The 288358-nt window shown below is 35.6% G+C and overlaps 2 protein-coding genes across 7 annotated transcripts; one reads left to right on the top strand and one right to left on the bottom strand.

The window, feature by feature from the left end:
- Positions 1-110162: 110162 nt before the first annotated feature.
- METTL25 (methyltransferase like 25) lies at positions 110163-230976 on the bottom strand. 6 transcript variants are annotated; one of them, XM_055358829.2, is made up of 13 exons: positions 230450-230539; positions 203187-203408; positions 202215-202379; positions 199262-199368; positions 189846-190445; positions 186111-186258; positions 158282-158376; positions 154542-154571; positions 150485-150558; positions 132452-132545; positions 112613-112687; positions 111978-112049; positions 110163-110400 (listed from the first exon to the last, which is right to left on the bottom strand). In XM_055358829.2, the coding sequence occupies exons 2-13, from the start codon at positions 203260-203262 to the stop codon at positions 110308-110310; spliced, it is 1629 nt and encodes a 542-aa protein (XP_055214804.1). In that variant the 5' UTR covers positions 203263-203408; positions 230450-230539; the 3' UTR covers positions 110163-110307. The 6 variants fall into 6 exon arrangements, with proteins under 6 accessions (XP_055214804.1, XP_004053676.2, XP_055214808.1 ...); XM_004053628.5 differs by lacking the exons at positions 203187-203408; positions 230450-230539 and adding an exon at positions 230542-230976; XM_055358833.2 differs by lacking the exon at positions 203187-203408 and having other exon boundaries at positions 230450-230551.
- Positions 230906-237083, top strand: CCDC59 (coiled-coil domain containing 59). Its single transcript, XM_004053629.5, has 4 exons — positions 230906-231143; positions 232105-232414; positions 234785-234884; positions 236072-237083. Exons 1-4 carry the CDS (start codon positions 230990-230992, stop codon positions 236231-236233), a joined length of 726 nt encoding a protein of 241 aa, XP_004053677.4. The 5' UTR covers positions 230906-230989; the 3' UTR covers positions 236234-237083.
- The last annotated feature ends 51275 nt before the right edge of the window (positions 237084-288358 follow it).

The raw sequence follows: 288358 nt of genomic DNA, 5'->3' as shown, positions 1-288358 counted from the left end.
GAAGAGGTCCTTCACATCCCTTGTAAGTTGTATTCCTAGGTATTTTATTCTCTTTGTAGCAATTGTGAATGGGAGTTCACTCATGATTTGGCTATCTGTTATTGGTCCACAGGAATGCTTGTGATATTTGCACATTGATTTTGTATCCTGACAGTATGCTGAAGTTTCTTATCAGCTTAAGGAGATTTTGGGCTGAGATGATGGGGTTTTGTAAAAGTACAATCATGTCATCTTCAAACAGAGACAATTTGACTTCCTCTTTTCCTAATTGAATCCCCTTTATTTCTTTCTCTTGCTTGATTGCCCTCGCCAGAACTTCCAATGCTATGTTGAAAAGGAGTGTTGAAAGAGGGCATCCTTGTCTACTGCCATTTTTCAAAGGGAATGTTTCCAGTTTTTGCTCATTCAGTATGACATTTGCTGTGGGTTTGTCATAAATAGCACTTATTGTTTTGAAATAGGTTCCATCAATACATAGTTTATTGAGAGTTTTTAGCATGAAGGGGTGTTGAATTTTGTCCAAGGCCTTTTCTGCAGCTATTGAGAGAAACATGTGGTTTTTGTCAGTGTTTCTGTTTATGTGATGGATTACGTTTTTTGATTTGCATATGTTGAACCAGCCTTGCATCCCAGGGATGAAGCAGATTTAATCGTGGTGATTAAAATATTTGATATGCTGCTGGATTTGGTTTGCCAGTATTTTATTGAGGATTTTTGCATTGATGTTCATCAGGGACGTTAGCCTAAAATTTTCTTTTTTTATTGTTTCTCTGCTAGGTTTTAGTATCAGGATGATGCTGGCCTCATAAAATGAGTCAGGGAGGATTCCCTCTTTTTCTATTATTTGGAATAGTTTCAGAAGGAATGGTACCAGCTCCTCTTTGTACTTCTGGTAGAATTGGGATGTGAATCTGTCTGGTTCTGGACCGGTTTTGGTTGGTAGGCTATTCATTGCTGCCTCAATTTCAGAATTTGTGATTGGTCTATTCAGGGATTTGACTTCTTCCTGGTTTAGTCTTGGGAGGGTGTATGTGTCCAGGAACTTATTCATTTCTTCTAGATTTGCTAGTGTATTTGCATAGAGGTATTCTAGTTTATTTGCACAGAGGTATTGCATATACTATTCTCTGTTGGTAGTTTGTATTTCTGTGGGATTAGTGGTGATATCCCCTTTATCATTTTTTATTGTGTCTATTTGATTCTTCTCTCTTTTATTCTTTATTAGTCTGGCTAGAGGTCTATGCATTTTGTTGATCTTTTCAAAAAGCCAGCTCCTGGATTCATTGATTTTTTTTGAAGGGTTTTGCGTGTTTCTATCTCCTTCAGCTTTGCCCTAATCTTAATTATTTCTTGTCCTCTGCTAGCTCTTGAATTTGTTTGTTCTTGCTTCTCTAGTTCTTTTAATTATGATGTTAGGGTGTCGATTTCAGATCTTTCCTGCTTTCTCTTGTGGGCATTTAGTGCTATACATTTCCCTCTACACACTGCTTTAAATATGTCCCAGAGATTCTGGTACATTGAGTCTTTGTTCTCACTGGTTTCAAAGAACATCTTTATTTCTGCCTTCATTTCATTATTTACCCAGTAGTCATTCAGGAGCAGGTTGTTCAGTTTCCACGTAGTTGTGTGCTTTTGAGTGAGTTTCTTAATCCTGAGTTCTAGTTTGATTGCACTGTGGTCTGAGAGACTGTTATGATATCCATTCTTTTGCATTTGCTGAGGAGTATTTTACTTCCAATTGTGTGGTCAATTTTAGAATAAGTGTGATGTGGTGCTGAGAAGAACGTATATTCTGTTGATTTGGGATGGAGAGTTCTGTAGATGTCTGTTAGGTCTGCTTCATCCAGAGCTGAATTCAAGTCTTGGGTATCCTTTTTAATTTTCTGTCTCATTGATCTGTCTAATATTGACAGTGGGGTGTGAAAGTCTCCTACTATTATTGTGTGGGAATTTAAGTCTCTTTGTAGGTCTCTAAGAACTTTCTTTATGAATGTGGTGCTCCTGTATTGGGTGCATATATATTTAAGATAGTTAGCTCTTCTTTTTGCATTGATCTCTTTACCATTATGTAATGCCCTACTTTGTCTCTTTTGATCTTTGTTGGCTTAAAGTCTGTTTTATCAGAGAGTAGGATTCTGACCCCTGCTTTTTCTTTTTGCTTTTCATTAGCTTGGCAAATATTCCTCCATCCCTTTATTTTGAGCTTATGTGTTTCTTTGCATGTGAGATGGTTCTCCTGAATACATCACACCGATAGGTCTTGACTCTTTATCCAGTTTGCCAGTCTGTGTCTTTTAATTGGGGGCATTTAGTCTGTTTACATTTAAGGTTAGTATTGTTATGTGTGAATTTGGTCCTGCCATTATGATGTTAGCTGGTCATTTTGCCCATTAGTTAATGCAGTTTCTTCATTGTGTCGATGATCTTTGCAATTTGGTATGTTTTTGCAGTGGCTGGTATTTGTTGTTCCTTTCCATGTTTAGTGCTTCCTTCAGGAGCTCTTGTAAGGCAGGCCTGGTGGTGGCAAAATCTCTCAGCATTTGCTTGTCTGTAAAAGATTTTATTTATCCTTTGCTTATGAAGCTTAGCTTGGCTGGATATACAATTCTGGGTTGAAAATTCTTTTCTTTAAAAATGTTGAATATTGACCCCCACTTTCTTCTAGCTTGTAGGGTTTCATCTGAGATATCTGCTGTTAGTCTGATGTGCTTCCCTTTGTGGGTAACCCAATCTTTCTCTCTGGCTGCCCTTAACAATTTTTCCTTCATTTCAACCTTGTTGAATCTGACAATTATGTGTTTTGGGGTTGCTCTTCTTGAGGAGTATCTTTGTGGTATTCTCTATGCTTGATTGGTGTACCTGAAAGTGATGGGGAGAATGAAACCAAGCTGGAAAATATTCTTCAGGATATTATCCAGGAGAACTTCCCCAACCTAGCAAGTCAGGCCAACATTGAAATTCAGGAAATACAGAGAACACCACAAAGATACTTCTAGAGAAAAAATTTTTAAAAAGATATAAGATGTGGCTTCAAATACATGAAAAGACCATAGTCTAATTTATAACATTTCGTGGGGTCAATGAAACACTTATAATTAACATGATACAATTATGAACTAAAATTTCAGTAAATTTTTAAAATAATATAAATTTTAAAGCATGTGATGTGACAATAAAATGTTAGGGATATATAACCTTTTGAGAGATGTTAATTATGATCATCTGCCTGTTGGTTATCCTTTGAAATTATCTGTTCTTTTTCTGAATTTCTCTAGGAAAATCTTAAATATAGCCCTGCCATTGAATGTCTAGGTCTGATTTTGGAGCATGAGGTCCCTGCCACTGGTTTTATAACCACACTCCTTTCCTATCACTGCATGATTAATTAATTGGCCATTTCTTTACTACACTTCCCTCTTCCAAATATCAGGTTGTACCATCATTGCATCATTGTCTTTAACAACTGATTCAGTTGAAGTTCTTCTCCCGTTTATCACTGCTCTTCAGATTGACCTTGTTAAACACTTATGAGTGCTTCTCTGTGTAAAGCATTTGACTACTTTGGGAGACATAAAACTGACAGTCTAGAAAGGGAAACAGGTAAGTAAAAATAACACGATGTATTTACTGTTTTACTTACTAGGGGCTCTGGGAACAGCACAAATGAACTACATGCTGTCATGGAATGGACTATGAAACATTTTAATGCTTGAAAAAATGCATCAGCTCCAAAATATGAAAATAAGCTGCAAAATTAAATAAATATTACTTAAATACCTATAGATCTACCATTATATTACTAGGGCTTAGTTGTAAGTTCATGGTGTTTTGAATAATACGCACTGGATTTAAATTCTGGTTGTTACTTACCAGCTATGTGACCCTGGGGAAGTTACTTAGTCATTTTTCACAATAGGTGAAATGTAGATTATCTTAACACTAATAAGATGGTTGTAACAACTAAATAGGTATAAACTATTATGAACAATACTGCTAATAAGTAAGCTCTCCAAAAGTTAACTATTATTAAATTATGTCAATTTTGCAAAATGTGGATGTGTTTCAATGGTTGATATAATATAGGCTGGGACCAACAAAAGTAGGAGTGTCTGGGGCCTTGATGGTCTTAAAATGTTTCTTGGCAATGATTGATGTGTGTGTGTTGTGTAGAAGGAAGCTGAAATATGATTTCTCTTTAGACGGGTCACAGGTAAAGAGAAGCTTGAGCTGATTCTTAATTTGCTACAATCTGCTCTTTTGATACTTCTGTGATTTCTCATTTCCAGGTCAGAGAAATAAAATCAGGGATAGGGCACTGGATGAACTATTGCTTTTCTAATTTTGCAATGGGAATAGATTGCCTTCCCATCATGTGTTTGGACCTATGCCTGACTTACATTTTTGTTTGTTTTTTTCAAAAAAACATTTTCCTGGGCCTTTAAAAAAATCCGTAGGACTTTGCCTCATTAATTTGTCTTATTGGGTGTTTTCTGAGAATGTAAGTTATAGTAATAAATTATTAGTAGAATAAAAATAAAATATTAATAATTATTATATTAATATTTTTCTTCTTTTTAAAAATAAACTTAATTTTCCTAAACTTTTAAATCTAAAATATTCTTGCTTTTATGTAAACAATTTAGTAAAATAAATTGGAGAATTTCTTGTAGAATAAAAGTATTTCAGGGTAAAACAGCTATAATGCAAATAGAGATAGCTACCTTTACCATAAAAGTTTAATTTTATTTTCTTTATAAGGCAGGAAAAGCATAAGATGATACTGCAATATGGAATTTTGAATGATTTTTAGCACATGAAAAAGTTTTTCAGAAGAGTATCTTGTATTTATTGCTTTTCCTTAATAGTAATGTGAAATTTTGACAGCTAAAAATGAGCTATATAAACTAGCATTTTGGTTATCTAGAAATATTAAGAATTTTAGAGATGTCATTTGTGTGCTTAGGCTCCTTGCTCATGCTAAAGACCAAAAAGTTCTATGTGACTCACTGGCATAGGATTTTTACTTTCAGAATCTGAATATAACGACATAGTATGTTAAGCCCACATTCTTCTTGCTTATGGAAACTACCCCATGCAATGGGAGTCTCAGCTTTGCTAAGAACTTATGTGGTATTGAAATTTGATGATAGAGAAAGGAAAAGATATTTTTATCTATAATTAATCCATTTTAGAAAGAAATTTTATAGGGTAAAGGTCATACCTGCTTAATCTTTCTATTTGAGATATAAAAGAAGTTTTGGAGATGGAGGATTTGAAGTCAAACAATATTAATTTCAGTTCAATTCTTGGTTCGATCTCTTATTATTTCTCAATATTTCTGGGTATAAGTTTTCCCAAATTAATAATGCTCACTTCACAGGTTTTTTTTGTAAGGATTAAAGAAGAAAACTTGTGAAACAATATTATTGCTGAAACATATTAGGCCAAAAAATATTTATGCTTTTTTTCTCCCTTCTTTCTAAATGATAATTCTGAGTTTATTCCCTTAATCCAGAAATTCTGACCATTGATTGACTACCAAGTATCTGTAATTTAAAGCTGGTGATAGAGAAAGAGATGGAAAGAACCTGAGACCCTGAACACCCCATTCTATCTTTTCACAAATCAACCTTCTAGAGGTCACCGAGGTGACAAGACCATGCTAATTCACACCTCTTATCACTCTGAGGCTTTAACCCTAAACCACAGTGCAGTACCCTGATGGTAGCTACACTGAACCACATGGGTGACTTCTAATCATATTCCAGGGTTAGTGCCTTTGTTGCTTCTTTTCTCCTACCCTTATATAAATCTTGCCTTCCTTTTGGCACTAATCAAACGATGGAGAAAGTGCTAAACACGGATAATATCCTGCTGGAAGGAAATCCGTCTTTCTCCCTCCTGAAGAAAGTTCTTTTCTTAGAAACCTCCTGCCTGACTCAACTTCCTAACTCCCTCTTTCCCATGGGGCTTTGGGAGAAAGAACTGAGCACGGACATCTCAAACAACTCTTACCTCCCACTCTTCCTTTTGGGAACCAGCTACTTGCAGGAAGCATAGACTCTGCTCTGTTCCTCCATGCAGCCAGTTTTGTAGGAACAGGCCTCAGTGGAAGCTCAAATATGCTTTGGCTATTCAGTGTCTTTTGTGGTTCCATATAAATTTTAGGATAGATTTTTCTATTTCTGTAAAAAATGCTATCAGGATTTTGACAGGGATTACTTTGAATCTGTATATCACTTTGGGTAGTATGGGCATTTTAACAATATTAATTCTTCTAATCCACGAATATGGGATGTCTTTCCATTTATCTGTGTCTTTAATTTCCTTCCTCAGTGTTTTATAATTATCAGTGTGCAAGTCATTCACCTCTTTGGTTAAGGTTATTCCTAAGTATTTTATCTTTCGGTTACTATTGTGAATTATATTGTTTTTTAAACTTCATTATTTATTCTTAGTATATAGAAACACAGCTGCTTTTTGTATGAGATTTTGTTTTCTGCAACTTTTTTGAGTTTGTTTATTGGTTCTAACAGGTTTTTTTCTTCTGAAATCTTTAGAATTTTCTACAAATATGTTCATTTCATCTGCAAGAAAACCCCATAATCTTACTTCTTCCTTTCCAATTTGAATGCCTTTTTATCTCTTTTACTTTTCTATTTGCTGCAAGTAGAACTTCCACTACTGTGTTGAATACAGTGGTGAGAGTGGGCCTCCTTGACTTCTTTCTGATTTTAGAGGAAAAGCTTTCAGTTTTCTCCCCTCATTTATGAGATTAGCTGTGAGTTTTTATATATGGACTTTAATGTGATGAGGTAAGTTCCATCTATGGATATTCTGAGACTTTATATGGACATTAAATTGTGTCACATGTGTTCTCTGAATTCACTGAGATGATTCTATCTATCTATTTATCTATCTATTCTTTTTTCAATTCATTCTTTTAAATGTAGTATATCATGATTTGCATTTGTCGAACAAGCCTTGCATCCAAGGGATGAATCTAACTTGGTCATAGTATGTGATCATTTTAACGTCCTATTTAATTGTTTGCTTGTATTTTGTTGAATATTTTTGTTCAATAAAATACAAACCGATGTTCATCATGAAGCCCATGTTCAACATGAAGACCCATGTTCATCAGGAATATTGGCTTGCAATTTTATTTTCTTGTTTGCCTTTGTCTGGCTTTGGTATTAGGGTGATGCTGGCTACATGAAAGGAGATTGAAAGTATTTCTGTTTTTATTTTTTGGAAGAGTTTAAGGAGGATTGACATTATTTCTTCTTTGACTATCGGGTAGAATTCACCTGTTAAGTCATCTTTTCCTAGGCTTTTCTTTGTTTGGAGGTTTTTAATTACTGATCCAATCTACTTATTTGACATTGGTCTGAAGGGCTTTCTATTTTTTCTTGATTCAGTGTTGATAGGTTGTATGTTTCTAAGAATGTCTCCATTTCTTCTATATTATCCAATTTGTTGGCATATAATTTTTTCATAATAGTCTGTTATGATCCTTTCTGCCACATTTGTTATATTATCTCCTTTTCAATTCCTGATTTAATTTGAGTCTTCCCTCTATTTTTCTTAGTTGGCCTAGCTAAGGATTTGTCAATTTCATCTCTGCAAAATCCTTTTCTCTTTTTATTCTGTTCTCTGTGTCATTTATTTCTGCTCCTATCTTTATTATTTCCTTTCTTTTGTTCTAACTTTGGGCATAGTTTGTTCTTCTTTTCCTAGTTTCTTGAGGTGTAAGGTTTTTTTTTTTCTGGTAATACTTTGTCTTTTTAAATCTAGGCATTTATTGCTATAAACTTTCCTCTTAGTATTGCTTTTGCTATATCCCATAAGTTTTGGTTTATTGTGTTTTTATTTTCATTTCTGTTGAGAAATTTTAAAAATTCCCTTTTGATTTTCTTTTTGATCTTCTTGACCCAATGGTTGTTAAAGAATATGTTGTTTAGTTTCCAGTAACTTGTGAATTTTCTGATTTTCTTCCTGTGATTGTTAGTTTCATTCCATTGTGGTCAGAAAAGATACTTGGAATGATTTTGATCTTCTTAAATTTGTTATACAACTTATTTTGTGACCTAACGTGTGCTCTAGCCTACAGAATGTTCCATGTTCACTTTAGAATAATGTGTGTTCTTCTGCTATTGGGTGGGAAGTTCTGTGTATGTTTGTTAGGCCCATTTGGTCTATAGAATTATTCAAGTCTGCTATTTTTTTTCTGAACATTATATCAATTATTAAAAATGATGTATTAAAGTCTCTTACTATTACTTTATGGCTGTCAATTTTTCCTTCAGATCTGTAAATATTTGCTTCATATTTTTAGGTGCTCTCATGTTGGGTACATAAATATATTTGTAATTGTTATATCTTCTTTGTCCCTAGAGACAGTTTTTAACTTAATGTCTACATTGTCTAATATAAGTGTAGCTGCCTCTGCTTTCTTTGGTTGCCATTTGCATGGAATATGTTTCCCATCGTTTCATTTTCAGACTATGGGAGTTCTTAAACCTAAGGTAAGTCTCTTATGAATAGTACATTACTGAATCTTGTTCTTTTAAAATCCATTCAGCCATTTTATGTCTTTTGATTGGGGAGTTTAATATATTTACATTTAAAGTAATTATTGATAGACGAGGATTTACTATTGCCATCTTAATGATTTTCTGTTGGCTTTGTGGTTTTCTTCCTCTCTCTTCCTCTCTTACTGTCTTCCTTTGCTATCTGAAATTTTTGTAGTGATTTGTTCTGCTGCTTTTCTCATTATATTTTGTGTATCTATTATAACTTTTTCTTTGTAGGCACCTTGAGGATGGCATAAAATATGTTAAAGTTATTGCCATCTATTTTAAGTTGGTAACAGCTTCCTTTAATGTTAAACAAAATCTCTGTACTTTTACTCCCTTGCTTTGTGTTCTTGTAGTCTGAGTTTGCATCTTTTTATATTGTTTATCCAGTACCAAACTTTTATCTATATTAGGATTCAAAATAAATTACACACTACCATTACATTGTTACATTATGCTTAATTTGTCCATATATTTACCTTTACCAGGAGATTTATGCTTTTCTATTGCTGTTCAGTGTATTTTCATTTCAACCTGAAAAACTTTTTAAAGCATTTTTTGTAAGGCACATTTAGTGGTGATTAATTTGTTCAGGTTTTGTTTGTATGGAAAAAAATTTATTTCTCCTTAATTTTTAAAAGATAGTTTTGCTGAGTATAGTGTTCTTGTTTGGTAATTTTTGCTTTTAGTACTTTGAATATATCATCTTACCTTCTCTTTGCCTGTGAGATTTCTGCTGAGAAATCTGTTGATAGTCTTATGGGTTTCCCCTTAGATGTGATGCATTGCTTTTCTCTTGTTCCCTTCAAAATTCTTTCTTTGCCTTTAATTTTTGATAATTTAATTATAATGCGTCTCAGTGTAAACCTCTTTATGTTCAACCTATTTGGGACCTCTTTCACGTCTTGAATCTGGATGTCTCTATCCTCTTCCCCAAATTTGGGAAACCATCATTCTGAGCAAACTATCGCAAGGACAGAAAATCAAACATTGCATGTTCTCACTCATAGGTGGGAATTGAACAATGAGAACACTTGGACACAGGAAGGGGAACATCACACACCGAGGCCTGTCGTGGGGTGGGGGGTGGGGGGAGGGATAGCATTAGGAGATATACCTAATGTAAATGACGAGTTAATGGGTGCAGCACATCAACATGGCACATGTAACAAACCTGCACATTGTGCACATGTACCCTAGAACTTAAAGTATAATAATAATAAAAAAAAGAAAATACATTTCCGCCCTTGGGGGAGAATGTCCTTGGAGTTATTGAATTAATATATTGTTCTGACAAATTTCAGAACATCAAAGGACCAAATATACTTTGGCTACCAGCATTCCTAGTGGTCACTCCAAGGAGCAGTGGTGCTATTGAGACAGTGGTCACTTGAAATTGAGAACAGGACTTTCTGGATAAATTCCTCCCCTGTGGGAAATACAGGCACTACTACTTGGTCATAAGCTCCACGCAAATGGAGGAGAGCACAGAATTCTGAGCACTGTTGGAAGGGAAATACTTCTTGCCCCTTCCCTCTTGTATCCCTCTAAGAGGAGGGACATCCATTAGTGTAACATGCGTGACAACTTTCCATGTTGTTGTTCATTCTTCCACAGTGGAGGTGAAGTGACCAGGTAAATTGATAATTTGGGATTAGGATCTATATCTCATCCTCTTTCTGTCTTTTTCCTAGGAGCTGGGTGCTCTTATGCTGGCTCCTACACACATTGAGTTTCTTAAAGTTAACTTCAGAAATCCCCACAAACCCTCTATGGGTGGCTTGCAGTGTTCACATACTGGCAGTGTCTGGTTGACTAAGTTTGTCTAAGTGTGGTGTTCCATGTAAGGTTTGTTGCAACAAACCTATGCCATATTCTCCAATGTCACCTTTATCAGTAAGAAACACTGGGTGGGTATTCAGCAGAAACACACTGATATGACTATAACAGTTATTAAAATAACAAAATACTTGTGTATATGTTTTGTAAACAGTATAGTGGTAACTACAATAAGTTGAGATATTAATAATATAAATAAAATGATGAACTCAATAATTCAACCTGATGAGTCATGCTTCTTTCATAGCGATATCTGAAAATTCTTTGCAGCGAGTTCAGCCCAAGTGAGAGTAGGCATTGCAGCTGTATTGCAAAATCTTCACAAGGTACTCTGTATCAGTTTTCATTGTCTTTACGTTAATTGCAACTGCTTCCAAATAGTCTAATTTGTACTTTGTTTTATTGTTATTGTGGTGCAATTCTAATGTAAGTAGAAAGTGTGTAGCATTTTGAGATACTGAAATTCAAGAATTTGCAATAAAGTAATTTAGGTGAACACCAAAATTTAAGAGATCCCGAAGTTTAAACTTCTTAATGCAAAGTTTACTTTTTATAAACCTACATTCTCTGAATCTGTAGGATAATCAAGAAGAAATGACATTAATATTGAATCACAACCTGAAACTACAAAAATTAGAACACTCTGGAATATCTTTAATACTATGTAAGAAGTAATATAAAATTAAGCAAATAATATACATACCCAACGTAAAAAACCAATTTGCTTTTAAATTATTGTTAGTGATGTAAATTTTGAGGCAAATTGTGGTCAAGATTTTGTTATTTCAGTTAAAAGTGTTCAATACTACATTTCTCAAAAACCACGTTCATATTTGGTTAAAGCTTCTAATTCAAATAAAGAAACTTAAACTTGCAAATATCTATAAAGATAACGTTGAAATGCACATCAGTTTCACACAATAAAACATTTGAAGCACTGAAAAACAAACTGCAGAAACTTTGTCAAATAGTATCAAAAAAGAAAATGAAAAATCTTAGAAAGTGTCATAAGAATTTTTAACACCATCTACTATATAGTTTAAAAGGTCACATATTTTCAAATATAAACTACTGATGATGTTGCCATGGATGTGGTGAAAAGGGAACACTTTTACACTGCTAGTGGGAATGTAAATTAGTACAACCCCTATGGAAAACAGTATGGAGACTCCTTAAAGGACTAAAAGTAGAATTACCATTTGATCCAGCAATCCCACTACTGGGTATCTACCCAGAGGAAAACAAGTCATTATATGAAAAAGACACTTGCACGTGCATGTTTAGAGCAGCACGATTCATGATTCATAACTGCAAAAATATGGAACCAACCCAAATGCCCATCAATCAATGGGTGGATAAAGAAAATGTGATATATATATACACATACCTATATATATACACACATACATACATACGTACCATGGAATACTACTCAGCCATAAAAAAGAATGAAATAATGGCATTTGCAGCAACTGGATGTAGCTGGAGACAATTATTCTAAGTAAAGTAACTCAGGAATGGAAAACCAAACATCGTATGTTCTCACTTCTAAGTGAGAGCTAAGCTATGAGGACACGAAAGCATAAGAATGATACAATGGACTCTGGGGAATTGGGGGAAGGGTAGGAGGAGTGTGAGGGATGAAAGACTATACATTGGGTACAGTGTACAACGCTTGGGTGACGAGTGTACCAAAATCTCAGAAATCACCACTGAAGAACTTATCCATGTAACCAAACACCACCCGTTCCCCAAACTATTGAAATAAAAAAAATAAACTATTTAATAGAACTTTGTGAAAAGAAAAATTACAAACAGAGCTTAAGATTGCAATCTAGGTTTATGGTCTCTCTGGGTACAAAACATTCATCTACAGAAATGAGTTAATGCTTTTCAAAAAACATATTAACGCAATAAAGTTATAAAATTCTGAAATTAGTAAGGAAGCTTAAACTATTTTAAATAAAACTTTTACTAGTTTAATTAAAGTTTAAGCTTTATGAATTAGATCATTCTGCATTTGTTGATCTTATAGAGCTATAAGCAACAACCACTAAAATAACACATCTGATTTTATTGCTATTGTTTGAGAAAAATAGTTTCAATTAGAAAAATTACAGAAAAATCTCACTGGATTTTGTGCAGATAATGTTAGAAGAATACTACAGAGAAATTTGAGTGTTTCAGGCAAAATTTTAGAAACATTCCCAGATGTTTTAATTTAGCACTGTGTCAGTCACTGTATTCAATTATCACTGGATGATGCAAATCACTGAATATTTTCTTGATAAACTTTTATTTGCTCCCATATATAAAATAAACTTTGGAGAAAAATTCCTGGAGTTAAAATAATGAAAATTGGAAGAATATTTGGACTTCAATAGGCAATGTTTGGTGCTGAGGCTGCAAAAATCTTATTTTTATTTATTTGTTGGAAATTGTGAAATGGGACTGCTTGAAAATTTGTAAAACAAAATGTTTATAAGGATTTGGCTTTAATAAATGATAGTCTAACAGAAATCCAGTGTGATCTGTTGCTTTACAAGAAAGAATATATTATAGTTATAAAAGCTGACTGATAAATAAAAATGGTTGAAAATATAAAATTAAATACAGAAAACTTTGAAAGTGAAGCCAATGATATCATAAAAATATAAAAAATTATACTACTTGAAATAAAAAGTATCATCTTAATAGAGATTAGTAATGTCCATAAATAATATGAAAATACAACTGTTATTTTTATAACTAAAGAAAAACAAGACTTTTAATTTATTGAATCCTAAAAATTATCCACATAAATTTTGCAGAACTCTTTGGATTGATATGGGAAAAAAACAATAAAATTAAGCCTACTAAATAAATATTGTAATAAATTATTTTGTGACTCAGCCAATAATAGAGATATTGTATATATAAAACTTTCAGATAAATTTACATAATAAAGGGAATATATTTTCATATTGATTTATATATTAATTTATATTTCCATACAGATTATCTAAAGCTTTTCACAGCATCCAGAGACCAAAATTTTGTAAAAAATTAATGGCAATTATTTCAACAAAAGAGAATCTGACAGAGCAGTATCAAGAAAAATATAATAGATATTAAGAGATACTTTCTACTTATTAAATTACATTTCACCTATTGAATGTAACTTTAATAGAGAAATAAAAGAGGTTGATGCCACTCCAAGATTACAGCTTAGATGCTAAGTTTAAATACTTAGCTTTTTATAACTCTGTTAAACAAAAGATTACATCAACAATTTATAAAAAACAAACTATAATTTGGAAATTATTAGAATTAGTTGATTAATGATTTGCATTACAGGTTATCATTATCTAGCATTTTTCAACATACTGTTTATTTATAAAATATAAGAAGTGCTATTTTAAACATCGACTTATAAATTAATTTATATCATGATAGAGATTATTAAATATTTTGAATCTCACTCCTGAATAAAGGAGACATCTATTTTCTTTATCTGCCAATTGTTTATTTTATTTTTTATTTTTTATTTTTTTGAGTCGGAGTTTCGCTCTCGTTGCCCAGGCTGGAGTGCAATGTCGCAATCTTGGTTCACTGCAACCTCCGCCTCTTGGGTTCAAGCAATTCTCCTGCCTCAACCTCCCGAGAAGCTGGGATTACAGGCATGCGCCACCATGCCCAGCTAATTTTGTATTTTTAGTAGCGTCGGGGTTTCTCCATGTTGGTCAGGCTAGTCTTGAACTCCCGACCTCAGGTGATCCACCCACCTCGGCCTCTCAAAGTGCTGGTATTACAGGCATGAGCCACCGCACCCGTCCCCAATTCTTTATTTCTTAAGAGGTTCAAGACTTTGGTTGAGAAAGTGAGCAGTCACATCTTTTCACTTTCCAGCCAGAGCCTCAAAATTCTGGCCAGTCCATCTCATGACTTCGTAGGATAGAATAAACTACCTTTCCACTCATTTTTTTGTTAGGTACATGGGAAAGAGAGTCAGAGGGAGTGAAGCAAGAAATCCAGAGAGGGAACAGAGAAGGGACCTGGCTTTATTGCAGCAAGTGGAACCTCACTGCATAATCTGTCTGTAAGAAGAGACAGAATCTGATATGGTTTGGCTGTGTCCCCATCCAAATTTCATCTTGAATTCCCATGTTGTGGGCAGAACCCAGTGAGAAGTAATTGAGTCATGGGGCCAGGTCTTTCCCAGGCTGTTCTTATGATAGTAAGTATCACAAGATCTGATGGTTTTATAAAAAGAAGTTCCCCTGCACAAGCTCTTTGCCTCCTACCATTCATGTAAAACGTGACTTGCCCTCCTTGCCTCCTACCATACTGTGAGGCCTCCTCAACCACGTGGAACTGTAAGTCCATTAAACCTCTTTCTTTTGTAAATTGCCCAGTGTCAGATATGTCTTTATCAGCAGCATGAAAACGGATTAATACAGACTCCAACAAAATAGGATGCTGAGAGATTCTGAGCTCAGTTCTATGATCTCATGAAATGTTCTTGAAGCTGGCTGTATACATTTTTCATTGCTGCTATAACAATAAAACAAACTTAGAGGCTATTGATATCCATTTGAGGGGCCTTCAAAAAGTTCATGGAAAATATATATTATTTTGAAAACAACTACACATGGATTTCAAAATTGTTTCATACTAAAATAAACTTGTACAAACATGTTATAAGATGTCTGAGCAATGTCTAGTTTGAGGTACTAAGAAGGATAAAACATCAGTTTGAAAATAGCCTCTATTCTATTCTGCTAAAGTTGAAGCAAGAACAAACAACAAATTTGTGGTGAAGCTTGGGTGGAAAAAATGGCGAAATCATTGATGCTTCATAAAAAGTTGTGGGGACAATGCCCAATAAGGTATGGCCACCTGTGCCCAATTGTGGAATAGAGGTGGGTGGGGACATGGTTTGCTCACGAGATCAGTTCCATGGCATGTTGCTGATGCTGGTTTCTGAGTCTCACTCTCCGTCTTTCTGGAGACTGTATAAACTACTCAATATCCTTTAATAATTAATTTTCTGATCAGATTATCCAGTGTTTGTGTTTCTTTCAGCTAAAATATTTATACCAACCTAATTGATTGATTGTATTTGCCACTTTCCAGCTTCCAAAGTTTGTGTGTGTGTGTGTGTGTGTGTGTGTTTCTAATGTGTGTGAAATCACATTAGTTAGAAACCCCTGTTTGTAACCTGAAATTGGAACAAGAATTTCCAGTGGGAAGTACTTATAAATATATATGTACACACACACACACACACACACACACACACACATATATACACACACACATATTTTAAAAATTTCTTTAAAAATGTTACTTAGTACTTATCACAATTTACCTTGATTTCATATTTAACGTGTTATGTATTATATCACCCTTGAAATCTATTATATAAATTTAAAAGTCTTTAAGGACATGATAGTGGGTTGAATGGTGGACCCAGAAAAATAAATCCTTGTCCTAATCTCTGGAAACTGTGAATGTCGTCTTAGTTTGGAAAAATAATCTTTCTGATATAATTAAGGATCTCAAGATGAGATCACCCTGGATTTAGGGTTCACCCTCAATCCAATGACAAGTGCTCTTATAAGACAAAAGCAGAGGGGGATTTGCGATAGAGACACAGGAAAGCAGGGGAGAAGAAGGTCATGCGTGACGGAGCCAGAGATTAGAGTTATGCGGTCCTACATGAAAGAAGGCCTCTAGCCCCTAGGAGCTGGAAGAGGTAAGGAGGGATTCTTCTCTAGAGGCTTTGGAGGAAGCACAGCCCTGCCTATATCTTGATTTCAGACTCCTGGCTTCCAGAACCATGAGAGAGTAATTTCTGTTGTTCTAAGCATCTACTTTGCAGTCATTTGTTATGGCAGCCCTCAGAAGCCAGCACAGACATCATCGTTAAATCTCTCATGGCAATTTCTGATCATGTTATTATCATTACCGAATCTGAGTTACCCAGATACTATGATGAACAACAGTGGTTTTTCTTCCCTATCATCAAATCTTCATTTATCTGGTAATAGCTCTTACTTTTAGTTTGGGGAGCTACCTTTCCCCTTGGATGGAGCTGCCAGTCAAGTCTGTTGTCTTGGCTTCTTCCTGCATATGACCCAAATTTGGCCTATCAGGTGCTATCTTCCTGGAGCATGAATCTTCAGAAACTGAGATGAGACTGAATAGAAGTGTAATTTAATTTTTTTAACTAATTCCTGATACTTAGATCACCTGAATTTATTAGTGCTTGTCCTTTATACAATCGAGTCCTTCAGTTTATTTAAAAATTCTATGAACTATTTCCAATCTGTCTAAAACTCTTTTTGTGCTTAGATTGGTAGAGTTGGTTCCTTTCTTTGTAAAACTACTACCTGAGATAGCAAATTTTTAATATAAACATTCCTGAGATCATCCTAGACTCACTGATTCTAAATCTTTGAGGATCAAGTCCGGAAACCTTCATTTTCATAAGCTCCATAGGTGATTCTGTTCTCCTTTATTTATTTCCTTTAAAAATGTTAATTATTGCTGCATCTTTTATTTAACAACATCTGTTGATTCAGATTACAATGTTTAGAGTGTACAAAATCTAAAATTCACTTTAAACTTAATCTTCAAGTGCTGCTGAATATATCAGAATTGGAGATAAAAAACTGTTGTCATGACAACTATTTATGGGTCTTATATATTTACATGAAAAGAATATAGCCCCACAGGAACTGGTAAACCCCATAGACAAACTAATCAATGTACTTTGGTCATGTTCCGACTTTACTTTTTATCTTAGACTTCAGGCTAGAAAATGGAGCAAGGAATAGTTAGGCTACAAATCTCAAACTCTATTATACCCCTGTTTCTAACCTGAAACTGGAACAAGAATTCCCAGTGGGAAGTGCTTATAAAAAAATATTTTGGAAAAAATTCAGATGTGAGAAGGAAATCTTTTAAAGTTTCTCTACACACAACACAATGCAACTTTGTTAATAAGACCTGTGTCTGCTAAAGGTAGATAATAAAATCTTGCCAATTCAGGAGAACTCAATCACTGTGAAATGTTACCTTGAGGTTACACAGTCAATTCAGACTTTGTTTCTCACCTCTATTCTCTTCTCCTGGTCTCTGTAGAGGTACTTAATTTCCTGACAGCTTATTTATAGTAGCAATGACAGTACTAGCAAGTTAGCATCCCTGATCCACGTGTCATCTTCTTCTTCTTCTTTTTTTTTTTTTTTTTGAGACAGGATCTCACTCTATTGACCAGTCTGGAATGCAGTGTCACAATCATGGCTTACTGTAGCCTCAACTTCCCAGATCCAAGTGATCCTCCCACCTAAGCTTCCCAAGTAGCTGGAAGCACAGGCATATGCTTTCATGTCTGGCTAATTTTTTTTTTTTTTTGATATAGACAGGGTCTCCCTATGTTGCCCAGGCTGGTCTCAAACTCCTGACCTCAGGTGATCCTCCCATCTCGGCCTCCCAGAGTGTTGGGATTACAGGCATGAGCCACTGTACCCTGCCCCCAAGTCTCACCTTCTGTTTGTTCTTCCTGTGCTCCTCTGGGTGTATGTCAATGTCTCTAACAGATTCTCAGCACTGCAGCAGCCTCGGTTTGATAAGAATATAAATCTTGAATCTTTTTTCCCTACTACTAGGCTTCTTCTGGTCTGCAGGCTTTGACATTTCCTGTCTTCTTGAGGCTCAACAATCTATGAGGATGTCCTTAGATCCAGTCACTGGTATGGTTTCCTCAATCATTCCACCTTACTGCTCAGGGATTATGTTCAAAGCCTCCAGTAGTACCTTGAAGAAGCTTGTGGTCTTTTCTATTCTAAGAGACTTCCAAATGTTTGTTGGGTTTCTGTTACAGGATTTTGTTTTGTTTTGTTTGAGACAGTCTCTCTCTGTGGCCCAGGCTGGCATGTGGAGTGCAGTGATGTGATCTCCACTCACTGCAACCTCCGCCTGCTGGGTTCAAGCAATTCTCCCACCTTAGCCTCCCGAGTAGCTGGGATTACAGGCACGTGCCACCAGGGCTGGCTAATTTTTTTATTTTTAGTAGAGATGGGGTTTCACCATGTTGGCCAGGCTGGTCTCAAACTCCTGACCTCAGGAGATCCACCCACCTCGGCCTCCCAAAGTGCTGGGACTACAGGCGTGAGCCACTGCACCCAGCCCCAACTATGACAGCTTACATCGTGCTGCTTCTCACTCCACCATCCCATTCCTGAAATATGGGACCCTTCAGCCTTCGTCAAGCCTCTAGCCATGTCTTTAAAGTGATTTTCCCTTACTAATAATTGTCAGACTTTCCTATCTTTTTGAGATGGGAAATTGCTCTTACATCATCATATATTTTCTTCGTTTTCTGATTAATGAATAAATACTGTGCTCTGATAACTTTAAGAATCTCAGACTTTGAAGATCATTAAAACCTTTTATCATTCAAAAAAGCCTGGCTTCTATTAATATATTAGGAAGCCTTGCTTTCAAGACTATTGCTTATACCATGGACTTGGTCAAAGTCTAATTTGAACCTCAAAGATAAGCAATGACTTCTTCTCTGTTGTATTCTCTCTGGCCCTGAGGGCATTTATAAGCAGAACTGTTGTGGTTGCCTGGATGGTGTGAGATGAATAATCCATATAAGCAAAAAATGAAGAAACTGAAGTTGGTTTATATCAAAATATTAACCACAACACTCTACTCTTAGAATTGGTTAAACGAAAGTTCTATTAATGATTTCTTCTGTATATTTTTCTTCTCCTACTATGTCTAAAATTGTAATGAGAATTAACTCCTACTAGAAAACTGTAACTAATAACCAATATCTAACAAAAACTACGTACTTAATGAGAGAGAGAGTGGGAGAAGAATATATAGCGAGAGATAGAGAGGAAAAAGGGGATTTATTATAAAGATACTCAGCTATTCAAATATTCCAAGGACAAAAATAGGGTTGCTGGGCTTCAGAGGCAACTAAAACCAAGCATGGATATTCCATCAGGACTATTGTTATGCAAGAACCAGCCCTACCAGCTCACAAGAGTCACTTGTTAAATTAATAAATTTTGTGAGCTGGTTGTAAGACACAGCCATTATTACAAATTAAATCATACAAACTTACAATTAAGTAAATAATATTATTTAGGTACTAAATAATCAAGGCTCACTGTTTCCTAATTACCTTCCTATTACTAATGTTAATCTTATCTATTTTATATTTACTATTATCTGTGTTCTGTGCTCTTCATATTTATTTACACTTATTGCATTTGTGTGTTGGCAATGCCATATAATGATGTGCTAATGGGAATCTCTTCCCAAATTATGTTCAGTGACATCACGATAGTAGTTTCAAATTAGCCATTGTGGTAAAACTTCCACCAAAGAAATTGGCAAATGCAACAATCAGATCTTTTTTTTTTTTTTTTAACTGGAGAACTGCTTGTTAAATATTTTCCAGAGCACCGTTGCTCAGGACTCTCTCTATTTTCTATGTCTTTTCTTTCACATTTTTATGCCTTTACCCTTCTCTCTCAATCAGTTGGCTATGTCTGTGTTTGCACACATGTAGCTAGAAACATGAGCACTGAGAAGTTTTAAGATTCACAATTTAAAGTTAAGGCACTCAAAGACAATACAATCATAATAGCTCCTGTGCTAACCAAAATGGACTGAGATGAGAAGAAATTCCCAGAACAGGGATGCTGTGTAGACAGTCTCAAAATTATCCACTATATTATCACCCTCACATTCTGTTTTTAGAGTTTTCTCATGAAAGATCGTCCATGAAAATGCCCAGAGTACCTTGTCAGCTCCTCTCTTGGTGTCCTAATTATCCTCTCTGTTTCTAGTTTCTTACCACTGTCCTCAAAGCAATTCAGAGTCTTTTTATGCCAAACACAAATGGCTAGCTCGGTCTCTCCCTCTGAAAGCAGGATTTTGATACAAGTTTAAGGGCATAAGTAGTCTTTCAGGCTGCTCATAGAAAGCCAGTAAAACAGAAATATTCCTTTTAAAGCAAATTAAACTCTCACTAACCCCAGGAAGTTCGAAGGAATTATTTTCCCAAACTCTCACGACTGCCATTTATTGGTTGTAAAATGTATTCTTTAAAATATGAAGAGTTCTTTTTCAGGTTATTTCAAAGGCTACCAACTCTCCTGAGCTTTTTTTCCCAGCTAAGATGACAGAAAAATGCTTACCATCTAGAAGGATGCAACTAAAATTCCTCCACAAAAGTGATGCATGATTCTAATTACGTTGCAAACCTGGATATATTCTCTGTGCTTGATATGGAAAAGGTAACCACTGCAGGGATTCCAAGTTAGATTTTGTCATATGAGAATAACATTGCAGAGCTTTCATTCTTCTTCTTTTTAAAATTTTAAGAATCAACTGACTCACCTAAAAACTCATTGGTGACTGATTACACAAAATACGCATTGCTCTTCTGGCTGACTTTCATCCTAAAGTTAATTTTCTGCAACAGTGTTTTTTTTAAGAAAACAGATTTGTAACATAAATATCTGCTAACCAAATCGTAAAAAAGCAAAAAGTGAAGGTTTTTCTGATTTCAACAATTTTATATATATATATATATATAAGTATATATAAATATATATAAGTATATATATACTTATATATATAAATATATATGTATATATATACTTATATATATAAATATATATGTATATATATATACTTATATATATAAATATATATGTATATATATATACTTATATATATAAATATATATGTATATATATATATACTTATATATATATACACACACACACACACACAATAAGTATATACTTGCTTTTCAAATTGAAGAAACCATGAGTAAATTGAGAATAAACCATATCAGGCAATCAAAAACTTACATTTTAATATGGCCCAGGATCATATCTAATACCTACTTTATCAGCTATTAGATGTTCAGCTAACTAGGCCAGAGCTCCTTCTCCCTATTCCATTCCAAATATTTCTGCATAGTTACTTCATCTAAAAGAATGAAGCCCCAGTTTTTGAGGGAACTATGATAAAATCCAGAACAGAGACTCTAATGTGCATTTCTGAATCTATAGCACTAAATGCGGTGCTGGACTTACAGTAGATGGCCAATAAATCTTTGTGGAATAAGTGAATGAATGAACATCAGATACCCTTCCTGAGATCATTTTGAACTTTAGTGACACTGTGTTTGTAATCTTTGAGAATAACTGTTCACATGGTAGTTCAAACTAAATTTTTTTACATGAAGTAAGAGAAAACAAATTTGGAATAGTTCAATGTGGTGTTTCATTTTGTATTGTTGTTTAATGTGTGGTTCTCTAAATACTTGCTATAAAACTGGTAGATCAATAGGTTTAATTAAATTCACATTTTAAAAACTTTTTTTTGCAATAATATTTCATGTAGGTACTATGTAATTCCTATTGCATCACATCAGAAGAGGCATTAGGTCCAGTTGTTCCATGTTTACTCAGGAGAAGCTTAAGTAGTACGTTCAAGGAATGTCAGCCCAATCTATCTATTATAAAGTTCCCCATCAACATTTTACTCAGTGGTTTTAGAAGCCACTGATAATCTTTGATCAGATCACTAAGGATTGCAAAATAATGACTTTCCTAATTTTACTATGTCTTTTAAATTATCTGTTCTACTACAAAGATTTTTTTTCACATTAACTATTTGTTATCCTGACATACAGTTTGCATAAAAAAGAAAAAATTAAAAGCTTGATTATTTCCTTTACCAATTTTCAGGATCCTTTACCAATTTTCAGGATAAAATTGATATCACAATTTTAGAAGACATGAGTGTATCACACCGGGCAAGAATGAAAACAAGTATACGCATTTGGGTCAAGGCAAGAATAATTTTCATTCATTCATTTATTCAAGAAATATTTGTGATACACTTATATTAGATGTATGTGATTCTCAAGTAAGAGATATATTCTAATTTCCAAATAGATTATTTCTACTGGCAAAACACATTTATGAATATGGGGATAACTTCTCATTCATGATGTACCTTTCTTTCACTTTAATTTTTGTAAAACTCTTCCCAGAACCTCTGTTCTGCTCTTATTTCCAGGAGATACAAAACCTGAAGGCTGGCCTTCAAAGCTGGCAGCAGAGTTACAATCTCCTTTTCTTTAGCTAAGTGGTTTTTAAAAACTTCTTTGTCTGCCATGGTTGAGAAATGGCTGTTCATAACGAAGGCTGGAAACAATGCCAAAGGGAAAGTAATATTTTTCTTTTGATCTTTTTTCTCAATTTACTAAGCCATTGCAATCATTTTCTCATTTGTTTCTTGCGACTCAGGAGGTAAACAGAGCGTGTGTTTTTTCTTCATTGTGCATAAGAGGAAATTGAAACCCAAAGAGATTAACTTTCAGGCTCAGGGTTACTAAATACAAAATCAGGGTAGGAATCCTAGTCACATTTCCTGGCCATTTTTTTTCCAGTGACATTTTAATAGAGCTACAAAACCTAGGTAACAGATAGAAAAATAGTAGTGTAGTGTATAGTGATCTCACTGTGCCTTCTGTTCTTAGATCTACTTATGGATTCAGCTTGATCTCTATTAAGAGATCAATTTCAGAATTTCTGGAATCTAAGAGTGAAAGAACCAGGCTCAGGAACAGGAGTGAGGTGGTGGCTCCAGGGGTCCAAGTAGCTCAGTCCTCTTGCAGATATTGTTCTGACAGCTTTCTACCCCAATCTACTAGTCCTCACTCTTGGATTCTACTTTCTCTGCTGCTAGCTGATTAGACCCACCTATTGGGTCTCTGACATATATTGTGAGATCTCTTTATTCCCTTTCATTTGTATGCTCAACAATTGCTATCTCACCTCTGCCAAACAGAGTAACTACTTTGTGAAAATGTATTAAATCAGACCATGAATGCCTAGATATGTGTCTCTAATCTGGAATTCTGCTTTAGTCTAAAAGGTCAGTTCTGTCATTTCCTTTTCTCTTTAACTGTTTTTTTAATTTTTTATCTCATGCCCTGATGTATTTGTATTCTTAAGAGCATAGTGGCAATTAGGGATTTTTTGGTTGTAAGCAAAAGAAATGATCGTTGCTAAGCAAAAAAATATTTAACAAAATAAATAAATGTGAATAATGTGAGGGTAATTTCAGAATGAAAGGAGAAATGAAAGAACCAGGCTTACCAGGAGCAAGCATGAGACAGCTCCAGGGATCCAAGAAGTTGAATTTAACTGATAGGCTTGTCAGCATGTTGCTGCTGCAATGATTCAGCTTCCTCAGTTTTCCTGTGCTAGAGTCAATGTGTTCAGGATCCAAAGTCTCAGAGAGTGAGTCTGATTTTTCTAGCATTTGGTCGCATAAAACTGTAGTCAAGCCCTAGCTGGGTAAGACCTTGACCAACAGTCCCACAAGACTGTGAGCAGTTGGCAAGAATAAATTTTCCCAAAAGTGTTTAGAGTGCTATGTCAAAAATAAAAAGAAATGAGTTATAATTATCCAATTTGAAGAGTATATTGGCAAGAGCAATGAATGGAAGTTAGGAAACCTGGATTCAAATTTCAGTGCTTCTGTTATTTAGCTGTGTGATCTCAGCATGCTATTTCATATTTCTATAGTTCAACTTCCTCATCTACAGAATAAAAAGCATGGAGTAGAAGATAGCTAATGCTTGTCTTGTTTTTGTTTGCTCTGAAATGGTATTTTTCTAACTTCAGGAGGTTCTCCCCAGGTAAGTAAGTCCATGCCAATAAGTGAATACCTTCATTGTTTATAGACCTTAATCATTTCTCCTGCTTCTATTTGGAAGTCTCTTTCATGGATTAACAAGTCTTGTATTATACACACTTACAATGTTCTTCATTCTCATTCCTGCCCACCATTGTGTGCTGACCCCAGTACATCTCCTAGTCCTGGCTTTCCTTTGCTCAGTTCATTTCCTCCTGAAATATGATATTTGGTCTCTTTAATACTGCTCAGGAGGTGTGTTCTTAATTTCTTTTTCAGAACAAACAATACAGAAGCTATTTACTTCTTTCACTTTTTCCCTCTATGGAACTTAGTCAAATTGACAGCAGCATTTCAACCCTATTTTTCCCACCTACATTAATTGAGTCCTTAAAAATTTAAAAACAGTTTTATTTTCTTAATTCCATGCAAAACAAGCATTAAATTGGTCCTAAATAAAATGTCCAGACACCCCCTTTTCCATTTTCTTCACATTTCATTCATATTGATACCAACAGTCATTTATCCTTTAATTCATGTGACACTTACATGGGATGATTCTATGTATTGTCGCTGAGAAAAATAAATTCTTATTCGTGCATCCCCGTATAATATTCATTTTGTATTAGCCACTGATATGGTTTGGCTCTGTGTCCCCACCCAAATCTCATGTCAAATTGTAATCCCCACATGTCAGGGGAGGGCTCTGGTGGGAGGTGATTGAATCATGGGGGCTGATTTCCCCCTTGCTGTTCTTATGATAGTGAGTGAGTTCTCATGTGATCTGAGGGTTTAAAAGTGTGTCGCTTTCTTCACTCTCTCTCTCTCTGTCTCTCGCTCCATGATGTAAGACAATTCCTACTTTCCGGTAGCCTTCCACCATGATTGTAAGTTTCCTGAGGCCTCCCCAGCTATGCAGAATTGTGAGTCAAATGAACCTCTTTTCTTTATAAATTACCCAGTCTCAGGTAGCTCTTTATAGCAGTGTAAGAATGAAGTAATACAGTCACAGAGTTAGGCTCTGTTACAAATGTACAGATATATAAAGTCTAATCCCTATCCTGTAGGATCTTACACAGAATTTTTGAAGGGAGAGAAAACATATCAGCTTCCCCAAATACAGACTGAATATAATGAATATCACAAAAGAGTAGCAACACATTGTTATCAAGTATAAAAAAAGAGACATTTATCTCCATTCATGTAAACAGAGAAGGTTTCATGGGACAAAGCAGTATTTGAACTAGGTTGGAAGTAGGTAAAGAGAACTGGTCTACCATCACCTACTTTTGCTCCCCAACAATCTATTTACCAAATAGAAACAGTGACTAACAAATATTTGGTTCCTGACTTATTTGTGTCCAATCCTCCAATAACATCCCACTGAATTTGAAATAAAATATCTACCCTTTACTGTGGCTTACAAGGCCCTGCATGACCTGGTTTTTCCTCCCACCATTTTCACATTCAATTATTATTTTCCAGCCATGATGACCTTTTTGCTACGTCTCAAATACAGCAAAGGACATTTGCTGTTGGACACTTGTCTTTTCTGGCTGTTTGTTGTTGTTGTTCCAGAATCCTCTTTCCCAAATCTTTACGTAACTAGTGCTTTCTTGTCATGTAAGTTTCACTCTAAATATTATAGCTTCAGTGAAGACTTCCATGAACCTAATCTAAATTAATGTATCTCCAAGGCTCTTTTGCACTCCTCTACTTTGCTTCTCTCAAACTACCTGAAATTTTCCTTGCTTATTTACTTGTTTTCTTTATAAATTCCTGCCTTCTCATGACTAGAAATTTATTAATAGTTTTTAATGTATGATGAGCTTTTGTGTGATGAGTAATACTAATATCTGACTTATTATTGTCCAGTTTATTAATGTTATAATTTTATTAAACAATAAGCTTTAAAAATTCCTTTAATCAATTGCACAAATTAACAAGAGAAAATTTATGACCCTAGCAAAGTAAATTCCCCCAAATATTTAAATATTATTATTTAATAAAAACTTTTTTTTTTTTGAGATGGAGTTTCACTCTTGTTGCCCAGGCTAGAGTGCAATAGCGTGATCTTGGCTCACTGCAACCTCCGCCTCTTGGGTTCAAACAATTCTCCTGCCTCAGCCTCCCAAGTAGCTGGGATTACAGGCACCTGCCACCACTCCCAGCTAATTTTTGTATTTTTAGTAGAGACAGGGTTTCACCATGTTGCCCAGGCTAGTCTTGAACTTCTGACCTCATGATCCACCTGCCTCAGCCTCCCAAAGTGGCACAGGTGAGCCACCATGCCCAGCCTGTCAAAAACATTTTAAAAACACTTTACATTTTAGGTTATTTTCAATGTTTTAAACACCTTTTAGAAAGACAAGACACTGTTAAAAAGTTACAAAATTAATGAATATATATACTCTAAAGTCAAGAATGGAAGTGTTTTAGGTTATTCTTATCCAAATTTTTCATTATTTCTCAGTTTGTCTTCCTAAATTTTTATTAAAACTCTGCCTGGGGTTTTAATAATCTTTCATCTTAAAGAAAAGGGTACCATTTCAGACTAACCAGATTTGGGGTATGATTTATTTAGAGTGCAAGTCTTTGTTGGGTCATGGCCCTAGTAGAGTCATCCAAGGTGTTTTCTAGGCTACTAATGGTTAGTAAATGCCTTTTAATAGTAAAATTGTAATCACTACATCATCGGACTTTTATTGTATTTTTTTCTTTAACAAGGTTTTGATTTTCTGAGATTCAGTAGCTTTCTAAGAAATGAAGGATTCTCTTAATTTTTACCTATCCATTGCCCTGTCAATTTGATGTACTAGTTTGGTTTGTTAGTGCAATTAAAATCTTATGTAGTATCTTATTAGTATTATGATTAGTTGGACCATCAAGAATTGTCAACTCCTAGGAGATGAGAGATTGTGTTGTAGTCAGCTCTACTCTTTTGTACATTTGGTTAATTTTTCATTTTAAGACATGTGGTTGAACCATTCTTTAAAACTTGGTTATTGTGTGTGACCATTGAAGCTGATTAGCTGTAGATACCCTTTGAATCTGATTCATTATATGTGCTAATCAGACCTTCCTTTTCTTGCTAGTGAATCCACTTTTGCTGGGATAACATGGCTTCCTTATGTACTCTGTGTTCATCAAAGAAAGTAAATACCTAAACTTTACAGATAAATATTTAATGAATACTTTTATATATTAACAATCCCTTATATATTCAAATCAATAAACTATTAAATATATTCTATTATAATCACAATTTTTGTGTATTATAATACCTATTGGTAATCTTATATAAACTTTTCCTATTTGAGTATTATTAGAAACATATAGACTTTCTTAGATTTAGTCTGTTTAAGTAACTACTATAATGGTCATAATAATTATCATGAATCTTATTTTAATGCCCAAACTATATAAATTTGGCCAGTGAGGGCCCTGAAATTTGCTCTCTTTATTTCAGCATTTTTTTCTGACTATTAAAGAAACATTGTTACATTTAGTAACAACTGCTTTTAGAGTTCAGTGTTCTCATCTATAAAATAAGAAGCAACAATAGATGTTTCATATCCATAGTGATTTTTTTCTACCCTAAAGTTTGGACTGATTTACCTTTCAAGGAGTCCTTAGTGTGTGTGTGTGTGTGTGTGTGTGTGTGTGTGTGTGTGTGTGTGTAGATTAGAGACCAAAATATGCATACAAGAGGATTATAATGAGATTTGGCTTACATATAATAGTTATAAAGTTGGAATGCATGTTATAAATTTACAGTTTTTTCCACTCAACATGTCATATGGCTGCACCAACACACACACAACTATATATGATAAAGCATATACATAAGAAAGAACAAAATATGTAAAAGTATAAACCTGGAAAACTTGATTTTTAAACATTTGAATATGGGGGACTCTGGGAAGATGGCATCAGAGTTATTAAATTTCTCCAAATTCCATATAAACAGGGAAAGGAACTAGGATAGCCAAACCTAAAACACATAGACAACATCTACCATTAAGCTAACACTAGGTTAACTTTAAACCTCAAAATATGAACAGGTAGGGACCAACCAGTACCACCAAGAAGTACCATGTGGTATCAGCAATAACGTGAGAGAAAGCAGAGGAAAGACAAAAGGATTCTAATGTCTACAAGAGCTGAAAAATACCTAAATCACTAGCAGGTAGTCACTGGTAAACTCATCAGGGCATTTTGAAGTTAGCAGGTGGACCTGGGAGTAACTGAGTTAGTCACTTTGTAGATTATTCGCAGTTAAGAGCTAATGGGTGATGGAAGCACAATGATGCTGGAAAAATCTGGGCTTTATAATCTCTTACTAGTAACCAGTGAAAATTTTCTTCCAATATTAAATCACATACTGCATAGAAAATACTGAGTAGAATCTCAATATGAAAAAAGAAAAGAAATGGTTTATAGAAACACTAGGGAGAAGGAGCCAAAGTTAACAAACCTCAGGAAAATGCCAGCTTTTGTTTTTGAACACATTTTGATCGTGGCTTACTACAGCTTTGAACTCCTGGGCTCAAGGGATCTTCCTGCCTGTTTCTTGAACAGGTGGGACTACGGGTATGAACCACTGTGTCTGGCTTGAACACATTTTTAAAAGAACAGAAGGGGGAAATCTAGAACCAGTAAGCTAGGAAAGATATCCTAATTTACCTTTTTCTAATACAGAAAAATAAATACCATGAAAATCACAACAGAAAAGAATTTTTATCAAATCCCACCAATGTCTTTATAATAATAAAAAAATACTAGGAGCAAAATATTATCCTTTCAGACAATGAAAGCATGCCAGGACAATCTCCATAGGAAGATACATCATAACTGTAACCAAATTTCTTAAACTGAGACAAAAGGATTTAAGAAAATATTAATAGCTATGAAACAACATAAATCATAATTTTTAAAATTCAAAAATAAGGTAATTGGAGAAGAGAGAAAAAGAGTATAGGAAGATTTGAAATTTGAGCTGATAGAATGTAGAAAATCATTACTAAAACAAAATGTTACTTCAGAGTTTAAAAATAAACCAGGAAGAACAAAACAGTGAATAAACAAATAGATAATGAATGCCTTTAGAGAAATAGAACATAAAAAGTAAAAAAAAAAAATTAAAAAGAAATAAAGTGTTAAAAGTATTTGAGAGACAGTGACAATTATAGATGACAGGAAAAGAAGACTCAGCATACACATAAAGGGACATCCTGAGCACAAAAACTAAAGCAATGAAAGAGAACAAATACTAGAAAGTATAAATCAAGAGAACTTGTCTGAAAAAAAGATGGCTTAAACCATGTGTTGAAAGGGCATACTGTATTCCTGCTGATGAGACAGCTAATTCTCTTCTGAATTTATCTCTTGTAATACAGGTGCTTCCTTGACTTACAATGGGGTTATGTCCCAATAAACCCGACATAAATGGAAAATATCATAAGTCAAAAACATATTTAATACAACCAACCTACCAAACATCATAACAGCTTAGCTTACCTTAAATGTGCTAAGAACACTTACATTAATGCACGGTTGAGCAAAATCATCTAACACAAAGCTTATTTTTATTATGAAGTATTGAGTAGTTCATTTTATTTATTTATTGAATACTATACTGAAAGTGAAAAGCAGAATACATTCTCAAAGCACAGTTTCTACTGAATGTGATTTGCTCTGGCATCACTGTAAAGCCAGTGTGTACCTTCCCAAATGCAGTCAATAGAAACTAACACTTGCTATTAACATTTTGTCTTTTAATATCTTCCCCTAAAGGCTTCGGTTCTAACAGATACGTAAACTGATCTCTGATTTTTTTTTTCTGGTGATAATTTTGCTATGTTTTTCTACTGAATGAAATGTGTCCCCATCTTTACAGCCTCAGGTGAAAGTTTTCTCCGTGACCAAACCCAACCTCTAACTCCATGGCACATATTCCTTGTTATTATATCACACAGTTCTGGTACTAATACTTTATTAGTCAGGATAGAGTAAGTTACACCCTGGTTGCTAACAATCTCATAATCGCAATAAACAATAAGACTGTTTTCATGCTATTTCTCTATTGCAGGTTGGGTGGAGTCCAACAATGTCTGCATCTATTGATTTACATTTCTTTCATTATTACCAAAGTTAAACATAGTTTTCATATTTTAAAGCCATTTTTGGCTTAAATTGAGATTATCTTTCCTTTTGATGTGTAAGAGCTCTTTAAACATTAAGATATGTCTTTGTGCATCAAAACTGTTACCAATGTATTGCCCTTTGTTACCTTATTTTTTAAAAAATTATGTTTCACATTAAAAAACTAGAAAGATCTCAAGTCAACAACCTAACAGGCTGGGTGCGGTGGCTCATGCCTGTAATCCCAGCACTTTGTGAGGCTGAGGCAGATGGATCACTTGAGGTCAGGAGTTCGAGACTAGCCTGGCCAACATGGTGAAACCTCGTCTCTACTAAAAATACAAAAACTTAGCCAAGCGTGGTGGCGCACACCTGTAATCTCAGCTACTTGGAAGGCTGAGGCAGGAGAATTGCTTGAACCCGGGAGGCAGAGGTTGCAGTGAGCTGAGATCACGAGATCATACAACTACACCACTACACTCCAGCCTAGGTGACAGGGCGAGACTCTGTCGCTAAAAAAAAGAAGAAGAAAAAAAACTAACAGCACAACTAAAAGAACTAGAGAACCAAGAGCAAACAAACCCTGATGCTAACAAAAGACAAGATGGATTAAAGACTTAAATGTAAAACCCAAAACTATAAAAAACCAGAAGAAAACCTAGGCAATACCATTCAGGACATAGGCACAGACAAAGATTCCATGACAAAAGTGCCAAAAGCAATTGCAACAAAATAAAACAATTGACAAGTAAGATCTAATTAAACTAAAGAGCTTCTGCACAGCAAAAGAAACTATCAACAGAGTAAACAGACAACCTACAGAATGCACAAAAAGTTTTGCAATCTATCCATCTGACAAGGTCTTATATCCAGCATCTATAAGGAACTTAAACAAATTTACAAAGAAAAAAAAACAAAAAAAACAAATAACCTCATTAAAAAGGGGGAAAAGGACACTTCTCAAAAGAAGACATACATGTGGCCAACAAACATATGAAAAAAAGCTCAGCATCACTGATCATTAGATAAATGCAAATCAAAATCACAATTAGATACTATCTCATACCAGTCAGAATAGCTATTATTAAAAAGTCAAAAAAAGAAAACAATAGATGCTGGCGAGATTGTGGAGAAAAAGGAAAGCTTTTACACTGCTAATGGGAGTGTAAATTAGGTCAGCCCCATTGTGGAAGACAGTGTGGCGATTCCTCAAAGACCCAGAGGCAGAAATATTTGACTCAACAATCCTGTTACTGGGTATATACCCAAAGGAATATAAATCATTCTATTATAAAGATACATGCATGCCTATGTTCATTGCAGCATTATTTGTAATAGCAAAGACATGAAATCTACCTAAAAGCCCACCAATAATAGACTGGGTAAAGAAAATGTGGTACATATACACTCTGGAATACTCTACAGCCATAAAAAGAACGAGATTATGTCCTTCAGAGAGACACAGATGGAGCTAGAGACTGTTAGCAAACTAATGCAGGAAAAGAAAAACAAATACTGTGTGTTCTCACTTATAAGTGGGAGCTGAATGATGAGAACGCGTGGCATTGCGGGGAACAACCACACTGGGGCCTGTTGGAAGGTGAGGGGTGGGAGGAGAGAGAGCATCAGGAAGAATAGCTAATGAATGCTGGGCTTAATACCCAGGTGATGGGATGATCTGTGCAGCAAACCACCACGGCGCACGTTTAGCTATGTAACAAACCTGCACGTCCTGCACATGTACTCCTGAACTTAAAATAAAAGTTGGAAAATTAAAAAAAAATTTTGTTATGGTAAACATGTAAAACTTTTCAGTTTTATGCCATCAAATTTATCTAGCTTATCCTCTATGGCTTCTGAGTTTTACATTTTAACTAAAAAGTTTTACTCCCTTTGAAATAATAAGAATAAAAATTATCCCATGTTTTCTTCTAGTACTTTTTTTTTTACAGTGGATATTTTCTGCTCTTGTACTTTATAATCTGCAATAATCTCTTTGATCCCCACACCCTAATTATTGAAATTTTTATATTTATTGGTACTTTACAAAAAACATTTTTCCCTAATTTTGTATTTTCAGTTTCACAATTTCCCCCAATCTGGTGTGTGTGTGTGTGTATATATATATATATATATATATATATATACACACACACATACACTTATATATATGTATATATATGTGTGTGTATAGATATATATATGTGTGTGTGTGTATATGTGTGTGTGTGTATGTGTGTGTGTGTGTGTGTGTGTATAGTGGCTGAGTCTATTTCCCCTTCTCTAATGCAGTAATTACTAAAGGAAATATCACGGACCCACCTTCTCTCATTCTCAGTGGTGTATTATTGGGTGGGGTTGTTCCGAGGGAACCCCTGAAACTCTGAATGGCTTATGTTAAATATGATACCATCTCCTGGTCCTTCCAGGGAAGGACTTAAACCTCACTGAAGGTAGTTACAGACAATGAGAAAATTTTTTGCCCTATTGAAAAGAGAAATTTACTCTCTCCTGCAGGAACTAAAACACTTCTTTCTTTTCTTAGTAGGTATAGTGTAAAGATGTGGAGTCTGCAACATGGCAGCTACTTTTCAACTCTAATGGATCAACCGAAATCTTCTGAGTGCCACCAAAGAGAGCCTGAGGATAAAGCAAGCATGCAGACACCTTGGAAGGTCAAGGGTAGGAATAAAGATAAATGATGCTGACTGAATTGCCAGATCTAGTCCTGCCTGAATTTAGACCTACATCTGGATTTTTCACTTACATGAAACAGTAAATTTCTCCCCTTTTGAAAAGCCAGTTGGAGTTGAATTTTCTGTCACGTGCAACCAAAGAATTCCTGATGCTTTTTTTTTTTTTTCTGTTATCCTTGCTATTTCCAACAGTTCTATCTTCTAATTTCATTTTACTCTGAGTCAGATGTAACTGAGTAGTATACGGGTTGATTCTGCCTTGTAGCTACTGTCTTTTTTTCCACACCAGAATAGACTTACAGAATTTATATAAATTGAATTAGTTTTCAACATTTAAAAATTGAAAAGAAGTTCCAAAAATACGTGGTTTTTTTTAGCAATGGGCCTAGAGTTGCAATAATTAGCTAGAGCTAAATAGCCATGACTATATGAAGATGAGTCATAGTGGCTCCAGTCTTCCACAGTCCCTGTATGTCTATGGCCTTATAATAGGCACATGTCCTTTGCTTTCCTGTCTGGTATTCCTGAGTTTCGAGTGTGTGATCTCTGATGTCCAACCTGGTAGATAATGGGGATGGAGAAGAAGAGGGTGTCTAGGCTTATTTCACTGAGGAACAACAGAATGATGATTCCTAGAGGTTATCTTTATTACTTTATACTAATCTCTATTTATCTTTATCAAAGTATTTAGTGAATTGCCATTCCAACAGGGAGTATTTAAACATTTTTGGAAAAATAAGGATTACTTTTTCAAAAACTGAACTACAAAGGCAGTTAAAATAAGGCTTAAAGTTATTTTCTTCTGCTTAATTTGGTAAATTATATTTGCAAAAGCCCAATCTCATAATTGAATGCTACTTGAATGAATGTGCTAATGGTGACATAAACATTTTTAAATTAAAAAAGATCTAAAAATATCACTTAGATCAGTTCTTACCTTTAGCACATTCTACTTTATATAAATCCAGCTTGACTAAGTCTAAATGACACTCAGTGGCACACTTTAGTTCTTTGTAAAAGATTGCACTAACAAGCATATGTGACTGTAAGATGTTATCAGCTCCTCCGCGTAAGAGAATGAAATCAGTCCAAGGCCAGTGATGTGTCAGGAAGGATTGTTTCTCCTTTCTAAATCAAAGGGAACATGGATATTTTCCAAAGGAGTCTGAATTTTGTCCTTGTAAGTGACCAGGCACCCTGACTTCTAGTAGAATACAACTGGTAGCTATAAGGAGTAGCATTATACAAATCAGAGTGTTCCTTTTTAAAATAAAAACCTATGAAACTCAAAAGTTTGTTGTGCTATGATATAGGCATTTGAACAGTATGTAGATCTAGTAGGTACTTTTAACATATACACCTCTAACGTTAAATGTGAACATGTACTTTAATAAACATTCTATAAATATTTCATAAACGTCATTCATATATTATTTTCTTAGAAGATATGTGTTTATTTACTTGTGTTAATATTCAAGTTAATGACCCATAAAATCTGTTTAGTGTTCAAAATCTAATCTTTTCATTGGTGACTTTGAATATGGAGTTGGGAATGACAAAGGAGGAAAAGAGATATCAACGTTTACTGAATCATGATAGGAGCTACCAATAGTGAGTAATTGCTATGTGCCAGACATGGTTTTGAAAACTCTATATACATTTCTCACATGTATGTATTTTCATATATATATATACATATATATATATATATATTTTCATGGAGTCTTCACAACACATCCTTTTTATTCTCGTTTTACTTGTCCAAGGCCTCTGGAGGGTTTGAAATGTTCTCTTGTTGTAGGGGCAGGTGGTCATAGGGATCCTGGCCCAGGAGGAAATAGGGGGATATTTATGAGGAGAGTGCCAGTAGGAGATGTATTTCTGTGCTAGGATATTCTGTATGATATGTTACTTTCTCTAGCATTTTATTTTGCTTATCCCTTTAGTTAGGTCTTACGCAAATATTTCAGGCCGGGTGAACCTTGCTGTCTTTGTGCAAATTAGAAAAAGGCTCCGCTCTGTGCAGGCAGTGCTTGGCCAGGGGAGCATGAGCTGCATTTCCACCAACACACCTTGTAACTCACTTTATCCAGATCCCTTGTTCATAACACAACCTGTAGCACCATTTCCTGTGTCTCTGACTGAGGAAAAATAAGTGAAAATGAGAATAATGTAACAAAGTTAAAGCAGCAGCTTCTGAGGTCATTACAGTAGCAGCAAAATGATCTCTTGTGGCATTCAAGAGGAAGCTGAGTCACAGGGTCAGCCTATGGTCCAGTAACCCCTTTTGCACGTAGAAACTGTTTGTCAGTTGGGAGATTTGGGAATTCTGATTTTATTTTTATTAAGGAAGTCACAAAGGTAATTTTAGTTAAGGAGACTGTCTTTTAGAAGATAAGGACCTCAAATAAACTTAGAGAAATAAAGAGCATTAATTTTTCAAAAAAGCAAAGAACATGTGAACTAAAAACTTGAAAATCACACTGATCTATTTGGAAGGCTTCCTAGAGAAGAGCTGATGAGGGAAGTCAAAGAAGAAATCTTTTCCTTACATTTCAAGGCAGGCGTTACATTTACAAGGAGTGTAAAGAGCTAAAGTGGTATGATGAGTGTTAGCGAGTTTTGAACAGATGCATTAAAGATATATGGAAGTGGTAAACTGGGTAAGCATACTGGGACAAAAATGATATTAAGTGATATGGGAGCTCTGAATACAAAGTGATTTAAAAAATCTTTATGCTGGAAATACAAAGGAGTGATGTCAGCGAGATGGCAGAATAGGATTTTCCAGCACTTATTCCCTTGCAGAACCATCAATTTGAAAACTATCTACAAGTGACAATACTACATAAGAGCTAAGGAATCCAGGTGAGAGATTATAGCATGTGAGTGTGGCACAGAAATAAGAAAAGATACCTTGAAGACGGTAGGAAGGACAGTGTCACATTACTTGCTTCACCCTATCCCAAAGCCCAGGCAGCACAGGACAAAGAGAGAGACTCTGCTTGGAGTAAGCAAAGGGAAGTGAGCACCTGACTTTGCAATGGGCACCAGCACCAGTGGAACCCAGCATGAGACACCCCCTCCAGTGGAACCCAGCATGAGGTCAGCACCTATAGCTATTGGCTCCAGGTTGGCCCTGCAGCTCCAGGGTTCAGGCCTGCTCTAGGGCTATGCCAGCTCCACAGCCCCCGGCTTCAGGCCTGTCCCAGCTCCCGCCCCCACAGTCCAGACTCTGGTCTGGCACCTGCAGCCCTGGGCTTCTGGGCCACCCCAATGCCAGACTAGTACCTGAGGCCCCAGGGTCCAGATCAGCCCCCAGGGACCTAGTCTCCAGGCTAGAATCTGCAGAATCAGTCTCCAGGCTAGAACCTGAAGAGCAAGCCTCCAGGAAAGCCTCTGTGACACCAGGCATCAGGTTAGCACCCGTGAACTCAAACTGCAGACCAGCCTTTATGGACCCTGGCTCTAGGCATGCCTTAGTACCAGACCCAAGCTTCAAGCCAGTCCCCATGAAACTAGGCTCCAGGATACCCAAGGTACAGATCTACTGCAGTAGAACAGATTTCATGCCTTCCCCAGTTTATCTCAGCACTGGGCTGGCCCCTGTTGACCTAGGCTCCAGAACTGCCCTGAGTATCCAGGCTCAAGGACAGCTTCTGCAGACTCAGGAGCCAGGCATGCCCTCATGGAGTGAGGCAACAGGCCCATCCCATTACTGGGCTAGCTCCCATGTTCTCAGGCTAAAGACCCACCTCAGCACCAGGCTGGTACCCATGGACCCAGACTCCAGTTCAGTTACCACAAACACAAGCTCCAGACCCATCCCCAGGGACCCAGGCCTCAGGCCCAGCCCCATGGACCCAGTCAACAGGTCCACCCCAGTGAACTCCAATACCAGGCTGGCCCCCATAAACCCAGGATCCTGGCCCACCCTAGTAGACCCTAAAATCCAAGCTCATTCCAGTGGACCTAGTCTCTATGCCAGGCCCCATGAATCCACGCTCCTGGCCAGGCACATTGGACCCAAGTATCAAGTCTGCCCACCTGCTGATCTAAGCACCCACCCAGATTGTCCACGAACTCCAGTGTCAAGCCTTTCCATGAACCCAGGCAGATGACCTACCCAGAATATGGACTGGCTGACTGGTAAAGAACTTTCTCTACCAAAGCCAGTCTATAAAGACTGGAAATGGTGCTTACTTCTTCAAATGCACACATACCAATGAATGGCCATATGATCCCATGGGAAGGAAATGTGACACCACCAAAGGAATAAAATAAAGCAGTAGTAACTGATCCTAAAGAAACAGAGATTTACAAACTGCTGGACAAAAATTAAAAACAATAATCCTAAAGATGCCCAGTGAGCTACAAGAGATACTGATCAGCAACTAAACAAAATCATGAAAACAATATACAAACAAAATTAGAAGCTCAATAAATACAGAAACCATACAAAAGAACTACACAGAAATTCTGGAGCTAAATAACATAATGACTATACTGAGAAATTTCATAGAAAGCTTAAGTAGCAAACTCAATCAAGTAGAAGAAAGAATCGATGAGCTTGAAGACAGATCATTTGAAGTTACCCGGTCAGAGGAACAAAAAGAAAACAGAAGGAAAAAGAGTAACGAAAGTCTACAGGAATTATGAGACACCATTAAGTGAACTAATATATGTATTATGGGAGCAAACCAATACATGGATTATTGGCATAGAGTTTATTTAAAGAAATTATGACATCTTGGCAGCTTTTCTGACCAAATAATAATAATAAGAAGAACAATAATAACAGAAAACTCCCTAAATCAGAAAGGGAAATGAACATCCACATCGACAAAGCCCGAACACTGTCAAATGGATTAAAAATAAGAAGATATACACCAAGACATATTATAATCATATTATCAAAAGTCAAAAACAGAGTTTTGAAAACAGCAAGAAAAAAAGCAACTTGCCACATATAAAGCCATGTTTGTAAGTTACCAGTGGATTTCTCATTAGAAACTTTGCAGGCAAGATGAGAGTGGGATAATATATTTTAAATGTTGAAAGAAAAGTCTGCCAATTAAGAATACCATACATGGTAAGTCTGTCTTTCAAAGATAATAGAGAGATAAGGGCTTTTCCAGGCAAATAAAAGCTGAAGGAGTTCATTACCACTAGACCTGCCTTAAAAAAGGAAATTCTACAAGTTGAAATGAAAGAACACTAACTAATAGCGTGAAAACATGTGAAAATATGCTGTAATGATGAGAATACAGCCAAATTCTGAATACTCAAATACCATAATGGCTGTGCATAAATCACTTTTAACTCTAGTATAAAGGTCAAAAGACAAAAGTGTTACAAATGAATATAGCTAAAATAATTTATTAATGGATGCATGATATGTAAAAAACAGAAACTGTGATATCAATAATATAAAGTATGGGGAAAGAAGAAGTTAAAATGTAGTGTTTTTGTATGCTATTAAAATTAAGTTTTATCAGGCTAAAATATACTGCTATAAGAATTTTATTTTGTAAATTTCATGGTAACCCCAAAGCAAAAACCAGTAGCAAATACACAAAGATAAAGAGAAATAAAAGAGAGGACCAGTTCCAAGATGGCCGAATAGGAACAGCTCCAGTCTGCAGCTCCCAGCATGATCAATACAGAAGATGGGTGATTTCTGCATTTCCAACTAAGGTACCTGGTTAATCTCATTGGGACTGGTTGGACAGTGGGTGCAGCCCACGGAGGGTGAGCTGAAGCAAAGTGGGGCATTGCCTCATCCAGGAAGCACAAGAGGGTGGGGGATTTCCCTTTCCTAGCCAAGGGAAGCTGTGACAGACTGTAACTGGACAATAGGGACACTGCCACCCAAATACTGTGCTTTTCCAATAGTCTTAGCAAATGGCACACCAGGAGATTATATCTCGCGCATGGCTCAGTGGGTCCCACGTCCTCAGAGTCTGGCTCACTGCTAGCACAGTAGTCTGAGATCGAGCTGCCATTTGGCAGCGTGGCTGGGGGAGGGGCATCTGCCATTGCTGAGGCTTGAGTAGGTAAACAAAGCAGCCAGGAAGCTCGAACTGGGTGGAACCCACTGCAGCTCAAGGAGGCCTGCCTGCCTCTGTAGACTCCACCTCTGGGGGCAGGGCATAGCTGAACAAAAGGCAGCAGAAACTTCTGCAGACTTAAACGTCCCTGTCTGACAGCTTTGAAGAGAGCAGTGGTTCTCCCAGCACGGTGTTTGAGCTCTGAGAACGGACAGACTGCCTCCTCAAGTGGGTCCCTGACACCCGTGTAGCCTAACTGGGAGACACCTCCCAGTAGGGGCCAACTGAAACCTCATACAGCTGTGTGCCCCTCTGAGACGAAGCATCCAGAGGAAGGAACAGGCAGCAATATTTGCTGTTCTGCAATATTTGTTGTTCTGCAGCCTCTGCTGGTGGTACCCAGGAAAACAGGGTCTGGAGTGGACCTCCAGCAAACTCCAACAGATGTGCAGCTGAGGGACCTGACAGTTAGAAGGAAAACTAACAAACAGAAAGGAATAGCATCAAAGTCAACAACAAGGACATCCACACCAAAATCCCATCTGTAGGTCACCATCATCAAAGACCAAAGGTAGATGAAACCACAAAGATGGGGAGAAACTAGAGCAGAAGAGCTGAAAATTCTAAAAATCAGAGCACCTCTTCTCCTCCAAAGGATCACAGCTCTGCCCCAGCAACAGAACAAAACTGGATGGAAAATGACTTTGATGAGTTGACAGAAGTAGGCTTCAGAAGGTCGGTAATAACAAACTTCTCCGAGCTAAAGGAGGATGTTCGAACCCATCACAAGGAAGCTAAAAACCTTGAAAAAAGATTAGATGAATGGCTAACTAGAATACGCAGTGTAGAGAAGACCATAAATGACCTGATGGAGCTGAAAACCATGGCACAAGAACTACGTGATGCATGCACAAGCTTCAGTAGCCAATTTGATCAACTGGAAGAAAGGGTATAAGTGATTGAAGATCAAATTAATGAAGTGAAGTGAAAAGAGAAGTTTAGGGAAAAAAGAGTAAAAAGAAAACAAAGCCTCCAAGAAATATAGAACTATGTGAAAAGACCAAATCTAATTTTGATTGGTGTACCTGAAAGTCACGGGGAGAATGGAACCAAGCAGGAAAATGCTCCTCAGAATATTATCCAGGAGAACTTCCCCAACCTAGCAAGGCAGGCCAACATTCGAATTCAGGAAATACAGAGAACACCACAAAGATACTCCTCGAGAAGAGCAACCCCAAGACACGTAATTGTCAGACTCACCAAAGTTGAAATGAAGGAAAAAATGTTAAGGGCAGCCAGAGTGAAAGGTTGGGTTACCCACAAAGGGAAGCCCATCAGACTAATAACAGATCTGTCAGCAGAAACTCTACAAGCCAGAAGACAGTGGGGGCTAATATTCAACATTCTTAAAGAAAAGAATTTTCAACCCAGAATTTCATACCCAGCCAAACTGAGCTTCATAAGTGAAGGAGAAATAAAATTCTTTGCAGACAAGCAAATGCTGAGAGATTTTGTCACTACCAGGCCTGCCATACAAGAGCTCCTGAAGAAAGCACCAAACATGGAAAGAAACAACCAGTACCAGCCACTGCAAAAACATGCCAAATTGTAAAGACCATTGATGCTAGGAAGAAACTGCATAAACTAATGAGCAAAATAACCAGCTAACATCATAATGACAGGATCTAATTCACACATAACAATATTAACCTTAAATGTAAATGGACTAAATGCCCCAATTAAAAGACATAGACTGGCAAATTGGATAAAGTGTCAAGACCCATCAGTGTGCTGTATTCAGGAGACCCATCTCACATATAGAGACACACATAGGCTCAAAATAAAGGGATGGAGGAAGATATACCAAGCAAATGGAAAACAAAAAAAAGCAGGGGTGGCAAGCCTAGTCTCTGATAAAGCAGACTTTAAACCAACAAAGATTAAAAGAGGCAAAGAAGGCCATTACATAATGGTAAATGGATCAATTCAACAAGAAGAGCTAACTATCCTAAACATATATGCACCCAATACAGGAGCACCCAGATTCATAAAGCAAGTCCTTAGAGACTTACAAAGAGACCTACAAAGAGACTTAGGCTCCTACACAATAATAATTGGAGACTTTAACAACCCACTGTCAATATTAGACAGATCAACGAGACAGAAGGTTAACAAGGATATCCAGGACTTGAACTCAGCTCTGCACCAAGCAGACCTAATAGACGTCTACAGAACTCTCCACCCCAAATCAACAAAATATATATTCTTGTCAGCACCACATCACACTTATTCCAAAATTGACCACATAGTTGGAAGTAAAGCACTCCTCAGCAAATGTAAAAGAACAGAAATCACAACAAACTGCCTCTCAAACCACAGCGCAATCAAATTGGAACTCAGGATTAAGAAACGCACTCAAAACCGCACAACTACATGGAAATTGAACAACCTGCTCAATGACTGAATGACTACTGGGTAAATAATGAAATGAAGGCAGAAATAAAGATGTTCTTTGAAACCAATGAGAACAAAGACACAACGTACCAGAATCTCTGGGACACATTTAAAGCAGTGTGTAGAGGGAAATTTATAGCACTAAATGCCCACAAGAGAAAGCAGGAAAGATCTAAAATCGACACCCTAACATCACAATTAAAAGAACTAGAGAAGAAAGAGCAACAAATTCAAGAGCTAGCAGAAGGAAAGAAATAACTAAGAACAGAGCAGAACTGAAGGAGATAGAGGCACAAAAAACCCTTCAAAAAATCAATGAATCGAGGAGGTGGTTTTTGGAAAAGATTAACAAAATTGATAGATCATGAGCAAGACTAATAAAGAAGAAAAGAGAGAAGAATCAAATAGATGCAATAAAAAATGATAAAGGGGATATCACCACTGATCGCACAGAAATACAAACTACCATGAGAGAATACTATAAACACCTCTACGCAAATAAACTAGAAAATCTAGAAGAAATGGATAAATTCCTGGACACATACACCCTCCCAAGACTAAACCAGGAAGAAGCTGAATCCCTGAATAGACCAATAACAGGCTCTGAAATTGAGGCAGCAATTAATAGCCTACCAACCAAAAAAAAAGTGCAGGACCAGACGGATTCACAGTCAAATTCTACCATAGGTAAAAAGAGGAGCTGGAACCATTCCTTCTGAAAGTATTCCAATCAATAGAAAAAGAGGGAATCCTCCCTAACTCATTTTATGAGGCCAGGATCATCCTGATACCAAAGCCTGGCAGAGACACAACACAAAAAGAGAATTTTAGACCAGTATCCCTGATGAACATCAATGCAAAAATCCTCAATAAAATACTTGCAAAACAAAGCCAGCAGTACATCAAAAAGCTTATCCACCATGATCAAGTGGGCTTCATCCCTGGGATGCAAGGCTGGTTCAACATACACAAATCAATAAACGTAATCCATTCCATAAACAGAACCAATGACAAAAACCACATGATTATCTCAATAACTGCAGAAAAGGCCTTCGACAATATTCAAAAGCACTTCATGCTAAAAACTCTCAATAAACTAGGGATCGATGGGATATATCTCAAAATAATGAGAGCTGTTATGACAAACCCACAGCCAATATCATATTGAGTGGGCAAAAACTGGAAGCATTCCCTTTGAAAACTTGAACAAGACAGGGATTCCCTCTCTCACCACTCCTCTTCAACATAGTGTTGGAAGTTCTGGCCAAGGCAATCAGGCAAGAGAAAGAAATAAAGGGTATTCAATTAGGAAAAGAGGAAGTCAAATCCTCCCTGTTTGCAGATGACATGATTGTATATTTAGGAAACCCCATTGTCTCAGCCCAAAATCTCTTTAAGCCAATAAGCAACTTCAGCAAAGTCTCAGGATACAAAATCAATGTGCAAAAATCACAGGCATTTCTATACACCAATAACAGACAAACAGAGAGCCAAATCATGAGTGAACTCCCATTCACAAATGCTACAAAGAGAGTAAAATACCTAGAAATAAAACTTACAAGGGATGTGAAGGACCTCTTCAAGGAGAACTACAAACCACTGCTCAACAAAATAAAAGACAACAGAAACAAATGGAAGAACATTCCATGCTCATGGATAGGAAGAATCAATATTGTGAAAATGGCCACACTGCCCAAGGTAATTTATAGATTCAATGCCATCCCCATCAAGCTACCAATGACTTTCTTCACAGAATTGGAAAAAACTACTTTAAAGTTCATATGGAACCAAAAAAGAGCCCTCATTGCCAAGATAATCCTAAGCAAAAAGAACAAAGCTGGAGGCATCATGTTACCTGAATTCAAACCATGCTACAAGGCTACAGTAACCAAAACAGCATGGTACTGGTACCAAAACAGAGATATAGACCAATGGAACAGAACAGAACCCTCAGAAATAATGCCACATATCTACAACTATCTGATCTTTGACAAACCTGACAAAAACAAGCAATGGGGAAAGGGTTCCCTATTTAACAAATGGTGCTGGGAAAACTGGCTACCCATACATAGAAAGCTGAAACTGGATCCCTTCCTTACACCTTATACAAAAATTAATTCAAGATGGATTAAAGACTTACATGTTAGACCTAAAACCATAAATCCCTAGAAGAAAACCTAGGCAGTACCATTGAGGACATAGGCATGGGCAAGGACTTCATGACTAAAACACCGAAAGCAATGGCAACAAAAGCCAAAACTGACAAATGGGATCTAATTAAACTAAAGAGCTTCTGCACAGCAAAAGAAACTACCATCGGAGTGAACAGGCAACCTACAGAATGAGAGAAAATTTTTGCAATCTACCTATCTGACAAAGGGCTAATATCCAGTATCTACAAGGAACTTAAACAAATTTACAAGAAAAAAAATCAAACAACCCCACCAAAAAGTGGGCAAAGGATATGAACAGACACTTTTCAAAAGAAGACATTATTGCAGCCAACAGACACAGAAAAAATGCTCATCATCACTGGTCATTAGAGAAATGCAAATCAAAACCACAATGAGATACCATTTCATACCAGTTAGAATGGTGATCATTAAAAAGTCAGGAAACAAAAGGTGCTGGAGAGGATGTGGAGAAATAGGAATGCTTTTACACTATTGGTGGGACGGTAAACTAGTTCAACCATTTTGGAAGACAGTGTGGCGATTCCTTAAGGATCTAGAACTAGAAATACCATTTGACCCAGCCATCCCATTACTGGGTATATAACCAAAGGATTATAAATCATGCTGCTATAAAGACACATGCACACGTATGTTTATTGCAGCGCTATTCACAATAGCAAAGACTTGGAACCAACTCAAATGCCCATCAATGATAGACTGGATTAAGGAGATGTGGCACATATACACCATGGAATACTATGCAGCCATAAAAAATGATAAGTTCATGTCCTTTGTAGGGACATGGGTGAAGCCGGAAACCATCATTCTGAGCAAACTATTGCAAGGACAGAAAATCAAACACTGCATGTTCTCACTCATAGGTGGGAATTGAACAATGAGAACACCTGGACACAGGAAGGGGAACATCACACAGTGGAGCCTGTCATGGGGTGGGGGGATGGGGGAGGGATAGCATTAGGAGAGATACCTAAAGTAAATGATGAGTTAATCGGTGCAGCAAATCAACATGGCACATGTATACATATGTAACAAACTTGCAGGTTGTTCACATGTACCCTAGAACTTCAAGTATAATAATAAAAAAATAAAAGAATAGCTTTACAGAAAATCATCAAATCACAAAAGACAGTAAAAGTGTAATAAGGAAATAGAAAAACCACAAAACAAAAAAATTAATTTAAATGAGAGTAGTCCTTTCCTACTTATAATTACTTTAAAGTAAATGGGCTAAATTCTCTAATCAAAAGCCATATAGCAGAAGAATAGATAAAATCAGACAAATGAAAACACTATATACTACTTAAGGAGACTTACTTTCACTTTAAGAATACACACATGGGCATGGTGGCTCATGCCTGTAATCCCAGGACTTTGGGAGACCAAGGGGTGTGGATTGCTTGAGCCCAGGAGTTCAAGTCCAGGCTGGACAACATGACAATACCCTGTCTCAACAAAACAAAAACAAACAAGAATAAAAAATTAGCTGTGTGTGGTGGTGCATGTCTGTAGTCCCAACTACTCAGGAGGCTGAGGTGGGAGGATCACTTGAGTCCAGGAGGTTGAGGGTGCAGTGAGTCGTGACTGCATCATTGCCCTCCAGCCTGGATGATAGAGGGAGACTCTGTCAAAAAAAGAAAGAAAGAAGGAAATACAGAAAAAGGGAAAGAGAGGGAGAGAAAGGAAAGAAAGAGAAAAAGGAAGGAAGGAAGGAAAAGAATACACACAGGCTGAAAGTGAAGGAATGAAAACAGCTATTCCATGCAAATGGTAACCAAAATACAGCAAGAGTGATTACACTTATCAGATAAAATAGAATTTAAGTAAAAAACTATCACAAGAGACAAAGAAAGTTATTATATAATAATAGAGGAGTGAATACATTAAGAGAATATAACAATAAAAATATATATGCACCCAACATTGGAACACCTAAATATATAAAGGAAAAATACATAAGATAACTGAAGAGAGAAATAGATAGCAGTAGAATAATAGCAGGGGACTTTAATGTCCTACTTTCATTAATGGCAATATCATCCTGACAGAAAATCAATAAGGAAACAGTAGAATTAAACAACAGTGTAGACCAAATGGATGTAATAGACATATGTAGAACATTCCACCCAAAATCAGCAGAACACACATTTTTGTTTCAAGTGCACGTGGAACATTCTTCAGAATAGACCATGTGTTAGACCACAAAATAAATCTTAACAAATTTAAGAAGACTGAAATCATAGTAAGTATATTCTCAAATCACAGTAGTATAAAACTAGAAATAAACAACAGAAGAAATTTCAGAAAATTTACACACATGTGGAGATTAAACAACATACTCTTGAACAACCAGTTGGTCAAATAAGAAATCAAAAGGGAAATAAAAAATATTTTGAGACAAATAGAGATGGAAAGACAGCATACAAAAAGTTATGAGATGCAGCAGAAACAGTTATAAGAGGGCAGTTTACAATGATAAATGCCTACATTAAGAAAGAAAGATCTCAAATGAACAAACTCTACACCTCAAGGAACTAGAAAAAAGCAGAATGTATCAAGCTCATGGTCAGCAAAAGGAAGAAAATGACAATGAGCACAGCAGAAGTAAATGAAACAGAGACTGGAAAAACAATAGAAAAAAATTAATAACCAAAAATTGCTTTATTTAAAAGATAAACAATATTGACAAACCTTTAGCTAGACTAAGAAAAAAGAGAGAAGACTCAAATAAAAGAATTATAAATAAAACAGGAGAAATCACAGCTGATAGCACAGAAATACAAAAGATAAGAGACTAAGTGGACAATTATAAGCCAACAAAAAACGGATAACTTAAAAGAAGTGCAGAAATTCCTAAAAATGTACAGCCTACTAAGATTGAATCATGAAGAAACAGAAAATCTGAACAGATAAATCAGGAGGCTGAATCAATAGCCAAAACCTTCCAACAAAAAAAAAGCTCAGAACATGAAGCCTTCACTGGTGAATTCTACCAGATATTTAAAGAAACATTAATGCCAATCCTTTTCAAACTCTTGAAAAATTGAAAAGAAGGCAACACTTCAGAATTCATTTTACAAGTTCAGCATTATCCTGATAAGGATTATGTCTGATCCAAAGACAGACAAATACTCCACAAGAAGAGAAATGTATAAGCCAATATCTCTGATGAACACAGATGTGACAATCCTCAACAAAATTAGCAAACTGAATTCAACAGCATACTAAAAGGATCAGAACTAGGCGTGGTGGTACGTGCCTATATCCCAGCTACTCAGGGAGGCTGAGCAGCAGGATCAATTGAGCCCAGGAGTCCAAGTCAAGCCTTGGCAACATAGCAAATTTCCATCTCTAAAACAATAATTAAATAAACAAACAAATAAAAATAATAGTATCATACCCCATTATCAAATAAGTTTTATCCCTGGGATGCCAGGATGATTCAACACATGCAAATCAATAACACGATACAGCACGTTAACAAAATGAAGGATAAAATTAGATGATCATCTAAACAGATGCAGTAAAAGCATTTGACAAAATTAACATTCCATAATAAATATCTCAATAAAATATGTATAGAAAGAATGTACCTCAACATAAATAAAGTCCATATATGACAATCTCACAGCTAACATCATACTCAATGTGAAAAGCTGAAAGCTTTTCCTCGAAAATCTGGAACAAGACAAGGATACCCACTCTCATCATTTCTCTTCTGAAGAATGAAAAGTACTTCTACTTCTAGTACTAGAAGTCCTAGCCAAAGCAATTAATCAAGACAAATATATTAAAACGCTTTCAAATTGAAATGGAAGTAGTAAAATGATCTCTGTTTACAGATGACATGACATACATAGAAAACTTTAAAGACTTCACCAAAAAACAGTAATAACTAATAAACAAATTCATTAAAATTGCAGGATACAAAATTAACATATAAAAATTAGTGGCATTTCTATATAACAATAAACTATCCAAAACAAAGAAATCAAAAAAATCTCACAACATCATGAAAAAATGCATAGAAATAAATTTAACCCAGAAGGTGAAATACCTGAACACTGAAAACTATAAAACATTGCTGAAAAAAATTGAAGAGGACACAAACACATGGAATAATAGTCCATGTTCATGGACTGGAAGAATTAATATTGTCAACACATTCATACTACACAAGCTATCTACACATTCAAGCAACTTCTATCAAAAACCAAATGATATTTATCATAGAAATAGAAAAAAATTCATAAAATTTGTAGAGAATCATAAGAAATATTGAATTGCTGAAGCAATCTTGAACAAAAAGAACAACACTAAAGACATCAAACTCCCTGATTTCAAAGTATACTACAAAGCTATAGTAATTAAACCAGCACGGTACTGGCATAAAAACAGACACATAGAGCAATAGAACAGAATAGAGAGCCCAGGCATAAATCCACATATATACAGTCAAGTGATCTTCCAAAATGATACCAAGAATACAGATACACAATGGGGAAAGAATTGTCTCTTCAGTAAATGATGTTGGGAAAACAGCATATACACAACCATAATAATGAAACTGGATCCTGATCTCACATCACAAATAAATAAACTCAAAATGGATTAAAATACTTAAATGTAAGACCTGAAACTGAAACCTCAATAATTAGGTTTTTGGGGACACTAAAATAGAACATAGGAAAAAAGGCTTTTTGACAGTGGTTTGAGCGATAATTTTTCTAGTATTAACCCAAAAAGGTCAGGCAACGAAAGCAAAAATAGACAAATAGAATTACATCAAACTAAAAACTTATGCATAGGGAAGGACACAATTAATAGATTGAAGACACAACTTATGAAATGGGAGAAAACATTTGCAAACCACACATCTGATAAAAGAGTAATATCCAAATATATAAAGAACTCAACTTAATAGCAAGAAAACACTTTAATTAAAAATGGGTAAAGAATATCAATAGACGTTTGTCAAAAGAAATGGCCAACAGGTAAATGAAAAAAAAATGCTCAACATCACTAACCATCAGTAAAATGCAAACTAAAACCAAAATGATTGGGAGGCCGAGGCGGGTGGATCACCTGAGGTTGGGAGTTTGAGATCAGCCTGACCAACATGGCGAAACCCCGTCTCTACTAAAAAATACAAAAATTAGCCGGGCATAGTGGCACATGCCTGTAATCCCAGCTGCTTAGGATGATGAGACAGGAGAATCACTTGAACCTGGGAGGCGGAGGTTGCCGTGAGCTGAGATCGTGCCATTGCACTCCAGCCTGGGCAACAACAGCGAAACTCCGTCTCAAAAACAAAACAAAACAAAAAAAAACCCAAATGAATATCACTTCACTCCTCTTAGAATAGTTATTATCAAAATGACAAAATATAACAAGTGTTGGTGAGGATATGGAGAAAAGAGAGCCCTTATACACTGTCAGTGGGAAGGTAAATTAGTATGGCCATTATGGAAAACAGTATGAAGACTCCTCAAAAAATTAAACATAGAACTACTGTATGATCCAGCAATCCCACCTCTGGGTATATATATTTAAAAACTTAAATCAGCATGTTAAAGAGATATCTGCACTCCCATGTTCACTGCAACATTATTCACAAAGGCCAAAATATGGAATCCACCTAAATGTCCATAAGTGGATAAATAGATAAGGAAAATGTCATGTATATACAGTTGCCCCTTGAACAACATGGTTTGAATGCACGGGTTAACTTTTTTTTTTTTTTGCTTTTTTTTTATTCATTATTATTATACTTTAAGTTTTAGGGTACATGTGCATGGGTTAACTTATACATGGATTTCCTTCTCATACTGCAACCTCTGAGACAGCAAGACTAACCACTCCTCTTCCTCCTCCCTCTCAGTCTACTCAATGTGAAGATGATGGGCATGAAGATCTTTATGATGACTTACTTCCACTTAAAAGAATAGTAAATTTATTTCCTCTTCCTTATGACCTTCTTAATAACATTTCCTTTGCCCTAGCTTACTTTACTGTAAGACTACAGTATACAATACAAACAACACATAACATATATGTTAATCAACTGTTTATGTTGTCAGAAAGGCTTCCAGTCAACAGTAGGATATTAATAGTTAGGTTTTTAGGGAGTTAAAATTTATATGCAAATTTTTTATTACGTGGGTGTCAGCGCCCCAACACCTACATTGTTCAAGGACCAATGGTATTCACAATGAAATACTATTCGGTCTTAAAATCTTATCATTTGTGACATTATGAATGAACATGTAGGACATTATGTTAAGTGAAATAAGGCAGGCCCAGAAAGGGAAATTCTGCATGATTTCACCTACATGTGGGACCTAAAAAAGTCAAAATCGTAGAAGCAGAGTAAAATGGTGGTTATCAGAAGCTGAGGGGTGCATGGGGAGGGAGACGTTGGGGAAGGAGAGATGTTGGTTAAAAGGTACAAAATTTCAGTTACACAGGGTGGATAACTTCTAGAGATTTATTATGTAACATGGTGACTATAATTCATAATAATGACTTGTATACTTGAAATTTGTTTATACAGTAGGTTTTAAATATTCTCACCATAACAAATAAGTATATGATATGATAGAGATATTAATTAGTTCAATATAATCCTTTCACAAAATATATAAATATCAAAACATCAAGTTGTACATCATAATGTGCTTTATGAGTCTCATCTTGATTATCTGCTATTTGATCTTTACCAAGTCATTTGGTCTCTCTTAAATTCTGTTTATTAACCTATAAAAGGATGTTAAGGATTAATATAAGTATAATAATAATACCTACTTCAAATGGTTCTTTTGTTGATTAAACCAAGTGATATATGTCGAAATTCTTTGTAACCTGTGATGCATGATAAACCATCAAGTGGTATATCTATTTAAAATTTATCACGTGTTTAAGCAGTCTCTGGCCATAAGGTTGTCAATTGCCAACTCTCCCACACATCCGGGATTCACCAGAATAATATGTTGATAGAGCAAAGTTGGGTTATTACTAGCTGCTATTATTATCTTATTGTATTCTTACTGTTAGAAACAATATCCCTTTAGTAGTCTTAATAGTGTTTCTGAAGGAAAAAAATCAAGGGTACATATTGATATGATTTTGGGGGTGGGGTTCTAGTAATTTAATCCTGGTCTTGCTTGCAATGTAGGGATCTGTTCAAGAGTGGGAGAAGCTGTAATCCCACGACTTTGGGAGGCCAAGGCGGGTGGATCACCTGAGGTCAGTAGCTTGAGACCAGCCTGGCCAACATGGTAAAACCCCATCTCTACTAAAAATACAAAAAATTAGCTGGGCGTGGTGGTGGACGCCTGTAGTCCCAGCTATTCAGGAGGCTGAGGCAGCAGAATCACTTGAACCTGGGAGGCAGAGGCTGCAGTGAGCTGAGATTGTGCCACTGCACTCCAGCCTGGGCAACAAGAGCAAAACTCCATCTCTCTGTCTCTCTCTCTCTCTCTCTCTCTCTCTCTCTCTCTCTCTCTCTCTCTCTCTCTCTCTCTCTCACACACACACACACACACACACACACACACAAGATAAAATAAAAATAAAAATAAAATAAAATAAAAAAATAAAATAGTGGGAGAAGTTTGCAATATAAATAATTCTATACTGGTGCTTACAGAAAGATGAGGGTCTTGATGTGATTCTTGATAAGTAAACAATTGTTTTAATAGCAAACAGCTTGCCCAGATGAGTAACCTATCGTCTTGAGAAGGGGATCATTGGTTTATTTTCAGGAAGTTGCTGAAGTAAGCAATCAAGTAATTTGCTGGCTTATAGGCTTATCTTCCAGAAAAAAAAATAGTAAAGTCAGGTTGATGTAGGCCACCTTAGTTCTTAGTTTTGAAAGTAAAGCTGTGTAGCTGCATGTAGTCTTACTTTTCAGGGATATATAAAGATATTTGGTGAGAAATTCTTGTGCTGTAGACCAAACTACGACTTTGGAGTTATAGAGTTCTAGATATAATTCTTAGAAAATTACTAACTTTCTTACAATGTCAGTTTCTTTATTTTTGAAATTTGAGACCAATGTGCCAACATGACAACTGTTAATTTCAGTGTCTTAGTTCATTTTGGGATTCTATAACAAAATATCCAAGGCTGGGTAATTTATAATTAAAATAAATTTATTTCTCACAGTTTTGGATGCTGGGAAGTCCAGTATCATGGTGCCAGCATCTGGCAATCACCTTCTTGCTGTTTTATCCCATGGCAGAACGTGGAAGAGTAAAGAGAGCTTGTGCATATGAGACAAGGTGAAAAGATCAAACTCAAAGCCTCAAGACCTTCTATAATCAGCATCATGTTATTCATGAGGGTGGATCTCCCATGACCTGAGCACCTCAAATTAGGCCCCACCTCTCAATATTGTTACACTGAGGGATAAATTTTCAACATATGCTTTTGTGGGGAATATTTTCAGACCATAGCATTCTGGTAATTTTTGTCCAGGAAAAGAAGAATGTAAACTAATACATAATTTTACTTCTAGCTTGATAAAATTCTTGGAAACTAATTTTTCTGAGCAAACAGTTTGCTCATTTTGGCCAAGAGCACTTCTTTTGGAACAACAGATTAGTCATCTGGGAAACAGTTCACTTACCAGAAAGCTTTACTTATCAAGACTCCTTTAAAACCTTTACCTTGCTGTGTCTTCCAATTTTGAATTATTATGTCATGTATTTTCCCAATCCCAATAAGTTTCCTGCCAGGAAAGACTACATTACCCACTTAATCTCAGATTCCAAGCCCTGTAAATAACCTGTTCTGACTCCTTCCCTACGCTTTTCAGATGGCACTAAGACCACATTAAGGTCTTTCTACAGCAAGTCTACTCAATTTACCTTGCTTGATCAACAAGGTTTTATGGAAGTCTTTCTTGAGAGTCAATAATAGACATTTTAAGAAAAGGGAATAGAAATAATTACCTTCCAAATTGGTTATAAAGTTTAGAATATGCACATATAAAAGTACCAAGCATTGCTTCTGGCATATGGTAGGGACTTCTTGACTGGTACTCATTATTATCATAGGTAAGTTTCAGGAAGATTATATTTCATTGAGAGATCTAAGACTAGCAAAGGTGTCTTTCCCCAAATGCAAAGGTTATATTTATGAAAATCCCTGTGCTAGAATGAAAGGGTTTAAGAATATAGACATTAATAAAAGAAGGGTGCAGTCTTGGGAGATGACATGTGAACATATGAAGGTCCTTAAAAATGCTTATTTACATTGCCAAAATAAAACAAGATAACATATGATACATGTACTAAATTGAGACAGTAATACTTATATTTGTACATTCCAAACAAAATTAATTTCCAATTACCATCCCTAGCTGCCTAGAAGTAAAACCAGATTTTTTATCTTAGTTTCAGGGAAGTAATACTCACTTTACTTGGCTGGATATAATATGCTATGCAGAATTAGCCAAACTTGAGGTTAAGGGCACAGTCTTTCAGACTGCCAAGTGTACCCAAGATTTCAGACACCAACTGCGAGTCTGGGGGTTTCCCAAAACCACCATCGGTTTTGATAATTCACTAGAATGACTCATAGAATTCAGGAAAGGGCTATACTTATGATTATGGTTTGATTATAGCAAAAGGATAAAATTAGAACCAGCCAAAGGAAAAGATGCATAGAGCAAAATCTGGGACCCCAAGGGCTCCAAACATGAAGCTTCTGTGTCCTCAGGGACACAGTACCCTATTGGCATCTGTACATGGCAATATATGCATGAAGTATTGCCACCCAGGCAGCTCACTTGAGCTTCAGTTTCCAGAGTTTTTATTGAGACTTCATTTCATAGGCATGATTGATTGATTTGCTGCCCACATGGTTGAACTCAAAGTCCACTCCTCTCGAGAGGTCAGGGTAGTATAATGTGACTCAAAGCCCCGACTTCTATTCACATAATGATCTTTCTGGCATGGCCAGCCCCTATCCTGAGTTATCTTGTTAGCATAACTATCTAGGGGCTCACCCTGAGTTACCTCATTACCATAAATTACAAATCTAGGGGATCCACTGTGAAAAACAAAGACATTCCTATCACTTAAGAATTTCCAGTTCAGATGTTTTCTCCCAAGAGTCAAGTGGAAACAAAGTCTAGCCCTCTCTTAAGGTAAAGTTAATTTATTTACTACTTACATGTGTAATGATAGTATCTATAAATTATTGAGCATCTACAACATGGCAAGTACTTTACCTATTATCTCTAATTCTCATTAGAATTGGTATGAAAAATGTTATATATTACATTTTAAGATTAAGAAATAGTGATTTTGCTAAGGCCATAAGCTAGTAAACAGCTGACCTAGAATTAGCACCCTGATCTGTCTAACTTCAAAGATTATGCTCTTTCTACTATCTTTAGCTTCTTTTTACTGTCAACAGATATGAACAAATACTATATGCTCCACCACTATCCCCACTCAGGCACCTCCTATGACTGTTCACTTATCCAAATGTTCAGTATCTTTTTGATTTTTTAAAAGTAAGAATTTTTAATTACATTCCTCAGATGAGAACTTAGAGAGTAACATTCTGCAAATTTTTGCAAGTGAGGAAAAATAAATATGTAGTAAAATGTAAGGGATATATATTTTATTGTTCTCCAATTTTAAGAGATAGAAAACATTTCCAATTGCTGGGCGAGGTGTCAGAGCCCTGGCATCAGGAAGTGGTCGACTTGCTGGTTCTTAAGAATTTACCGACAACGGTATAGATTTGAAAAAGAAATGTTTAATAGGAAGAAAGAATGCTGCAAAGGGTGAAGTGGCACACCTCAGTTACAACCTCACCAACCTACCCCATAAGGTGGTCCTGCAGAATGAGGATGGGGACAAGGGCAAAGGCAAGGACAAACACCTCTAACTTTATTCCTGAAAAGAAGGAGGGGCAATTTCCTATAGAAAAATCAAAGTGCTGCTATTATAAAAAGGATGAATGTATAACTTATAGAAGAGAAAAGGGGAGAGAGGCAGGGAGAGAGACAGAGAGAGAGAGAGAAATTCCATACCAGCTCATTCACCAAATGGGACAATAACTCAAGCTGAAGCATTGGAGTAAGTGATGTGTTCCTGTACCTCCTCTCCCCTCTTGCATTCCCTTCATATGAAGCTTCCCTTTTTTAAATACTAGATTTCTGCCCCCAAATCTGAAATGATTTCTTTAAGGCAGGAAGCCTAGACCATTTCCCCACTGCTAGCTTGGGAAGTAAAGTCACTTGCCTTCTGCCGCATCTCTTCTTTGTTACTCAGTTTTACAAGCAGAGAGAAGTTGAAACTGCATTCGGTTACACAAGGAGAATTAGTGATAGGGGTGTGCATATATACAAATAAGTCAAATAGGGACATTAATTATAATCTCCATGGAAAACTTGATTAAAAGTCGTCACTTTTATGTACACAGAACAAATCGAAGGGAGGATTTCACGACATTAGGCTAGTGGTAAGTGGAGACACCTACTGAGGTAAATGAAGTTCTAAACCATTAAAATATACCAAAAACTTGAACTGGTTTATCTGATATTTCCACTGTGCTTTATGATACCAAATAGTGTCAACCGTGATAGCACTAAAAAGATAGCATCACACCTCCATTCATATTATGTACAATCTAAATAAAAACAGAGTGCTTGCTGTGCAAAATGCAGCTTTAAGACATAGTCCCCCACAAAGATTGTTGGCCTAAGTTCTATATGGTGTACTGATTGCAAAAATATCCTAACTTCCAACCCTTTCTGTGTCTACTCACTTTGAGATGTGACATTCCAGTTCCTTCCATTAAGATCTGGAGTGTGTTTCCCAGCCTTTAACTCTCTCTGGGCTAGCCTATGGCTTGTTTTGAACAAAAGAATATGTCACAAATAAAAGAAATTCAGTTCTGGTCCTAGACCTCAAATGGCCTTGTACACTTATAACTTGCTCTCTTGGATTCTTGCCACCACCATGAAAACAAGTCTGGTTAGCCTGTTAAAGGGAAATGAGGAAAACTTGGTGGTGGGCAGAGTTTTCCCTGATGGGGCCATCCTATATCACTCTACTTGGTTGGATGTAATATGCTATGCAGAAGCATAGCTGACCTTCCATTTGGCTATAGAAGCATAAGTGACCCAGTTGAGATCATCTGAGCCCAGCTCAGATCTTCAGAACCAACCAGTCAATCTGTATACTCATAAGTACATGTTTATTATTGTATGTTCCACTGAAGTGCTGTGTTTTTTATGCAGCATTATTGTGACAATGGATAACTGATTTGCCCTTCTTCTGTATAACAGCCACTGAGAGGAAGGAATCAGAGACTCTTCCTGATATGTCTTCCATATATTTATCTTGCAAATATCTATGGGTAAATAAGGAATGAGAATAAATGTATAATATTTGACCATTCTGTTTTCATGAAGCATTATGAGGTCTTAGACCACAACCAGAATTTGCATTCTGGTTGTGTATTTGCATAGGCAAGTGGTTACAAAACCACAACCAGAACATAAATTCACTTGATAACCATCAAACTATCACTTCACTTTGTGTTTTCCTAGATCTAGACACTATGTTCAGTAAAAATACAAATACTCACTGGTAGTTATCTTTACAACCTACAGCTATGAACAAATTTTTAAAAAGAAGCCTTCGCTAAAAATAATTTGTTTATATGCTAAGTATAAAAATGGCTCCTTTCCAATAGAGGAAATTGCCTAGATGTTATATTTCAGCCAAAAGTATCAGATCAAGCTTGGAAATTACTTTTCCTGAAATCAAGCAACCATATGAAGTACATAATTTGAAATCAGAGTTGAGAATGAACACTTTAAACTTTACAGATGATATTTATTAACACTTATTACATGCTAATGGAATATTCAGAACTTCACAGAAAACCCATGCTCTTATGCCTCATTTTTATAGATCTTGGAGGACTCACCTCCTTTTTTAGATACCTGCTAGAGTAAAAGTTGCTCAACACCTGGGTCCATGGCAGAATCAAATTGCATCCATACTTATAATTCTTTTCTGGTTATATTTGCACAATTAAATCTCAGCAGAGATTTTTTTTATTATACTTTAAGTTCTAGGGTACATGTGTACAATGTGCAGGTTTGTTACATATGTATACATGTGCCATGTTGGTGTGCTGCACCCATTAACTCCTCATTTAGTATTAGGTATATCTCCTAATGCTATCCCTCCCCCCTCCCCCCACCCCACAACAAGCCCCAGTGTGTGACGTTCCCCTTCCTATGTCCAGGTGTTCTCATTGTTCAATTCCCACTTACAAGTGAGAACACGCGTGTTTGGTTTTCTGTTCTTGCGATAGTTTACTGAGAATGATGGTTTCCAGCCTCATCCATGTCCCTATGAAGGACATGAACTCATCATTTTTTATGGCTGCATAGTATTCCATGGTGTATATGTGCCCCATTTTCTTAATCCAGTCTATCACTGTTGGACATTTGGGTTGGTTCCAAGTCTTTGCTATTGTGAATAGTGCCACAATAAACATACATGTGCATGTGTCTTTATAACAGCATGTTTTATAATCCTTTGGGTATATACCCAGTAATGGGATGGCTGGGTCAAATGGTATTTCTAGTTCTAGATCCTTGAGGAATCGCCACACTGTCTTCCAAAATGGTTGAACTAGTTTACAGTCCCACCAACAGTGTAAAAGTGTTCCTATTTCCCCACATCCTCTCCAGCACCTGTTGTTTCCTGACTTTTTAATGATCGCCATTCTAACCGGTGTGAGATGGTATCTCATTGTGGTTTTGATTTGCATTTCAACCTACCACTGACTTTCTTCACAGAATTGGAAAAAAACACTTTAAAGTTCATATGGAACCAAAAAAGAGCCTGCATTGCCAAAACAATACTAAGCCAAAAGAACAAAGCTGGAGGCATCACGCTATCTGACTTCAAACTATACTACAAGGCTACGGTAACCAAAACAGCATGGTACTGGTACCAAAACAGAGATATGGACCAATGGAACAGAACAGAGCCCTCAGAAATAATACCACACATCTACAACCATCTGATCTTTGACAAACCTGACAAAAACAATAAATGGGGAAAGAATTCCCTATTTAATAAATGGTGCTGGGAAAATTGGCTAGCCATATGTAGAAAGCTGAAACTGGATCCCTTCCTTACACCTTATACAAAAATTAATTCAAGATGGATTAAAGACTTAAATGTTAGACCTAAAATGGAGATTTTTAGTCTCTTCCATTCCCAAATCTCCCCTACCTCTATCTTATTCTTAAATAAGTTAATTCCCAAAGCAAATGAATAACCATTCCTCAAGTAAGTGAAAAGAATACACAGTTTCCAAATGCCTTTTACCTGTATACTTTATGGGATGCTATTTTTTTCCTCTTTACTCAAAAGAATAGCAATTCTTTACCATAGGTTAATACATAATCATTTGAAATCAGATTATATTCTTGATGGGCTGAAATGAAAGAAGTCAGTTTCCTGAATACAAATAAATAGTATTTGTCTCTTTGAATACTGTGATAGGAAGCTTTTTAATTATAGGCTTTTTATTGAAGTTTGGCTTCCTTATCAAATAATTTTTTCTACCAATTTCATAAAGCAACATGCCCAGAGGACTGAATTTATTAATCCATATTTTGATGGGGAGCTATTTAGTTTTGTCCACTTACTTGTTTTAAAGATGGGAAAGTGGTAGCAAAATACACCCTGTGTCCTAAAATGATGATGAAATTCGGGGGCTACTCCAGGTAAGAAGTGAGAATAAAAGACTGGCGTGCTGAAACATAACATTTAGGCAATTTTATAATAGAGCAATGGATACTTCCAAGAAAAAGCTTATAATTGCTCTTTTAAAGGTATAAATATGCTGGGCACGGTGGCTCATGCCTGTAATCCTAGCACTTTGGGATGCCAAGGGTGGCTGATCACTTGAGGTTAGGAGTTTGAGACCAGCCTGGCCAACATGGTGAAACCCGTTTCTACTAAAAATACAAAAATTAGCCAGGCGTGGTGGCACGTGCCTGTATTCCCAGCTACTCAGGAGGCTGAGGCAGGAGAATCACTGGAACACAGGAGATGGAGGCTGCAGTGAGCTGAGATTGTGCCACTGCACTCCAGCCTGGGTGACAGATCGAGATTCTGTCTTAAAATAAAATAAAATAAAATAAAGATATAAATATGACTCATGAGTACATAAATAAAAATTTGGGAAGGAGGCAATAATGAAAAGTAGATATACCCATTCGGTGTTGAAAAGGACCTCTTGGGTTGAGTAGGTTTTACCTTCAGACAATTGATATCTAAAGGACTAGAATTATTGAATAGTAAAGGATGTTTTTAAGGAAGACCTAAAAGAAGAAAAGGACAAAAAGAATATCTAGGCTAGGTCGAAGAAATCAGAGCCTTGAGAACAATTGAGAACTGGACCTTAAAGTGTCAGCCAGAAAGATGAGACAAGGAGAAAAGACTGCACCAGGGCCTGGCAGGGGGATAGTAGTAAAGATGGTCAGGTTTGTGGGTAACTTGAAGAGGCAGAGAAGATGATTCAGGTAAGGATATGTGTGTGGCATTACCTGGGTAGGATGAGGCTTCTACAGAAACCCGAAAGCAGGCCACTAAGTCAATACTTGGACCTAGAACAGGAATTAGAAGTTGCACAGTCTATCCAAAGTCCCTTAATTTTATTTGCAGAGTAAAGGGGAACAGATAAATAAAATATGAAATAATTCAATAGTGTGTCAAAAGACATAGTATTAACCAGTTTTGTAGCTTTGAATAACTGTTTGGGTGTAGTTTTCTTCCTTACAAAGTGAAAATAGAAATATAAAATTTTATAAAATGAAAAGTTTGCACAAACTGATTCCTTATGTTCAGCTCTCGTCTTCTAAGAATCTGACACTTATGCAAAATCCTAGTTGCATTTAATTTGCCCCGTGTTTCTGAATGGAAGAGGGGATGAATATCACTCTAGGGGGTGATAATTGGCAACGTCCAGAGACATTTTTGTTTGCCACAACTGGGGCAATGTTACTGGAATCTAGTGGGTACAAGTCAGGGTTGCTACTGAATATAAACAGGCAAGACTCCCACAACAGATAATTATCTAGCCCAAACATCAATAGTGCTGAGATTGTGAAACTCTGCTACAGGTAAGAATTTCTTTACATCCAATTCGTGTTTACTGATCAGTTCTGCAGATCCTTTATTAGAAAATATTGGGGAAAGCATATCATTAGAGAGAATAGGCATAATTCAGAGACTTCTGAAGGAGTAAATCTTAACCTTGAAAATATCCAGTAACGAGGTAAGAGTGTTATGATCATGTTTATCATACAACAGCTATGGAAAAACTGTTGTCTCCTTACTTCTCTAATGAAGCCTATTCAGCAATGGGAGTACATTCTGGAAGGCAGGAGAGATGGATTCCAGTGTGTTTGATTTTCTTCTGTCATTATCCAGTTGTAATTGGGGTAGTAACTTAGTCACTGAGATTTGGTAGTTAGGAATACAGGAATCTACTTTGCCTTCTGTCAAAGTTGCTGTGAAAATCAAGTGAAAGGACATCTGAAAGTGGTTTGAAAAGTTAAAAGTGCTATAAAGATATAAAAATTAATTCATGCTTATGTTTCACAATATTTACAACATTTTATTTAGCTTAACCTTGCTACGTATTAAAATGAACTCAACAAAGTTTGCATTCCAGTATGAGAAAGTATAGCATTATATTTTATGTAGAAAATGAAACCAAGTAAATTTCTGCTCACTAAGAGTTGAGAGTCTTGTTTGGTACATATATCAGTTATCTATGACCACAATAAGCCTGCATAATAAACAATTACAAAACCCTAAGTGTCATACAACATTAAGCATTTATTGCTCACATGTCTAGAATCAGCTGGGGTTTAGCCAGGCAGCTCCGTCTTGGCTTAGATCACTCATCTATCTGGAGGATGGCTGGCTGTCAACTAACCGAGGATGCCTTGGCTGAGGCAACTGGCTGTGCTTTGTATGTCTTTCATCCTTCTGTAGACTAGACATGAGCATGTTCTTATGTTGAAAGTAGAGGGCAAGCTTCTGCTTACATCTAATCTGCTAATATTCCTTTGATCAAAGCAAGCCACCTGGCTGAGACCAGAGTAAAAGGCTGGGGGAACACTGCTATATGCATAGGGAGCGGACACTGAGTTACATGGCAAAGAATGTGGATATTAGGAGTGATTAAGGTTTTGGCCACTGGTGCAATATACTTTAGGAAATAGTCACTAGATTATAAGGTGTCACACCCAGACCTGATGGAGGGGATAGGTATCACCCAGATTTTCTGGACTTTTAGTTGGATCAAGTTACTAAATATAACTCTGAGTTGACTTCTTTGTAGAGATAATACATGTGTAAGAAAAAGGATGTGCACAAATGTTCAGTTGTCAGAGGGGGGACAGTGGTAAAGAAAGCAACTGAGTATCAATATTTGTGCTTTCTTTTCTCTCTCAATCCATGTGGGGTCATCTAACCAGCTTTCTGCAATGGAATATAAGCAGAAGTAAGTGTGTTATTTCCAGTTTAAGAATTAGATGTTCATTCTCTTTTGTTTCTTTCCCTTTCTGCTGGGTGGAGGCAAAGTACTTCAATGGCCTAGGAGATGGCAGAGCCACAAAACGGATAGAGACCAGGGTCCCTGAATCTCCGTATAAAGGAGAGTCATCCACCAACCATTAATAACAGCAAGGAATAGTGCATGAGTTTGAAATAAACAGTTGTGCTAATCCACTATAATGTTTGGATGTATTTGTTACATAACGTAGCATTATCCTAATGCAACATAATTTTATCAATAACACTGTTATCAATTTAAAACAAAAAACCCTAAAAATTACACATGGTCTTTCTTAGAAATCTAGTAAAGCTTCCCCCTCAAACCTGAGTATTCAAATTCCTAACACATTCTTACCAAGATTCTCACCACATCTCACTAATTATCCATCCATGCCAACATTTCTAGTGATGGTAAGCTCACCATCTGAACTTCTGAAATAACCATTTCTATTTTTAAAAACATTTTGTTTATTGGAAAAGCCTTCCGTTGTTTGAATTGCCTATCACTACCTATTTGCACATTCTAAATTATCAAGCATACGTTTATTCCCTCTTCTAAAGGGAAGATATTTTCTTATGTCAAGATATCCATAGATTCTCCCCCCAAACTATAAAAAAGAAGTCTTTTCTTCTCAGTTTAATTACGACTTAAAGAAAAGAAGTTAAACTTTAAACTTCTTTTGGGAAACCAAGTAGCAGTAATTATATACTAAAGCTTCAATGTGCTCTTTTCAGTTGTGATAACCACAGGCCACTTTAACACTATGACAGGTTAATTTTCACTGTGCAGTAGATACAACTAACAAATTAAGAAAAATTAAAACACAGAATGAAAGTCACAGAATATGTGAGGTCAAAACCAAAAATTTGAGATGCTTAGGGGTTCCAAACATATACTAGTAGAAAGAGACCACAATGCCATTTTACAAATGTATACATCTTATTATGTTCAGATTTGATAACATTTTGAGGTTTCTTTCCAATGTTTTGACATGAAGAATAATTTGTATTAACTAAGTCAACTAGAAGAATTTTTATGTAATTTCTAAGAAATTCTGTTTCTTGAAGTTCTGTAACACCAACATCTTGGATCCATTATTTTTATTTATTCTTTTTTCCTCTCACTTGAATATTGGTTCAATTATGCAAAGCTTTCAAGAGGAAAGCTTCATATTGAAAACTTCTGACCTCTGTGCATTTTTACTAACCAAACATTCATAATTTTTTTCCTCTCCCTGACTTGCTACAATGTGGTAGGTGGCGACCTCTACTGGTTATCAGATAATGTAGCCAAAGCCACATTGACAATTTCAGCAAATAACCTCTTCTCTAAGATGCGTAGGAGAAAATAACCAGAATGCACTGAAAATTAAATGTTTAAGAAAAATAACAAACTCTTGCTGGTTTTAACGCGGTTTGAAGGTCTACATTTAATAATTTCTTTAGTTCAAGAAATGTGTTTTGGTTTTTACCCTCATCTGTATTTATTTTTTGAGAATAAAATCATGGTTGCTATAGAGTCATCAGAACACGTATTTCAGATTTCAAAAGCAATGCCTGAAGTTGCAGTTATGCAAAGTAAATGAATTCTAGAGATCTTCGGTATATCATAGTGCCTATAGTTAACAATATGGTATTGTGTACTTAAAAATCTAAGAGGGTACATCTCATAGTAAGTATTCATTTCACAGTAAAATAAAAATAAACAATGTTTGGTAGGATTTTACTTATTACAAAAGAAACACAAACTTGTTGTAAAAACATTCAAATACTCCAGAAGTGATATCAGTTAAAAAAAAAAGTGATTTTCTCCATCAGCACTTCCCCTAGTCTAACTTTCCAGGATTCAGATTAATTTAACATGGGCAAATTGATTTTGATGTGTGTTTTACCTGTTTTAGGTCTTAGGCTAAATTCAGGTGGATGGAATTTAAGCACGCATTAAGTTTCAGAGTAACAGGGTAAGGAGTAAAAAAATTAAAGACACCTCCTTCCATGCCCTTAAGGAATTGAATGCTGGAGAAGATTGCCTGATAGTTTTGCCAGAGGGAAGACTTAACTAATTCTTTCCCCTAAAAATGTCAGAGTATTAATATTAATTTTCAAAAGGATAGGAAAAAGAACAAAGTGTACTTGAATGTAAGTATCCTAAATCTAGGTTTTCCAAGTTCAGTAGAGGGAAAAAACTAAATTTTTAGCCTTTCATTTTCAGTGGAAAGCTGCTCAACCAGCAAAAATAAAACTAAGTTCTTTTTTCATAATAGACCAATCTCTTTTTAAAATATCAAAATCGCTGAATAAAAGGATTCTTAAGTGTCTGCTCAATGACCATTTATTATTAGACATTTAACTCAAGACGAAGCCAACAAAACAAGGAATCTTAGTAGTTTCACGGAGTTCATGGTTTGGTTTAACCTGTAAAAAAAAATCTGATACTTAAGAGGTTTTCTCATTCAGAATGAAAAAAAGGAAAGCTGGAATTAAGAGTGTTCTCCACGTGTAAATTAGAAGTCTTGCTAACGTTTCAAAACATGTTTAATAGTTACGATACGAACTACTCAAAGCTTGGTAAAATCCTAGCTATGCCGGGTCCTTGAATGTAGTAAGAAAAAAATGAAATTTTGTTCCAAGGAATTTATTAAATGGGTACAAAATAAAACACCATTTTCCAACAAATGTAAATATTCACTGAAAGATTTAATCATTTTGTCCTAAATTACAGGTATTTGCTGTTTAGTTAGACATTGGAAGCTTTTGAGTTAGATTTTAATGGCTGCTTAGGGTAGAGAACTAGCTCATGTTAACAAAGTGAATCAGGCTAGAGGTTTTCGGTTGTGGTTCTGCAGACCAGCGCTGGTTTGCCACAATATTTTCACTGGTCCACAGTGAAATTAGAACACTATGATAAATGAAGATAATTTTTCATGAAGCTAAGTACATTAAATTTAAAGACCTGCGCTTTGAACTTCAAAATTTGTACTGTCAATTATCTTTATGAAAAGAAAAATAGAGTAATATTAAAATTGATTTAAAAAACTAAAATTAAAACTGATCTTATTCAGCAAAAGAAAAACTTGACAATGTTTTCAGTCCCACCTCTCATACTTTTGAAATTTTACTTATTTTTAAAATCCTAAAGCCCATAGCCACTGCATTTCAGTCTTCCTCTCTTCTTTCAAAACAAAGATCTTACTCTAATATGTAAGGGATGAATCTTCTGATCTGAGCTTACTCAGGTTGTAAGTACAGTCGGCACAGTACTTAGAAAATTCCTCATTTAACCTGAGGAAAACTGCAAAAAGAACATGTGACTTACCATAATTCCAAAATAGTTATAGAACTGCATTTTGTGGAAAGGATTTTTTTTTCCTTATAGTTTTTGAGAAACCCTGTGAAATCCACGTGTATATCAGTGGGATTTATCTTTCAGAATTGGGAAGATATGTTTTGTCAGTCATAAATGAACTGTAATCCCCATAGATTCAGGTTTAATTCAAAAACATTCTCTCTAGAGCTGCTAAATTTGGCAACTCACATTCTCCCCTCCATATGCTATCCTTAGAGAATTCTACATATATTGTCCATAATGGTTTCTACTTAGGATGTCTGGAAAAGTAGATATTATGGTCACAGAAGGGCCATTAAAGGGAATTTGAAAACAGATCCATTAAGTTGAAGTATTCAATTGTCAGAGTCTTCAACTTGGATGGACTATGCTAATTGATATTCAAGGAATAACTCCATCTGCCCACTGCTTATATCATAGCCTCTAACTACTCATGCTTGTATCACTCACTAACCTGGTTTGGTATTCTCCCTGGAGAGAGAATTAGCAGAACACGGTGTGCATAAAAAGTACAGCAGATAAATAATGAATTGTCCCTAAATGTGAACTTCATTTCCATTCCATTCTGTTATTCAGAGCCTTCACTATTTCAAATAGCCATCTTTTTTTCATTAATTACATCAGCTCTGCTTTTGTTATGTCTTGTTGGAAAAGAGAAGAAAGTTTCCATTATTTCTCTTCTAGACTGTGGAATGAAGCAGATGGGGCATTTTGCAAACATTCAATCATATCTTGAAATCTCTGGTCAGTTTTTGAGTGGATTTAAAAAATACTTTTCTGTATTCTTATGCTAGCTTTCCCCAAATTCGTGTTTTTTTCTCTCTCTGCTCGTCTTTTGTGGCCTTATCCTTTTCCCCCCACCTGGCTCTCATTTTCAAACCTAACAGTTCTCAAGAGAAACAAAAGTTTCCCAAAGGTTCCCCAACTTGGCTCTGTCTCAGCAATGCAGCACTATTTTTGAGTTTCTCTTTTTTAATTCTAAAGTTGCTTTTCTTCTGTTTAAGTGATTTTTAGGAAACAGTCTCTCCTCTGGAGTGTATACTAGCTGCTCTCTGTTGGACAGCATTTCTGAGGTCCTTGTCATGTGGCACTCAGCTAAAGATTAACTTGTAGTTTTAGCTGCTGAGCTACCTTTCATGGGATGGTAGTCTCAGGAATAGCACAGTGAAAATATTTGCTTGAATATGGGCAGTACATACCCACTTGTTGTCTCATTTGACTCTCACAAGGATCCTGCAAAGCAAAGAAGACTGTTATTATTTTTCCTGTTTTACAGATGAGGAAAATATGGTCCTAAGGAGTTATGTGACTGGTCTAGCAAACTCTGTGTACCAGTAAATGGTGGAACAGAAAGAGGAATGCTGCTCTTCTGTCTTTGGTGTTTTCTCCCAGTGTTTTTCCTGGGACCTCCTTCTTTAAGATGAGAAAACAACAACACAAACTGTCTTACTGTTGTTAAGAGGAAAGAGTGAAAGAATTTGGATAAAACACTTAGATTAATGCATGGCAAGAATAATGCATGGCACTTAGTGAATGCTCAACAAATGTTAATTATTATACTTTATGTGTCATATGAATATAACAGATAAATTGGCAGAATGACATACAAATGTAGCTGCTTTCCTTCTGCTCACAAAAGGATATAACAATCTACAAGGGAGAGCTTTTAAGTAGCCATTGACTAAAACCCAAGGATTGTAATATTATGTTTGGTTCCAGCTGAACAGCAGCAACACCCTCCCCACACTGGCTTTACCCTCCCTTTTCTCAAGGAAAAGTAATAGATAGATTGATTCTTCTATATAATGAAACCAGCTAATCCAAACAACATGATGCACAGTCTGGAGAAAAGATTCTGGATTCGTATCATGTCTCAAATTTACAAGCTGTATGGCCACGCTTTTGGCAAATATTTAATCTCTCTGTGCCTCAGTTTTCCTATCTGTAAAATGTGGCTATTAAGGCCTATCAAATAGGTGGTTAAGAGGACTATAATAGGAATCAATATGAGTATAAATGATGTTTAATTGGAATTCTTGACCATGGCACCAAGATATGATGGAGATTGGATATAACAGACGCTCAAAATGAAATTTACAAAGAAAATACTTGGGTCCGTTGCTCTCATGAGCCCCATTCCCAGCTGTCTTTTACCCAGAGCAGGGATATGAAAGGACCAGAAGAGTGGGATTTGGGGAGGATTTATCAAAAGACTTTCTTAGTTGACAGCTGGAGGGGTGTAGTGGTGCTGTCTGCCAGTGCTAGGTCAGGTGAGAGGGGCTTGGCAAGAGCACTGAGAGTGTAACAGGTGTTCCTGGGCCTGTGGACTGAGCCCTACCTCAGGATTGAACAAGTAAAACAGCTGATAACAACAGAGCTGAGAGCTGCTCCTGAGAAGTGACTGCACCTGTCTTGTCCAATAGCAGGTTAAAGGTAATTGGATCTCAGGGGCTAGAACTGGTTGTGATGTCAACCTGGAGTTGTTCTTAAAGGGATCCCCTCAAGTACATGGTCTGCCAGGGAAAGGAGACTGCAGATACAGCGACTATACCAGCCAGGGCAGGAATGCTGGGGAGGACGATGGAGACCCACCAATGCTAAAGGCCTGTCCATGAAAAGGGAGTTACCACTGGAAAGTCTTGAGGGAGTTCCCAGAAATTAAAAGGATCCCATGAGAGAACATGTCAGCATCAAATAACTGCTCCACTCCTTCAGTAGCTCCCTGGAGAATATATCACCGTCTTACGAAAGTACCCATCGGGGAGAAATGTCCTTTGTACCTTATCTCTTTCCATGACCCTTCTTTCTTTTCCGGCTCTCTCCCACTGCAAACAGCTTACCAAAGACAGGCTCTGGCCAATGGAAGTGAGGAGGCAGGAGTGTTTCCACTTTAAATCAGGCTCAAACTTTTGATTATAACACAATCATGGATGTTTTACATTATAAATTAGATTGTGTTTGTGATTTAAAGTGACTGCAGGGCTACCATCTAAGTATAACCAGTGAAGTTAGAGGCTGGCTCAAGATTTCATCCCAATAGGGAAAAGAATAGCTCCACCGCACTTTACTAAAGAGAAAAAGAGACAAAAATAGGCTATTTTGTAATAGTTTTCTGTAATGCATGTTATATTAGATTTGCGGGCAACTCGGACCCCTCAAGTTATTTTCATAGGAGGTATCCTCACAAGTCAAGTCTTCCTCATCCTGCACTTACTTGTACAGGATGGGATAATTTTTTTTTTTTTTTTTTGAGACAGAGTCTCACTCTATTGCCCAGGCTGGAGTGCAGTGGTGTGATCTCGGCTCACTGCAAGCTCCGCCTCCTGGTTCACGCCATTCTCCTGCCTCAGCCTCCTGAGTAGCTGGGACTACAGTCACCCGCCACCATGCCTGGCTAACTTTTTGTATTTTTAGTAGAGACGGGGTTTCACCACGTTAGTCAGGATGGTCTCCATCTCCTGACTTCGTGATCTGCCCACCTTGGCCTCCCAAAGTGCTGGGATTACAGGCGTGAGCCACCATGCCCAGCCAGGATGGGATAAAATTTTAAAATAACCATATTTTTATCTCTCTCTTCACCTTTAGTACTTCTCAGTGGGGATATTCCTTTTGCTTTCTCCCATGGTTTCTAATTAAGATTAATTAGATGAAGAACCTTGAATGTAGTATTTTCTCAAAGCTATTAGTATTCTTTCTTCTTTAATCGGCAGGCCTATGTTCTTACCTAAAAAATAAAAATTTTGAATGAAAAAAATTAAGAAAATTTAAGATATTTAAAATCTCTCACCGAATATAGAATAGACAACCATCAAGTTTCTTCTTGATAACTTTAAGTAGTAACTTACTACTTCTCTAAACTATTGGAAACCTACAGATGCCAGAAAGTTATTTCTTAAACTAAAACAAAATCCATATTCATACAATTTTTATCAATTTATTCATCTTTTACTCCCCAGAAGAATATATCTCATGCTTAACTGACATTCTATGGTTTTCAGTGTTATCTGTCTTCTACATAGTATTGGAAGACAGTTACATCTTCCTTAGTTGGACACAAGGCCCACATGTACCCTAAGAGCTGAGCCCATTCAGCTGTCATAACACATATATTAGGTTTGTGGTCAACTCAAACCTATCAAGTTATTTTTATAAGAAAAATCCCACAAGTCAAGTCTTGCTCCTCCTTTACTTGTACAGTTGGTTATTGAAAAATAAAAGAAAAAAATGTATCATTTTTGACTCTATTTTGTTGGTTTTATTCTACTGTTCCAGGCTTTTACAAATATTTGGAATCCCCTTTCTGATTCAGAAAAACTGATATTTATTTTTGTATTCATATATTATTTACTTTTTATTTTAGAGACAGGATCTCGCTCTGTCACCTAGGCTACAGTGCAGTGGTATGATCTCAGCTCATTGAAGCCTTAACCTTCTGGGCTCAAGGAATCCTCCCACCTTAGCCTCCTGAGTAACTGGAACTACAGGTACATGCTACCACATCTGGCTAGTTTAAAAAAATTGTAGAGACAGGGTCTCACTTGTTGCCCAGGATGGTCTCAAACTCTTGGGCTCAAACAATCCTTCACCTTGGCCTCCCAAAGTGCTGAGATTATAGGCATGGACCACTGCACTCAGCCTAATTTTTATAGCTATTTTTTTCTCTATCCCATCTTTTACCTTTGAGAGTTTGTAGGAATTCTTTTAATTCCTCTTTTAAGCCACTGATAAAAGATTTGAACATGAAAATTATTCTTCAATGAACATCCTTGGATATGTTGATTCTTGTGTATTCTGAGTGGATTTCACCAAGGCATATACCCCCAAAATGAATTACTGTATAAGTTGTGAACATTTTAATTTTTATTAGACATTGATAAATTTCACATTCTTTAAATAAGTTAAATATAAGCAGTATGGTTGCAATTGACCTTTCTTATATGAAGGAGTTGCTGTTCTAAAAATCACTGTCTGTAATGAATGTGCATAATGTGGTCCACGGAATGCATGTGACAATGGCCCATAGTGCCCAACGTGGGAGGAGCAGACTTCAAGGCGCAGATTCCCATGGTGAACCAGTGGTGTCATCATCAGATTGGCTTGTGGCATGATTTTGGCTCTGGTCTGACCTTGTTTCTTTTCACATTCTAAGCCTGGTGTTTCTATCATAAGGTCCTTCTATGAGCTAGCCTTTATTCTTTTAATAAACTCAACTTCTGTTTAAATATGAGGACAGAATTATTTTCTGTTGCTTCCAGCTAAGAGAATATTGTAACTATTTTCCCATCACTACTTAACCTCTCATTTCCATTTTTTCTCCTGACAGTTTCAGGGCAAGACTAACACCTCTGTAAATACCTATATTCATAGATGTTTAGGCACTCCTATGAGCTGAAGACCACTGTCCCAAATAAAACACACTCAGTTCCCTTTTCTTTGAAGGCCGCTGCAGTTTCTTCAGCTAGGAATTTAGCAGTGATGAAAAATGGGGTTTCACAGCTCTTCTGAGGTCTACATTCTTTCTTTTTCTTGTTTCTTACTTCTTGTTTCAGTTAGATTTTTTTTCCATGTTTATTGCCTACACAAGCAAAAAACCAGAAATATAGAAATAAGATATCAATGGCAGTACTAAAATTAGCAAATTTGGCAGTGATCAATACTTGGAGGAGAGAAGGCTGCACTGTAGCTCTTTTCCTGTTGGGAGTGCACATTATTGGCACCAAAGCTGACCATGAATTCATGAAAATTCACAAAATACAGTGATAAGAATTCTTTGTGTGCTTGTTGTCCTGCTGGCCTTAAACTCCTTTCTGGCTCCTTTAGATTGCTTTGCATATTTATACTGTAATCCATTGATTATAGATCTTATAATTTGCTTCTCAAAGAATAATTTTCTTCTACTCCTTAATTTTTATGGGAAGGAATATTATCATTTTTGCTACATGGGTGCATTTGAGGAGCATTTTAAACAAATATTAAATAGTGGTTGAATTGGGACTCTTTCATTAGTTTCTAATAACCTATATCTGAAAAGGCTGAACCTCAGCATTAAGCTACTAAAAAAAAAAAGTATCTTAGGGTCTTTGGTTTCTGTAGAAAGAGTTCTGAGGAAAAGCATCTAACCAGAATAGCTGAAGGTAAGCCTTTGGCATAGTTTTTTGTTTTTGTTTTTTTTTTAACAAACTCCTGGATAATTTCAGCACATAGCTGTGATTGGGAATTAATGGCCTAGTAGGTTTGTAACACTGGTGGACTTGAGTGATATTGCCTTCTTGGCATCCCTTTCTCTCTCTCTCTCTCCCGGTACAGTCACTCTGATTTCCTTTTGGGAAGCCTCCCCACCCCATCCTCAGCCTGTTGTTCAGAAGGGGCTGACCAGAGGCTAGGGGTTGCAGGGGTAGATAACTAGCCCAGGCTTAGCCAATCACTGCATACATTGCCTTTGCCATAGTAATTGGTTGAAGGATAAATTTCTGACCTAAGCTAGGCCAGTAAGGCTCAACTGCAACCCTTTTTTAGAACTATGGGGAAAGAAGCATTCCTCCCCCTGAGATTTCACTGTAATTATGCACTAGCATCCCATGTTAACGGGGAGTGTTTAATCCCAGGACTTTTCAGAGCCATGATATTTATATGGACAGGAGCCAGGGAAATACTGGGTAGAAGAGGGCAGTCCCTGGTGAGGACCATACCTTCAAGCCTGGGACCGTGGCCCAAAGTGAGAACGTGTATTCCTGTTTTTCCACTCAAATGTTGCCTTATGGCCTTCCCCACGCCCCATCCTGTACCCATAAAAACCCCAGGCTTCACTGGCAGAGCTGCAGTGTGGCAGAATGGCAGAGAGGGAGAGATGAGGCAAGCAGACATCAGAGAGAAGCAGCTTGACTTCAAAGGCACAGCTTGATGGCAGGACTTTGGAGAAGAGTTTGGCCGGGGACAGAGGAACTCCGGGGGAAGACTACCTTCCCACTCGATCCCCTTTCCAGCTCCCCATCCTGCTGAGAGCCACTTCACCACTCAATACAATCCTCCACATTCTCCACACTTCAATTTGTTTGTGTAACCTGATTCTTCCTGGATACCAGACAAGAACTCAGGTACCAAGAGGGTACATGCAAAAGGATATCACCCTGACCCTCCACTGAGCTATTAAACACTTAAGCCATCCGTGAATGGCAAAGCTAAAAGAGCACACTGTAACACACCCACTCTGGGGCTCCGCAGGTTACAGGTACCCTACAAGATACTGCCATGGGGCAGCACAGAGTTCTACTCCTGTTGGCACCCAGGAGCACTCGTCCTGGCCTCTGCACCTGCTCACCTGCATGCTCCCCGTCCTGTGAAGGCTTGAGAGCTGCAGGCTGAGTAAATGAGCCAACTCCTTCATGAGTCCTGTGAAGAGATCAAGGGAACTATCTCGTTTCAGTGAGTCTTTGTCTATTCGGGCTGCCATAACAAAATACCATAGACTGGATGTATTAAACAACATAAATTTATTTCTCAACGTAATGGAGGCTGGAAATTTCCTATCATGATGCTGGGATGGTAGGTTTAATTCTGAGGCCTCTTCTCTTGCCTTGTGGGAAGCTGCCATCTTACTGTGTGCTCACATGCCCTCTTCTTTGTGCATGCTGAGACAGAGAGAAAGAGAGAGTGAACCAAAGTGCAAGCACTTAAGTGAGCCTTCTGGTGTTAGTTCTTATAAGAACACTAATCCTCTCATATTGGGTCTCTACCCTTATTACCTCATTTAACCTCAATTACCTATTTATAAGCCTTATCTACAAATACTGTCTCATTAGGGGTTAGGGCTTTAGCATATAAATTTGGAGGGGACACCATTCAGTCCATAGCAGGATAATTCCTTCCCCTCTTTTCTTACTTAAGGCATTGCACTGAATTTTCATCACTAAATGTGACAGAGGTCCAAATGCTATAGCCACAGCGGTTGACCACCGTACTCAATTCATTCTATTCTGTCCTCGTGTCTGTTTGCCTTCCTAGGCAGACCAGTGCAATGGGACCAACAAGCCATTAGGATGGAAAAGGCCATCTAGTGGTGGTTCAAAGCAAGGCCTCTGGAGTCTGGCTGCCTGGGTTTGAATTCCAGCTCTGCCATTTACTTAGCCTCCCTCTGTGAGAATGAACCCACCTGCAAAATGGTATGTACACAAGTCTCTACCTTGGGAATCATTATGATGATCTGATGCATTAATATTTATAAAGTACCTAGAATAATTGCTGGCACTCTGCTGTAATAATTTTGCTCCACAGATCTGAGTTAAATCTCTACTTGTGCTCTTATTAGTATATGACTACGTAAGCTAACTTTTCCAAGCTTCTTTTTTCTACTGAGTAAAAAGAGGATGAGTAATCATTTTGGGCAATAGTACATATAAGTTTACTAGCACACGTCCTGCCATAGTAAACACTCAATAAATGATGTGTGAACAAATGAACAAATTGCAATTAGAGAATGAAGTTCTCCTTTTTGTCTAAAAATTTTTACTTTAAATTTAAGCATATTTAATTTTGGGTGCTTAATAGATTTATTAGATTGATCTATTTTTTTTTACTTTAGAAAGCATGAGTCACCTAATGCTCATATATAATTACATAGAAATGACAATTGTGCCCAAATGAGACAGAATAATTTAGTTGAGCATTTGATAATCGTGCTCTCCACAACTCTTATGAAATCTGTTGTCAAAAAATATGAGGGCAAAGTGAAAGCCTAACATGAGCTGTGTAATTAGCAATTATTTGGATGGATTAGTTTTCTGAGAAACTTTCTGTAATGGAACAAATCACGGCCTATGAAAATTATACTCTGTGTATTGAAAATAAAGACCAAAATAGCAGAATGGATTGCCTCTTTCTGACTTATTTAGTCAAAGCAAGGCTTATTCTAAGTCAGGACTCTACTTGACTTTAGATGAGCTTTATATAAATATAACTCCCCTTTAGCAAAAAAAAAATGATGATGATGTTATTTTGCAGGTGAATTCACATTATAAGTAAGTTAAATCTTTCTACTTTGCCTGAGTCTGTGAGTGTTAGAAGCTGAGTTCTCTTTCTTATCAGGGAAATGGATTTGTGTACCAAATAGACTATAAAGGTTGAGGTTTTGTTCCCAATTGCACTTACAATTTTTCTATTTAAAAATAATTACTATAAAAGTTAATAAAGATGTGTTTAAAGAAAAAGTTAAATGCTTTTTTTTTTCCCCCACCACTTCCCTATCTGGTCTTAACTGCCCGAGGTAACCAATATTATCCATATATTTCCTTTTTTCATGAAAATGAAATTGTATTGTAAACTTTATTCTGCATTTTGCTTTTTTGTTGTTGTTGTTATCAGTATGTGATGGACATCCCTCCCCGAGGGCAGTACATGTAGCTAAACACATTCTTTTACATACAGACATCATAATTTATGTAATTATGCACCACAATTTATTCACCAGGACAAAGTTCTTTTCAGAGTTTATTTTACTTTTTGCCACCACAAAGAATGTCACTAAACATGCACATATTCCTACATTGATGAAAACATGAAATAGGATTTCTCTAATGTACAGTGATTTTAGGGTAAGTTCAAGGTGCTATCACATTCCTTAAACATAGTAGAAGAAAATAATGACCTTTGTCTACAAGAAATTTTGATAATAAAAATAAGAGAATGTGAAGAGTAAATTTAAGTAATTTAAGTCAAAAGTGATCATATTCATATTTGCAGTGTGGTACTTGTTATAACCAACCTTAATAAATCATTTTTAGATCTGTGAGGAGGGCCATAAAGTCTCCACACTCGTTTGAAGGCCTTGGGTAGTTGCTTAAAGTGTGGTCCCTAGAGCCACACTGGTAGGGATCACACGCATGTTCACAGCACAGATTCCATTGCACCACCACCCAGAGATTTTTATTCAATGGGTTTGGAGTGGGGCCCAGGTAGCTTCACTGTTCAACAAAAATTCCCAGGTGGAATTCCTGGGTGAAACCTTCCACCTGTTTTTTATAGCCCAGAGCTGAGAATGGTTTTTACATTTTTAAAAGATTGAAAAAAAAATCAAAAGAAGAATAATATTTAATGACATGAAAATTATATGCAATTCAAATTTCAGTGTCTATAAATAAAGTGTTATTGGAACACAGCCACACCTATGCATTCCATATAGCCTACGGCTGCTTTTGCATTGCACCAGCAGAGTTGAGTAGTTGCCACAGAGACAATATGGCCACAAAGCCAAAATATTTACAGTCTGGCCCCATACAGAAAAAGCTTGCCAACTCCTGGACTAGATGATATCTAAGGTCGCAGTCCTGAATTTCTGAATGTTATCTTATTCACTGTAGTTATTTACCTCCTTCAATATGCGTAAATACATCTCCAGGCCCTAAAACTGATGCAGACTGATGGAAGTGCAAAGTGTGGGTGAAGGTCAGATACCCTTGGGACAAGTTTCTTTCTACCAGTCACAAATTAGGAGGTGACATGAGCAACACAGAATAAGTGAAATGTTAGTATAATCAGAAAATAAATGAGGATTGCAACAGTGAACACTTACATGGTACATTGTATTTACCAGGCACTATCTTCAGTGCTTTCCACACATTAGCTCATGTAATCCTTTTGACAACTCTTATGATGTAGGTACTATTTTTATCCCCTATTTATGGTTGAGGAATGTGAGGCATAGAGAGGTCAAGAAACTTGCCCCAGGTCATATACTTAGAAGTAGCATAATTATAATTGTAGGTAATCATAATAAGGGTAAAAATTGTATCTGAATTCCATTTGAAAGTCAGGGGAGGAGGACACCACAATTTGATGAACATGTATCACCTTATTACACATGGTCACAAGGTCAAATATCTTCAGGGCCCATTAGGAGCATCAATGGGTTAAGAACACAGCCTCTCAAACTATAGTTCCTTTTCTTACTTTTGATAGCACCATGGAAACAGAACTTCTTCACTGTAAGAAAACAGCTGCCTAAGGAGTGATGATAACTGGTAGTTGCCAGGTAGGGAAACTCTCTGGTGTGGTGGGTGCTGTGTATGTAGCTGGGAAGCACATGCCCCAGGGAAAAGGGGCCTGCTACTCATCTCTACTTTTTAATGACATGCAGAAATGAGAGTAATTTAGATTCCTGTAGCATAATCTGCCAATATTCAAGAATTCAGAAATTAATTCAAATATGAAAAACAAAGAAAATCCATTGTCTGTGTCTAACAAAATAGGACTACAGGCCACCAGTGTGTAACCCATGGTTTAGCAATTTTCTCTAGGCTAAATCACCTCTATTCCAAACCTTTCCATACAGCAATCTAGGCCCAGACTTTAGTCAGAAACATGGCTGCCTCCAGGAACTGGTGCCAAGCTTTACAGTCATCTTCAGTTGATGAGCATTACAAAATTACTTTCAGAAGCTGGAGTCCTACCTGGAAGAGAGTTATGCTAAGATCAAGGCTAATATCCTCTTCATATTTATTACAAGAAATGCCTGCTTTATATTATATTAGAGTTGACAATCTTTACCAGGACTGGCAGCATTGATAAGTGCTTCCCCTTAACTGAAAAACATATTTTCATAGCTTTTCCAGGAATATCTTGGTGTTTTGTTTTGTTTTGTTTTGTTTTGTTTTTTTGAGACAGAGTCTTGCTCTTGTCACCCAGGATGGAGTACAGTGGCATGATCTAGGCTCACTGGAACCTCCTCCTCCCGGGTTCAGGCAATTCTCCTGCCTCAGCCTCCCAAGTAGCTGGGACTACAGACGCCTGCCACCATGCTCGGCTGATTTTTGTATTTTTAGTAGAGACAGAATTTCGCCATGTTAGCCAGGCTGGTCTCGAACTCCTAACCTCAGGTAATCTGCCTGCCTTGGCCTCTTAAAGTGCTGGGATTACAGGCATAAACCACTGCGTCCCGCCTATCTTGGTGTTTTTAATTACACCATAATCCATTTTCTTAGTTAATCTTCAATCATATAATGCTCATTTCATTGACTATAATAGCTCATGCACATTCACTAATGGCCCTAGAATACAATACTGTTCTTTTTTTAATTTGAAAGTGCTTCAGAGCAGAGTATAAAACGAGGAAAAGAACATAACACAAAAATGCCAGTTATTTAGGTGAAGCGAAAAAAATTTTTCAAGTACTGTAAACTGGAGTGATAAATCATTATGAAAATAATTAAAAAACATTCATCATTCTGATAGTCTGAAATAGCATTTAAACTGTTCAAACATTTTACTAAAAGTCTACCTAAAGAACTTTTCAGATTCTATAGGAAACAATTTTTTAATAAAACAATATTTTAAAATATTTTCCTTGGGCATCTATTCAGAAAAGTAGTGCCTCAAATGGAATTTTAAAATCAATCAAAATGTATTGCTCAAATTTGACATTTATGTGTTTTGGTTAGAGTTCATGGACTCTGCACAAAGTAAGCATTATTTTGAATACTTTCAGTTACTTTAATATATAGTATCATAAATAAGGGACAAGTTGTCTTCGGAAGCCTTCCTAAGAGTTTGGAGTGTGAAAAACATGGTACTTTGGCACTCAAAAGCAATACTCAGATGAACACTGTTGCATTAAATGCTTATATAGAAGCACAAACAAGACACTGAATTAAAAAATGTGGAACCTTATAAAACATCCATTTTTTAAAAAAATCGCAAAACACTATATACAATGCGGTATTCTGAATTAGGTCATGAAAGAGAAAGAAGACATTAATGGAAAACTGTTGAAATCCAAATAAAGTCTGGAGTTAAGTTAATATGGTAATAATCCAATGTTTCTTTTTTACTTTTGACACACACACTGTGGGAATGTAAGGTGTAACATTAGAGAAAACTGGGGTAAGAGGTACATGAGAACTCTTTTTCCTACTTTTCTGTAAGTCTAAAATTATCTGGAAGTAAAAAGTATATTTAAAATATATAAAACAATTTGTAAGAATATTAATCTGTGCCTTAAAGCATTCAACAGAATAGAGTAAGCTGATAAAATTCACATGCCATTAAGTACCATTTATGTATATACATGCAGGTTGTGTGTGTATTGTCGGGGGATAAATGAGGGTGTATGAGCAGACTTAACACACTTAGACGTGTTCCTCAGTTGTTAGTCCTGATGCTCAAAAGTTAAAAGCACAGATATGAAGGTGGGAAGTGGGTTCCTGAACATTTTATTAATAAAATGCATTTGAATAGTTCTGTCTAAAATAAGAATGTAAATATATATATACAATACATACATATATATACATATATATACGTATATATATATGTATATATATACATATACACACTTCCCAGGAATTCCTTTCTTTAGCACTATTTTTTAAAAAGATAGGTTACAAGCGAACAACTTTCAACTTTTGTTTCTTTGTGTGTGCTTGATTTTTTTTAAAAAGTTTTGTGCCTCTGTGGTAACTTCAAACATATACCAATAAAAATGATTATAGTTTGTTTCCAAACTCTAAGCAATACAACTATGTACTAAGTTCTATCTCTTCATCGAATCAAATGCATTGTGGTAGGTTTTCCTTTTGCTCTGCAGAACAGAGGCATTGATGAGGTACAGTAGACATACGTCAGCATGTTGAAATGAAATTAGTAGGTCTGTTGTCAGGCAGGTCACCACAGGCCAACACACTGCAACAACCAGAAAAAGGCAAATAAACCACAAATAAACATATTTTTAAAGATATCAGAGTAAGAAAATAGAATGAACAAAAATTCCAAGGAAAGGAGAATCACTCTGAAACAAGCTGGCAATTTTTGGTTGTCATTTTCCCTAGTGGCTGAGGATTGATCTTAACCCAGCAGGGAGCTTCTGCTGGGGGAAAGGAGATGCTGGCAAAATTTTGAGCTTTCCTGTGGGGCTGAAAGACTCAGTAAGAAAACTGAGGGGCCTCAATGACATAAGATAATGGTGGAAATGCAAGTAGAAACTGTGCCAAACAACATTTGGATATGGTGAGACCTCAAGAATCAGCATTAGGACATACTGATCTAACTGACGAAGATTCCATGTAGAAACAAAGGGTGGTGCAGGTACTAGATAGCCTAATGCATCTATATTATCACCTCTTATGGCCTCAGCAGCAGACTGTGTCCCTCTTCCACCTCTGCACCAACACCAATTCCTATGTCAAGTTTCCAACAAATGGAAATCATCGGAAGAGTACCGCCAAGTTCAGTGGTGATGGTATTGTGTGAGTGAGTTGGAGCCTAGCCCCTTCCTAAAGGTGAAGGAGCCAGATGGAGGATGCACAGGATAAAATAATCTACGAATTTATCATCAGATGCTTAGAAGTTCCATGTTCCACAAGGAAAATGTACACCAGTGGTCAAAATCCCTTATGACTTCTCCCCAGATGACAGCAAGACCTTATTACTGTGGAAGGGCTTCAAGCCTGTAAATTAAATGGCTATCACTTTTTTTTTCTCAATAAAGATAAACTGAGAACATTTACCTTGAGGGCACCAGAAGCTAATTTATATGTAAAAAACTGTATTAAAGAACAACAGTAGCAGCTCTATGCTACGAATTGTGCAAAAGTGATCAAAAAGCAGTGCTGCAGCTAGCAATTCAGAGGCAGAATCTTTTTTTCTTGATGGACTCAGTCATTACTTTTTCTTATTTGGTTTTAAATTCCAATATTCTTGGCATCATTCCAACATGCATTGTTCTAAGAAAATATAAAGGGAATGTCAAATTATAATTTCTTGGAACACTTAATTTGTCACCAAGAAAGAACAATGTAACTCTGAGGCAGCAGAAGGATTTACTTCTGGGCCTGTTAATTTTAGTGAAACTGAAGAATAAAAATTCAATGTTATGACCTTGGGAAATATTTCATTCTCTTTATTTCATCCTCATCTCGATATATAAATAGCCATAATTAACAGTTTGGGGTTTATTTGTTGCAACAAAGCAGATATGTGGCACATGATTTAATCTCTAAAAGCAATTTCAATTTGGCCTATTTGTCTGTCATTTAGGGCGTGTGCCCAATTTAAAACGATTTCTGCTTGCTCAAGTCTCTCTTACACACACATGCTCAGTGATCAAATATTTAGATTTATATAAAGTTCTTGACACTAACAATAAAAAGGCAGCATTTAAGTAAACTGCAAAACGCCAGAAAGGCCTAAGAAAATCAAATACAATATTGAGGAACATTGCTAGTATAGGGATCATGGAGAATATATTTTTATTTTGCTTTGCTGACTATATGTACTGAGTTTTCATAAATAAAAAGAAGTCATGTGTCCTAAAAAAAGTCTGTCAAAGTTGGCTGGTTTTATGTGCATCACAATATTTTATTTAATGAGGAACTCAATTTGAATTTTGATTAAAGCAATTAATAGAAAGTACGGGCCCTATTAGGAGTAATCTGTGGCAAGTTTTTCTGATTACAAGGAAACATTCAATTCATACATTTTTATTCTTACAAAAGATTCTAGATAAAAAAAGTAAAAGAAAATTATAAATATCAACAAATATTATTTTTTCAAACATAATTTTTATCATTAGATGTACCATTATTTCAGATTTATAGAACAGATGGTTTATGAGAACATTATACATCTGAACATTAATCCATTAAAAATATTAGCTGGATTCATTAATGTATACAGCATCTTTTTCACGTAGATCAGTTGGAAAGTTTAAAATAAACAGCACTTGGCACATATTAAAACATAATATTAGTTGCAGATAATTTTTAGGGTCAAGTTAATTTTTAGGCTGGTTTAGTTTTCCCTGCACATCTTCTACATTTCCTTCGTTGTACTTGTCAAATTATAACAATTGAATAATTGTCTAATTTTTGATATGTCTTTTCTGTTATGTTTTGAACCCCAGGAGAGTTGGAACTGTTTCTCTGTTCACAAAGCTTAATATTTAGGCCACTGCTTAAAAGATAGAGGCGCTCAATAAAGATGTGCTTAATGAATATAGGATTGAATGATCTATACCACGAGTAGGCAAATTATGGCTCGAATCCAGCCTACTGCCTGTTTTTTACAGCCTTCATGTGAAGAACGGTTTTTCCATATTTGAATGGGTTGATTTTTTCACGTGGTTAAATAAGTACCTAAATGATAGATTCAATTTTGCCTCTTGTCCCATAAATCCTAAAATATTTACTATCTAATACTTTAAGAAAAGGTTTTCTGACCCTGGACTAGACAAGCAGTAAGTAATACAACTGCTGTGATGATAAAAATATTCTATATCTGTGCTGAGCAATAGGATAGCCACAAACCACATGTGGCTATTGAGCACATGAAATTTGTCTAGGATCACCACACTTTTAATTTTATTTTAATTAATTTCAATAATTGTATGTGGCCAGTAGCTAGCGTGTCAGACATCAGCAGATCTAGATATGTAAAAGAATAGCTTCATGTAAAGACAGTAAACAATTACCTGAAGCTCAACTCTGTACAAGGAAAAATGTAAAAATATGTGCTAACTTGGTAGTTAGTTGGTCTTTCTCGCAATAAAAAAAAATTGGAAATAACTAAACTATCTACCACCTGTTCATTAAAACAACTAATGTTATGACGAAATGTTGAAAAGGCCTAAAGGTAAGAATTAGTTCATTTAATTTGATAGTTACACAGGAACTCATTTAAAATAAGCAGTGGCTCTTCATTCCATAAACTGTACATGAGAAACAATTGTTTTGGATAAGGCAGATAATGTTAATGTTCTATTAACAAATAAATGAAAGAAATTTCCTTTATGAAGATTTTAACATTTTTCTTTGCATTATTGATTTAAATATCAATTATTTGCAAGGAAATTCTTAAAACACGTAGAGTCCTTATTGATTTAAATATCAATTATTTGCAAGGAAATTCTTAAAACACACAGAGTCCTATTAAAAGAAAGTGTGCTATATAATGCAGTAGGCAAATATTAGAGCACATAAACATGCTAAAACAGTGCTATAATCTAGTAGTCTCCCCAAATCGTTAGAATTAATGCAGGTATTAAAATGAACTGAGAAGTAAAGATTCAAATTGAAGAGTGAAGTTTACAACACCCACAACCACATATGATTTCAAGTCTTTAAGATGATAAGCACGTAAAGGGAATTCTGAAGTATGTGCTACTTAGGATTGAAACTGTTTGGTGCTATTATTTGCAACACTTAAAGTAAGTAAAAAAGGGAACATTAGAATATATTTCCTTTTCATGCTTACACTGTTTCTGACATGTCTATGTATGAAATAATATCTTCCCAAGTAAAACTACTTTGGCTGCACTCTTTTATTTCAAATGATTTTATCATTAGGGAAAAATTTGAAATCATGGCGGACAAATAATCCCTTAATGCTCTTCTTGGCTAGCAAGTAATTTATCAAAGCAATCCAATTTCCAAATAGCATACAAACTCAGTAAGTTGCTGAGCCAATGCATCTGTTCCTCTCAGTATTTAGAGCATGAACAAATGCCTTTCCTTTGGGCGGGGGGAAAACCTGAGCTTGAATTCTCTAAAAGGGCAAGTTAGCTTTAGTAACACTAATAACTAGTAACTCATAATTTCTCTCTGATAAAACTTTAAGATTAAAAAAAAACTCAGGCTTTATTGAAAAATAATTTACATGCAGTAATACTGACCCCTTTTAAGTATACAATTCAGTGACTTTTAACAAACATACAAGTTGTATATCTACAACCAAAATTAAGATTTGGGATATTTTCAATCACTGCAGAAAATTCCCGCATGTTTCTTTGTAGACAATGCCTCTCTTCCATCACAGTCCACAGGCAACCAGTGATATGTTTTCTGTTTCCACAGTTTTTCTAGAATGTCGTATAATGAACCATATAACATGTAGTCTATTGTACCTGGCTTATTTTACTTAGCCACTTAGTATAATGAGATTTTGAAATTCACCCGTGTTGTTGCATATATTGGTAGTTTGTCCATTTTTGCTGCTTAGCTGTATTCCATTGTATGAATATACCACAATATTTTTAGCCACTTTCCTGTTAATGGAATTTTGGCTACTGTGAATAAAACAACTATTAGCATTTGCTGTGTGAACATATGTTTTCATTCCTCTTGAGTAAATATCTATGAGTGGAATTGTTGGGTCATAGGGTAAGTATATGTTTAACTTTATAAAAGTCTGCCACACTGTTCTCCAAAATAACCCTATTGTTCATATTCCCATCCACAACATATTAGTGCTCTGGTTGTTCTGTATTGTCTCCAATGATTAATGTTATCAATTCTTTTAACTTTAACCATTCTATTGGCAGTAGAGTGATATCTCTTTGTACTTTTGATTTCTATTTCCCCTGATGACTAATGATATTGTGTATTTTTCCATGTGTTTATTGGCCATCTGTACATCTTCATTGATGGACATTTGTTCCAACTCTTTGCCTTTCTTTTTACTGAGTTGAATGTTTTGTTATTTATGTATTCTGCATGCAAGTTATCAGGTGCGTGCTTTGCAGTTTTTCTTTTATCAATGTGTGGCCTGTATTTCATTTTCTTAACAGTTCTTTTGAAGTGCAGACATTTAAAATTTTGACTAAGTCCAATTTGTCAATTTTTTGGCTTATGGTTTGTGTTTTTGTGTCCTGAGAAAGATTTTCTTAACCAAAGGTCACAAAGATTTTCTACATTTTTGTCAAGAAATACTTTAGTTTGTCATATTACGTATTTTACTGTGTATTTGAAACATTGTCAGAGAAGAAGTATAAAGGCATTTCCAGACTGTCAAAAGGTCCATGGTCCAGAAATAGTTTAGCTATGCCATTTTTATTCCCATTTTCCAGGCCTACTACTCCTTAGGTTGTCCTTTACCCTGGGAAGTACATTACAATATCTTTAATGCTTCCATTTTGAATATTGCATTATAACCAGCTTTGCCTTATCTTACATAGTTTAGTTCAATAAACCTTAATTGAATGAGAATCTCCATGTCAGAACCTGGAGATTCAAAGATGAATCAGATGATTCCTATCTATGAAGAATTCATATCCAATATTGTAGGTAGATACATAAATAGGCCATGGTACTATAATGTTTATGTGATCCAATAATCACATATGAGAGTGACCTAGATGATGTTCTTACCCCTATCTTAGGTGGTGGTAGAGGTGTGGGCAGAATATCAGGAAATGCTTCCCACAAGAATTGATGTGCATGAGGAATCCTGGAGAATAAGAAGGCATGAAGTAGAGATGAAAGAGAATGTTTCACACAAAGGAAACATGTGCAAGCATCAAACTCAACTCTATGCCTACAGTTCTGGGGCAGAAGAACTGCCAAGGGAGAAATTATGCATTGCCTGCCCCCAGTTCCCTCAGGATACATTACATTAAGGAAGAAATCATTCTCAAAATATGGAAGCCACAGCACATTCCCATTCTTGACTAGAATATTCAGCTTGCCATTTACCATTCCATTCTGGGGGGCAAAAGTTCTTTCTCTCGGTCCCTTTTCCCCAGAAACTGTGAGAAGGTGCAGAGTTGTTGGATGAAGAAGCCCGTTCATCAAGGGCTCCTCCCTGTTTCCTGTGCTCTTTCTCAACCCACACTCAGTGTGCCTCCTTGGCCTTAGCAGTTTCCTTCACTCCTGGACTGATGGGTGGCACATGATTGTGCACTTAAATACCACAGTACAAACGGGAGGAACACCTGGCTACTAACTCACAGCCCCAATGTCTTATTCAGTACCTTAGCCCATGTAACCCAGACTAGCTAGAGCAGTGAAGGTCCTCTCTCATCCTTGATTACATGCATCATTTATTACATCCTAAACAGAGATGATTACATTCCAATTTCAACTGTCCTTAAAACATTTCTTTAGGCTCACAGAAACAGCAGCAGCAGCTTTTCCTCAGCTAATTAGAGACTAATTGACTCTTTAGCACTGTTACCAGCTGTGACAGAGCCCTTCCTGCCTCCTGTCTGCCACCATACTTGGGACCATGCCTCTGTGAAGGACTCCAATTTCTCTTTACAAGAATCAACGTGGCGCAAACTCCAGTTGCCTACTGCCTAGCATTCTTGCTAAGATACGTATGTAAATAAAGTGTCTTTATATACCTGAGAATTTATCTATGTAGTTCAAGAATTGTCTTCTTTGCTTAGTTATCCTACCTTTGAAGGTTTCTGCTTCCAATTGTTGAGGTGATGTTACATCTTTCTGAGGAAGAAGATGATACCCTTTTTTGTCCTCCGTAAAAAAGCTTTGTGTGTTGTGGGGTGTGTATGTGTGTGTCTGTGTGAGCATTTTGAATTATGACCACTGCATTTCATGACTTCACTTACCTTGAATTATTCTTTTTTCTCAGAGGATGGACTAATTTATTTTCTCCATAGAGGATCAGTGTGTTAATTTCCTTCCTTTCCTCCAAAGCATATTCTGAATGCTTTCACTGCTAGGCATAGGACAAACAGTTAAAATGATATATTTTCTGCCCCTCTAGGTCAAATAGAGGGATGCAAAAGTTTTAAAATTAAGTGTAATAAAGTGCTATCGATGTTGTCATAGGCATCTGTACAGAGTATAGTTGGGACATAATAAAAAGATAGCGATTTCCTGTGGAGGCAGGATCATAAATATTAAAGGACAACATAGGAAAGTGTTGACAGGAAGAGAGAGGGAAGTTAGCTTTCCTGGAAGGGAGACTAGGGAGAGCAAAGTCCAGATGGAGGGAACAACTTGAGATGTTGTGGGAGTCACAGAAAGTCTGGATAACTTGAAACCTGGGGTTAGATGGAGTGCAGCAAAATATTATGTTGATGAAATATCCAGGGGAAGCCTCATGGAGGATTTGAATGCCATGCGAAAATGTTGAGGGTTTCCTGTAAGAACATGGGATGGCCACAGAAGAGTTATGAGCAGGGTTAGGACACTGATGCCAGGAAACTAAAGGGCAGCTCAGAGGCCCTGAGCTTAGACAGCAGCAGTGGGACTGGAAGAAGAGGGAGTCAAAAGAAATGAAAAAGGTAGAATGAATATAACAATGTTTAAGTGAATTAAAAGGAGAGAGCTTCCTAGGATGATTTTTGGTTTTCAGCTGAGGGTTTCCTTCACCAAAAAGAAGTACTAAAAAAAAGGGAAGTTTTGACAGGAAAGTTCCATTTTAGATAATTTCATTTTGAGGGCTAGTAAAATGTATTTGGGGAGTGGCAATATTCACCAGGCATCTGGATAAGCAGGACTCAAACTCAGGAGAGAGATCCTAGAAATTAATATCTGGGCCTCATCAGTATATAGGCAGTATGGGAAGCCATGGCCATGCCCCTTGGAAAGAGAATAGGTTGAAGAAAGCCCAAGGTCAGAGCTCTGAATGAAGAAGACTAATATTTAAAGGAAAAATAGAGAAGAATCTGCAAAGAAGGCTGGGAGACAATAGACAGTGAATGGAAAGGAAAAACCATAGGAATAGTGGTTCTCTGGCCTCCAGAAAGCAACTCAGGTATCAGGTGTTCCCTCTACCTCCTTGGATCTTATGACCTTTCTGTCTTTCCTTCTGTATTGCCTTAATCTCTCCTCTCTCATGATCTCTTCATATATAGTTGTTAATTCCCCATAACATTGGCTTCACATGGTCAAACATTGTCTCTGAAGTTTCTTTATATACTGTGACCTTTCAGCTTCTATCCCCATGTTGTTTCTTCCCTCTCCCTTCTGCCATTTCCCCTCTCCCCTCTCCTCTCCTCTCTTCTCTTCTTTTGATGGAATCTTGCTCATGGTGCTCCACACCTGTAATCCAAGCACGTTGGGAGGCCGAGGTGGGCAGATCACCTGAGTTCAGGAGTTGGAGACCAGCCTGGCCAACATGGTGAAGCCCCGTCTCTACTAAAAATACAAAAATTAGCCAGGTGTGTTGGTGCGTGCCTGTAATCCCAGCTACTTAGGAGGCTGAGGCAGGAGAATCACTGGAACTGGGGAAGCGTAGATTGCAGTCAGCCAAGATTGTGCCACTACACTGCAGCCTGGGCGATAGAGCGAGACTCCAGCTCAAACAACAACAACAACAACAACAACAACAACAACAACAACAACAAAACAAAACCAAAACAAAACAAACCCTAAAAACAGAATAACAATATTATCCAGCAATCCTATTTCTGGATATATATCCAAAGGAAATGAAATCAGTACGTAGAAGAGATACCTGAATTCCCATGTTTGTTGCATCATTACTCACAAATAACCAAGATACAGAAACCACCTAAGTGTCCATCAGTGGATGAAGAGATAAAGAAAATGTGGTGCATATACACAATGGAATAACATGTAGCCTTAAAAAAGGAGGAAATTCTGTCATTTTCTGTAACATGGATGAACCTGGAAAACATTATGTTCAGTGAAATGACAGGCACAGAGGTGCAAATACAGCATTATCTCACTTATATGTGAAATCTAAAAAAGTTGAGCTGATAGAAGTAGAGTAGAATGGTTGCTACCAGAGGCTTGGGCAGTGGGAGGGTGAGGAAAGGGGAAATGCTCGTCAAAAGGTACAAAGTTTCATTTATAAAAAGTTTTAGTGGTCTATTGCACAGCATGGTAACCACAGGTAATAATATATATTTCAAAATTAATAAAAGAGTACATTTTAAATGTTCTCACCCCAAAATATAGTTGAAGTGATAAATGTTAATTAGTTTGATTTAATCATTCCACAGTACATACATATATAAAAGCATCACGTTGTACTCCATAAATATATACACTTATTATTTGTAAAGTAAAAATTAAAACAAAAGACATTGTAGGGACTAAACAAAGATGTTGTGATCTTTTGAAAATGGCAAGTCATTTTATCCACAGAATGGATTGTCTGACAGAGAAATATCTTTCCAATCATGGAATTTGTAAGCATTTCACATATGCCAAATGCGCACCTGATAGTTTTTTTACCTGAGCAGTGGTCCATTCATGAGTCCCTTTCCATGAGGAACATGTTCTCTGCATTCTTCCTACATGTCAGAAGCAAGGCAACATACCCCCTGCGTTGGAGCAAAAGCAAAGAATAGCCATCCTGGCAAACATGGAGCTATTTTCTATGAATCTAGAAGATTATTAGAGTTTGGTACCTTTCTGTTTTTAAAAGGCTAAGCCACCAGTGAGTGGCCTCATAAGCATCTACATGTAACAAAACAAAACAAAACAAAACAAAACAAAACAAAACAAAACAAAGAACACTGGTCTTGGAGTCAGAAAATCTGGATCACCTTGGGCAAATCATGAACATCTTTTTGACTTCCACTGTAGAGTGGGAATATTTTACTTACAATGACATAGGTACACCAAAAGCCATGGAAGCTTAAAGGAAGGAAAAATTATGCCTGCTAAGGTTAGTTGGGGAAGATTTCTAGAGAGAGTGACATTTAAGATGGGTCTGGAAATGTGAGCACAGCATGCCAGGAAGAAGGTAAGGAAAAGGGTTTCACTTGAGATAAGTATGCAACAGCTACTACTTGGGCTGAGGAATTATCATACCACTTACCACGGAGACAGAAAGTGACCATCTGAGGTCTCTCAGGGGCTTTGTTTGAAAAACCAAAAATTCAGAAGTACATGTCTTCACCTTGTTGTCCTTCCCCAATGGACAAAACCTGTCCCTGCAATCATCTAGCCTTCTTTATGCTCTAACTGTACTGCTCTGTTCTTCCTTCTTCTCACTCACTCCCTTACTGCTGCCATCCTTTCCACTGAGGTCCTCTGGAAGTCCCCATTTAGAGAAAACCAACTACCCTACACCATCTACCTTTTTACCATACATGTGCTTCCCTGAAGTGTGGCTAGCTCTCCAGGCACTTCTTCCCCTGCCACTCTCTCCAATGCACAATGCTTATTTTTCTCACATAACCTGGACCACAAGGAGAAGCTGGGAGGCTGAGGGGAAGAGAAAGGGGCTAGGCTTCTTCTTGGTCCCTATTGTTATTCCTCATCCTTAATCTCCACTGTTGAATAAAAGAACCCCATTTGAGGATGTTAGGCAGCTATAGAAGTTGCCATTATTTGTCTTCTACTAAATTCTCAATAAGATTCAGCATTTGTCTATTGTCAACTGCCATCATTTACCTAAATTAACTCTTCTGAATAACATATTTTTCAAGCATGTTTTCCTCTCTAGTCTTCCTCAGTAACTATTTGAACATTCATGTCTGAAACAATAATTATAAATCTTGAGCTCAAATTTTCCTATGGGTTCTAAGTTGTGTATCTTCATTTGGTGTCCCATATCCAATAGATACCACATATCCAAAACTGAGCATTCATCCTCCCAATTCCCAAGCAACCCCTTAGCCCTTTGTCCTTCCTGGATTTTCTGCCCCAGTAAATGGCTGCATTACTCAGCTAGCAGCCACTCAGCTTGGTGTGTATCCTAGACTTCATTTTGTCCCTCTCTTGCAATATCAATCAGAAACCAAGTCATAATAATTGTACCTCCTTGACTTTTCTCACAATTTTTTTTTCTTGTTCATTTCTGCTTCCTCTGTCTTAATCCAGGCATTATCACTTTTCCTTTAGGTTTCTGGAATAGGCTACTAATTGCTGTCCTAACCCCCACATCAGTTCTGCTCCAATCCATCATCTAGCCGACAGTCAGTGTGATTTTTCTAAAATAGAAATACAATCATATCACTCCTTTATTAAACTCCTTCAGTGGATCCTATGGCTTGAGAGGAGATCTACCTCATTAACATGGCAATCAAGGTCCTCTATGTCCACAACCCTGTCAGTCTCTCAGGTCTTAGCGCTACAACCACCATTCACATTGATCTATTTTCAAGCCCCTATGGGTGTTTTTGTAATATGTTTTTGTAATAATTGTTGCTAATATTCATTGAGAAATTTCTACATTCAAGACTCTGTATTAATGGATCTATTCCTTCTCACAACCCCATGTGGTCAGTTACTGTTTTACCCCCAGTTGACAAATGGAGAAACTGAGACACAAATAAGTTAAATAATTGACCAATGTCACACAGCTAGTAAGAGACAAATTTGGAATTTGAACTCTATCAGTCTCAATCTAGAGTCTATACATTTAACCACTACTTATAGTACTATCATGCTGTCCCTTTTTCTGGATGATCCTTCCTTCTTTCTTCACTTAGCTTGCCTCATACTTACTCCTATTCCACTTAATCTGGCTTCTGTTTCCATCATAACTCTGAAAAAATCTCTCACAAAAATACCAATGATGAACTCTGTATTAAATCAGGGTTCTCTAGAGGGACAGAATTAATAGGATAGATGTATATATAAAGGGAGTTTATTAAGGAGTATTGACTCACACAATCAGAAGGTGAAGTCCCATAATAAGCCTTCTGCAAGCTAAGGAGCAAGGGAAACCAGTCCGAGTCCCAAAACTTCAAAAGTAGGGAAGCAGACCATCTGTAGCAAAAAAAAAAAAAAAAAAAAAAAAAAAAAAAAAACCCTGAGAACCCCTGGCAAACCGCTGGTGTAAGGCCAAGAGTCCAAAAGCTGAATAACTGGGAGTCTGATTTTCCAGGGCGGGACACATCCAGCACAAGAGAAAGTTGAAGGCCAGAAGACTCAGCAAGTCAGCTTATCCCACCTTCTTCTGCTACTGCTGGCAGCCTATCAGATGGTGCCCACCCACATTGAGCGTGGGTCTGCCTCTCCCAGTCCACTGACTCAAATGTTACTCTCCTTTGGCAACACCCTCACAGACACACCCAGAAACAGTACTTTGCATACTTCAATCCAATCAAGTTGATACTTAATATCACAAACTCCAAAGGGCATTTTTCAATTGTCTTGTTACTTGCTCTCTAAAATGTTTTCAAACATTGGTCACTCCATAGGCCCTGGCATATTCTCTTCTTTGGTTTATGTGATGATATGCTCTTGGTTTTTGTACTTGAATTTTGGATGAACTTTCTCAGCCTTTCTTGTCAGTCCTTCTCTACAGAACCTTCATACTGGAGTTATTCCAGATTCAGTGATAGTTTCTCATTCTTCCCTTCCTATGTTTTTTACTCTGAGTGATATCATCTATATCCTGACTTCCATTTCCATTTATATGTTGGTAACTTCTAAAGGTGTATCCAAGCTTCCCCTTTGTGATAGCACTACTTTAACATCGTTTGAATGTCTCAAAAGCATCCTAAACTCAACATACACAAAATAGGAAATTTGAAGTTTTTTCTCAAATATTACTTTTTAATATACCTTAGCACCATCTTGTATGTAGCCAAAGAATCTAGAAACTATTATATTATAGGCCATCAACCAAAGAGCTCTAAGAACATACCTGTAAGTCCATGTTAGATTTATTTAGCTTACTGCTGCCAGTAAGAATGCACTCCAGAGAAACCATGGGTTGTCCTAGTAAAAGAGAGTTTGCAGGAACTTCTTACATATGATTTGGCCTTGAATTGCATGGTTGAAGGCTGGATTTTAAAACATGGAATCCAGTTCTGTACTGGATGTTCTTAATAAGCTGGGATAAGTCAGTAAATGGTCTTAATTTTTTTTTTTTAGTCTGGGAGGCAGGAGAATTAAAGTGGGCCCAGAGTAGTCACTAGTAAAAAAGTAGCAATCACTAATGTTAATCAGAAGAGAGGATGTTGAGAATAACGTCTGTCTTGTTTCAGACATGTCATTAAGTGGCCTTGTCTGAACATTTTCCATAATTGTTATTTATTTTGAGTTTTAGCATCTTCCGGTTTTAGCTAGGTAATTTTGGGAAAAAAATGACTTTAACTTTCAGCTTTAACTTTCCAATATAAAAATTAGAGCAAATATCTATTATTATTTCAAACAGAAAATTCAAAATCAACTTATATATGATTTTAGTTGTACACATTTTCCTAGTAAGACGTTTTTTAGGTTTCTATCTAAGAAAAAGTCAAATATTATTTTACCCATTTGTAAAATTCGTTCTATTCCTGGCAGATTATGAGACCTACCTATTTGGAGGCAGGGCAACCAAGGCATCATCAAGTTCTTGAGGTCTGTAGGGCTATATGTCCAGTAATATCTTGCTTTTCTCAAGAGGAAATGGAAAAAATAGAAGACCAACACAGAAGACCCTTAATTAAGTGGTAAGGGAGTATCTGTAGTGGTTAAGTGGTAAAACTCTCAAGACAGAATGCCTGAATTTAAATCTTGATTTTACCATTCAATTGTTCTCTCTAGCTACTCCTACTTGGAACAAGGTGCCTGACCTTCTCTGTATCTCAATTTCCTGCAGCAGAAACAAAATCATCCCTTCCTCTTAAGATTGTTGTGAGGATTAAATAAGTTAATAAATATAAAGTGCTTAGAACAGCACCTAACACAGAATAGGCACTCAATAAATATTTAGTTGACATTATTATTATAATCCATCATGCCATTTGGAGTTTAAAAAACCTTTTAAAAATTGAGTCGTTGCCAAGGACACTGTGTATGAATGGTATGTATGTGTATAAGAGAAATATAAAGTTGGAGTCACCTCTAAAATTTTTAAAACAGATCTGGCCACTCAAGAAGACTCCTTCAGAGAAGGCTGCTCAGTTGCCAGCACATTTGGGAATAGTGAATCTGGAATTATGTTAACATATTGGAACTTTCCATGGAGTCTGAAATGGTGAAACAGCAATTTAAATTGTAGACTTTCAAAACTGTCAAAAAAAATTGATGATGTACTCCTGCTTGCCAGGAAGGGACTTATGCAACACCTTTGGGCTGAATATAAGAGGCCAATAAAAATGGAAATTCTGGGGGGAATTCCATGAAATCTGTAACTGAAGTGGTCCCATTCTTCTATTGCTGTCAAGCAGGCCATTTTGACATCTATTAACTAATACAGGTAAGTGGGGTACTTTTTTTTTTACTATGACATGGGTTTAAATTGAGCTTCTGTGTCTGTTCATGATTTCGCTTAATCTATACGCTTTTTGCATTTACTAGATTAGAGGTGGATCCTTTGGGGCAGAGAAAACACTTTGCAAGACAGATTAAGTTATGGAGTGTTTAAAAAATTATATATATGGGGTACATAGAAAATACTATGTATGTGTTTGGTTACTGGTCATTTGTGCATTTTGGGTAATATTTTTGAATTAAGTTTATTGGCACATTTATGTAAAAGACTTCATTTATTTGAATCAATTTCTGTCAAATCTTTAGTAGATTACTTGTCTATGCTTTCTGGTATTTTTATGTACAAATATCTAAGCAGTAGAATATTCAAAGCTTGCATTTCATTGTCATGAAGCTATCTATGGATCCTGTGTTTAACCATTAATAATTTCCCAAGCTGGGAGCTGTTATGAAGAACAATATAATTAAATATTTTAAATATATATATTTAAAAATGGAAAATTTCTGGGAATATATGCTCTGGGACAGTAAATAATTGAAGAAAGGGAATAATGCTTTAAGCTCAAGGTATTCACAGCAGTCTTAGCATTCAACAGCAAGAAATCAGAAACAACCTAGAGATCTAACAACAAAATTATGGTAACTAGTGTATGTCTCATTAGGATGGAGTCTTAAAAATAATTATCATGAGGGTGATGTAGAATCATAAGAAAATGCTTTTTATATAATATTAAGTAAAAGATTATTTGTAAAAGAATATTAAGTAAAAGATTTGTAAAAGATCATTAAGTAAAAGAATATTAAATGATATGTTCATTATTAAGGCAAATATAAATAATGAATGTATTTGAATCAAATGAAAAATATCTTTTCTTGGTGGTGGGACTATGAGTAACTTAAATATATTTTCTTCATTCTTTCAACAAAAAGAGAAAAAACGAAGAGTTTAAAATGGCATGACCATATTATTCAAGAACCAATTTCCTTACTCATTTTTCATGGATTTGTAAAAATGACAGCTTGTATGTTAAGGTAATTTGAGCTTCGGACCAGTAACCTGACTTCTTTGCCTCAGTAAATTCACTGTATCCTGATTTTCTTAAAATTCTGTGTAAATTCCATTGCCAATTGCTTTGCTACCTTTATTAATATAAAAAGAACCCATGAGTGAAAAGACAGCAGTAATCAGAGAGAAACAGAAAAAGCACAGAATTTGGTGTGCAGAGTCTACCAAAAAATTATAAAGTCCTTTTAAAGAACTATGTTTTCCAAACTGCAATATATATTTATAGATGCTAGAGTTTTTGATATATAGACAATACAAAATTTTTTGAAAATTTATTTTTTTAATGACAGATGAAATTGTATGTATTTACTGCATGCAAGATGATGATTTAAAGTATATAAATGTTGCAAAGTGATGAAATATAGCAAATTAAAATATGCATTATGTAACATAGGTATCCATTTTTGTGGAATGAACACCTTACATCCACTGTCAGCATTTTTCAAGAATACAGTATCATGTAATTATATATCTCTTAAACATATTACACTTGACTTGTGCAATAGATGTCTTAAGCTTATAACTCCTACCTTCCTGAATTTCTCTGTCCTTTGACCAACATCTCCCCAACCAGCCTGCTGTCCCCACAAACCAGCCCAGCCCTGGTAGCCACCACTGTGCTTTCTACTCCTATGAGATCAACCTTTTTAAGATTCCACCTATGAATGAAATCATGTGGTGTTTGTTTTTTGTATCTGTCTTATTTCACTTAACATAATATCCTCCAGACTCATCCATGTTGTTGCAAATGATCACCATTTTTCATGGCCGAATAGTATTCCATTATGTGTATTTACCATATTTTCTTTATTCATTCATCCATTGATGGACACTTAGGTTGATTCTGTATCTTGATTATTGTGGAAAATGCTGCAATAAACATGGAAGTGCAGATATCTCTTCAACACACTTATTTCTATTCCTTAGGATATATACTCAGTAGTGGGATAGTTGGATCACATGGTAGTTCTACTTTTAATATTTTTGAGAAAACTCCATATTGCTTTTCATAATGGCTGTACTAATTTACATTCCTGCTCACTGTGAGAGTTCCTTTTTTCCACATCTTACTTGATACTTGTTATTATTTTTAATAACCTTTCTAATAGGTGTAAGGTAGTATATCATTGTGGTTTTGATTTGTATTTATCTGATAATTTGTGAAGTTGAGCATTTTTTCATATACCTCTTGGCTATTTGTATGTCTTCTTTTAAGAAAATGTCTATTCAGGTCCTTTGCCCACTTTTAGATTGGGTTATTTGTTTTCTTGCTATTAAATTGAGCTCTTTATATATTTTCAGTGTTAATCCTTTATTGAATGTATAGTCTGCAAATTTCTGTAGGTGGTCTCTTCACTCTGTTGATTGTTTCCTTTACTGTGCAGAAGCTTTTTAGTGTGATGTTTCCATGTGTCTATTTTTGCTTTTATTATCCTTGAGATCATATCCAAATTATCATTTGGCAGACCAATGTCATGGAGCTTTCACCTCACATTTTCTTCTATTAGTTTCATAGATTTGGGTCTTACATTTAAGTCTCTAATCTATTTTCAGTTGATTTTTATATATAATGTGAGATAAGAGTCTAATTTCATTCTTCTGCATGTAAATATCCAATTTCCCCAGCATCATTTATAGAAGAAACTGTCCTTTCCGTATTCTGTGTTCTTTGCACCTTTGTTGAATATGAGTTGTCTGTAAATGTGCAGATTTATTTCTGGGCTCTGTATTCTGTTCCATTGGTCTATGTGCCCATTTTTATGCAGCACCGTGATGTTTTGGTTACTGTAGCTTTGTAGTATATTTTGAAGTTGTGTTGTGTTATGCCTCTTGTTTCATCTTTTTTTTTTGGTCTTTTTTTATTTTATTATTATTATACTTTAAGTTTTAGGGTACATGTGCACAATGTGCAGGTTTGTTACATATGTATACATGTGCCATGTTGGTGTGCTTCACCCATTAACTCATCATTTAGCATTAGGTATATCTCCTAATGCTATCCCTCCCCCCTCCCGCCACCCACAACAGTCCCCGGTGTGTGATGTTCCCCTTCCTGAGTCCATGTGCACAATGTGCAGGTTTGTTACATATGTATACATGTGCCATGTTGGTGTGCTGCAGCCATGAACTCGTCATTTAGCATTAGGTATATCTCCTAATGCTATCCCTCCCCCCTCCCGCCACCCCACAACAGTTCCCAGTGTGTGATGTTCCCCTTCCTGTGTCCATGTGTTCTCATTGTTCAATTCCCACCTATGAGTGAGAACATGTGGTGTTTGGTTTTTTGTCCTTGCCATAGTTTGCTGCGAATGATGGTTTCCAGCTTCATCCATGTCCCTACAAAGGACATGAACTCATCATTTTTTTATGGCTGCAGAGTATTCCATGGTGTATATGTGCCACATTTTCTTAATCCAGTCTGTCATTGTTGGACATTTGGGTTGGTTCCAAGTCTTTGCTGTTGTGAATAGTGCCACAATAAACATACATGTGCATGTGTCTTTATAGCAGCATGATTTATAATCCTTTTGGTATATACCCAGTAATGGGATGGCTGGGTCAAATGGTATTTCTAGTTCTAGATCCCTGAGGAATCGCCACACTGACTTCCACAATGGTTGAACTAGTTTAAAGTCCCACCAACAGTGTAAAAGTGTTTCTATTGCTCCACATCCTCTCCAGCACCTGTTGTTTCCTGACTTTTTAATGATCGCCATTCTAACTGGTGTGAGATGGTATCTCATTGTGGTTTTGATTTGCATTTATCTGATGGCCAGTGACGAGGAGCATTTTTTCATGTGTTTTTTGGCTGCATAAATGTCTTCTTTTGAGAAGTGTCTGTTCATATTCTTTGCCCACTTTTTGATGGGGTTGTTTGTTTTTTTCTTGTAAATTTGTTTGAGTTCATTGTAGATTCTGGATATTTGCCTTTTGTCAGATGAGTAGGTTGCAAAAATTTTCTCCCATTTTGTAGGTTGCCTGTTCACTCTGATGGTAGTTTCTTTTGCTGTGCAGAAGCTCTTTAGTTTAATTAGATCCCATTCGTCAATTTTGGCTTTTGTTGCCATTGCTTTTGGTGTTTTAGACATGAAGTCCTTGCCCATGCCTATGTCCTGAATGGTATTGCCTAGGTTTTCTTCTAGGGTTTTTATGGTTTTAGGTCTAACATGTAAGTCTTTAATCCATCTTGAATTAATTTTTGTATAAGGTGTAAGGAAGGGATCCAGTTTCAGCTTTCTACATATGGCTAGCCAGTTTTCCCAGCACCATTTATTAAATAGGGAGTCCTTTCTCCATTTCTTGTTTTTGTCAGATTTCTCAAAGATCAGATAGTTGTAGATATGCGGCGTTATTTCTGAGGGCTCTGTTCTGTTCCATTGGTCTATATCTCTGTTTTGGTACCAGTACCATGCTGTTTTGGTTACTGTAGCCTTGTAGTATCGTTTGAAGTCAGTTAGCATGATGCCTCCAGCTTTGTTCTTTTGGCTGAGGATTGCCTTGGCAATGAGGGCTCTTTTTTGGTTCCATATGAACTTTAAAGTAGTTTTTTCCAATTCTGTGAAGAAAGTCATTGGTAGCTTGATGGGGATGGAATTGAATCTATAAATTACCTTGGGCAGTATGGCCATTTTCATGATATTGATTCTTCCTACCCATGAGCATGGAATGTTCTTCCATTTGTTTGTATCCTCTTTTATTTCATTGAGCAGTGGTTTCTAGTTCTCCTTGAAGAGGTCCTTCACATCCCTTGTAAGTTAGATTCTTCATCTTTTAGTTCAAGTTGACTTTGGCTATACAGGGTCTCTTGTGGTTACATAGACATTGTAGGATTGCTATTTTCTATTTCTGTGGAAATGTCATTGGCATTGTAATAGAGATTGCCTTAAATCTGTAGGATGCTTTGGGTAGTATGGGAACTTTAACAATATTAATTCTACTCATCCATGAACACAGAGTATCTTTCCATTAATGTGTGTCTCCTTCAATTTGTTTCATCAGTGGCTTATGCTTTTTAGTGTAAGGGTCTTTTAACTCCTTGGTTACATTTATTCCCAAGTATTTGATTTTATTTTGCTATTGTCAATGGGATTGTTTTCTGCATTTCTTCTTCATATGGTTCTTTGTTGGTATATAGAAATAATACTGATTTTTGTATGTTAATTTTGTATACTACAACTTTATTGAATTTGAATTTATTTATTCTAATAGTTTTTTTGCAGAGTCTTTAGAGTTTTCTATATATAAGATCATGCTGTCTGGAAAGTGGGATAATTTACCTTCTTCCTTTCCAATTTGTATGCCTTTTATTTATTTTTCTGTTGCCTAATTGCTTTGGGTGGGACCTCCAGTATTATAATAAATAGGAGTGTTGAGACCGAACATCCTTGTCTTGTTTTGGATCTTAGAAAAAAGCTTTCAATTTTTTCCACTGAGTATGTTAGCTGTGAATTTGTCATATACAACTTTTATTGTATTGATGTACATTCCTTTTATACCTAATTTTGAGAGTTTTTATGATTAAAGGATGTTGAATTTTGTCAAGTGTTTTATCCACATCTATTACAATGATCATATGGATTTTGCCCTTTATTCTTTTAATGTGATGTATCACATTTATTAATTTACATATATTGAATGATTCTTGCACCCCTGGGATGCATACCACTTGATCATGATGAATGATCTTTTTAATGGGATGTTGAATTTGGTTTGCTAGTATTTTGTTGAGGATTTTTTGCATCTATGTTCATTAGAGATATTGATTTCTAGTCTTCTTTTTTATAGTGTCCTTGCCTGGCTTTGACATCCGAGTGATACTGGCCTTGTAAAATGAGTTTGAAAGCTTTCCCTCCTCCTCGATTTTTTTCCAAGAAATTGAGAAGGATTGTATTAATTCTTCTTCATATGTTTGGTAGAATTCAGCCGTGAAACCATCACATTCTGGAATTTCTTTGATGAGATACTTCTTACTGATTCAATCTCCTTACTCATGATTGTTCTATTCATATTTTCTATTTCTTCATAATTCAGTCTTGGCAGTTTGTATGTGAAAAGGAACTTATGCATTTGTCTTAGGCTTATATGATCTCAAGTATTTTATTTCACTTGTGATGCCTTTTTCATTTCTGAGCTTATTTATTTGAGTCTTCTCTCTTTTTACTAAGTCTAGCCAAAGGATTGTTGATTTTATCTTCTGAACTCTTAGTTTCATTGATATTTTCTACTGTTTTTCTAGTTTCTATTGTAGATCTTTATTATTTTCTTCCTTTTACTAATTTTGGACCTAGTTTGTTCTTGTTTTTCTAGTATATTGAGGTATTAAATTAGGTTATTTATTTGAGATATTTCTATTAATGTAGGACTTTGTCACTATAAACTACCCTTGTAGACATTTTGCTCCATCCCATAAGTTTTGGTATGTTGTGTTTCAGTTTTCATTTGTCTCAAGGCAGTTTTTTTAAAAATTCCCCTTTTATTTCTTTTTTAACCCACTGATTATTTAGGATTATTTAATAAATATTAATTAAAATAAATTTTGATTATTTAATTTTCACATATTTGTGGATTTTCTGAGGTTCCTCCTTTACTAATTCTAGTTTTATACCATTGTGTTCAGAAAAGATGCTTGATATGATTTCAATTCCTTTGTAACCTAACATATGCACTAGCCTGGAGAATGTTCCATGTATGATTGGGTGGAATGTATATTCTGCACCTGTTGGAAGGAATGTTCTGTATATGTCTGTTAGATTCATTTGATCTAAAGTGCAGTTTAAGTCCAATATCCCCTTATTCATTTTACGTCTGGATGACCCGTTCATTACTGAAAGTGAGGTAATGAAGTGCCCTGCTATTTTTTGTGCTGTGGTCTCTCTTTTCAGATGTATTAATATTTGCTTTATATACTTCATTGTTCTGATGTTAGGTTTATATATATTTACAAATTGTTATTTTTTTTGCTGAATTGACTCATTGTATAATTACTTTCTTTGTTGCTTTTTAGTTTTGGACATAAAGTCTGTTTTTGATATAAGTATAGCTACTTCTGTTATATTATGGTTTCATTTTCATGGGATATCTTTTTCACTTTCGGGCTATGTGTGTTCTTTTAGATAAAGTACGTCTCTTACAGGCAGTGTATACTTGAGACTTTTTTTTTTTTTAATCTATTCAGCCACTCTGTCTTCTGATTGGAGAATTTAGTCCATTTATATTCAAAGTAATTACTGATAGGTAAGGACTTACTACTAGCATTTTGTTAATTGTTTTCTATTTGTTTTGCAGATGCTTTGTTCCTTACTTCCTTTCGTGCTACCTTCCTTTGTAGTTCAGTAATTTTCTCTAGTGGTACGTTCTGATTCCGTTTTACTTTTTGTGTATCTACTGCAGGTTTTTTGCTAACAACTTAACTTTGATCACAAAATACCTCTATATTTTTACCCCTCTCTCCGCCACCCATTTTGAATTTTTAATGTCAAAATTTATATCTTTTCATACTGTATGTTCAGCATCCTTTTCGTTCAGCTTGAAGAACTCACTTTAGCATTTCCTGTAAGACAGGCCTGTGGTAATACACTCCCTCAGCTTTTGTTTTTCTAGGAAAGTCTTTATCTCACCTTCATTCCTGAAGAACAGCTTTGCTAGGTACAGTACTCTTGGTTCAGTTTTTTGTTTTCTCCCTTCAGCACTTTGAATATATCATCACACTGTCCTGGCCTATAATGTTTCTGCTGAGAAGTCTGTTGATAGACATATTAGAACTCCCTTATATGTTACTCATTTCTTTTCTCTTGATACTCTTTTTGTCTTTGATTTTTGATAGTGTGGTTATGTCTTGTGGTAGTCTTATTTGGATTGGATCTGATTGGAGACTTCTGGCCTCCCAGTACCTTGATGTTTACAGCTTTCTCTAGGTTTGGAAACTGTTCCGTTACTATGTCTCCAAATAAGCTTTCTATCCCGTTTATCTTTTCTTCTGCTTTTATACTTCTATGACTTGAAGCTTATGAGACTTAATTTTATCTTAATAATAAAAGAAAGTTAAGGAAATTTATGTTGATTTACCCCTACTTTGTTAAAGTTAGAAGCTATGTTATTAATGGTAACAATATTAATTTTTCTCCAAGCATTTACTACCAACGTATTAGAATGAAAACACATTACCAATAACCACATTAAAAAAGTAGATATTAAAACTGTGCTAGAGATCTAAAAGTATGAATCACATTTTTAAGATCTTCAAACCTGGCCTGGCACGGTGGCTCATGCCTGTAATCCCAGCAGTTTGGGAGGCCGAGGCAGGTGGATCACCTGAGGTCAGGAGTTCTAGACCAGCCTGGCCAACATGGTGAAACTCCGTCTCTACTAAAAATACAAAAATTAGCCAGGCGTGGTGGCAGGTCCTGTAATCCCAGCTACTTGGGTCGGGAGGCCGAGGCAGGAGAATTGCTTGAACCCAGGAGGCGGAGGTTGCAGTGAGCCGAGATCGCGCCATTGCACTCCAGCCTGGGAGACAAGAGCGAGACTTTGTCTAAAAAAAAAAAAAAGAACTTCAAACCTGTTTATCTGCAAGCTAAACAACTGTGCTTGCTATTAATGAGAGAGAAGTTACCTATGAAATAATGTATCTTGTAAAAGCCTTCAGTTCTTACACCCTAAATATTGATCCTCAAAATCTTTAAAAATCATTCTTTAGTTCAGTATAACATGCTATTAAGGATGGATTCCTAAACTTTCTAAATTAAGTATAAGCTAGTAATGTGAATGCAAATGTGGACTCTTTAAGGCATTACTTGTATACACAGAACAATGTCTAACGTCCTACAACATTAAAACTAAACCCTCCTTTGATTTCTATTTTTTTTTTAGTTCAATCCTTTTAAGTGGAAGTAGAACACTAATACTTTTTTATGATTTAAATTCTGTCGTTTTTTCCTTTATTCAGTGGTCTACCTACACAGAATTATATTATCTACTAAAATTAGAAATATTCTGAAGCCACCAAAACACTAAATATTTCTGTTGTTATAATCCAGTGGTATCTGGAGTTGTTTTATCTTGCTCTTGAGACACACTATTTGAATATACTTTGCTTGATGGAAAAACCACCATTCAGATGAAGTATTTTTCTTAGAAAAGTTGAAGCAATATTAGAAGATTTTGCCTTTCCTGAGAGGGCAGCTAAATCACAATACATGTGCAGTTACTTCAACATGATCATCTGATGGACACACAATCCCATGTTGACCAAATGGAAGGCAATGTGGTACATTTTAGACTGGAACTTCATAATTTCTCTATTTTTCTAAAATTGACTATGTTTGATCATGACTTAATGCAAGTTAAGGGCTTTTCCTCCCATGAGATTTAAATACATGCTACTTTGTTCTATGCTGACATGTGTTAACTCTTTTTTGCTGGATTGTGCATTTGAGAATTCTAATGAAAACAGTATATTTTTTAAAAAAGGCCTTCCAATGACAAAATATTTGCAAACTAAATAAGGCAAACTACTGAGATAAATACATCAACTAATAAATTATGAGAAACATATAGCCAGTAGCCAAGTACAAGCCATCCAGGAAGGTGTGGGAGCTTGGAGTTCCTTTGGTCACAGGTTAACCACAGCACATATTTCATATAGAGGATTATTTCTTAAACAGTCCTTCTCCATGAAAATAAGCCATTGTACTGAACACACTGAAAAACAACATGAAGGAAACTATGAGTAATGCTCCATACTCACAGTTGGCAACAGAAGTGAACAGTACTAGGACATAGTTCATTGTAAAAGATCGTGTGTTCATGTAGCAACTTACTTTTTTCTCTTCTCAAAGTCATTATCTAAATCTTAACTCTTCCATATACCTATCATATATGTTTCCATGACTAGATTATAAATGCTTGAAATTAGGAACTGTCAAAGTTCTTAAAACTTTCTCCCCACCTTTAGTGTCTAGCATGGTCTTTGTCACAGGGCAGCTAACTAACAGATGGTGATCAATTAAATTATATGCAACATCAGCAAAGTACTTTCATTGAAAGGTAGAGACTTAATAAAGAATTAATTGCAAATTCAATTAAACAGTCATGTTTCTTGTGATTCACTTTCCTTCTTGAGGCAGTTTTGCTATATTGCATTTCTTTTAGAATTTTTTTCCATTTCATACAAATTTATACATCTACCGTAAGAGTTGCTCTAATTTCTGTAGGATCTATAGTGATGTTCCCTTTTCAATTCCTGATATTGTTTAAATGTTCTATTTAAAAGAATTGTAAGTTTTGACAGAGTTGTTTCAATTTTGTTAGTTATCTAAGAAGTGATTTTTGAATGTATTCATCACCCCTGAATGTGTTTTTCTTTCATTAAAATCATTTGTCAGTACTTTTCTCATATTTGTGATGAAAGTAGTACTGCAATTATAGCATGATTTTAGCTCAGAATATAGGTTTTCGTACATAATTTTCCATTATGATTCCATTCAATTATTTTCATTATTATTCACTTCAAAATATTTTGTGATGTCTACTGTGATTTCCTTGGCTCCCAAATTTCACTGTACAATTTTAAAATTGAAAGCAAATGAAGATTTTCTACTCATTTTAAAGCATTGTTTTTTCAGCTTCAATACATTGTGATAGAAGACTATACTGTACATGATGTCAATATTTTGAAATGTATTGAAATTTGCTTTAAAGCCCAACACATAGTCAAATTCCTAAAAGTTCCATATGTGCTTAAAAAAATTATGTAGTCTGTAGTAATTGGGTACAGTGTACTGTATTGGTCCATTAGGCTACTTTTACTTATTTCATTGTTCAAATCTTATATGCTTATAATTTTGTTTGCTTTTTCCATATGATAGCTAGGAACATAAAGATACTTCTGGAATGACTGCAATTTATCTATTTCTCCTTGTAGTTGTGTTAATGTTTGCTTCACATATTTTGAGATTATGTTAACTGAATATGTTAACTAAATTTAGAATTATTATATCTTCCTGAAAAATTGAAACTGTTTTCATTATGAAGGCTGTCTCTTTAAGAGTTGCTTAAAGAGGAGAAGGCCTGCAACAGTTTGTAATCTGGACTAGGGCTGTGAGGGCTGCCCTGCCCAGATGGCACTGTCAAGCCAGATGGTCCCATGCACCAGAGAGGACTCCAATGTTCAAGGATCTTTGATGTGTGGGGCTTAGAACATGGGGCCCTGCTTGCCCACATCTAAGTGTGATAAAGATTCTCTGTCTCTCAAGAACAAAAAGAGCCATAAAAGACAAAAAGAAACATAGAACAGGCAGAACATATAGAAAACAAATAAAAGAATGGCAGACATAAATTCATATATATCAGCAATTCCACTGAGTTTAAATTAAATCCTTCAATTAAAAAACAAAGACTGATCTGAAAAACTAAGGTCCAACAATATGCTGTTTAGATGAGACGTATATAATACATGTAAGTACAAAATATTCAAAATTAATACAAAGGAAAAAGGCATATTTGCAAATATTCATCAAAAGGAAGCTACATCAAAATCAAAGTAGGCTTTAATATTTTAATTAATATTGGACAAAAGTATCCTTTTTTTGAATTTTTTAAAAATAATTTCAACTTTTATTTTAGATTCAGTGGGTACATGCGCAGATTTGTTACATGGGTTTAATGCCTAACACTGAGGTTTGGAGTGTGAGTGAGCCTGTCACCCAGGTAATGAGCATAGTACCCAATAGGTAGTTTTTCAGCCCCTGCCCCCACCCTTTCTCACCCCTCTTGTAGTCCCCAGTGTCTGTGGTCCCCATCTTTATGTCCATGCATATCCAATGTTTAGGTCCCACTTATAAGAACATGTGGTATTTGGTTTTCTGTTCCTGCATTCATTTGCTTCAGATAATGGCCTCCAGTTGCATCCATATTGCTGCAAAGGACATGATTTTATTCTTTTTTATGGCTGTGTAGTATTTCATGGTGTTTAGGTACCACATTTTCCTTATGCAATCCACCACTGATGGGCACCTAGGTTGATTCCATGTCTCTACTATTATGAATAATGCTACAATGAACATATGAATACAGCTGTCCTTTTGGTAGAACAATTTACTTTCCTTTGGGTATATACCGAGTAATGGGATTGTTGGGGCAAATGGTAGTTCCAAGTTCTTTGAGAAATTTCCAAACTGCATTCCACAGTGGTTGAACTAACTTAAAGTCCCACCAACAATGTATAAGTGTTCTCTTTTTTCTGTAGCCTCACAAGCATCTGTTGCCTTTTGACTTTTTAGTAATAGCCTTTCTGACTGGTGTGAGATGGTATTTAATTGTGGTTTTGATGGACATTTCTCTGATGATCAGTGATGTTGAGCATTTTTAAATATGTTTGCTGGCCACTTGTAAATCTTTTGGGAAGTGTCTGTTCATGTGCTTTGCCCACTTTTTATATGGTTGTTTGTTTTTTGCTTGTTGCATTAAGTTCCTTATAGATTCTGGATATTAGACCTTGGTCAGATGCATAGTTTGCAAATATTTTCTACCATTCTGTAGGCTGCCTGTTTATTGATAGTTTCTTCTGTTGTGCAGAAGCACTTTAGTGCAGTTACGTTCCACCTGTCAAATTTTTTGTTGAAGTTGCTTTTGAGGGCATAGTCATTAATTCTTTCCCCAAACCAAAGTCTAGAATGGTATTTCCCGGGTTTTCTTATAGTATTCTTATAATTTAACGTCTTATATTTAAATATTTAATCTATTTTGAGTTCATTTTTATGGTGAAAGTTAGGGGTCTAGTCTCATTCTTCTGCATATGGCTAGCCAGTTATCCCAGCACCATTCACTGAATACGAAGTCTTTTCCTCATTACTTGTTTTTGACAACTTTCCCAAAGATCAGACAGTTACTGGTGTGTGGCTTTATTTCTGATTCTCTATTCTGTTCCGTTGGTCTATGTGTCTGTTTTTGAACTAGTATCATGCTCTTTTGGCAACTGTACCTTATAGTATAGTTTGAAGTCAGGTAGTGTGATGCCTCTGGCTTTGTTCCTTTTGCTTTGGATTTGTCTATTCAGGCCCTTTTTTTGGTTCCATATACATTTTAGAATACATTTTCCTAATCCTGTGAAAAATGACATCAGTCATTTCATAAGGATAACATTGAATCTGTAGACTGCTTTGGGCATTATAGCTGTTTTAATGATATTGATTCTTCCCATCCATGAGCATGGGATGTTTTTCCACTTGTTTGTATCATTTACAATTTCTTACAGCAGTTTGTAGTTCTCCTTGTAGTGATCTTTTATCTCCTTGGTTAGATGTATTCCTAGGTGTTTTTATTTATTTAGGTGCCTATTGTAAATGGGATTGCATTCTTGATTTGGCTGTTAGTCAGCTTGAACATTATTGGTGTATAGAAATGCTACTGATTTTTGTACATTGATTTTGTATACTGAAACTTTCCTGAAGCCGTTTATCAGTTCTAGGCACCTTTTTGTAGCGTCTTTAGGGTGTTCTAGGTATAGAACCATATCATCAGTGAACATAGCTAACTTGACTTGTTCTTTTCCTATTTGGATACCTTTTCTTTCTTTCTCTTGACTGATTGCTCTTGCCAAGACTTTCAGTACTATTTTCAAAAGGAGTGGTGAAAGTGGCCATCCTTGTCTTGTTCCTCTTCTTAGGGGAATGTTTCCAGCATTTGCCCATTCAGTATGATGTTGGCTCTGCAATTTCACTTTTAAATGTAAAGAATTCTCAGCTTTTAAATGGGGATACTAAAAATCCATTTGTAAGCTGTTTAATCAGAATTTACAACACTTTTTCCTATGAAACCAATGTTATAAATATGGTTAAGTTCACATTTTAGTCTCTCTAGAAAATTTAGCAAACACAACTATTACTTTTACACTATGCATTATGTAGAATTAAGTGCTTTACATTGAGAACTGTAAACATCTGCATCAGCATGACAGAGATACTAGGTTTAAGAACTGAAACCACCTGTGTTTATCTGATTTATTTGTTGTTGTTTTTCTTTTTTAACAGGAAAACTTTGCATAGGAATAAGACTGTACCTCAATAAGTAATTTCATTGCTTCGGAAAATTCTTATACATTAATTTATCTCAATCCTCTCCACTTCTCAAAGAATTCACTTACCAAGCAACAATTTACTTATCAACACTTGCTTCAAGACCCGTGCATTGCTATATATGCTAATCCTAATCTCTTCTGTCATAAACTTTTTCAAATCCCAGTTTGTTCTCTACGTTTGAACCCAGACCTCCAAATCCTATAAATATCTTCCCCTAATTTCCCCCTTGAGATACACTGTGAAGACTGTCAAGGCAATGCCCTCTGTTACTGCAGTGAGTTATAAAAAGCTTAGTTTTACTTCATTAGCAGCTTTTTTTGGAGGCATTTTCAGGTAGTTCAATAACATACTCATACACTTAATCTTCCTAACAATCTTAAGAGTGAGTTCTATTTATTGTTCTTTTTACAGATAAGAAAACTGGGGCACACTAAACAGTTAAGTGACTTACTCAATGATACAAAACAATTTAGCTCACGAGTCAAAACTATACTACTACTATTACCGAGTCCCTGTTCCCTTTGGCTACTCCTTTGAAGACGCCCTTAAGAATCCTATATCCTGAACCCTTCAGTTCTGATCTTGACTATTGTAACTATTGTAATTAATACTTTTATTTTTTACCTTTCTCACTGGACTGTAGGCTCTTTGAAGACAGTCGCATATTGTTTGTCTCCATACTGTCAATGCCCAGCATAATCTCTGGCAAATGGTAGGCATTCAATAAATGTTTATAAAATAAAAGTAAATAAAACCCCACTTTACAAATGAGGCTCTGAGATGTTAAGCACTGTCATGATTTAGTTCACTCAGAATTTAATTATCAGAATTTGTGCTCATGCCTAGGCACCACATTCTTTGGCTAAACTGTAAACTAGTTCTCAAAGTGCAGTTTTTATGAGATGGGAGTCTACAACCATTGCAAAGGGATTCATGTGTACAAAGCTGCAGTCTGAAATACTCTGTTTCTTTGCTTTCTGTAGAAATGTTATCTCAGTGTGATGAATGCAGTTATGTCATGTTGATTTGATGCTTGCATCCCACATTTAACTGATTAATAAAAATGGAAACCATTAATGGATACACGTAATTTCTGACAACTGTTTAAAACATAGGGAAATTACAATCAAGTTGCCTTGCTAATGAAACCGTTGTAATTAACTTTTTTTTTTTTTTTTTTTTTTTTTTTTTGAGACAGAATTTCGCTCTTGTCGCCCAGGCTGGAGTGCAACGACGCGATCTCGGCTCACTGAAACCTTCGCCTCCTCGGTTCAAGTGATTCTCCTGCCTCAGACTCCCGAGTACCTGGGATTACAGGCATGTGCCAGCATGCCTGTATTTTTGTATTTTTAGTAGAGACGGGGTTTCACCATGTTGGCTAGGCTGGTCTGGAACTCCTGACCTCAGGTGATCTGCCCGCCTTGGCCTCCCAAAGTGCTGGGATTACAGGCATGAGCCATCGTGCCCGGCCTGTTGTAATTTCCTTCTCTATACTAAAAGGTGTTTTACACATATAAAGTATTTTTCTTTATTATAATGAGAAATAAATCTTATAAAAATATTTGGGTACCAGGAAAGGATTTTAAATTTTTACATAGAAAATTATAAAAGAAAAAGGTTGGCTGAAAAGGTTTTCTGCTCCTGAAATAGTTACTCTTATAGTCAACAATATGAGGAAATCACAGCATGCTGAAACAAGAAGGCTACATTTAGAAGAATGCAATGGACAAATTGAAACTGAGGGGGATTCTTAGGCAGTCAGTATGAATATGACAAATGAACTCACAGTCTGGTTCTTTTCTTTCTTCCTGTTTTCCATCATTGCCATTGGCTGCTAAAACCATTTAGATGAAGGTTAATGGGAAAACTTTATATTGAATAAATAACACAACTGAAGCTGCTGATCAATCTTAGTATCACTAAATATGGAACAGCCAAACAAGATGTGTCTCCTGATGTGATGCAATAGAAAGTACATAACACTAACGATGAAGTATTTTTGCCAAAAGACAAAAATAAACAAACACATAATAATAACTTAACTCTCATAAATTTCTAGATCTAACAGCTTTTAGGAAATGCTTGGGATGGGTGTATTAAATGGCTCTCTGAGGGTATAATCAGGTAAATCTAGAAATTTATCCTACAGAATCTATCTGTATTTTATAGGATAAATTACCTGGTTTCTTAAATAAATAAAAATGATATGAAATTTAAAAGCTGGAGGGGAAACCATCATATATTTAAAACAACCTAAGAGACACATCAAGCAAATGCAAATGTGTTAAATTTGTTTAGATTCTGAATTGAAGAAACTGATATAAAGACTTTTTCAGCCAATTGCAGATATGTGAATGGGGACAATTATAGATGTTATTTTGAAAAAACAAAACAAAACCCCATAACTGTTAGAAATAACGAACTCCTGGAATTTGCTTTAAAATTCTCCAGCAAGGGTATGTGTGGGTGGGGTGTGCATGTTCATGTTTATGTATGTACAGATGAAACAAAATTGGTAAAATGTTGTTAATTATTCACTTTGTGATGAGTACATGGGGATTCCTTATACTCTACTCTCCACTTCTAGATATGTTTGAAATTTTGCAGAAAAAAAAAGCTTAAAAATGGCTTATTTTCTAAGCATTGTACTATCTCTACAAAGAATCTGATTATCCAGGTTCTTTGTACTCTCTGTACAAAGAACCTGATCACCTGAGGCTGTAAACTCAATATTTATATTACAATACAAATAAATATAATTATTCTTCTTAATCGTGGATAGATGCCAACATTTAAAAAAGCAGTTCCTTTTTTTGCTTTGGAAAATTTTATAAAATCTCTCTAGTTGAGGATCAAGGAAGCTTTATCCCAGTTCTTCATCTCTTTGGTATGCATTAGAATCCTCAAGTTTTCTGCTAATGAAAGGAACTTGTTTCACAATGGGCAGAGTGTTGGCCTCATTCCATTGACTCTTGGTTTACTCAGATTGGCTTTTTACAGAGCACAAAGTAATTACATTAAGTGCCAACCCATCACTTTATTTTAGTAAGATAAATTGCCTCAAGAATCCCTAAAGAGAATATCTTACTTATAAGATACAACTTTCTTTAAGGGAATATCCCATGTACTTAGATTAAAACCCAGTGTAAAATGTGCTTTAAATGAGGCACTTTTAAATTTCTGACCTGGTTCCTGGGTATTTCTTCCCTTTAAGTGCAGATTTTTTCCCTCCTGGTGAAACAGAAAAACCCTTCTAAAATGTGGAAGAAATTGCAAATGATCTTCCGCACCAGCTACCTTTACCTCTTATCTATGTTTAATCCAATACATCAAAATTTGATTTGTAGCAAATGTAAGGGGTCTTAAATATTGAACAGGAATTAAGACGTAGATTACAATGTTCTACTAATGTACTAACTCAGGAATGTAGGTCAACTGTTTTATATTATTATGACAGGTTCTTCTTTTATTAATGTATGCTTTGAGAATGGAAAAATGGATTATAACCTTCTGTTGTTAGCCATTATTTTATTATTTAAAATATATAACAGTCATTTAAAAATTTTTGTATAACAGGACATACATGTTTAGAAAAGCAATCTCAGCAACAGGTCTCATAGAGAAATACATCTAATAATTTGCTTCAATGGAAATCACTGCTGCTTCTTCAGAGCAATAACAGCATAACATCTGGGAGATTTCACGGGATCAAACAACTTCACAAGAGCAGACCATGCAATATCTTCCTGCAAATTAATAAGTGATTTAGATATACAACCATTTGTTGAAGAAAAAAATTAGAGACGAGTTGGATTATATATTGTAATATAAAAAATACATAAAAACAAAGCTGTTTCACAGAAAATTCTTATGCTTTGTTAAACAAAATTAACATTCACAATTACACCTTCAAAAAAATTTATGCTGAGGAAACAAGGATGTACATAGAGAGTGAATTACAAGTTTATTCTTTGCTACGGTTGTGAAAAACTGGAAGTGGCCAATCACAAATGAGTATTAGTTAAATAAATTATTTTATGATGAAATGTTCACTTTCTATAGTACATTTAATATGGTGGGAAATTCTGAATAAAATAAAACAAATTAGATGTAAAACTGCATTTATAATTTTATTCTAATATTAATTAAAGTACAAATAATGTGCACTATATATATATATGTTATAACCATATATATTTGAGAGATTCCTTAAATATACTAAAAATCTAATAGTTGAAGCTATTAAATAAAAGGTAGGATTATGACTACTCTTAATTTTCTTTATTATATATCCTGTATTTTAAATTTTCTAACATAAATGTGCATTACTTTATAAGATATTAATTGAAATATTAAAAATAACATTTCTATAATTTCTATCATTACAACCTATTAATCTTTGTGCACATTGTTTTGCTTACCTCTTGTACATAGGTCAATGGAGATTGTTTTGAAAAGGGATGTGAGAATCTAGTAAAATAGGTACCGATTTTATCACCCACTAACTTAGGAACCAAAGCTTTCCAGTAACTTGAAGTTAGCTGGCAGCTTAGGAAAGTACATCATTATTTACATATTTAAAAATTGCCTTTCTCCATAAAAATACAAATTAGAATAAAGCAAACATTTTTAAATATCCATTTGTTTCAATTAGCATTTGTTCCAATTAGGAAAATAAGAAAGTAAAGCTCCCCGTATGACAAAATAAAATTGTTAAAGAGTTTATAGCGGAAACATTCGGTGAGTCCATGAATGGGTTTAATTTAAACAGTTCACCAAACTTTATTTTGACCATAGCTCATAATAGAATCTGCAGAAAATATTTTCCTTAAAGACAACCCAAAAGACAGTATTTTTGTCATTTAACATAGATAAGTAAGATTGTGAAAAAACAGAAGGAATCTTCCTTGATCAGAAAGAAGTTTCTATTCTGCAGAATCCATATGGCCAACACTCCAAAAGTGAATTAAAAGACAAATTCTTACAAAATGAAATGCATATACAATCTTTTATGTCTAGCCTTTATAAATTTCAGCTATACAATATTTCATATATAGTGGTTTATGTTCACTGCCTATGTATAGTAATTACCATACAATTAAAAGAATGAAAACTTTATTATAGCAGCTTTGCTGAAAACATCTGTTGTACATATGTTTATATGTTTAAAAAGGGATGGAATGAACATTTAAACTATGAAAATATAATGAGAAAAATTTTCTTACTAGTTTTATGTGAAAGACTCTTATCCTACATATAAGTGGCTCTATATTACTGTATTTAATAAGATATTTGTTGTGTATTTTAAAATAACATAATTTACCTGCTCTTTCAGGTAACAAAGTCGATCCAGAAGAATCAAAGTCTCTATACAGGGAGCCAGAACAACTTTCAACTAAAATAAAAAAATTAGATAGGTAGGTTGGTGGTACTTAAAAAAAAAAAGACTAGCTTATTTCGTTAAACTTATGTTTAAGTAAATGTATCTACAGAAGTTTATATAGGCTGAATCTCCAAAATCCATGTACATCTTCAGAAAATGAATATTTCAGAGATCAAAAGGTTTTCTTTAATAATAGGAAAAGAATGTCCTTTAAGTGACTGTGAGGTAGACTCCAACAAGCAATCATATGTGATAGAAAGCTTTTAAAGGGGTACTAAGAATGAAATTCATTAAAAGGAATGCTTGTGAAATAACTGCATCGGGACCAATATGTGTTCAAAGGACTCTGAAACTTTTTGTGCATTTATAATACTTTTTTAAGAGAAATCTACCATGTGTTCTTTTTATTACATTACTGATACCTAATATAGTCCTGAAATAGGAAATGATCCAAAACAGTTTTTCCACAGTAAGAGAAAAACAACACAGATTGCTTAGCCCATAATAAAATTTAATAGGACCCTATTCAAGTCTAGCAACATATCCAATTTAATATGCTTAACTCTGAGTTTTACCATATTAAAAGCTTCCAGCTCATTCATTCGAGGCTTATACTTCTCGTAGTAGTTCATTATAATTTTCTCTGGCAGCTTCAAGATAAAAAACAACAATAAATTTAACAATAGTTTAAAAATATTTTTCCTTGTCAAACATATCCTAAAATAAAATAAACATGACATCAATTTAATACAACCTTAGGTGTCTGAAGAACTCGCTCTAAGGATATTCATGAAGCAAGTCAAGATAACTCTAAATTACTTAAAATTTTTACACTGATATAGGTTATGCAGCACATCATAAATAAAACCACCAGTAACATCCCATTAATATTGTTTAATTTCAACAACTAATAAGGAAATATTTACTTTCATTTGTTATTATGCTTTGGGCACACAGAAGGAGCTCAAACATTTTTTGACTAAAATTAAACTTTACAACACTGTATCTAAAACAAGACATCTTTGAGCAAAATTCAAAGGCAAGCGGAACACAATGGCATATGTTCATACTTAAGGTACTTTCTTCTAACATGCACTTCACAAATCCATCAGAGAGAATTACTTTTATTTCTTTTTCTTTTTTTTCTAAAACAAATACCTATAGTATGTTGAACTCTTGTATTTAGCAGGCCACTCTCTAGTTCAATTGTGCTTTTGCTCCTGCTAGATGAGCTTTGTTACTGAGTCAATTGTATTTATTTCTAAACTTGCTATGCCAGTTACATTATTGTCATAATATACAGGTTGAGTATCCCTAATCCAAAATCTGAAATGCTCCAAAATCTGAAACTTTTTGAGTGCCAACATGACATTCAAAGGAAATGCTCATTGGAGCATTTCAGATTTTGGATTTTTCAGATTAGGGATGCTCAAATGGTAAGTATATAAGGTAAATATTTCAAAAAAAATCTGAAATCTGAAACACTTCTGTCCCAAGCATTTCAGATAAGGAATACTCAACCTATCATATAAATAAGTATTACATAACAAATGAAATATGAAAGCAACAGGAAAAATGGATTCTATAAAAAGCAGCCCTCCCCTAGACAGAAAGGCCTGATAAAGTAGAGTCGCCAAAAGAAATTGCTGTCAATTAAATGTGGTCAGAACAAATGAAAGGCTGGATAAAATGAGTAAAAATCTGAAAAGACTTGTACTCAGATTTATCTGCAAATGTTTAAATAAATTTATTATTTTTTCGAAGTCTACTTTTTTTTTCACTATAGCTCTAAATTTCTTCTGAATTTAAAACACTATAAAGGGTAGTGGAAAGTAAGGCTCTGTCTCATTCAATTTCTTGTGAAGCCTTCCAGAAAAATTCTCCCACTTTGTACAGAACCCATGCAGATTACACACTCCCCATCCTTTTGAAAAGTTTGCCATTTTTTGAATCAAATGAGTCCCTGCTGGAGCAAACTTTTGTAGAAGAATATATTGGACTAAATCCAGGCCTGAACTTCAAGGCAGCAGAAACTCTCAACTCACAAAATTGCGTGTGTTGAATTACAGCCTTTAGTTCTCTCCTTTACCATCTGAAGATCGGCAGTTGTAAGATAACTCAGAACTCATAATCTTTCCTGTCTTGCTCCCTGAAAACGTATTTCTTCAATATGATTTCTTGGGTGCTCCATTTTCTTTTTTTCTGTTGTGCCAAATTGGGAAGCACCATGCTGGTCACCAGTTGTATTTGTTTCAAACTAGAGATTGTTGATTTTGTTCCTCAGGATATGACACTTTAGAGAACTATGTTCTGTTGATTTTGTCTGAGATCTGTAACCATGGGTATTTCCTCTTGGCATCTTTCTGCATCCCTCTTTTACCTTCATTATACTTTGTAATATACATAGTTTAAGATTTCAAATTCCTTCTGATATTGTCAAAGAGAGTTTTGTTTCTCTTTCTCATTCTGTTTGTTGCTTTTGAGTGTATTCTGGAAAGAAAAGGTGAGAACACCTTTTTACTGTAAAATTTAAAAAAAAGTTTGTTGTTTTAAGAGATCCAAAACTGGATATTATAGACTATGCATTGTAAGTATGTTTGATGCAAAAAAGCCAAGGGAGAACTCCAAACAGTGAAACCATATGCAAACCTGTGTGTAAAAAAAACCAAACCAAATCAAACTAAAAATGTCCTTGTTCTTACAAGCACATAAGAAGTATACAGCTGGCCTTCTCTAACTGCAGGTTCTGTACCCACAGACTTAATCATCTGCAGATCAGAAATACCTGGAAAAAAAAATAACAACGCAAAGTGACATTAGCAAGATGACTGACTACAGATGTCTGATGCCAGTTCCCCCATACAAGAAAGAGACAAGGCAATGAATATACAGATGAGATTTGATTGGAGTGTTGAACAGAGAGCACTGGAGTGCAGCAGGGAAGTGCAGATGCACCTGTGGTGATTAGAAGTCCAGGTGGGCAGCTTGGAGACACCTAGCCTCTGTAACTCCATCTTCTCTGATTGGATGAGATCTGCCTCAAAGCAGCAGAATCTTCCTGTTACTGGGAAAAAGTAAGCAGAAGAACGCTACCAGCCCCCATTGCTACCACAAACACTTACCATCCTTTCTACAAGAGAATGTCATAGAAATGTCACTCATAAATGGTGAGCCCAGTTTGGAGAGCTTCCAGGAACCCTCACAGCTGCATTGTCCCAGATTAGGAGAACAATGCGCGCACTCCCCACTCCCACCTAGCCTTGTATGCCAAGCTTCTATAGCACAGAGCCATCTTAAGACCAGAGTAACATCAGGAGTGCACCCTGCTCTGAAAGTCAGTAACACTACCTCTACACCACTGGGGTTCTAACTTCATTCCACCAAGCCCATATGGGTGGCTGACTGCCACAACCTAAGCTGCATGGGGCCTGGGTCCAGGATTGGCTGTCACTCTGGTCCTACACAGCAGAGAAACCAACTCACTTCCAGACACAAAAGCAGTCTGGCAGTCCTGTCTAGTGTAAACCTACCCTCGAACTGGCAAAATTGCTGCATGCCCTCTCCTGAGGGCGAGAGGCCATGAAGCCTCCAAACAACTGACATGCTCTGAGGCCAGGTGAAGTACACACCCACAACCAACGATGTACAAATGGCCCTGTGGTGCTGCACCCGCTGAGCTACCCAAAGGCCCAATGCACTCAATCAGGGTTTGAGAAAAACAGCCCTACAGGCTGCCCCTGGAGGGCGATCACCCAGGCTGACTGAGCAGCTGTGGGCCTATGACACAGGCCTGAGAAATAGCTCTGGGGACCATCCTCAGTATACAAGCCTCCAAGCCAGCCAAGTAGCTGTGTGCCTACATCCCAGGCTTGAGAAGCAGCCCTCCCCTGGAAAGGCCTGGCCGACATGCCCTAGGTCAGCTGAAGAGCCTTGCGCTCCTGTTCCAGGCCTTGAGAAACATCCCTGTGGGCAGCTCTTGGCAGCCACACCCCAGGCTGGCTAAGCAACTGTGTATATGTACTCCCAGCCAGAGTAACTCCCCATAACCCCAATGCCAGCTCCAAGCTGGCTGACCCATGATATGCAGGCATGCACCCTCAACCTGAGAAACAGCACAGTGAGGTCACCCCTAGCAAAGCTGCCCCACCACTATCCACAACTCTCTCAGCCTAGGCCACCGAGACACTCATGAATGCCACTAGCATGGACTGCATCTGAAGAATCTATGTGGACACTACACTACTGCATCCACCTAGGACCACAGCAAATGTACCCCACCCAACTAATATCCCAAAACTCATTCATATGAGTAAGCCTTTACTTACGAAACCTATTCCATAAAATTGGATGATCTGACTTTTCCACTGAGTGCATAGAAACCAATGTAGGGACACATCAAACATGAAAAAGCAAGGAAACATGATACCTCCGAAGGAACACAGTAATCCTCTAGTAGTGGAACCAAACTATAAGGAAAGACACAAAATGCCAGAGAAAATAATTCAAAAATAATAATCTTAAGAAAACTCAGTACAAATAGATAAGTCAATGAAATCCAGAATGAGAAATTAAAGAGATAGATATAAAAAAGAACCAAATTGAAATCCTACAGCTGAAGAATTCAAGGAATGAAATAAAAAAATACAATTGAGAGCTTCAATAACAGAATAGACCAAGCAGAAGAATTTTTTTTCGAGACGGAGTCTCACTCTATCGCCCAGGCTGGAGTGCAGTGGCAGGATCTCGGCTCACTGCAAACTCCGCCTCCCAGGTTCAAGCCATTCTCCTGCCTCAGCCTCCCAAGTAGCTGGGACTACAGGCACCCGCCACCAAGCCTGGCTAATTTTTTGTATTTTTAGTAGAGATGTTAGCCAGGATGGGCTCGATCTCCTGACCTCGTGATCTGCCCGCCTTGGCCTCCCAAAGTGCTGGGATTACAGGCATGAGCCACTGCGCCCAGCCCAAGAATTTTTTTTCAAAATGAAAAAAACAAAAAAAAGTTATTGATGAGTGCACATACAAATGAACCTAGACAACCACTAAGAGTTTGTCACACTTTTATGTACTCACAAAATTATTTCATCTTTATAGACATGAGTGAACAATTGGCTCTGCTACTTGTTAAAGATGTGAAAAACTTCTTAAGTTTAAATATACAGTCTTAATTACACCAATGTCCCAATGTCCCACGACAGATTGTAGGTAATGGAATCTCAACTGCATCTCAAAGAATCAAAAACAAAAAACAAAACTCAATGCAATCTATAAGATTAATATATTTATAGGAAAAATTCATATTAAGTAAATTCTATCCCTTTCTCCCTCTTATCTATTCTCTCTCTCAGTTATTGACAATTTTTTTACAGTGTAAGAGGGCAGGAAAATTTCTCATCAACTTTTTCAAAAATAAACTATTAAAAAGATACCCAAGAGACTTATGAATATAACACCATTGAAATTATTTACTGAGAACTAATGCTAGATCTGCTATTATTATGAAATCTACTGAGAAAATACTTTGCATTTCTATAGTATTTTTAAATAAGTTCTCCAAACCGCTTCAGAATCTATAATGGTTTTCACAAGTAACATTTTATTGGAGTTACCATCATATGATGTAGTTGGTATGGAAATGATTACATCTAATAGATGAAAAAGATTTAGATATAAAGAACAACATGCCCTAATGTTACTGCTAAGAGTTAGGATTACAACACTCACCCTATTCTTAATCCTGTTTAGTACCCTAAGTCCCTATATATTCTGTTTCACAGAATGCTACTAGTCACTGTGCTCATGTGTTCAAACAAATTTGGGCAATGCTGTGTTAAACAAAGCCAACCATATTCCCAGAGACTTTACCATGCATAATAAATATCCAAGAAAGGTATAGAGAATAGGGCAGGTGCCATAAACTGAAAGCCCTGTAGGCACCAGGCAGGTAACCAAAATGAGGAGGCAGGGCTAGAGAATGTGGCCCCATCTAGTGGGGCACTGACCACACAGGAATGCAGTCTAATCTAGCCAAGTCTTTTCAGAGAAGCTACAAATCTGAGCTTTAATTTCAAATTCCCAGGTTTATGCATGTTGCATCAATTTAAGAAAACACTGTAGTATGAAAAAAATATTTAGGCCAGATCAGGCTGGTCTCATTTAGGAAATGTGAAATACCAAGAGTCACAATTTTATTTTCCCATAGGACCTCCATTCAAAGGATCTATTAGTTTCTTAGACCTCTGCAGAACAGTGTTGAAAATGTTCACTTTGAAAGCAAGCATCTTGTCCTCCTAGACCATTATGATGGGAGCACCTCTAAACCCCAAGCATGAATTATTCAGGGTTTACTCAAACTGAAATAGAAATTAACACCCAGCTTTAACTGTTCATGTAGAAATGTTTCTCTTCTGACAAACCTAGCCCTCGCAAATCTACATTTCTCAACAATTATACTGGTAACTGAAGGTATCTTTACAATAAGCCTCACAATTGAATTGTGAAAAATAACACCATAATTCATTAGATATGAAAAAGACCCTTCAACTTTCTGAAACAATTTTAAATATATAAGTGGTTTGAAGGCATTTACAAGTTTAGAATTTGGGTTGAAACTAGTGACAGTTGCAAACACTATAATACTTGCAATGTAACTTTTCTAAGGCAGAAAGGCTTTTTTTTTTTCCTATTCTTTCCTCTTTTCCCTTTCATTTCTGCCCTGTAAAAATTAGTTGAGAGAGCCTGCTGGTTGTTTACTGTAGTGCCTAGTATTGTGGCACAAACATAGTAGAAACAGCATAAAAGTGTTTAATCACATGGCAAATGATTTTCTCCACCTAGTTTCTACTTGGTCCATACTCACTTCTTTTGACTGGTAAAACAGCCACCCTGATCCAGGGATCAAGTACTGAATGCATCATATTTCCAGAGCTATGAGAAAACAAATACACCTGCTACAGTCAAATGAGACTAACTCCTATTTTATTTCCATGGATGAAATAAAAACCTGGGTTCATTGGGAACCCTTGGAGGAACCTAAGAAATGTAACATTTGGAGTTATAATATAGAAATAAGAAATAACCATGAATTTCTTTCAAATAAAGTCTCAAATCAGATTTGATTTTTAAGTCCTATTTCTGTCTTCTCAGCAGCTTTGGTGGCCAAGATAGAAGTCATTTCCTACATTGTCAGTGATTATTCTCTTTGATGGACACAAGATTTGTGGAGTCTAAAGAGAACATACAATTCTAATATGTTCATGTTGGAGAGGGAACTCTGCAATGATCAGAAGGATTGAGTCAGTTTTAGCATAAAAAATGAGAACTATATTAACAATGAGGCTGACTACACAGAGTTTTGAGCTAGAGACTCGCTCTACCCAATAACATTGACATCTTGAAATGTTAGATGAAACTGACATAGAAAAATAATCCTGGAGTTTAAAGTATGTCTGACATGGTAGTATCTGGTCACTGTCTTCTACAGTGATGGGCATAAAACCTCAAAGAGCACCATTTTAATCCATGACATAAAGATTAACCTCAATAATATAGATATCATCTTCTGCTTGCACTTGTCTTTCACCTGCACTCTGCAAAGCTCCAATTAGAAGGTGATATGGTTTGGCTATGTCCCCACCCAAATCTCATCTTGAATTGCAGTCCCCATAATCCCCACGTGTCCTGGGAGGGACCTGGTGGGAGGTAATTGAATCATGGGGGCAGTTTCCCCCATACTATTTTCATGATAGTAAGTTCTCATGAGATCTGATGGTTTTATAAAGGGCTCACTTCTTTGCTCACCTCTCATTCTTCTCCTTCCTATTGGGGTGTGAAGAAGGATGTGTTTGTTTCCCCTTCTGCAATGGATCTTAAGTTTCCTGAAGACTCCCCAGCCCTAAGGAACTGTGAGTCAATTAAACCTCTTTCCTTTATAAATTACCCAGTCTCGGGCAGTTCTTTATAGCAGTGTGAGAACAGACTAATATAGAAGGTCTCTCAACAGAACCACATGCAGTTGCAGCATCTTGCAGATGATGTAGAAATACTTTATGTTAATGTTGACATCCAAAAAAGTGAGAAACACCAGGCAGAAATACAGATTTCCATAGACATCCCCTTAGTGATGGTGGCGATCTGTGGATTTTGTGCTGGGGACATGAGTTTGATTGTTATGTCAAAGGCAATTTGAAGATTGTGTCATGGTGCCATTCCCATGTGTCGTGTAAGAGTACAATGAGGTTGGTGGGTTTTGTCCTTGTTTGTAATGTTATAATGTTGTAATCTGGGTTTCTGTTGTTGTAATCTAGGTTTCTATTGGCTGAGTTGGAGAAGGTGAAGTAACTACTGGTTCATGGCTCTGCATGGGTGATGGCATTGGAGAAGCAGAGGTTAGAGACTCCACATGACATGGGAATACTCGTGTTCCTGGCTGGTTTAATCTCCAATGACAGGGTGATTTTCATGTCACTGAACCACCCCCTGTGCACAACATAGCAACAATACAAGCCACTGTCAGTTTCGGTTGCATTTTCTATAGTTAAGAAGGCATTCCCTTTCAAAAGGTACGTAATTCCCATTAACACATTTGCTTCTAAAAGGTGACATGGGATCTACTAATCCAGACAATTTCATCTGAGGATCCAAATATAGGGCACATCCTTCAGCCCCAGCACATAGATGACACCTCTCCATCATAGATGCAAGGTAGCATGAGAGGCTAACCTATTGCTCTACTCACTTGTACCTAAAAAAACTACAGTATCTGCCACAAGTAGGATGAGGCTTAAGATGATCCCTTGAGGATGCATTATGGGGTGAGTTATTTAGGAGGCAGTTTTCCAGCTTCTTCTTTAGAGTGCCTCTTCATGCCTCCTTGTCCTTAGCTGACCCTTCCTCCAAAGGTCTTTGTAAATAAAGACAACTTTCTCCCAGAATTCTATTCTTTATCTCCTGGTTACATCTTTTTCATAAGAATACTTAGAAGTATATTTGAAAATCAAATTTTTCCAGTTGGCCAATCTTTTTGGTAGATTTGACCAACTTACAAATTTAAAGAGATTATAGGGAGATTATTAGTGGACTGGAACAGTACTTGTTTTCTGCTGGGTTTTTTTAAAAAATTTAGCAAAGATCTTAATTTTAGTTGACACACTAGGCTAGAAAAATCATACAGACTTTGAGAATGCTGGTGTAGGAAAGGACTTTGAGAAGAAATCTGAACCAGAAGATGGGTCTTCTGAAATAATACAGACAGACAAAAACAAATTTACAAAAACGAAAAAAAAAAAAAGCCTATAGGCTTTCTGGGACACCCTTAAGACCACCAAGCAAATATTTGCATTATGGGTATTCCAGAAGGAAAAGAGAAGGAAAAAGGTATAGAAAACATACTTAATTAAATAATAGTTGAAAACTTCCCAAGTCTTGGAAGAAAAATGAACATCAAAAAGACCCCAAATAGATTAAACCCAAACAGGTTCTATCCAAGGCATATTAAAGTCAAACTACTGTAAGTCAAGAACTAATAAAGAATTCTAAAATCATCAAGAGAAAAGCATCAAGCCACATATAAGGGAATCTCAATTAGATGAACAGTGGATTTTTTCAGCAGAAAGCTTATAGGACAGGAAAGAATGGCATGATATACTCAAAACATTGAAATATAAAACAAAAAAACTGCCAGCCAAGATAATGATACCCAGAAAAGCCATCTTTCAGAAATGAAGATGAAAGAAAATATTTCACAGATCACAGATAAGTAAAAACTAAGAGAATTCATCGCCCTTAGACTGGCCTTTAAAAGTACTCAAATGAGTCTTACATCTGGAAGTGAAAAAATAACAATCACCATTATCAAAGCATGAAAACTATAAAACTCACTGGTAAGGGTGATACACAAAAGAGAAAGGAATCAAACTTTATCATTGCAGAAAACCACCCAATCATAAAAATAAATAAGAGGTAAGCAAGACAAAAAAAGATATAAAAAACAACCAGAAAACAATTTTTAAAATGCCAGAAGTAAGTATTCACCTGTCAATAATAACCCTGAATGTAAATGGACTACATTCTCCACTTTAAACATATGAACTGGCAGAATGGATTTTTTTTTTTTTAAAGACCCAACTATATGCTGCCTGTAGGAAACTTACCTCACCTGTAAACACGCTCATAGGCTTAAAGTGATGGGATTACAAAAAGATATTCTGGCCAGATGTGGTAGCCCACGCCTGTTATCTCAGCACTTTGGGAGGCAAGATCATGCCATGGCTCTCCAGACTTTGAGACTCCATCTCAAAAAAAAGTAAAATAAAATAAAAGGTATTCTATGCTAACGGAAAAATTGAGCAGGAGTAGATTGGGCAAAATAGAATTCAAGCCAATAGCTATAAAGAGAGAAACTACATAATAATAAAGGGAATACTTTAACAAAAGAATATAACAATTTTAAATACAGATGCACCTTATACTGGTGTACCTAGATATATAATGCAAATATTATTAGATCTAAAGAGACAGATGGACCTCAGTACAGTAATAGTTGGGGACTTCACCTCACTCTCAGCATTGGACAGATCATCTAGACAGATAATCAACAGAAAAAACCCATTAGATTTAAACTGCACATTAGATCAAACTAACAGAACAGACATTTATAAAACATTTCACCCAGCAGCTGCAGAATACACATTCTTTTCATCAGTACATGGAATATTCACCAGGATTAACCATACCTTAGGACACAAAAAAGTCTCAAAAATTTAAAAAAATCAAAATCATACCAAATATCTTATCTGACCACAATGGAATACAACTAAACATCAATAACAAGAGGAAAATTCAAATCTATACATGGAAATTTAAAAACATGCTCCTGAATGACCAATAGGCGAAAAAAAGAAAAAAACAAACTGAGAATGAAGTTAAAAAATTCCTTGAAACAATGGAAAACAGAAACATAACATACCAAAACCTATTGAAGACACCAAAAGCAGTATTAAGGGGTAAGTTTACAGCAATAACTAACTACATCAAAAATCTAGAAAGATTTCAAATAAAGAACCTAATGATACATCTCAAGTAATTAGAAAGGCAAGAACAAGCCAAATTCGAAATTAGTAGAAGGAAAAAAATTAAGATCAGAGCAGAAATAAATGCAATTGAGAATTAAAAAGAGAACAAAACAAAAAACTGTTTTTTTGAAAAGATAAAATCTACAATTAGTGAGAAACAAACTAAAAAAAAAAAAGCAAGAAGAATCAAATAAAGAAGATCCAAAACAAAAATATACACATCACAACAGATACCACAGAATATAAAGACTCATTAGAAACTACTATGAACAGCTATACACCAAAAAATTAGAAAATGCAGTGCAAATAGACAAGTTCCTAGACACATACAACCTACCAGGATTGAACCGGGAAGAAATAGAAAACCTGAATAGACCAATAACAAGTAACAAGTTTGAATCAGTGATTAAAAGTCTTCCAACAAAGAAAGTTCCAGGACCGATGGCTTCACAGATGAATTCTACTAAAAGTTTAAAAAAGAATGAATATCAATTCATTTGAAACTATTGCAAAAAATTAAAGTGTAGGGAATTCTTACTAACTCATTATACGAGGCCAGCATAACGCTGAAACCAAAAGCAGATAAGGACACAACAACAAAAACATAAAACTACGGGCCAATACTTCTGACAAACATTACACACAAAAATTATCAACAAAATACTAGCAAACTGAATCCAACAGAATATCAAAGATAACACACTATGAAAGTGAGCTATATCTCAGGAATGCATGGCTGCTTCAACATACACAAAGCAATAAATGAGACATCACATCAACAGAATGAAGGACAAAAACTATAATATTATCTCAATAGATGTAGAAAAAGCATTTGATAAAATTCAACATCCCTTCATGATAAAAACTTTCAACAACCTAGACATGGAAGAAACATACCTCAACATAATAAAGGCCATATATGACAATTCCATAGCTAACATCATACTGAAATGGGGAAAACTGAAAGCTTTTCCTCTAAGAACTTTAGCAAGACAAAGATGCCCAGTCTTACCACTCTCATGCAACACAGTACTGGAAGTTCTAATCAGAACAGTTAGGCAAGAGAAAGAAATAAAGGACATCCAAATTGGAAAGGAGAAGGTAAAATTATCCCTCTTTCCAGATGACATGATCTTACATATAGAAAAACCTAAAGATTCTACCAAAAAAAGTCTTAGAACTAATAAACATATTTAGTAAAATTGCAGAACATAAAATCAACATACAAAAATTATTGCATTTCTATACAAAATGAACTAGATTAAAAAATCAAGAAGTCAATTCCATTTACAATAGCTATAAAGGAAATAAAATATATACGAATAAATTTAACCAAGGAGGTAAAAGACCTCTACAAGAAAAACTACAAAACACTGAAGAAACTGAACTGGATAGAAACAAATGGAGAAACATCCCATGCTCATGGATCCAAAGCATTAATAATATTAAAATGACCATACTACCCAAAGCAATGTACAGGTTCAATGCAACCCCTATCGAAATACCAATGACATTCTACACAGAATTAGAAAAAAAAATCTTAAAATTTGTATGGAGTTACAAAAGATCCAGAATAGCCAAAGCAATCTTGAACCAAAAGAACAAAGCTGGAAGCATCATATTACTAGACTTCAAAATATTCTACAAAACTGTAGTAACCAAAACAACATGATACTCGCATAAAAACAGAAACACAGACAAATGCAATGAACAGAGAACCCAGAAATAAATCCATGTGTCTGCAGGCAACTAATTTTTGATAAAGATGTCAAGAATATACACTGGGAAAAGAATAATCACTTCCATAAACGTTGCTGGGAAAACTGAATATCCATATGCTGAGGAATTAAACTAGACACCTCACCTCTCATCCTATACAAAAATCAACTCAAAATGGATCCAAGACCTAAATATAAAACTCAAAACAACAAAACTACTACGAGAAAACATAGGGGAAATGCTTCAGGATATTGCTCTGGGAAAATATTTTTGAGTAAGACCTCAAAAGCACCGGCAACTAAAGCAAAAATAAGCAAAGAGGATTATATCAAACTAAAAAAGCTTCTGCAGAGCAAACAAAACAATCATCAGAGTGAACAAGACAATCTACAGACTAGAAGAAAATATTTGTAAACTCTTCATCCAACTGGGAATTAATATCGAGAATATACAAGGAACTCAAATATCTCAACAGCAAAACAAGAACAACAACAACAACAACAAACCCAAACATCCAAGGAAAAAATGGGCAAATAATCTGCACTGATATTTCTCAAAAGAAGACATACAAATGGCCAGAAAATATAGAAAAAATGCTCAACATCACTAATCATTAGGGAAATACAAATCAGAACCACAATGAGGTATCATCTCACCCAGTTAGAATGGCTATTATGAAAAAAGATAAAAAATAACAAATGTTGGCAAGGATGCAGAGAAAAAGGAACTCCTATAGACTGTTGGTGAGAATGTAAACTAGTATAGCCACTATGGAGAAGAGGATAGAGGTTCCAGAAAGAACTATAAATGGAACTATCATATGATCCAGCAATCCCACTACTTGGCATTTACTCAAAGGAAAAGAAATCAATATATCAAAGAGCTATCTGCATCCCTATGTTTACTTTAGCACTATCTATAATAGCCAAGATATTGAACCAACCTTGGTGTCCATCAACAAATTAACAGAGACAAAGAAAATGTGGTATGTATAAACAATGAAATATCATTTGGCCATAAATAATAAAGAAATCCTTCATTCCTGGCAACATGTGTAGAACTGTAGATCATTAGGTTAAGTGAAATAAGCCAGGATCAGAACGTTAAAAACATAGTATATTCTCACTCAGATGTAGAAGCTGGAAAAAAAAAAGTTAATCTCCTAGAAGTAAAATGTAGTACAGAGGATCCCAGAGGCTTGGAAGGGTAGGGGAAAGTGCATTATAGACAGTGATTTGTTAAAGAATATAAAATTATGGCTAGATAAGAGGATTAAGTTCTAGTGGTCTATAGCATTGCAGGATGACTATAGTTAACAATAATATACTATATAGTTTCAAATAGCTAGAAGGAGGATCCTGAATGTCCCCAACACAAAGGAATGATAAATGTTTGAGACGATGGATATGCTAATAACCCTGGTCTAATCACTATACATAATATATATTGCAACATCACTATGTATGTCATAAATATGTACAATTATTATGTGTCCATTTAAAAAATAAAAAATAAAATAAAAAATGCAGTACAACTACTTACATAGCACTTACACTGTATTAGGTATTATATGTAGTCTAGAGATTATCTAAAGTATACAGGAGGATATGCATAGGTTCTATACAAATACCATGACACTAGAGACTGGAGCATCCATGGATTTGGATATCCATGGGAGTCCTGGAGCCAATCCCCTGAGGATAGCAAGGAACGACTATATTCATGTGTTTTTCAGTGAAAAATTCAGTGCTTGAAGACTGCTTTCATGATAAACTTTTTAAATTAAATGCTTAAAAATTAGTCTCATTAGATCACAGAGATTTTAAGAAAATTTTAAAATGAAGAGAGTATCTCATTTAAGCTGTATATATACACCTTAAAGATAGATGTCAGAAGTATATTCATGGTCTCATGTTATAGACATGTATATTTATTTATATACATTATGATAAGTGAAATAAGCCAGGATCAGAACATTAAATATGGTATGTTCTCACATATGCAGAAGCTGGAAAAAACATTAATCTCATAGAAATAAAATATACTACAGAGGATTCCAGAGGCTTGGAAGGGTAGGGTGAAGTGGGGAATAGGGAAATATTTGTTAAAGAATACAAAATTATAGCTAGATAAGAGAATTAAGTTCTAGCAGTCTATAGCACAGTATATTCATGGTCTTGTATCATAGACATCATTACTGAGTGTGAAAGCCAGTGAGAGCCTCTTCAACTTCCTGAAGATAAAAGGAAGGCATTGGAATGGAAGCATTGCCTGGTACAGATCATCCTTAGGCAAGAACAGACATGCAAACTTATAAACTGAGAGTGCACACTGAATGACAGCTGAAAGTACTGGTTATGAATGCCATTGCTCCATACTGCTCAACTCCTAGTCTCTAGAAAAAGGAACTAGCATGAATTAAGCTGTGCAGTAAGGCCCTAGTAGGGCCAACTTAGTGGGCTCTGAGTCATCTACAGGAAGATATGCAGTCCTAAAGAGAAACTAGAGTGGGAGACAATATATAAGAAATCATGCTCAGGTGCTTGTAGTTTGTTGACAGTGATTTTAACTCTAATCTATTCTATGCGTTAGATCGCATACATCTTAGTACCCAAAATGTTTCATACATTTGGTCAGTTTTGACCCATCAGCCAGACTTTCATGAGTTAAAGTCCTGGATACAAGCAAATCTTTAACTCTTTAGTAAGACTAATCATTCCTTGATTTTTTTTTTGCCTTTATTTCAAACTTTAATTCCTTAATCTGTTTTAGAATTACATCTATTTTGTCTGTTGACAAGCATGAATTTTCTCTTTATTTTTTTCTCGTAGGTTTATTGTTTGCCTGATGATTGCTAGTTTTGGAAAAATACCAAACAAGCATTCTTGTGCTCCATGTCTGTTAATAAGTTATATAAGTATGACAAACAGAAGCATGAGTTCTAGAGTTAGACAGCCTGGATTAGAATTCTTCTTCCCCAGTTTCCTAGATTTTGGGCTAAAGAAATCCACTTAACTTATGTCTCAATTTCCTCATCTATAAAACAATAATAATATCACTTATTTCATAAGGCCATCCTTAGTATTCAATGAGATAATATAAACAAAGCTTTTAGCACAGTGCCTGGCACAAAGCAAAGGTTTGGTAAACGTTAATTATCTCATGTTGTTTCTAAAAAATAAATATATTTTATAACAGTTTTGTATTATAGAAATTTTGAAAATAGGACAGAGAATTTCCATATACTGTATACTCTTTTCTTCTGTTAACATTTTACAATATGGTATATATATATATATTTTTTTGGAGACGGAGTCTTGCTCTGTCGCCCAGGCTGGAGTGCAGTGGCACGATCTTGGCTCACTGCAAACTCTGCCTCCCGGGTTCATGCCATTCTCCTGCCTCAGCCTCCTCAGTAGCTGGGACCACAGGCGACCGCCACCATGCCCAGCTAATTTTTTGTAGTTTTAGTAGAGATGGGGTTTCACTGTGTTAGCCAGGATGGTCTCCATCTCCTGACCTTGTGATCCGCCCGCCTTGGCCTCCCAAAGTGCTGGGATTACAGGCGTGAGCCACCCTGCCCGACCTACAATATGGTATATTTGTTATAATTAGTGAACCAGTATTGATACATTATTAACTAAAGTCCACATTATATTCAAATTTCTTTAGTTTTTATTTAATGTCCTTTTCCAGTCTAGAATCCCATCCAGGGAACCCACACTGCAATTAGTCCTCTTGGCTTTGACAGTTTCTCAAACTTGTCTTGATTTGCAGACCTTGACAGTTTTGAGAAGTACTGGTCAGGTATTTTGTAGAATGTTTCTCCACTTGGATTTGTCAGGTATTTTTCTCATAAATAGAGTGGGGATAGGCTTTTGAAAGACCTATCACAGGAATAAAGTACATATTCCTCACCTTATAACAAGAGTACATACTAGCAACATGAATTATCACTGTTCATGTTGAGCTTGATTACTTGGCTGAGATTCTGTTTGTCAGGTTCTTCACTGGAAAGTTCCTCTTTTTCTGCCATTCACATACTATGCTCTTGGAAAAAAGTCACTATGCACAGGCCACACTTAAAGAATGGGGAGTTTTGCTCTATCTCCTTGAGGAGGAAACATCTGTATAAATTATTTGGAACTCTTTTCCATAGGACATTTGTCTCTTCTCCTCCATGTATTTATTTATTCAATTTGTTTTTTACAGTAAATCTATATAAGGGGGGTCTAGATAAGCAAAGGTAGACCATATACTGTAACTTTTAGAATGTGGGTTGGATGAGTGGATTACAGACACAGTTGTTCAGAGACCCTCCCCACATCATATGTGATAAGAAGATGGTTTAACAACTGAGGTAGTTCTCACCACTTGATGGTGGGACTGAAGGTTCTTGGCTAGGACATAATTGGCTTAAGAACTAAAGTAAGTGGATGTGAAGGTGAAGCCATCAGCAGATCCTGTCAAAAAAGTCAAGGAAGACAAAGCCATTGGCAAGGAGGCTGAAGTGTTCCTGATATTCTCAGGTTGATAGAGGAAGTTATCCAAAGATTAGTATCACTGTGATCTTCTGGAATAAATAGAGCAAAGGTGACTCAGTATGTTTATTACTTTTAGGTATGATTTCATTTTGCATGTAACTGATCTTCCTAAGCTTGAAACATATGGGCTTTTTGCTTTTTAGTTTTCAAGTTTTCTATTGATAGATCCTCAAGTTCACAGATTCTTTCCTCATCTGTGTTCAGCCTAATAATAAGCCCATCAAAAACATTCTTCATTTCTATGCTAGTATTTTTGTTTGTTTGTTTTTCTTTTCTTGGAGACAGAGTCTTGCTCTGTCATCCAGGCTGAAGTGCAGTGGCACAAGCACAGCTCACTGCAGCCTCAAACTCCTGGGCTCAAGCAATCCACCTGCCTCAGCTACCCAAGTAGCTGGGACTAGAGGTGCATATCACCACACTATCTAATTTCTGAATTTTTTGCTGAGATGGAATCTTACCATGTTGCTCAGGCTAGTCTCAAACTCCTGGGCTCAAATAATTCTCCTGTCTTGGCCATCCAAAGTGTTGGGATTACAGGTGTGAGCCACCATGGCTGGCTACTGTGACAGTATTTTTTATCTTTAGCATTTCCTTTTAGCTCTTTTTAAAAATTTCAATCTCTTTCCTTACATTTTCAGTTTGTTCTTGCAGGCTATCTACCTTGTCCATTAGAACTTTTAGTATATTACTCATTATTGTTTTAAATTCCTGGTCTGATAATTCTAACATTTTTGCCATATCTGAATTTGGTTCTGATGCTTGCTCTGTCTCTTCAATCTGTGTTTTTTGCCTTCTAGTATGCTTTGTAATTTTCTCGATAGCGAGATATAGAATACTGGGTAAAAGTAACTGCTGTAAATAAGCCCTTAGTGATATGATGGCAAGGTGTGAGGGGAGGGGAAATGATTTTCAATGGTTTGTAGTCCTATAATTATGTCTCAGTCTTTTAGTGAGCCTGTGTCTCTGTACTACAAACTTTATCAGTGCTTCTCTGTATTTTTACCCTTTCTTGGGTGGCACAGGATGGCTAGAGTAGGCTGGAGTTGGATATTTTCTTTCTCCCCCATGGAAAGTTAGATTTGGCTGGACGTAGGTATTTTCCTTCCCTCAGGTGAGTTAGGCTCTGACAAAACACTAGCAGGTTAAGTTCTGATTATAGTTTCTTCTGAGAAACTATTCATAAGAAAGTATTCAGAAGAGTAGAATGCTCTGGCGTATTTAAAAAATGTTTATTTTTTCCTCCCCTTGATGGAAGGAGGGGATTTTTTTTTCTCCACTATGCTCTAAAACCAGGTTGAGCTCACTAAGGTAAAACTCACAAAGGTGTGCGTGGTCTCTTATGAGTGGTTCTCTCTGCATTTTTTAATTCCCAAAGTTGTCCACACTGAGCCTCCAACAATTTGTCAATTACAGTTCAGGTTTTCCTACTCTGGCACAGGTTTCTGTGGTGGTTTCTGCTCCTGTAAGTTGTAAATCTCTGTATTTGCCTGTCTTTCCAGTTTGGGAGGTAGTAGTTTGCCCTGTGACCTCACTTCTCATAAGATCTGTGGATTTTTCTGTTGTTTTTAGCTTTTACTTGCTAAGACTGAGTGGCAGTTTCCAAGCTTTTATATGCTGGACTGGAAGCTATCCACTGTAAATGTTTTTGTGCAAAGTAAATAAGGTAATGTTTGTGATGTCCATAGCATAATATCTATCACAGAGTAAGTGTTTGGTAAATATTAACTATTCTTAGTATCTTATTAGTTATATACTAATAAATATATTAAGAAACGTTTGCTGTGGTTATTATTAAAGACAAACTGGGAAAACAAAGCCAGAAGGAATGATAATAAATTTTTAAATTTATTAAGTTTAAGTAAAACTGTAGCTCTTAATTTGTGACAATAATGCTTAGGTTTGTGTTCTTGATATTAAATGCAAGACATGAAATGAGATATGCACTAAAGGTTTGCACTAGGTAAGACTAATTGGAAGGAAGATCAGTCAGGTGAATGAGAAACATTTTTTTAAAATAACCTAGAAAATAACCCAGAAATAAATTAATTAGTGTAACCTTGTCTATTCTCCTTCATTTATGCAAAAACTAGGAGAGTGTTCATTTTAGTGACTAAATAAAAATATTTATAACCATCGTGTTGATTGTGTTGTTACTCATAGTACATATAAAGGGATTACGATAATTAAAAGGAGTATCATATAGTTAGCATTTACTATATACACTGTGTTAAGAGCTTTATGTATATTACCTAATTTAATCCTTCCTAAATCCTATGGCTTTCTTATAGCTATTTTAAAGGGGAGGAAACTGACTAGTCCCAGTTCAATTGCTTTGAGTAATAAAGCAACTGAGGACTAAATGAATAATTGATATAATAAATAATATACCCTTTAGCTTTGATATAACATTATTATGTCCTTGTAACATTTTCAAGAAATCTATTTCATTCCTTTGACCACATACTCTATTCTTCATTTCAATTTATACTCAATTCAAAATACCAGAGTAATCCAAGTTCATTTAATATTTTAGTTAATAGCTCGTCTGAATGTTGAAAGCTGTTTTTTTTCCCCTCAGTGGTAGAATATTTATTACTATCAGTCAACAAGTTTACCTTTCTGCTTTCAGTAATATGTTGTCAATTACTAACTTGGGCCTCCTATGATATTACAACTTTTCAAGATTCTCCTATTTGAAGGCTTTTGAATTTAAGATTTTTAATTTTAGTTATATAAGCTGTAAATAGATGCATTTCAAAATTAAAACCATTCTCTCTTGCTTTACTTCTATTTCTCACTTGTACTGTTGCCCTGCTTTTTAACTGTATTTTGATTTGTAAATTGGCACATTTTTAACTCAAACTAAAAGAGGGAAACTCTGGAGATACATGACAGTAAACTTTCTACAATGACAAGAAGGATAAACTGGAAAAAAGATGATGGAGGTCTTGTTTCAATATAATTTGGACCTTTTCACAAATGAGAGAAAATTAGAAGGGAAACTATTTTGTATTCTCTCAATTCATTACAAAATAGAAGTTCTTCTGTCTTTTCTGAAAATAATGAGTCATCATATACTGACCTTGGACTCATCTAATCCAAGCTTCTTTAGAGACCGTCTGACATAATCCAGAAAAGAAGAACATTTGGAATAAATTTTACCAACATGCCGATCACTGTAAAACAAAATTGAATAAATTTTTAGTTTTCCCAATGTAAATTTTAGATGGTTTTAATTTCAATCATGAAATATTTTTAAATATTTTCTGTGGATATAGCACAAGATCCAAATGTGATCAAAATATAGTAATACTTTTGAGGACATTTTAAAGTTACATGTTATAATGTATTCAGGATCTGCTTCTGACAATTCTTATAACATATAGCAGTGAAGGCTGTGAGAAAGAAGTTTTAAACACAGTATTAAAAAGCCTCATTTTTAAAAGGAACTATTGTCTTTCAAAAGTTTCCATTGTGCTATGAAACACATTTGAGATTTACTGGCTCAATATTACAATGCACATCTCATGACAACACCTGTTAGTAGAGGCAATAATTCAACAGCTATGCAAAGAGAACTTCTTCAATTCCAGCCGTTGATCAAGCCCCATATAATGAGATGGAACTGACTTGATCTCATTTATGCCCTGCAAATTCTTATTAATAATGTACACAAAGTAGCATGGGATGGTTTTGAATTTAAACAATACAATGCTAGAGTACCACATCTCACAACTTTGGTTACAATTTAGGTGTAATGTAAAAATCAAGAGGATAAAAAAATTAACTACGAATTATCAAAAACAAGGAATGAAGCCTCATTTACTCTTGGCAATATAAATATTAACACCTCTGATTAATTAGACATAATGTTCTATCAATTCTTCCTTTAAAATATATTCAAAACATATTTCTTCAGCTCAATTTCAAGACGGCATCTCAATTCCACTTTTTATTACATCATGTCCTGATTATTCCAACTATTTCCTAGTTAAGACCTCTAAAACGGAAGTCTCTCTTCTTCACCTCTTCCTACATGTTATTTTCTAAGAGCCTTTTTATTTTGTCACTTTTCTGCTCCAAAAGCTTTCAATACCTCTCCCATTTATTGGGATAAATTTGAAACTCCTTAAACCATCAGGGCCCACTATAATCACATTTCTCAACCGCATATCCCATTACATTCCAGTATTTAGTTTTTTCTCCTTAGATCAGTCTACTAATTGTTTCAGACTGTCTTCCACATTTCTGCCTTGGTACATTTGCTCATGCAGTTTCCTCTTAACGGATTACACAGTTCCCCACTCTCTTCTACATCTTAGTTGAAGTGAAGTCTTCCTTTATGATAAAGTGTAAATGTACATGTTCTTTTTGGTAACATGACTAATAATAATCTTTTCTAATTTTGAATTTCTATAGCCCCTATGATTCTTCCATTCATTTGTTATTTATCACTGCCTTGATTTAATAGTCACTTGAATAGGTATAGGTTCCAGAAGGCAGAAAATATATTTTTGTAGGTTTCTGTATCATTCTCAGATCCTGCACATACAGGATCCTACACATACACATTATTCTCAGATCCTATACATCTTAGGTGTAACAGATACCATATAATAGATATATATCTTATGTATCACAAAATAATTGATTTCACTGTGTAGCCAGGAAAATATGCCATTTAATATTAACTTCCTGCTGCTCAGCTTAAAAAAGTTAAGCTTTGATTTTTTTTTTTTAATCCAAAAGGACAAGCACTTAAGTTTTTCCCATAAGCCAGTTATTCTGGCTCCAGTTTTATACCATTCTTCACCGTCTTGTGGAGTAGCTCTTGAGAAAAAGCATAGAACAGTACATAAGAGGGTGGCTTCCAGTCAGACTGGCTCTATCATCTATGAGTTTCTTGTTCATTAAAATGGGATATCAATAGCATTTACTTCATAGAGTCACTATGAGGATTAAATTTCGTAACACATATAAGGTGCTCAGAACTGAGCCATGATGTAAGCTGTTGTTGTTACTTTCATTAATATTGCTTTTATAATTACTGGTATTATAGTCTAGATTTTGGTTTTATTATACTGTTAAAAGACCCTGAGTAAAATGTTCCTAAATAAGTATTAAACATTGTAAATGTAAGAGAGAATATAGTGTAAGTATAGGTGGTATTGGTTTGTTTCTTGGGTGTTGTCCTTCAGACTACTTGAAAATAAGAGACACATTTTCAATTTTAATTTGGTCTTGTTTTAGTTTTCCCTTTCAAAATACACTACTTTTTACTGTAGCAAAGTATCACAGTATGGTTATTATAAGATTGCTTTTAGTGTGTTAAGCAGTGATTTGCTATATAAGACTTTTTCTTTAAGTCCTTTGTTAATCTGTATTATTTCAGACCTGTTTTTAGCAATAACAGGAAAAAAATTACTCAACTAGAACTAGAAAGTTGACGATGTGATCATGTTACTTCATCTCTTTGTAACACTCCCTCCTCAACAACACTGGCATTCTCTTAGTTTCTTGAACACACCATGCTTTTAGCTACAAACACTATTCCCAGAACACTATACTCTCAATCCCTCTGCTTTGGAAACACCAAACTCCTCCTTTCAGATCCTATCTCAAATATTGTTTCCTTAGTTAAGCCTTTTCTGGCCCTCCAGAAGTTGGGCTCCTAACACAGAGAACTTTTCCTTCACATACTCTCTCTTCTTTGTTTCTCTGATCGTCTCCCCCTTGATATTTTAAGCCAGTGAATTCTCCAAAGTGGGTGAACACAACCAAAGGGAAAGAGAATATTAGATTTTTTATTTCTATTTTGTCTCTTTTAAATTTCAATTTCTGAGTTTACTGTAAAATCTATATAATATGCTAGTGGAGAGACATGTATACCACTTATAAATAAATATTCATTTTTGCATACATGCTCAGAAATGTTTCTTGACAGAGGTGTGAAGCATAAAAATATGTTTGAGACTACTACTTTAATCAGCTGGAACACAGCTGTCTTGCTCATAACAATATCCCCAGAACCTAGCATAGTACCTCACACAGCAGGATCTCCATAAATGAATTAAATAAATAATCTCTCAGCTAGCAGAAACAAATACATCTAGTTACACAATAAGAGAAAAATGCATTAATATAATAAACAGGTCTATCTATTGTATTCAAGTATAATAGATAAGCATATAGGCAGGCTTAGTTATACAAATAAGTGTAATTTAAAATAGAGAGCTACTGAAGAAATATGTAACAGAAAGTACAAAGTTAACAATACAAATAACAGCTAGTATTAATTTTGTTTACTATGTACCAGTAATTCTTATGTCCTTTGTTGCATTTACTCACTTAATCCACACAACAACCCCATGTGGTAGGTCCCATTATTATCCCCATTTTAAAGATTTTAAAGTAGACAGAGGTTAAGTAAACTTTCCAACATCTGACTTCATAATCTGGGATATTAACTATTAGTCAATATTACTTCCAGCATACTACTTGAATAGGATTCATACTCAATACTGTTAAACTGCAGATGAGGAATGGCCACCTCTGTGTTACAGGTAAACAGCAAAACAGATTCCATGACACCACACCAAAGTGTGTGTACATATTCTTAAAGAAAAGCTATGCAGACCCTCCTGCTATAATTAAGGAAACAGAATTTTAGTGTTTTAGTGAACCTATGGGATACTAAATAATTCTAACAATTAAAAAATTATATGAGGGAATAGACTTCATAGGAAGGGATTTGTTCTTCCCAAGTCATTTATTGCTAGACTTATTGCCCAAACTCATCAGCAATTAGGACCAGGAAGTATGTTTATGATTTCCAAATGTTATACGTTAATTAGGTTGCTTATTCATTCATTTTAAAAAACATTTATTTAAATGTTGCATATGCATGATAGTGTAGTGGTTGGTATAGGTTTTGAACTAAAGACTGAAACAAGCTTGAATCTGCACTCTACCCTTATACAACCTCTTTGCCTCTTCTTGATCATCAGTAGAATGGTGTTGTTAAATCTATCTCATAAGGCTGAGGATAAAATATTCAATATACAGTGCATGGCTCAAGAAAAAAGGGACTTTTTCAGAAAACAGAAATATCAGGTATAGTATTATTACCACTATTAAGTATAACAAATCAGACTTTAGAACTTTTGGAAGTTAAAGGTTACTTTTGCATGATATGAGACCAATTTCTAGAAGGCTTGGTATTTCATAAAGTAATCTTAAAAATAATATCTGCAAAGTGAGTTTATGATGTAGAATATAATCTGCTCTTTTGTAGGTGCAAGGAAAGGGAAATATTCATTAGTATTTAGAAGGGTCTATAGTTTTAAGGATAAATATTGTGATTAAAAATTATTTATTCATTCATTTAATTTAGAAACAGGGTCCTGCTCTGTTGGCCAGGCAGGCGTGCAGTGGCATGATCATAGCTCACTGCAGCCTCAAACTCATTGGCTCAAGTGATTCTCCTGCTTCAGCCTTCTGAGTAGCTGAGACTACAGGCATGAGCCACTGCACCTGGCTAAATACTGCAATTGTATTAGTTAAGCAATAGAAGAAAAAGAGGTAGGCCAAAGAATCTTTAAACAGAAAATAAAAGGGCAGAATAGTATTATTCACAAAAGGAATATGGGATGTGTTATATTTTTCAGGAATGGCAGTCTTATTTATAAGAGAATGTGCTATAAAAGAAAATTCACAAAAATCTTTACAGTTTCTTCAGAGTATCATTTATGGCATTTTGGTCCAATAATGTTTTACTCTTCATATTTAATAATTTAAAATAAAAACTTATAATTTCTTTATGTTGCCTCCATGTAGAAGTATTAATGTCACAATAGCTCAGTCTAGAAGAAATTTTTAACATATAGAGCCTTATGGGCACAGAAACTTCTGTCATTAAACAGACATGATAGAAAATAATAAAAGGAGAGCAAAAACCATTCACCAAAGAGAAAAGATGTCACACTGTGTTCCTAAGATAAACTGTTTACTGTAGTTAAAAGAAAATACTAACATTTAAACATATTAATATTTCAGAAGAATTCTCAAAAATATTTTATAGTTCCCTATCAATATTTGTGATATTAAAGAAAATTATGACAAAATATTTATTTTGTTATTGTCATTTCCTTTCGAGTTGATAGGCAAATAATCACTTAAATCCCAAATGAGACCCTAAAAATCAGAATAATTATTTTCATGATTTTCCTGTGTTTTTCAGAGTGGGCTCCACAAAACAGTGTTTAATTGTCTATACATAGTTCAGAGAAGAAAGATTGTATGAACAAGTAAGCATGGTTTCAACAGAGTTAAAGAGATTTCTTTTAATAATAATAAAAATCACTCAGTATTTTCCAGGCATTGTTGTAAGTACTTTTTAGATTTTAGCTTCATTTTCAAAACACCCTTTTGAGGTAGGTGCTGCTATTAACCCCAATTTACAGATGGGAAAACTTAGGCAAAAAGATATAAAATAATATGCCCACGACCACAGTGATATGATGCAGTGGGGATAGTAGGATTAGAAACCAGGCAGTAGAGCTCCTGTGCTTATGTTCTTAATGGTGAGACGCTGCTGTCTCTCACCAAACTATTAGGAGTCTTTAAAATATAAATATGCACTTAAGTCTTAAAGAGGAGGATACTGCATGAAGCATTCACTTTTAAGAAATTCTTTTCTTCCTAGGTATTTTCACAGAATCATTGCACTTTAGGACAACAATCTGGAGAACAGTTACAGAATAATCAAAGTCTGATTTATCCTCTTTCAAAAGCTTTTCTAAAATACTCTGGAGTCAGGTTCTTTGGTTCTATTACTTGAAGTGAACGAAAGGAAACAAAAAATCATTTGAGATGGGAGATGATCAACAACACAAATAAATAAAACATGTACTATTAATATATTAGATAGTAAGAGCTGATGAAAACCTGGTGATAGAGGAGAGAAAGCAGATATGAAAGGTTAGAGAGGAGTGATGGTAGATAGTGGATATCTCAAAGATAATAATTTTGAATAAAAGACCTGAAGAAAGAGAGTGAGCTAACCAAGAGACTATCTGTGGAAGAGTTCCAGGCAGAGAATGCGGCATAATTAAAGGCCCTGAGTAGAGAAGTGTTTCTGGCATTTTCAACGAACTTTAAGGAAATTAGCGTATCTGGCACAGACATGAACAAAAGGAAGAAGAGTAGAAATGAGGTCAGAGAAAAAATGAGGAGCCAGATGACATAAGGCTTTGCAGATCACAGGAAAAACATTAGCTTTACTTCTGAGGTAAACAGAAGCCACTGGAAGATTGTGAGCAGGAGCCCACTTAAAAATATCAATGGTATCACTCTAGCTATTGTGTAAAGAATAGGCTATAGTGAGCAAAAGTAGAAGAGAGAGACCAACTAGGAAATTATTAAAATAATCTGGGTGAAAGATGATGATGGCTTGGACCAGAGTGATGGTCCTGAGGATGGTGAAAAGTGAAAAAAAATTACATATATTCTGAAGGGAGAGGTTATAAAGTTGCTGAAAGATTGAACCTAGGCAGTGAGAAAGAAGAGTCAAGGATGTCTTAAGGATTTCTGGTCTGAGTACCTGGAAGAAGATGATTGTCATTAACAGGTGAATTTGGGATTCACCAGTATAGATGATACTTAAAGCCACCAGATGGGATGAAATAAGGTATGTAGTAGGTATAGACAGAAAAAAAAAGCCACCTCAACAATTAGAGGTTTGAAAATGAGAAATCAGCAAGAAAACTGGAAAAAGAACAAGAGCGAAAGGTGAGTATATTCTGAGTCTTTCCCTAGAATATGAGAGAAAGAAGTGTTTCAATAAAGAGTGGAAAATTGGGTGCAATACTAATGGCAGGCAAAGTAAGAAGAGGACTGAGAATGGATCATGCAATTTAACAACATAGGGTCATTCATGTTCCAGAAAAGGGTGGTTTGCTGGAGTGATGGAAATAAAATCTTACTGAAACATGTTTAAGGGAAATGGGAAAGAAATTGGCAGCACTTTCAAGGAATTTTGCTATAAAGGAAAGAACCAACATAGGACAGTGGTTAGAGGGGAAAATTGGGTGCAAAGAGGATTTTTAGAATCTGTGCTCTTAAGCACTATGATACACCATTTCATTTAATAAAACTGAAAAAATGGTCATCAAGGAGCTCAGAAGGTAGCAGAGGAGTAGAAATACAATTAATTGTATTATTCAGGTTCAGTAAGAACAGTGAATCACAGCTTAAGTATTACAGGAGAACAGAAAAAGAAGAAAAGGAGGAAAGAAAGCTATCACAGAGATGTCTTCTAAACTGGATTTTAAAAAACCCAGAATTTCACCTTCCAGAGGTCCTGGAATGAAAGGATGGCAGAAATAGGGAGAAGAATATTCCAGGTAGAGAGAACAACTCCAAGAAAACACACAAAGTGTAAAAATAATGGCATGGGAAATGATGAATAATCTGGCATGCCAGGACAAATTGTGCATGGGCAGCTGTTCATGGTGCACAGGAAGAATGGGATGATGGATTAGGCTGGAATGAAAATTAATAACAGATTTGAAATGGCCTTGAATGCCACAATAATAGTTTAGGTTTGGGCATAAAGAATTATTAGCAAACATTTGAAAGTTAGAAAACTGACGTGACTATTTGGGAAAGACAAATGATGAGAAGTTAAGAACAGATTAAAAAGGGCCTCTCTGTCAGAATAAAGCATGGTCAGCATGCTAAAAAGGAATCAGTATACTTTCTTTTAATAAAAGTGAATGCACTGGATCTAATTAAAATTCTACTCAAGTGAATCCAACAACACCCACATACTTCTCCAAAAATGCAATTGTAAGAACATGGTTTACTTGTAACACTTTCCAAGGAAGCAGCATTTTGGAGGGAGATTTTAGAGAAAGGTGAAGCAGAGGTATACTAAATAAATGAAAGTAAACACATGCAGGACAGATTGTACCAAAATTCAGTTTCTCCATAATCACAAAATATTTATGAAATTATTGTAACATTATTATTATTTTGTGCCTTTTGTATGCTAATACATATTGAAAGACTTAAAAGATCAACAACATAAAATTTTGCTATAAATAGCTATCATTTAAGGGAGCTCCAAAAAATCTTCAAGTTACTTTTCAGTTTAAAAATACCTTCTAATTTCAACTTGACCTCACATTATGGATTAAATGATTATCTTTAATTTTGTGAGATAGTTTTTAAGATCACTTTCCTATTTGATTATAGCAAAATCACAATTAAAATTAAATTAGGTAACATAATTATAGGTAGCAAAATACTATATATATTTTTTGTATAGCTGTATACATTTCTTATTATGCAAGAGAATAATAAAGTGAAAAAAGTGTACAAATTGGATTTTCCCTGTTTTCTTTCCAAGTGTTTTAAAAGAGATTTTTAATCCATGAAATTCCTTCCTTGGCATTTTATTCCCCTTAGAAAGTTTCTATTATAGATAAGGACTAATTGTAAATAAATTTCCATAAATTATTGAGTTTTAACATAAATGGGCTAAATCACAATTATAAATAATAAAGTTAAAATGTTATCCTTAAATCCCTGAAAAAGGCTTACTTCTAACCTTAGGCTATATAAACAATTACACTTAAAGAACTTTCAGGATAATGTTTCAATTATTCTAAAACAGTATTATTACTGGAAGATGATTTATTTTAGCTAGCAAGAAAAATAAAGAAAATGGAAAAGAAGTAATTAAGTGACCTTATTTTCTGTCTTTAGTACTATTGCTAGCCAGTAATTCCAATAACCTTGATTTACAATGCTAATACAAAGAGCCTTGCAAATCAACTCATATTAAAAATATCTCAAAGAGAATTTACCATTAAAAACAAGAATGGGATGGTGAAAACCTTTCTGGACTATGAATTTAGTTCTGATCCTGGTTCTTTCAGGCTATATGATTTTAGACAAGCTTTTAGCCACTTATTTTAATTTTTTTTTATCATTATAATGAGGTGCCTATATTAGATATTGGGAGTATAATATGTGGCTCAACTGACTGTGGGGTATAGCCTGATAGAAGATTAATATTTTAGTGATACTGAACAAAAGCAATAAGCATTTACAAAACATGTGTAAGGCATAAAGAATGTAAATAAAACAAACTCTTGTACGCAACATCAAACTTGAGAAATACATTACTAGTATTAAATACCTTGATTTCTATATGTACTTCTCCTCTTCCCTACCTTAACACTCTGCCTAATAATCCACTGCTCCCCCCAACTCCCACAGGAAACTATGACATTGAATCTTGTGTTTACCTTACTTATGTTGTTCTTGCTTGTTTACCACACTTATACTCCTAAATTATTCAGTTTTGCTTTTTTCTGAATTATATAAGTGGAACCATTTTATAGGAGTTTTTCTGAGATTTCAGTTAAAATTATATTCACAAGATTCAACCACATTGATGCATGTAGCTGTAATTCATACATTTGCATTGTGGTATATAAAATACTTCTATATACATGAATGTAATACAATTTATCCATTCTTCTATTAATGAGTTTTTTGTTCCTGGATTTTTGCTTTTATAAACATTGCTGCTATTGATCATTCTTGTAAAAGTTTCTAGAAGCATACATATAAGACTTTGTCTAATATATATACTTAGGTGTGAAACTGCTGAGACATGTATATATATTTTCCATTTTATTAGATAATGCCAACTTGTTTTCATTTCATTGATCTTCCGTGGGTTTTTTTCAGTCTCAATTTTATTTATTTATGCTCTGATCTTGATTCTTTCTTTCTTTAGAATTTTGGATTTGGTTTTTGCTTTTCTAGTTCCTTGAGGTATACTTTTAGGTCATTTATTTCAAGTTTTTCTACTTTTTTGATGTAGGTGTTTATTGCTATATACTTTGCTCCTAATGTTTCTTTTGCTGAATACTATACAGTCTGGTATGTTGTCTTCATTTTCATTTGTTTCAAGAAATTTTAAGGCCGGGCGTGGTGGCACATGCTTGTAATCCCAGCACTTTCGGAGACCGAGGCAGGCAGATCACCTGAGGTCAGGAGTTTGAGACCAGCCTGGCCAACATAGTGAAACCCCGTCTCTACTAAAAGTACAAAAATTAGCCAGGCGTGGTAGCTTACACCTGTAATCCCAGCTACTGGGGAGGCTGAGGCAGGAGAATAGCTTGAATCCGTGAAGCGGAGGTTGCAGTGAGCCGAGACTGCACCACTGCACTCCAGCCTGGGCGACAGAGCGAGACTCTGTCTCAAAAACAAAAAAAAAAAAGAAATTTTAAAATTTCCTTTCTAACTTCTTAATTGACCCATTGGTCATTCAGGGTCATGTTATTTAATTTCCATGTATTCGTACAGTTTCCAAAGGTTCTCTTGTTATTGATTTCTAGGTTTATTCCATTGTAGTCAGAAATGATACTTGATATGATTTCTACTTTTTTGAATTGGTTGAGACTTGTTTTGTGGCTAACATATGATCCTGGGTAATGATCCACGTGCTGATGAAAAGGATATATATGCTGCAGCAATTGGATGAAATGTCCTGTAAATGTCAGTTAGGTCCAGTTGTTCTACAGTGTAGTTTAACACAAAGTTTCTTTGTTATATTTCTGTCTGGCTAATCGGTACATTACTAAAAGTGGGGTGTTCAAGTCCCCTATTATTATTGTATTGCAATCTATCTCTCCCTTTAGATCTATTAATATTTGCTTTATATATTTTCATGCTCTGGTGCTGGGTGCACATACATTTACAATTGTTATATCCTGCTGAACTTACCTGCTTATCATTATATAATGACCCTCTTTGTCTCTTTTGGCTTGAAGTCTATTTTATGTGATGTAAGTATAGCTGACCCTTAAACAACATGGGGATTAGGGGTGCCGACATCCTATGCAGTAAAAAATTTGCATGTAACTGTTGACTACTCCAAAGCTTAACTACTACTAGTGTACTTTTGACCAGAAGCTTTACCGATATCATAGTGAATTAAAACATATTTGTATTTCACAGATAGTACAAGTTTTTTGCACAAGCTGTTATAGCTGCAGCAAAGGTGTTAGGAATTTCTTTTTCTCTTTTTACAGTAGTCCTTATGCTGGATTCATTTATCTTGAAATGGTGGGCAACCACAGCTGCAGACCTCAATCTATGGTACATATCAAGCAAATCAACTTTTTCTTGTAATGTCATGACTTCTCTGCATATCGGGAGCACTTCCAGGATCACTAATGGCACTTAATAAGGATATCATGGTATTGTTATTCAAGGTTTATGGTACTGCCCTAAAGACAACGAAAAATAGACAAGAACTGTGAGAGATCACTTTTTACTGATACACAATCCATTGGAGAAACAAACTGCTCACAGAGATTTGCAACACAAAGTGTTTTAAATGAATACTCGCAACACTTGAGCTCAATACAATGCTAATAAGAGGTGGCTATAAAATTATTACACTATATACTATAGCTAATTTAATGTGGTTATAATTTAATATTTCATACTTACATTAGTTTACATTTCTCTTGACTGTGAATAGTGCCACATATTGTCTGTTTGTGTGCATGTTTTTATATAAATTTTGACTATTATAGATTTGTATATATTTTATGGTAGTAAATGGTAAACAATATGTATATATTTTATGCATTCAAGATAGACCTCATTTTCTTAATTTGTTGATATTTTTAGGCTACATGGTTTGTGTGTGAGTTTATTCAATTGTCACAAGTCTCAAATATATTTTCCAATGTACTTATTAAAAAAATACTGCATATAAGTGGACTTGCACTTGGGTTTTGCTTTTCTAGTTCCTGGAGGTATACTATTAGGTCGTTTCTCTCAAGTTTTTCTACTTTTCTTGATGTACATGTTATATACTTTGCTGTTAATATTTCTTTTGCTGAATTCTATAGAGTCTGGTATATTCAACTCTGTGTTGTTCCAGGGTAACTGTATATAGCAATACCTGGTTTCCATTTGAATGGAGTATCTTTCTTCCATCTCTGTACTTTTGGTCTATGTGTGTTGTCCTTACAGGTGCAGTGAGCTTCCTGTAGGTAGCATGTAAGAATAGCTGCGTCTTGTTTTTTTGATCCATTTAGCTACTCTATATCTTTTAATAATTTTGTCAATTTACTTTCAATGCTATTGATTGGTAAGGAATTACTACTGCCATTTTGTTACTACAAAAAAGCTAAAAAAACCTCTATAACTCCATCACCCCCACATTTTGACTTTTTGATGTCTGTTTACTTTTTTACGCCTATCTCTTAACAAATGTTATGATTATTATTTTTGATATATGTCTTTTTGCCTTTATACCAGGGATATGAATTGCGTGGCATATCGCATTTACAGTATTAAGAGTCTTCGGAATTTTGTCTGTGTACTTACTTTTACCAATGAGTTTTATACCTTCAGCTGATTTTCCAGTTGCATGTTAGCATCCTTCTCTTTCCGATTGAAGAACTCCCTTTAGCATGTCTTGTAAGACACCTCTGGTGGTAATAAATTCCTTCAGCTTCTGTTTATCTGGGAAAGTATCTCCCTTCATATTTGAAAGATAGCTTTGCTGGCCACCATATTATCGGTTGACAGTTACTTTGGCACTTTGAATGTCCTCCCACTTCCTCCTGGCCTGAATTTTCCACTGAGAAGTTTGTTGCCAGATGAATTAGAGCTGCTTTTCCCTTGCTGCTTTTTTGATCCTTTCTTTGTCTTTTACTTTTGAGATTTTGATTATTATATGTCTTACAGTAGTCTTATTTGGGTTGAGTGCAAAAGTCTTTAACTTTCCTACATTGAAGTATTTGTATCATTTTCTGAGTTTAAAAGTTTTCTGTATTATTTCCTTGAATAAGCTCTCTATCCTCTGCATTTTTTCAACTCCATTTTGAAGGCTGCTATAGTCTGAATATTTGACCCTTCCAAACCTCATGTTGAAATTTGATCCCCAATGTTGGAGGTGGGGCCTAATGGGAAAAGTTTAGGCCATAGGGGCAGACCTTTCATGAATAAGTTATTGCCCTCCTGGGTGGGGGGACAGTGAGTGAGTTCTTGCTCTATTAGTTTCCACAAGACCTGGTTGTTAAAAAGAGCCTTGGCACCTCCCCTCTGTTTTGCTTCCTCTCTTGCCATGTGGTTTCTGCACATGCTGTCTACACTTTGCCTTCTGTCATGAATGAAAGCAGCTGAGGCCCTCTCCATAAGCCAAGGAGATGTTGGGACCATTCTTCTTGTATAGTCTGCTTAACTGTGAGCCAAATAAACCTCTTTTCTTTATAAATTACTCAGCCTTAGTTATTCCTTTTTAGCCACATAGAAATGGACTAATGCCATGACTTAAATTTACTCTTTTGAGGTTATTTTTTTAGGCATACTGCATTCTTTTTTTTCTTTCTTTTTTTTTTTTTGTCTCCTCTGACAATGTATTTTCAGATAGGCTGTGTAGGCTGTAGGCTACTTTCTTTCAGCACTTTGAAGACATCACTGACTTCTAGCTTCCACTGTTTATGCTGAGAATTCAGCTGGTAGACTAGTTTAGTTCCTTTAGGGGTATTCTGCTTCCCTCCTTCACTCCTCTCACCTCTGGCTGCTTTAAGAATTTTCCCTTTGTCTTTATTTTCAGCAATGTTACTCTTACGTGTCTAGAACTTTTCTTTTTACTTCATCATAAGATTTGTGTACTTCCCAAATCTTAAGATTGATATCTTTTTGTCAGGATTGAAAAATTCTTAATATTGCTATTGCCCCATTCACTGTCTCATCTTCTTCTCAGACTGCAGTTAATATGTACATGAAACCTATTCCCTGTATTCCACATAGCTCTTAGTCTTTGTTTTCTATTCTCTAGCTTTTTTTTTTGTTTTTTGATCCCTCATTGTAGATATTTTCTTCTGATCTTTCAGTTCATTAATTATTTCTTTAGCTGTGTCTAAAGTGCTGTTAAGACTATCCATAAATTTCTTGATTTTAGTCATTTTCTTGTTCAGTTCTAGAATTTTCATTGGGATTTTTTTAATGTTTTGGTTCTCTGACAAAAAATATTTTATTTCAATGTGCATATTGAGCATAGTTCTTTAAATTAAACTTTCAATTTTAAAATAATTATAAAATCACATACAGTTGTAGGAAAGAATAAGGACTGGTGTACTCTTCATCTGGATTTCCACAATGTCTCATGACAGTAATATTCAGGATACTGATGTGGATGCAGCCAAGATACAGAACACTTCCATCGCCACAAGGATCACTCATGTTGCTATTTTACAGCCATATGCACTTCCTGCTTACTCCACCCTCTTTTCCTACTTCAGCAACCACTAATACCTTGCCATTCTATAATTCTGTCATTTCAAGAATGTATATAAATAGAATCACACGGTATATAACCTTTTGGGATTGGCTTCTATTCATTCAGTATAATTCTATGGAGATTCACTCAGGTTGTTGTGTGTATCCACAATACTTTTTGTTTTATTGCTTAGTATTTCATGGCATGGATTATTACAGTTTGCTTAAATACTCACTCACTGAAGGACATCTGGGAAGTTTTCAGTTTGGGTGACCAGGAATAAAGCTGCTATAAACATTTCTGTACAAGTTTTTGTATAAAGTTAAGTCAGCTTCTATTGATTATTAAAGGTCTTTTTTATTGCTGGGACTTCCAGATTCCCATGTGATCTCCACTGACACCCTGATAGGGGTTACCTTGTTACTGTTGAGTGATGGTGAAAGTCCTGACTCTCTATTAGGCCTTCCTTGATACCAACCACCCTAGTAGGGGAAATGAGGGGTGTCATATGGCTGGCTGGGTAGGAAGTGCAGGTCTCCCACATGGTCTGTATGACACTGTGGTAGTGGTATTGCGTTAATTTTTATCGCAGTTGGATACAAGTCCTAGTTTCCTACTCAGCCTTATCTAATACCGCCACAAACGGGTTATAAGGGAGTTTCATTACAGCCTGGCAAGGATGAAAGTAGAGGCTCTGTACTTCTTGGCCTTTGTTGGCATAGTTGAGAGTGGAGTCACAGGTTTTTCTGTGTGTGTGTGTGTGTGTTTCTTTCTATTTTTTTTTTTTTTTTTTGCTATAGTACGGCAGTAATGCATAAAAGTTTTTCTAGGCCTGCCCGCTTCCTGGTCTTTCAGTTTTCATTTGAAATTTCTTTTTTTTTCTGTGCCTATTGGTGGTTCTAGATTACTACCTTTTTCAACTCCAACCCTGGGCTCTATGAAACAAAAAGAAAACCTGGGGGACTCGTACTGTGTTGTTCCTTCGGTCCGGAAACCCCTAGCCAGTCTGCTCTATTCTCTTTATCTTTTGTCTTTTTGTATTCATTTTATATATAATGTTCGGGGATTTAGTTGTACTTAGCAGGAAAAATGGAGAAAAGTACATCTATTCTATATTTCCAGAGTTGAACTCTCTCAAGTATAGTTATTTTAAGCCTTTCTCTGGCTTTCCTAAGGGTACATTTCTGTTGACTGTAGTTTATCTTTGATTTTGGTCATGTTGTCTTGTTTCATCACATAGCTAGTTATTTTGGATTGGTTTTGTAAGGTACTATATATATATATAAGATGTTAGTGATAATTTGAGGCTTAGATTTACATTATTTTGTCCAGAGGGAATTTATTTCTTGTAGGCAGCTAGCAGAAGCAATAATCTGAAATCCTTTAATTGCAGCTTGAGATAATTCAAAATGGGGCTTTACTCATTTCAGGACTGTTCTAGTTCACTCTTAACTCTTACAGTATAAATCTTTAGGGACCTAACTCAAAGTATGAGTGGTTTACTTGGCTTGCTCCCAAGTCCTCACCAGACCATGAACTCGAACTTTTGTTTCACTAGAACTGTCTTTCTATTGAAAGCTGTGCTCACCCTCTCTGTTGATGGGTGGACAGTTGCCTATTCCAGAACTGACAGATGCTGCTGGGGAAAGTGCAGCCATAAAAGCTGGGTTTACTTCTCTTGAAATCCCATTTCCTCTTTGATTTTTGTCCTATAATTCTTACCTACTTCAATAGGTCTCTGATGTTCTCAAACCAAGTAAAAACAAATTTAAACACACACACGCATGTGCACACACATCTCTGGCATTGTTTTGTTTCCTCAGAAGTGAGGTTAGTCCTAATTATTTAGTATGTTATTGAAAGCAGGCTTCAATCATTTTGTTTGGTTTTCACATAAGCCGTCCTGACTAGAACATAAATTGTTCTTGTGTGGAAACCATTACCTATGCATCCAGAATCCCCAGGACCTAACATGTTGCCTGTCACACAATAAATAAGTGCTGGATTAAAAAAAAATAACATGTACAAATCTTGATAACTAATTATGTGGTCTGATGATAAAAGTAGAATCAAGTATCATTTCTAGACTTCTAATGTTTGATAATGGTCATGTCATTTCCAGAAATAACACCTGTTTATTAGAAGTCAAGAGAAAGAAGAAAAGAATAGAATTGGTGGGAAGAGAACATTGGTTTTGGAGGTAGCTGACTGATGTATTTGTGAGGTACTTAAGTGAAGTTATTCAGATGAAAATGAGAAAGTGGATGTGGACTTCTGAAAAAGAGATGGGAGCTAGTTACATATTTCAAGAGTCATTTGTAGTAAGGATCCTAAGAGAAAGAGGAAATATAGAGATAGGAGCTGCATATAAAACATTAAAGAATGGCTAGATATACCTAGGGGATAGAATAATAATTAAGAAACTGTGAAGAAAACATATGAGTGCTCAGAGTAGAAAAATGAAACTCAGAGAATACAGAATAATGGAAGATAATGAGGAAGAGATTTTAGAGAAAAAACAATTACCGACATGGTCAAATGTGACTGAAAGGTCAATGGGGCTCAGGAAGAAAAGTCTTCTAATAAATACGAGCTATCTTCTGAATACTAAAGGAACGCAGGCATGTGGAGCGTTGGAAAGTATTGAGTTTTTAAGTGAGAAGAAAGGTTTAGAAAAGAACAGAAACAAATTTAAGAAGTCATAAAGGAAATAATAAACACATGAACAGATCTGAGGTCTTTAAAGAAGGCAGGTAGTAAATATTTGAGTTGACATGAATTTGCACAATTTTATGGCTTTTTTCAACAAGGTTAGCATCTTAGGGTAAATATAAGAGAAGGAACTAGTTTTCAGGAGCACATGAAAAATTCAGTTTTAGACATTTTGACAATATGGAAAAGAGAATGGAGACTGAGATACAGATTTGGGAGTTATCTACATAGGAATGACAGTTGAAAACAGTCTGTGTAGGTACTTGTATGTAGTAACTTCTATCCGTAAAAAGTGGATATTTTTTCTTACAGAGAAGTAATAGCTAATCTAAAAATCCCTTTTATATCTTTTCATAAATGTGAATTGATTTTTGAGAACCTGAAAATTGCCTTATTTTAATTTGTAGAATAATCCTAGTATACCAAATAACTATCAGAATCCTAAAATTGTAATTAGCAAGAGAACATTCATAAAGCATGCCAGAATTACAAATGTATGCTTGAATACAACAGTTGTTGAACCAATATTATGAAAAAAATTATCCTACCCCTTGCTTTTCTGTATAAATAGTGCATTATTTAGGGGCAACAGGAATAAAACAAAACATATGTAGTGCTAGTATTCTACTAGCAGAGACCTGAAGGGCTATAATAGTTGTTTGTGATCAATATCTGTTCTAATTAAAGTTAAGTGTTTATGCTATAATAGTTGTTTATGATCAATATCTGTTCTAATTAAAGTGTTATGCTGTTTACGAAACATTCTAAATATGACTCTTGCTCATATAATATCGTCACTGAACTATTTAATATTTTAATACTTCAAAAATTCTAAAGTACATTTTACATAGATTATTTTATCATTACAACAAACTTTCAGGACAAGAAGGAATCATTAGAGCCCCTACTTTAATGATAATTAACCTAAGATACAGTTGTTGTGTACTTGTTATTGACATTATGCTCAAATTCAAAGTTGCTTCTACTAATAACAGTGACCCTGCATAAATTCACCTGAAGACTAAAAGTCACTTTACTTACAATATAACAGTTATTCTTATTAAAATAAAATCCTCATACCATTTGGTGATGCCATAACAATCTTTAATAATATCCTGAAGAACAGCACGATAGAAGAGTGATTCAGTAGGCAGCTGAAAAAAATGTAGACATATATAAGCACAAGAAACAAAAAAAACAGAAATAAAATAAATACCAGAATGTTGGAACCATACGTGACTGTCAGAAACCTTTGTTGCTAAACACAGAGGATGACTTAATAATTTTTCCATTACAAGTGAAAGTGTTACCCTGAGGCTAATTCTCACTGTGAAAGTAATTCTGAAAAAAAAAAGAGAAACCATAAAAGAAACAGTAGTGAATAAGAAAGAAAAGTTATAGTCAATGAACAATAAGCTAATGCTCAAATAGAGTCCTTATCAGTTAAAAATGAGAAATACTTTCAAGACCAACCAAGTCAGCTCTGGAGCATTTAAGAGTCAGGAAGGATATGTGTGAAAAAGAAGAGAATGTAGATTTGTCTTAATGGAGGTGGAATAAAGATAATAACAGCTAGGAGTCACAACAAGAAAGAAAGAACTACCCTAAGTAAAGAAATACAAAGATTTGTCTGAGGTCTGAAAGACAGTACTGGTTACTACAGAGTTGAAAAGTAGAGCCTTGGAAAGAACATAGGATAAGAGATTGCACTCTTGACAATGCTTCACTTCTTGCAGAAAGAGATATGGGAGATGTCCCATAAAGGTTCAAAGGTTTTTGAATGGAAAGAAGCAATAGCTGAAGAGAAGGGCTCCAATGAAGCATGATTGTTTTAAAAGAGCAGAAAGTAAAACATTACTATTTATAAAAGAGCACTTCACTGCAGCAACAGAATTACTCAAACTAAGAAACAAGTCACCAAAACCCTATGCACATCCCCACAGATCTCGATATTGATAGTATAGGAACATCCAACACAAAATAATGTCAGCAACAACAACCCAGCTTGCATGTAGTTATTATTTTTTTTAAAAATGAGTAAGAATAGAAGGAGGACAACAATACGGAATGCTTTTAAGTCAAATAAGGTAAAACTGAAAACTGTCCAATGACTGGTAAAGTTTTAAAGATATAATTCAGTGAAATGTGTATATCCATGGAGTTATCCTTTTGTAACTTTTATTATCCTTTGGAGTCCAAAACTGTTATTTTCACATGTTTTCAACTAGAATAAATATGTTTTAATTAATTCAGATGGAGTTTATAGCAAAATAAATTTTTCATGCTCAGGCAGAAAACCTACTCTATTGCCCCTCTCCCTTATTTAACATTAACTTCCCATACTGTGCTGCTGAGACTACAAAAACTAAAAGTTGTGAGCTGAGGGTCAACCATTTTCCTTACATCTTCCCCTGATGGCACTACCCTCTGAAGTCGCTAGTGAACAACAGACTTGTAGACTCTTAAAGCATTGTGAAAGAATACAGGTTCTACCACTGTAAAGCAGGAATAGTGGGGATGGTGTTACAAATATCACAGTCCCCAAATAACTGCTAAAATAATTCACTGAAGGTAGACTCATATACATGTTTGAGTGCCCACACTAAAATTTGTAACTTTTCAAAGGCACAATTCTTATATAAAATCTCTTTCCAAATTTGTCACAAATGCCTTCACTTGAGGAAAAAACAATGGATTTCAAAACTTAACTTTCCTTAAAAATTACATCAAAACATTTCATTTAGAATTTCTTAATCTCTGGATATATTTTCCATTTGAGATTTTCTCATCTTGAATAACTTTTTCTATAGCACCAAAATCTCACTTTATCATCTGTCCCCCACTTTCTTAAAAATCCTTTCATTTATCTCATAAAAATGCTGAAATACATTTTCAATATTAATACCTATTCCTATAATATTTTATTGAAATTCAAAGTCACTTTTTCAAGTCTACTATTGCATGAATTTAAATATTAGTACTATAAATGGCTTACAAAGTTCTTAATTTTTTGTTTGACTAGCTATAATAGGTAAGTTTAATTTTATATGAAACGCCTAAAAATAGTTAAAATCTCTTCTTTCTCATGCCTTTGAACAAATTACATTAAATGGTATCAAGATAACTTTGAAATAAATATGTATTTATATTGTTATTAAAATGATTGTAAAATACAACAAAAAAGAACAAGTTCATTTTAAACAAGATAACATAAAAAATTGAATGCACAGAAAAATACAGCAGAACAGAATAAGTCATCATTCTCAAGTTACTCTGAGTAAATAAGAGCTTTACAGCTGTTTCCTAAGAGAAAGGGAAGAGGTTATAAAATGCCTTCAAATGTGCATTACTGGAGTAACTAAATCGGACTACCTATCCTGGTAAATACAAATGGGTAAGTGGAAAGGGAATCAATATCTCCTGAACAGTCTGTGCCTGACTATTCCAAGAACAAACTGGATGTGGCCAGAGTTTACTTTATTTCCCTTAAGTGATACATTAACATTTTAATGCATTTTTAAAATGGGAGGGAACACAAAGTGTATACCCTTAAAGCATATGTATCAGACATGCATTTTACAGGTCTAGTGGAAAGGGCACTAAGTTGGAAGTCAGGGCTCTGCAATTAATTAAGGGAACTAGAACACACTATTAAACTTTTGCTCTATATCATTCTCATGCAGGTTTAGGATAATACCCAACTGATAAGATTGAGTGTAAGTATGAGCAAACACTTGTAAAATTAAAAAACACCACCAAATGCATTAGAGTATTATGATAAAAGCTCTCTTTTTTTCCCCAGACCTCTAGAAAACCATTAAGTTGATATGCAGTATAGTAGTTAAGAGCTTGAACTGCAGACTCAGAGATTCAAGTCTTAGTCTTTGTTACCTTACAGTCTCTTCATGTGTATCATGGGATAGTAAGAGTACATACTATATAGTACTATGTATTTATTATCTCAATTGATGAGACCTTTAAATAGTACTTTGGTAAGCTCTGTATTAAATTTAGCTATTATTTTCATGATCATAATTATTAATTATCTATAACAGCAACAACAGTTGGCATTTATTGAGCAATTACTATGTGTTAGATGTTGTTTTAAGCATTGTACATTTTTCATTCACTTCATCCTAACAACCCTATAGGAAGGTATTATTATCACTCCTCTTTTTCTCCCTATTTTACAGATAAAGAAATTAAGCTACAGAGAAATGATGACATGTGTCCAGGGTTATTAACTAGTAAGTGATAAAGACATGATGCAAACCAGTAGTTTGTAACTAAAGTCCCACACACTTAAAGTCCCCAAACTCAAATGATATGCTCTAATGCTAATGCCTTCAAAAGAATCAGATTTTATCAATTTTAAGATAGGCACAGTGCATATATTAAAAAGATAATTACATACAAAATGCTTAACAATGTTTCTGGCCCAGAGTAATCACTCAGTAAATGATACTTGTTATTAAAATTATTTTTTAAATTATTATTTTTAACAATTCAAATTGACACATTAATGTTCCTTGAACAAAAGCAAAAGAAAGATTTTTAAACTTTAGGTTAAATTTAAAAATTTTATGAAAGGGTCCAAAAACTCTTAAAAAAATCTTAATGGTTCCTGAATACAAGGTAAAGGATAAGACAGTTACATGGATATTTGGGGGATTATATTTAACTTCTATCTCTAAGTGCAAACCCATTTGGCTACTGCAACTAATGGTTAATCAAGTCAGTAAAAAAAAAATTTATCAAACAATCAACTGAAGTATGTGTTTTGGACTATAGTTAAAATAATGTACTGAATAATATAAGTTATCTTTGCTTGAACTAAGCACATAAAAACCTAATTGTCAACAACAGCATTCTTCAGAAATATTTATAGACTGCTTAGTATAATACAAAGAAATGAGTAGTATAAGAGCATAATGCAGAAATTTTCCTAAAAGCTCAAAAGTTCTGAAAAGTTCATTTTGCTTTTAAAGTAAACTTACAGAAAATGCACAAATTTGAATATGCATCTGGGACAAGATATTTATTAAATTCCATTAGGTTTTAAGTTCATCAGCAGGTCAAGTATGAAGAGTACTTGAGAGAAAAACTGTCGTGTTCATCAGTTAACACTCTTACTTACCCCTTGGCCAGCTGCAACCCGCTCCAATGCCTTAAAGGGAAAAAAACAAGACAGATTGCTGATATATTGAGTCTTATCTTATAAGATTTATAAACACACTGTATAAGAGTTTGTAAAACTGACATTTAGAAAGATTAATTATGTGATAATATGTAAGTTTATGCACTTAACAGTGTTAATATCATTAAAGAATGTTAACTAGTATGCTTGTGTAATTTAGAGCTAATTTATAATGGATGTGTGTCATATACACAAACACATATCCTTGAATGTCAATTCTAATTATATACAGTCCTTGAATTTCAGAAGGAATTAGAAAACAGGAAAGAAATGAAATGACATAGTCTTGGTTCATTTTTAGTGTAGCTAAAACAATCAAATAAATCCAACACTATTATTATGCACATATACAGACATAGATATATTTATATATTTTAACATATTTTCTCATAATTTTAATAAACATATGATTTCATCTTTTAGTGAACAAAAAAAAATCGAGATTATAATTAAAAACTTATTTTGGAAAACTATATGTATTTTTGGTCTGTGTGATCTACAAATTCAAATCAAGTTCACATATGATCAAATGCCAGGTAGAAGAGAAAGTAAAACATATTTTTACAATTTTATATATACTGGTTTTTGCATTTATATTTATTTAAAATCCAAAATATTTTTTACAAAATATTTCCTAACATTTATAATAAATACTCATAATTCAAAATACATAAAAGATTTGTCATAATTTAAATATGGAATAGAGTATTCTGAAACTTTGAGTTTTTAGATATATTTCCAAATATATATAATTTTTAGCTAAATTTTATTTAAAAAAGTTTAAATTAGGAAACATTTCAAACACAGAAAAGTAATAAATGTATAAGAGATGTGCATATAGTTGCTATTCAAATTTAAAATACCCATATTTGCTTCAGGTTTTTATATTTTCATAAATGAAACTGTTTACATATAGCTAAATCACACACTTTTAAAATGAAAAGATAATTTACAATATCTTTTCATAAGTATAAGAGCAATTTTTGTAGATACACAAGATCACTATCAAGATAAGTAACTTTCCTCAAATTGCATAGCTAGTTAGCAAAGAACTGAGCAAGAACTAAAAACCTGTTATTTGAATCCTGGTTTATCATGCCCTCAAACCATGTGGAGTTAGTGGGAAAAAGAGTTCATTGCATGAAAACTGGCTTCACAGAAATGGTTTGAAGAAAAAAAATGTAATATTCCAATTTACTTGAAGGATACTTTCACTGAACATCTACAGCCAAGTAGAATGTTACGAATACAGGAGACAGCTATTACATAATTTTCATATTATGATAACAGCAACAGGTCCAGAACAGATTTATCCTTGAAGATAACAATGAGTTTTCATTTATGGTACTCCTTGTGCTAATTTCAGATTAGATTTTTCTTATAAATTTTCCTAAAGGCCAAACTGAATTTAAAAAATATAGACTATTTAAAAAGAGGAGATTTGGTGTCCATAAAAATATCATATACCCCAAGAGTGCTTTTGGTATGTGTTGCTGATAACCTTAATTTAGAAACAGAAATAATAAATTGTGATTACATAATAAAAAATAATCAGGTAGGTGGTTACAAAGTGTTTTGCAAACATTAATACTATTCTTGAACAATGAACAAAGAGGATGAGAAAACATACCAAGCATTCATTTCTTGCTACTCTGGGCTACTTTAGAAGTTTTATCAGGCTTAACATATGCTAATGATATTGCTCTAATTTAATTAATATTTTGTGTCTGGTTAGTATCCTTAACTGTTTATCTGAAAGCATTCCCCAGAAAACCCAGCAAAGTATCTTTTTTTTTTTTTTTAAAGAAGACCACTTAAGATTTGAATATTTTTCAAAAATGTCAGTTATGGAGCAAAAGGCAATAAAATAAGATATATTAAAAGAATTGTTCCTTAGATTTTCCAACATTACTTTGGAATCAAAAAAATAAGACAAGGTGGACATGGGTTGGGATGGAGCTAAGGAGAAGGGCATTCCATGGGCAGCTGACATTGATCAGGGCAAGTTAAGGCCAGCATGGTCTGCTAATTCTATATTTACAGAATTTATTTTCCAAAGTATTCGTTTTGGTTCTCTGAATGTTTATTTTAATAGAAATAATTCTTTTTTATGGATACAATCTATTCTTTTGTCTTTCTAAGGGATATTACATAGTTCTTTTCTTTTAGATAGTCTACATTTCTTCCCAGTTGCTTTTTCTTTTTTTACATCTAATCTCTCTCTTTTTTTGTCAAGGGTATAACACTGGCTATGAGCATTTTGATGCTCAAGTTATCCCAAGAAGAAGCTGTCATTCTAACAAGACCTTGAACAAGTACCATTTACTAGAGAGTGAGAGAACAAGACAAACTTCCAGAAAAGTAATTTAAGTGGGGCTACCAAAGGAAATTATTATGTTAGCATAAATACATTTCTAAGATAATTCTAGTATATAACTTAGAACACTGGCACACTATTTCTTATATTGCTATGTAACAGGCATAGAAATAATGGGTCCTAAAAGAATTGGTTTATCTTGCAGTTGGACATTAAACATATTATTTAATCAACTGTATTTTATTTTATTTTACTTTGTTAAATATTTTATTGCATAAATTTAAAGTATACAACATGATGTTTATATATATATATAGACAGTTCCCAACTTTCAACTTTGCAATAGTGCGAAAGTGATATGCATTCAGTAGATACTATAATTTGAATACTCATACAACCATTCTATTTTTCACTTTCCATACAGTTTTCAATAAATTGCATGAGATATTCAGCACTTTATTATAAAACAGGCTTTGTGTTAGATGATTTTGCCCAACCGTAGGTTAATGTTTAAGTGTTCTGACCACGTTTAAAGTAGGCTAAGTTAAGCTATGATATTTGGTAAGTTAGGTATATTAAGTGCATTTTTGTCTGTAGTTTCAACGTATGAAGGGTTTATTGGGACATAACCCCATCATAAGCTGAGCAGCATCTATATCTAGTGAAATGGTTATAATAGGTAAGCAATTTATTAATAACATATCCACCATCTTACATAATTACTGTTTGTGTGTGTGTGCAGTAAGAGCACCTAAAATCTACTCAGAAGATTTCCAGTATATAATACAATATTAACTATAGTCCTTACGTTGTACTTTAGATCTCTAAATTTATTAATTCTACATAGCTGCAGTATTTTAATTTTCTGATAACACAAAAATCACTTACATTATTTAACTCATTTCTTTGTAAACTGACATAGTGCCATGAACAGAGAACATTATGGGCTAGAGTGTTCTAGGTCTGAGGGCACTAGTCAAATGCAGCACAATAAATGTTTTATTTAATTAGATAGTTACTCCATATCTCAATTAGCTTAATATTTTTCCCATTCTATAAAAATTTAGGAAACCAAACAATCTGCTATAAAGAAACACAAACCACAGAGCGTTGGATAAAGTATTGAACACTTTACATTATATTTTATTTAATAATTAAAATATATATAATTTTATCATGACACTGCATGTAGAGTGGATATTGTTTAAAGGGCAAGTCATTTTTTTCTTATAATTTCCAATGCACAAAAGCATTAATGGGATGTTCTGCAAAATTTGGCATTGAATGCATGATACTAGCCAAAAATAATAAATTCTACAACATCTGGATAAAGCTGTTACTCCAGGAAAAAATATAACCGTACCAAACATGCTGACATTCTGGCATTACGACCACAGCACCATCTCTCTTCCTTTAAATAGTGGCACATTGGAAATCCCCACTTTTCCTGAGTACGTTCTGCAGATGGGGGAAAAATACGGATTATTTAAATAAAATTCTTTCTTTTTCAGTTAAAATAAATAATCTACCAAGAAAGCAAATCAGTCATTGAGAAAGTAAAAACAGTAGTTAAACATGGAAATGGTGATGTTTAACAGTTCATTCCAGTTTGTTAATTGAAAGCATACAAATGTTATGAAAATGGTATTTGCTCAACACAGCTGCTTTGTGTTTAAATTCCAAGTCTGGTACCAACCAATTTGCCAAAACAATTTCTGTAAGATTTAGCAATTTAAAATGCAAATACTCTTGATATTCAATATAACTATAGGAGATAAGTAATGAGATATTGAAAATTTATTGTCGGTCTGACTTTTTAAAAATGATTTATTAAATATGACATTTGGCAATTTATTATAGGACAATATAAATTCATTCCTAACAATGTTGAAGCATCAGATTTTTTCTTTTAGCCACTATGTTCCCCTTTCAGAAAAAGAACAGCTGTACAGGCTCTTATTTCTTCATTATACTAACAGACTGTAATTTTTCAACTATGACCCAATTCAGCTCAATTGCACCTATGTTTTACAACAAAAACAAAAATCAATGTTCATTACTTAATCACATATCTACTGCTCAACTTATAGTTACACATGCAACTTGGTGATGTTAAAATTTCTGATGTAGAACTATTAGTTCCACAGGGTTTTTGAAAAGAAAATAAAAGCAATTTCTATTTTAAATTAAGACCTGGAAAATTTTATTTAAAACAAACCCAGTGACAATTAAAAAAAAAGTCGAGATAAACATAAATATTAATTTATATTATATTATAAAAAGTAAAATAAAATAAAAACAAAAAGGTGCTTTGTAAGAAAATGCAATTGGGATAGATTCCCCTAAATAAACTTCTGTACCATGAGGGATCAGATGACTTTTGATTAAAAGAGAACAAGTTTAAATTTTACAATCATAGCCTACGAAAGATGTTACAATCATAGCCTATCCAGATGTTCAGGTATTAAATAAAAATTTATAACAGACCCTACTGATAATCAGATGGAAGATATGGACGATCCTCCCTAGGAATATAAATAATAATACAAATAAACAACTCAACGGCAAAACAACTAATCCAGTTAAAATGTAGCCAAAGGATCTGAACAGACATTTCTGAAAAGTTGGCATATAAATGGCCAAGAGGTGTATGAAAAAATGCTGAACATCACTAATCATCAGGGAAATGCAAATCATGTAGCCATATGAAAAACAGCATGGAGGTTTCTCAAAAAAACAAAAACAGAACTACCATACATACAATCCAGAAATCCCATTACTGGATATTTATCCAAAGGAAAATAATCAATTATCTCAAAAGGATATCTACAACCTCATGTTTATTGCAGCACTATTCACAGTAGCAAAGATATGAAATTATCCTAAGTATCCATCAACAGATGAATAGATACAGGTAAGGAAAATGTGGTATATACACAATAGAGTATTATTTGGTCAAAAAAAAAAACCCTACATTTGCAGCAATATGGGTAGAAACGGAAGTCACTGTGTTAAGTGAAATAAGCCAGGCACAAAAAGGCAAATATCGCACATTCTCACTCATATGTGAGAGCTAAAAATATTATCTCATGGAGATAGGGAGTAGAATGACAGTTACCTGAGGCTGGGAGGGGTATATGTGCTGTGGGGAGAGGTAGATGAAGAGAGGTAGATTAATTGGTACAAACATACAACTGGATTGAAGAAATAAGTTTTAATATTCGATAGCACAGCAAGGTGGCTATAGTTAACAACAATATATTGTATATTTAAAAACAGCTAGAAGAGATTTGAAATGTTCCCAATACACAGAAATGATAAATGCTTGAAGTGATGGATATCCTGAATACCCTGGCTTGATCATTACACATTCTGTGCATTTATCAAAATATCACATATACCCTGTAAATATGTACAAATATTATGTATCAATAAAAATGCTAGTATTTACACAGCACTTACTTAACATTGAGACACTATTGTAAGTCCTTTAAATGTATTAACTAGCTTCAGTTCCTAGAACAATTCTGTGAAGTAGGTATACTATTATTCTCATGTTCCAGATAGGGAAACTGAGCACAGACAGACAGGTTAAGTCAATTGCCTTACTTACAAATCAAGCACAAGGCAGAGCTGGAATTTAAACTCAGGCAATCTGAATCCAGAACTCATGCTCTTAAACACTCATGCTATATAAATGTACATTAACAAACAATTTCAGTTACAATTGCATAGGACTCATAGAGCCCTTGCAGCCTATCCAAGTCCTAGGGACTCTGGGCTACTTCTTCTATTTCTGAGATGACTTCAAAGACTGGTTCGGGTTTTACTGAAGCTTTTATGATTTAAGTGAGACATGATTATTGCTAAATGAAAGGGTTACAATAAGTATTTTATTTTTTTCCTGACAAATAAAAAGAGAAATACAGATCTCGTTGTAAAAAGTAAAGGGCTAGAGAGACAGGGGTGTGCTATTTTATTCAAACTGGTTTATTACTAACCAATAAAACAGCTACTCCTCCCTTTACCCATCCGTTCTCTCCTTATTCCTAGTAGTAACAGAGAACTCAACTGCTGAGACTAGAGGCTGCAATTCTCAGATTTCCATGCAACTACTAGGATAGCTACATGACTAGGTTGTGGCCAACTGAATGTGGGCAGAAATTATATGTGCAAATTCCAGGTCATGTACTTAAAAGGGATGGGGGGGGGGTATGTTCTTTCACCCACACTTTCTACCCCTACCTGCTTACTTAATTTCTTTTCTGTCTGGAATGTGTTCACAGTACCAAGCAAACTAAGACCATGCAAACAAGTGCAGTAGAGAGTAGAGCAAAAAAACAGAAGAACCTTCAGTTCCTGTAAGACTTTTTGGTACCGAGCTTCTAGAGCAGTTCTACTTGTTGACCTCTGGATTGAAATATAAATGTCCCTGTGTCTTGTTTAAGTCACTGTTACTTTGGTCCTAAATCTATTTTACATTTAAATCTTCATCTCAATGTTTGCCAAACTTTTTATAGCTCAGCAATCTTGGAATATAGCAAAATCTGTATATCACACTAGAATAAACAGATGATGATTGTGGTCACAGGCGAAACCCAGGGAACAAGGGAAACAATATCTCAGGAATACCCATAAAACATCTCTGTTCTAATTAACACAGAAGTCTTTTTCTGAGGGTGTGCTATTTGAGCAGAGATTTAAATCTAATAAAGAAGCATGCCATAAGGATGAGAGGAAGATTTAATGAAATATGAAACAAAAATTTAAAAACTGAGCTTCCAGTGGGATATAGTTACTCTCCAGGCAGAGAGGTCTTCCCTCAGTGATAATCTAAAGAAAACTTGGACTAGAAAAAATACTACTTAACATTAGATTGAAAGGGGTACAGCATATATGAAAAATACACTACACTGGAAAGGGTATATTATTAGAAGGAAAAATCTAATACAAGAAACCCATAGCCAAGTATACTCCCAAATTCTTGACCCACAGAAACTATGAGAGATACTAAATAATTGTGGCTATAAGCCATTGAGTTTTGGGGTGACTTCTTACACAACATTAGATAACACACACAGTCTACGATTAGCAATGAGAAGTATGGAGGCTTATTCCATACAAGGAATGTGGGAGAGAAATCCACTGCTTGAGGAGTATGGGTAGTGTGCTTCATTACAAGAGCTAGGTTTTGATTAGGTAGGAAAATAAAGAAACTTTCAGAGAAGAGGCAGTATATATAGGCAATTTTGATAATGACTGACTGTGAATTCCAGAAAATGGGATACTTAGTAAAAACCAAGGGCTTATGGAGATACCTTTGATTGGGGTCCTAGGAATAAGAAACGAGCTGTGAGTCCTCAGGCTCTGGTGGTAGCTAATATGAATAGGGATAAAAGGCATGATGAGATTAGTTCTCAGAGTTCTAGAGACAAAGTGGTGAAGCTGTAAGTGTTGTGGTAGAGGGAAGAAGGGGTGAAAATTTTTCCATGGGAACAGAGTTCTGGGCTTCCCAACTGATTTCTGATGATAAAGCGAAGATATGGGCAGAGAAACACAGGATTCCTGGGATCCCTCTTGTTTCCAGGTGATACAGATGGAAGCCAGCAAGGGAGCCATCACACCTGGAGCCCATGGGGCTGTGACTGGAGAAGTGGAGCATAATAAAAGATGGTATTACTTCAAAAATGTTTCCTGTCTTGTGCTGATGAAGATTATGAGGCTGAAGGAGGGTTATGGTCTCCCTTAGAACACATAAAGCTACTATTTACCACCACAACAAAGGCTGACAGAGGGTACTCAACCTGTGTGTAAGAGAGCTCCCTCTTAAATATTTAACAACGTATGAAGGACAGAAGGGCAGTCTTCGTTGATGCACCTGGCTCCCTGAATTCCTATCCAAAACACCTAGGAACTTTAAGATACGACTGCAGTTTACAGGAACTGCCAGCCTTGGCTCAAAGCTACAGGAAAACACATCACTCCTCTGGACACCACGTGGTTACATAACCATCTTGAAGTTTTCTGAATCTGCGTTAACAGTTTCCTTTGCGGCTGAGATCACAGTGGCCTCACACCTTTGCTCTTTATCTAATGGAGTTAAATGCAAACAACTGATAAGGAGGCAGCAAACCCTCAAAGTCAAACAAAGCCTTTTATGTAGATCCTCAATATTATCTTCAGAATCTGTTTCATTAGTTTTATTCTGTCTGCAGTGAGGACTGAAGCTCCCTCATATGACCTGAATCAAAGTTAGAGTTCACCATTTCTACTTTTATGTATCAGTCTTCTCTTTGCATTCATATACCCATATTCAAATCTAATCAAATTAAGCATTAATCATCCTTTATCAGTGAATCAAATTGCTTTCCCCTAGCCTCACTTCCATAATTTTGGAATAGATGAAGTCTCTTCTTTTCTATCCTATTTCTTAGTATTTCTTGCAAGCTTTAGAAACAATAATCTCTTAATTTTAGAGACTGTACTAGTTATTCCTTCTTGTGTTAATATCATTATCCACCTAACTAAACAAGCTTGAACTTTAGAACCATTTTCCATTATTCTAAATTCTTATACATACATCCTCTTAATTATACTTCCTTTTCATATTCAGTCTTCATTAGCTACTAACTTGGTAATGCAATACCTACTCATTAAATCTTTAGTCGCTTTGTTTTGGTCTTTTTGCCCATCCTTTATACAAAGAGCAATATTATCTTTCTAAAACACACACATTAACCATGTCAGCAGCAGCTCGCTTCCCTCAACAGTGTAATCTCTGAGAACAAACACAATGGGTTAAAAAATACTGTAGATTTCCGGAAACTCTTGATACCTCATTCATTAAACAATCTCTTCATCTGGCTTCCATAATACCATCCTTTCTTATTTGTGGCCTTAATTCTCTTTATACTCCCTTGCTGACTCATCACATTCTATCTGCCTATGAAATGTTCCTGTGGTTTTCTCTTGCCATTCTCCACATCCCTTTAATACTTTCTTTGAACAAAGGCTCAAAAACTCAAATGCCTGCAGTGGTTAAACACATGTATAAAGTGGTAGGTAGGATGTAATAGGTATAAACCTATTTGTATGGTAACCAAGTATCACATCTGCTGGGTCCTACTGCTTTTTAAAGCACAAGGTGGGCATAATAAAATTGCCCAAATTGCCCAAAATTAGTCTGTGAGCACCCTCTGTCAGTGATAGCCAATTTGTAACCTTTGCACTACCTATACTCTTCCCCTAACTATACTTTCTCTAGGATATCTTATCTATACCGTAATACACAATGATAATTCTTGTATTAGTTTTCTCAGGCTGCAGTAACAAAATAACCACAAACTGGATGGCTTAAGACAACAGAAATTAATTCTCTCACAAATCTAGATGCCAGCAGTCCAAAATCAAGCTGTTGGCTAGGCCACAGACCCTCTGAAGGCTCTAGGGAAGAATACTTCATTGTTTCTTCCATTACCAGTTTCTGGTGATTACTAGTAATCCTTGTCATTTTCTACCTGTCTTCACATGGCAGTTTTCTCTGTGTCTCTCTGTGTGCACTCTCCTAGGATATCAATCATTAGATTTAGGGCCTACCCAATCCAGTATGATGACTCCATCTTAACTAATTAAATTTGCAAAGACCCAGTTTTCAGATAAGGTCATATTCTGAAGTTCTTCACGAACATGACTTTTTGGGAGATATTTATCAACCCATTACCATTCCTATATTATATCTGGAATCCTATAGTCTTCTGTGAGATCTAGTTTTGCATTATCAATATCCTTTATATATATATATATATATATATAGTTTTATATTATACTTTAAGCTCTAAGGTACATGTGCACAATGTGCAGGTTAGTTACATATGTATACATGTGCCATGTTGGCGTGCTGCACCCATTAACTCGTCATTTACATTAGGTATATCTCCTAATGCTATCCCTCCCCCCTTCCCCCACCCGACAAAGGCCCTGGGGTGTGATGCTCCCCTTCCTGTGTCCAAGTGTTCTCATTGTTCAATTCCCACCTATGAGTGAGAACATGCGGTGTTTGGTTTTTTGTCCTTGCGATAGTTTGCTGAGAATGATGGTTTCCAGCTTCATCCATATCCCTACAAAGGACATGAACTCATCATTTTTTATGGCTGCAGAGTATTCCATGGTGTATATGTGCCACATTTTCTTAATCCAGTCTATCATAGATGGACATTTGGGTTGGTTCCAAGTCTTTGCTATTGTGAGTAGTGCTGCAATAAACATATGTGTGCATGTGTCTTTATAGCAGCATGATTTATAATCCTTTGGGTATATACCCAGTAATGGGATGGCTGGGTCAAATGGTATTTCTAGCTCTAGATACCTGAGGAATTGCCACACTGTCTTCCACAATGGTTGAACTAGTTTACAGTCCCAGCAACAGTGTAAAAGGGTTCCTATTTCTCCACATCCTCTCGAGCACCTGTTGTTTCCTGACTTTTTAATGATCACCATTCTAACTGGCGCGAGATGATATCTCATTGTGGTTTTGATTTGTATTTATCTGATGGCCGGTGATGATGAGCATTTTTTCATGTGCCTGTTGGCTTCATAAATGTCTTTTGAGAAGTGTCTGTTCATATCCTTCACCCACTTTTTGATGGGGTTATTTTTTTCTTGTAAATTTGTTTGAGTTCTTTGTAGATTCTGGATATTAGCCCTTTGTCAGATTAGTAGATTGCAAAAATTTTCTCCCATTCTGTAGGTTGCCTGTTCACTCCGATGGTAGTTTCTTTTGCTGTGCAGAAGCTCTTTAGTTTAATTAGATCCCATTTGTCAATTTTGGCTTTTGTTGCCATTGCTTTTGGTGTTTTAGTCATGAAGTCCTTGCCCATGCCTATGTCCTGAATGGTATTGCCTAGATTTTCCTCTAGGGTTTTTATGGTTTTCGGTCTAACATGTAAGTCTTTAATCCATGTAGAATTAATTTTTGTATAAGGTGTAAGGAAGGGATCCAGTTTCAGCTTTCTACATATGGCTAGCCAGTTTTCCCAGCACCATTTATTAAACAGGGAATGCTTTCCCCATTTGTTGTTTTTGTCAGGTTTGTCAAAGATCAGATAGTTGTAGATGTGTGGTATTATTTCTGAGGGCTCTGTTCTGTTCCATTGGTCTACATCTCTGTTTTGGTACTAGTACCATGCTGTTTTGGTTACTGTAGCCTTGTAGTATAGTTTGAAGTCAGGTAGCGTGATGCCTCCAGCTTTGTTCTTTTGGCTTAGAATTGACTTGGCAATGAGGGCTCTTTTTTGGTTCCATATGAACTTTAGTTTTTTCCAATTCTGTGGAGAAAGTCATTGGTAGTTTGATGGGGATGGCACTGAATCTCTAAATTACCTTGGGCAGTATGGCCATTTTCACAATATTGATTCTTCCTATCCATGAGCATGGAATGTTCTTCCATTTGTTTGTATCCTCTTTTATTTTGTTGAGCAGTGGTTTGCAGTTCTCCTAGAAGAGGTCCTTCACATCCCTTGTAAGTTGTATTCCTAGGTATTTTATTCTCTTTGAAGCAACTGTGAATGGGAGTTCACTCATGATTTGGCTCTCTGTTTGTCTGTTATTTGTGTATAAGAATGCTTGTGATTTTTGCACATTGATTTTGTATCCTTAGACTTTGCTGAAGTTGCTTATCACCTTAGGGAGATTTTGGGCTGAGACGATGGGGTTTTCTAAATATACAATCATGTCATCTGCAAACAGGGACAATTTGACTTCCTCTTTTCCTAATTGAATGCCCTTTATTTGCTTCTCCTGTCTGATTGCCCTGGCCAGAACTTCCAACACTATGTTGAATAGGAGTGGTGAGAGAGGGCATCCCTGTCTTGTGCCAGTTTTCAAAGGGACTGCTTCCAGTTTTTGCCCATTCAGTATGATATTGGCTGTGCGTTTGTCATAAATAGCTCATTATTTTTAGATACGTCCCATCAATACCTAATTTATTGAGAGTTTTTAGCATGAAGGGCTGTTGAATTTTGTCGAAGGCCTTTTCTGCATCTATTGAGATAATCATGTGGTTTTTGTCTTTGGTTCTGTTTATATGCTGGATTACGTTTATTGATTTGCATATGTTGAACCAGCCTTGCATCCCAGGGATGAAGCCCACTTGATCATGGTGGATAAGCTTTTTGATGTGCTGCTGGATTCGGTTTGCCAGTATTTTATTGAGGATTTTTGCATTGATGTTCATCACGGATATTGGTCTAAAATTCTATTTTTTTGCTGTGTCTCTGCCAGGCTTTGGTATCAGGATGATGCTGGCCTCATAAAATGAGTTAGGAAGGATTCCTTCTTTTTCTATTGATTGGAATAGTTTCAGAAGGAATGGTACCAGCACCTCCTTGTACCTCTGGTAGAATTCAGCTGTGAATCTGCCAGGTCCTGGACTTTTTTTGGTTGGTAAGCCATTAATTATTGCCTCAATTTCAGAGCCTGTTATTGGTCTATTAAGAGATTCAACTTCTTCCTGGTTTAGTCTTGGGAGGGTGTATGTGTCAAAGAATTTATCCATTTCTTCTAGATTTTCTAGTTTATTTGAGTAGAGGTGTTTATAGTATTCTCTGATGGTAGTTTGTATTTCTGTGGGATCGGTGGTGATAATCTCCTTTATCATTTTTTATTGCATCTATTTGATTCTTTTCTCTTTTCTTCTTTATTAGTCTTGCTAGTGGTCTATCAATTTTGTTGATCTTTATTTTTTTGAAGGGTTTTTTGCTTCTCTATCTCCTTCAGTTCTGCTTTGATCTTAGTTATTTCTTGCCTTATCAATATCCTAACCACCATTTCCAAATGGATATTTCATTGGCACCTTAAAATCAACATGTGTAAAATTAAACTAACTTCATAATACAAATCTAGATCTCATGAAGTTTCAGAATTTAATAACTGGCACTAATATTTATTCATTTACACAAGTCAAAAAATTCTGGAGACATCTCTGACACTTTCTCATTCAGTTTGTTTTAGAAATTCCTGTTTATTTATCTCCTAAATTTTCCTCAAATCTATAAATTCTCTATTTCCACAATCCCAAACTACCTGGACTGGTACAACAGTCTTTTGACTGGTGTGCCAACATCCACTCTTGCTCCCTTGTATTCCAATCTCAATTCTGCAACCATGATGATCTTTTAAAATGTAAACCTCGTCAGGGCCAGGCATGGTGGCTCACGCCTGTAATTCCAGCACTTTGGGAGGCCAAGGTGGGCAGATCACCTGAGGTCAGGAGTTCAAGACCAGCCTGGCCAACATGGCGAAACCCCGTCTGTACTAAAAATCTAAAAATTAGCCGGGCATGGTGATGGGCACCTGTAATCCGAGCTACTTCAGAGGCTGAGGCAGGAGAATCCCTTGAACCTAGGAGGTGGAGGCGGAGGTTGCAGTGAGCCGAGATTGTACCACTGCACTCCAGCCTGGGTGACAGAACGAGACTCTACCTCCAAAAAGAGAAAAAAAAAAATCAAACCTCATCAGTTCACTTTCCTGTTTAAAAAATCCTTCTTCTCCTTAACAAATCCCTTTTCTACTTTTAATATTAAGACCCCAATCCTTAGTACAATTGACAAAATCCTACATGATCTGCTTGTGCCTGGTTTGCCAGCTTCATTTCACACTTCATTTGCTGTTTCGACTTTTTACAATTTGGATTTTTAATCTTATATATATTTATTGAGTACTTAATATGGGCCAGTCACTCAATTCATGGCTAAATATTCTTTAGTTTCTAACGAATGAACAATTCACACCTGATATGTATTTTTCCCCTCCCTTTCTTTTCTTAAAACTGTTTTATTGAGGTATGGTTGACATATAAAAAGCTGCAGATATGTAATGTATACAACTTTATGTGTTTGGAAATAAGTCAACACCTGTAAAGCCATCAAGCCAGCATCATTAGCAATGCCAAAAACTTATTCATTACCTTTAAAAGTTGTCTCCTCCCTGTTTTTTTCTCCATTTGTAGTAAAAGGACTTAATATAAGATACACCCTTTTAGGAATTTTTAAGTATAAAATACAGTACTGTGAATCATAGGCCCTATATTATACACACAATATATCTCCAAATTTTATTTTGTATAATCAAAACTTTGTACCCTTTGACTAATACTTCCCTATTTCTCTCCCACCCAGCCCCTGCTCTTGCTTCTGTGTTTGACTATTTTAGATTTCACATACAAGCGAGATCATGCAGTATTTTTCTCTGCCTGGCTTAATTCACTTAAGATAATTTTCTCCAGGTCTATCCATATTATAGAAAATGGCAGGACTTGCTTCTTTTTAAAGGCTGAGTAATATTCCATTGTATGTGTGTACCACATTTTCTTTATCCATTTATTCATTAATGGAGATGAAATGATTCCATATCTTAGGTTACTGTGAATAATGCTGTCATAAATACAGGAGTACAGATATCTCTTCGAGATCCGATTTCAATTCCTTTAGATACATACTCAAAAGTCAGAATGCTGAATCAAATGGTAATTCTACTTTTAATTCTTTGAGGAACCTCCGTATCATTTTCCACGGCGACTCCACCAATTTACATTCCTTCCAACAGTGTAAAAGGGTTCCCTTTATATCCTTGTCAAGATTTGTTGTTCTGTGGCTTTTTTTTTTAATAGCAGTCATTTTAACAGGTATGAGGTGACATTTCATTGTGGTTTTAATTTGCCTTTCCCTGATGATCAGTAATGTTGAGCACTTTTCCATACACTTGTTAGCTATCTGTACATCTTCTTTAAAGCAGTGTTGAACTTATGGGGTTCTGCATGGCCAGGCACATTGTCCAGTATCATATCAAAAGAACTTTAAAAGCAGCCCCTTATGGACAAGATACTTCATGACTTCAGACATAGCATTGATGAAATCAATCCAGAAAAAGGGTTCTTGTCCAGGCCTTCTTGTTGTACAACTGAAAAGCAGGCAACTGATGTTTATCTTTTCCCTTCAAGGCCCAGGAATTAGTAATTTTAGAGATAAGGACATTTCTGATGATAAACTTGACTGAATTTGCACAAAACAGTAGCCTTAGCCTATCTCTTCCTGCCTTAAATCCTGGTGCTTGCTTCTCTTCCTTATTAATAAGTGTTCTTTGTGGCATTTTTTTTTTTATCCAGAATATGGCACTTTTATCTGCACTGAAATTTTTTTCAGGAAGATACCCTTACATTTCAACAGTTTTCTTAATAGCATCTGGGAACTTGTCTGCTGCCTCTTGATCAGCATCTGCTGTTTCTCCTATTATCTTGACAATTTGTTTTAAGCCAAACGTCTTTCTAAAATCATCACACCATCCCTTGTTGACATTAAATTCTCCAGCTTTAAATCCTTTACTGATGGAGATTTAGATCCTTTTGCTTTAACTTGTCATATAATGACTTCACTTTTTCTCAAATCAAATTAGTGTTTATAGACAGGCTTTTCTTTTTGCAATCACATACCCACATAAAACTGCATTTTCAAAAACCTTCCACAAAAAGTGTCAGTGACACTTTCACAGCTTCCCTAATTTTCTTTTCTTTTTTACAATAGTCCTTATGATGGATTCATTTATCTTGAAATGGTGGTCAACTGCAGCTGCAGACCTCAATCTGTGGTACATATTAAGCAACTCAAGTTTTTTTGTCATAACTTGCCTTCTTGGGAACATTTACAGCATCACGAGTGGCACTTAGTATAGATCCCATGATGTTATTCAAGGTTTATGGTATTATACTAAACAAGATGAGAAATATGCTAGAACTGTGAAATATCATTTTTACTGCAATATGCAACTTACTGAAGAGACTAACTGCTCAGGTGGAGATTATTAGTGTCACACATTTTTTAAAGTGGGTATTTCAAACATTTGACTTCAATGAAATAGCAACGGGAGGTGGCTACAAAATTGCTACAGCAGAATAGTATATATTACAATTTTATGCAGTCATGATTTAGTACTACACCTTTATGTTTGATGTGACTTTACATTTCTCTGTAAATAGCAACATGTACAATATATTTATCAAAACATACACAAAGTCAACCTGTCCGAAACTGAACAACTCTCATCTCAGTCTGCCCTTTCTGCAGTTATATCCAGATCAATAAATGACAACTCCATTCTTCCATTATTTTAGTTCAAAAGCCATTGATATATACTTTGCTTTTCTCTTTTACACTTTCATATTGTGTCAATACATATAAAATATATTCAGAATTTAACTATCTCTTCCAAATTTCCCCTCTGATCTGCACTATCGCCATCTTCCATATGGATTCCAGCAATAGTTCCCTAAGAAATTTCCCTGCTTTTTGTCACAACACTGTTTTAGCCATGCTCCTCTCTGTTCTTCCTTGAAAGGGCCAACAGGTTCCTGCCTTTGGGTTTTTTACTTGCTGTTCCCTCTGTCTGGAAGACCATCTGTCTCCAAGACAGCTGCATGGCTTGCTCCCTCATCTTTCAACTGTCTGCTCAATGTCATCTTAACAACAAAGCTTCTCCTGGCTACCCTATATAAAACAGCATGCCTCCAAACTCACATTGCTTTATTTTTCTCCATAGTACTTATCACCATCTGATGTACTAGATATATATCTGCTGGTTACTCTGCTGTCTCTACCTACTAGGAGGTAAATCACATGAGTGCAGGGACTTTTTTTCCACTTCTCATTCAAAAGTATCTGGCACACTGTAGACACTCAATAAATATTTTTGAAAGAATATATAAATGTATGAATGAATTATTAAATTCAGTTTGAATCCTTTTGTTAGAAAAGAGGTATTTGTACATGTACCCATTTGTATATGTACGTGCATAGCAAGAAATATGTGAAGGGAGCGTCACAAGTAATGCCAAACAAACTTTAACTTTTTAACGTATATGCTTGCATACTTTCAGAACTCATTTTATAATGTGAATATATTTATTACTTATGTTGAAAGGTAAACATAGAAATAAATGTTTAATATTTTGAGTTCATTCATCATTGAAAGTTTTTTATTAAAGCTTCCTTTTTGTGTGTCACATGCATCTACATCACTTTTATAATGCTTTGAAACAATAAAGTAAAATTTAGGTTGATAGGCATCTTACAATCTCCCACAAAATATAGATTTTTTTTCAAGTCAAGTATTTGTCATTTACCAGCCATTTTACCTTGATTTTAAACTTTAGTCTCTGTTCCATGTTATTCTCTTTAAGGACTGATGAAGACTCCTTAGGTTTCCTTAAAAATATCCTTCAAGGGTATCTGAAGAATTGCCATGTAGAGTGACACACTCTCAAGTAAAGATGACCTCTCAGTTTTAGTTGCAAGTTTAGAAACTCATTTCCCACCTTAGAATTTTATAGTTTTATAATTAGCATCAGAGGTTACAGGACAAATCTATAAAATTTTCTTGATTTTCATTTCAGGTTTTAAATAAGGCCAAGTATATATGATATTCAAAATATTGCCTAAGGATAAAAGGTGTATTAAACACTATATTGAACTATCAAGATTTGTGAAGTACTTACATGTTACCGGTTTCCAAAATATATTAAAACTAAGAGGATAGGCCCAGCATGGTGCTCACACCTGTAATCCCAGCATTTTGGGAGGCCGAGGTGGGCAGAATGCTTCAGTCCATCCATGAGTTCAAGACCAGCATAAGCAACATAGTGAAACCCTGTCTTTATGACAAAAGCAAAACAAAACAAAACAAAACAAAAAAGCAAAAATTGACCAGGTGTGGTGTCACGCACCAGTAGTCCCAGCTACTTGGGAAGCTCGGGAGCGAGGACTGCCTGAACCCAGGTCGAGGCTACAGTGAACCATGATCATGATACTGCACTCCAGCCTGGATAACAGAGTGAGACCCTGTCTCAAAAAAAAAAAAAAAAAAAACCTAAATATAATTAAATAATTAGGTAAATCAGACCTACTCTTCAGGATTAATAAAATAATGAAGAATAAACTTAAAATAGTATAACCAGAAGAATAATAATATAGAAGGCAATTTAAAAGCAGGCAAGTTCTAAAAATTGCTCTGCTCTTAAATGATCTGAAAAAATGTGGGTGTAAAAAGTAACTTAAAAAGATAATGTTTATGTGCTGTTGTCAACAATGATTCAAATTGTAAAGGAGATACTTAACGATTCTAGAATTCAAGACATTTAAAGAAAATCACAGCACGATGATTATATGTTCATGGCAATTAACTAATTCATTCCATAAATATGGACTGAGCCCCTACTGCTCCTTTCTTTCTGCCTTCACCAGACTGTACCTTCAATTTAAATCACTGAGATATAGACTCTATGTATGAAGTTTTGTTTCCCAGAAAATACAAACGGAGAGAGTTGGTAATAGTAAAATGGTAATGATTGCAATACAATGATTAAATTTATTATCTCTGATTTGTTTCCTACTGGGCCACACCAAGTGTGACGGTTAATTTCATGTGTCAACTTGATTGAGCCCTGGGATGCCCGGATATCTGGTTAAACATTATTTCTGGATGGCCCGTGAAGGAGTTTCGGGAAGAAATGAGTGTTTGAATTGAATGAGGTCTGAATAAAGCAGACCGCCCTCCCTAGTATGGGTGGGCATCATCAAACCCATTGAGGGTCTGAGTAGGACAAAAAGTTAGAGAAAGGTTGAATTCTTTCCCTCACTACCTCACTGCATAAGCTGAGACATCCGTCTTCTCTTGCCTTTGGACTGTGACTTACACCAGTGGCATTCCTGATTCTCAGGCGTTTAGTCTCACACAGGAATGTACACCACTGGCTTTCCTGGGTCTCCAGCCTGTAGAGAGCATACTGTGGAACTTGTCAGCCTCCATAATTGTGTCAGCCCATTCTTAATAAATCTAATTACATGTATGTGTATGATCACCCTGCCTAATACACCAGGTATATATAGCCCGATTTACAATATCCTTTTTTTCTACTTCTCATCTCCACTGCTAATTCCTTTATATGATCAACGTACTAGTATTTCACTTATCCTTTGGTTAAAAATGCAGGCTGGAAATGTGATCTCAAGGTATATGTATATAAAGTGTGATGTATATAAAGAAGAAAATAAACACCCAATTTTAAAAGACATGTATATTACTTTAATGGAGTCATATCTATATTAAAACATTTTTTATTAATGAATCAGTCCAGATACAACTGTCCTGGTATTTTTATGCATGACTATACAATGGCAAAACCCAGGTGCTGAGAGAAAACATTGTGTTGGTTTGGCAAACACTGTGATAGGAGCTTCCCAGTGGAGTTTCTCACTGTGTGCGACAGGTTCCCTCTGCTGCAAAACTCTATGCTTGATAAAATAATTTATAATGAGACACATATGGAACACCTGAGATAATTTTTATACTAATATTACAGATGATGTTGTAACTTCGTACCAATAAAAATTTCACACATTGTGTCAGATGGATGATAATGAAGAAAATTTAGGCAACTTTCTGGTAATTTATTTACCACAGGAAAAAAGAAATGAGAACGCTATAGCAAAATATTTTTCAAGGTTATTTGCTTAGCTACAGTATCAAAATCTCGATTTATATATAAAACAAGTAGATTATAATCTAGTTTTTTAAAAACCTGTTTTATATTAATTTGACTGTCAACTCTCTGACAAGAATTTGTCAACTTTGCTTTCATATTACTTTATATACAAAGTATAAACTCTTCCTCTTTACTTCTTTTAAGTGGACATATTCATTTTCTATTTTGGATTTAAACACATTATTGGTTTCTTTTATTTACCATGAACACAGGGAGAACTTTTTTATGCTGAATAAATCCAATCTGCATGCGCTTCAAAAACCACTTTCTATTAGTCGCAAAAAATAACGAGGTGCAAATTAAAGAAAAAAATAAGCAAAATATATTAAAGTTCCATTTCTAACTACTTATAGGCAGCAAGAACATGCCCCATGGCAAAAATAAAATCAGCGCCAGTATTCTAGAAAACACAGAGCTGACTGAAGATCACATACAGCTGTCAGAGTGAGGTAACTGTGCACAGAATGCCAAGTACATCTAGAAATCTCTGTATTCATCTCATATTAATTGGCAAGAATGTTTCTGAGACATAGGTCCAGCTGAACAGTGAGGAGTAATGTGATATTGTAACAAAAGCTTATAAACAGCTGAATCTACAAGGCTGGCAGTAAAGTTTACTCATCTACTATAGGATTGCAAAGAATAATACCTACACTAGCCACACCAGAAACTTAATTCAAGCCGAGATAGATCCTGATAGTTCCTCACTGAATTACTGAACAAACTAATACACTATTAATATTAATATAGTTAAGAAAAAATATATATATATACATTTGTTATAAATTTTTTATTGCTAGTTTTACTTCCTAAAACCCAAACATATAAAACTGGGAGAAACAACATTTATGGCCATTATTATACTGGTATAAATGCAAAAGTATAATTTTCAAAAATTTCTTATTATCATCCAAATGCAGAATCATAGCAGGAAAGTAGAGTATTTATTATTTATTATTTATTTATGCAAACCCAATATAAGTAAGAAAAAAAGATACTAAAAGTAAATGTCTTGATAAATACAAATAAGGTTAAATTGAAATAATACGCATGTTTCAGAAAGCTACATTCAAGTTATAGAATGATATCATCAGAACCAGAAGAGACAGATCATCTAATTTAACCCCTCTCTTGCTTCACTAATTTACAGATGATCCACAAAAGCTAACCGATCCAGGTCACAATACTGCAGAGACAGAGGAGAACGCTAGTCGGTCAAAGCAACTTTTCTTCTATGCAGTGTTTCTGCACTCCCTCGGACATCTAGAAATCACTCTCTCTATGCTTGGAATGTAACTTATACATAACTCTAATACAGCACCTATCAAACTGTATTACAATTGTCTTATCTGTAACAAAACCTATGTATTATATTATATATTACTTTAAAATGTTTCATTTAGATATCTTCAGTATCTAGCAAAGTGGGCAGTGGGTGCATACTTAGTTTGCTGAGTGTCTCCTAAATCTCAGCATATTCTATGTTGAATAAATATTTATTGATACTTATGGCCCAATGTTGTTGTTACTAAATTGGCTCTTATATTCTCATCATTTCAAAGTCTTCATTTTAGTTTCATGGTTTAAATGAGGAGTTGCTAAAAATTGTTCATGCCTCAATCTCCAGATTCTTGACAAAATACTAATGATTTATAGGAAGGCCAAAAGAGAGTCACCGAAAAGAATTAATTTAAAATATAATCAATTACATACAACTGTTTTTTAAATCTTTCTTTTCTTCAAGGATTTATTTTGAAGCATAATCAATCACATAATTTGTTTTAAAACTTTATTTTTTAAAATTTTGTTAAAATTATTAGAAAAAAATTATAGTAATAAACATGCAATGCTGGGGCACAACAGTAAGTAAAGTATTTCCTCTTCAACTTAGGAGAAATTTATGAATCTGGAAAATCCCTGTGAGATTCCACTGAGAAACTGGAGCCTTTATGTGAAAAGTTCAATGTCTGAAATAGGAACAAACTTAAAAGGACATAAATATTCTTTTATACTTGTCAAAAGAAACTTATTCTTTTAAAAAATATATATTTAGCATCTGATATACGCCAGATACTATTTGGTAAACATAGGATAACACAGATAAGGTGATTTGCAGCTTAAATGAGCAAATTCAGTTAGTAAGAACAAACAAATTTATATAGCGATGTTTTACAAACTGTAGGTGAAAGCCAGTGGAATGGAAAAGCTGGCTCTTACTGGGTCCAGAGGGAGCTGACTGTGTGCATCTCTTGCCAACCCAGCATTTACTGACATCAGGTTGGTAGCTTGAAACTGACCACATTAGGTATACTTGCACAATGGAATGAGGAAATACTACACATTAGGGTTTTTATTCAGAGGCAGAGCCAACCATTAAACATTTACCATCACACTGCTTAGTCAAAACCCATTAAAGCCTCATGAAATCAATTGAATAGATTGTGATGAATATTTTATAAAATTTGAAAGAAAGGAACTGAATAAGATTGTCAACAGGAATGCATGTGTTATAAGATTAAGTACCTATTAAGGAACAAATACTAACCAAAAAGAAAAAGAGTTCAGTTATTTTTTTTGTAAAATGTAAGTACTAGTTTTATTTATTTCTCTATATACCAGGTAGTGTTGTAAAATGTGTTTCTTAATGTGAGTCTGACTCAAAAAAATGTGAAACTACTACTATAACCAAGAGAACAAACATAATGTTCTTCCATAAACATGTTTAGTAACTTTTGTGGTCATTATATGCTTTGTGGTTAAAGATCACACATTTGGAAGAGGAAATAAACCTTCATGGCTAATAGGAAGCTTAATTATTTTGTAAAGTTAAATAATTCTTTATTAAAAATTAGTTAAATTTGGAAGCATCTTGTTCCTTCTCAAGGAATACCGAAGCGTGGAATTGTAATTTATAATCACAAAAGAATCTGACTTTGTGTAGATTTAAAGTTAAGTAAGACCTCTGTCTCACCAGAGTAGTATGCTTTGATCATTTTGCTCCAGTGGTTGATGGAATATAAACTTTCTCTAACCTTCTTCTGTTTCTTATCTTTGCTAAGAAGAGCAAAGCCAAACAAGTACCTTGAATTCTCAAATTACTTATGTCAACATAATTATTTCTTCTGGAGATGTCTCATCAAATACCTTTGTTTCTTCTTTAGTTTTGACCAGTGCTGAATCAGTGCTTTTTTTTTTTTTACCATTTATAATTTTATTTCATATGTTATTCCTTTGTTGACTGCTTGCTATATACCCCACTTTATGGTAAATGGTAGGAATGAAATAAAAACATTAAAGAAACATGTTCCAACTTTGCCCCAAAACTTGATTCTCCCTTAGTGTTTCCTATCATATACATTGTTCTGTCACCCACCCAGCTGCTCAAAACAGAAACCTAATAATAATCCTTGATAATCCCTTTTCCTTTATCTCCTTTAAACAATCTTAAATGCTTCTTGAATTTTTCAAATTTACTCTCTTCCTACTACTGCTACCCTTATTTTTGTTCCCACCTTTGTGGTTTCTAATTATGAAATTATTAAAGCTGAAGTTTGCCATGGTACACAAATACCCTTAGTAGCTTCAGTTTTTCCATTATCTTTGAGGACTTCAGCATTCTTCTATATATTGACTAGATATATGTTTCCAGCTTTTCAATGCTTCTAGGAAAAATTAATTGTATTCACCATTTTTAGTTCAATATAATAGGAGGGTCAGCCAAGATATCTAGCCACATGTATCTTATGATTTAGTTGGGATTTTCTAAGATTTGAGCTCATATTTAATAGATTTTAACCTGTTGAAATTTCAAGAGCCTGAATTTAAGAAGTAGTTCCCTTAAAGGATTTGAATTTGCTTATGCATGAGACAGACCAAAGATGGCTTTGTCTCATTCAAGTGTATGGCTTAGTATGGACATTTCAGGATCAGCTTCTGCATTAGTTGGGGACCATTATTAGTTTTTAGATCTCAATGTGACCAGCATTTATCTCACAACACCACTATCTATCACTTTATGGCTCATAGTTCCCTCCTTTGGTCTCAACTCCTCTTCCTCCCTCTTCCCATTCTCTTCTTTAAAATTTTTTGTTTATAATTCTTCTTGATCCATAGAGATTTCCCTTATTTTGTGTGGACTCACCAATGACTAAAAAAATACGTGTTCTAATTTAGCCAGGATCTAGCCGAACTGTAGCAGGAGGAACACTCAGAAAAATCTCATCTCTCACACTGCTGGGAACAGAAGTCAAATTCATGCTGTTTTGAAAAGAGAAATGATGCTTTATTCCTCAATATCCTCCAAACTTCCAGCATTAAAAGCCCATAGCAGTAAACAGTCTTGTTTAAGAAAATACATATTGTATGAGATAGAAAATATTGTCAGATCTTTACTGAAAAGACAGCAATTGTTTGTATTGTTTCAATGATAGGATTAATTCATTGCCATTAACTGGACTAAGACATTAGTCATACATTTCTCTATAATACATGATTTAGTGCTGATATTAACTGGTTAATGTTATGTTAGCAGTTTTAGTATCACATATAGAATATTTGATATGACAGAATATCATATATAGAATATTTGTTTAAGTAAGCTTAAACAGTATATGTTCAAACAATGTGCTCAACACGTTTTTCTTCAACCTCTAGACACCTTTTCAGATAAGTACCTCTAAATTTAAAGCAAAGGAACAATTTTTAAACCTCAACAACAGTAAAGATAATGATCTACATATGTATATATGCAGCCTTCTCCCTCACAATTTCCAGAGATGATACAACTTAAGAAACAATCTACACTAGGATAGGTATCATGCACCCTTGACAAATTTCTGTTTGACACAGAAATGGCAGCACCAGATTGAAAGACACCATCAAAAGATGATTCGTGACCCTCTACTGTTTTTTATTTTTTTTAAGTAAATGGAGGAATCTTTGGGAGAATCACCTCTTTATCCCACATCATATTAAGGCTGGGGGTAAACATGAAGTTAAGCCTGCAGGCTTTCGAAGGTTACACCACTGATATTTGACTGTGCAAATGTGGAGTGCACTAACAATACTAAAAGATGCCCTGGGTCTACTAGGCTGGGAGGAGGCAGGGAAGGAGCAGATCAGTCACAAATTTGCACCCTGGCAAGAGTTGCTCCCAGGAGCAACTGATGATTCCTTAACAAAATCATGGTTCAGTTAGCAAAGAAGAAAAAATGTGTGGATCTGAATTGGTAACTAGTAGTGCTTCCTCTATTTATACCTTTTATCAGGAAAACAACCAAGTTATACTGATATTTACCCAAAAAAGTTCTCTCCAAAACTTCTAGAAGAAGAAATAATGTAAACACTTCAAATTAATTATTACAATAATCAATATTCAAAATACTGAAACATTAATCAAGCTTGGTCAAACAGACACTCTATAAAGGACTGCAATAAAAATGTTTCTGGTATTTCTTGTTCTCCTAGGGACAACTGGCTTATAATGTAAAAATATTTACAAGTAGTTTTAAAACATATGGTATAAATTCAGTATTCACAATGGCTCATAGAGCTTTGTGGTATTTTTGAAAACTGACATTCATGACAGACTACCTGCATGGTCTACCACACTGTATTGGGTAAACACATTCATGGAAAACATATATTGTTTACATAGTAAATATCATCATAAAAAGTAGCAATGTACATACCAGAATTTTCTACTGTACTATGCTAGACTATTAATAACTCAAATTTACATCCCAAAGGGCAACACTGCCCCAATTCAAACTTAAAAACAGCTGTGCAAATAAAGTGAGGGTGAAGGTGTGTAAGATATTAAGAGAAGGACACATGACATATTTGACCATTCAGAGATATAACTCCATGGAACCTAGCGCTTGATATATTACAGGAAATATGCTAACTTTGTGCACATAAACCCCTTTCTCTGTAAGTCAGATATTTTAGCATAATGATCAAACTATATAGCAGTAGATTTGTATTTTAGTATGGAATACTAGGCCTCCATAGCATATACTGTACAAACAAAATAAGGCTATGTCCATATTCCATCTATCAAAATAGTTTCTGCTAAATAGCCCAGAACCAACTCTGTTTGCCACTGTCTGCCTTCACACACACACACACACACACACACACACGGAGTCACATCTGTTCATTGATAAAGGTAAGCTATCAAAAATCTAGGGATACCCATAATAATTATCCCAAACATACTTTACTTGTTCTAGATTTTTCTCCTTGAATTTGTTTAGCTTCTAACCACTTAACTTCATTCCCTATTTATGACCCAGTTTCCTGCCCTCTTGCATCTGTGTTTTTTTCCCCAGGTTTTTGCTCTGAGCTCTATACTTCAAGGACTTTGTTTTGGTCTAGTTACTCCAGCTCTCTGCATTTTGGACTTTGATGTACACTCCTAGGCCCTTTTGAGTTTAACCTGTCATATGAATCCGCAAACTGGCACTTGACTAGGACCCATCTAAGTCTCTGCATAGAAGAACAATAACTATAAATAATCTTGAACATATATCTATAAGTCATCCTGTAGAATTCTTCATGTCTTCTTATATAATCATAATACATACCTTGTTTTCAACCATGCATGCTGTTCATCAGAATTACCTATAGAACTTCTTAATCATACTTATATTCAAGTCCTATGCCTAGAGATTATTATTCAGAAGGTAAGAGGCAGGTCCAGGCATCTATACACTAAAAGTGTCAAATTCGACTCAGCTAGGCAGCTAGAATTGAGAAATACTGTTATAAAAATTTCATGGGATGGTTCACATCTTCTCTGTTTTACTACAGCAAAGATACAGTGAGAAAAATGGAGATGGAGTGTTGGAAAGAGAAAAGGGAGTATGTTACCTTTTCCATCTGGTTTTTGAGATGAGAAAATGTGGCAGTCCAGGGCTAGGCAAAACTGTAATATAAACCAAGTTTACTTTCATTATTCCTATCACTTATTTTTCCACATTTTTCTCTTATCTCTTGGCTTTCCAACTGTTTTCTTGACCTCCGAAGTATTTGAGGGTACTCACGTTGCATACGTCCCCGCCCATTTCATCATATCACTCAGTCCTGTTTCCTCCTGCTTATTTTTTGCTTTCCTGACAAGCAAAACTCCCAATCGTCTATTCATTTCAAGTATGTATCAGGAAATTAAGTAACATTAAGATATTACTATTAGCTTTCCCCACTGAAGCCTAGCATTGTTTGCCTGATCATATCAATGATTCTTGATGGGTAAGATATTTTTGACAGGAAGGCCTTTCCAGTTTACTATTCCTATAGGGAGGGAAATTCAGAGCTTATAGCTGCTGGTCACGGTTCTCACAAACCTTTCCAACACTTTTTCTTATTTAAATCCTGTGGCCAGAATGTCCTGCAAACCCACAGTGAACAACAGCAACTTCAGAAGAGAAGACAAAACTGCCTTTACCCAGGCAGGATACAAGACTAATGCTTGAGAATCTGTTAACTGAGAGGCTTCCATTTCTAGTGTGCAAAAGTTTGGAGCTATTCTCTTCAACTAATTTCCTTAGAAGACTCAAAAATGATTTTATGAATGACCAAGTACTAAAGAAAGAAACTAAGAGAACCAAGAAGAGATTTTTGGAAAACAGATTATGGAGTAATCTTAAATGTGAAAGGAGGTCAATAAAAATCATGCCTTTTTACTGACTGAAATGGACATTAGGATTATCATTATAATTGCTTCTATGAAAGACATGAGCAAGAATAAGACAGAAGAAAAGACAATTACAATGAGAAAGAGTGACTATGAAGTCAAAGAGAAAAAAAAAACTTGATTTTAAACATCTATCACTGCATGCCTTTGTTTATTCTGCCTGCAATACACTTCTTACTTCCTTGTCTGATTAACCTCTACTGAATCTTTCAAGACACAGTGGATATCACCACACGGGAATATACCCTCAACCCCTCACAGACTGAGCTACATGCTACTCTGCTGTAAGATAACAGATGTAATACCCTGTCTTATAGCAATTACTATACTATTTTGAAACTAATGTTTGATGATAAAGAAAACAAAGATGAACACTAGTGCCATATTTTATGTTCTCTAAACTCTACATTGAACTGCTCAACAGTTCACTAAATTTTGGTTTATTAAAAGAAGAGTACCACTACCTTAAGCAAGTATTAACTATTTAGTACTGAATAAATAAAATACAATATATTAAACACCTTGCAAAATGAAAAAGACTAAAGCAACGTTCTCTGTGCTGATATAGAAAGACTATAAAAAATATATTATGTGGAAAAAAGGTGATGAACAGTTTATACATTTGTTTGCCTAAAACATATAAGAATATAGAATGTGTATATGTACTTTTTTTTCTAGAAAGATACATAAAAAAACAATATAGGTACGGGGACTTACTTTGTATTTTCTTTTCCTTTGTTATTTGAATTTTCTATTCTAAATAGTTTTTACAAAAAAAGAATGTTTTTAAAAAATTACTAATAAGGATTATCTGGTTCCTAGGATTGAGGGCTTTTTAAAGAAATTATTTAAGGGTGAACATGATATCTCATTTCTGTATCTCCACCACTAAGCAGAGTGGAACACAGTTGGCACTGATGATGTTGAACTGAACTCTGCTTGTCATCTATTTTTTCTATCTCTTTCCATAACTATTGACTTTTTATGAGCCTCTCCCCCATTTCCCTTTATTTTACATAAAGTACCAACTACAGTGCCTTGAAAATAGTAGCTGCTCAATAAATGTTTGTTCAGTGCAATAACATACTCTCTTATGTGTGTAAAACGCAGCTGCCAAGGCAGGAAAACAGTGATTTTTTTTCTACTCCTAGTTACTTGTTTTTGACACACATTATACAAACATTCATCTATTCAATCACGTTTGAGTGAATGTGCTTAGTACTGAAGATACAAAAGTGAATGGAATCTGGTGCCTCTCAAGACTAATCAATATACCAATTTTTCATTTGCAGGAAAGAAATGGCAATGACAATATGTGGATGCACAATCTTGCTTCTTTCTTTCTTTAGGTTTTTCAAAGCCTCTCTATCTAACATGCCCTATTCAAATTCATTTTAGTTAGAATACATGACCAGTGAATATTTGCTAACAGTTTAAAGCAATAATCTATTAGAAAAGGTACTGGAAAGCTGATTTAAAATGGATTAGCAAGGAGTAACTAAATTTCTTTTTTCAATCCTGGCAAGTAACTTCTGCTACTTTTTTTAAGTATGAGATTGAAGAATCCAACATCAGATAAAAAAGGCAGTAATGACACCTTCTGGTTACCATAAAATAATGATAGTCACCTAAATCTGAATCTATTTACATATTTTACAAAAAAACAGACAAGAGATAAAATTGCTCACAATCCACAGCAACACAACAAATTTTAATTTAAATATGTTAGGAAAGACACTATCCTAAACCAGCAGAATGAGCTCTGGGGGTCACTCTGGAGAAAGAGTAAGGTGCAACCGTGCAGAAAAGAGTGTGAGAGAGAGTAGACTACATTGCCAAAAAGGATAGGATTCATCTTTGGTGGGAAAATACTGGGACTACCTCTGAGACTTCACAGTACAGAGTGATGGCTGCTAGGGTCCGACCAGAGATGGCAGTCTTAGGACACTACTGCGTGAAGAGGAGAGGGAGGCCCCTTGGAATGGGAAGGCATCCTTGGGGGCAATGATGATGAAGTGAAAGAAGGAAGCAGGTAACTGAAATTAAAGATCTTAAAATGTAGTGTAAGGATAGTGACTCTAATTTTTTTTTTTTTCTTTTGAGATGGAGTTTTGCTCTTGTTGCCCATGCTGGAGTGCAATGGCGCCATCTTGGCTCACTGCAACCTGTGCCTCCTGGGTTCAAGAGATTCTCCTGCCTCAGCCCCCAGGGTAGCTGCGCTTACAGGCGTCCACCACCATGGCCAGCTAATTTTTTGTATTTTTAGTAGAAACGGAGTTTCACCATGTTGGCCAGGCTGGTCTTGAACTCCTGACCTCAGGTGATCTGCCTGCCTCGGCCTCCCAAATTGCTGGCATTAGTGTCTCTAAATTTAATGACACACAAAGTGTCTACACCTGTCCCCAAATTGAGCCATTTATTAATTGAATTTCATTGTACCTACAGAACAGGAAACTCTTGAACTAACAACCAAATAGTAAACCCCAAAAGGAAGCACTTACCTACATAAATCTTACCCTACTGCCAATTAAGGAAAATGTTATACATAGAACATTTAAAAAGCTGTAGAACTGTGATTGCACTGAAGTATTTTTTCATTTATTTCAGAAAAGATACATAAAAATACTATAATATAATGTAAATAAGTGGGTATATAATTTAGTAGAAATACTTTTTTTTTCTAAGTTCATTTTTTACCCTAATTTTTGGTCTTGAAAATTTCTGTACTCAGAAAAAAATGAGTTGGTAATAATAGCATGACAATCGTATACTCTCCATCTAAATTAAACTAGTGCTAAATTTTTGCTAATTTGCTTTCTTTCATTCTATCTCTATACAGTCATAATTTCACTATTTCATACTTTTCCTAAAATAAAAATGTCAAAACACTGACATAAAATAATTATAATTTAATTAACTATATTTCGTAAAAATGTGTGCCAATTCTAAAAATGGTTTCTGTTTCACCTTGTCACATTTCAATAAAAATAACAATTACAATGTTTACCTCCTGGGCATGACTAAATAAGAAATAATTAAAATATATTAATCTGGGTTTTAAAACTAAGAAAAGATCAACCAATACCATCTTAATGCACACAAAAGTTGGTAACCTAAAAATTCCCGATCTAAAACTCTTAGCAAGGACACAGATAAAGATATCATTAAACTAACATAAAAACGAACTACTATTATTAGTATACTAAATAACCATCTAATCTGAACCAGCAATTTTGAAATCATATTTTACAATATCTTATGGAAAGATTTAACATGTAAAATGGAGCAAACAGCTATTTCAGGAGCTGCTCTGAATGAATATGTGGGGTGCTTCAAATCTTGCAAACCTACTCCATACTCTGCTCATCAGCACCTTCTAAGTACAGGTAGCATAGTTTGAATACTATTATTTTAATGCAATCACACAGTTTTAAAGTTTTCTAAAATTTTGGTATGTTGACTCTTCAAAATACAGTAAAGAACTTTTTCTTTTTTAAATATCAGTATTCCTTCAGAAATGAAAAAAGGCTTTGGAAACAAAAGCAAACTTTGAAATTCAATATTCATAACAAAATAACTCAGTTTTACTATCTCAGTAAATGTATACTTCACAAGTATTTTAAAACAGAAGTTCTCTAAAATATGTATCACATAAAATTTTCAAATATTTGCAAAGGCTTCAGCACTCATTAAGCTCATTTTATGACCAAAGAAACTATAACAAATATACAGGTGGTGATGCATTAAATTTCAATAACACCGTAACACTAAAAGTGCAAGTCAGATGTTATCTTAAATGCTGATCCAAATCATGGTAATGACGAAAAAACGGGGAGAAATAGAAAATAGAAATAGCATATTTCATTATGCTCAAATGAATAAAAATTATGACACATGGGGAACTTGTACCTTTATGCTGGTTTTCAAATTCTTCAGATAAGAGGTGGTAGCAACAACCCACACTGCAAACTCCCTTGATTTCAGAGTTGGAGGTAAATATTCGCAAAGTATTTGGAGCCAGATCACCACAAGTGTGGAGACCCACCATCAAACAATCCTTTAAAATACAAGAAGAAAAATAAAATTTGGTAATTAAAAAGAGGGTTGTTTAAAATTTTTATTTATTTTTACATACAGGATCTTGCAGTGTTGCCCAGGCTGCACTGTGGTGGCTATTCACAGGCACGAATATCACGTGCTACTGACTCAAATTACTGGCCTCAAATGATCCTCCTGCTTCAGCCTCCCAAGTAGCTGGGACTACAAGCACATTGTACTGCCCACAGCATGAGCTGAAGATTTTAAATCTTTCAATTTAAACGTCCATTAAATCTTTAATGATTTAATGATTTAAAGATTAAATTAAATATTTCAATTTTAACGTTCATTAAAATATGTAAAGGTGTTAATAATTATCAAATTCTACCTAGAAAGTATTTTATGCTTTTATTTTCATAGTAATAATTATTTCTTTATAGGTAAAATGACTGTGATCTCTTTTTACAACTTTTGAATTTTTTTCAGTGATTTCACTTATTTACCTGTTTATATTTTCTCCCATTTTACAACTAATATTTGCTTAACAACTAGACAAAGCAAAAATTGGACTAATCAAATGTAACATGTATTTCTAGACCAAACCTGTGCTTTGTTATAAATTTATATCACACTTTGACCATCATATTAATTTTTAAAATTAATTTCACGTCTCAGATTGCCCATCAAAACGTTATAAAATATTGTTATAAAAAATAAATAACTGTTGTAAACTTGGTATTTCTACTTTAACAACAAAAAGCTTAGTTTATACACCGCATCAACTATGACAATATAAAATCTAATTAAAAAATTTTTTCCAAATTTTATAGTATACATCGTATTTAAAATTCTCCTATGAAATGTTTATTCTAATTATCCAAAGCCTAATTTAAATGTACACACACACATACACAATGAGTACAAATGTATACATGCACACAATCTTGTTCAACATAACAATCATTTTGAAGTTGAATTTACTAGTAATATTCTTCTGTCTTTGACAAGACTCATAAAAATTTAGTTAAAGTAGGAGTAAAAAGAAACTTGTACAGAAAAAAAATTTATACAGAAAACCTGTACCCTATTAGAATCACATACTTTTACCATTTGGAACTAAAAAATTTCTAATATTAGCCTCTCAATTTTCCAGATGACACTCAAACCATGATAATGTAAAGATCATGTTTTAGTATAAATCTGTGAATATAGGTATATTAATTTCTAGTTTTTTAAAATTAAATCATCATGTCTCTCAAAGTGTTCTCTAAAGTATCACTCATCAACTAATTTTAGTTGGTACTTTGTAATACCAACTAAAATTAATCTTAAAGCTGTAAATATTAAAGATACATGTGTTTACTTAAGAAATGTTAAAGAAATAGTTATTAATGAACTAATTGCATAACCTGTAGTACAGTCATTAAGAGCACAGTCTCGGGAAACAGCCTGTCTAAATTCAAGTTCTGTCACAGTGTGATTTGGAAAGCAAATTGAGGAAACTGATTTCCTCAACTGTAAGATGGAGATAATAACAGTACTTCATCTCAATGGGTTCTTTCAAAACTTAAGTAAACTAATCCCTGTAAATGACTTAGTATACTACCATATAATAAAATTCAGAAAACATTGTCCATTTTTTTATCATTGTAATTTACTTTAAATTACAAATTCAAAATAACATAATTTCTCAAGCACATTTTTATAACTATTGTCAGCATATAATTGTTTCACTAACATTTTTAAAAATTATTTTACTAAAATGTTATTTTAGCCTATGTCCTAGACATAAAAGACAGCTGTAATCAAACTTACTAAAAAAAAAATTATGCCTGTAAGTGGTTTTGACCTGACAGAACACTCAGTTGCTTCAAGCACTATCCTTTTCAAAGCACAGTTTTTAGAGGGTTATACAGCTACTCTGCTTTTCTTGATGATTAGTTTAGATAGGTTTTATTTAGAGATTATGATGTCATCAGTAAAAAATAATTCAGACAAGATTTATTGCTACTTAGGGACAGAGTAATAAAGCTACAAATTTCTCTCTTTAAGCCTAATTTAGCTCTCCCTAAAGAAAATAAAAGAACATTTAACCTCATTCTTTATTGTATTTATTATATAAGATTAGTTAATATTAGCAAGTAGCAGCTAGGAGACAAAAATATGTAGTCACCGTATTATCCTACTAGTAAAATATTTAAGTATTGCGAGAGGGTAGGGGGAATAGGGGGTGTTAGTTAATTCTGTTATTAAATTGTGATTTGTTATAGGATCCAAGAAACATTCTTCCAGTATATCTTATTTTAGATGGTTCTTAAAAGAATTTGTATACAGTTTTGATCATGTATTTTCAGCAAGATTTTGAGAAAATTAGAAGGTGACAAAATGTACTAGAAATTTACATTTTTTAAGTTAAACTAAAGTCATTGAGATTGTTTAACCCTAAAAGAAAGTCTAAAATAATTACTAATTTCATGTATAAGAAAAAGAATTAATGAAGGTACACTAGATTCCCTTAAATCCAAAAATATCTGGGAAAAAGAAAAATTTCCCATTTAAAAAATGGTAAAACAATGGTCAGCTATCAAACAAGGATTTAAATTTATAAAGAACTCTACTATCTCTTTTATTTATATATTTCTTTTTTTCTTTTTTGTGGGGGGGGGGGACACCGTCTCGCTCTGTCACCCAGGCTAGAGTTGAGTGGTGCGATCTTGGCTCACTGCAAGCTCCACCTCCAGGGTTCACGCCATTCTCCTGCCTCAGCCTCCCGAGTAGCTGGGACTATAGGCACCTGCCACCACACCCGGCTAATATATATATATATATTTGTATTTTTAGTAGAGATGGGGTTTCGCTGTGTTAGCCAGGATGGTCTCGATCTCCTGACCTCGTGATCCGCCTGCCTTGGCCTCCCAAAGTGCTGGGATTACAGACGTGAGCCACTGCACCCGGCCTATTTATACATTTCTTTGGGGAAGAATTTCTTTAAAAAGAAAAAAAAATTACAAGGGTAATACAACTCCAAAAGCTACCTTTTTTTTTCTTTTTTGAGACAATGAGTTAGGCCAAATGATCTCTAGAATCTCCTCTATAATACTGTTTTAACATGCAACATTGCCTTTAAGATCTGCTGTCTTTCAATTACATAAACTGACATACTTGTAATTTAGAAAAAGTTCAAGCTTTGAAGAACACTTAGAAGCTACTCTTGCTCAAGGAAATTCCATATTGGCAAGTGTAACATTGAACATTACTTTGTTCTAGATACCCCTTTACTTCAAATTTAAATTAAAATTTAATTACTTGTTTAGAATTTTAACAATTCCTAAACTGCAGAATGAGAACTTAGTTTACTTACTAGCTTTTGTGCCAGGACTTCAATTTGATTTAAGAGGCTTGAAATGAGTAGAGGATACTCTATTCTGAACAGGCTCATGTCAGGTTTTGATGGGTGTGGGAATAACGAAAGCCTACTTATGATTTTATTTTCTTGGTCTGTTAGATTAATGTGATCAAGTAAGATACGTATGTTAAGTAAGCTACTATTAAAATTGAATACAATGTTTTTGTAAATCAAATTAAATAATTCAAAAGTAAAGTCACCTCCAAATCTTTAATAATGTCATGGAGTTCTGAATCAGCAGTGATAAAAGAGGTTAAAGGTGAATATATATTTGATTCACTTGACTTCCATGTCATTTTTCTTCTCTCTTTATTGGCTTCAGATGTTTCTCTGTTGGGTATTTGCTGTGAAGAAGCAGGCTCTACGGCATTAATAGGCAAGAGGTTTATAAGAGAAAAGGAATTTTCAAAACACAAATTTTCTTCTTGATGTGGCTGAGAATGAAGGGTTTCCATTTGGTTTCCGATATTAGAAATTACAGAGCCAGAAAAATCAGGCAAAATAGCTGAGGTAGGCATCTTTTCTTGATTTGTAGGGCTGTTGTTAAACACTTCCTCAATATCAGCTTTATTTTTAACTTTATTTTGCACTTTCCTTTCTTTTGCCATTTTTAATGCTAGTCCATTGACATCTAATCTTGACTGAGCATGACAGAGTTTCCAATGTTTCTTCAATTTTCTGTTTCTCTCCTCAGCTCCATGAGTATTGGTATTTGAGGAATCAATTCCATAAACTTTTAAGCCATACTTCAAGGACAAAAAAGAGCTTAGGTAGCCTTTACCGGAACCCAAGTCAATCACCTAAGATTAGAAAAAAAGAATAAATTAAAGAATTTTAGGCAAATGGTAATAGAAAGCATTCTAGATTTTTTTGAAGTAAACAAATGAGTTATATAACTTAAATATTATTTTAATTTTTTTTATTCCTATGAAAAACCAACCACTCATCATTTTTATTCAACATTTTACTGGAGGTTTTGCTAGTTTAATAAGTCAACAAAAAGAAGCAAAAGAAATAAATAATGTAAGGGAAAAAGGAAAACTGTCTTTTTTGTACATAGATGACATAGTCATGTCTGCAGAATATCTTAAAGAACATACAAAAGGCTAACAGAAATAGTAAGTGAATTTAGCAATGTGTCAGGGCACAAAGTCAATAGAATTAACAACGAATCATCAGAACATATATAATATAGTAGCAAAAAACAATTAGGAGTCAACCTTGGTGGCTCAAACCTATAATCCCAGCACTCAGGGAGGCTGAGGGAGGACTGCTAGAGGCCAAGAGTTTGAGACTGCCCTGGCCAATATAGCAAGATCCTGTCTCTATAAAAAAAAATAAAAATAAAAATTAGGAAGTAAAATTTTAAAACAGTTAAAATAGAATAAAAATAGAATATATAGGAATAAATTTAATGAAGGATGTACAAAACCTATATATTGAAAACTATAAAACATTGCATAAAAAACTAAAAAATTGATATAAAGAGATATACTATGTTCATGAAATGGTGGACTCAATACTAAGGTGGCAATTCTTTCTTCACATTTCAACACAATCCTAATTAAAATCCTAGCTAAGCTTTGTAAAGAAATTGGTAAGTAGATATTATGATTTAAAAAATAAGGCAAAAATGCCTAAAATAATGAAAACACTTTTGAAAAAGAATAAGGTTGAAGAATTTTACTGATTCAAAAATATAAAACTAAAACAGTGTAGTATAGCTACAGCTGGTATAAAAACAGACACATAAATCAATGGAAAAAATGGAAAGAAACAGCTGATATAAAAATAGACATATAAATCAATGGGAAAAAACAGTACAGAAATAGATCCACACTTATATAATCAACTGATTTTGGACAAAGTGCCCAAGACAATCTAATGAAGAAGATAGGTTTTTCAACAAATGGTGCTGGTATAACTGGATGTTGATATAAAAAAAAGAAAAAAAAATTTTGTCTGCTACAAATCAAACACAAAAACTAATTAAAAGTATATCACAGATCTAAACATAATAGAAAAAAATGTTATCTCATGGAAGAAAACAGGAGAGAAATTGTGACATTTGGATAGACAAACATTTCTTACGTAGGACATAAAGATCAGGAATAACAAAAGAATTTTAAAAATGGACTTCACTAAAATTAAAACTGCTATTAAAAAAGATAAAAATGAAAAGAAATACTTGCAAAACATTTATCTGAGAAAGGACTTATATCTAGAATAAAGAACTCTTACAACTCAGTAAGAAGACAAGCAACCCAGTTAGAAAACAGGCAAAATATTCAAACGTACACTTTACAAAATAAGATATACACACTGCCAATGTGAAAAGATGCCTACTAGAGAAATACAAACAACCACCACAGTGAGATGTACGCAGATGTAAAATGGCATAACCACTTTGGAAAACACTGAGTTTACCATAAAATTAAATATACACTTTACATATGACCCATCCATCTCACTCCAATTTATCTAAGAGAAATGAAAACATGTCCACACAAAGGCTTATATGTGAATATTCAGAGAAGTCTTACTCTGGATAGTAGGCAAAAAATAGAAACAAATGTCCATCAACTGGTAAATAAAAAAACAAATAGCATATCTGGACTATAGCATATGGCATACTACTCAGCAATAAAATGGAACAAGGCATTAATACACAAAAAGATATCAACTGCTCTCAAATGCTATGTGCTAAGTGGAAGAACTGAAATGAAAAGTCTACATACTATGATTCCATTTGTACAATGTTCTAGAAAAGTCAAAACTAAAAGCAGATCAGTGATTCTCTGAGAATGAAAGAGAAAATATCCTACAAAAGCACACAAGAAAAGTTTTTAGGAGGATAGGTATATTCTTAATTATGCTAGTGGTTACATTAACTGTTATAATTACCAAAATTTATCAAAGCTAGAGTTGGTGAATATCTAAATTACACATTCAATGAAACAAAAAATAAGAATAAAAAGTTATAAACATTATAATTGCCATGTCATTTCATAAAATAAATGGAGAACTATAGAAATACTATCACAACAAATCATTACCTACTCTTATACATATCTTTAATTTCTAAAGTCAATGAAATCTTGACATAAGTATGAGCCACTCAAGGAAACATTCCTATACTTACAGTAATGCATAACCCTAATTAAATCCTCAAAACGTTTCAAGGTCTTACAATGAGAACAGTTCATAGGAAAAACTCCAGTAAATAATGTCTCATAAATACAAAATAAACTTAGTAATTATTCCCTATACTTCCATTTTGTTATTATTCTAGGATAGGTATTGCAGGGAAACACAGAAGAATTATATACAGTCATGCATCACTTAATGATGGGAATATGTTCTCAGAAATGTATTAAGAAATTTTGTTGTGCAAACATCTTTGAGTGTGCTTATGCAAACCTAGATGGTATAGCCTACTATACAACTATGCTAAAAACCTGTACAGCATATAACTGTACTGAATACATAACAAAATAAGCACTTGTGTATCTAAGCATATAAAAGGTACAATAAAAATACAGTATTATATGTTATGGCACTACCATCTTATATGTGGTCTGTTGTTGACTGAAATGTCCTTATGCAGCATACAACTGTAAATCTTGACTTTAAGAAACTACAGTCTAACTGCAGATACCATATCATACTCATGCAAGGGCTATATAGTAGAAACTCTGTTATTTAATTAGTTTTGTCTTCAAACTATCTGATCAGAATAGGAAAATCCCCACCACCCTGATCTCCTGCCCTTCCCCACAATAGACGTCCCTGCTGGATCATATGCCATACATTATAGGTTTGAAGACAGAGGAGTCTCTAGTCCAATACCTGGTGGGAGGGATCTTCTGAGTCTCCCAATGTTGTTTAGGAGACTTTCCCACAGAAATATTGTTACAAGCAGTGGTTAAATTTTGTAATAACATTAGTATGGTACTATACTTTAGATAGTAAAGATACATTTTGCTGACAGACCTAGAGATCTAACTACCATTCCAAGCTAATGACTCTCAAATTTGTAACATACCTCCAGGTAAAGAACAGGACTCCTTCTGTCTCTCATAAGCTACATCTGAACTGTGAGCAAATCCATGATCTCATCACTTACCAGAGCTACTTCATACCAACTCCATCCTGAGCCTAGTTAACTGCAATGGCTTTCTCAGTAATCTCCCTGTTCTCACCTTTCCCTTTTCACTCCATTTTCAACAGAGAAAAACAAAGTCTGATCATATCACTACTCTTAGCAAATCCCTCATTACCTCTTTGGTTTTATCTCATACTGTTAACTCCTACGTTTGCTGAGTCTTTTTGCTTCAACTCTGGATGCTCCTGCTCAGATAGGAGCTAATTTTGCAAAGTAACCAGCTCAAATGTCCACAAAGACTATGGTAAAGAAAAGAGGCAAATATAGTGGAAATATCTGTTTCATAATACAACCTAACAGAGTAGAAAGAATGATCCAGTGGCTCCAATGGCTTCCAGTCTCATTCAGGATAAAAAACCCAAATTATCACAATGACTTCCAAGACACTGCAACTTAATGTCCTGTCCTCTTCCACCACAACCTCAGCTCCTACTACTTTCTGCTTGTTCAATCTGATTTCCTGGATGTTTCAGAAACAAAGTATGCATGTTCAGGGCCACTGAACCTGTTGTTCCCTCTATAAGAAAAGTTTTTCCTCTAGATCATCTAATGGATAGCTTACCTCCCGAAGGTTTTAACTCTATTATCGTTACAATGAGGTCTTACTTGACCTTCCCCTCTGTATCAAAAACTTTAATTAACTATCCCCAGATAAGCTCCTCCCTTTTGTTTTAATTTTTCATCTTTAAAATATATCAACATACACATTAAAATACACTCATAACCTTTTTATTGTCAATCTCTCCTAATTAGAACATAAATGCCACTAGGGCAAAAATATTTCTTGTTTGTTTTGTTCACTGATGCAACCTCAGTATAGAAAATAATGCCTGGAACATGGTTAAGAGCTAAGAAATATTTGCTAAATGAATGAATGCATGCAAGTATGAATGAGTGAACATGTTTTAGAGATAAAAATTAAGAAGCCTTGGTAATGTGAATGAAAGAGACAAAGGTGTTTGGCATGTAGGGAGCAATATGGCTGAGGTAAAAATGACATTCTTGTTTAGTTCTCTATGGTCACCAATAAGGTTATGTATTTCAGAATCTGGGTTTCTACTTACCTCATGAAATTTGTATCTATTAAATCGCATTTTAAAAATATAATAACAGTTGGGGACTTCAACAGTCCCATTCAGTATTGGACAGATCATCCAAACAGAAAGTAGGCAAAGAAACAGCAGACATAATCTGCACTATGGACCAAATGGACATAATAGACATTTGCAGAACATTTCACCCAACAGCTTCATGTTCTTCTTCTCAGCACATGGACCATTCCCAAGGATAGACCATATGTTAGGACACAAAATAAATCCCAAAAATTGAAATTATGTCAAATATCAATAACAAGAGAAACTCTGAAGAGTATAAAAACACATGGGAATGAAACAACATGCTCCTGAATGACCATGTGTCAATGAAGAAATTAGAGTGAAATTTTTAAATGTATTGAAAGTAATAAAAATGGAAACACAACATACCAAAACCCACGGGATACAGCAAAAGTAGTACTAAGAAGTTGACAGCAATAAATGCATGTAACAAAAAAGTAGAAAATTTTCAAATAACCTAACAATACACCTTTAAAAAATACTAGAAAAGCAAGAGCCAACCAAACCTAAAATTAATAGAGGAAAAGAAATAAACCCACATCTAGCATCATACTGAATAGAGAAAAAGTGAAAGCCTTTCCACCAAGATCTGGAACAGGACAAGAATGCCCACTTTCACCATTTTTATTCAACATAGTATTGGAGGTCCTAGCCAGAGCAATTAGGCAAGAGAAAGATATAAAAGGCATCCAAATTTAAAAGGAAAAAGTCAAATGATCTTTGTTTACAGATGATATGATCTTATACCTAGAAAAACTGACTCGATCAAAAAACTATTAGAACTGATAAAGAAATTCAGTACAGTTGCAGGATACAAAATCAGTAACAAAAACTAGTAGCATTTCTATATGACAACAGAGAACAATCTCAAAAGGAAAACAGGAAAGTAATCTCATTTACAATAGCTACAAAATAAAATCTCTAGGAATAAATGCCACCAAAGAAGTTAAAGATCTCAACAGTGAAAATTACAAAACATTGATGAAATAAATTGATGAGGACACAAAAAAACCGGAAGATATTTCATGTTCATGGATTAGGGGAATCAATATTGTTAAAATGTGCATTTTACCCAAAGAAATCTAGAGATTCAGTGCAATCCCTACTAGAATATCAATGACATTCTGCACAGAAATAGAAAAAAAATCCTAAAATTTATGTGGAATCACAAAAGACAGAGAACAGCCAAAGCAATCTTGAGCAAAAAGAACAAAGCTGGAGGCATCACACTACTTAACTTCTAATTATACTACAAAGTTATACTAACCCAAACAGTATGACACTCCCATAAAAACAGACACATAGACCAATAAAACAGAATAGAGAACCCAGAATTAAATCCATGCATTTACAGCCAACTCATTTTCAACAAAGGTGCCAAGAAGATGCATTAGGGTAAGCACAGTCTCTTCAATAGATGGTAAAACTGGATATCCATAAGCAGAAGAATGAAACTAGACCCCTATCTCTCACCATATACAAAAATCAAATCAAAATGGATTAAAGACTTAAATCTAAGATCTGAATCTATGAAACTACTAGAAGAAAACATTGGGGAAACACTCTAGGACATTGGTCTAGGCAAAGATTTCTTCAGTAGGACCTCAAAAGCATAGGCAACCACAGCAAAAATGGGCAATGGACAAAAATGAGATCACATCAAGCTAAGAACCTTCTGTACAGCAAAGTAAACAATCAGAGTGAAGAGACACACACAGATTGAGAGAAAACATGTGCAAACTACCCACTCGACAAGGGATCAACAACCAGAATACATAAGGGACACAAACAACTCAATGGAATAAAAGCAAATAATCTGATTTAAAAATGGGCAACAGCCATAAAAAATGATGAGTTCATGTCCTTTGTAGGGACATGGATGAAATTGGAAATCATCATTCTCAGTAAACTATCGCAAGAACAAAAAACCAAACACTGCATATTCTCACTCATAGGTGGGAACTGAACAATGAGAACACATGGACACAGGAAGGGGAACATCACACTCTGGGGACTGTTGTGGGTTGGGGGGAGGCAGGAGGGATAGCATTGGGAGATATACCTAATGCTAGATGACGAGTTAGTGGGTGCAGCGCACCAGCATGGCACATGTATACATATGTAACTAACCTGCACATTGTGCACATGTACCCTAAAACTTTAAGTATAATAATAATAAATAAATAATTAAAAAAATAAAAATGGGCAAAAGATCTGAATAGACATTTTTCAAATGAAGACATACAAATGGCCAACAGGTATATGAAAAAATGTCCAATATCACTAAGCATCAGAGAAATGCAAATAAAAACTATAATGAGATATCATCTCATCCCAGTTAGAAAGGCTATTATCAAAAAGCATTAAGGTAGGTGTTGGCAAGAATGTAGAGAAAGGAGAACTCATATACTGTTGGTGGGAATGTAAATTAGACAGCCATTATGGAAAACAGTATAGAGGTTCTTCAAAACACTAAAAATAGAACTATCATATGATCTAGCAATTCCACTACTGGGTATATATCCAAAAAAAAAAAAAAAGGAAATCAGTATATGGAAGAGATATCTGGACACTCATGTTTATTGTAACACTATTCATAATAGCCAAAATACGGAAACAACCTAAGTGTCCATCAATGAATTTATGGATAAAGAAAATGTGGTATATATGCACAATGAAAAGTTATGTATGTTTTATATAACATTTACACACACACACACACATATACTAACAAAACATCACACTGTACAATTAACATAAGTTCATTTATATCTCAATAAAGTTAGGATTATGGACAAATTTTGCACATTGGCTAGAAAGTGATTAAGACTGAATTATATTTAAAGTGTAAATAAATCTTACACAGTGATACATCATTATATTTTTAATAAAAAGAAAAATCTGTAAAACCAACCCCATAGGAATCCTGACTAAAATCCCTTTCATATAGTACACATTATGTTTTGGCCACTTCTATATTTTCCTGCTTCTGCTTCCCAAACTAAATGACTGGGTCTTTGCCTGGGTTTCTATATAAAATCTAAGTCCAGTTCTTGTTGTTCTGCCCCATTCAGACCAGATTTCCCCTCAAGACTGGACCTTTACTCCATTCTCCTACTCTGTAACTGGATTCATACCATCCATGTACAGAACCTGTATCCAGCTTAGCTGACTACCAGTTATCTGAATTTTCTGTCTTTAGGGCTCTGTCGTCTCCAGTGGACTTGCTGTTATATTAACTGATGCCTTAAGTCTGAGTTCATTATGCCCCTTTTAATTCTAACTAAATTATGTATTTGGTCCTCTAGAGACCAATCCCATTATTACTGCTCTTAATAGAGGTTGGCTGCCACCTGAAGGATATTTAGAAACAGCACTCGCTCCCCAAGATTCTGATATGGCACCATGGGGGAGGGCTTGCCTCTTCGACTCCAGCTGAGTATCATTGCCATAAGGCTGTTACTGGTACTGATAGATATTGCTTAGGTATGAGAATCTAGAGAAAAGGCTGAAAACTAGTATTACCTTAGCTCTTACTCTATACCCACCCTAGAGATCCATGTTGCCACAAGTGGCTCTGCAAGCCTATGCCAAACTTTCATAGTTTTCTAATCATCCTCAAACTCTCAAGTTTTGATGAAACCATGGAAAGATTCTAATACCTAATAAAAATTACAGGAAGGAACATCTCCTTTACCACTACCGATCTTCTTCTAGAGATAAGAAAAAACTTACTATTTTTATAAACAAGGAATAAGAAAAATAACTTACTATTTTTATAGGCCAATGTGTACAATCATTAATCTTATTTTAAAATCTACTATCCAATATCATTATCTACCATAAAAACTATTTTTCAAAACAGGAATGCATTGTGAATCAAACACTATGATATAATCCAAGTCTTAAAAACATAACTACTTTGTGTTACTATAATGATGCAGGTATCCCAGACCACAGCTTGGTAACCCATATCCTGAAAACATCTAGCAGCAAACAGTTTTGCAGAATGTCATCCTCATAATGCTACCTCAGACTGGAGAGAAAATTTATCAAAGAGAATTAAGCTTAACTTCTGTCCACTCTGAAAAGAATGAAATGTGTGGCAAAACATTAACAGTCATGTCTTGATTTTACTACAAATTTTCTAAAATTACAATATACTAGGAAATAAGTGTATGCTTAAAGAATCTGATGTTTAAAGGATCTGATGTTTAAATGATGCTATTATTTAATGACATTTTAAAGGCTAGCTGACAGTAAAAAGGTGAAATTTGAATAATACCAAAAAGTGGCAATAATTTTAACACCTAAAAACATAGGGAAATACTCTTACCTGCTTTATTCCATAGTAGTCAGCAATACTGCTGATCAGCTCTGACATTGCCTGAACTTCATGAGATTTCTTCATATTCATAAACTCAACTGCCTTCTGATTTTCACCTAATGAAAATAAAAGTAAAAAACTGCTATTAAAGAATCAAAATTTAGTAGGAATTATCAGTTAGATGTTCATATTTTTTGAAATTAAGTAGGAAAATAATACAGAGATTCTACTGTGGTTTCTGGACAGATCTCTACTAGCTTAGCCACTATAAATAAAATTTAAATTAATAAAGTAAATGTAAAAATCCATAGAACATTAAAACTATTCCTTAACAATTAACTATAATGGAAAAGACTGGTAAAGTGGACTACAAAAGAAATTTTTCATCAAAAGACAACATTATGAGGTAAAAAGGCAAGCCCCAAATGAAAGAAGATAATTCCAACACATACATCTACAGAGAATTTGTATCTAAGAATAAAATAAAACAAACTCCTACAAATCAATACAAAAAGAATCACCCAATAGAAAAGTGGGGAAAAAAACTTAAACAGTCATTTCATTACCTGTGCTGTCTAATATAGTAGCTGCTAACCACATGTGATTATTGCAATTTACACTAAAATCAAATATAATTGAAAATTAACATTCTATGCTGCACTAGCCACAGGTGAAGTTCTCAACAGCCACATGTGGCTAGTTTCTACTGTACTGAGCAGCACAAGCACAGAACATTTCCCTCATTGCAGAACTATAGGACTATACGAGTATACACTGTATGCTACACATTATAAAGTATATTAAAATGGCCAAAAAGCATATGACAAGGTAGTCAACATCATCAGTCATGTGGGAGTTGGGTGGTAGGGAACTCAAATGTAGGACTGGAATGGTTATTATGGCACGACAGTGTTCACATCTGTGAATGCCTTGGTATAGGCTTAATCTGGGATTACCACATTGGGATACTGGGTTTTAATGAGGTCTTTCCAGGTGTTAAGTGCTGGTTACTCATGGTCCTGTAGATGGAAGGTAGCACCTTCTTGGTAACATTCTGAGGGCACTGTAGGACATGGTCTCCATCAGAGAGGTCTGAATTCCACAATGTCATTCTACTGGCAGATACTAACCTAGTAAACAAATATGCTGATTACTCCAGGATGGGGAATATAGCCCCTCCACTCTCACTTATCACCAGCATGCACCTCTCTACATGGCTAAGTCAACTCTTTCTTGTACTGGACACAACAGAGTCCATCCAGACCTTGAATGGTGGTTTTGCTGTTTGTTCTTGCCTAGGATATAACACCTTTACTCACTTTGATGCGCAAACTGTGACCCTTATACTTTATACATTGGGGGAGGGGCCAAGGATTATACCCTTGATGCAGAGGTACACTCATTTATTGCCAGTCAGCAGCACCTGGGATAGAGTGTTCTCCTTAGACCTTTCATTGCCAGTCGACTACAGCCCCCATAGTAACATTGCTAGTGAACCCATTTGCAGCTATAATGGTTCTTACCAAGACCCATAATTCACCAAACAGCCCCTCTCTTGCTCCAGGGGGAACACTATGAAATAATTTTGCTTAAAATGGTTAGAGAGATTTAAAAAATTAAAATAATAATAAAAGAATTGGACTCAAAGATAAAAGGGTCCTTTTACAATGGAGAACTCCAGTAGACCCACCTTTACCAAGTGAGTAAACTTAGGGTCACCAGTAATGTGACAAAATTATATGTGCTTCCTAATTTGATATGTGAAAAAGGAATCACTTGAGTAGTACTCCTATCAAAAATGCATAACCTGAATCTAATCTTGGGGAAACAATAAAATAAACCTGCCTATAGATATCAAAAGTATCACTGTTAGGAAAAACAAAAGCAAGGGTAAGAAACGACTTAAGATTGAAAAGACTAAATAGACATGACAACTAAATGTCAGGTATGAGCCTAGACTAATTCCTGCATGAAGAAAAAAAAATGGCTCTAAAAGATATTCTTGGAAAAAGTAAAGAAACTTGAATAGAGACTGCTTATTACACAATATTACTGTATCAGAGTTAAACTCCTGTGTGTGCCAATAAACTATGAGATGTGTAGGAAAATGCCCTTGTTATTTTGAGATACAGAGTGAAGTATTTGAGAGTAAAATGCTAAAATATCTATAACTTATGTTCAAAAGATTCAGAAAAAGAGGAGTGTGTGTGTGTGTGCATGTGTGTGTAGAAGAGAACTACAACAAATGTGGCAAAATGTGAACACATGGTGAATCTAGGTGAAAAGTATACAGGGTCTATTGTACTATTCTTGTTAACTTTTCTGTAGGTTTGGAAATTTTCAAAATAAAAAGGTGGGGAGAAATAAGGATCAAATAAGAGATATGAAAGAGGTTTGTGTAAGATAAAAGAATCTGAGATTTTTTTTTAACCACAGCCTTCTGATCTCTGCCTTTTAATTGGCATGTAGAAACAATTTACATTGAATATTATTATAGATATGGCTGAGTTTTAATCTACCACATTATCATATTTGTTTTTTTAATTTGTACCATCCCCACTTTCTGACACTCACGCTTCTCCCCACATCCCCAAATGTCCCCTTCCACTCTTCCCACCCTCTTCCCATAGAGAACATTAGCCTGCTGCAACAAAAATAATGTAGATTTTGGAATTTGTAGTAGCTCACTGTGATCCATGTTTGAGGGGCAGGAACTATCTGCAGTAGAAGTTACAAGACTTACAAGAAGTTACTAGAAAAACATGTGGAGATCTATAAGTTGTTCTGTTTAATATAGTACAAGGGGAAAACCTACTCTTCTAAACAATAGTTAATTTGTCAGGGCTTATATATTAAGGTCTAACAATAAATTAATAATATTTTGGAAAGATACACATATATGAACAAAGTATTGCTTCTAAGTACCTAAAAAGCACATAAACACACACATAAATAGACATACCAATTCTCTGGTTTTGATTTCCTCGAAGGGCTACAAGCAACTGTTCAAAAGGAGTACATATTCCCAACTTTTGTACAGAATAGTATTTCGCAGCCAGAGCAAACGCTTCCACACTCACCAACTTCTGAGAAGTTTCACAAAATATTTTGGGAAAATCAGTCATACCTAAAAAAAGTGAAGATAGAAAAAGTCTTCAGCAATAATTAATGGTTAATTAGTGTGATATTAATAAACAACAAATGAACACTTAATTTGTATAACAAATGCCAATATTTTCATTTTGTTGTGAATTTTGGCAATATATCTAATGGCTCCATTTATATTTACTATTTAAACGATTAGCTATATGGAACACGCAGTTTTCTCTTAATATTTTATGCAATTAAAAATTTAAACTCCAAATTACAATCAGGCCTTTTTTATGGAAAGAAAGAGACAGAAACAGAGAGAGAGAGAAAAGGGAGGAAGGAAGGGAGGGAGGATAGGAGGGAGGAAGGACAGGAGGAAGGGAGGAAGGGAGAGAGAGAGGGAGGGAGGGAAGGAGGAAGGAAGGAAGGTAGGTTGGTTAAAATCTGAATAGTAATGTATTTATTAAATTTACGAACTGTCCTGGCTGGCCTATAACTGTGCATTTAAAGGTAGTCAGCCCGGGCAACACTGTTACTCCCTGTCCACAGTGCATGAGGAACAATGGTAATATCCCCAGTGATATATAAATGTCCCTGCAAAACAGTTCCTGCATCATTTGGATGATGCAGACTTGTGGCAGGGGGGCGGGGTGCACGTGCTCAATGCACTGTCAATATGAGTTCCAAAACGAATCAGGTTATAACCTGGTGAAAACAACTCATTTTCTTCCCATGGCCAGTTTTAAACCAGACTTTCTATAAGCTTAGTGTGTAACTGTCAGCAGTTTCCAAATACTCACTAATTTAGACTAGAATGATAAACTGTTGTGCTGTTTGCAAATACCTAGTGCCCTTCTCTGTAGGAGGATCATGAACCTTGTTGAACTCAGGTGTGGCTGTATCTTGCCAAGGTGGACCATACCATTTTCAGGCAGAAGTTTTAAGAGTGTCAGAAGATTCAGTACTCTTTTTTGTCTCAGCTCTGTAATCGAAGCATGTGTCAAGACGGAACATTCCTCAGCCTGAATCCTTTAGTGACTACAGCAAGGACAGCATTACTATCAAACTACAATGAACACAAAGCATATATTAACATTAAATTTCATTCCTTTCAGTAAGTGAGTTTTAAGCTTATTACTGCAGCACACTCCTGCTTATTACGATGGATGCACATAGGCACACTGACAGATTAGTTCAATCTCATTGTTCTATGGCCATTTTTAAGGCAAGTTAATTTATTTAAAAGAGTTAAAAGAAAGCCTTCCAATTTGTCTGTAGTGGTTCAAAGGAGCTCAATAGATGGGAAAGTCCAATCAGGCCCATTCATTGAAAATTAATTTTGAATAATTCAAAAAAACACACATCTTAAAGGTTTAAATGAAGTATGCAAAACGTTCACCTCATGAAACTATGCTGCAATCTAGGGAAGAAGTTTAGTTCTACCAAAAAAATCCACACTACAGGCTATGAAGTCTTCTCCAGCATAGCTAATCTTTTGTAGTTACTTATTAAATTAAAAAAATATTCTTAAACACAAAAAATAGTGATGTTACCTGACAAAACTTAAAGCAAGATAAGTAAGATAAGTGATGAGGGTTTGTAGAATTCTAAATAAAAACTACATATTTAAGCTAATATCTATTAAGCTGGTGGTGGTAATGTTTACCAAATTCATTAATATGAATAAAATCAGCAGAGATATATACCTTCCATTTCTGAATCAACTAAACATAAATTAAAATTACTAGAGTAAATTAATTTAAGATATATGTTGTGAATGATGTAAATTTCTATGGATATTTTATAAACTGAATTTACTAACTCAGCCAAAAGTAATAAAATCCACATCAAAATATTTAGCCATGATACAAACTGGAAAACTCAGTCAACTATTAAGTGAAATTCTCAGGTTTAAGGGGAGTCTCAACATCCCCAGGCTCCAAGGCAGCAATTTTGTAGAGTGTGATAGAATAAGAGTATTAAATCTCCAAGTGCAAAGGGACCATTATAATAGTTAGCTATTGGACAATGTTGCCAAAAGAAAGAATTGTGATATTTCTGTTGGAAATGTAAACGTTAAAATCAACTTAACTATCCTACTGAAAAAACTTGAAAAAAATCCAATCCAACATGAATTAAATGCTGTTAATTTCCTTTAAGTACAGGTCTCAGCAATTTCAGAAATTTAAAGATCTGAGTTACAATATTATCTTTACAACAATTTTTTTTTTTAAAAAAAGGGTAGTGTTCTAATTCAGTCCAACAGTTTATGGTATTTTGGGCTAACCCTAGTTTACTCAGATAGTCTAGAACTCTATAAAAAAAATTTTTGAATTATGGAAATATAGCTGCTGTACTTTATTTGTTTTCAAGTTATCCAGCCTGTAACTTCCATTACTTGCTATTTTTAAAGATTCAGAGAGAGGGAGGGGGGAGGGAGGGAGGAAGACAGAGAGAGAGAGAGAGAGAGAGAGAGAGCTGTTTATGATCTAGTCTTGATTCCATCTCTGAAACAGTTATGTGAGAAAGTTATGGGACAATGGCAATACATACATATAGTCCTCACAGTTCTTCCCTAGGTACTTGTATAATCGCTTTGGATTTGGCAACCAGCAAAACAGAAATTCCAGTGTTACTTAACTTATATTTAGTAAATTAATTAGTACTTAGATTTTTTATGCAGGGAAAACTTTAAATTTGCTGCCTATCGCACCTGCATATTATATGGCTTGATTGTTTGGCCTACATCTCCCTCTACTGGAAGTCCCTGTTCTGCTTTATACATGCTTTACTTATCATCTTTACTTACTCTTACTTTTTATGTACCCCATACCACTAGTCCACAGAGGTTTCTGATAAGACAAGTTATAAGATGGGTTCTTAAAAGATAGGCTAATTGGTCATGAGGGAAGAAGGGAAGGAAAGAGGCAGGAGAGATTATTTTCTACAAATATGAGACCAGGATATATCTCAGTTTATTTTTTTCAATTGTTTGTTTGTATACAAGGGACCAATGTACAAGGACAAAGATGGAAAAGTCATATATATACACCTTGGATTATAAAAATCTCAAGGCAGAAAAACATATAATATTTTAAAAATAAAAATAAAGTAAAACACTGAATGTATAATATTTATAATTAGTAAATAAAAATAAATGTCTGTTGTCCTACTTGAATGTTATACAGCACTTTAAGGAAAACAGAGTACTGTTAGGTTTTACAATAATTCATCCCTATTATTCTAACATTTACTGTATGTACACTATGTGCCAGGCACTGTGCTAAGCACTTTACCTTTCATGTGACAGTTTTATAAGTAGACATAATGCTCTTATCCTCATTTACAGAGGAAACAACTGAGACGTAGGAAGACTGTAATGTATCAAAGTTTGTACAGACACTAGGTGGATGAATCCAAGGTAGTATGAATTAAGACCTTGGTCTTAATTCCCACACTCCATTAGCATGCCACAGTTGTTAAGTACGGTGGACAAACAAAGAAAATCAAGCAGGACAGCAGTAAAGAAAAGCATTGTCCCAGCTACTTGGGAGGCTGAGGCAGCAGAATCACTTGAACCCGGGAGGCAGAGGTTGCAGTGAGCCGAGAACGCGCCACTGCACTCCAGCCTGGGTGACAGACCAAGACTCCGTCTCAAAAAGAAAGAAAAGCATTAGGGAGACCTGACTCTCAGAATCAAGTCTGGCAAGTATTCCCTCTGGCAGAGATCAATATACAGTGATATGCTAAGATACTATATTTTATTAATTATTTCACTTTATTCATTCCCCTCTACACCTCCCTCTCCACAAAAAGTAATTTTAAGGTTTCAAGAAATTAGCTGGACATAGTGGCTCATGCCTGTAATCCCAGCACTTTGGAAGGCTGAGACACGAGGATTGCCTGAGCTCAGGAGTTTGAGATCAGCCTGGGCAACATAGCAAGACTTCATTTCTACTAAAACTTTAAAAAATTAGCTGGGTACAGTGGCATACACCTGTAGTCCCAGCTACTTGAGGAGCTGAGTATTGCTTGAACCTGCAAAGTCGAAGCTGTAGTGAACCCTCATCATGCCACTGCACTCCAGCCTGGGCAACAGAGCAAGACCCTGAGTCAAAAAAAAAAGTTTTAAGAAATTAAAAAGTCATTTTACATATAAAATAATGTCTCTGAAAAAGAAATAACTTTGTAAAATCTTATTATGATATCTATTTGCAGAAACAAAGTAAACCTATGCTTTATGCCCAGTTGTAAAGCAACAATACTTTGCACAAGGCATGAATGAATTGCATGAATGACAGCAATCCCTCAGTACAGTTACTATTGTAGCATCATCAACTATAAAAGGAAAATAAATTCTCCTAAGGCTCCATGGTAATAGCAATCACTGAGGCCACTACAAGGACTTCAATAGCACCAGGGAATGTTTATAATCTCAGGATGAGAAAAAGGTGATTTAAAACATTTAGAATGTGATATAAAGTAAAATGCAATTATGTACTAAATTTGAGATTTTGCTGTTACAGGGTTGGGAAAAGGTCACTAACATCATTATCACACAGCCTAGATCTGTCTCATGGCCCAGAGTTTCAAGAAGAAATCAACAGTGTCCTCTTAATTATAATCTTCACAATGACATAGAAGTATTTTGTATTCATTCCTGCATAAATGTCCTACAGATGTCTTCAATTCAAAAGGTTCAAAACTCAACTGAACACTTTCATGCTCACAAAACCTTTCCCTTGTTCTATTTTCTAACTTGTTTAATAGCCTTATCACTCACCCACTGGCAAAGCTAAAAGCCTTTACATTACCTGAAATGCTTCTTGTGCCATCAATCCACATGCTAAGCCACCCATCAACTCTGATGTAAAAATGTCCTTCATTTGAAAACCCCCTCCCACATCACTACTGTATTTCAAACCTTGTTAATGCTCTCCAGTACTACTGCCATAGCTTCATAGTTGATTTTTCTCCCTTATCAATAAAACTCTGATAGACAATGCTCAATAGGTTGAGTCGAATTGAACATGTTTTCTAAAATGGAAATTTACTTTTATTCAATGCAAACTTAAACATTTTAAGGCTTTGCCTTCCACAGCAGTTGACTTTTGACTTAAATCTTTGGTTATTGTTTAATACAGCTTAACCAAAAGCTAAAGTCTGTCTTATTGAACTTTGAAAATTAAAGATGGGATGAGTTAAGTTTTCCAAATGTTTTGAGTCTGTTCATAATCCTATACTGTACCAAGGGAAGAAAATAGAATATATACTATTGCTTTCAAAAGAAATCAATTTATATCATCCAATTATGTGCTAGAAAACATTTTGCCTAAGCTATTTCAGCTCACTTTATAGTTGCATATGAAGTGAAAAAATATGTTATATAAACATGCAAACCATGCTCTAAGAAGGAATAAAATTAACAAGATATTGACATGCATGTCCTTCTTGTACCAATATTAACATCACATTGAATGTATAAAGTGCATTTAACCATTCCTAAAGCAGTTTCACACTTAACTACATTACTTATAAAAATGAAATTAAATGTAAAAATAGAAAAATGTAACCACAGTATTTTAACTCTAACAGACTCTTCACAGTTTAATTTGAGGGAAAACAAAAATATGCAAAGAAATAGAAATTTAGAAATTGATTTGCTAAATAAAAAATAAACAATTCAGGGGTACCTACTATGTATAAATTAAAAACTAAACTTGAATAAAGCTACTTTGTTATAACTTACGATTGTCTATGAGACTTAGTGTTTTACTATTTATAGTGTATGCAGACAACAAATGTTCAATATGGATTGAAGGGGGTTCAGCAACTCCCAGTTAGAATTCTATTGGATGCCACACGGAATGAGCTCACTCAGGCCTTTGCACTTGTTTTTACCTCTGTCTGAGACCACCTTCCCTCATGAATTTTCACGGCTCACTCTTCTTTCAGGTGTTTGCTCAAATGTTACCATTTCGGTGAAAACTTCTCTGACAGTCTTGTTAAAAATTGCAATCCCACTGAACTCTCATCACCCTCTGAGTCTTTATTAATTTTTTAAAGCACTTATCACCATCTGGTATAGTATGCAAGATCCAAGAAGACAAGAATTTTTATTCACTGCTGTATCCTCAGAACCTAGAATAATGTAAAGCACATAGAAGGTACTCAATGAATGAATGAGGAAGAACTAGGGTTTGAATTCTGGTTCTCAGAATGTCTATCCCTGTGGCCATGAGCAATTTATTTACCTGCTCTAAGACTCAATTTCTTCATCTATAAAATGGGGAACAATATCTATTTCATAGGGTTGTTTTATGTAATTCACACACATAAATACATATATAGACTTATATACATGTACACTCATATACACACATACAATTATGTACTTAACTACATATATATACATACATATATAAACATTTAAGGTCGGGATACACGTGCAGGTTTGTTACATAGGTAAACTTTTGTCATGAGGGTTTACTGTACAGATTACATATACCATGGAATACTACGCAACCATAAAAAATAACGAGATCATATCCTTTGCAGGGATATGGATGGAGCTGGAGGTCATTATCCTTGGCAAAGTAATGCAAGAACAGAAAAACAAATACCAAACGTTCTCACTCATAAGTGGGAAATAAATGATGAGAACACATGGAAACATAGAGGGGAACAATTAACTATATTTTAATATATATTCCTAACACAAGGCCTAGAACATAAATAGGCAACCCTTAAACCATTAAGTCCAAATTAAGTTACTGAGTGTCCTAACAATTGGATCAACTTTCCAAATTTATTGGAATATAGAATTTTTAAAACCTCAAATATTTAAGGCCAGAACATCTTACAGTCTACTAGAGAAGAAACTGAAAGATCAATATGCACACTTAGCTTTTAAATGTGGGACCTGCTGGGAGAAAGGAGATTTGGGCTCTGGAACCTGAGTGCAAGATCTCCATCAGGAGAATGAAGTCATGACTAAGGATGGATGAACTGCACCTTGAGAACCAACATGGAGGTCCAATAGTTAACACTGGGTACTATGCTCTAGGTAGGATGAAAGCAAGAATTACTCAGTTTCTGCTAATCCACTGGTTAGCACTGGGCATCATGTCCCAGGATCAACTTTCAAGTGCAGGAGAGAGTTTTAGTATTAATGATACTTCTTACTAAATTTGATGTGAAATATGGTAGATATAATTTCAGCTATGCCTTAAATACCTGGAATAAAGTTTCAAGTTTGCTTCACGAGAATGTTTTAATTTCCCATAATCTCAAACTGTTTCAAAAAATAACAAAAAACAACAGATACTAAATTCCCAGAAGACAATAAACTTTAAACTTCATTTAAAATGAGAAGCATTTAAGAATAAATTAAATATGTATAAATATTTTCTGAATAATTCAAATTTGATAAATCAAATATAATTTGGTTAGCAAAATACAAATTTCAAATTGTAAAATGTTAAAAAGTGATGTAAAGTATACTAAAAATATATTTATTTCAGTGCAGTAATTGCTTTGAATTGATATCAGCCTCTGTTCTTCTCTTTTTCTGACCAAAGATACATCATTTCTTACTTAGGTTGTCATTTCTGAACACCACTGTAGGCTCCACTGCCCCACAGCACCTCAAAATGTCACTACCTTAGTCACTGCCACTGCTACTGTCCATTTACTGAGAAGACCAATATCTCTCTTTATATCTTGATCTGGGCCTAGACTTTTGGGCTTCCAAAAATAATTAAGACTTGTCAATTTGTTTATTATTGTTGTTGTTTTTGTCTTTTGAGAAAAGGTCTCACTCTGTTGCCCAGGCTAGAGTGCAGCAGCATGATCATGGCTCACTGCAACCTTGATCTCCAGGGCTCAAGTGATCCTCTCACCTCAGCCTCCTAAGTAGCTGGGATAAGGGCATGCACCACTGTGCCCAGCTAATTTTTTAAATTTATTTTTTCTAGAGACAGGGTCTCACTATGTTACTCAGGCTGGTCTCAAACTCCTGGGCTCAAGCAATCCTCCCACCTCAGCCCTTCCCAAATGCTGGGATCATAAGTGTGAGCTACTGCACCTGGCCAGTTTGTTTATTATTGAGGCAAGGCACATAAAGGACTCTTTGTCTCAGGAAAACTGTAAATTTAAACATAACTAAATTACTAATAAGGGATTTTGAGGGAGTAGAATTAAGTTATACCCCTCTCTTAAAACTGTATTTTTCTTTCCCGTTGTGCATTTCATTAATTTGAGTTCAATTTCATCTTCTATTCTTATTCTAAGCTCCCTTTCAACATTAACGCAAAATAGATGTGTTTATTCTACTCTCTCAACTGAATTTAGTTATAATCATTTGCCAAGTAAAAGGAAGAAGTGAAAGGTCTTTGCAGTAAACACATACTTTTTTTCTATCTAGCTCCTACCCTATCTCCACCAGATCTTGTTCTTTACTACTTCCTTAGTTTTTGTAATGATGTGTATAGTTCATAAAAGTTAGGTCAATTTTATTCTTTACAGGCCATTATTCAAGGTAATTGCTGTATAGAAAATGAACAAGTAAAATACCCAACCTAAATGTTAAATTTAAATTCCCCATTTGATTGCAATCATTATGTAAGAGGGAAGAATTAAGCTTCAGTGACTGTCATTGGTATCAGCCTAAAGACACTGGTCTGATACTCTGTGGCTGAACCTGAAATGCAGTGTTTACTCAGAGGAGAACCAACAGTTTTCAGCACTTGATAAAAATTAGTTAAATAAATGTTTGAAAATGGAATATTTCTTAACAAGAAATCAGAAGATACAAGAAAAAAAATAAAGAAGAAGCACAAGTGTCGGCCTAAATCAAGATGAATTCAAACAATTGTAATACTAATAATGTTTTCAACCAGCAGTTCTTATCCTGATGTCTAAGAGTTTACAAGGGCTATGAATCACCTAAAATTGTATGTAAAGTTTTGTGAATATTTCTGCATACTTAAGCATTTTTTTGATGCAGTGGTTTTATAGCATTCATTTAAATTAGCTATTAAATGGGATTTGTGACCTAAGATATTAACATTACTATCTTTCACAGTTTCCTTACCCTTCACTCACACAATGTTAAATTACGACAAACAATTCAATTAACTGTTTTTTCTCTTGATTCTAGAGATTATTTTAAATATTCAAAGCAGAAAAACTAAGTAGTTTTTTACTTCCTAAACAATTTGAGATTATTCTTTTTTCACTGGTAGACTAAATTTCCTATTTCTAAAATTAGTCTAACTTTAAAAAACTAAACTTTACTCTCCAGTATTTTCATTATTAAACAGATCCTCTTTCATTCTTCACAATTTTAATTACTAAGCTGAGTTTTTTAGATAACACCCAGCTAACAAAAAACTAGAAGTAATTTAAGATACCAAACATACAGGTCAGAATATTCCACTTGACAACACATGTTAATAACAGTAAATGGTTATAATAAATTTGCATGATGCAGGTTTAAATCTATAATAAAGGCACGTTTATTGTCTTTTTGCATAATCCTAGAGATATGCTAGGTGACATATGCAACCACTTGATCCAGAGAAGAATAAGCCACATGTGATATTTACTTTTTTGACTAAATTTTTTTAAATTCATATATGAGATGAACAGAAAAAAAAGACTAAAAACAAACAAAAGTAGAAATAAATTACAATATTTTCTTTCTTTCTTTTTTTTTGAGACAGAGTCTTGCTCTTGTCACCCAGGCTGCAGTGTAATGGCATGATCTCGGCTCAGTGCAACCTCTGCCTCCTGGGTTCAAGAAAGTCTCCTGCCTCAGCCTCCCAAGTAGCTGGCATTACAGGTGCCCGCCACCACACCGGCTAATTTTTGTATTTTTAGTAAAAACAGGGTTTCGCCACATTGGGCAGGCTGGTCTCAAACTCCTGATCTTGTGATCTGCCCGCCTTGGCCTCCCAAAGTGCTGGGACTACAGGCGTGAGCCACAGCACCCGGCCAATAAATTATAATATTAAAGTTTGCAAAGAAGATGAAAAATGACTCTCCCCCTCCAAAAAGTAATTATTTAAAGATAATTTAACAATAAGATTATGCCTCCACATTTGTCTTTTGTAGGAAATATTATAAAGTATTAAGCAGTATTAAAGGTTTATAAATGAAAGTGTTCCAGACAAAAGGATAGGTTCACTGTGTTTGGATAATGCTTTTATAGTCAATAGATACAAAGATAGTAAACTAAGATAAATTTTGAGAAATAACCATTGTCAAAGATAGAGCCACTTGTGGTGAAACTGAATAAATTGTAAAAATACTGTTATGATTTAAATTAAAAATAATTGTCATAGAAGATTACTTCAGTTCCCAATAAAATGGCATTGAAATTTTTAAGAAACACATGGAGAAGAATAAAATTACAAATGAAGAACAGCTTGACTTGCAGAAGCAGGGGGACTAGAATTTCTTGCAAAGAATTATCAAAACTAACTCATGAAAGCAATACAATGATTGAGAGATGTACATGTTTTTAATTTAGAAGATAAAGAATGTTGAAAAAGAGGGATGAATGTATGAGTTTAAAAATTTGTATGAGTTGAAAAACTTATCTGGAAAATGAAATCAACTAGTTTTCGATAAAAGTACTGTCACATAATTGGAAATTCAATAATTTAAAAACTATAAAGATTGAAAACCATTTCTTGAGCAATGCTCAGAGCATGGACTTTCACATATTACTTAATCTAGAAAAAGTATAATTCCTACATTAAATGGGAAGAAACCAGAATAAAATTCTGCTTAGAAAGGCATAATCCATTCATCTTCCATTTTGTTTTGTGCTACGATTATTGATATCTGTTATCCTCCTTATTGAGATGTACATTTTTGAAGGCAGAGATCATACCTGTTGTATTGGCCACAACTACAATTTCATACTGATAAAATGCTAAGTAATTTTTGCAAACCTAAATTGGGATATAAGGGTAACCAGGCATTCTGAGGTCATAAGGGATAAATTCCACTGATCTATTCTTAATTCTATTAATGACCACAGTATTGAAGAATACTGATATTATAAAGGCCATAAAAGAGATGCTCAAAGGTTGTCTATTCCTTCTTCTCAAACATCAGTAGGTTTAAATTCATTTCAATCACTTCTGGACCTCACTAATTCAGCCTACTGCCCAGAGTAGTGACAGTTTATACTTGAAACATCTCAATCATTTCTAAAAACTTAAGGTAGTAGGTGAGTGATTGGGAGGCAGTGAATGGGACTTCTTAAATATCTCTACATGGAAGACCTCAAACACAACTGTTTCAATCCTTTCCTGCTATAACAAAATACTTGAGACTGGGTAATTTATAAAGAACATATATATATTTTTTTTTCCTCACAGCTCTAGAGGCTGGGAAGTCCAAGAACAAACCAATCGCCAGCACAGTTGGTACAGATTGAGGGTTGCTCTCTGCTTCCAAGATGGTGCTCCTTGCTACATCTTCACATGCAGCAGGGGTGGTCAGCTTCCTTGTACCTCTTTTATATGGGCACTAATCTCATTCATGAGGGCTCCACCCTCATGACTCAATCACCTACTAAAGGTCCTACTTCTTAATACCATCACACTGGCAATTAATATTTAGCTTATGAATTTGGAGGAGCATATTCAGACCACAGCAACATATATCTAAAATGCAATACATTATTTCCCCAGCTTCCTCTGCTGATTCTCCTAATTTTGCTAGTGGTACCATTTGTTCATTATTATTCTGTAAGTTCGCAATCAAAATCTTGGAATTACCTTTGATTCTTCCTTTTCTCTAAACTTTATATAAACAGTCACCAAGAACTACCAATTTTCTCTGTACAGCATCTTTCAAAACTATCACTTCCTTTCTATTCCACTGCCATCACCTTGTCTCAGCACACATCCTTCATCTCTAGACCACTACTGTCCCCATGGAAGGATGATTTCAAACAGTTTAACAGCCAAGCCTCCAAAACTTATCTGCAATATTTTTTCTGACGTTATTTTTAGCTACTTAAAAATATATTAATACTTTGCTCCGTGTTTCTAACTGTCCTGAAATATGCTTTATAATTTTCCAGCTTCACCCTTTTGCTTACACTGTTCTATACACTTGGAATGCCCACATACTCTCCATGTAACCATATTAAATGCAACAAACAGAGGTGAATCCAGCTGGGCTTCTGGGTCGGGTGGGGACTTGGAGAACTTTTCTATTGAGCTAGAGGATTATAAACGCACCAATCAGCAATCTGTGTCTAGCTAAAGGATTGTAAATGCACCAATCAGCACCCTGTAAAAACACACCCATCAGCACTCTGTGTCTAGCTAAAAGACTGTAAACGCACCAATCAGCACTCTGTGTCTAGCTAAGGAATTGTAAACGCACCAATCAGCACTCTGTAAAATGGACCAATCAGCACTGTGTAATATGGACCAATCAGCGCTCTGTAAAATGGACCAATCAGCAGGACGTGGGTGGAGCCAAATAAGGGAATAAAAGCTGGCCACCCCAGCCAGCAGCAGCAACCTGCTCAGGTCCCCTTCCACGCTGTGGAAGCTTTGTTATTTCGATCTTCACAATAAATCTTGCTGCTGCTCACTCTGGGTCCACACCACCTTTAAGAGCTGTAACACTCGCCATGAAGGTCCGTGGCTTCGTTCTTGAAGTCAGCAAGACCACGAACCCACCAGAAGGAAGAAACTCTGGACACATCTGAAGGAACAAACTCCAGACACACCATCTTAAAGAGTGTAATACTCACCGCAAAGGTCTGTGGCTTCATTCTTGAAGTCAGTGAGACCAAGAACCCACCAGGAGGAACAAACAATTCTGGACACATTTTGGCGATCACAAAGGGACTATCACCAAGCAGTGAGTACCATCAGACCCCTTTCGCTTGCTATTCTTTCCTATTTTTCCTTAGAATTCGGGGGCTAATACCGGGCACCTATTGGCCAGTTAAAAGCGACTAGCGTGACCTCCAGACTAAAGACATGGGTGTTAGACTTTCTGGGAAAGGGCTCTCTAACATCCCCTGGCTCTTTGGAGTTGGGAGCATTGGTTTGCCTGGAACCAGCTTCTGCTTTTCCTGTACTTCTGGGCTGAGCCAAGGGTTGACAGAGAGAAAAGCCAATCAGCTCCGGGGTCCCAACAGCAAGTTGGTTGACCTTGCAGCCATGAGTGGAACTCTCAAAGTTATGTCGCCCCAGTGAGACTCACTCATCTATCCTATCTATCCTGACCCTTGCCTCCTGGGTCCTAATGCCTGTCAGACAAACTTTCTCTCACCTCTCTTCTCCGAGGCTAGTCCCGCTTCTAAAAACCACTCCCTGTCTCTGATGCTTTTCTAGTTTCTCCTATATGAATGATTTCTAGTATAAACTCCAGGACTCTATTCCCTTCTTTAGGCACCCGGGCTCACCCATCAGAAAGACATAATTTTTGCCCAAAGCCCCATTGTAGGAGGGACTATCTTGAATTTTAGGATCCCTCCACAGACAAGCAGGCCTAACAAAAGCTATTCCTGAAGCTAGGATATGGGGAGCTTCAGAAATGATATCCTTCCCATTCAAGTGAGGACAAAAGGTGTCACCCTTCCAACCCTCGAGATCCCTTCCCTCCCTCAGGGTATGGCCCTCCACTTCATTTTTGGGGCATAACATATTTATAGGACAGTGGTAAGGTCCCAATACTAACAGGAGAACGCTTAGGACTCTAACAGGTTTTCGATAATGCATCAGTAAGGGACACTAAATCCAACTTTTCTTGGGCCTCTTTGTGGTCTAGGAGGACACGCAAGGGTGCAGGTTTTCGAGAATGTGTCGGTAAGGGCCACTAAATCCGACCTTCTTCGGTCCTCCTTGTGGTCTAGAAGGAAAACTAGTGTTTCTGCTGCTGCGTCGGTGAGTGCAACTATTCCGATCAGCAGGGTTCAGGGACCGTTGCGGGTTCTTGGGCAAGAAGTGTTTCTGCTGCTGCGTCGGCGAGTGCAACTATTCCAATCAGCAAGGTCCAGGGACCCTTGTGGGTTCTTGGGCAGGGGGAGAAACAAACAAACCAAAATCACAGGCGGTTTTGTCTTTCAGATGGGAAACACTCAGGCACCAACAGGCTCACCCTTGAAATGCATCCTAAGCCACTGGGACCAATTTGACCTGCAAATCCTAAAAAAGAGGTGGCTCAGTTTTTTCTGCACTATGGCCTGGCCCCAATATTCTCTCTCTGATGGGGAAAAATGGCCACCTAAGGGCAGTACAAATTACGATACTATCCTGCAGCTTGACCTTTTCTGTAAAAGGGAAGGCAAATGGAGTGAAATACCTTATGTCCAAGCTTTCTTTTCACTGAAGGAGAATACACAACTATGCAAAGCTTGCAATTTACATCTCACAGGAGGACCTCTCAGCTTACCCCCATATCCTAGCCTCCCTATAGCTCCCCTTCCTATTAATGATAAGCCTCCTCTAATCTCCCCTGCCCAGAAGGAAACAAGCAAAGAACTCTCCAAAGGACCACAAAAATCCCTGGGCTATTCGTTATGTCCCCTTCAAGCTGTAGGGGGAGGGGAATTTGGCCCAACCCAGGTACATGTCCCCTTCTCCCTCTCTGATTTAAAGCAGATCAAGGCAGACCTGGGGAAGCTTTCAGATGATCCTGATAGGTATATGGATGTCCTACAGGGTCTAGGGCAAACCTTCAATCTTACTTGGAGAGACGTCATGCTATTGATAGATCAAACCCTGACCTTTAATGAAAAGAATGCAGCTTTAGCTGCAGCACAAGAGTTTGGAGATACCTCATATCTTAGTCAAGTAAATGATAGAATGACAGCTGAAAAAAGGGACAAATTCCCTACCAGTCAGCAAGCCATCCCCAGTATGGATCCACTGGGATATAGACTCAGATCATGAGGACTGGAGTCGTAAACATCTGTTGACCTGTGTTCTAGAAGGACTAAGGAGAATTAGGAAAAAGTCCATGAATTATTCATTGATGTCCACCATAACTCAGGAAAAGGAAGAAAATCCTTCTGACTTCCCTGAGCAGCTACAGGAGGCCTTAAGAAAATATACTCCCCTGTCACCTGGCTCACTTGAGGGTCAATTGATCTTAAAAGATAAGTTTATTACCCAATCAGCCACAGATATCAGGAGAAAGCTCCAAAAGTGAGCCCTGGGCCCTGAAAAAAATCTGGAGGCATTATTAAACCTGGCAATCTTGGTGTTCTATAATAGGGACCAAGAGGAACAGTCTGAAAAGGAAAAACGAGATTAGACAAAGGCCATAGCCTTAGTCATGGCCCTCAGACAGACAAACCTTGGTGGTTCAGAGAGGACAGAAAATGGAGCAGGCCAATCACCCGGTAGGGCTTGTTATCACTGTGGTTTACAAGGACACTTTAAAAAAGACTGTCCAATGAGAAACAAGCTGTCCCCTTGTCCATGTCCACTATGCCAAGGCAATCATTGGAAGGCACACTGCCCCAGAGGGCAAAGATTCTCTGGGCCAGAAGGCCCCAACCAGATGATCCAACAACAGGACTGAGGGTGCCCGGGGCAAGCACCAGCTCACGTCATCACCCTCACTGAGCCTCGGGTACTTTTAACAATTGAGGGCCAGGAAATTGACTTCCTCCTGCACACTGACACGGCCTTCTCAGTGCTAATCTCCTGTCCCGGATGACTGTCCTCAAGGTCCGTTACCATCTGAGGAATCCTGGGACAGCCTGTAACCAGGTATTTCTCCCACCTCCTCAGTTGTAATTGGGAGACTTTGCTACAGACAGTAAGTGTGCTCATTTAATCCTATATGCCCATGTTGCAATATGGAAAGAAAGGGAGTTTCTAACCTCTGGGGGAACCCCCATCAAATACCACAAGGAAATCATGGAGTTATTGCATGCAGTGCAAAAACCCAAGGAGGTGGCAGTCTTACACTGCTGAAGCCATCAAAAAGAGGAAGGAGAGGGGAGAACAGCAGCATAAGTGGCTGGCAGAGGCAGGGAAAGACCAGCAGAAAGGAAAGAGAGAAAGAGACAGAAAGTCAGAGAGAGAGAGGGAGGAAGAGACAAAGAGGGAGTCAGAGACAGAGAGAGAAAGAGAGAGACAAAGAAGGAGTCAAAGAGAGAAAAAGATAGAAATAGTAAAGAAAAAACAGTATACCCCATTGCTTTAGAAACCCGGGTAAATTTAAAACTATAATTGATAATTGAAGGTCTTCTCTTTACAATCCCAAATAGACTCTTTGGCAGCAGTGACTGTCCAAAACCGCCAAGGCCTAGACCTCCTCACTGCTGAGAAAGCAGGACTCTGCACTTTCTTAAGGGAAAAGTATTGTTTTCACACTAACCAGTCAGGGATAGTATGAGATGCCACCCAGCATTTACAGGAAAAGGCTTCTGAAATCAAACAACACCTTTCAAACTCTTATACCAACCTCTGGAGTTGGGCAACCTGGCTTCTCCCCTTTCTAGGTCCCGTGGCAGCTATCTTGCTATTACTCGCCTTCAGGCCTTATATTTTTAACCTCCTTTTCAAATCTGTTTCCTCTAGGATCGAGGCCATCAAGTTACAGATGGTCTTACAAATGGAACCCCAAATGAGCTCAACAAACAACTTCTACCAAGGATCCCTGGACTGACCCACTGGCCCTTTCACTGGCCTAAAGAGTTCCCCTGTGGAGGACACTACAACTGCAAGGCTCCTTCTTCACCCCTATCCAGCAGGAATTAGCTAGAGCGGTCATTTGCCGATTCCCAACAGCAGTTGGGGTGTCCTGTTTAGAGGGGGGATTGAGAGGTGAAGCCAGCTGGGCTTCTGGGTTGGGTGGAGACTTGAAGAACTTTTCTGTCTAGCTAGAGGATTATAAATGCACCAATCAGCACTCTGTGTCTAGGTAAAGGATTGTAAATGCACCAATCAGCACTCTGTAAAAACGCACCAATCAGCACTCTGTATCTAGCTAAAGGATTGTAAACACACCAATCAGCACTCTGTAAAAACGCACCCATTAGCATTCTGTGTCTAGCTAAAGAATTGTAAACACACCAATCAACACTCTGTAAAATGGACCAATCAGCACTGTGTAAAATGGACCAATCAGCAGGACGTGGGTGGGGTCAAATAAGGGAATAAAAGCTGGCCACCCCAGCCAACAGCAGCAACCCGTCCAGGTCCCCTTCCACACTGTGGAAGCTTTGTTCTTTCGCTCTTCACAATAAATCTTGCTGCTGCTCACTCTTTGGGTCTGCATCACCTTTAAGAGCTGTTAACACTCACCGTGAAGGTCCGCGGCTTCATTCTTGAAGTCAGCAAGACCATGAACCCACCAGAAGGAAGAAACTCTGGACACATCTGAAGGAAGAAACTCCGGACACACCGTCTTTAAGAGCTGTAACAGTCACCGCAAAGGTCCGCGGCTTCATTCTTGAAGTCAGCAAGACCAAGAACCCACTGGGAGGAACAAACAACTCCGGACACAAAACATTGAATTTGTGCCTACTATGTGTCACTTACTATATCCTACACACCAGGACACACTGGAGAGTTAAAGAAAACTGGAGAGTTAAAGAAAACAAATCATCATAACACAGTGGACTAAGTGCTCTAATGAAGCTATGAATAAAATAATATACAATGAGTAATTTCATTACTAATTTAGTGTAATTTGACCTGGGCTTTGAAAGAAGATGCAATATGAATGAATATTTATTATATAGATGGGAGTAGGAAAGCTCTAAACAAACAGGATACCATGAACAAAATTAGAGAAAAAACACATGGTACATTCAGAGAACAAGGCAGCTAAGGTGTATACAGTTTAAGGGTAGAGGGAAAATTCCAAGAGAAGTGTTGATAATACTAAACCATTTCCTCAAACCTCTTCCCTTCTGCTTTGGCTGAAGATATATCTTAAAAATTAGGAACATCAAATTATTTCACCCATCTTCATAATCAAAGTTGATCAGGGGTCAGATCATGTAGGAAGTTGAATCACTTATTATCTAGGTGACCCACTGACTGGTTATATAGACTTTTTTATTTCAAGATCCAGATTGACACAGCCCTTCAACATGACCATGGTGTTAATAGCAGGGACTAATAAGGTCTGAGGATAAAATATTTAAATCATTGTATTTCCCTAGGATTTGAGAACTGGAACAAACCCTAGGTATCTTGTATTCAATTGACTTATAACTATTTTTGGTTATCAGTCTCCTTTGAGAAGGTGAAACAAATTCCTGAATTCATTTTCAGGGGGTATGAGGGAACTGATTGGAGCCTGCAACCCAAGAGCTGAACTTCTGGTACCTTAGGGGGCCAGGCAGATTACTTCTATTCATGAAGCTAGCTAGAGGAAACGGATATATCCCCCAAAAGAAAGCTGTCTGCCACACAGAGATATGCAACAAAATGGCCAGATCTAATTTTTTCCACAGAAGCTTCAATTCCAGGGGTGTGTGTCTGTGTGTATGTGTGTGTTAAATCTGAAATCTGTCAATCTTGAAATGTTGGCTAAAAAAAATGTAGGCACCATATTGGTTAAATGAGATGTGTTTCTAAGCCACACAAGTCTGGCAGTGGCTATTTTTCTACCTCTGCCATAGGTGAACAACTTACGCAGTTACTTCTTGGATGAGAAAATTGAGCCCTACAGTTAAATGTCCTGTGCAAGATAACACAGCTAATCAGAGTTAGAGATGGATTAGAATCAGGTCTTCTGGCTCTGCATCTAGTCTGCCTCCATCTGAGAGCATCAGAGTAGGAAGAAGGTGGCTATTATTTATTATGGGGCCTACTCATTTGTACGCTACGTTTTAATATATATCTCATTTACTTTTATGGAGACCTTTCAGACAAGAATTAGGATTCCCATTTTTCAAAAGGGGAAATTGAGCTGCAAAAGCTTAACTAAATTGCACAAGATTATGCAGTACTAAAGTATCAGAGCCAGGATTCAAAACTATGTGTGACTGACACTAAAATCCATATTCTTTCCATGCTATCTCCTATTTGTTTATATTAGTAGCCAAGTTCCAGCTGAAGAGCAGATACAAGATAAGGCCAAAGGTGAAGAACTTTATTTTGTAGGAAATGAAGACCTACTGATGGGTTTTGAGCAGAAGAATGACAAGATCAGAACTACGGTTTTGGACAATAAATCTGAAAGCTGTTGAGTGGCAACACAAATGAAATACAGTCTAAAGTCAAGAACAACAGGTTGGAAGCCATTACAAAAATTCTGTTGCAAGATTTAAAAAGGAGAGGTGACACTGAACTATTTTCTATGGGAATGAAAAACAGCAAATGCAAGAGTAATGGAGGAAGAGGAATTGGCGGATTATGAACTGAGGTAACAGGAAGAATAATAATGCCATTTATAGAAGGAATGCTTAAACCACTGAGGTGATGAGGAGTAAACAAAATAAATACAGACTCCAGAAGGCATGAAATCATGTAGAAAAGTTTTTTTTAAAACCAAGGAAAGAATTTAAATTATGATAAATGATGATAACAGATAACCATAACTATAAGCTTACAAGGAAAGTTTAATGATTTGATATAAAATTTTAAAAATCCAAACGAATAGAGGCAACCAAATATATGATGATTGGCTAAACACAGGAAAACAGTATAATATAAGTAGAATGAGGAAAAATGCAACAGATGAAAGGAATCTCCATGAACTCTGTTTTACTGAACTTCTAATAATTGAAAGATATGGGGAAAGGCGAAAGTAGTGGAGGAGGTACCATTAAAAATTAGAAAACAAATTTAAGTTCTAAATAGTTTTATTTAAAAGGAAAATCTGAAGACACTTTCTATATATCAAACAGACAAAAAGAAAAATTATCCTTGGTTCTCAAAGATTTGTTTGCATTGCAGCTCTCTCTTACTTATGATTACAGAAGTTCCCCTGGAATGGGGCTAACACTGGCCACTATCTTGTTATAATGTAATATTATTTTTACATTTGAAATCTAAAATGACTCAGAAAAACTGAAAAAGAGAAAATGGAATTCAGAAAAATATATAAGGAAAGTGAATGAATAAAAGTTACATACAGCAGAGTAAAACAGAACACACTAATTATTTCTCCGTTGTGTTCTCACTTTCTGTTTCCAACGACATGCTTTCTGCCTTCATGTGTTTCAAATTAAATATGAGCGCAATTTCAATGCATTCGAATTACTACCACCACCAACAATAAAAACTACTTAGGATGGCCAAGAAAACATTTAATTTATTAAGATGCAAAAAAAAAAAAATAATAAAGACAAGCTTGATAAAAGAATAATCTATCATGGACATACTCTTTCTGTGTTGTTCAATTAAAATGGTAGTAAAATAATTACACCAGATGATCACCAAAAGGAACTGATTCTGTAAACATTTACTCAGCACCCAATCCTGGTAGGATCATTTGAGTAATAATATGAAACAGGAGAAGCAGCATATGGCCTCAAGAAACTGAAAGAAAAGTCAAGAGAAAGTCCCTGGAGGCTCAGTGCCTTAGAGGATCCCTATGCTTTGGCAGGCACAGAAACTGGAATTCCTGAGAGTTCATTAGGCTTTCCCCAGCTAATTTAAATAACATTATAAGATGTTGACTTTGAAATACAAATGTATTAGTTTCCACTGAGAAATATACCTATAACAATAATCTGTAACACTCATTTGTTAGGACAGTCTCCTAATTTTAGAATTACAATGAGAACAAATGAGGCCAGGTATTCTTTTTTTTTAAATTTTTTTAAATTTTTTTGAGACAGAGTCTCACTCTGTCACCCAAGCTGGAGTGCAGTGGCGCAGTCTCGGCTCACTGCAAGCTCTGCCTCCTGGGTTCACACCATTCTCCTGCCTCAACCTCCCGAGTAGCTGGGACTACAGGTGCCCGCCACCACGTCTGGCTGATTTTTTGTATTTTTAGTAGAGACGGGGTTTCACTGTGTTAGCCAAGAGGGTGTCGATCTCCTGACCTCATGATCCCCCCGCCTTGCCTTCCCAAAGTGCTGGGATTGCAGGCGTGAGCCACCGCGCCCAGCCGAGGCCAGATATTCTTAAAATTTTCAGCAAGCTAAGTAAGCTGCTTCAGTCGCTTCTGTTGTTTTGATCTATTTCTGTTTCATAAAATATTTTGGCTATCCTGACTTAGACTATCTCTCCCCTCTTGCTTTTCAGAAGAATTTTCTAGATTCCATTAAACAATTAATTTCTGAAGATCAATGATGATTCTGCTGAGAATGTTACAGATTTACACATACAGTCATTACTTCCTAAGAACACAGTCTGGTTTCCTTGAAGGAGCTATAACGAAATCTTAATCTCCAAAATAAGATATAGGTCATATTTATCCTATCAGCAAAATATTTAGAAGCTGTCTCTACTGGCTTTTTTGCTGCAGATGGTTAATCTCGCCTATATTATGTACTAACTTTTAGACATTTTAACCTGAAGTGATACTTGTTCTGATTTTATCTCCAAATTCCCAGGGTATTTTATTGTAATCTGTAATGTACTAAATAAAGTACTATATTTCCACATAGGGAAAGAACAGTTATTGATTTGTGTCTTTTCAAATAAATTTAAAAATCTATTAGTTGGATCATATAACTAATATTTATTATCATACACAATGATCATAATTATAACTTAGGGATCAACCAGAAATAATATATGTCTAGTTGAGTACTAGATATGTGCAAGGAGTGCCTTCAATAAGACTCTTTATTAGATCTATGTTTAACTTCATTCTTTCTTCAAGAATTATTTAAACATGATGTACACAATAAACATACATAATTTTTATTTGCCAATTAAAAATAAACAATTTTAATGTAAAAATAGAATCATTTAATTTACTCATCTATAAACAGAAACTGTTTATGATGCTGAAAATAGTGAAAAAGACAAACATTGTACCTTTGTTTTTTGATAGTTTATAATTTAGTTGCAGATACAGACAAGCCAACAGACAATAACAATAGTATGTTATTAATATGGCAAAAAATATATTTGTTTAGAACATAAACTTCCAGGAACTCTGGACAATTTATTTCTTCCAAGTAAAGACCTAATTATACCATCACTACCAATCATCATCACAACCATCATAATCATGTATTAGCCACAATTTATTAACCCATGCTATATTCTCAGTTCTATGCTAGGTGCTATGTATACATCATCTTTAATCTTTGCTGTTCTAGAAGGTAGGTAATATTATCCCTACTTTTAAAAAAAGAAAGAAAAAATCCCAGATGTAACAGACAGATGTCAGCTCATAGCTGACTTTGAACTAACATGTAGGCCACAGTCTTTCCTACTAAACATGAAAAATTTCTCAGTACACCAACATCAGACAAGGTTTGTGACCATGCCAACTTCATAATCATGTCTGAGTGCAGACAAAAACAAGAACGTCATGTAAACACAAAGTTTCCACAAAAGCATCCCCGTAGGAAAAGTTTACATGGTATGAAACTGAGATCTCATGCCAACAGCCTGCACCAACTAGCCACCTCCGTGAATGAGATATTATGGCCACTTATGCAAATGAAATATTATAGCCACCTATGTGAATGAGATAATCACAGAGGCAAATATTTCAGCCTCAATCAAGCCTTCAGCAACTACAGCCCCAGCCAACATCTTGACTGTGACCTCATAAGATCCCAAACCAGATCCACCCAGTTAATCTGCTCCTGAATTCCTGACCCACAAAAACTGATGATATAGTATAGGTTTAAACCACTTGTTATGCAGCAATAGATAATACATAACATTAATACAATTGTGTGTCAGTGAGTGTGTACTTTTCATTTCAAAGGGGCATAAAGTAGGTACTATAATTAAATATTCCTTAATACCATCGTTTCCTTTAATTCTCCCAGTGTATTTTCTTTGAGCTCTTTAAACATATTTATAACAGCCACTGAAATCCAACACCTTAGCCCAATTAGGATCAGCACTTATTGACTTACTCTTTTTTTCCTAAATATGGGTCACACTATCCTTCAATTCTTTCATCATAGGTACTAAAATCCAGCATTAGGGCTTACTTGGAATTAGTTTCCTAAGTTAGAGTCACACTTTCCTTTTTTTTTTTTTAAACATCTAGAAGTTTTTTTTAGTTGAAAAACGGAATGGCAGATACTTTATTGTAGTGAATCTATTTTGTTTTCCTAAGGATTTGTGGTGGTTGTTGTTCTATTAATAGTGGGAAGTCAACTTGTTTTGACTCAAACTGAAAACTATCCCCCCTTCAGAGTGCAGCAGCTGATGTCTCTGCTTAGTTGCTTTTTTATTTACCCATTGTCTGGTGGTATACCTGAGCCTGCAGAGTTTAGCAGTCAGATAAAGATTTGGGTAGATTTTCTAGTCAGATTTTGAGGCTCACCCTTTCTGTAATTCCTTTTTTTACAATTCAAAGACTCCCTAATGTAAATTTCCAGTTGCTCTGCCAAACTTGAATTTTGCCCTTTCATACAAGAATTCAATAAGGCTTCTGATATTTACCACCCAAGTTGTATGTACTTTAGGAAATACACTCTCTTGAAGGTGCAGCAAACTTGCGGGATCTCTAGCCAGGGGAAGCTCTGCCTCTCAAAAGTTTTTTGCCAGTGTTTCTGCTAGGATCTCTAGGTCCCCCAGGCATGTGGAGTTAAGAGATCATTTGAGGATTCAGGCAGCGTTTATACTCAGATCTTAGATCTCAGACCTTTTGTATCTCCTGTTTCCAGAATGTACGTCTTAAATTGGCACCTGCTCTGATCTCTGAATTTTGCCATCACCACCTTGACCTGGTAAGGATGTGGTATTCCACTGCTAGATCTACAGGAGCTAGGAGCATCTCTAGCAAGAAGCCATGAACTCTGACTTCCTACCCAATCAATCACAGTCTTTCAATAGTAAACTCTTCTTATATTTCTGCCTTTGGCATTTTCCAGAATCTTACAGTTGTTTTTAATAATCTGGCCAGTTTTCATCATTGTTATTTGCAGGAGAATCTCACCTCTTCAAGCTACTGTTCCTTGAAATGTCCCTGGACTATTTTAATAGCTTCTTATATTGTATTCCTGTTTCTTCCCTTACTTTCCTTCACCTTTCTTACCTTCTCTTCTCCACACAGAAATCAGGTGATTTGAAACATAAATCACACGGTATCACATCACCACACAAAATTCTCAAAGAGCTTCGCATTTCACTCAGAATAAAAGCCAAGTACTGAGTACAGCCTACAAGTTTTATGTGAGGATGTCCTGGGCTACCTCCAAATGCCATCTCTCACCGGTCTCACCAAGACTGCTCAGCTGTGTTTAAAATGCACCAAGCGTGCTCCAGCTTGGGCACCTGCTGTTCACTTCACGTGAAAGATATCCCTTTCTATATATTAGCTGAATTACCTTTCACAGTATCCCATCAGGCAGGTACTAAAGTTACCCCCATTTTACAGATGAGGAACTAATGTACAACGAGTTGAAGCAAATTGCCCAAGTTAGCACAGCTACTAAGTGCTGGAGTCAATATTTGATCCCAGGAAGTCTGTCTGGAAAGCCATAATTTATGCACTGAAAAGATAGTTATTTCTAACATATTTCCTTTTTATTTTAGAGAATTAAATATTTTATTCTAATTCTTTTTAGATGAACAATGAAGAAGAAACTCTTAGGACTCTAATGAGACAAGAAGATCACCTGGCACATGAAACCTACTGAAATGGACACACTGAGGACTTTTAGAAAAAACTTTGTTCCATAAAACACCAAATGATTGTGCCGAACATCTGTTAGTGTGCTTTTCCAAACTGTGCATTGCACTCTGGGAATTATGTTTACTTGTAACTCCTCATAAAATATCAGCAGAAGACTGCGAGGTGACAGCGTGCTGGCAGCCCTCACTCGCTCTTGGCGCCTCCTCGGCCTTGGCGCCCACTCTGGCCACGCTTGAGGAGTCCTTCAGCCCACCACTGCACTGTGGGAGCCCTTCTCTAGGCTGGCCGAGGCTGGAGCTGGCTCCCTCAGCTTGCAGGGAGGTGTGGAGGGAGAGGCACGGGCGGGAACCAGGGCTGCGCACCACGCTTGCTGGCCAGCGCGAGTTCCGGATGGGTGTGGGCTTGGCAGGCCCAGCACTCAGAGCGGCCGCCCAGCACCACTGGCCCCAGGCAGTGAGGAGCTTAGCACCCAGGACAGCAGCTGCAGAGGATGCACCAGGTCCCCCAGTAGTGCCCGCCCACCAGCGCTGCTCTTGAATTCTCACTGGGCCTCAGCTGCCTCCCCACGGGGCAGGGCTCAAGACCTGCAGCCCGCCATGCCTGAGTTCCCCCCTCCGCCCCCCGCCATGGGCTCCTGCATGGCCCAAGCCTCCCCAACGAGCACCACCTCCTGCTTCACAGTGCCTGGTCCCATCGACCGCCCAAGGGCTGAGGAGTGCAGGCGCACGGCATGAGACTGGTGGGCAGCTCCACCTGCAGCCCCAATGTGGGATCCACTAGGTGAAGCCAGCTGGGCTCCTGAGTCTAGTGGGGACTTGGATAACCTTTGTGTCTAGCTAAGGGATTGTAAATACACCAGTCAGCACCCTGTGTCTAGCTCAAGGTTTGTAAATGCACCAATGAGTGCTCTGTGTATAGCTGATCTAGTGGGGACTAGGAGAACTTTCATGTCTAGCTCAGGGATTGTAAATGCACCAATCAGCACCCTGTCAAAATGGACCAATCAGCTCTCTGTAAAACAGACCAATCAGCTCTCTGTAAAATGGACCAATCAGCAGGATGTGGGTGGGGCCAGATAAGAGAATAAAAGCAGACTGCCGGAGCCAGCAGTGACAACCCTGTGGAAGCTTTGTTTTTTCACTCCTTGCAATAAATCTTGCTGCTGCTCTCTCTTTGGGTCCACACTGCGTTTGTGAGCTGTAACACTCACCGCGAAGGTCTGCAGCTTTACTCCTGAGGCCAGCGAGACCACAAACCCACCAGGAGGAATGAACGACTCCAGACACGCCGCCTTAAGAGCTGTAACACTCACCGCGAAGGTCTGCAGCTTCACTCCTGAAGCCAGCGAGACCACGAACCCACCAGAAGGAAGAAACTCCGAACACATCCGAACATCAGAAGGAACAAACTCTGGACATGCCGCCTTTAAGAACTATAATACTCACCGAGAGGGTCTGTGGCTTCATTCTTGAAGTCAGTGAGACCAAGAACCTAAAAATTCCGGACACAAGACCATACTCCTTGTGAGTCCCTAGTGGAAATCTATTTCAGTCTCCTTACAGCTCCTTAAACATACCATGTAGGCTCCCTCATCAGGGCATTTCTGTTTCCTGTTGTCACTAAATGGACTGCTTTCCCTCCAGAGATCTTCATGGCTCGGTATTTTTCTTATCTTCTCAGAATTAGAGTCACCTCAGTGAGGTCTTGCCAGGACAACTTACTTAAAAATGCAAACATTTTCCTCTTCTTCCCCTTATTTACTCCTCCCTTATCTAGTATACTTTCTCTTACAGCACTAAAAAAGTTTCAAGTCAGATGACCCAGGTTTGAGAATCTTCCATTATCAGCTATATCCCTTGCAAATTAACTCGTTATAATTTCACAAATCGACAATAACAGAACCTATCTTGCAAGGCTGATGAAAGGTTAAAAGAGAAAATACACATGAAGACACTTAGCACACTACAGGGTATATAGTAAATATCAAATAATCCAATTATTATTAGAATATGTAAGACAATCTAACTCTACCATTCTCTGGAGACCAGGCTAAACACGTATTAAAGTCTTACACTCTAAACTTGAGAGTAGTTTCATTTTATTTATTTAAAACTAACATGAGTAACTCATTAATTCCTCCATTCAACAGATATTCATCCAGTATCTAATGTATGCCAAGTATTTTACCAAGTGCTGGGAATACATCAGTTGACAAGTCAGACAAAGACTCTGCTCCTTCGGAGTTTAAGTAAAATTGTCATATCATAAGTGCCATATATTTATTATGAGAGCAAACTGAAGCAGTGCCTAACTTTTCAATAACAATGACTTAAAAAAAAACAACAGTATTTACCAAGTGCTATTATAAGAGGTCGCTCTAGTGATGCTTTGCATTCAGAGAATGCTCAATGAATAAAGTTCACTAGTAAGGGTAAGTTTGGGAAGTCTAGAAGGAAAGTAAAAATCCCAGAAGCCTGTTGGTGTCCATCATTCTACTTCCAAAATATGCTTGCCTGAGAAGAATCTACATTTCTTGAGGGTAGGAAAAGCTTGAGCCTACAAAAATTCAACACACATATTAGGTACTTTAAAATAGCTTTTAAATGAAATAGTGAATATCCGAATACCATCCTAGTCCAAGATACAATCATCTGTTGTACTACTGAGATAGTCTCCTAACTGGCCTCTCAGCTTAAGCTTTTGCCCCACTAGTCTATTCTTCAAATAATTCACAGTTATCTTTTCAAATGTGAATTAGGTCACTATGTTGCCTAAATAATCCCAAGGGTTTCCATCACACTTAAAATCCAAAATCCTTCCAAGGCCTAGAAAGGCCTGTGCCATCTGGCCTCTGCTTGCCTCCCGTCCTGCATCTGCAGCCCCTCACGTGGCTAGAGCCAAGCCTAGCCTGCGGTTCCCACCGCCTGCAACCCCTCCCTGTGGCTCTGCAGGCTGGTGCCTTCTCATGTTCCTGACCTCCTAAATTGAGGCAGCCTCCTTACACAATCCCTACCACATTACACTGTTTTTATTTTCTACTTCATTACCACCATTTGAAATTATCTTTATTAACTGTTGAGTAATCTTCCACCACATGCTGGAATTTATAAAACCTGTGAGAGCACTGCTCCCCTAGTTTCCCTTGCGTCAATTATTATGGAATTACTAGATGAAGGAACTCCCCTGCCCTGTTTCCTGCTTTGAAGGAACTCCCCTGCCCTGTTTCCTGCTTTCTTTAAATTGCGGACATACACAAGCACCCAAAGAAAGAGTGATCCTGATTCCAAAGAACATCCCCACCCCACCCCTCAACTAATCCGACCCCTCCTCGGTTTCCCAGAGGGCCACCCCGCCTCCGCCGCCACGCACCTGGTTCTGCTGGCTTCCACCAGGGGGCTCGCTTCGCCTGCCGGGACCTTCTCCTCCGCCTCCCTTCCCGCTCTGCCTACCCCACCACCCACCTGCTTCCCACTCTGCTTCCACTAGGGGGCGCGTCTCTGAGGGCAGGGCCTCCGTCTCCGATGCTGACTTCCTCAGTGCAGCCAGCACTGTCGCCGGTGGCAAGTCGACCAGCTCCTCCCACACGGATTCTGTGTAGAAATCCACGGTATGTGCATTGGAAATGGACAGGGCATCCCTCAGGAACTGCAGCAGTCCCTGCAACTTGGCACGCAGCGTGGGCAGGTCCGGGGTCACCGGGAGAGGGCAAGAAGCCGCCATGACGCTCACCCTCCGAGGCTGTAGGTGGCGCAAACATGGCCGTGAGGGGCCAACTCGGCCCAAATTAGCATAGGCAGGCTCAGTAGAGCTCCGAGCCGGATTCCTTCTGAGCGATTGATTGCTTCGGCTTGGTGACGTATTTTGTGGGCGTCCGTCGTGGTCTTCTGATGACGCAGTTAGTCGGCTGCAATGGCGCCGGTGAGGCGGTCCGCGAAGTGGCGGCCTGGTGGTATTGAGGCGCGTGGTGAAGGGGTTTCCACTGTCGGGTACAGGAATAAGAATGTGAAACAGAAGACATGGCGGCCTAACCACCCGCAAGCCTTCGTGGGGAGCGTTCGCGAGGGTATGTAAGAAGGCATCCATTTGCAAATCCTCAGGCTTGCTAAGTTTTAGGATACAAGACTCGCTGAAGCTTGGAAGAAGGATTTAGGAAGCAGACCCGGTCCTACCTGGGGCAAGGGAATTCATGCCTGAGCCCGCTAAAGCTGTGAGCTTCGCAGAGCTCTAGATAGGAAGACGGAGCAGTGTTGCTAACTTTAATTATTTAAACGTCTTTTCTGACGTAACCCTGTATTTCATCAGAACTTTTTTCCTATATTTTTCCTGAGAAACTGAGCAGAGAGAGTCTATGACCCTGTGAACTCTTGCGCATGTAGTAAGGTAAAGGATAGACAGGAGGACAGGGCCAGAAACACTGCTCCGAATTCTTCCTTATTACAAATACCCGAGGCCCTCCAGCCTTCGCTTTAATTTGTGGTTGTGATTTTGTATTGCTGTCTGTAAGGTTCCTTAGATCCCACTTGGAATATATAAATGTTAAATTCAGTCTTCTGATAATTGCTAGCTTTTCAGACAACCATACACTGTCTTTTTCTTTCGTGTTGAAACATTTTCGAAAACATGTAGTTTGTCCAAGATAAGATACTAGATGTGGCATTTTTTTTCCTATTTTTTAAGCATTTATTGAAGGCTCAGATTAAGTGTTTTAGATGAACTAAGGAATTTGTTTTGATTTGTGAATACAGCTGTAAACTCAAGTTGTGCAACAGTCTGAACTGGTCAGTTTTTCTTTGAGATTCTTGGATTTCCGCATGACTGTTAGCCTGGTCTTTTTGCAAAGGGCCAGCTTGCTATGCAATCCATCAGCTTAAATTTGTTGCTTGAAATAATTTTTTAAAGCAAAACATAATACTAGAATCTGAATGTGATGACGTAAAAAAAGTTTTCATTTGTAATTAACAGCTCCATTCTTCGTTCAACTTCTTTTCTCTGAAAGTAATTTTGGATGATATTCCTCAATGTAGGACAAGGCTTTGCTTTTCGAAGAAAACTGAGAATACAGCAAAGTTACAAGAAATTGCTACGTAAGGAAAAGAAGGCTCAAACGTCACTGGAATCTCAATTCACAGATCGATACCCAGATAATCTGAAACATCTCTATTTAGCTGAAGAGGAAAGACATAGGAAGCAACCAAGAAAAGTCGACCATCCTTTGTCAGAACAAGTTCACCAGCCGTTGCTTGAAGAACAGTGTAGCATTGACCAGCCTTTATTTGAAGATCAGTGTAGCTTTGACCAGCCTCAGCCAGAAGAACAAAGTATTAAAACAGTAAAGTATGTATTTTCTTCATTTGAAATCCTTTAAGTGTTGTTTTATTATTTAAAAGTACTATAGGATAATTTATATAGGAATTGTATTTTTTCTTATTTAACACATTTTAGAAGTCACGGTTTAATTAGGGAAACATTTTCATGGAGGCTCTATTTTTAGCTTCAATAACTGAATTAGGCTGGTTTAGCTTAATTGACAAAGCAACGTAATGGGAATTAAGAGCTCTGGAATTTGGGTTTCTTCCTCTCAAGTACAGGTGGTAACTTGATTGGACCATATGTTATGAATATATTTTTGAAAAATAACTTCTGAGAGGTGTTATAATTTTAGTCATTAACAGTATGGGTTCTAGAGCCAGACTCAACATGTTAGTGCCCCAGTGACCTCTTCTTTAAAATGGGAAAAATAACACTATGTCCTCTTTAAATTGGGAAAGATAATACTGTAATGAATATATACTTCAGAGCTGCCATGTTGCACAGCTCCAGAATGGATTACTCACATAAACTCAGGTGTTCCTAAGGTGTTTCATGACATTGTTGTGAAGACTTAGTGAGTTAATGTATATGAAGATCTTAAAGGGTATGTATGGTACGTGGTTAGTGCTCTTGAGCGTTAGCTACTACTATTAATCTGGATTTTCTGCAGAGGACCAGAAATGGGCTGCAATTGCAAATGCACAGCTCCGTGACGCTTTGGTTTTATAAGAGTTAACTTATAAAAAACTATCGCTGCATACTTAAAGTTAAAAAACAATGCTGAAATCTAAAATTGCAAGAAGCTGGGTATTAACTTGGGAGCATAATTTTTTACTTCATTAAAACCGTATCTTTTAAAGTCGTGAGCTGTTTGCGCTAAAAATAACAGGAAATGGGACCACGGGGGGAAACGTAATTGGGGATGAAGGCAGAGACACAAAAAGTTTACTACTTTTGGTAGGGTTGATCATTATATTGTTAAATAATCAGTATAAAGTTCAGGGAAAAGATTAGCACTAGAAATGTAGATTTGAGTTATTCTCTGATAATTGAAGTAAGGAAGTTTAAATCATGAGAAAGGAAAGTAAAAAATCATGCTTTTAAAGATTATGGTTTATTTTGGGGTGGAAACGGAAAATGTTGTCATTGAAGAAGTTAAGCTTTTCAGGACTGGAGAAAGAGAAATGCAGTGACAGCTCAGTCCACAGAGAAAAGTTGTGTAGGGATTAGTCAGCTATCAAATATTGTGGTCCCCCGTTAATCTGTTTGGAAGATGTTCCAAGACCCCCAGTGGATGCCCTGAAACTGCAAATGGTACCAAACCCAGTTTCTGTCCATCGGAATGTATTTCTGTTAATGTCTTTTACTTGGGAATTTAATGCCTTTTCCATCTTAAATCACGTACTGTGGCCATAACTTTTGCAGTTTGAAGTATGACAGCAAAACTAGCCTGAATTTCTTTTTCCTTCACAATTTGATGTATGGAAGATTTTTTTTTAACCATAGATCTTAGCAACTTCAACATACGATTTTTTTTCCTTCCTTATTAAGTGAAGAACTTTTACCTTTTCACTTAAAGCAAACACTCAGAGTGGTGTACAATTTAAAACATATGAGTTGTTTATTTCTGGAATTTTTCAATTTAATATGTTTGGACCTCTGTTGACTGCAGGTAACTGAAACCGTGGAACAGGGAAACCATGGATAAGGGGTGTGCTACTGTACTATAAAGTTGAAGGTGAATAGGACTGAAAACAGGTCTCTGGATTTGTGGACTAGGCAGTCACTAGTCACTAGTCCAAAGTCACTAGTGATTAGTAGCTATTAAAATATTATATTGTAGTTACAGAGTATAGTGAAAAGTTGAATGATAGAGGAAAGTAAAGTTATTACTGAATCAAGGATGCTGAGGAAATGAATGGAATTCCAAGTAGTTGGATTAGCCTTGGCAAAAAGGACATCTTCAGAGAAGTGAGAAGTACTTAAAGATAGAACAGTTCAAAATGGTGTCTAGATCCAAGGTATGGTGATTCATGACTAGGTAGGTAAAATGGAATAGAGAGGAGGGGCTCAGAAAACTTCGAGATTAAAGTTCATATATACACATAATTTTCTTAACATCCTTAAACGACAAGTTTAATTCTTTTTTCAGTCTGGCATTTCTGTCATTCATATACTGGTTTCATTACTTTTAAAAGTTTTCTGGTTTTTTTTTTTTAACATTTTAGGATTTTTCATAGCTTTCTATATTTTTTCCTAGTTGAAATATTTCTCTAAGAATCCCCGTTTGTGCCTTTTATTTAATATATACTCTTAAAAGCTACAACTGTGTTTTTAATACCTTTTTGGACATTTTACTAATAAAGTCCTGTTTCTTCATCCCCCAATTAAAAGCTCCTTTACAATTCCAAAGAAAAATAAAAAGAAAACATCAAATCAAAAAGCACAAGAAGAATATGAACAGGTACAAGCCAAACGTGCTGCTAAGAAACAAGTAAGTTCTACTTTAAAAATATTTAGTATAGTTTTTCTTATTTATCCTAAATATATATACTATACCTGTTGTGCTTCTTGGTGCTGGGCACACAGTATTCTCTCTGTAAATATTTGTTGAATGAATAAGTAGTCTGAGCAAAGGTAGAGGATTGCATCTTATTCCAATTCCTTGCTTGTATTATCTCAAGCAATACTAGTAGGTCAAAAATAGGATTTTGAACACATTGTTTGTAGGTCAATATTGTGAACATCTGGGACAAAGTTTCTCTGAGTGTGGTCCAGGAACTTGCACTTGTTAACAAGCACCTCAAAAGATTTTTATGTATGATAAAACTTGAGAACCACTGACCTAAGAAAAATATAGATGATTTTCATAACATTACATTGAAGAAAGTAAAAGCAAAGGGGAGGTGTTAGAATAAAATACTTTTTTACTATAAAGAGGTGTTCTTGCCTGTTAAAGAAAAAAAACAAAAAAACTACTATTTTAGCTTAGCAAAAGTTAGCACTCTGTTATTTAGAAAACCAGAATTGTAGAGCAGAATTAGGCTTTTTTCAAATGAATACAGAATTACCCACAGCCTCAACAAAATTGTCATTTTGTTGCAACTGTGGTAGTTCTTGTTTTTCCATTGAAGTTTTATTAATCTGTAGCTTTAAAAAGTATAATGTGTCAGTTAAAAATACCCTAAAGATACATAATTTTACTTGTTTTTGCTTTAGAATATCTGTAATTAAGAATTCTTAACATCTAAAATGTTTTCATTGTTCTTAAGCTGGTGGCAGATTAGGAGAAAGCAGGAAAATTTCTTCATGGGAATACTGGACCAGTATTAACTAGCACAGCTTTATGCTTTTTCCAACCATCTGTCACCTTTGGAAATAGTACATCAGATGAAGTGCAGTAATGACCATTATGCTGTAAAACATTTAATGTCCTTTTAAAATTTTGTTTATATAGAGTTGGGGCTTTGTGATCATGAAAATTCTCTGTTATACCATGTGTCGTTATAATGTGAAGGCAAAGAGGGTACTTTGCTTCAATTAGGAGAAACAGTGCACATCTTGCAAAATAGAAGAGACAAACCTTAGAGTGTTTGCTTAGTAATAGCTATTTCAAGACAATTTCTGAACTGTATCTACTTGTTTGTTGCTAATGAAAGTTACATATGTTAATAATTTTAGGAATTCGAGAGGAGAAAACAGGAGAGAGAAGAAGCCCAAAGGCAGTACAAAAAGAAGAAAATGGAAGTGTTTAAAATACTGAACAAAAAGACTAAAAAGGGCCAACCAAACTTGAATGTACAAATGGAGTACCTTCTTCAAAAAATACAAGAAACATGTTAAACATTTTGTTCCTACAGGTTAAAATATCTGCTGCCTATTAGGTTCTTCTGTGACATGTGCCTCCCAGCAGTGAACTAAATTTGTCGACATAAACTGGATTGCTAAACTATGCTAAATATAAGATGTTCACATATTTTTATTATGGTAAAAAATTTTCTAAATATGTTCTACATATGTTTCTTATTTATTTGCCTCTGAAGGAAGGTTGGCCTGAAGAACTGAAAGAACCTCTTATTTTGCAAGACAGGCCCAAGCATGTAATACTTTTGTACCATATGAGATTTATATGAAATAAATTTTTTAAAAAATAAGGAATCAGAGCTATCAATGAAGCATTTCAATGAAATGTTTCAATTTAGTAAACAGTTATGTTGTTTTAAAATTTATTTTAATGATGAGGGAGGCAAAGACTCCTCTTGGACTTTTTATTTATTTTAAAAGTACATGTTACAGGGTGATGGGTGCTGAAATAAACTGCCCTCACCATATAACAAAGCGACCTTCACAAAGCAGTGAACTCAAAGTCTGATATTTATAAACATTCCCTTAAATGGAAGTACATGGCTTGTTAGTCTAAGATCTTTTAAATAATGATGGAAACCCCACAGTGTCACAGCAAGAATTAAGCTTTCCAGTTCCTATGGACCCTATACTTTAAGAACATTATCTCTGTCTCCCTTGTTGGTACCCTTGTGAGCTGAGATAAGCCACTGGGATAACTGCTTCTCATGCTTTGCAAATTGCAGAAGAATGAGAAAGGCTTGAAATATATATATAGTCATTGTAAGCAAAAAGGGCTGACCAATAATACTTGCCAAATATTGAATAAAATGTTATAAATGATAGCAAATACAGTCTGAAATTGCATTAAGATTTTAGGGAGCTCTTTCAGTCTACTAATTTATTCTGCATTTCAAGATCAGTAGAAAGTACTTAGATAACACTGAACTTCATTGCATAGAAAAACAATGCTCTAGAACTTTGCATTGCACTATATTGCGTTTAAAATAAGCAGCCCAGAAAGCCTAAATTTGGCTACATTGGTGAAGACAGCACATCATGATGGAGGATAAATTATTTCAGTAAATTGCTTTACAATTTTTGTGCATTTTCACTTCTAGACACTTAATCATGACAAAACATGGAGATCTAGTCCTTTTGAGAGAAAAGTGAAAGTCATATTCATTTTAACGACTTTGTTAAAAGCTACTTTATGCAAGGCTTATATTAAGGAGTTACCCTTTAAAATTCCAAAGTTCTTGTAGAGGAATAAATGCCAAGTAATGGTATAATAGGGGAAAAAGTAATCAGTGACAATCAGATAAAGCAAAAGGTTAAGATTTTAGTGTATCAATGAAGCACCCAGGAAGCTTTTCCTTTTTCGTTTTTTTTTTTTTTTTTTTTTAATTTTGGTGGTGGACAGTCTCCCGCCCACGCTGGAGTGCAGTGGTGTGATCATGGCTCACTGCAGCCTCGAACTGGGCTCAAGTGATCCTGCTCAGCCTCACAAGTAGCTGGGACTACATGTGCGTGCCAACACCTGGCTAACATTTTCTGTAGAGATGAGGTCTTGCCATGTTCAGCCTTGCCTGGGCTGGTTTTGAACTGGCCTCAGGGATCCTCATGGTTCAACCTTGGCCGTACAAAGTGCTGAGATTATAGGTGTGAGCCACTGTGCCTGGCCTATAGGCTTCTTAAGAGGCATGTTTGAGGACCCTACACTAAGGAATTTGGATACTGTAGATGGGCTTAGTAATGGATGTTTTAACAGGCAACCCCAGTGATTCTGCTGGGTTGCTCCTCGCCACACTTAAAAAATGTTGGACCAGGGCCTCAGAGAAGAAAGGTTTTGTTTGGTTTAAGAAATTAGAGAAAGTTTCATGTGTGCAATAGCATTTAAGGAAAGCCTTCGAGGTTAAAAAGATTAGACGTGTAAGAGCATGAGGAAAGTTATAAAGGGAAGCAAGCTTGGTATTATCTAAATATCTAATAAATAGTTAGAATATATTATTATTGATGGAGGTAATACTTCCTATCGGTTCCCTATTGTTTCCTTCCATGTGGAGAAGACACCATCATCCAAACACTCATGGTATCTTTACTTCTTGTCCCACTTGTTCCACCCAGGGGAGGTAAAGTAATAAATGATGTCTGGGAGGAGGACCTGGGCTGTCAGCAGAGTGCATGTACTCTTAATTGCTATTCTAATACTATAAGTGAAGAACAGGCTATATTGATAAATGTTAGAAGGGGGATGGATATTTTTGGAAAACATATCTAGAAATTTGTGCTATATGGGTTAGTACATCAAGAAATAAAACAGGAATAAAATTTGAAGGAGCACAACATAGAAATAGAGAGGCTTAATTGTGGCCATAGCTTATGGTTTCTGGTTTCAGACCTTAATGTATACGTAGGGAGCTTTGATCTTGGTAGTTTGTAGAGGCTTCTATCAGGGCTATTAATTTGACTTTGTAAGTGTGAAGTAGGCTTTTAGTTGCAGTTTTGGCAAGAGGCTTTAAGACTTAAGGCACATGGGATTTTGACCTAAAAGTTTAGAGTATCTTTGTCCAGAGAAATTGGTAATTTCTATAGAGACAGCGTGCAACACTGGGCTTTAAGCACATATGCGCAGGCCTCAATGAAGCAGTTTGAGTGAGGGTGATGGAGACACATTGGCTTCAGCAAAGACAGAGAATCTGGAAGTGGGGCTCACCCAAATGCTGGCCTCATGGATGTCCTCACCAGATGCCAGCCCAAGGTGAGGCTTAGCAAGCTACTGTAGTGGTGCTGGCATCAACAAAGGCACTGGCATGTGCAAGTGGTTTCATGGAGGCTACTGCAGCTTGACCTTGGCCTACATTAAATATGCATGTGTGAGCAGCAAAGGCCTCACTCATCAGATGCTGCTAACTCGACACCAGAAAACAATTTTATTCGTGGCAAGGATTTAATGATCTAAGAAGAAATATTCATAGCTATGCTAGATGTTAATGACTGTATCAGTATTTGCTACTTTTAAAGACATGTGCCTTGGTTGCAATATAAAGTTCTAGAAAAGCTCAAAATTGTCTAAATTGTTCTGAGAGTCATTGAAATGCTGTGTAAAAGAAAATTTTGAATCTGAAGATATTTGAACATACTGGGAAAAGATCAGGTCTCCTTTGACTTGGTGATTGGGACTGGACCACTCCAAATTCTATACTTGGTAACATAGCATCAGTGTTTCAGATGTCACTTTCTGAAAGAGAAGATAGAGTACCATGCTAAATGCATGGTGAAAAGTTTAACTTGTTGCTGACAAATTTCTTCCAACTTAGTTTAAGTGTGCAGCTCATGTGACTGGCATTCTGATAAGGCTAAAGCCATCACCGGTTATCCTCCTTCGTACTGATTCACGAGTTCCTGCTATAGAGTTTCTGCTACATGTAGTCTTTGGCAATAAATACTACTGAGTTTTGGGAGCATAATTTTGTACAGGATAACTGCCTTTTAAATTTGGTAGGTATAAGGCAAGTATTGTAATTATCTTGGGTGTTTTATTGACTCTCCAGACCTTTTGTAAGTTGAGGCACACCATAGAGTTGTTGAACTAATTTAACTTCTGAAGTGCCAAATGAATGTGTTGTATCCATATCCAAAAAGAGACAGCCAGGCTGCAGCTGCTGAAGGAATCCTGAGAGGCATTAAGAACATTTCTGCCTGTGAGTGAATCCAATAAGAAACTGGGAAGGGCTTTAATTTTATTAAACTTTTACCTTATTACAATGAGAGAATTTGATTCTGGATTTTGATTATTTTGGTCTTTGGACATTAACTTGAAAGGTAACTTAATATGTAGACTTAATTTTCTCCCCAGGAGTTTGATAAGAGGAAAGATTTATACTGAAAGGTGGGACATCTGCATTTTGCTGCAAATTAACATTGGGTGCTTTTTATGTATTTGGATAATTCCCATTGAGAACACTTGATTGAATCACCCATGGAGCTGATAGAGAGCCCTGTGGTGGAAATGCTACTTATGGGCCTGATGACCTTGGGTTTTACAAAAAGATTTATTGAGGTATAATTGACTGAGCATGCATAAAATGTTCAATTTGGTGACTCTTGACACATGCATATGCTCATGAAACCATCACGGCGATCAACTACCTATCACCATCACTTCCTAACGTTTCCTCATGGCCTGTTGTAGTCAATCCCAGGCAGCCACTTATCTGCTCTGTCACTAGTATGCATTTTCAAAATTTTTATATAATCAGGATCATATACTATAAACTTTTTTGTCTGGGCCTCTTTAAGTCAGCATAATTATTTGGAGATTCATCCATGTTGTTGGATTTATCAAAAGTTTGCTCCTTTGTATTGCTGAGTGTTCTATTGTATGGACATAGACAATTTGTTTATCCATTCACCTGTAGATAGGCATGATAGGCATTCTTTTTTTTTTTTTTTTTTTTTTTTTTGAGACTCAGTCTCACTCTGTTGCTCAGGCTGGAGTGCACCAGTGCATTCTCAGCTCACTGCAACCTCCACTGCCTGGGTTCATATGATTCTCCTTCCTCAGCCTCTCAAGTAGCTGAGATTACAGACGCATGCTACCACTCGTGACTAATTTTTGTATTTTTAGTGGAGACGGGGTTTTGTGATGTTGACCAGGCTGGTCACGAACTCCTGACCTCAAGTGATTAGCCCTCCTCGGCCTCCCAAAGTGCTGGAATTACAGGTGTGAGCCACCACACCTGGCCTGGCTCTTAAAAATAAAGCTACTATGAACATTTGTGTATAAGTCTTGTACGGGCATACACTTTAATTTCTCTTAGGTAACTACCTAGGAGTAGAATGACTAAGATACATGGTAGTTAGGTATTTAACATTTTTGGGAAATACGACATCTGTAAAATGACCGGGTACTGGAAAAGGAGCTTCCTGGTAAAACGGATAAGGAGCCCGTGAAGTCAAATTAGTGGTCCAACAATGACACTCCTCTAAGGACCTCAGTAACACCCCATTGTCTGCTCTGTGTTTTATCTATTTGCAGGGTCGGCCTTCCAGTTCCTAGAGGATATGCATGCTGTATTTTCTACCTTAAATTTCACCACTTTATCTCAGTCTGTTCTTCAGAGAACCAATAAAGTAACTGGGGAGGATGTCTCCAGCAAACACTGATAGGCTATGATTTTACCAGACTTGTACCTTTTCCCAGTTTCAGTTGTGTGAAACTAACTACAACTAACTTATTGCTCCAACTAACTTATTGCGACTTACTCTGTAATGGTGTTATGGAATTAAAGTACACCAGAAGGCAGCACATTGGAACAACCCAAATTACAGCAGATCCTTTGCATCTGCTGGACTCTCCTGGTGCACTGTTAGATCAGACTACTTCTAGTCTTCAGGCTAAAGATTCTACTGATGAGAGAAATATTTGCAATTGACCTAGTAAGATTCAAATAAATCCTTATAACCCCCCACCAACGTCATTCCAATATCTACACAAACCTGAAGAAATCACAGGAATAAAATCTATTATTGAGTCTTTATAAGAATAAGGACAGCCATATCTCAGTCCTTGCAATCTTCCCATATAGCCATTTAAGAAGCCTATCAGGAAAGGATACCCATTTATTCAAGAACTCAGGGTAAGCAATAAAATTATGATTTCTAGATTCCTGGTAGTTGCCAGTATGAATCTGTCTTGTCATCCAATTGCTGAAGAAGTAAATATTTATTTCATAGTGGTAGATGTATGTGCAGCATTCTTTAGTACACATGTAGATACAATTAACATTCGTTCACTATTTTTGTGGGAAAATTAACAGCATATGTGGCTATATACCGTAGTTGCTCCACCCCCCACCCAACCCTCTGCATCCCTGGTTTTGCTTTTCAAAGTTTCAGTTACGTGTGGCCAACTGCAATCCAAAAATATTAAATGGAAAATTCCAGATTCCTAAGTTTTAAATTGTATGTTGTTGTAACATGATGAAATCTCACACCATCTCATTCTGTCCTCCCTGAAATGTGAATCATATCCAGCATATCCCAGCAGTGTATGCTATCTGTCTTAGGCACTTAGTAGCCATCTGGGTTATTAGATCAAAAAATAATAATAATATGTATATAGAGTTTGGTTCTATCCATGGTTTTATGCATCCTCTAGGGGTCTTGAAACATATGTCCCACTGATAAGAGGGGTCTACTATACCACATATTGGATTTATGGACTCCTCATCAATTTGTTTTCAATCTAAACAAAATGACTTTTCTTTGAGGGTCCATTCTCACACAATATGTAGATGATATTTTGCAGTGCCCTCTTGATCTAAGTATTTCACAGAGACTCCATATTTCTTTTCAAGATTAGCTGAAAAGGGGCATAAGGAATCTAGAGAGAAGTGATTTTGCCAAGAAACTGAACAAATTATTTGAGTCATGATCTGTCAGTACATGGGTATTTTTCGTACTCCAAAACAAAGAAAATTCCATTTTACTAAAGCTCTAAATTAAAAGACAATGAAAAAATTTTTAGAATTGACTGGTTATTGCAAGCAATAAATACCTATTTTTTTAAAAGTTGCTCAGTCTTCTTATGAACTTACTATGACAACAATTCCTGAGACTTTCTCATGTGATATAAAAGTAGAAGAAGCTTTCTCATCTTTGAATTCTTCTCTTTAACAGCATCCCACTTTGGGTATCCCTAAATCATCTAAAAACCTTCTCTCTTTTGTTCAAGAAAGACAAGATGATGCATTGGGAATATTAACTCAAGAGAAGGCTGTTTATTGTCTCTCTTAGCATATCCCTTGGTTTGGTAACTAAGATCTAACCCAATTTTCATGTTTGCAGGAGGTGGCAGCAGCTGCCAAACTGGTGAAAGCTTCTGCCAATGTGGCATTTACTTTTCATTAACTCTGTGGTTTGCATGTACTGGGCAATCACTGTTACTTCTAGGCAACACTCGACATTTCTCTATCAACAACTTTTACATTCATGAAGCTGTTTTATTCTTTGTGCATCACTATTTACCATTGTACAAACTGTACTCTTATAACTGGAATTCTTCAAGATGAAGGGAAAACATGACTATAGCAATAACTCAGGAATTAAGCATACCCAGGTCAGACCTTACAAACACCTTTTTAGTTAATTCTGATTTAATATAGTTTATAGATGGGTTTTTACTTTAAAAAAATGACAATGGCATCCTCTTCTTTCTGTATCCACTGAAAATGCGGCCATTAAAGCAGCTCATTACATTGTATTCTATCTTCCCAGGTAGCTGAATTAATAGCTGTGACTAAAGCTTGTATTGTGGCAAAAGACAAAAAGAGAACAGATGTGCTTTTAAGAATTGTTCATGATTTTGGAATGTTATGAAAACTGGAAGGATTTATGACCTCTTAAGATATTTTGACTACCAGTGGAAAAATATTAATGTTTTAGTGAAAGTGATTAAAAACTCACAAGGAGATCCTAGTTATTAAGATAGAAGTGCATACGCAGATCAAAATCTGAGGGCAATGGTCTTGCAAGGTTACATGCTAAATGAGCTGCTTTTCACATCGCAGCTAAAAGGGATGCTTTAAAATGGACATCTCTCTCCACCAAACTTTCAAAAGAAGTATAGTCTCAATTTAAACTGGCTATGGTTGACTTACAGTGATTAGCTCAACCTTCTGAAAGGCAAAGTTGGGGCTCCCCTTTCCATAAAGATAGATTTTGGCAATTTTGGGATTTAGTGCCCTATAGCACCACAATCCCACCAATGAACCCAGGTCAGATTATTCTATGATTGTTCACGTTATAGAATTAAAAAAAACTACTTTTGCATTAAATAAGTAATGGTAGATAACAAGCATAATCCAGGTACATCTGTTAAGGTGAGGCATGGTTCAGTTCCTCTACTCAAGACTCTTGAGGATTTACAGATGGGCTTTATACAACTGGCTAAATCTTTAGGCTATGTATACACATTAGTTATTGTTGGTAAAAATTTCTGGCTGGATAGATGCTTTTCCTTGCCGAAGAGCTAACACTGTCACAGTTGTTAAAATATTAAACCATACATTCCCAAATGGAAATACTCATTTCATGAGAATAAGCATAAAGAAACTCTGTTAGATCTTTCCACTAACCCAGAAAATTCACTGTTAGCATTACCCCAGTCTTAAAGAGAAGTAGAATGAGTAAAGGAGACACTGAAGATGACACTGTCCAAATTTTCGTAAATATTTAATTTTCCCAGGTCTACGTTTTCCCACTGTCATTAATAACCATGTAGTCGTCTCCTCAGAGCTCCCATGGACTTTCTATAAGATCATTACAAGACACCTTCTACCACTAGGAAAAACTTTACTGATGCATGCAGACCTACCTAGATGGTGTCAGAAACTAACCTCCTTTATTCAGTCTTATGCACAGCAGGGATGAGCTACCTCTTCAAAGGAAACAACTCAAAATTTTGCATGACCTCCAACCCAAGAAGTATGTCATTTAGAAGACATATTGTATCAGTCCCCTAGGGCTACAATAACAAAGTACTACAAGGTCAGTGTCTTAAAACACAAAAATGTATTGTCTTACTGTTCTGGAAGCCAAAAGTCCGAAACCCAAAATCAAAGTGTAAGGAGGGCCATGCTCCCTTTGAAGATGCATCACAGGGAAAGATTGGTTCCAGGATTCTCTTCTGGCTCTGGTAATTCCTTTGGCTTATGGCATCATAACTCCAGTCTTCACATGTTATTCTTCCTGTGTGTATGTCTCTGTGCCCAAATTTTCTTTTTTATTAGGACACCAGTCATTGAATTAGGGTCTACCCTAATTACTGCATTTTAATTTGATTTCATATATAAAGATTCTATCTCCAAATGAAGTAACATTCTGAGGTCCTGGAAGATATAACTCCAACGTATTTTTTTGAGGATACACAATGCATAACACATCAATGTAAAAATGCTTTACAACATTGCTGGGACGCCGTTTTTGTTTCTTCTGTGTCACTGTGGAAACAACTGCCAACCCAAATCAGTAGGTTTCTTTCACATGAGATATTAAACTGAGGCTACATCAAAAGCCTTCAGAAGCAGACAACTTTAAGAGACAGTCATCCTGCCCAATAACCCTGAACCAAGGAGATGACAGTGGTATCATCTTCTGTCCCTGAGACAACAAAATAAAACACAGCAGAATGAATTCCTTAGGAAACCTTTCCCTTTTAATAATTATTATTCTGGCATTCTTTGGTGATTTAGCCTAAATATCATGAGATCATTCTTTTTTTCTCAGCACTTAACCACATTCAGTTCTTAGTACTGTATATTCAGAATACATAGTGACAGCCTGTGCATTTGTATTGCAAAAATGACTGTGTATACGAAAACTTTGTTTTTCATACACAGAATATCTCCATACTACCAGTCCCTTGTAATTCCAGTTATTCCACATCTGTGATGGCTCTAGTCCCCAGTGGTCATAATCCACTTGAGGTTTGTGAAACCTTTCTTGTGATTCTCTGAAGAGGCCCAATTTACCTGATTGAAAATTACACAAGTCATGTGGTCTGAATGGGGACAACCTTTGTTATAACTCAGTTTCAGGGGCTAAAAACAATAGTTCTCATCACAAATATGTCAGTTTCAGCAATATTTGAGAAACGAAAAATATCCAAGTAATAAAGGGAAATAAGACAAAAAGTCTTTAGTGCAAGTCATAAAGATTGGTTTGTAAGTAACTCCTTCCTCCCTATTCCAATTGGGTTTGTGGAACTGGAGCTTGTTGGCTATTACCTGCTAACTGATTAGGCTTAGTCATTTAGCCTTCCTTATGTCAGTCTTGCAGATTGACAGGATCTATTAGAGATGGCAAGGAAATATTTTGTGCATCAAAAATAGTTCATCACTGGCCAGGTGGGTTCATTAGTTCAAGGAAAATTTCGACTTGTTTTGTTTATAGCAATACAATGTCGCTGTATACGTTTCAGAAAATTATTATCTCAATGAAACAACTCCATGGCTGAACTTCTGATATATGGTGACATTTAAATGATGATATATCCTAGAGTTGACTGAATTCCTTATGGTCAAATCTTCTCCTCTGGGATAGAGGAAAAACTACAGGAAGGAACTGATGAAGTTTGACGCCTTGGACACATCACCTACAAAGCAGAGTCAGCCAAATGCTATAATCCCAAATTAGGGAACTCACACAGCAGAGGAGCTTAGATAGTATAAAATACCCCACACAAACAATCCAACCATCTCAGTATTTACTTAATCCACAAACTCAGATATAGCCATCCCCAGAACATCACTGAGAAACTTTACTAATACAGAACAGAGATGGTTCAGGATCTTGGGGATATAGAGGATCTACTCTATTTCTCCTTCTCTAAGTTTCTTTTGTGGGAGCCTCCAATATTATATACATATGCATACATATATATATGTGTGTATAGGTATATATATACACACATGCATACATATACATATATACATATATATGTATATATACATATACACATATATACATATATACACACACATACACATAATATATATGTTTTATGTATTATGTATAAAATTTTACAACAGGAATAGAAAAACAAAAAGAGGAAACTTGCTTGGGTTAAAAAGTATTGAGTTTATTAGATTTACACCTGAGTAGGCCTCAAATTATCTGTTCACAGCAGTGGAGAAAGTCAAGTGCATCTTTAATACCATTCATTCCCTCTTGCCATCCTTAAGAAAAAATCTTTTGGAAATTCTACTTGAGTCACTGTGGCTATACATTTTGAAGGTTAATTTTTATGCTTTTAAATGTAGATTAAAACGTGAATTTATTTTAAAAGCATTGGCATTTTTGTGTGACTAGCATTTTATGCTTGCATGTTGAAAATGGTATTTTGGATTTCTTTTGTCCTCATCTATGTACAAGTTGGCACTAATGTATCATCTTAAGTTATAAACATTCACAATGACTGTTTTCCCTAGTTAAACATGATAAACTACTGGTAAATTCATTCGTTACATTCTTACTCCCACACTGCATTTCTAGGCAAATTTATTTTTGGTATGTTTTATTAATAGAGTAAGAAGAAAATCAAAGTTTTGAATCAGAGAAAAGAGGCTTACAATTTACAATAACCCATGGCTAGCCACTTAAAAATTTTTGAGATGTATTCTGCAATATGAATAATTATGATCTGTAATTATGGACATTCATATATTCTTTAAAGAGTATATGCTCTATCATCAATTCTGAAGTCTTATCTGCATTCTTCAATTTTATAGGGATATTTTTACATTAGTAGCCTAAAAAGTGGACCACTCAGATGAGTCATGCCTACAACATTTTTGTATACATAGAAATTTTACCAGTAAGATGTATGTACTGTTCTAGGAAATTAGAAACCACTAATCTAATATGAAAAGTGAGAATTTTTCTTTGCTGTTGGTTGAAATAGTTTATCAGTATGCAGTATTCTGCTGTTCCAATACTTACTGAAATTGAGAAACATTATTAATGATTTATGTAGAGTATGATAGGAACAAATATGTTTGAATTATTAACTTACATATTTACAGTTTGGCTAAGGATAGAATCTATGTTTAGAGTTGTGATTACAAAATTATTACTCAGTTGTCACTTTTAAAAAAACCTATTAAAGACTTTTTGAGAACTAGCTTAAACGTTTTATCTTGGAATACACTGCAGAAATGACAAATCTGAGTTTGGCTTCTGACACAGTGAAACTGGGACATAGAGCTTCAAGGTTAGACACTGAAGTAATAATAAATACTACTCTAAGGCCTTCCTAAAAGTGGCTCAATTAACTAAACTCATATATATTTCTTTCATTTAGAATTCATGGTAACAGAATTCTAAATGTAATTTAGAATTTATAAATGGAGAGAGATGAAGTAAAATACTTCTTAGTTATTTATTCAAGGTCACATAATAATCTGGTTTCTGAGCTAGAAACGGAAACTCAGTTTCCTAACTCCCATCCCAAGCTGCTATATAGATATCTCTAGAAATTCCATCTGTGAAATTTCAATCAAGACAGATGTCGTTAAGCCCGTTGAAGGTTTTGCTTGTTCTGTAATTCCAGATTTCAGACTGATTATTATATAGTAATTCACAGTGGGGTTTTTGAACAGTAGAAACTGGCACAGCACTTGGCACCCTGTCGGCGCAACCGTGACACACATACACATTCAAATTAATTAATGTCCCAGCTTCAACTGACTCATCTGGGCTGACCAATGTGATCTCAAGACAAATGACTTTTTATTTTTTTAAGCTAGCAATATTGGGAGCAGTAAGCTGTTCTTTTTTTTTTTAACTTTTAGGTTCAGGGGTACACGTGTAAGTTTGTTATATAGCTAGTGAGTCACGGGGATCTGGTATATAGATTATTTTGTCACCTAGTTAGTAAGTATAGTACCCTATAGGTAGTTTTTCCTTCTTAAAATGACATTCATCTACAGGTGTGCATCTAGCATTCCATTTCTGAGATTCTGTAGTAAAGGAAAAAGGGAAGGCAGATGGAAGAAACATTTAAAACCATATTAAATGTTTACACGGAAATACATCACATTTCAACTGCTTACTGGCAGTGCAATTTTGCAAAATCATTTACCTTTTCTGTGCCCCAGTTTACCCATCTGTAAAATGAGCATGATATAGGTTCATAATATTTTTTCCCAAAACTCTGGAGTCTGGGGGTATTTCAGAATTCTGGATATTTAGGATTTTAAAAAATAGTTCAGTGGATACCATACATTTACATAACAGTCACAGCAGAGTCTCAGGCATATTAAAATTGCTGCAGCAAAATAAATAAATATTCAAACTAAGAGACATAATTCAAGAATATAAATAGCTTCATATCAATCCAAGTCAGATTTCTACCTGTGTGAGAATAAATGAAACAAAGTTTTCAGAAGTTTTTGGCTTTCAGAATAATAGGTAAGAAATTGTAGACCTAAAATAATATGTACATCATAAGAACTTAAGTGGTTGAATACAGTATTTCATGCAATGCACTTAGAACAGCAACTGGCACATAGTAAATGCCCATACATGTTAGCTATTATTGTTTATTATATTAACTCTGATATGTTATACATCAATTTTATATTGTTTGCAATGAAGTACAGTCAGTTAGAAAAAGTTTTCCACCAAATGTGTCATGGATGGATTTGGCAGCTTTGCTGATAAGATTTGTGTTGGATTAAAGGCCAAAAATAATAACTGCTTTAGAAAAAAGCCTATATGTGTCAACATAAAACACCTGTAATTACCTGCAATTGCAATTATTTCTCTGTAATATTATAGGTCTTAATTACATTATATTTCATATAAATAATATTTTCTTTATGCCCCAGAGAGGCAGTAGTAATAATCTTTAATATCATTTTTATATTGCTAAATTGAAAATCACGCAGAGTTGTCGTTGTCACAGGATATAAACTTGTTCAATCAGTGGCAATTAAAACCCTTAAAGGAGAATACAAAAATTCTCAAATGACACTTAAGAGTGTTGAATACCTTACAAATAATATCTCCCAATATTTTAATTACTTACCCTTGTCTCCCTGTTCCTGAAAACTTTTTAAACACTTAATGTTACTCAAAAAATAATATTTTGGCTGGGCATGGTGGCTCATGCCTATAATCCCAGCACTTTGGGAGGTGGAGGTGGGAGGATCACTTGTTCAAAGCCCAGGAGTTTGGAGACCAGCCTGGGCAACAAAAGTGAGATCCCACCTCTACAATCAATCAATCAATCAATCAATAAGCAAGCCAGGTTTGGTAGTATGTGCCTATGGTCCCACCTACATGTGAGATGGTAGGCAGGAGAATCACTTGAGTCCAGGGGTTCAAGGCTGCAGTGAGATATGTTAGTGCCAGTGCACTCCAGCAAGGGCGACAGAGCAAGACCAAGTCTCAAAATAATAATAATTATTATTATTTTAAGTATATGATACAAATTAAACTTTATATTCCTCTCAGTTTAATTGCAGATACTTTTTTAAGTAGACTAATGCAGGCACCACAAAAAGGGTAATGATATTTTTCACTGAAAAAGCCCATTTTCAGAAGTAGATTTCTAAACATATTTTCATACTAATATAAGCTAAGAGTTTGGACATTCTGGACTTTGGAAGTACTTTGCTGAATGTTAAGCATATTATTTTTCCTCTCATAACACAATTGCCAAATATTTTCACATGAAAGATAGGCATTTTGAGACCAATTAATAGCAAATTAGTAATTTGGGATCATGAAAGAAATAATGTTAGAGGAATATGTAGATATTGAGACACTATTAATCTGGTACTATACATATTTAGGAAGTAAAATTACTATTTTTATTGTTATTCATATAAGTACCTGGCACTGTGTAAGAGATTTGTGAATAGCATCTCATTTAATCTCACAATGAACCCTATGATTCCGCTTAATCCTATGATTGGTTGAACAATAACATGAAAATTATAAAATAGTAATATTAAAATTGTCCAATACTGCATTGTCTCATTTAATCCTCTTAACAATTATCCGATAGATACTATTATTGCTGTCATTTTTCAGTTGAGAAAATTATGCTTTGTGTCCCTTCACCATATTTAATAAATTAACTTATGTGCAATCCAGGATCCACACACTTCATGCATAGAATAGTATGCATCCAAATTAAATTACTCAATATTTGTTTTTTGTGTACAGAATTTTCCAACTTAGTACCCTACTCGATTCAAGCATTTGGTTTCCAAATAGGAATGATATTCATTATCTATTAATAAAAGTTTCTTTCAAGCCAGTGATTCATTTCACAATTGCAAAAATGAAAAAAAGATATTCAAAACTTACCAAACTGGTGTATGTTTCCAAAGAAACTGTAACTAAAATACAGCTATAGATACTTATCTTGTTTTCTAGTATCAAAGGTATATGCAAAATGATTCAGTTATCTGATAACCAAGAAATTTTTATACAGTATTAATTCTGCTAATGAATAAACTGAATAGCAGTATATTTTTAGGATGCATATGTATATAAATATTATATTTAGAAAAATATAAATGTTAGTGTCACAGAAATGGAGTTTTTTTAAAAGAAAAATGATTTAGAATTATGAATGATTAATGCATTGGTATACATCTTCCCAACAGTATAGTGTTTCTTACTCTTTCTTTCTTTCTTTCTTTCTCTTTCTTTTCTTTCTTTCTTTCTTTTTTTTTTTTTTTTTTGGAGGAGGAAGAGTCTCACTTTTGTTACCCAGGCTGGAGTGCAATGGCACGATCTCAGCTCACTGCAACCTCTGCCCCCTGGGTTCAACCTATTGTCCTGCCTCAGCCCTCAGCCTCCCAAGTAGTTGGGATTACAGGTGCCCGCCACCACACCCGGCTATTATTATTATTTTTTTTTTTTTTGTATTTTTAGTAGAGACAGAGTTTCACCATGTTGGCAAGGCTGGTCTTAAACTCCTGACCTCAGGTGATCCACCTGCCTCTGCCTCCCAAAGTGCTGGGATTACAGGTGTCAGCCACCATGGCCGGCCGTTATTCTTACTATGTTAAAAACATGTTTTTACATCTTCAACTATTCTAAATCAGCATTCTAGTGATTCATAGTTGAATAATATTTATTATAATTTTGTGCCATAATCTTTTAATTCCAAATTTTGACTTTTCAATTATGACTATCCTAAAATAAAAAGACAATGTAATGAAATTTGTGTATATAAATCTTTAAACATTTTTCTAATGAGTTTTCCTTTAAAATTTTCTGTTTTATGCCAAATATTTCTAAATAAATTTATATCACATGTGTATTTGGGAAGCTTTAGCATATTAACTATCATCATAAATATATATCAAGTGTATGTTGCAAAGTATTCCATTTTGAGTTTTTTTAAAAACTCCCCTGGATAGCCCAAATAATTGGTTTTACTGAAAAGGAAATGCAGAAAAACAGTATTGCATGGTTCTGAAAGACAGTGAGAGAAAAATGATTATTTTCCAATTCCTTATTTACATTTATTTAAATATGAAAGTGCCTAATTAAGTTATCAAAAAGTTCCAACAATTTCCATGATTTCTAAGAGGAAGCATATTTTATTTTCCTAATTAACTTGAAGCAAACTAGCTGCCACATTTCTTTTCAATAATATCTGATATATTGTAGTATGCTCTTAGAAACTTTTAGTTCTCTAGAAGGTTTCGTTTTATTCAGATCTTTCAGGAAGGAAATATGCTTTCAGAAAATGATTTTATTTTTTCATTTAAAGAGATTAGCATTAGATATTAACATTTTGAGTTATGTTCCTATACTTTAAAAAACAAAACAAAACAAAACAAAACAAAACATGGAAACCCGTATTGAGGAATCCAAGAATGTGGGTTTGATAAACAGAGGTTATGGGAGATTGGGGCCCTGGACTATGTATTTGTTAATTCTGCTTTTCCCCACCTCCTGTGCACATAAAGAACCATTAACATTGCAATGATTAATTTCAGAATAGCAGAAAACTCTAGCTATTACTCTGACATTTATAAAGGAATCCTTTCCTTGGAATACATGAGGGACATTTGTTCTTTCTTTCTATTAGATATATGCTCTTTGAACCAAAGCTAGACAATTATTAAAGCCTGTCTGGCCTGAAGAATTCTTTATGGGGCTTAGAAAAGAAAGGCAAATTGATCTTTCCACCTAGCATTTATTCTTATTTTACAAATGTCTTCTTCTGTACTGCTTTATAAAAACTGAAGATTCCATGGTCTATTTTTTTCTAGCAATTGAAGGGTGTTTAACATGGTGAAGTTGTTTCAAGTGTTCAGAGAGTTGTCTGTTCTATCCTACAGTGAAAATCATTCTTCAGAAATAAGTATGTCTTACATTTTTGGATTAAATTGGGCCAGAGAGATGTTGTTGAGTGAAGAAAAACAGGATAAATAAATATAGGAGTGGGACATCATGCACGTAGATATTACTTAGTTTTTCTCATAGGGATCTCATAGAAAGTTACTTCTTTATCATATTTTATCTTTAAAAATGAATTATAATGAAATGATACCTTGTAGATCTTTTTAGATGACCAAAAATGACTAAGATCCATGAATTTACGTTACACTTAATTTGCAAGTAATGCAGCCACCCACACTTTATATTAATAAATATTACTACAACACAGATTATGTAGGTAATACAAAATAAGCAGAGAGAACTACAGATATGCTTTGTCTTGAAACTTATTGTCAATAAGTGGTGCAGTAGCTGGGTGCAGTGGCTCATGCTTGTCATTCCAGCACTTTGGGAGGCCAAGATAGGAGAATCACTTGAGGCAAGGAGTGCAAGACCAGCCTGGGCAACATAGCAAGACTGTGTCTCTACTAAAAAAAAAAAAAAAAAAAAAAAAAAGTCAATCAAATTAGCCAAGGATGGTGGTGCACCCCTGTAGTCCTAGCTACTCAGGAGGCTGAGGTGAGTGGATGACTTGAACCCAGGAGTTTGAGGCTGCAGCAAGCTAGGATCACACCACTGCATTCCAGCTTGGTTGACAGAGTATAACCCTGTCTCTTAAAAAAAAAAAAATGGTGCAGTAGTTCAGGTAGGGAGACCTTTGTATGTGTTGACGCTATCTATCTCATGTAATGCAGTTTAACATTTATTCAGTGATACTAATCAAAATAAAGAATTCAGTAAGTCTATACATTGTCTAAATTGTGTTAAACTTAATAATTCCCAGGTTGTAACATAAATTAGGCTTTAATATAGTGCGTTTTGGTTTCTAAAATGAGATGAGAACATATAATTTGCACTCTCTGTAGTCACAGCATGAGACTGCTTAAACTCTGCAGCTGGATGTTTATAGTTACTTCTTTCCTAATTCTCTTTGCAGTGCTATAACTGAATGTGCTACATATTAAAATCCATGTCTTTTGTGCTGATGTATTAATGCTTTTTCTAAAGCTGAGCATTTAACTGCAAAAACAAAAATATTATGGACATATAAAGGGCTCTGCTACCCCTATTTTTTTCTGTTGCTGTAATTTAAAGAAAAATGAACTTCTTATTATGACATAGAACCTATGCAACTTAGTTCCTTATTACACAACTTCTTCTGAGGCTCCGGTGTACACATTATACAACGAATGTTATACTAAAATTCTTATCACTCAGTAAGCATCGAACCATGATGCCACACTGCATGGGGTCACTGTGTTTAGAAGATATGTTAGGTGTATATTTAAGAGGTGAAATGGATGGGACTTGGTATTTAATTAACTGAAGTGGGATGCAGTAGGCAAGGGAGAATCTTGGATTACCCCCCAATTAATTTTTTTGTGAGAAACACTAAAATAAAGTCATAGGCAGAGTCTGTGTGTGTATGGGGAAGTGGGGAGTAAGAACCTGGAAATGTTACTGTAATCAGGTTTTAGCACAATCCTTGTGATTTCCCTGTACCTCGTCTGTACCTGTGTAAATGGTTTATTTATGAACCTCTTCTCTAGTTGATTTGTGTCATCTGCTTTCTGCCAGGAACCTGATTGGTACAGTAATTGTAATCAGAAGCAGCCCCAGGAAACAGAACTTCAAATTTAGGAAATGAATTGCTTAAATATTTGAGGAGTATTGGGAAGAAATGAGATATGGATAATTCATTATGTGTAGTGACATTACTATTACTCAAATGATTACAGCTTTTGTCATGGGATGAAATATATGAGCAGGCCGAGGGATTGGGATATTAAATGATTATGAAACTTAGCTGCAATGGCTAACAGAGTAATTATAAACTTTTTGGTGTCACCCAGCTTCTTCTGATAACACCAGAGAGTGTAGATGTAGAAATTGTGCTATTGAAAATTTAAAATATCTGGCATGGATGATCAGAAAGCCTAAAGTGCAGATTTGAATGAGCCTCTCATTTCCTATGGCCATAGAGAAGATATAGAAGAGAACTAAGTCCAAGGTGTGATTGTGACAATTGCGGAGTTTTAATTCAAATAAATTCTCAACATCTCTAGGTCTCTTATGCTGATAGAAAAGTATCAGTGGAAAAGGGGTGAAGTTTTAAACCACAAGACAGAGACGTTTGAGCAGCATAGATAAGGCTGAGAATTTTCATGTTCTTCCCAGTCCCACCATCAATTTCGTCAAATAGAAGATAGTAAAAAAAGAAAAAAAAAACACAAAAACAAAAACAAATCTCTTCTGTATAAAAAATCTTTGAATGCATACACTTGCCTCACAAACTCATTCTTCTCATGGTGCACCTATAATTTCTTCCAGACCTAGAATGGATGAAAAGTAGTGCAAGAATTTCAGCACTTCACCAATCTGTATTGACAAGAGAATGTGTGTGGGAATGGATTTTAAGGGATTATACCAAGGAAGATAAAATGTAAGGTGCAATTGTGTTGAACTCATTGTCATGGATGCATTCATCCATAATATGGAATTTAATATTTTGACTAACGCATGTAAAAATACATTAATAACCTGATAAGTTGACTAATTGAAGTGTGGACTCACCAATAACCTATGTTTTAAAAAGTGGAAATGCCTGAACTTTGCTGGCATTCTCTAAAGGATGAAGTCCAAACACCCCAAAAAATAGAAATGTTGGAATGAATCTGCCCAGCCCCTTTTTACTTTACCTTAAAGTGGGGCAGTTGAGGATACTTCCTTCTCAAGGCACTAAGAAATGTGTTATTGAGGAAGGTGTGAGCCTGGTAAGCATGGAATTTTGCAAACTGGCTGCTAAACACAGCTATCATTAAAAATTAGACTAATTAACTGAAAAGACTATTGTAAAAATAATTATTATTTCCCCAACTACATATCTGTGTGAAGCAGGAATGTCTTCAAATACTTCAACCAAAACAACATATTGCGACAGATTGAATGCAAGTGCATATATGGTGGCCTGCACCTGTAGTCCCAGCTATTCAGGAGACTGAGGCAGAAGAACTGCTTAAGCCTAGGAGTTTGAGGATGTAGCACACCATGATCACGCCTGTGGATAGCTGTTATACTCCAGCATAGTCCTTGACAACATTTTAAGACTCTATCTCTTAAATATATATATTTACATATATATATATGATTATCATAAAATAGCAGATGAACACCTGTCAAAATTTATTCAGCTCATTAATGAGATAACTATCAGGAAGACTAAGCTGGTTCAAATAAACAGGAATTATATTCTCACTGGAAAAATAATACTGAGTGAGCATGCCAGTGAGACACAAAACTTGTTAATATCCTATAAAGCAATAAAACCATAATTTCTGGGATTATATTTTCTACTGAAAGGAAATACCAGACAAAATTACACAAGTTAACATGTAAAATTACATAGTTTGAGTCTTTAATCAATATTAGATAATTCTTTAAACATAGCAATAGAATTATTGATTTCCCTAGATAAAGGACTACTTCTTGAGTTGATCAATGTTTGAATTTGACATTAAAAGGATATGCTGCTCTCCCTTTGCCTTATTTCCAAATTTTGGATAATTTTTCTTAAGTGTCCCCTTATAATGATCATAAGTAATTTCTAAAGGTTGTTCCAAATCACAAAGCTGGCTAGTTTCATAATATTTTAACCTGATTATTTACATACGTACCTTGAGAAGTATTAATTAATATAAGCCTCATAGGGCATATAGGGTTGAACAAATTGCTATTAGAAAATTAACTATGGTCTGAATATTTCAGAAGGAAAACAGGGTTAGACTTTTAAATTTCTCTTTTTTGCGGTTTTTATTTTGAGTCTAGAAAACAAAAAACAAAAGTCTCTTTATACAAGATTTATTGCAGTGCCTATAAATTTGAGTGAATTTTCTCTTTGCAATCACTCAAATATTCTTAGATTCCTGGCTAGGAAGTGACTTTCCTTATCACTTGCAAGACTGGGACTTTGTTAAGTCATATCATAGGTGACAGTCCAGTTTGGTGTGAGGATGCTCTGGGTATTTGCTCCATATGTGAATTTAAATACTTATCTTTTTAATGATGAGCTCCAGAGAGTTATGATCAAGTGTAATTCTATAATATGACCTGAGTGGTACTGTCAATTTGTCCCGGTAAAAGGAAGGATGGATTCTTATTGAACCTATGAAATAAATGTGTTGCCGTGAATAAAAAGGCTCAGTACAGTCATCTGTTTCTGAATTTGGAGAGGTCTCTGAGAATCAGATATCATTTTTAAAAAGTTTCATTTCAAATTGCAAAACTATAATCTACTGAATTAAGGGTTAGAGATAAATTAATCATAAAAGGAAAGATTTCCTTAAAAAGGCTTCATAAAATAGATTTATAAAAATAATACCAATAGCATGCCAAAAGAAATAACCACAATTAAATATGCTTTACTAATGTATTTGATTCTATGTAATTAATTTCTGTTCTTCTGGATCTGTTTTCTTGAACCTTGCATCTGGACTAAAATGATTCCTGGAAATCGTAATCCAGTCCTCTGGTGGAGTCTAAATGTTGTCTGAGCAATGTTCACATTAACTCCCAAACCTGTAACCATGAGTTACAGTTACAGGTTATTTTAGGAAAGATTACCTGGTATAGTCCTTTCAACAAATCTCTGAGACTGACTCAATCTTTTGCATGTAGTGCATAACAGAACCTTCAAGAAAACATGAAATAAAAGAAGAAATTAGCAGTTGTTGATAAGACCGAATGACAGTAGTTAATTTACTAGAACAACCAAAAATATCAGAATGGAAGAGGACATGGAATGGTCAGACAATAAAACCAGATTCCCATTAATTGATACCACAAATGGAAAATAACTTACTGACCCTGTGCAAACCAGATTTACGTACACATGTTCCCTGTCTTAATGTCCAAACTCTGTGACTTCTCATTTTGTTCAGCCCTTTTGAACATAATTTATACTTTAACTCCAACCTGCCATCCTGAACTGGCCTAACATAACTGTGCGAAGGACCTAGAATATGCAAAACAATTTTGAAAAAGAAGAAAAAAATTGAAAATTTAGCTATTTGATTTCAAAACTTGTCACAAAGTTACATTGATCAAGACAATGTGCAAGTAGCATAAAAGCAGATATAAAGATGAATAAAACACCATTGAGTCCAGAATAAACCCATGTACAATCAATTTTTTTCATTGTTAACAAGGTAATTCAGGAGGAAAAGCATTATCCTTTCAATGCATGGTGGTTAATCAATGTTCATATGAAATATTCAATTCTGCAATATTCATATGCAGAAATAAAAGAACTTTGGCCTGTATAAAACTTAAAATGATTCATAGTTCTAAATATAAAAGCTAAAAATATATTTCTAGATGAATCTTTGTGATTTTGACTTAGGAAAAGGTTACTTAGATTAAAGTATGATACGTAGGCCGGGCGCAGTGGCTCACGCCTGTAATCCCAGCACTTTGGGAGGCCGAGGTGAGCAGATCACGAGGTCAAGAGATCGAGACCATCCTGGCCAACATGGTGAAACCCCCATCTCTACTAAGAATACAAAAATTAGCTGGGTGTGGTGGCACGCGCCTGTAGTCCCAGCTACTCGGGAGGCTGAGGCAGGAGAATCGCTTGAACCCGGGAGGTGGAGGTTGCAGTGAACAGAGATCACGCCACTGCACTCCAGCCTGGCAAAAAAGCGAGACTCCGTCAAAAAAAAAATATGATGCATAAAGTAAAACATTGATAACTATGACTTCGTCAACATAAAAAAACTTCTGTTCTTTGAAAGGCATCATTAAGAAAATGGAAACACAAGCCACAGACTGGGAGAAAGTATTTGCACATTACGTATCTGACAAAGGACTTGCTTCCAAAATATATAAATCTTAAAACTCAATAACAAGAAAACAAACAATCCATTGTAAAATGGGGCCAACGATCTGAAGATACACATTACCAAAGAAAATATATAGATGGCAATAAGCACAGGAAAATATGCCTTGTATCTTTAGTTATTAGGGAAATGTGAATTAAAACCATATGTCTTAGAATGGCCGAGATGATATGAAGAGTGGATGTGGTTATGGAGAAACTGGAACTTTCTGTCAAAAACTGCAAAGGGTCTGAGATTTTACCCAACTTGCAAGCTAACAAATTAGCCTCCACATTTTATGAATACTGGTAGAAGAGACAAGATTCTTGACTCAAAGACAGAGAACAGTTTATTATTTACAACAATAACAGTAGCCAGAGTATTATCATTTTTTTTCACCAGTTCCCTGAAACCTTATCCCCACAGGGTTCTTCAATAAAGGCCAGCTGGATGCTATAAATGCAGTGGGTTTTTATCACAGCAGGGGAACTCTGAGCTTAGAAAATCTGTATCTTTTGTGATTTGCCCAACCTTTGACCCAGAGGGAGGCATTGTCTTTATTATATTAGACAGTAAACAAACCTACTCTCAGCAATCTCAGCGCTGTTCACTATACAAATAGTCCTCAAAAAAAAGGTAGTCTGAAATAAAAGAGCAGTTAATTCCTTTGCTCCCAAAATGGGCAGAAACTTGAAAAAATATATTCCAATTACCACCTTAGCACCAGGCTTGAGACCCTTACCCTGTTAATGGTTCCCAACACTCACTGTGCTTTTGAATCACCTGAAGAGCTTCAAAAAAAAAAAAAAAAAAAAAAAGAAAAAAGAAAGAAAAGAAAACGAAAAACAAAAAACAAACAAACAAAAAACAGCACAGGAGAACCAATGCCTATCTCCAAGATTTTGATTCAATCAACTTGAGCACAATATTTTTTCTTTGTTTATTCTCTAATTTATTTTAAGGTGCAGCCAAGGTTGAGGAAAAAAATATTGCACTACTTTTCTGGCATAATTTTGAAACTATATTGGGAATCAGTATTGCTGTCACAGGTGATCACAGCCAGCCCCCAATGAAACTTGTGGAAAACAAGTGGGGAGAACGTTTTATCATTTACCTAATATGTAAAGCCGTTGCTCTGAGCACAGGGTGGGCTTTGAAGAGGTGGTTTTCAACATCCATTGGGGAGTTTTCCGAAATATGAGTGCTGGAAAATTCCCCTGCTGCCTCTCTCCTCTCCTCACCTGAATTTCATGGACATGACTGCTGGAAGGTTAGCATTTCTTTTACCTTTTGGGGGTAATAAACAAAAAATAAAGGGGAATTATGATAGAGCCTATGACCTAAAATGTACAGAACAAACCTTATGTCCTGAAAGATATATAGGAATACCTCATTTTAGCTATCTTTGAATTTTAATTTTTATTAAGATGTTCAATTATAAAAAATATTAATACCTATTTTAATTAGTAAAAAAGTTCAAAAATGTATATAAAAAAATTAAAATTTCCCCCCACCCTCTCCATTCCTACCTCATTGATAGCTGCTACAAAGGGCCTAGTCCTTTCCTTCCACAACTTCTTTTATGCTGACCCAAACATGAAAAATCATATACAAATGCCATATTGCTGTGACTGCTTTTTAAAATTATTTATCATGGTTCATGTTAATGATTCATCATTAACAATACATATTTCTTTCTGACAAATATGTATATAATTATATATTTTATTTAAATAATTATATAATAAAATGTACTAAAATGTATTCAAGTATTTTATATTTGATTACTATTAGAATGTTTCCTGTTTTTTGCCATTACAAACAAATTACATTACGTGTCACCAGATGCATGTCCTTTGGTGTTGGTACTTTGTTTTCATTGGAGATATTCACCAAGTGAAATTACTTCAGCAAAAGTTATGTGCCTGTGTGTGTGTGTCTTTGAATTATTGATATTGCCAAAATATTTTTTAAATGATTGCAGCAGCTTGCACTGGATGTTTTTACATTTTGAATTTTTGCCAATTAGCCCAAGGCTTAAGTATCCCGTTAATGACTTGTTATCCTCACTGTGCATTTTACTTTTATTCTCCTTGACTATTAGTGAGGACAAGCAGGATTTTGTATGTGTATTGACTATTTAGATTTCTTCTGTGAATTTCCTTAGCATAAGTCTTTGCTTATTTTTCTATTGAGTTCCTTTTCTATTTCTCACCAATTTATAGAAGCTTTTTGTGTAGTAGGGAATTTATGCCTTTATCTATCATATCTGTTGCAATATTTGCCCCAATCATTTGCCTTTGATGTTGTTTATGGTGTTTTCCTTTTATGAAAATATGTGTGTAGATAAATATGACTATTTTTCCCTTATCATTGCTAAGCTTCCTGTTTTTTAGAAAGACCTTTCCCATCTAAAAATAGGAAATTCTTCAAAATATTGTTGCAATGATTATATTAATTTAATGTTTATATTTAAATTTTTAAAATTCTGTCTGGAATTTATTTTGGTTTAGAGTATGAAGTCGATATATATCTTTGTTTTATTTTCGAAATATGACCAAGTATTTAAGTATACATTGATTAATAAACTCCTAATTCCCAACTTGATTAAATTGTCATGCTTGTAACAATTCCTTAAATTCCTAACACACTCTTTTGGATGCTCTACCCTTTACACTGATCTTTTTCTTTCTTTTTTAATTTTTCCTGTGCCTGCTTCTGTATTTTGTTTTTCAGTTTTAATTTTGGTGAGTATATAGGTGTATGTAGTAATGGGGTATATGAGATATTTTGATACAGGCATATGATGTGTATCATCCCAGCACTTTGGAGCGCTGAGGTGGAGGGATTGCTTGAGGCTGGGAGTTCCAGGCCTCAAACTATTTTGATTATTGTGATTTTATAGTAATAGCCTTTCAGTATCACTTTTTATGATATAAGCTGCATTTTTTAGGGTTAAAAGAGGATAAGTATATTTTAACTTGAATTTTTATTATAGTTGAAGTCATTGTGCAACATATAAAGTGTTTCTGTTTTTCGATGCTAGATTATTATACAAATATGTGAATGACTTTTTAAGGTTAAACTACCCTTATAAGGCCAGCAGAGGGAGTTCAAGGCACTGTTTTACTAGTGAGGAATTACAAATTGTTTAAGAATATATTCTTTTACTGATTAATGGAATAAAGTTAAGAATTCAAAATATTCACTCAAATATCTTGATTGGTCAAAGTTTACACATACATAATCAAAAAGTGCCTATATATTTATAGCCTTCCAAAAGTCAAATCATTTAGGAATGAATCTAAATTTCCTTTTGAAGGAGGGAAATTTTTGGCATACATTTAGTTTATGTACACAGTGCAGATAACATAAAATTGAAATGAGTATATTAAATGTGATTTCTACTTACCTTTTATGACCAAAGTCAGAAAAAAATCAGAAGACTGTAAAATAGTTAATAAATATATATAAATATATATTCTTTTGTCTTATTTGATCACATGAGCATAGTTTTCAAATGTAAGAATATACATAGAAACAGAAGAAAACCTTGAATGAATAATACCTCTAAATATTTTTAAGTGCTTTTCCCCTTCAAGTGTAGGAAATTAGAAAAGGATGAAAACATGATCAGCTAAAAGGGGATTGACTATTTAGCAGGAACTTTATAAATGAACTAATCTTGGATATGTTATTCCAATGGAAGTTTTGTTTGCAGCCTGCTGCTCTTTGCTATTTATAAATACTAGAATGATGGAGACTGCTAGGAAGCAGAAAATGCTTCACTGAACTTCTCAGTGACAGTAATTCGATCAAGCAAAAGTTACAAAAGCCCTGTGGCTGCTTGTTATGTGATAGCAGAGGTAGACCTGATTTTGTTGTATCAGATATTATTTAAGTCAGGAAGCTTAGTGTTAAATTTAATGCTCTATCAAAGTAACTCTATTATTCTGAGTTTGATATATCCATTTCATTTTTGTTCTAGATTTTGTTCTGTTTGTTTTCTATGTATATTATCTGCTGTGTGTGTGTGTATGTGTGTATATATACAGGCATACCTCATTTTATTGCCCTTCGCTTTATTGTGCTTCTACTGTGGGTAGAATGCTATCAAACAGCATTGCATGCTACAGGCTACAGAGAAATCTTTTCTGAAGAGAAAAATTGGTTGATGAGGCAAACTTCATTGTTATTGTCTTATTTTGAGAAATTGCCACAGCCATCCCAACCGTTAGCAACCACCACCTTAATTAGCCAGCAGCCATCAACATCGAGGCAAGACTCTCCACTGACAAAAAGATTACGACTTTCTGCAGGCTCAGATGATCACTAGCATTTTTTTAGCAATAAAGTATATTTAAATTAAGGTATATACATTGGGGTTTTTTAGACATAATGCTTTTGCACAGTTAATAGACTACAGTATAGTGTAAACATAATTTTTATATGCACTGGGAAACCAAAAGATTCACGTGACTCACTTTATTACCATATATACTTTATTGTGGTGATCTGGCACTGAACCCACAGTATCTCTGAAATAAGCCTATATAGATTTATTTGTATAATATTGTGATGTGTAATTTATTTTATGAAGCACAATATATTATAAATAAAATTGAATATTTAAAGGTACAATAATGTGTTGATAAACGTTTTAAAATTTATTTTAAGACAAATTTCTCAACTATATGCTATACATAGTACAGCAATAATTAAATTTTGAAAAAATATTCAGAACGATATATTTAAACTCTTATCATTATTGAATTTTCCATGCTTTCATTTTAAATACTTTACATAAAATGAGCATTTAAGTTTTGAATTTTGCTAGGAAACACAAATATAACAACTTTTAAATTCCTAGTCATACTTCACAAAAAGTTGTAGTATTCTTGTAAAATACACTCATTTTAAAACAGGCTTAGAAAACAATTGTAAATAATATATTTGATTATCCATCTTTTCTTGGAGATAAGAGATAATAGAGTATTACCCTAAAATGCATTATAAAGCAAAAAGTTGTACATATTTTAGTATATAAACCTAAAAATATTTCTATATATTTAAGTAAATATAAGCAGTTAAAAGGCAAGCTTCAAACTGGGAAAAGACATTTATACAATATTGTAAAGACACAGATCACAGAATAAACTTTTCTGATTCACAGGATAAAGTTTCCCAATTCAATATTTTTTAAAAAGCAAGCATTTCCAAGTATAGGTACTTCTTAAAAGAAAAAAATTAAAATGATTTCTAGACACATTCTCACCAGAATAAGCAAATTTGAATAATGAAGTTTTTCATCTATGTATTTTGCCTTTCAATGTGGCTAATAAAAACAATGATAATATACAGTATTGAAATTTGGGGAAGCAGTAACTCAGGTGCATTTTCAGGGTGTCTAATTTGATGCAATTTTCCAGACAATTTCTTCACATTTATCAAGAGATTAAAAAATATCCACACACTTTGACCTGATAATTACATTTCTGATAATTTATCCTAAAGATATAATCTTTGGCATTTTACATTGACTCTCCCTTTTTCCTGGAAGCTCTTCCTCAGATAGCTACATGGCTAACTCCCCACTGTCTTCTCATCTATCTTTACTCATATGTCACCTATTCAATAAGGTCTTCCCTAACTAGCCTGTTTAAAATGCAGATCAAATCCTTCCAACTCATACTCCCTTATTCTGCTTTTTTTTCTTTACTCCATAGCACAGTACATCTTCCAACATACTTATAATTTGTGTACTTATCGTGTGTATTCGTTATCATGTCTTCCCTCAGTTGAATTTAGTCTCAACAAGGACTGAAACCCTTGCCTTGCTCCAAGATGTCTCATTTCCCCAATTTTCTGGAAGAGTATCGAGCATGTAGTAGGTGTTTATAATAAATATTTGTTGAATGAATGAATGTCAAGGATATTAATTTTAGCATCATTAATGATAGCAAAATTTTTTAAAAAGGAAAAAATTCATCTTAAAAATTCCTCTGGGAATGGTTAAGTAAATCATGATCTATCCATGTGTATTATTTTCCTAGGGGTGTCATAACAAATTACCACAATCTGGGTGGTTTATGACAACAAAAAATGTATTGTGTCACAGTTCTGTGGGCCAGTGTCTAGAATCGAAGTATTGATTCCTTCTGGAATCTCTGAAGAAGAATGAGTTCCATGCCTCCTAACTTCTAGTGGCCACTGGAATCTTTGGTGTATCACTGCAATCTATGCCTCAATCTTCATAATACCTTCGCTCTGTCTGTTGCCACTTCTATACTCTCCTAAGGTCAGGTACCATTGGATTTAAGGCCCACCCTAATCCAGGATTATCTTATTTTAAGATCCTTAACTTAATCACATTTGCAAAGATTCTTTTTCCCAAATAAGGTCACAGATTCATGTAGACATATTTTGGAGGGCCACCATTCAACCCACTATAATATGTTACATTGTTACAGCACTATTTAAAAATCTTAGTTTGGTTACTGTTTAAAATCTTTAAAAATGTTCATAATGTAATGTTTAATTTAAAAAGTAGGCTGAGCCCAGTGGCTCATGCTTGTAACAGAGAGATATTGTCTCTGCAAAAGATAAAAAATTAGCTGGGTATGGTGGTGTGTGCCTGTAGTACTAGCTACTGAGGAGGCTGAGGTAGGAGGGTAACTTGAACCCAGAAGTTTGAGGCTGCAGTGAACTGTGATTGTGCCAATACACTCCAGCCTGGGCTACAGAGCAAGACCCTGTCTCTAAGAAAGAAAAAGAATAAAAGGAGGATACAAAACTTTATTTCTATGTGCATATGTGTGTATGTTTTTGTGTGTGTGTATATATATATATGTGTATATATATATGTGTGTGTGTATATATGTATATACACACACACATATATATATTTTCACACAGAGAAAATAATCCAAATTTTGACTTTTTTTTTCTTTTTTTTTTGAGATAGAGTCTTGCTCTGTTACCCAGGCTGCATTGTAGTGGCGTGATCTTGGCCCACTGCAACCTCTGCCTTTTGAGTTCAAGCAATTCCCATGCCTCAGCTTCCCAGGTAGCTGAGATTACAGGTGTGCACCACCACCACCAGCTAATTTTAGTATTTTTAGTAGAGATGGGGTTTCACCATGTTGGCCAGGCTGGTTTTGAACTCCTGACCTCAGTTGATTCCCACACCTTGGCCTCCCAAAGTGTTGGGATTACAGGCATGAGCCACAGCACCTGGCCAAATTTTTGAATTAATAATGCGAAGGAGGTGCCGGGCACGGTGGCTCATGCCTGTAATCCCAGCACTTTGGGATGCCGAGGTGGTTGGATCACCTGAGGTCAGGAGTTTGGGGCCAACCTGACCAACATGGCAAAACCCCGTATCTATGAAAAATACAAAAATTAGCGGGACGTGTGGCAGCGGGCGCCTGTAATCCCAGCTACTTGGGAGGCTGAGACATGAGAATAGCTTGAACCCGGGAGGCAGAGGTTGCAGTGAACCGAGATCGCGCCATTGCGCTCCAGCCTGGATGACAGAGTGAGACTCTGTCCCAAAAAAAAAAAAAAAAAAAAAAAAAAAAAGACAAGTAATAATAAAATAATAATGTGAAGGAGGAAATATACCAAAGAAATTAAAGAAAGTCTAATGCTGGGATGCTGGTTGGTAGGAATATAGGTGGTTAATTTTTCTATTCATAATTTCTAGCATTTTCCAAAATTTCTATTACAAAGCTGATTTAATTTTTTATATTTACAATTCTCTTACTATGAAAAAAAACTAAATTAAAATAGACTCATAAAATGATTTATTGGAAAACTAGAAAAAATTAAGTTTCAAAATGGCACAGCAATTAACCATTTCTTTTATATCTAACACCATCAGTTTTACCATCATGAAATTTTTATGTCAATCTGTTCAGGAGGCTACGAAGTCATTTGTCCCTAGGGGTTTTCAGGAAAATATGAGAGAACCATTCAGTTGGGAAGTTTAGAAATTCACCTTTCAGAGAACAAGTGAAGCTAACACACTCTTGGACTCCCTTGTAGCCTTATGATTTAGTCAGTTTTAGCATAGTATATACATTTTATGATTTACCAAAAGCATATTAATTAGATTAAAAGTTCTCATCTTGTCTTTGAACTTGTCTTCTTTGGCCTGCTTTTTACATTTGACCTTATTATGCTCAATTTCTTCAATTGCTCTATTTTCCTAATTGATTAATTAATGTCATAAGTGTCACCATTCTGTGTTTTCTCTCTCTCTCTATTTCTCTTCCTTTTCCTCTTGTTTTCCTTGCCTTACCCAGTGAGCTTGAATTTGTATTTGGGAGCATTATCAGTCATGAATGGGGAGCAGGTGCTTACACAGGAGGCTTGCATTTGGGCTGTCTGAAGAACTAGTCTCCCCTATCTACCTGCTTAATAGCACATACGAGGTTACTTCCGCAAAGCACAATAGGCACCACACAGGAGTCTGGTCTGTGCCAAGACTGGATGGAAGCCGTGGAGGGAATTGTGAATATAAATGTCACAAAGATTCCTGTGGTTTTGTTCTCATTTATTTGAACCTTGATTGGCCCAATTATTATGTGCAAAAACAAAACAAAACAAAACAAAACTGTAGAGGTAGAGTCTCCAAGATAATTGGGTATATACACTGGATGATCCTGGGAGGAAGGTAAAGATAGGGAAGGAAAATAAATAATTAGTCCTGTTTTAATATTTTAATGATTAAATTATTTAATGCAATGTGCAATGTTCTTTTCTAGTGATACGTATGTGGGAGATCTCCCAAATGTATATATATAGTGTACAATAAAGTCAAATATACTTAATCTGTTCATATTTATTAATAAACATGAATTAATTGAAGCAGGGAAGAACTTGATTTGCAAACATTACCTATATTATCGGAGGCATAAATGAGAGCAGTTTCCTAAATTTGCTAATTGTTCTGTCCTGCTGTGGGCATTAGCCAGTATTAGGCCTTTTAGCCCCAACATGAACACTTCCATTTTGAATCTCGTTCAAAAGATGATACCTCCAGGAATTCAGCAACCCTTTACTTTGAAAATCTATCCGGCGTACCTCTAGGGAAATCTACTGGATTGTCTCTCAATTAGCCAGCTAAGTCTAATTCTCTCAAAGCCATTTAGCACCACATCAATGATCGGAGAAGCTACATTTTATCAGATTGCATTTAAACTGGTGAGGAGAGTCACTTCCCCTATTTTGCACATGATACTGAGTACACTCTGGTGATGACCACTCCTCAGGCTTCAAATGTGAGCATGTCAGTTACACATGAGGAAAGTAACCAAGTCCCTGCCAATGGTCTTTCTTGATCTTAATCTTTGGTTCTTCTATTTACCTTAGATAACATTTGTAAAAGGGAAGGGGTGGTTACATTTTAAGCTAAGTGACCTAAGTATTTTGTACCCAACCTCTGATGGCTTCTGGAGATGAGGGTCATCAAACCAGAAGAAAGACTGACAGTAAGACTCAGACTTTCTTCTGGTGTCGCCTGTCTTCCGATAATTAGATTTTTTTTCCTTGGTTATTTTTAGAAGCAGCATGATTGCTGCTGCCCAGGGATTAAGAACCGCAAACCATGTTCTCTATGAAACATTTTCAAGTCAGGACTGTGCCATATTGATTTTTATAATATTTGTGATGTGCCAACATCATCAAATTCCAATAAACTTTTCTTCAATGCACCTAGGTTCAAGTCTCTGCTGGGACACATAAACATGAGCCAGCCATTTAAGTTCCCTGAGGCTCATTTTCTCCATCTATAAAATGAATGTTTTAAGATGCTGCTATTGTCCATTTTGAGGAAAAAACAGGCTAATGTTAATAAATATATTTGTCATCTATGGCATTGTATGGGAAAAAATTACCATTTTCACATGCTAAAAGTGTTTATAGATAAATAAATGCTGTATTGTTGAGGCTCTGAGATAAGGTTAAAAGAAGTTGTTGGAATACCCAATTTGAATCCTGACAAGGAACATTGGTATACAATTTTTTTGTCATAATACCCTAGTTAATTTTTATCCATAGCACTTTAATCACGTATTTACTTGTTTGTTTTAAATATTTTCTCACTTGTTAATAACATTTACTGAGGAAGAGACCTTGGCCTACCATGTTCCCAGCTGAATCCTGAGCAGTTAAAAATAACGTCTGGCACCCAGTAGACACTCAACTATTTTTGAAATAGATCAATACTACTTCATTGCAGAGAACCACTCACCACTGGATCTCAGTCTGCTAATGTTTATGTCTGCTTAGTATTTTTGAAACTTCTTGAGACTGGAGAATAGGAATGATTTTTAAGATCACATTTTTTGTATCTTATGTAAATTGAAAAGAAAAATATTCAAAAGCATATGTTTGGAGAAATATGTTTTGCTGCTGAAAATTACAGAATTATGCAGGGGACAAATTATTAAACCACAGTCGTATGGCAGGCAATATATGTTTTACTTTAGATCATTAAACTTAACCTTTTGTGATTAATATCATACTCTTATGTGACCTTTTCTAGGAAACAGATTTCAGCATTTGTTTTATGTTTAAAAGCATTAGTGTCTTTCCTACTAACAAAAAAACATTTTTGAGTGGAATCTTATAATCCATAGCAAAATCTTGTCTTTAATCAGCATATACAAATATTGTTTCATGTTTATTCAAGCATGCACTAAAGTGACTGGCATATTTTTGGCAGTTCTGGTCAAAGTTTTTCCCCTTTTCAGAAATGTTCAAACCAAACTGACAGTTTGGATTATCTGACAGCCTTCATCCACAATTGTCTAATTTTTTCACAATGTGAGCCAAATTATTTTCTTGTATATAGAGTACAAAAAAGATTGAAATGTTATTTCCTATGATTGTTGCTTTGCAATTTGAGAATTTATGGGGACGTTATAGCTACATGCAAAGACATAGATAGTTGATATGAAATATTCCTGAAACAATCATGTTAAGGATTTTAGAAACTTTCTTTTATATTCCACTTGCTCTGGTGGAGGTAATTTAAATTTTATTCTGAATTTGAACATTTTATTTTTGCTTCTTTCACTTGAACACTTTTTAAAGATGTCTGTCTTTCATTTCTCTCTGTATATCATTATACATTTTGATAATTTGTTCTTCTCTGACTGATAATGAAATTTATTTTAGCATTTTAAGTTCTAGATGAGAGTTGCTGGGTCAACTGGCACTTTCTCAGTTCTTAAAAAAAATCCCTTACATTTTTTTTCTGTTTTGGCAAAAAAAAAAAACCTTAATTAACAACTTATTTTAATTGGTGTTCACTTAATCTAATGATATTCAATATTTTAACCTAGAGGAAAATATCCACATTCCTTATCACTGTCTTCCTTTGTCTAATATTATGATAGTAATTCCAATTTAAAAATAATTCTTATCAGTAGATAACATGCAGGGAAAATACAATAAGGTCCACTAATTTTGAGAGAAACTACTTCAATATACCATGTTAGAACCTATATTGTATTTCACTTGATAGAGAAATATTACAAAATTAATTAGTACCATTGCCTTGATCAAAACTCTGCTGACTGCAAGCAATAGAAATTAATATGAGTGAATTTAAGAGAAATAGGAAATCTAATAATAGATGTTGAGTTATCCAAGGAACTGAAGGGCAGAAGAGCCTCTCTTGAGTAGAGTCAAGACCAAGAAAATCATTAGGATTCCTAGCTATAATAATCTGTCTCTTTGCTCTGTTTTTCTCTGAACGTCTGTCTCACTACAAAGAAGTTTGTAGACAGACTTCTTTTGCTTCTTTATATCCATGATGGAAAATAATTACTAACAAATACTAAGTTTATTATCAACATTGTTTCATCTATTCAAATTGGCTATCTGTGACCCTCAGTTTCAAGTTCTTGATACATTTTTTTTGTTCTCCTTTTTTTTTTTTTCTAATTTGACTTTGACACTGTGGTAATCATCAGTAATACCATTCACCAAATATTTCTGTCTTTGTTTCCACCTTGCAAGCATACGATAGGATTTTACTTCCTAGCTCCATTGCAGTTGGGTGAGTCCATGTGATTTATTCTGGTCAATGAGCTGTGAGCAGTAGTGATGTGTGTCATTTAAATATCAGGAAGGGACTCTCTAGAGGGAGATTTTCCTCTGTTTTGATGATCAGTAATGTTACAGTTAATGGTTGCTTTATCAGCCTGAGTTCATGAATAAAGAGAAGGCAAATTAAGGTCCCCATCCATCCTTCAATGGAGCCAGAAATAAACTTTACTGTTTTAAGTCACTGGCATTCGGGGATCGTTTGTTTGTCTGTTTGTTTGTTTGTTTGTTTTTAGCAGACACAGCCAAGCTGTTTGGACTAGTATATACATGGAATTGTGTTAGATTTGCAATATTAGCATTTGGACTTGATGTGTTATTTTAAACCCCTGGGCCACTATTTTGTTCCTCTGTTTACTCTGCATTCACACTATTTTCTTGCCTTTGGTTCAGTACCCATTTTCTTCTGTCATGCCCTGTTGCTGTTGTAAGAATTCTCAGAGGATATATAGACAAAGGCATTAAAGTGTATTGGAACAAGCATTGACCTATGAGTTAGGATACATATATTCTTTTATGCATCTATCAGCCATGTGACAATGTGGCATTTTATAATTTGGGAATTCAGTTTCTTCATATAAAAATATATTATACTCTGCCTACCTCAATCAGAGTGTATAAAGAGTAACATACTATATTATACAAATATATGTTCTATTGTCTATCAATCTAGGTATCTATCATCTATTTTTTCTTTATATAAATTCCTTAGGTATATTTTCCCAAGGTGTAGCTGGGAATTATCTTATTTGCTCGGTTTAGCCAATAAATATGCAAGCATATAAATTCATAAATAAAGACAATGATATGTAACAAATTGGTAGTAATTACTTTAAAATACTGTAATTGCTTCTAAACTTTTGTTTCCTTACTATTTCTGAAATTATGCTTGAATATAGTGATGAAACCAAATGATAATTCATATGGATCATGTCTAGGTGGAGACTTAACTGTGTTGCCCATTGAGTGTCAATAGATAGCACTAAGTTTATACCATTACATCTATGTTTCTGATTGCACACAGTGATCTATCAGTCAAGAGCAGTGGCATGAGATTTGGAAGACAGGAGCAGTCTTTCTGTCCTCTTTGAGTGTCATTCTGTGAGAAACAAAGTCCTGGAGAAGTGAAGTCTGTCTGCAGCTGCTTCTCAGCCTTCATTCTTCAGCTTTTGGTATTGAAAGGGACATATCTGGCATAAATAATAATAGCTTTTTAACTTCAGCATCCTGACACCTTGCAGTTATAGCTTATGTTCTTGAAACCAGTTGTTCCAGTAGTAGATAAGGAGGTGGTAACTTTAGCAGGTCAGTTCTTTTTCTGTTCTTTATTTTTGGAGGCACAGTTCAGAGGTTGCTCTTGCAGCTTTCTCAATTATACTGTAAGCACCTAACCTGTATTAAATTTATTCTTACATAAAATATTTAGAGAAATAGTTCTAAAACTTTGATATGCCTCAGTATGAGGTGGTGGGCTTTTAAAAAATCATATTATCTGGCTTCACTGCCAAAATTCCGATTTATTAGGCATGGAGTAGGATCCAAGAATATGGCTATATGAGAAGTTCCCAGATTGCTGAATCACGGACCACACTTGAAGAACCATCAACTTAGAGTATTTTCTGTTCCTATTCAGAATCTGTAATTAAATAGACCTTGTCCTCAGATGTATCAAATAATCTAGGCCAACCACAATTATTTCTCAAACATTCAATAATTGGGCTCATTATTAAGTGTTGCATCCTAAATAGACACTGTTAATTGAATTTACAACAAAATGTTTATCAATAGGTTTCAATACAGATTTAATAATCATTAAGGAATTCTAGAATTACTTATGTTGAGTGTATATTTTAATTTTTATTCTTTGCAATAAATCTTGTTTCAGTGATGTCATACGGTAACAGTATCACACAGTGACATATACTTCTTTTTTTCCCCTGATATTTCTGCCATCTGAATATAAATTAAGCTCAGACAGGTAATATTTTTGTCACTATGGATATTTTTAATAACTTCTGTTTTTAAAATAGAAACTTAAACAGAGCTACCATTTAAAATTTTGTCATTATTTCATACTGTATATATGGTAAATATTCTCATTTTAAATTTTTGTTTAATCATGATATTTTAACTTAGTTCAACTCCATATATTTTATATAAGGATTTTGAGATCCAAAGATAAAAGAACTTAGAGAAAGAGTTGAAGCTATAAACTAAATCATTTCACACCTAGTCCAGTAATTAAAAATTAATACATGTTAATTTTAGAGCAGTTTTAGATTCACAGCAGAATTCTGCAGAAAGTACAGAGAGTTTTCATATACATCAGCCCTTCACACTCCCAGTTTTGCCCACTATCAACACGCCACATCAGAATTACCCATTTGTTACAATCGATGAACCTACATCGAAACAGCAAAATCATTGTTTCCATTAGGGTTCGCTCTTGGCGTTGTACATCCTGTGAGTTTAGACAAAAGTATAATGACATGTATCCACCATTGTGGAATCATACAGAATAATTTTACTGCCCTAAAATCCTCTGCACTCCACCTGTTCATCCCTCCTTCCCCCTTTCTTCATCTATTGATACAATCATTCGATTTTTTCTTCTTTCACCTGGTAATACGATAAGCTTATTTTTGAATTTTGAACCAGTCTGCATGTATGAGAAAACTCCCACTTGGTCATGGTGCATAATTCTTTTAATACCTTGATGAATTTTGTGTACTTATATTTTGTTTAGGATTTCTACATCTATGTTCATGAGAGATAATGGTCTGTAGTTTTCTTTTCTTGTAATGTCTTTGTCTGGGTTTGGTATTAGATTAATACTGGCCTTACAGAATAAGTTAGAAGGCATTTCTTCGTTTCTGTCTTCTGGAAGAGATTGTAGAGAAGTGGTATAATTTCTTCATTAAATGTTTTATAGAATTCAACAGTGAACCCATCTGGGCTGTGTGCTTTCTCTTTTGGAAGGTTATTATTTATGCAATTTCTTTAATAGACGTGGCCTTATTCAGATTGTCTATGTCTAATAGAAAAAATTATATTTCTTTTTGTGTAAATTTTGGCAGATTTTGTCTTTTAAGAAATTGATAAGGGGTCCGTTCGAAGATGGCCGAATAGGAACAGCTCCAATCTGCAGCTCCCAGCGTGATCGACACAGAAGACTGGTGATTTCTGCATTTTCAACTGAGGTACCTGGTTCATCTCATTGGGACTGGTTGGACAGTAGGTGCAGCCCATGGAGGGTGAGCCAAAGCAGGGTGAGGCATTGCCTCACCCAGGAAGTGCAAGGGGTCAGGGGATTTCCCTTTCCTAGCCAAGGCAAGCCGTGACAGACTACCTGGAAAAACTACAGTCCCATCCAAATACTGTGTTTTCCCCATAGCCTTAGCAACCAGCAGACCAGTAGATCCTCTCCTGTGTCTGGCTTGGCAGGTCCCATGCCCACAGAGCCTTGTTCACTGCTAGCGCAGCAGTCTGAGATTGACCTGCAAGGCTGCAGCCTGGCGGGAGGAGGGGTGTCTGCCAATGCTGAGGCTTGAGTAGGTAAACAAAGTGTCCAGGAAGCTCAAACTGGGCGGAGCCCAGCTAAGTCCCGCAAGGCCTACTGCCTCTATAGATTCCACCTCTGTGGGCAGGGCATAGCAGAACAAAAGGCAACAGAAACTTCTGCAGACTTAAAAGTCCCTGTCTGACAGCTCTGAAGAGAGACACACATAGGCTCAAAATAAAGGGATAGAGGAAGATCTACCAAGCAAATGGAAAACAAAAAAAAGCAAGGGTTGCAATCCTAGTCTCTGATAAAACAGACTTTAAACCAACAAAGATCAAAAGAGACAAAGAAGGCCATTACATAACGGTAAAGGGATCAATTCAACAAGAAGAGCTAACTATCCTAAATATATATGCGCCCAATACAGGAGCACCCGGATTCATAAAGCAAGTCCTTAGAGACCTACAAAGAGGCTTAGACTCCCACAAAAGAATAATGGGAGACTTTAACACCCCACTGTTGACATTAGACAGATCAACGAGACAGAAAGTGAACAAGGATATCCAGGAATTGAACTCAGCTCTGCACCAAGCAGACCTAATAGACATCTACAGAACTCTCCACCCCAAATCAACAAAATATACATTCTTGTCAGCACCACATCACACTTATTCCAAAATTGACCACATAGTTGGAGGTAAAGCACTCCTCAGCAACAAACAAACAAACAAACAAAAAATAAATCACAATAAACTGTCTCTCAGACCACAGTGCAATCAAATTAGAACTCAGGATTAAGAAACTCACTCAAAACTGCACAACTACATGGAAACTGAACAACTGCTCCTGAATGACTACTGGATAAATAACGAAATGAAGGCAGAAATAAAGATGTTCTTTGAAACCAGTGAGAACAAAGACACAACATACGAGAATCTCTGGGACACATTTAAAGCAGTGTGTAGAGGGAAATTTATAGCACTAAATGCCCGCAAGAGAAAGCAGAAAAGATCTAAATATCAACACCCTAACATAACAATTAAAAGAACTACAGGAGCAAGAGCAAACAAATTCAAAAGCTAGCAGAAGGCGAAAAATAACTAAGATCAGAGCAGAACTGAAGGAGATAGAGACATAAAAAAACCCTTCAAAAAATCAATGAATCCAGGAGCTGGTTTTTTGAAAAGATCAACAAAATTGATAGCTTGCTAGCAAGACGAACAAAGAAGAAAAGAGAGAAGAATCAAATAGACACAATAAAAAATGATAAAGGGGATATCACCACTGATCCCACAGAAATACAAACTACCATCAGAGAATGCTATAAACACCTCTCCACAAATAAACTAGGAAATCTAGAAAAAATGGATAAATTCCTGGACACATACACCCTCTCAAGACTAAACAAGGAAGAAGCTGAATCTCTGAATAGATCAATAACAGCTTCTGAAACTGAGGCATTAATTAATAGCCTACTAGCCAAAAAAAGTCCAGGACCAGACAGATTAACAGCCGAATTCTACCAGAGGTACAAAGAGGAGCTGGTACCATTACATCTGAAACTATTCCAATCAATAGAAAAGAGAAGCTCCTCCGTAAATCATTTTATGAGGCCAGCATCATCCTGATACCAAAGCCTGGCAGAGACACAACAAAAAAAGAGAATTTTAGGTCAATACCCCTGATGAACATTTATGCAAATATCCTCAATAAAATACTGGCAAACCGAATCCAGCAACACATCAAAAAGCTTATCCACCACGATCAAGTTGGCTTCATCCCGGGGATGCAAGGCTGGTTCAATATACACAAATCAATAAATGTAATCCATCACATTAACAGAACCAATGACAAAAACCACATGATTATCTCCATAGATGCAGAAAAGGCCTTTGACAAAATTCAACAGCCCTTCATGCTAAAAACTCTCAATAAACTAGGTATTGATGGAACATATCTCAAAATAATAAGAACTATTTATGACAAACCCACAGCCAATATCATACTGAATGGGCAAAAACAGGAAGCATTCCTTTTCAAAACTGGCACAAGACAGGGATGCCCTCTCTCACCACACCTATTCAACATGGTGTTGGAGGTTCTGGCCAGGGCAATCAGGGAGGACAAAGAAATAAAGGGTATTCAACTGGGAAAAGGGGAAGTCAAATTGTCCCTGTTTGCAGATGACATGATTGTATATTTAGAAAACCCCATCATCTCAGCCCAAAATCTCCTTAAGCTGATAAGCAACTTCAGCAAAGTCTCAGGATACAAAATCAGTGTGCAAAAATCACAAAAATTCCTATACACCAATTACAGACAAACAGCCAAATCATGAGTGAACTCCCATTCACAATTGCTATAAAGAGAATAAAATATCTAGGAATACAACTGACAAGGAATGTGAAGGACCTCTTCAAGGAGAACTACAAACCACTGTCAATGAAATAAAGAGGACACAAACAAATGGAAGAACATTCCATGCTCATGGATAGGAAGAATCAATATCATGAAAATGGCCATACTGCCGAAGGGAATTTATACATTCAGTGCCATCCCCATCAAGCTACCAACGACTTTCTTCACAGAATTGGAAAAAACTACTTTAAAATTCATATGGAACCAAAAAAGAGCCCACATAGCCAAGACAATCCTAAGCAAAAAGAACAAAGCTGGAGGCATCACACTACCTGACTTCAAACTATACTACAAGGCTACAGTCACCAAAACAGCATGGTACTGGTACCAAAACTGATATATAGACCAATGGAACAGAACAGAGCCCTCAGAAATAACACCACACATGTACAACCACCTGATCTTTGACAAATCTGACAAAAACAAGAAATGGGGAAAGGATTCTCTATTTAATAAATGGTGCTGGGAAAACTGGCCAGCCATATGTAGAAAGCTGAAACTGGATCCCTTCCTTACACCTTATACAAAAATTAATTCAAGATGGATTAAATACTTAAATGTAAGATCTAAAACCATAAAAACCCTAGAAGAAAACCTAGGCAATACCATTCAGGACATAGGCATGGGCAAATACTTCATGTCTATAACACCAAAAGCAATGGCAACAAAAGCCATAATTGACAAATTGGATCTAATTAAACTAAAGAGCTTCTGCACAGCAAAAGAAACTACCATCAGAGTGAACAGGCAACCTACAGAATGGGAGAAAATTTTTGCAATCTCACCCATCTGACAAAGGGCTAATATCCAGAATCTACAAGGAACTTAAATTTACAAGAAAAAAAGGAACAACCCCATCAAAAAGTGGGCAAAGGATATGAATGGACACTTCTCAAAAGAAGACATTTATGCAGCCAACAGACACATGAAAAGATGCTCATCATCACTGGTCATCAGAGAAATGCAAATCAAAGCCACAATTAGATACCATCTCATGCCAGTTAGAATGGCAATCATTAGAAAGTAAGGAAACAACTGATGCTGGAGAGGATGTGGAGAAATGGGAATGCTTTTACACTGTTGATGGGAGTGTAAATTAGTTCAACCATTGTGGAAGACAGTGTGTCAATTCCTCAAGGATCTAGAACTAGAATTACCATTTGACCCAGTGATCCCATTACTAGGTATATACCCAACGGATTATAAATCATGCTACTATAAAGACACATGCACACGTATGTTTATTGTAGCACTAGTCACAATAGCAAAGACATGGAACCAACCTAAATGTCCCTCAATGATAGACTGGATTAAGAAAATGTGGCACGTATACACCATGGAATACTATGCAGTTATAAAAAAGGATGAGTTCATGTTTTTTGCAGGGACATGGATGAAGCTGGAAACAATTGTTCTTGGCAAACTATCACAAGGACAGAAAACCAAACACTGCATGTTCTCACTCATAGGTGGGAATTGAAAGTGAGAACACTTGGACACAGGGTGGGAAACATCACACACTGGGGCCTGTTGGGGGGCGGGGGGCTGGGGGAGGGATAGCATTAGGAGAAATACCTAATGTAAATGACCAGTTGATGGGTGCAGCAAACCAACATGGCACATGTATGCCTGTGTAACAAAGCTGCACATTGTGCACATGTACCCTAGAACTTAAAGTATAATGATAAAAAAAAGAAATTGATCTATTTCATCTAGGCTATTAAATTTTTGGGCACAGAGTTGTTTATAGTATCCTTTATTACCATTTTAATGTCCATGGGATCTATGATGTACCCTCTTTCAATTCTGATATTAGTAGTTTGTGTCTTCTCTCTCTTTTCTATTTTCTTAGTCTGTCTGGAGGCTTACTGATTACATTGATCTTTTCTAATATCAATTTGGATTAAAAAACCCACCAGTTATTTACATTGTCTATCTCTATTGATTTCCTGTTTCCAATTTTATTGATCTCTGCCCCAATGATTATTATTTATTTTCTTCTGCTTACTTTAGTCTTACTCATCTTTTTGTAGTTTCTTAAGGTGGAAAGCTTTGACTATTGAGTTTTAGATCACTGCTCTTTTCTAATAGATGCATTTAATGCTATAAATTTCTCTCTATGCACTGCTGTGCCCTTACAAATTTTCATACTTTTTTTCATTTTTTATTCAGCTTAAAAATGTTTACATTCCTCCTGAGATTTCTTCTTTATTTCATTTGCTATTTAGAAGTGTATTGTTTAATTTTTAAGTATTTTGGGATTTTCTGGCTACTTTCTCGTTATTGATTTCTAGTTTAATTCCATTGTGGTATGAGGGCAACTATTGCATAATTTCTATTTTTTTTTTACTTTTAAAGAATTTTTTAAAAAAATATTTTAAATGTTATATTTGTTTAAATTTGTTAAATTGTGCTTTATGGCCTAGAATTTGTTCCCTCTTTGTGAATGTTCCATATGAGCTTGAGAAGAATGTATATTATGCTGTTGGTGGATAAAGTAGTTATTTCAATTATATCCAGGTGATTGATGGTTCTGCTGAGTTTGACTATGTCCTTATTGATTTTCTGCCTGATGCATATGTCCATGTCTAATTAAGGGGTATTAAAGTATTCAATTATGTAATAGTGAATTTGTCTGTTTCACTTTGCAAATCTATCATGTATTTTGAGCCTCACATATTTTGATCCTCTGTAGTTAGGTGCATACATATTAAGGGTTGTTTTGTCATCTTGGAGTATTAGTCACCCTATCATTATGTAATGCCATTCTTTATCCCTTATAATTTATCACTGATAACTTTCCTTGCTCTGAAGACTGCTCTGTCTGTGGTTAATAATGCTACTTCTGCTTTCTTTGATTTGTGTTTGCATGGTATATATTCCTCCATCCCTTTATTCTTAATCTATACGTCTTTATCTTTATAGTGAATTACTTGTGTAAACGTAAAGTTGGGTCTTGTTTTGATCCCCTCTGACAATCAATCTCTGTCTTTTAATTGGTGCATTTAGACCACTCACTTTCAAAGTAATTATTGATATAGTTGGATTAATAACTACCATATGTGTTACATTTTCTATTTGTTAACCTTGCTCTTTGTTTCTATTTTTGTCTTTCACTTTTTCCCTGCCTTTTCTTGGTTTTAATCAATTTTCTCACATTTATTCACATATCCATTATACTTATTTTAAAACTCTTTTATTTATTTATTTATTTTTGAGACAGAGTCTCACTCTGTCGCCCAGGCTGGAGTGCAGTGGCGGGATCTCGGCTCACTGCAACCTCCGCCTACCGGGTTCAAGTGATTCTCCTGCCTCAGTCTCCTGAGTAGCTGGGATTACAGGTGTGCACCACCATGCCTGGCTCATTTTTGTATTTTTTTTAGTACAGACAGGGTTTCACCATATTGGTCAGGCTGGTCTTGAACTCCTGACCTTATGATTTGCCCACCTCGGCCTTCCAAAGTGCTGGGATTACAGGCATGAGCCAACGTGCCCAGCCTTAAAACTCTTTAAGTGTTTTCCTTGGAGTTTGCACTGCACATTTACAAGTTATCCAAGTCCATTTTCAACTAATACTGTATCACGTCACAAATAGTGTGATTACCTTATAATAACAAGATATTCTTAATTTTTTCTCCCTGTACCTTTTATCATTGCTGTCATTCATATCTCAAATATTTATGTATCAGCATACATAAGCATATATGTACACATAAAGCATGTACATAAACATACATAATCAAATACACTGCTGCTATTATCATCTTGAGCAAACTGTTATCTGATAGATCAATTAAGAATAAGAAAAATAAAAGTTTTTAATTTAACGTTCACTTAATTCCCTTTCTGATGCTCTTCTTTTCTTTATATAGATCTGAGTTTCTGACCTGTACATTTTCATTCTCTCTGAGGAATGTCTTTCAACATTTCTTGCAAGGTAAGTCTATTGGAAACAAATTCCCTAAATTCTTTATTTCTATTTCACTTTTGATGAAAATTTATCAGGGTAAGGAATTCTAGGTTGTTGTTTCTTTTTTTCCCCCTCCCAACACCAAATATTTCACTCTACTCTCTTCTTACTTGTGTGTTTCCTGAAGAGAAGTTATATGTAATTCTTATCTTTGCTCCTCTGTATGTAAAGGTTGTTTTATTTTTCACCTTTGTCTTTTTTCAAGATTTTTTCTTTGATATTCTGAAATTTAAATATAATATGCCTATGTATAGTTTTTGTTTTGTTCTGTTTGAATTTACCTGGCTTGATATTTTCTAAGCTTACTGGATTTGTGCTTCAGTGTCTGACTTTAATTTTGGGAAATTTCTGTCATTATTGCTTCAAATATTGTTTCTCTTTCTTTCTTGTTTGCATTTTCATTGCACATATGTCACACCTATGTAGTTTTTTCATAATTCTGGAATATTATGTTCTATTTTATTAATTTTTTTCTTTGTTTTACAGTTTTTGAAGCTTTTTTTGTTATATCCACAGGCTCAGCGGTTCTTTCCTTAGCTCCGTCCAGTCTACTAAGGAGCCCATCAAAGGCATTATTCATTTCTGTTACAGTGTCTTTGACTTCTAACATTTCTTTTTGGTTCTTTCTTAGAATTTCCGTTTGTCAGTTTACATTATATGTTGGTTCTCACCTGTCAGTTTTTTCACCCTTAGCATGTTATTAGCATATATATACATATATATATGTATATAGTTTTAATTCCTTATTTGGTTATTCCAACACTTTTGCCACATCTGACACTAGTCTGATGATTGTTAAATCTCTTCAAACTATAGTTTTTTTTTTACCTTTTAGTATGACTTGTAATATTGTGTTGAAAGATAGACATGATACACTAGGTTAAAGGAACTCTAGTAAATAGGCATTTAGTGGTGTGATGGTATATTTTAAGGGAAGCGGAAGCATTATATACTCTTATGATTATGTCTCAGACTTCGGATGAACTTGTATTCCTGAACTTTCAACTCCACCAGTGCTTCTAAGTTTTCTTTCTTTTGTGTGTGTGTGTGTTTATAAAAAACTAGTAGTTTTTTTCTTTTTTTAAATTTTTTTTATTATTATTATACTTTAAGTTTTAGGGTACACGTGCACAATGTGCAGGTTAGTTACATATGTATACATGTGCCATGCTGGTGTGCTGCACCCATTAACTCGTCATTTAGCATTAGGCGTATCTCCTAATGTTATCCCTCCCCCCTCCCCCTACCCCACAACAGTCCCCAGAGTGTGATGTTCCCCTTCCTATGTCCATGTGTTCTCATTCTTCAATTCCCATCTATGAGTGAGAACATGCGGTGTTTGGTTTTTTGTTCTTGTGATAGTTTACTAAGAATGATGCTTTCCAATTTCATCCATGTCCCTACAAAGGACATGAACTCATCATTTTTTATGGCTGCATAGTATTCCATGGTGTATATGTGCCACATTTTCTTAATCCAGTCTATCATTGTTGGACATTTGGCTTGGTTCTAAGTCTTTGCTATTGTGAATAGTGCCACAATAAACATACGTGTGCATGTGTCTTTATAGCAGCATGATTTACAGTCCTTTGGGTATATACCCAGTAATGGGATGGCTGGGTCAAAAGGCGTTTCTGGTTCCAGATCCCTGAGGAATCACCACACTGACTTCCACAATGGTTAAACTAGTTTACAGTCCCACCAACAGTGTAAAAGTGTTCCTATTTCTCCACATCCTCTCCAGCACCTGTTGTTTCCTGACTTTTTAATGATTGCCATTCTAACTGGTGTGAGATGGTATCTCATTGTGGGTTTGATTTGCATTTCTCTGATGGCCAGGGATGATGAGCATTTTTTCATGTGTCTTTTGGCTGCATAAATGTCTTCTTTTGAGAAGTGTCTGTTCATATCCTTTGCCCACTTTTTGATGGGGTTGTTTGTTTTTTTCTTGTAAATTTGTTTGAGTTCATTGTAGATTCTGGATATTAGCCCTTTGTCAGATGAGTAGGTTGCGAAAATTTTCTCCCATTTTGTAGGTTGCCTGTTCACTCTGATGGTAGTTTCTTTTGCTGTGCAGAAGCTTTTTAGTTTAATTAGATCCCATTTGTCAATTTTGGCTTTTGTTGCCATTGCTTTTGGTGTTTTAATCATGAAGTCCTTGCCCATGCCTATGTCCTGAATGGTAATGCCTAGGTTTTTTTCTAGGGTTTTTATGGTTTTAGGTCTGACATTTTAGTATTTAATCCATCTTGAATTAATTTTTGTATAAGGTGTAAGGAAGGGATCCAGTTTCAGCTTTCTACATATGGCTAGCCAGTTTTCCCAGCACCATTTATTAAATAGGGGATCCTTTCCCCATTGCTTGTTTTTCTCAGGTTAGTCAAAGATCAGATAGTTGTAGATATGTGGCATTATTTCTGAGGGCTCTGTTCTGCTCCATTGATCTATATCTCTGTTTTGGTACCAGTACCATGCTGTTTTGGTGACTGTAGCCTTGTAGTATAGTTTGAAGTCAGGTAGTGTGATGCCTCCAGCTTTGTTCTTTTGGCTTAGGATTGACTTGGCGATGCGGGCTCTTTTTTGGTTCCATATGAACTTTAAAGTAGTTTTTTCCAATTCTGTGAAGAAAGTCATTGGTAGCTTGATGGGGATGGCATTGAATCTATAAATTACCTCGGGCAGTATGGCCATTTTCACGGTATTGATTCTTCCTACCCATGAGCATGGAATGTTCTTCCATTTGTTTGTATCCTCTTTTATTTCATTGACAGTGGTTTGTAGTTCTCCTTGAAGAGGTCCTTCACATCCCTTGTAAGTTGGATTCCTAAGTATTTTATTCTCTTTGAAGCAATTGTGAATGGGAGTTCACTCATGATTTGGCTCTCTCTGTTTGTCTGTTATTTGTGTATAAGAATGCTTGTGATTTTTGTACATTGATTTTGTATTCTGAGACTTTGCTGAAGTTGCTTATCAGCTTAAGGAGATTTTGGGCTGAGATGATGGGGTTTTCTAAATATACAATCACGTCGTCTGCAAACAGGGACAGTTTGACTTCCTCTTTTCCTAATTGAATACTCTTTATTTCCTTCTTCTGCCTAATTGCCCTGGCCAGAACTTCCAACAGTATGTTGAATAGGAGTGGTGAGAGAGGGCATCCCTGTCTTGTGCCAGTTTTCAAAGGGAATGCTTCCAGTTTTTGCCCATTCAGTATGATATTGACTGGGTCTGTCATAGATAGCTCTTATTATTTTGAGATACATCCCATCAATACCTAACAAACTGTCTCTCAGACCACAGTGCAATCAAGCTAGAACTCAGGATTAAGAAACTCACTCAAAAATGCTCAACTACATGGAAACTGAACAACCTGCTCTTGAATGACTACTGGGTGCATAATGAAATGAAGGCAGAAATAAAGATGTTCTTTGAAACCAACGAGAACAAAGACACAACATACCAGAATCTCTGGGACACATCCAAAGCAGTGTGTAGAGGGAAACTTATAGCACTAAATGCCCACAAGAGAAAGCAGGAAAGATCCAAAATTGACACCCTAACATCACAATTAAAAGAACTAGAAAAGCAAGAGCAAACACATTCAAAAGCTAGCAGAAGGCAAGAAATAACTAAAATCAGAGCAGAACTGAAGGAAATAGAGACAAAAAAAACCCTTCAAAAAATTAATGAATCCAGGAGCAGGTTTTTTGAAAGGATCAACAAAATTGATAGACCGCTAGCAAGACTAATAAAGAAAAAAAGAAGAATCAAATAGACGCAATAAAAAATGATAAAGGGGATATCACCACCGATCCCACAGAAATACAAACTACCATCAGAGAATACTACAGACACCTCTATGCAAATAAACTGGAAAATCTAGAAGAAATGGTAAATTCCTCGACACATACACTCTCCCAAGACTTAACCAGGAAGAAGTTGAATCTCTGAATAGACCAATAACAGGCTCTGAAATTGTGGCAATAATCAATAGCTTACCAACCAAAAAGAGTCCAGAACCAGATGGATTCACAGCCGAATTCTACCAGAGGTACAAGGAGGAACTGGTACCATTCCTTCTGAAACTATTCCAATCAATAGAAAAAGAGGGAATCCTCCCTAACTCATTTTATGAGGCCAGCATCATCCTGATACCAAAGCCGGGCAGAGACACAACCAAAAAAGAGAATTTTAGACCAGTATCCTTGATGAACATCAATGCAAAAATCCTTAATAAAATACTGGCAAACTGAATCCAGCAGCACATCAAAAAGCTTATCCACCATGATCAAGTGGGCTTCATCCCTGGGATGCAAGGCTGGTTCAATATATGCAAATCAATAAATGTAATCCAGCATATAAACAGAACCAAAGACAAAAACCACATGATTATCTCAATAGATGCAGAAAAGGCCTTTGACAAAATTCAACAACGCTTCATGCTAAAAACTCTCACTAAATTAGGTATTGATGGGATGTATCTAAGTTTTCTTTCTTGCTTAGGTAGGACAGGATGGCTACAGTGGACTGAAGTTGGGTATTTCCTTTCCTCCTGGTATGTTAGACTCTGATAACACTCCACCATGTTAGCCTGTAGTAAAATAGTTTATCATGAGGACAGGCCTTGTTAAGAAGAACAGAATGCTCTGTTGTATTTTTTAAATGGTTACTTTTTCCCTCCCTCTTCTGGAAGCATATGAGAATTTTTCTCCAATATTTATTGTGAGGACTTGGTAGAGTTTCTAGAGGTAAAACTCACAAAAGGGAGAGGGCACCTTTGTGACTGCGTCCTTCTGGAGTTTTTAACACTCAGAGTTGTCCATAGTCAACCTCCAGGTATTTGTCAATTACAGTTCAAGTTTTCCTACCCCGGCACTGGTTCTCATGGACATTTCTTCTGGGTAGTTCCTGCTTAATAAGTTGTGATTCTCCACTTCTATTTGTCTATCTCAACAATTTTGGGGGCAGTGGCTTGCCCTGTGATCTCACTTCTCTGACAGATCTAAGAAGAGCTGTTAATTTTTCAGTTTGTTCAGCTTTTTACTTATTGTTAGGATGTAGTGCTGACTACCAAACTCCTTTCCAGTGTTCTTTTCATTATTGCTACAAATCTTTTTGGAGTGTAGATTTCATCATTACCTATTTTATCTATGTGTGTGTGTTCAAATTAGCAATAGAAAATTTGCTATGTTTGGAACAAACAGGTTTTGTTTTGTTTTGTTTTGAGATGGAATCTCGCTCTCTCGCCAGACTGGAGTGCTCCAGTTGCAACCTAAATTTTTAAAGCTTTTCACACCTTCATGAAAGGCTTTCTCTGCATTCCTAGTTCATCATGATGTTGCCTAGATCACCACGGAAGGATATTTTCCATGGACCAGAGCTGACAACAGAAGCAAGAATGAACCAAACACCATTCAGTTGCCCAAGAGACTAGACTGTGTTAGAAAGTTCCACATTATTATATGCCTTTTAATTGGATGTGAAAGCATATCAGAAGAGATTGAAAATCATCCCAAGTTGATTTAAAAATAGCAAAGCCTCAAGAATAGTCAATCAATGGCGAGTTGTTTATTCTTTTCAATTGCTTTAATCATTGTAGAAAAGAAAAGCAATTTTTAAAGAAAAAAATCACGTTTGAGAAATGATAAATATGGGGAAAAATAAAAAGAAGAAACTAAAATGTATTTTGTTATCCAAGACCTGGGGAGAGAAGCTATTGACTGCTGAGTTCAATTAAGTTTCAGAGAAGAAAGTCAAAATTAGCAAATCCTTAACAGGCCACTCTGGCAGGAAATTAATTTTTGATTAAATAACATGATTGTAGAGTGAGGGAGTTTAACTCATAGGGATATATTGGATGACTTCCAAATATATTACTTCTTTCTAATAATTAAAGAGTACCTTAAAATGGCATGAAATCATATTTTAAACAGCATAATAATAACAACTTAAGATTGGCAGCAGCTAGTAATCTCCGGTTAATACTTAAATACTAGGTTGGGTTTGGCAATGTAATCATACTAGTGATTTTAAAAAAAACTTTTGTTTGGGCTGGGCACAGTGGCTCATGCCTGTAATTCCAGCACTTTGGGAGGCTGACACGGGCGGATCATGAGGTCAAGAGATTGAGACCATCCTGGCCAACATGATGAAACCCCATCTCTACTAAAAGTAGAAAAATTAGCTGGATGTGGTGGCAACCGTCTGTAGTCCCAGCTACTTGGGAAGCTGAGGCAGGAGAATGGCTAGAACCTGGGAGGCAGAGGTTGCAGTGAGCCGAGATTGTGCCACTGCACTCCAGCCTCGCGACAGAGTGAGACTCCTTCTCAAAAAAAAAAAAAAATTCATATGTTTAGAGTTGGTATGCATTCTTTCCTCTGGCATTGTCCTTAGTCATACTATTGCTTGTATAATAAATATAAATTTTAAGTCTATTTAAAGTGTTTTTTGTAAATCTCTTCTTAAAGTTTAAGTAAAATTGAATTCCAGAAATTAATCCTATCTTAATTCTTTTTGCCAATCAATAATTAGTAATGAAACTCATATTCCTTATTTAAAATGAGAAATAAGTGTTGTAGGACAAATGAGAGCATCTACACCAAAGTCTGCAAATATGATGTTGTAATTCATAAGTAAGCAGTAGATTCAAACTTTTTTGGGTTAATAGCATGAATCATAACCTCAAAAAAATTGGCATAATATAACCCAAACATCATAATATTAAGGTGTTCAGGGAGCATCTCATGGGACTCCATGTTAAGACCACTTTAAAACAAGCATTTCCACTCTTGTCCTCTAAGACAGGTGACAGAAGTAAGAATATTGGAAATATGTTAAAGACAAAGTGTACCACAAAAATTATAACAGGAATATAGTCTTAATATCTTTAAAATTTAAAGATAATCAAAATCATAAGACTCCAATAGGTAAGTGATGACTCTGATTTCATAATAAATAAAAGAAGAAACAGTGAAGTAAAACATGGAAAAATGTTTATTTTTTATACCGGGGCTGGGACTAGGGTAAAGCAAGCAAGATACCTAGGACACAAAATATAAAAAGGGACTCTCTCTCTAGGTCATGTATGTTCAGAGTCGGCACACAAGGATGAGTACCTCCTTACATTTTGCCCCTTCGATGCTTCACTTGCCTCACTCTGGTCCCAGCTCTGCTTTACACTAATCAAAGAAATTCAAATTACAGGTGGGCTAATCAGTTTACCCCTCCTCCTGGTATTCATGGCTTTGTATATGGTATTCATAAACACATGC

This window comes from Gorilla gorilla, chromosome 10, assembly GCF_029281585.2.
Source record: "Gorilla gorilla gorilla isolate KB3781 chromosome 10, NHGRI_mGorGor1-v2.1_pri, whole genome shotgun sequence".
Lineage (NCBI taxonomy): Eukaryota > Metazoa > Chordata > Mammalia > Primates > Hominidae > Gorilla > Gorilla gorilla.
Note: the sequence above shows the minus strand (reverse complement) of the source record. Positions and strands in the feature narration are given on the sequence as shown.

Bases quoted from the DNA above. Each gene is read 5' to 3' on its own strand.
- METTL25 (XM_004053628.5), bottom strand. From the start codon at position 230,800: ATGGCGGCTTCTTGCCCTCTCCCGGTGACCCCGGACCTGCCCACGCTG. The intron at 199,369-202,214 runs GTATGTCTATTT...TATTTTCATTAG, and splicing joins AAATCAAAACCAGAGAATTG to GTGAAAATCAGAAGGCAGTT. The intron at 186,259-189,845 runs GTGACTTTACTT...TGTATTTTAAAG, and splicing joins ACATTATTAAAGATTTGGAG to GATTGTTTGATGGTGGGTCT.
- CCDC59 (XM_004053629.5), top strand. From the start codon at position 230,990: ATGGCGCCGGTGAGGCGGTCCGCGAAGTGGCGGCCTGGTGGTATTGAG. The intron at 231,144-232,104 runs GTATGTAAGAAG...TCCTCAATGTAG, and splicing joins CGTGGGGAGCGTTCGCGAGG to GACAAGGCTTTGCTTTTCGA. The intron at 232,415-234,784 runs GTATGTATTTTC...CCCAATTAAAAG, and splicing joins CAAAGTATTAAAACAGTAAA to CTCCTTTACAATTCCAAAGA.